At 30.4% G+C, this 221,131-nt stretch overlaps 4 protein-coding genes and 2 non-coding genes across 10 annotated transcripts; 3 read left to right on the top strand and 3 right to left on the bottom strand.

Moving 5' to 3' along the window:
* Positions 1 to 241: 241 nt before the first annotated feature.
* LOC136978599 (uncharacterized) lies at positions 242 to 13,585 on the bottom strand. The gene is made up of 4 exons (XM_067274338.1): positions 13,177 to 13,585; positions 13,023 to 13,107; positions 11,070 to 11,237; positions 242 to 378 (listed from the first exon to the last, which is right to left on the bottom strand). Exons 1-4 carry the CDS (start codon positions 13,327 to 13,329, stop codon positions 242 to 244), a joined length of 543 nt encoding a protein of 180 aa, XP_067130439.1. The 5' UTR covers positions 13,330 to 13,585.
* A 2,482-nt stretch (positions 13,586 to 16,067) lies between these two features.
* LOC136978669 (molybdenum cofactor biosynthesis protein 1-like) lies at positions 16,068 to 42,113 on the top strand. Of its 3 annotated transcripts, none has more exons than XM_067274404.1 (10): positions 16,069 to 16,479; positions 16,549 to 16,633; positions 18,419 to 18,586; positions 29,251 to 29,343; positions 33,596 to 33,729; positions 34,418 to 34,489; positions 34,668 to 34,820; positions 35,008 to 35,118; positions 37,590 to 37,710; positions 41,297 to 42,113. In XM_067274404.1, exons 1-10 carry the CDS (start codon positions 16,327 to 16,329, stop codon positions 42,085 to 42,087), a joined length of 1,881 nt encoding a protein of 626 aa, XP_067130505.1. In that variant the 5' UTR covers positions 16,069 to 16,326; the 3' UTR covers positions 42,088 to 42,113. The 3 variants fall into 3 exon arrangements, with proteins under 3 accessions (XP_067130506.1, XP_067130505.1, XP_067130507.1); XM_067274406.1 differs by lacking the exon at positions 41,297 to 42,113 and adding an exon at positions 37,802 to 37,978 and having other exon boundaries at positions 16,079 to 16,479; XM_067274405.1 differs by lacking the exon at positions 29,251 to 29,343 and having other exon boundaries at positions 16,068 to 16,479.
* Positions 42,114 to 54,342: 12,229 nt separating this feature from the next.
* LOC136978674 (heterogeneous nuclear ribonucleoprotein U-like protein 1) lies at positions 54,343 to 155,297 on the top strand. Its single transcript, XM_067274417.1, has 21 exons — positions 54,343 to 54,637; positions 70,659 to 70,777; positions 82,375 to 82,455; positions 89,026 to 89,140; positions 91,874 to 91,967; positions 94,896 to 94,961; positions 102,661 to 102,740; positions 104,036 to 104,175; positions 110,184 to 110,280; positions 113,658 to 113,770; positions 115,775 to 115,930; positions 119,637 to 119,753; positions 123,051 to 123,173; positions 124,287 to 124,415; positions 144,012 to 144,180; positions 144,479 to 144,661; positions 147,780 to 147,872; positions 149,501 to 149,554; positions 151,572 to 151,678; positions 154,869 to 154,923; positions 154,989 to 155,297. The coding sequence occupies exons 1-21, from the start codon at positions 54,490 to 54,492 to the stop codon at positions 155,138 to 155,140; spliced, it is 2,391 nt and encodes a 796-aa protein (XP_067130518.1). The 5' UTR covers positions 54,343 to 54,489; the 3' UTR covers positions 155,141 to 155,297.
* Positions 155,298 to 165,348: 10,051 nt separating this feature from the next.
* Positions 165,349 to 165,467, top strand: TRNAL-CAA (transfer RNA leucine (anticodon CAA)). The gene is made up of 2 exons: positions 165,349 to 165,386; positions 165,422 to 165,467. It is a non-coding gene; the product is annotated as a tRNA-Leu (tRNA).
* A 2,262-nt stretch (positions 165,468 to 167,729) lies between these two features.
* On the bottom strand, positions 167,730 to 167,848 carry TRNAL-CAA (transfer RNA leucine (anticodon CAA)). Its single transcript has 2 exons — positions 167,811 to 167,848; positions 167,730 to 167,775 (listed from the first exon to the last, which is right to left on the bottom strand). It is a non-coding gene; the product is annotated as a tRNA-Leu (tRNA).
* Positions 167,849 to 193,637: 25,789 nt separating this feature from the next.
* Positions 193,638 to 214,400, bottom strand: LOC136978628 (uncharacterized). 3 transcript variants are annotated; one of them, XM_067274370.1, is made up of 2 exons: positions 214,300 to 214,400; positions 193,638 to 195,017 (listed from the first exon to the last, which is right to left on the bottom strand). In XM_067274370.1, the coding sequence occupies exon 2, from the start codon at positions 194,905 to 194,907 to the stop codon at positions 193,849 to 193,851; it is 1,059 nt and encodes a 352-aa protein (XP_067130471.1). In that variant the 5' UTR covers positions 194,908 to 195,017; positions 214,300 to 214,400; the 3' UTR covers positions 193,638 to 193,848. The 3 variants fall into 3 exon arrangements, with proteins under 3 accessions (XP_067130471.1, XP_067130470.1, XP_067130469.1); XM_067274369.1 differs by lacking the exon at positions 214,300 to 214,400 and adding an exon at positions 199,312 to 199,464 and having other exon boundaries at positions 193,638 to 195,014; XM_067274368.1 differs by lacking the exon at positions 214,300 to 214,400 and adding an exon at positions 199,312 to 199,464.
* Positions 214,401 to 221,131: the final 6,731 nt, after the last annotated feature.

Consider the following 221,131-nt stretch of genomic DNA (forward strand, 5'->3'; position numbering starts at 1 on the left):
TTGTACTACTGGAACTTTTGAACAATTCAAAGTTTGAATAACCTCCTGAAATGAATTAAATTTGAGGTACAAGATGACAACTACTGTATAACCCATCCCATTGCATAACCCACACCTGCTTTCAATTGTCTTTTAAACAGATAATCTGTGGATTAACTGCTGAAAATTATGGTCCTATTCAATCAATACAAATATAAAAAAATAAAAGTATACATCTTATTTTCAGTAAAAAGTGCAATACTTAGGTCAAAATGATTAAATTAAAATACAAATCAATTAAATTACCTGCTTTTTTTAAAGCTGGAAGGTGCTTATTTAACAACAAACCATTTGTAGTAATAGAAATTTGTTCAATGGTTTCAATATTTGAAGTTTTTTCTAACAAAAAGAAAAATTTTTTAAATTATATAAAATAACAAAAATTTTGATTATAACAGATATGTATATATTTATAACATATTTCAATACATCAATCTTTTCTTTAGCATAAAAATTTTGTCATAATTTTAAATATAACCAGTACGTTTATTGTATATATTATAATGTAAATTTATAATGATATCTGTAGCTTGTAATTTTCAAACTGAAACACATCAAAATCATTTCATCATATATTTCTTAATTTTGAAGAAATTTTAATTTTACAGAAGTAACAAAATTCTTTGTCATTCGATCCTACTGATCTTTAGAACTAAGCAGACAAACACGAACAGTAACAAAAAAACTTTATTAAAAAGGTGAGAACTGTCACCGACATCCTCGGCCAACATCCAGGCAAAAACCCGCGAACTTTCGCGCCTTCTTTTTCTACAAGTTGCCAGCCAACATCTCGTTGGCAAGTGTTGCCAGGCAGTGTTCGGGATCTCTGGCGCTGGCGGCCACAGCTACTCCCCCACCAGTGTCTGCGACACGAAACGAGCGGGAAAGGATTACATGTCGGCCAGAGCGTGTGGTAGTTTGTCGCGTTGGGGCTGGATTGTCTGTGGTACGTTTAGTTGGCGCTGGTCTTGGCATTGGAGACATTGGGGGTAACTGGTCCGACTCACTCGCTGCGAGAATAAAAGCCGGTTTCAGTCGATCAATAGAAACTACAGTTTCTTTTCCCTTTATGCATAGAGTGAATGTCTTGCTACCACGTGACACGACTTCGTAGGGTCCATCGTATGGAGGCTGCAAGGGCTTCCGTACAGCATCATTGCGAAGAAATACGTGGGAACATGACTGCAGTTCTTTGTGGATAAATGGGTTGCGGTAGGAGTGGTGCACCACAGGCACTGGTTTTAAGTTTGCCATCATCGTCCTGAGTTTTTCGACGAAAGAACATGGATTGACGTCCTGAGAACCTGGGACGAAAAACTCTCCAGGCAGTCGGAGGCTGGTGCCATAGAGCATCTCAGCCGCGGTAGTATTGGTGTCTTCACGGAGCGCAGTTCGTAATCCTAACAAGACTGTAGGTAGCACTTCCGTCCATCTTTCAGTAGAGTGACACTTGATGGCAGTTTTAAGTGAACGATGAAAGCGTTCAACAATGCCATTTGCAATTGGATGGTATGCTGTTGTCCTAACTCTTTGGGTACCAAGAAGTTGAGTGAGGGATTTAAATAAGCCAGATTCGAATTGCCGTCCTTGGTCAGATGTTATTTGGGCAGGCACTCCAAAGCGAGATATCCAGCCTGAGTACAGGGCTGAAGCTACTGTTTCAGCTGCTATATCTGGCAACGGGATTGCTTCAGGCCAACGAGAAAATCTATCGATGATTGTGAGGCAATATGTTGAGCCGTTGGAAGGTGGCAATGGACCAACAATGTCAATATGAATATTTAAAAATCTAGCGTCTGGAATAGGAAAGGTTCCCAAAGGGCTAGCGACATGTCTCTGGATCTTCGACCGTTGACAAGAAATGCAGGTGCGAGACCATGTCTGGCAGTCTTTACTGATGGATGGCCAAACAAATTTTGCTTTTACCAATCTTGTTGAGCTCCTTACACCTGGATGGGACAGGTTATGGACAGTGTTGAAAGCAGTGCGACGATAACTAGGCGGAATGTATGGACGAATGCGACCTGTCGATACATCACAGTAAATTTCGACATCACTATCAGGAAGTTTAAACTTCTTAAGTACAAGTGATGAGTCACTTGAAGTCAGGAGAGACTGGAGCTCAGGATCTTGCTGTTGGTCTTTTGCAATTTTGCTATAATCTATAGATGGGCTACTAATTGATTCAATACGGGAAAGAGCATCAGCTGGAACGTTATCGATCCCCTTTATGTGTCTGATGTCTGTTGAGAATTGTCCTATAAAGTCAAGATGTCTCAACTGACGGGGTGTACACTTATCGTGTCGTTGCTGGAAGGCAAACGTTAATGGTTTATGGTCTGTGTAAATGGTGAACTGTCGTGCTTCCAGCATAAACCGGAAATGTTTCACAGCCAAATACACAGCCAGAAGTTCTCGGTCGTATGCAGAATACTGACGCTGAGAGTTACTCAGTTTGCGGGAAAAGAACGCCAGTGGCTGGAGACCTTGTGCTGTAACTTGATGAAGGGCAGCGCCCACAGCAGAATCGGATGCATCGACGTGAAGTGCAAGGGTAGCACTTGGTGAAGGATGATGTAGTAAGGTGGCATCTGCTAATTGTGACTTACATGACTCAAATGCCTGAATCGAATTGTCAGTCCATTTAATCTCGCGCTGGTCGTTTTTCTTTGCTCCTTTAAGTAGGTCGTGTAAAGGAGCTTGGTGATGGGCCGCATGGGGTAGGAACCTACGATAGAAGTTCAAGATGCCTAAGAACCTTCTCAGTTGTTTGAGGGTCTGTGGTCGCTTCTGTTGAGTTATGGCAGATACACGTTCTGGAAGTGGCATAACGCCGTGGGGAGACACCATGTATCCTAAGAATGATACATGTGGAGCAGCAAAAGTACACTTGGATGCATTGATTTGCAGACCGTACTTGTCAAGGCGTTGAAACACTTGCCGCATGTGCATCTTATGTTCCTCCCACGAAGTGCTAGCAATGAGGATGTCATCTAGGTATGAAAAACAAAAGTTTAAGCCTTTCAGAACTTCGTGCATGAATCGTTGGAATGATTGGGCTGCGTTGCAGAGACCAAAAGGAAGGAAAACGAATTCAAATAGCCCAAATGGCGTTGTAATGGCTGTCTTTGGCACATCATCTGGGTTAACTGGTATATGATGGAAGGCTCTAACCAAATCGATCTTGGAAAATATTCGGGCTCCGTGTAGACTTTGACCAAAATCGTGGATGTGTGGCACTGGATAGTGATCGGGAACAGTTATCCTATTCAGGGCACGATAGTCTCCAGTAGGTCTCCAATCGTTACAGCCCTTCGGCACCATATGGAGGGGAGAAGCCCAGTTGGACTTTGATGGTCTGCATATACCTAACTCCATCATGTGCTGGAATTCTTGCTTTGCTACTTGCAGCTGAGCCGGATGCAATCTACGGGGTTTGGCAAATACGGGTGGACCGTGTGTCTCGATATAATGCATTGTGTTGTGCCTGACTTTATCTGAAAACGGTCGAGGACGAGTGAGATGTGGAAAGTCCTTGAGGATATCCTGCATTGGGGAATTGCTGATTATAGTTTTGACTGAAGTAGGTGGTCCTGTATAATATCTTCCTCGTGTAGTAAGGGAAGTCAGGGGGTCGACCAGTAATCTGTTTCTGATGTCGAGAATGAGTCCAAAGTTGGCCAAAAAGTCTGCACCGATTATAGGCTTCTGCACATCAGCTATGGTAAATTCCCATCTGAAAGAACGTCTTAAGTTGAGGTCAAGTTCTAGCACCTTTGTTCCATACGTCGAGATTTTAGAGTCGTTGGCAGCATACAATTCAACCTTTGTAGGCTGATTCTTAGTGCGATTGGGAATGATCGATAAATCTGCTCCAGAATCAATTAAGAAATTTAGGCCAGTTTTGTTGTCATACACAAACAGACGGCTATATTTAGGAGCCAGGCTGGACCCACAGGCCGTTACTGCGGCTGGCTGCGCTCGTTTCCCTGATCAGCAGTTCGGTCGAAGGAACACGGCGAACGACATTTCCTAGCGGCTGATCCAAACTTATCATGGTAGTAACAATATCCCTGACGATTGAGGCTTCTTCCTCGAGGGCGTGAACTAATGCGATACCTCGAATTCGGGTCATGTCGGTTTCTCTCTCTACTACGATAACGGGGACGAGCAGTACGCGATACATTAAGTTCTGCAACCTTCGTTGTGAGTTCTAAAATCTGCATTTCGAGATTTTTGATTACGGGATTGTCGGCTTCTAAGTTGATGCTGGCCAGTTGGGTTGGTTCTGTAAGTTCAGCAACCTTGTCAGCAAGGATGGCTAGCTTGTCTAGTTCATCACCGCTAACAGCCAGAACTGTCTGAATATTTTTGGGGAGACGTTGGAGCCACAAGTTTCTAAGAAATTCTTCGGTAATCTTGCCCGCTGAAAGCTCCCTCATTTTACGGAGTAAAACGCTGGGTTTCTGATCCCCTAACGCCAGATCTTCAAGCAGAATTTTAGCCTCTTTAGCAGCGGAGTTCTGAAAAATTTCGAGGAGTCGATCTTTGAGTTTAGTAAACGGAGCCTCGGCTGGACGGTCAAATACTAAGTCACTGACGTTAGATAGAATCTCCGCGTCCAGGGAATTGATTAAATAGTTGTACTTAGTGTTCTCACTTGTAATCCGATTAATGGCAAAAGCTGCGTCTAGCTGCACAAAAAATAATTTGATGTTGGTTTTAGTGAAGATAGGCATTTTTGCCTGTACACGTCCGATTTCCAACTCGTTCTGTTCCGCCATTTCGGGCGCCTAACTATGCGGGTACAAGGAAAGCGGGATAGTCTTTGATTAGGCTTAGCCCGAGTCACGCACTCTTAGTCGTCTTATTGAATTTACGATTCAGAAACTGATCATACCTGCATGTCCTGTTAAAAATGTTCCTTCATAGACACAGAGTTGTTCACTATCCAATTCAGTCGAAAGTCCAGGTAGTTCGTTAATCGCATCACGTTCGGGTCACCACTTTGTCATTCGATCCTACTGATCTTTAGAACTAAGCAGACAAACACGAACAGTAACAAAAAAACTTTATTAAAAAGGTGAGAACTGTCACCGACATCCTCGGCCAACATCCAGGCAAAAACCCGCGAACTTTCGCGCCTCTTTTTCTACAAGTTGCCAGCCAACATCTCGTTGGCAAGTGTTGCCAGGCAGTGTTCGGGATCTCTGGCACTGGCGGCCACAATTCAAATAAAGACAAATTGGCAGATTCAAAAAGTTATAGTTTTAATAAATTCTTGCACTTCATATCAGATACAATCAGTGGCAATATCAAACACTTGGATACCCCATGCGACAACCTAGTTTTAAGGCCTTCTTGTTCTAAATACCAAAGTAATGCTATCAAATAAATTTACTACTTAATAAAAAAGTATTAATCAATCAATTTTAATATTCAGTAATATGATTCTAATAATTGACTTAAATACAGTAGATTTTACTGTTTTGAGTGAGTCCTTGCTGTTGATTCTAATAATCAGTGATCACAATAAAAGGGCTTACTGTATATAACAAACAAACAATAATATAATACATGAATACTTACTTGATAACATTTCATTTACAAAAAAAGCAACACTAAAAACACAAACCATACCAAATGCAAGCAATTAAGACTATTTATTTGCACAGTTTGCAGTTTGCAAAAGATCAACTGAGCTTATTTGGCTGCATATGTAAATGCACAGAGAATTTTAATTATTATTTATTATTTAAGATATTTTCTTATGGTCAAAAAGGAAATTTTATGAGTCAATTATTATCCTCTCTGTTTTTTTTTTTTTTTTTTTTTTTTGAGCGAAAGATTGCAGAAAATAAGATCATCAAGAAATAGTGTAAACATTTTTAAATTCAAAAGAACAAATTTAATAAAATGAGTCAAAAATTTCAAAACTAGAAGAAAAGCATGTAACTATTAAGAGAAAGCGTTGCAAAAACTAAATGAATGTTGCAAAAAGAAGAGAGATTTCATTATTAATGCAAAACTTTTCTATTAATCTGCTAGTGATTTTGAGATTAGGAGTCATTATTGATTACAATAAGCAGAGACTACTGTATTTTTATACATTTTCAGTATCATTAGTGTAAATGTAGTAGTATTCATATTTAAAAAAATAATCAATATAGAAATAATAATTTTTAAAATACAATAATTAAACTAGTACTGGAAAGATAAACTATTAAAAAAACAAAAACCGTAATGTTTCCAGCAATAAAAACTATTTAATAATAATGTCAAAAAACTTAAATGTCAAATAACTTAATTTAATAATGTCAAATAACTTAATTTAATAATAATGTCAAATAATGTCAAATAACTTAATTTAATAATTATGTCAAAAAACTTAAATGGTTACTACGTGGGCAGAACGTCAAACCTCGTTTGATAAATAATACATTTGTAACAGCTTGGGATAACATCACTCCTCCAAAGTGTCTTTTTGAAGCTCTAAAATATGGCCCTCTCTATGCTCCTACTACTGTACCAAGGCCTGAGGATATTGTTCCAAATATTGAATTAATTATCAAGGATATGAATACTACTGGGCAAGATTACATCAGATGGAAAGCAAGGTTTAGCTCCGCAAATGAAAGAAAGTCTAACTTAGAAGCAAGACGTTTCCACAGCTGCATTGAAATGTCAAGACAATGGCTACAAATGAATGATATAGTACTTATTAAAGCAGATAAATCTAAAGGTGTTGTCCTTACAAAACGTGACTCGTATAACCATAAATTACATGAATACATCAGAACCACCGAATGTCAACATGCTCCCAACAAATATATGGAATCGCTGCAGCAAAGAGTCAAGAAATTCTCTTTAACCCCGTTGGCTCGTATTTTACGTATGCATAATTCAGTTTTACAGGCTCCAAAAACGCCTAGAATTTTCGCTTTTGGTAAAACGCACAAGCCTGGTTACCAAATACGCCCTGTAATAGAGAAGTGCGGATCCCCTACATTTGCCATTGAGAAGCAGCTTGTCAAGTTTATCCGGCCAAAGATTCAAGAATACCCCTATGCTATACAAAACGCAGTGCAACTGGTGGAAAAACTCAACAACATTACACTCAAGGATAAGGAATATATGACAGTGATGGATTTTAAGTCCTTGTTTCCGTCTATAAGACTGCCGCCGTGTTTTTGTGAACTGAGAGACTTTCTTTTTGCTAATATAGATAATGCAACGAAATACCATTCCAGCATTTTGGAGCTTGCAAATTTAATATGTTACACATCGTTTTTCGAATTTGAAGATGAAACATATTTGCAAGAAAGAGGGGTACCTATGGGGAGCCCTATGTCCTCTATTTTATGTGAGCTTGTTTTACGTCGCTTGGAAAACAAAGTCATACCCTTCTTTCAACACCAAATCATTTTATATGCAAGATATGTTGATGATGTTTTCATCCTTTGGAAAAATAATAGTAGCGCTCTGCAGTTCCTTCAAGAAATCAACAAAAACCCGTATGGTTTGACTTTAGCGCTGGACCAAGAAAGTGCTTCTAATGTAAATTTCCTTGATCTTTCAATCACATGCAAGGAGGGTCAAATATGGACGGACGTTTATAGAAAACCCAGCTATCAGCCCATTATTATACCAAAAAATTCTTTCGATCCTATGAATTTTAAGTATGCAGCTTTTCACGCCTGGATCAAACGTGCTCACACACATTGCACCAGTGTTATTGACACCTACAAGGAGTTAGATTACATCCGCACTACAGCATTACAACACGGATATCGGAGTAAGGAGATTGATGGGCTTATCGACAAATTTCGGAAGGCAAAAAATCGGCAGCTTCCTCCTATGAATCAAGGAAGAAAAGTGATTCTCAATTATTTTCCATTCTTGCACACGATGATTAAGAAAGTAGCCAGAAATAACAACATGAAGGTGTTGTATCGGCGTAATCCTACAGTATATCGATTATTAAGAAACGACAAGAAGAAAGAAAACCAGAGTTTTAAGACGGGGGTATATTCTATACCTTTAAAAGATCGCCGATTTAACACAGATCTGGTATACGTTGGTGCAACTATGAGACATTTAAAGCAGAGGCTTAAGGAGCATAGATACTCCATCAATAAGAGCTTAGATTCTACTGTGCTAGCAGCTTTCGCTAAGCATCAAGATGTCGACGTTCATTGGGACAAAGCATCTATTATCAGGGCCACGACCAACAAACAAATGCTGAAACATCTAGAAAAGCTGGAAATATACAAAGCCCACGTTAACACGGGTTGCATTAACCATAGGGATGCAGATGCTTTATCCACGGCATGGAAGTCGTTTTACCGAAATGCATAACGTTTCTTTTCTTGTAATAGAAATATTTTTGCGGAAGTATTTTTGTTATTTGTTTTTATTTTTATTCTTACTACGATATTTAGCGCATGCGCAGTTTTGTTAGTTTCTAATATACGACGGCATTTTTTACTTTGGAATTATTTTTGAATTTTAAATATTTGTATTGCTTGTGTTCTATTTTTTCTGCATTCTTTTTTGTTTAAGTTCGTTGTAACTGATGATGGCTGTTTAAAACAGTCGAAAACGTTTTTAAAATACTTTTTAAATTTAATTATATCATAATATTATTCATTTTTCAGTTACACATTCAGATGCAGATCAGTTAACCTGACAAAAATTCAAACTGCTTTTTCAGATAGCAAAATCTTTTATTGGACAAAAGAAATGTTCTTGGCCTGTTTTAGGTCGGCTTCAACTAGGGTTACTCTAACAGTTGAAGGCAAATCTTTTAAAAAAAAAAAAAAAGTGTTTCTCTGTTAAAACTTTACAAATCATTTTAATTTTGTAATCAATCTGAAGATTGAATGTTTAAAATTATTTTATTCCATCTTATATAAATAAAAATGTAAGTGTTCATTTGTTCAAAATCTTAAATTTCCGAAAAGTTCTTCACCGATTGCTTTGAAATTTTGACACAATATTGCATTCAAATACTTGCATGTTTTTATATACCTACTATTATATAGATGTCACACAAAATTCTCCCCATGAGGGAGAGGGACAGGATTAAGGCTTACCATGAATAACTTGGCTTCTATTATACTATTTTAAATGTGGTTTTTTGTGTTTTTGATTACATTTTAATAGGGTATGTCACAAGAATGTAGACTAAGAAGGGATTTTTCAAAATCCCTCCCGAGGGGAGAGGGAAAGAATTAAGGCTTATCCTAAAGAACTCAGCTGTACTATTTTAGATGCAATTTTTTATTTTTAACTGCATTTTAGTAGGGTACCACATAGGGATGCAAGAAGTGTATTCCTTAACAATGGAAGTGTTAAGAGAAAGCGACATGCAAGATTTACAAATGCAGATGTGGTTTTTTGGTGGGAAATTGAACATATTTTTAGACCCATCTAAAAATTCTCTAATTAGTCTGGAAACAGAGGGACCTAATTCTTGCATTCTGTAAAAGCGGGTAAGATTGGCTATAATGTAATAATCTTAATCTTTGCTATTGTTACTTTTTGCCTGAGCAATGCCAAGCTTATCTGCTAGTCTAATAATAAATTTGTTTAACTTTTAAAAATATAAGCAACTTTTCTCCCTTTGTAATTTATTCAAGATGGAGTTAAAATATTAAATTGAAGAAATACTATATTTGAACAAATTATACAATGTTCGTATAATGAAGTTGATGTATGTTTCTGTTTATAAGTATTATTTTCTCTTTGTTCCATCTATATACATATAAATAAAATGTATTCTAGAAATTCTGTGTACAGGTAACCCCCGTATAACACGGCACTTCTATAGCACGGATTCACTCTGACATGGTTTGAGAATTGGGTAAAACCCTCATACAACATGAAATGTAATAAATTTTTACATACTTAAGTACTAATAGTTTATGAAAATAATAATTTTCACGAACTATTAGTACTTAAGTATGTAAATTTTCTTTTCCTGCCTTCTGTCGATACATATGGTCCTTCTCGAAACTTGTTTCAATATTGCCAGATCTTGACGTTTCTGCTTTTTGTTGCCAGATGTTTTTCCCTTATTCCATACTTACTTTATTCTTCATAAGTGCTTAGCACCATATAAGGAAATTTATAAAGATCTTTTAACTAAAAGCAAGCAATCTAAAATTACATACTTTTTGCAAAAGGTAAAGCATGGATCTGAAGATAATGCAGAAAAATAAGGAGGATAAGGATAACTTGCCAAAAAGAAAACGCCCTCAGTTAATAGTGCTTAGTGATGACGAAGAAAACATTGTTTAATTTATATTAATATGTATCAGTTAAGAAAATTTTAATAAAGATATTTATCTTAATTATGAAAATATAATAGCATGTTTTTTAATTTTTGGAACCTAACCCCCTTTTTGTACTAGTTCTTTGTTTCATATAACACTGATTCGCATAACACGGCAATTTTTTGGAATGTAACTCCCATGTTATACGGAGGTTACCTGTATGTATTCTATTGCTCAAATCTTTTCATTTATTAAACAAATATATACAATATACTATCATTATATTATCCAAATCAGTCAAATTTGTCTTTTTTTCAACTGAATAAATTAAGAAGCAATTTATTTAATTTAAAGCTCCTCAAAAGGATGCTTGATCATCTGCATGCAAAATTAAATAAATAATAATAATAATAATTAAAATTGTGACAAAGTAATAATGAAGTATTTAATAGTAATTAAATATCATTCTGTTACTTTAACATAAACAGTGATAATGCTGAAAGTATCAATTTAAGTAATCTGATTTGTTCTATTTTATGTCTAATGTATTTTAACAAAAATGGCTTTTTAACCATTATGAATTTACTGTTTTTAAATGTAACAACTACAAAAATTCTTAATATTCTCACTTATTTAATATATCATTACAGAAATTTTATTTATAGATTTTATCAAAGTTAAGAAATGTAATAAGTTAAATAAAAATTATTAATTTATAAAATCTTTTTTAGTGTAAAAATGATAGATTCTTACCAATAATTTCTATGATATCTTTTCTAATTAATGGCTCACCACCAGTAAATCTAATTTTATTTACCCCAAGTTTTGAAAAAAGATTGATCAACTGTAATAATTCTTCTGTGCTTAATAAATGGGAATTAGGTGTTAACTTAATACCTTCTTCAGGCATACAATATTTACCTAAAAAAAATTATTACTAGAGATAAAATTCACAATACAAAAAATAATAATAATAAATATATGAACAAAGCACTATATTGAAATCATTAAAAATAAATAAATTGCTTATTTGAAGCAAGTAAAAAAAAAAAAGTATTTAATAAGAAAAATTTTTAGCCTAAGCATATCTTATTTAAAGAAACAAAAAAGTATTTAATAAGTGGTTTGTTTTAGTTTATTTTTTAGTGAAAAATGATGATAAATTGCAGATAATACTGATTAACTAGAAAAGAAATATAAGGTATTAATTACATCAGGTGTACAAATAAATATTATACTTAATAATAAAAATTTTCATATTTAGAAGTTTGTTTTTCTACCTTTAAATTCATTAGTTTGTGTTTATTGAATTTTATATCAATAAATATAAGTGAAAAAGCAGGTTATAACATACTATTGAAAATAAATTTTTTAAATTAGCAAATTCATATAAAAAACACTAATGTTTTTAGCTGTCAATCTTTATTTTTCTTACCTTAATCATTTTCCTACTTGAAAATAACTAACCTTAACAGAAAAAAAATATTTTTATTTAAATAATTCTTCTACATTCTTAAATTTGGAATATTTTCATTTTTTTCCCTTATAAATTACAGAATATTTCAAAAATTATCATTATATGAAAAATTCCTCTAAAAAATCTTTTTGATTGCAGTCACTGTTTTTGTATAATTATTATTGAAATCATACACTCTTAAAAAATAATTCAAGTAGAAAATGTTTAAAGCTGACAATGGTATAAATGATTTCTGTAAAAAGAGGACTGAAAAGTATTATAAACTGTAGTTCTACATTTAACACAAAATTTTGATTAGTAATTATATTACCTATTGTAACAATAACTCAGTTAGGTAAAAGATCATTTCAAAGAATAGGAATCTAAAGGCTTTTTCAGTGTTCAATTACCTAGTATTGTTCAATTAAGAATTAGTGTAATATTACAATAGTTACTGTATTTATTATAATAAATTATATTTATACATTTATTATAATAAAATGTACATTTATCACTGATGAGATAAGATATTAATAACAAATTTATGCAAACTCTTCCAATGAAGATTATTTCTATTTGACAAATTCTGATAATAGTAATTCAATTGGTACAAAAAAAACACCAATTCTCAACTGCTTTTTACATGTTCTAAAAAAAATATGAAGAATATATGTTAAATTTTAAAAAAAATTGATGAAATTTTAATTGTGTAATGTTTACAGAGGATGCTTCATCAGAGATGGAATTTCATCTGCTTTTATATGTAAATGCATTCTAGAATGTTTATTCTCATTTGTTTTTTGCTTTGCAGTTTGGTTATGTAGTGGCCTTATCTCTGGATGATTGGCAGAAGCCTGAAAGTACTTGAGAATTAGTATTTGATTTGTTCTTTACCCAGATAAAACAGTTTTCGTTTGTTATTTAAAGTTTTTGGGTAGATGAATAATTATATTTTTAAAATTTAAAAAGAATTACTCTTATTAATAATAATAAATCTTTTAAAAAGTTTTTTAAATGTTATTTTTGTTATCATGAATGGCTCAAAAATATTCTCTCCATTCATACATACAATTAACATAAAAACAACACTATTTACATTAATAATTTTAAAAATACAGATTTGAACGCACATTTCTCACAGAAAAACATTTTAATAGTGTTGTTTTTACAAAACGGATTGTCAAAATATAAAATTTATATCTATAAAACGAATTTTTCAAAATTAATAAAAACAAACTGTTCATACTTACAACGCAAATTACATCTTTCCGTTAATGATATTCTTAAGTAATTATGTTTTCGACCAAAAGTATCTAATAAAACTGGCAATTTATTCTATAAGAATATAAATATATGATGATAAACTTTCAAATATTTTACATTAATATTTTAATATTTACATACATCACCATTTATGGTTTCGCTGTGATTTCTTCTGCATAAAATAGTAGACAAATTATTCGCTTTTCTAATCAATAACACGTGCCCGTTCTCGTAGAACTGGTTTATAGCAGAATTTAAACTTTTCAGGCGCGCAAAAAATAACTTTCCCGTCATTTTCGGTGGAAAGAACTTCACGTTATATTCATTTACAGTGGTTACAGATGATCACATTTCAAATATAATATTTATTTACACTGAGTCATTCCTGCTTTGGTTTAAAATGACCTTAAAAAGAGATCAGATATTCGTTTATAGAGAAAGTTATATTATTATTAATCTATAATAAATTGCAAAATAAAGTTTAATAAATTTTAGAAAACATATTTTATATGATTTATTTGCATATTATAATCATTATTGATTTCGTTTCGTAACGAAAAATGTAATGTGTTTTCTACTAAAATGCATCTTGAAATTTTTATTTTAAAAAATTGCAATTCGAAATTTGTTGCCATCTTCAAACGTCTTATCGATTTTGATTTTTATTTATTTATTATTTTTAAAAAATAAAATGATACTTCGCAATGTATTTTTTAAAATGTATCTTTCGTTAATGAATTTATTTTGGGATTTTAGCATATTCTTCAGAGTTCTACAGAGATGATTAATAGGCACATTGCTAGTTGGGGCCATGTTGCGATATCATCAAATACTATATATAATACGGAATATATCAGAACCTTCAACCTGTAATTTTGAAGGAAAGCTGGTATCGTGGTCAAAAAGAAGACGAAAACAAGAGGCGATAGCCAAAGTTCTAATCGAAATACGGCGGTTTTGACAATTTTGATGGGATTGTCTAGTGCAGAGCATACAGAAATGATAATCTTATTTGTCAATTTATTTTATCGCATCCGTTTTATAATTTTGATTCTCAAATATAGGATTCCGAATCTCTGTTTGAGAAGTCATTAATTCTTATGCGGTTACGTATACACTTCTTTATAAGCAAAATATTTTTCCATTCTTCAAATCGCGTCTTTTTAAGAATAAACTGCAAGAAAATTTTAAAAAATAAGTATTCAATACTTCGGAGCGACATTCGATCTTAATTACTGATATCAATAAAAATATGAAAACAAAAGTATTGAGTAAAGTATTGGTATTAGGATGTGGCGGACACTATTGCGTTATGACCACAGGTAACGAACGAATCGCGGATGGCATGAATCATTAGCGAGGTTGAGGCCGAAGTTTTAAACGCATAAACGTGTACGTTGGACGATCAGCGCAGCTTTCCTGTAAGCCTAGAAATTTGACAATGGCGTTTGGAAAGTCAGTGGAATCATGCTCGACATTCCAAACGCCATTGTCAAATTTCTAGGCTTACAGGAAAGCGGCGCTGAACGTCCGACGTATACGTTGATCAACGCGAGTGGTCATGTACAGTACGGACGGGCTAAAGAATGGTAGATAGTATGCCGTACGAGTTGAAGTTTGTTCGGCGGCTCCATCTCATAAACTCATAAGTTATAAGGCTGCTTGAGATGAGTTGAGATTGGAGTTTATGTCCGAAGAGCCGCATGCGGCTCGTGAGCCGCACTTTCCGACCCCTGTCCTAAAACATCACCAAATTACGTTGTCATCAAAGTTTCAGCTTTCTATCTTAATTAGAAGTAGATGAAATTTGAGATGATGATACAAATCAAGATAAATAAACGCGTTTAAAAATAGCATTAATTTATAAGGATAGTATGTTTTCTTAAGGTTTAAAGGAAAAATCCCAAGCTCCGTCCTTCTCAACGGCCCTAATGCTAATAATTTCTTTCGATACCCTTTTGCGATCGGGGTAACAATTGGTTATTCGGGCCCGTTTTAGAGAAGATAATAGCTAGGTTGAGGCCGAAGTTTTAAACGCATAAACGTATACGTCGGACGTTCAGCGCCGCTTTCCTGTAAGCCTAGAAATTTGACAATGGCGTTTGGAATGTCGAGCATGATTCCACTGACTTTCCAAACGCCATTGTCAAATTTCTAGGCTTACAGGAAAGCTGCGCTGATCGTCCAACGTACACGTTTATGCGTTTAAAACTTCGGCCTCAACCTCGCTAATGATTCATGCCATCCGCGATTCGTTCGTTACCTGTGGTCATAACGCAATAGTGTCCGCCACATCCTAATACCAATACTTTACTCAATACTTTTGTTTTCATATTTTTATTGATATCAGTAATTAAGATCGAATGTCGCTCCGAAGTATTGAATACTTATTTTTTAAAATTTTCTTGCAGTTTATTCTTAAAAAGACGCGATTTGAAGAATGGAAAAATATTTTGCTTATAAAGAAGTGTATACGTAACCGCATAAGAATTAATGACTTCTCAAACAGAGATTCGGAATCCTATATTTGAGAATCAAAATTATAAAACGGATGCGATAAAATAAATTGACAAATAAGATTATCATTTCTGTATGCTCTGCACTAGACAATCCCATCAAAATTGTCAAAACCGCCGTATTTCGATTAGAACTTTGGCTATCGCCTCTTGTTTTCGTCTTCTTTTTGACCACGATACCAGCTTTCCTTCAAAATTACAGGTTGAAGGTTCTGATATATTCCGTATTATATATAGTATTTGATGATATCGCAACATGGCCCCAACTAGCAATGTGCCTATTAATCATCTCTGTAGAACTCTGAAGAATATGCTAAAATCCCAAAATAAATTCATTAACGAAAGATACATTTTAAAAAATACATTGCGAAGTATCATTTTATTTTTTAAAAATAATAAATAAATAAAAATCAAAATCGATAAGACGTTTGAAGATGGCAACAAATTTCGAATTGCAATTTTTTAAAATAAAAATTTCAAGATGCATTTTAGTAGAAAACACATTACATTTTTCGTTACGAAACGAAATCAATAATGATTATAATATGCAAATAAATCATATAAAATATGTTTTCTAAAATTTATTAAACTTTATTTTGCAATTTATTATAGATTAATAATAATATAACTTTCTCTATAAACGAATATCTGATCTCTTTTTAAGGTCATTTTAAACCAAAGCAGGAATGACTCAGTGTAAATAAATATTATATTTGAAATGTGATCATCTGTAACCACTGTAAATGAATATAACGTGAAGTTCTTTCCACCGAAAATGACGGGAAAGTTATTTTTTGCGCGCCTGAAAAGTTTAAATTCTGCTATAAACCAGTTCTACGAGAACGGGCACGTGTTATTGATTAGAAAAGCGAATAATTTGTCTACTATTTTATGCAGAAGAAATCACAGCGAAACCATAAATGGTGATGTATGTAAATATTAAAATATTAATGTAAAATATTTGAAAGTTTATCATCATATATTTATATTCTTATAGAATAAATTGCCAGTTTTATTAGATACTTTTGGTCGAAAACATAATTACTTAAGAATATCATTAACGGAAAGATGTAATTTGCGTTGTAAGTATGAACAGTTTGTTTTTATTAATTTTGAAAAATTCGTTTTATAGATATAAATTTTATATTTTGACAATCCGTTTTGTAAAAACAACACTATTAAAATGTTTTTCTGTGAGAAATGTGCGTTCAAATCTGTATTTTTAAAATTATTAATGTAAATAGTGTTGTTTTTATGTTAATTGTATGTATGAATGGAGAGAATATTTTTGAGCCATTCATGATAACAAAAATAACATTTAAAAAACTTTTTAAAAGATTTATTATTATTAATAAGAGTAATTCTTTTTAAATTTTAAAAATATAATTATTCATCTACCCAAAAACTTTAAATAACAAACGAAAACTGTTTTATCTGGGTAAAGAACAAATCAAATACTAATTCTCAAGTACTTTCAGGCTTCTGCCAATCATCCAGAGATAAGGCCACTACATAACCAAACTGCAAAGCAAAAAACAAATGAGAATAAACATTCTAGAATGCATTTACATATAAAAGCAGATGAAATTCCATCTCTGATGAAGCATCCTCTGTAAACATTACACAATTAAAATTTCATCAATTTTTTTTAAAATTTAACATATATTCTTCATATTTTTTTTAGAACATGTAAAAAGCAGTTGAGAATTGGTGTTTTTTTTGTACCAATTGAATTACTATTATCAGAATTTGTCAAATAGAAATAATCTTCATTGGAAGAGTTTGCATAAATTTGTTATTAATATCTTATCTCATCAGTGATAAATGTACATTTTATTATAATAAATGTATAAATATAATTTATTATAATAAATACAGTAACTATTGTAATATTACACTAATTCTTAATTGAACAATACTAGGTAATTGAACACTGAAAAAGCCTTTAGATTCCTATTCTTTGAAATGATCTTTTACCTAACTGAGTTATTGTTACAATAGGTAATATAATTACTAATCAAAATTTTGTGTTAAATGTAGAACTACAGTTTATAATACTTTTCAGTCCTCTTTTTACAGAAATCATTTATACCATTGTCAGCTTTAAACATTTTCTACTTGAATTATTTTTTAAGAGTGTATGATTTCAATAATAATTATACAAAAACAGTGACTGCAATCAAAAAGATTTTTTAGAGGAATTTTTCATATAATGATAATTTTTGAAATATTCTGTAATTTATAAGGGAAAAAAATGAAAATATTCCAAATTTAAGAATGTAGAAGAATTATTTAAATAAAAATATTTTTTTTCTGTTAAGGTTAGTTATTTTCAAGTAGGAAAATGATTAAGGTAAGAAAAATAAAGATTGACAGCTAAAAACATTAGTGTTTTTTATATGAATTTGCTAATTTAAAAAATTTATTTTCAATAGTATGTTATAACCTGCTTTTTCACTTATATTTATTGATATAAAATTCAATAAACACAAACTAATGAATTTAAAGGTAGAAAAACAAACTTCTAAATATGAAAATTTTTATTATTAAGTATAATATTTATTTGTACACCTGATGTAATTAATACCTTATATTTCTTTTCTAGTTAATCAGTATTATCTGCAATTTATCATCATTTTTCACTAAAAAATAAACTAAAACAAACCACTTATTAAATACTTTTTTGTTTCTTTAAATAAGATATGCTTAGGCTAAAAATTTTTCTTATTAAATACTTTTTTTTTTTTACTTGCTTCAAATAAGCAATTTATTTATTTTTAATGATTTCAATATAGTGCTTTGTTCATATATTTATTATTATTATTTTTTGTATTGTGAATTTTATCTCTAGTAATAATTTTTTTTAGGTAAATATTGTATGCCTGAAGAAGGTATTAAGTTAACACCTAATTCCCATTTATTAAGCACAGAAGAATTATTACAGTTGATCAATCTTTTTTCAAAACTTGGGGTAAATAAAATTAGATTTACTGGTGGTGAGCCATTAATTAGAAAAGATATCATAGAAATTATTGGTAAGAATCTATCATTTTTACACTAAAAAAGATTTTATAAATTAATAATTTTTATTTAACTTATTACATTTCTTAACTTTGATAAAATCTATAAATAAAATTTCTGTAATGATATATTAAATAAGTGAGAATATTAAGAATTTTTGTAGTTGTTACATTTAAAAACAGTAAATTCATAATGGTTAAAAAGCCATTTTTGTTAAAATACATTAGACATAAAATAGAACAAATCAGATTACTTAAATTGATACTTTCAGCATTATCACTGTTTATGTTAAAGTAACAGAATGATATTTAATTACTATTAAATACTTCATTATTACTTTGTCACAATTTTAATTATTATTATTATTATTTATTTAATTTTGCATGCAGATGATCAAGCATCCTTTTGAGGAGCTTTAAATTAAATAAATTGCTTCTTAATTTATTCAGTTGAAAAAAAGACAAATTTGACTGATTTGGATAATATAATGATAGTATATTGTATATATTTGTTTAATAAATGAAAAGATTTGAGCAATAGAATACATACAGGTAACCTCCGTATAACATGGGAGTTACATTCCAAAAAATTGCCGTGTTATGCGAATCAGTGTTATATGAAACAAAGAACTAGTACAAAAAGGGGGTTAGGTTCCAAAAATTAAAAAACATGCTATTATATTTTCATAATTAAGATAAATATCTTTATTAAAATTTTCTTAACTGATACATATTAATATAAATTAAACAATGTTTTCTTCGTCATCACTAAGCACTATTAACTGAGGGCGTTTTTCTTTTTGGCAAGTTATCCTTATCCTCCTTATTTTTCTGCATTATCTTCAGATCCATGCTTTACCTTTTGCAAAAAGTATGTAATTTTAGATTGCTTGCTTTTAGTTAAAAGATCTTTATAAATTTCCTTATATGGTGCTAAGCACTTATGAAGAATAAAGTAAGTATGGAATAAGGGAAAAACATCTGGCAACAAAAAGCAGAAACGTCAAGATCTGGCAATATTGAAACAAGTTTCGAGAAGGACCATATGTATCGACAGAAGGCAGGAAAAGAAAATTTACATACTTAAGTACTAATAGTTCGTGAAAATTATTATTTTCATAAACTATTAGTACTTAAGTATGTAAAAATTTATTACATTTCATGTTGTATGAGGGTTTTACCCAATTCTCAAACCATGTCAGAGTGAATCCGTGCTATAGAAGTGCCGTGTTATACGGGGGTTACCTGTACACAGAATTTCTAGAATACATTTTATTTATATGTATATAGATGGAACAAAGAGAAAATAATACTTATAAACAGAAACATACATCAACTTCATTATACGAACATTGTATAATTTGTTCAAATATAGTATTTCTTCAATTTAATATTTTAACTCCATCTTGAATAAATTACAAAGGGAGAAAAGTTGCTTATATTTTTAAAAGTTAAACAAATTTATTATTAGACTAGCAGATAAGCTTGGCATTGCTCAGGCAAAAAGTAACAATAGCAAAGATTAAGATTATTACATTATAGCCAATCTTACCCGCTTTTACAGAATGCAAGAATTAGGTCCCTCTGTTTCCAGACTAATTAGAGAATTTTTAGATGGGTCTAAAAATATGTTCAATTTCCCACCAAAAAACCACATCTGCATTTGTAAATCTTGCATGTCGCTTTCTCTTAACACTTCCATTGTTAAGGAATACACTTCTTGCATCCCTATGTGGTACCCTACTAAAATGCAGTTAAAAATAAAAAATTGCATCTAAAATAGTACAGCTGAGTTCTTTAGGATAAGCCTTAATTCTTTCCCTCTCCCCTCGGGAGGGATTTTGAAAAATCCCTTCTTAGTCTACATTCTTGTGACATACCCTATTAAAATGTAATCAAAAACACAAAAAACCACATTTAAAATAGTATAATAGAAGCCAAGTTATTCATGGTAAGCCTTAATCCTGTCCCTCTCCCCTCATGGGGAGAATTTTGTGTGACATCTATATAATAGTAGGTATATAAAAACATGCAAGTATTTGAATGCAATATTGTGTCAAAATTTCAAAGCAATCGGTGAAGAACTTTTCGGAAATTTAAGATTTTGAACAAATGAACACTTACATTTTTTATTTATATAAGATGGAATAAAATAATTTTAAACATTCAATCTTCAGATTGATTACAAAATTAAAATGATTTGTAAAGTTTTTACAGAGAAACACTTTTTTTTTTTTTTTTTAAAAGATTTGCCTTCAACTGTTAGAGTAACCCTAGTTGAAGCCGACCTAAAACAGGCCAAGAACATTTCTTTTGTCCAATAAAAGATTTTGCTATCTGAAAAAGCAGTTTGAATTTTTGTCAGGTTAACTGATCTGCATCTGAATGTGTAACTGAAAAATGAATAATATTATGATATAATTAAATTTAAAAAGTATTTTAAAAACGTTTTCGACTGTTTTAAACAGCCATCATCAGTTACAACGAACTTAAACAAAAAAGAATGCAGAAAAAAATAGAACACAAGCAATACAAATATTTAAAATTCAAAAATAATTCCAAAGTAAAAAATGCCGTCGTATATTAGAAACTAACAAAACTGCGCATGCGCTAAATATCGTAGTAAGAATAAAAATAAAAACAAATAACAAAAATACTTCCGCAAAAATATTTCTATTACAAGAAAAGAAACGTTATGCATTTCGGTAAAACGACTTCCATGCCGTGGATAAAGCATCTGCATCCCTATGGTTAATGCAACCCGTGTTAACGTGGGCTTTGTATATTTCCAGCTTTTCTAGATGTTTCAGCATTTGTTTGTTGGTCGTGGCCCTGATAATAGATGCTTTGTCCCAATGAACGTCGACATCTTGATGCTTAGCGAAAGCTGCTAGCACAGTAGAATCTAAGCTCTTATTGATGGAGTATCTATGCTCCTTAAGCCTCTGCTTTAAATGTCTCATAGTTGCACCAACGTATACCAGATCTGTGTTAAATCGGCGATCTTTTAAAGGTATAGAATATACCCCCGTCTTAAAACTCTGGTTTTCTTTCTTCTTGTCGTTTCTTAATAATCGATATACTGTAGGATTACGCCGATACAACACCTTCATGTTGTTATTTCTGGCTACTTTCTTAATCATCGTGTGCAAGAATGGAAAATAATTGAGAATCACTTTTCTTCCTTGATTCATAGGAGGAAGCTGCCGATTTTTTGCCTTCCGAAATTTGTCGATAAGCCCATCAATCTCCTTACTCCGATATCCGTGTTGTAATGCTGTAGTGCGGATGTAATCTAACTCCTTGTAGGTGTCAATAACACTGGTGCAATGTGTGTGAGCACGTTTGATCCAGGCGTGAAAAGCTGCATACTTAAAATTCATAGGATCGAAAGAATTTTTTGGTATAATAATGGGCTGATAGCTGGGTTTTCTATAAACGTCCGTCCATATTTGACCCTCCTTGCATGTGATTGAAAGATCAAGGAAATTTACATTAGAAGCACTTTCTTGGTCCAGCGCTAAAGTCAAACCATACGGGTTTTTGTTGATTTCTTGAAGGAACTGCAGAGCGCTACTATTATTTTTCCAAAGGATGAAAACATCATCAACATATCTTGCATATAAAATGATTTGGTGTTGAAAGAAGGGTATGACTTTGTTTTCCAAGCGACGTAAAACAAGCTCACATAAAATAGAGGACATAGGGCTCCCCATAGGTACCCCTCTTTCTTGCAAATATGTTTCATCTTCAAATTCGAAAAACGATGTGTAACATATTAAATTTGCAAGCTCCAAAATGCTGGAATGGTATTTCGTTGCATTATCTATATTAGCAAAAAGAAAGTCTCTCAGTTCACAAAAACACGGCGGCAGTCTTATAGACGGAAACAAGGACTTAAAATCCATCACTGTCATATATTCCTTATCCTTGAGTGTAATGTTGTTGAGTTTTTCCACCAGTTGCACTGCGTTTTGTATAGCATAGGGGTATTCTTGAATCTTTGGCCGGATAAACTTGACAAGCTGCTTCTCAATGGCAAATGTAGGGGATCCGCACTTCTCTATTACAGGGCGTATTTGGTAACCAGGCTTGTGCGTTTTACCAAAAGCGAAAATTCTAGGCGTTTTTGGAGCCTGTAAAACTGAATTATGCATACGTAAAATACGAGCCAACGGGGTTAAAGAGAATTTCTTGACTCTTTGCTGCAGCGATTCCATATATTTGTTGGGAGCATGTTGACATTCGGTGGTTCTGATGTATTCATGTAATTTATGGTTATACGAGTCACGTTTTGTAAGGACAACACCTTTAGATTTATCTGCTTTAATAAGTACTATATCATTCATTTGTAGCCATTGTCTTGACATTTCAATGCAGCTGTGGAAACGTCTTGCTTCTAAGTTAGACTTTCTTTCATTTGCGGAGCTAAACCTTGCTTTCCATCTGATGTAATCTTGCCCAGTAGTATTCATATCCTTGATAATTAATTCAATATTTGGAACAATATCCTCAGGCCTTGGTACAGTAGTAGGAGCATAGAGAGGGCCATATTTTAGAGCTTCAAAAAGACACTTTGGAGGAGTGATGTTATCCCAAGCTGTTACAAATGTATTATTTATCAAACGAGGTTTGACGTTCTGCCCACGTAGTAACCATTTAAGTTTTTTGACATAATTATTAAATTAAGTTATTTGACATTATTTGACATTATTATTAAATTAAGTTATTTGACATTATTAAATTAAGTTATTTGACATTTAAGTTTTTTGACATTATTATTAAATAGTTTTTATTGCTGGAAACATTACGGTTTTTGTTTTTTAATAGTTTATCTTTCCAGTACTAGTTTAATTATTGTATTTTAAAAATTATTATTTCTATATTGATTATTTTTTTAAATATGAATACTACTACATTTACACTAATGATACTGAAAATGTATAAAAATACAGTAGTCTCTGCTTATTGTAATCAATAATGACTCCTAATCTCAAAATCACTAGCAGATTAATAGAAAAGTTTTGCATTAATAATGAAATCTCTCTTCTTTTTGCAACATTCATTTAGTTTTTGCAACGCTTTCTCTTAATAGTTACATGCTTTTCTTCTAGTTTTGAAATTTTTGACTCATTTTATTAAATTTGTTCTTTTGAATTTAAAAATGTTTACACTATTTCTTGATGATCTTATTTTCTGCAATCTTTCGCTCAAAAAAAAAAAAAAAAAAAAAACAGAGAGGATAATAATTGACTCATAAAATTTCCTTTTTGACCATAAGAAAATATCTTAAATAATAAATAATAATTAAAATTCTCTGTGCATTTACATATGCAGCCAAATAAGCTCAGTTGATCTTTTGCAAACTGCAAACTGTGCAAATAAATAGTCTTAATTGCTTGCATTTGGTATGGTTTGTGTTTTTAGTGTTGCTTTTTTTGTAAATGAAATGTTATCAAGTAAGTATTCATGTATTATATTATTGTTTGTTTGTTATATACAGTAAGCCCTTTTATTGTGATCACTGATTATTAGAATCAACAGCAAGGACTCACTCAAAACAGTAAAATCTACTGTATTTAAGTCAATTATTAGAATCATATTACTGAATATTAAAATTGATTGATTAATACTTTTTTATTAAGTAGTAAATTTATTTGATAGCATTACTTGGTATTTAGAACAAGAAGGCCTTAAAACTAGGTTGTGCATGGGGTATCCAAGTGTTTGATATGCCACTGATTGTATCTGATATGAAGTGCAAGAATTTATTAAAACTATAACTTTTTGAATCTGCCAATTTGTCTTTATTTGAATTGTGGCCGCCAGTGCCAGAGATCCCGAACACTGCCTGGCAACACTTGCCAACGAGATGTTGGCTGGCAACTTGTAGAAAAAGAAGCGCGAAAGTTCGCGGGTTTTTGCCTGGATGTTAGCCGAGGATGTCTGTGACAGTTCTCACCTTTTTAATAAAGTTTTTTTGTTACTGTTCATGTTTGTCTGCTTAGTTCTAAAGATCAGTAGGATCGAATGACAAAGTGGTGACCCGAACGTGATGCGATTAACGAACTACCTGGACTTTCGACTGAATTGGATAGTGAACAACTCTATGTCTTTGAAGGAACATTTTTAACAGGACATGCAGGTATGATCAGTTTCTGAATCGTAAATTCAATAAGATGACTAAGAGTGCGTGACTCGGGCTAAGCCTAATCAAAGACTATCCCGCTTTCCTTCTACCCGCATAGTTAGGCGCCCGAAATGGCGGAACAGAACGAGTTGGAAATCGGACATGTACAGGCAAAAATGCCTATCTTCACTAAAACCAACATCAAATTATTTTTTGTGCAGCTAGACGCAGCTTTTGCCATTAATCGGATTACAAGTGAGAACACTAAGTACAACTATTTAATCAATTCCCTGGACGCCGAGATTCTATCTAACGTCAGTGACTTAGTATTTGACCGTCTAGCCGAGGCTCCGTTTACTAAACTCAAAGATCGACTCCTCGAAATTTTTCAGAACTCCGCTGCTAAAGAGGCTAAAATTCTGCTTGAAGATCTGGCATTAGGGGATCAGAAACCCAGCGTTTTACTCCGTAAAATGGGGGAGCTTTCAGCGGGCAAGATTACCGAAGAATTTCTTAGAAACTTGTGGCTCCAACATCTCCCCAAAAATATTCAGACAGTTCTGGCTGTTAGCGGTGATGAACTAGACAAGCTAGCCATCCTTGCTAACAAGGTTGCTGAACTTACAGAACCAACCCAACTGGCCAGCATCAACTTAGAAGCCGACAATCAAAAATCTCGAAATGCAGATTTTAGAACTCGCAACGAAGGTTGCAGAACTTAATGTATCGCGTACTGCTCGTCCCCGTTATCGTAGTAGAGAGAGAAACCGACATGATCTGAATTCGAGGTATCGCATTAGTTCACGCCCTCGAGGAAGAAGCCTCAATCGTCAGGGATATTGTTACTACCATGATAAGTTTGGATCAGCCGCTAGGAAATGTCGTTCGCCGTGTTCCTTCGACCGAACTGCTGATCAGGGAAACGAGCGCAGCCAGCCACAGTAACGGCCTGTGGGTCCAGCCTGGCTCCTAAATATAGCCGTCTGTTTGTGTATGAAAACTGGCCTAAATTTCTTAATTGATTCTGGAGCAGATTTATCGATCATTCCCAATTGCACTAAGAATCAGCCTACAAAGGTTGAATTGTATGCTGCCAACGACTCTAAAATCTCGACATATGGAACAAAGGTGCTAGAACTTGACCTCAACTTAAGACGTTCTTTCAGATGGGTTACCATAGCTGATGTGCAGAAGCCTATAATCGGTGCAGACTTTTTGGCCAACTTTGGACTCATTCTCGACATCAGAAACAGATTACTGGTCGACCCCCTGACTTCCCTTACTACACGAGGAAGATATTATACAGGACCACCTACTTCGGTCAAAACTATAATCAGCAATTCCCCAATGCAGGATATCCTCAAGGACTTTCCACATCTCACTCGTCCTCGACCGTTTTCAGATAAAGTCAGGCACAACACAGTGCATTATATCGAGACACACGGTCCACCCGTATTTGCTAAACCCTGTAGATTGCATCCGGCTCAGCTGCAAGTAGCAAAGCAAGAATTCCAGCACATGATGGACTTAGGTATATGCAGACCATCAAAGTCCAACTGGGCTTCTCCCCTCCATATGGTGCCGAAGGGCTGTAACGATTGGAGACCTACTGGAGACTATCGTGCCCTGAATAGGATAACTGTTCCCGATCACTATCCAGTGCCACACATCCACGATTTTGGTCAAAGTCTACACGGAGCCCGAATATTTTCCAAGATCGATTTGGTTAGAGCCTTCCATCATATACCAGTGAACCCAGATGATGTGCCAAAGACAGCCATTACAACGCCATTTGGGCTATTTGAATTCGTTTTCCTCCCTTTTGGTCTCTGCAACGCAGCTCAATCATTCCAACGATTCATGCACGAAGTTCTGAAAGGCTTAAACTTTTGTTTTTCATACCTAGATGACATCCTCATTGCTAGCACTTCGTGGGAGGAACATAAGATGCACATGCGGCAAGTGTTTCAACGCCTTGACAAGTACGGTCTGCAAATCAATGCATCCAAGTGTACTTTTGCTGCTCCACATGTATCATTCTTAGGATACATGGTGTCTCCCCACGGCGTTATGCCACTTCCAGAACGTGTATCTGCCATAACTCAACAGAAGCGACCACAGACCCTCAAACAACTGAGAAGGTTCTTAGGCATCTTGAACTTCTATCGTAGGTTCCCACCCCATGCGGCCCATCACCAAGCTCCTTTACACGACCTACTTAAAGGAGCAAAGAAAAACGACCAGCGTGAGATTAAATGGACTGACAATTCGATTCAGGCATTTGAGTCATGTAAGTCACAATTAGCAGATGCCACCTTACTACATCATCCTTCACAGAGTGCTACCCTTGCACTTCACGTCGATGCATCCGATTCTGCTGTGGGCGCTGCCCTTCATCAAGTTACAGCACAAGGTCTCCAGCCACTGGCGTTCTTTTCCCGCAAACTGAGTAACTCTCAGTGTCAGTATTCTGCATACGACCGAGAACTTCTGGCTGTGTATTTGGCTGTGAAACATTTCCGGTTTATGCTGGAAGCACGACAGTTCACCATTTACACAGACCATAAACCATTAACGTTTGCCTTCCAGCAACGACACGATAAGTGTACACCCCGTCAGTTGAGACATCTTGACTTTATAGGACAATTCTCAACAGACAACAGACACATAAAGGGGAACGATAATGTTCCAGCTGATGCTCTTTCCCGTATTGAATCAATTAGTAGCCCATCTATAGATTATAGCAAAATTGCAAAAGACCAACAGCAAGATCCTGAGCTCCAGTCTCTCCTGACTTCAAGTGACTCATCACTTGTACTTAAGAAGTTTAAACTTCCTGATAGTGATGTCGAAATTTACTGTGATGTATCGACAGGTCGCATTCGTCCATACATTCCGCCTAGTTATTGTCGCAACACTGTCCATAACCTGTCCCATCCAGGTGTAAGGAGCTCAACAAGATTGGTAAAAGCAAAATTTGTTTGGCCATCCATCAGTAAAGACTGCCAGACATGGTCTCGCACCTGCATTTCTTGTCAATGGTCGAAGATCCAGAGACATGTCGCTAGCCCTTTGGGAACCTTTCCTGTTCCAGATGCTAGATTTTTAAATATTCATATTGACATTGTTGGTCCATTGCCACCTTCCAACAGCTCAACATATTGCCTCACAATCATCGATAGATTTTCTTGTTGGCCTGAAGCAATCCTGTTGCCAGATATAGCAGCTGAAACAGTAGCTTCAGCCCTGTACTCAGGCTGGATATCTCGCTTTGGAGTGCCTGCCCAAATAACATCTGATCAAGGACGGCAATTCGAATCTGGCTTATTTAAATCCCTCACTCAACTTTTTGGTACCCAAAGAGTTAGGACAACAGCATACCATCCAATTGCAAATGGCATTGTTGAACGCTTTCATCGTTCACTTAAAACTGCCATCAAGTGTCACTCTACTGAAAGATGGACGGAAGTGCTACCTACAGTCTTGTTAGGATTACGAACTGCGCTCCGTGAAGACACCAATACTACCGCGGCTGAGATGCTCTATGGCACCAGCCTCCGACTGCCTGGAGAGTTTTTCGTTCCAGGTTCTCAGGACGTCAATCCATGTTCTTTTGTCGAAAAACTCAGGACGATGATGGCAAACTTAAAACCAGTGCCTGTGGTGCACCACTCCTACCCAACCCATTTATCCACAAAGAACTGCAGTCATGTTCCCATGTATTTCTTCGTAATGATGCTGTACGGAAGCCCTTGCAGCCTCCATACGATGGACCCTACGAAGTCGTGTCATGTGGTAGCAAGACATTCACTCTATGCATAAAGGGAAAAGAAACTGTAGTTTCTATTGATCGACTGAAACCAGCTTTTCTTCTCGCAGCGAGTGAGTCGGACCAGTTACCCCCAATGTCTCCAATGCCAAGACCAGTGCCAACTAAACGTACCACAGACAATCCAGCCCCAACGCGACAAACTACCACACGCTCTGGCCGACATGTAATCTTTCCCGCTCGTTTCGTGTCGCAGACACTGGTGGAGGAGTAGCTGTGGCCGCCAGCGCCACAGATCCCGAACACTGCCTGGCAACACTTGCCAACGAGATGTTGGCTGGCAACTTGTAGAAAAAGAAGCGCGAAAGTTTGCGGGTTTTTGCCTGGATGTTGGCCGAGGATGTCGGTGACAGTTCTCACCTTTTTAATAAAGTTTTTTTGTTACTGTTCATGTTTGTCTGCTTAGTTCTAAAGATCAGTAGGATCGAATGACAAAGAATTTTGTTACTTCTGTAAAATTAAAATTTCTTCAAAATTAAGAAATATATGATGAAATGATTTTGATGTGTTTCAGTTTTGAAAATTACAAGCTACAGATATCATTATAAATTTACATTATAATATATACAATAAACGTACTGGTTATATTTAAAATTATGACAAAATTTTTATGCTAAAGAAAAGATTGATGTATTGAAATATGTTATAAATATATACATATCTGTTATAATCAAAATTTTTGTTATTTTATATAATTTAAAAAATTTTTCTTTTTGTTAGAAAAAACTTCAAATATTGAAACCATTGAACAAATTTCTATTACTACAAATGGTTTGTTGTTAAATAAGCACCTTCCAGCTTTAAAAAAAGCAGGTAATTTAATTGATTTGTATTTTAATTTAATCATTTTGACCTAAGTATTGCACTTTTTACTGAAAATAAGATGTATACTTTTATTTTTTTATATTTGTATTGATTGAATAGGACCATAATTTTCAGCAGTTAATCCACAGATTATCTGTTTAAAAGACAATTTGAAAGCAGGTGTGGGTTATGCAATGGGATGGGTTATACAGTAGTGTCATCTTGTACCTCAAATTTAATTCATTTCAGGAGGTTATTCAAACTTTGAATTGTTCAAAAGTTCCAGTAGTACAATAAATTTTTAACATTTTCAAAACAAATAAAACACAGTTTTAGAATACTATTAAACAGTCTGATCATTTAATTCATCATGTCCAGCTATGACAAATATACTTTCTAATTATATTCTTACAATTAACTTCTTCTTGGTAACTGGATCAATGAATAAGTACATCAAACAAAACATTTACCATCCAGTAAATAATTTTAATGTAAATTCAACAAACGTTTTTGATCTTACAAAGATCTGCTTCAGATCAACAACATTCTAAATTGTAATGCACAGAAGTAATGCACATTCCAATTATAATTCACATTGAAATTATTTACTGGACGGTAAATGTTTTATTTGATATACTTATTTATACAATTATTATAATTAATTTTGAAATTTTCTTTTCTATAAATAAATGTACCAAGCAAACATACAAAGTAAAAAACAAATTATTGTTATCAGTTGCCATCTTGTTTTAACCATGATTTCTGTTGTTTGCATAAGATTGCTCATTTCACTGTTCTTGTGAAACAGCAGTAGGTATCAAATTTTCTATGCAAAAATAGATCTTTTTTTTGCATTGCATTGTTTTTTACTAATAAATGTCTGTTCTGAACTAAGCTTGGGATTCTCTACAGTGAATAGAGCTGAGCAATTGACCAGAACCTGTCATTGGATGTTATAGACATTAAGATTTTAATTTTTGTACGTATATTTTATTATTATAGTATTTTATTAATGTTATTTGATAAGTAACATAGAAATGAAGCAATACGTTGATAAATTTTATCATTTGAGTAGGAATTCATATCTTTCATATGTACAGTGTAGGAGGTTTCCTCTCCTTAATTCCTTTTTTATTTTTTATTACAAAAAGGAATACTGAGGAGAGTTTATTGGTTTTTCTTTATTTCTGAAAATACTGTTCAGTGCTTTTCAACATTGTAGATAAGGAATTCAGCCAGATTTTTTACTACCAACTCCAAATCCAAGTGATGTAAAAGAAATGAAACAGGATTAAATATGTCAGTTTTCTTTTGTAGATTTTATAAGGTATCACAAAAACGTTCGTGATATGTTCTAAATTTTTATCTGCAAAGCTATATAAGATTAGTGAGATGTATTTAGATTTTATAAGACATTTAACATCTGAATAACTTGGAAATTGTGATAATAGCCCTCTATGCACTTCTGAATTTTTTTTTCTACTTCAGTTTTCTTGATAGTATCATACCTGAAGTGGTATAGATACTTGATTTTGGTGAATTTGGTGAGTCAGTAACTGTAGTTTGGATAAATTCCTATGAGATGGTTTAGAATCCAGCAGCAGTACTAGAATTTTCAGAATATTTAACACATGTACTAATTGTATTTAAGGTTTTTCTTTCAACTTATTGGCTGCTTTCAAATGATGCAATAGACTCAATTGTACTTACTCAATTGTACTTACTCAATTGTACTTACTACTAGAGATTGAGGTCATGGATAACTTGGTTCCTCATTTGCTGATTGCTTCTGTATAGAGAATTTCTGTATTTTCAGGTATTTGGTCTGTATTGGCCAACTTGCACTTGTAATTTCAAGAGTTGAGATGCATCCATGATTTGTATTTTAACTCTTTTTCCTTCAAGATTACAAAATAAAATACAAAGTTATTTCTGTTTTATTTTGTAATCAAAAACAGAAAGAACACTTTGTTTTATTTTCTAATCACCAAATATGCTATTGCATTTGAAGCATTGCAGTTTGATTCCTTTCATCAAGTACTTTAGAATTTTTGATTAATATGAATTTTCATTCTGTTTAAAATATCCTTAAATCATAAAATGATTTTAAAAAGCCTAATCAGTGTGTATAAATTCATTGAAGATTTTTTTTCTAGATATTTTCCATGCTATTTCCAATTACACTTGACTATCAGCATCATACATGGTTTAAAATTGACAGAAATTATAATAATAATAAATTCTTTTTTAACAAGTTATAAATTTTTAAACTTACTAAATCACAATAGATTAAATTTATTACTGTATACAAGTTTTCAGTATTAGTGTTTAGATTAATAAAGTAGATATGTCATTAAGCCAAAAACTTAAAATATTCAAGTTGAACATTTTGGATACAAAAAAAGTTATTTCAAAATTTAAAGTACAAATACATAAATACCCAAATGTATGATTATATAGGAAAATATTAGCAACAGAATACAGTGATACCTCTGTTTTCATCGATAATCCGTTCGAAAACAATCGGCAAAATCCAAAACTGATGAAAACCAAGGCAATTATTTCCATGTAAATCCATGTTAATTCATTTTAGACACTCCAAAATACATACCAAAAAACAAATTTTATAGAGAATAAATAGTGTTCAATACTAAAAGCAATAAGGAATTAATATAAAATGAATATAAAAGACTAATGTAAAGAATAAATGAACATTTAACATGGCATTCGAAGGGCTGCTGACTCTGGAAACTTTCTTTGATCCCCTGATGGAGGTAAAGGAAAGGAAAGCAATGGAATTGGCTAGACACACAGGGTAATGCTCACATCATCACACTGAGACGAGAAACAGCACGACAAGAAACAATGCCACACTGAGCAGGAAAATGCATGGGTTGCCTTTGTTTTTGCAAAATTAGCAGTGAGGTCACATGGGCACTCCAATGAAAATTGAGACAAATTTTTTGCAGAAAAAATCAACGAAAACCAAAACCGACGATAACCAAGGTAATATTGTATCACACAAAAAATAATAAGAAATATAGAAAAATACATTTTTAACAAAATAAAAATATTCTGTTCAGACATTTGAATATTTTGAAAGTTAAGCATTTGATTTACAAAAAATTTTTATGTATACAAATCAGAATACCCATAAACAAGTTACAGTAGAGCATCGATTATCCGACTTAATTGGGGACTGGGGTTGGTCGGATAACTGAAAAGTATGAAAAAATACATTATTAGTATAGTGTATTAGGCCTGGTTTAAATACTAGCCTCCCTTTCATGGTCGAGCCAGTGCTGCCAGCTAAAACATGCAAAAATTTAACAAAAATAATATTAAAGTAGCCAAGACATAACCAAATATTGTAGCACATCACTAGCGGACGTTTGAATTTGCTGACTAGAACGTGGTCGGTTAACCGATAAGTCGGTTAATCGGGGGTCGGATAACCGATGCTCTACTGTATTTACTATTTCTAACTGCTTACTATTTTACAGTAATCTCATGCTGATTTCATTTAATTTGTTGTTTAATTACAGAGGGAGATTTATTTTCTGAAAAAGTGAAATTTGCTGACTGGAAAAATAATTGGGAAGGCACAATGACCCCATGTATCCCCATCAATAGCCCTTTGAATGCCATGTTAAATGTTCATTTATTCTTTACATTAGTCTTTTATGTTGTTGCTTTGGTTATACACTAAATGTTGTTAAAGACATTAATAGGAGAACAAAATGAATTAAATATATTAATTCATTATGTTAAATTATATATTAATTAATAAAGATAATTATTATAATGTAATTATAATATTATCAAATATAATCATTTTAAGTAAGTTATTCATTTTTTAATTGTTTTATCATGTTTTAAAATTTCAGTCAATAAAATTAGAATTCCTGCTAATAAATAGTCTTGTTTTCTTACACTGATTAATGTTAAAAGTTGTTTTGAAGTCATTCAAAATGATTACAATATGCAGATTCTATTATATTTAGAAAAGATTATTATATTAAAACATTAAAATACATTAATCTTGCAATAAATACATAAGGCATATATATTGTAAACTGTAAGAATTGAGGATAATAAATGGTACTTTCATTGATTAAAAAAAAATACTTTTATCACAAAAGTTAAGTTAGTGTTTTTGTAATTCTAAATTTTTAAAAATATATCAGGTAATAATTATGTTGTTTGTAGTAATTATTATTTTCTTTCTTATATTAAAAAGAGATTTTATTTGATTTTTCAGGTTTGAAAGCTATAAATATTAGCCTAGATACTTTAATTCCTGAAAAATTTGAATTAATAACACGTCGCAAAGGTTGGGAAAGAGTTATGAAAAGTATTGATGCAGCATTGGATTTTGGATACATTCCTGTAAAGGTTTGTTATGTTTTAAGGAAGACTAATTTCTTTGTTAATCATTGTTTTTTTCTGAGACTTCAATATTATTTTTAGCTATTGTTCAAGACAATATAATATATATTTAAAAAAAAAAACACTAGATAAAAGATTTACTGTATAAAACAAATGTAAATTTTCAATTAAAATTAGTTAACTTTTGATTATAACTTCTTAATCAAACATTAAGTCATAATGTTTATTTTAATTATATGTTTATTTTATTAAAAATAAAAAAAATCCTTGTTTTCATATTAGTTGTTGTTTGTTTTATTTTTATATTACAACAATAGGAAGTTATTATTAATAATTCATATTTAATACATATAAAAATATAGAAGATTAGATAAATGCTTTTTGGGTTTTTCCTTGTAAATGTTAAGAATGTGATAAGAGAGACAAAGTAAAAATTCCACTGAATTTTGTACATTATTTGTGAAAAATTGTCTTTGCAATAACACCACCAAAATTTTACAAAGATTTAATGTATTTCTTCAATTCTAAGATGCACTTTTTTACCCGTTTTTATGTCTGTAGTAGAAATGCATTTTAGAATTGATGGCCTCTTACATTTACTGTACAAAACAGCATTCAATGTAATATATTCTGTATATTATTAACTCAAACTTTAATGCATAATTTTAATATTTCTTTATTTGTATATTTGAAGATTAATTGTGTCGTAATAAAAGGTATTAATGAAGATGAATTATGTGATTTTGTTTATTTAACTAAAAATAAAGTAAGTAAATTAAAGTAACAATTGACTAAATATATACCGTATTTTACGGACTATAAGATGCACTTTTTTTCTTCAAAAAATTGCCTCCAAAATTCAGGTGTGTCTTATAGTCCGTAAAATACGGTATATGAATAAGATATATTAAGAATTTTACATATTGTTAATGATATTTTATTAGAAAATTGATGTCAGATTTATTGAATATATGCCTTTTGATGGAAATAAATGGAATGATAAAAAAATGATATCCTATTTTCAAATGTTAAATGATATAAGGAAATCATTTCCTACTGTAGAAAGATTAAAAGATGGGCCAAATGACACCTCTAAGGTTAGTATATTTCCCTATGAGGAAGATTTGAATAATTTATTTTATTATTTACATAAATTATGTTGTAATAGATTTGTTAAATAGCATCTGTTAAAAATATGTTTTTCAATTGTGGATTTTTTTTTTTATATTGAAATTTTTGAATTATATTTTTATAAAATTTATAATTTGTTTTTTTATTTTATAGGCCTATAAAATTTCTGGTTGGATGGGGCAATTTGGATTTATTTCATCAATGACTGAAAATTTCTGTGGTTCTTGCAATAGGATTCGCCTCACGGCTGATGGGAATTTAAAGGTTTTCAAAATGCTTGAATGTTTCTTTGAAATATTAAAATTAATACAAAATAAAGTTTTTTAAAGTCAAATTATTACCAAACAATTTGTAAATTTTTTTTTTATCAGGCTATATTAAAGATAACTAATAATCAGAGACAAAGTAATTTGGCTAGAGACAGGCAATTAAGCTGCTATCTCATGATAAATTTAATAAGTTAATTTATTTCTAATAATTATCTTCCAGAATATTCTAAATTATATCAGTCCAAAGCAGGACTAAATGTATTTACCATGTATTTGCATTACCAATTACACTACCCAGATCTTTATCCAATCTTCACTTCCAGGACTATTAATTAGTTAGTTAATTTAGATATAATTAATTAACTGGTTCATTCACTTAATAGCTCTAAAAGTGAAGATTGTATAGCGGTCTGAGTAGCATAACTAGACAACACACTTGCAAGGTAAGCAAGAATTATGGGTTCAATCCTGCTCTGGGTTCATATTATCTTCCAAAATACCAAAATATCCTAAATTAAAAAAAATAAAATTTGAAATTTCGTGTTTGTTCTCACTTGGTTTTTTTTTTTTTTTTTTTTTTTTTTTTAGGAAACTTTGAATCATTAATTATTGCATTATCTTCTAGCAGTTTTTGCAGCAGATAATTTGTTGCACTTTCAATTAAAAATGGTTGTTTGAATAAAAGTGTATAATTAAGTTTGTTACTATTAAAAAAAAAAAAGCAATATTGTTTCATAAATAGCATAATTTTTCAAAATACAGGTAGGCCTCCAATGCAGTAGATACGTTTCTTGAAAATACCGCATTGTGGGAAATTGCATTATAGGAGACACCAACTTAATACAAAAACTGGGATTCAGTTCTAAAAAGAGAGAAACTGCCTTTTATGGTGTAACATTTTCATCCTTTTTTAAATTTATGTACATAAAAAGCTTAAATAAAATTCAACATCATATAAAAACTAAAAAGATTATGATTTCAAGTCAAAATCAAAAAGAAACATAACATTATGCTCACAAATTCACTTCTCCTCACTTATTATAGTTGTTCGAGAATGTTTGACTGGCCTTATTTCAAGATCTGAGCTTGTTTCATCAAGTTCCACTGCACTTATGTGATCCGTTGTGATTTTTCTGTTATGTGAAAGATAATTCATTTCTAAATACTGTAAACCGCATTGTAAAAGTACCGCGTTTGTAAGAAAAGTTCCGTGTTTTTCCAACAGTGTTGTAGGAGGCCTACCTGTATTTGCATAAATGCAAAAAGTTATTTTATGAAAATATAAAAGTTATATTGATGTAGTATATGGTATATTAGAATAATATCAGAAACTCTCCTTGTAAAAAGTGTAAAATTATAAATATTGTTTGCATTTGATAACATTATCAGTTTTGGTTGTTTTATTTTGATAGTAAGCAAATATAAATAAATTGCTTGGTTTATTTGTGTTTCTAGTTCATTCCCTCTATTTTGGATGATACAAATCCTCTAGGATAAATCTAATTAACCAGAAAATTATATTTATTTATTGTTACTTGTTAATACTTCTGTTCTCTGTAATAATAGATTAGTTGTTTTCCTTGTAAACAAACTTCAAAGCAATCCATCCATGTAAATCCATAATTACAATAGAAATTTACTCTTTACAACAGAATATATTTTGTGATAAATTTTCAACAACCTTTCCCCAATTTTTGACAATCACTCTATTAGTAAAAGAATAAAATAAAAAATTATCATAATTTAGAATTTAAGATTATTAAATTTTTTATTACTCTTAATAATCTATTTTTTATTAGAGAGTAGTAATAAATAGTTTGTATATAATTTAGTAAAAAAAATTCTCAAATCTAATTTTTTTCAATATACTGTATACTATGAGATGAATGTCATTGAATAAATATGCAAATTTCATTTTTGGCTTGATTTTCAAAGAAACTTTGAAAAATTGATAAAAATTGTTTTTAATAAAAAGAAACTGATATTTTGTAATTAATAATTTTTGAGAAAATATTATGATCATACTTGATCATAGTATGTTCAAGTAATGCCACCAAAGTACCTCACAAAACAATGAAAAAATATATGATTAATATTGCATTTAACAGCTCAGAATAATTTAATATAATATACCTTTTTGTATGTATACTATGCTATATATTCTAAAAAGTTAAATGCAATATTTTAAACTGAAGATGATCAGAGATCTTTGCCAAAAACATTTCTTTTTAATAAATGTTGGCTTCACTGCTAGTTTCAATATTACTTCTTTAGTATTATCCTTGAAACATATCACTTAAGGTAATAAAAAACTTAATAATTGAATATGACATTCTACATAATATTTTTACAAATAGTGATTAGAGAAAAGTAAATAAACTAAATTTTAACCAAACTAAGTAAATTATGAAAGCATTTTAATTTTGGTTAAATGTTTTATATTAAATTGCATAATATTTTCCACAGGTCTGTTTATTTGGTCCAAATGAAATATCATTAAGAGATGCTTTGCGTTCAGGTATATCCGAGAATGATTTGATTGAAATCATTAAAAGTGCTTTGATAAAAAAGAAAAAACAGCATGCAGGTAATGTTTCTGTTAGAATTAAAATTATTGTTGCAATTTTAAAAACAGATTTTCATTATTTAACTAAATTAATTTATTATGTATATTTTAGGTATGTTTAATATTGCTAAACAGAAAAATCGACCAATGATTACAATTGGTGGATGAAGTGGCTTTAAGTGATTTTTAATGCTTAATATATTTTTCAAAGAAAATAATATATATAATAATTGTTTTCAAATAAAATTATATTTTTATACTGTAAATTAAATTTATAACTTAATTATTACTCTTGTGAATTGTATTTTTTATGAACATTTACCACAATACAAATTAATACAAAAAAAAATATATATATAATTATAGTAATCCTTTTATTGACATAGTTAATATGCTAAAAGAAATAATTGAATAAACACAAATTAATACAAATAAATTCAAAATGTTTATCTATGATTATATTTAGGTAAAATAATCAGTGGAAAAGTAAATTATTTAATTTCATAACACAGAGTTGACAATAGTAGACTCATGGCTAATGTTTTTCATATATCAGTTAATAATTATATTATTATCTGAATTAATGAATTTTTAAAAATTGGGATTTTTTTTAATCATGATACTCCTTTACATAAAAATTTTTGAAATTAGATTCCTGAGACTAACTTAACCTAATGAATCATAAATATCAATTTATTTATCACAAAAATATTGGTGAAGGTATTCATTATAAAATATTAAATTATCTAAAGATGACCATTTCAAGCCAAACTGTTCGGATATGGCATTTTAAATCTTCTACATCTAAGTATTATTTCATATCTCCAGTTTAGAGAAGATTTGGCCAGATGGTAATTGTTTTTGTTATGAATAACTGTTTGTTTGTTATGAATACATTGGAATTTAATTCATCTGCTGATTGAATGTTTGCTGCTGAAAATATGAATCTACTCTCAAAAATAACACCATGTTTAATGGAATTTTTATTTGCCTTTTGAAATGCAATTAAATTGCTAGCAGTGGGATATCTTCTGAAAATTCCCCATGCTTTCTTTTGTTGTTTGTATACTGCCTCACAATCCTGGTTCCACCTTGGTTTTGGATGTTTGAATATCCAGTTGATATTTTCGCCATTGTTTAAAATGTGTGGTATTCAATGGTTTCATCTTTATTACTTTATGCTGCTCCTCTATGGGCTGTTAGTTATTATGTTGAAATGGTAGTAGTCCTTGCTTTATATTTTTGAAAAATTTTTATATGTAATAAAATTTCAGCTTATATCAAACTCCAAATGCAACATATCTAGAATATCAGTTATTATAATTAAAGCAATAATTTTTTTGGATAATGATAAAAATTATGTTAAACTAGCATATAACAAACTGTGTAAATTGTGTTCAATAATGGACAATTATTTATATAATTGGATGGTATAATTGAAAAATATGTTAGATGACATAGTTTGTTTTTTCATGGCTGTCTCAAGATCCCTGATTTGACTGAAAGTTATCAAACATCAATTATATGAGAATGCTGTAAACAAAGTATATAAGAAGATTAATCTTTGTTGGAAAATAGGTACTTCTAAAAATATTGTAGTATTAAAACAACTTTTAAGAATTACTTGTTTATGGACATAGATTGTTATGTAAAATAATTAATTTTTCAACTGAGATGTGGTCAAGTTTATATTTTGATGTAGACTAGTAATATATTAAGATTCTGGAAGAATTTGTAGTAATAGTGGTATGCAAGTATGAATCTTGGGAATATCTTTTTTTTTTTTCTGTGTGAAATTTGAAGCAAATAGGAAAAGATATTTTTCAGATTTAACTCCCAAAAAGATATAATTAATTTATTGTATTTTTCAAAAATTGATTATTATTGTTTATTTAATTTTGTACTGCTAATACAATTGAATAACTTTTGGTTTCAATCAATTTTTTTATTTCATGAACCATAAGTTCATTAGTTATAAGTCATAAACTTACCCAAAACATCCACCAGATTATATTAGGCTACTTGTCTGTGATTTATATTTAGTTAATTACTAAATAATTTGTCACTAGAGGGAGGCATTAAGCACCATCTCTTATTAAATTTAATAAATATAATTTAATTAATATTTATTACATAATTTAGAATATTCTGGAAGAAAACAATTGGCCGGAGCAGGACTCTAACCCGCAACTCTTGCTTATCATGCAGATGCATTGCCAGTTATCCGAGTCTTCGGTTGGATAACTGGCTTCGTATTCTGTTTTGTGATGTATTAACATGTATTTGATTACTATAATCAAATACATGTTAATACATAATATATTATGTTAATTGTAATTAAATACATGTTAATTAAGAAGTGATTGCATACATGGAAATCTTCAGAGGAGGCAAATGGGACACTTATCTCTCCGTGGGATTGAGTAAAAAGTTTTGCAAATTATAATTGTAAAAGTGATTTGAGAGATGTAACTTTACACTCTCAACCAAGGGAAGATTTGTCTGTTCTGTTTTTGTGTTGATGTGGTACTATATTCTATAATCTACTTGTGAAAAACTCCCAAAAATTAATGATTAAATAAAAATTTATTGATGTAATTATTTGTCTTCAAGCTTTGTCCCCCTTGGAAAATTTTCTGCAGATGTCCATGACTGCATATATCATGTATTTATGTAATGTACTGTACCTATCATACTATTACAAATGTATGTATATCATATGTATATAATATGTAAGAGAACGTGGGGCAAGATGGGGTAGTTAAGGAACTTTTATTCTTTTATAATTAACTATAAACCTGGAACAAACTTTGTCATTGAATGCTCAAAGATGTTTATTTCAAGTACAATCAACAAAAATTGAATTTATTAACTTTTCTTTAATGTTTATGAAATTGTCCATCTTGCCCCATAGGTGAGGTAAGACTGGGTGTGTTTCGAGATTATACAGAATGGTTCAAATTAAATTTATTTTTCATAATTATAATGATTAAATAACATCACACTAGCAATGAAACAATAGGGTTTATTATAGAAATTTTATATGAACAATTTACTATAGCAATTTGTTTTTTGAAAACCTAACATGCAAATGAGGTAAACCTCATTGTTCTCATATTCATCAGCATATGAGTTATGTGACATTTGGTGACATATTACACAGCATATCCAATCTTCTAATGAAAGAGTTCAAATATTCACAGTAAAGGCATTCAATGTCAAGAGAGAGAATGAAATAACCCAAGATGCCATTTTGAAGTCGTGCTTAAACTCCTTGGTAATCAATGGTATTAATAAAAGATTTTATGATACTGATAGAAGGAATCAAAAATTAAGAAACATTACATTAGTTACATGCAGGTTTTTAAAACATAAGAAATTACATCTACACAGTTTTTTGCTGTCAAACAGATATTTGCCTCATAGGTGAAAAACACTGAAAACAGCAATTTTAGCTACTTCTGGTATGCATATTTAGTTACAATGTATTCTACTAAGTTACATTGCTTATTAAATGCAATGCAGATAATACCCCATTCTTGCTCCACCTTCCCCTATCTTTAATTTTTTTAAACTTGCTGTATATATCTGAAGTTTTTTCTTACAGCTTTATGTCATTCAGTTCAACCAAACCTGATGCAGAAAATTCATCATGAAATACTTCATTTAGAAAAGTGTTCAGTTTCATTGATAAATTTTCATGATTATTGGAAAGGACTTAATTTTTATATCAAAGAAATAAAATCATTTAGTTTTAAAGATAGTTTGAAAACTGATATGAAAAAATGTTTCAAAATATCTAAGATTTTTCCAAAAGACACTGTGAAAAGAAAAATTAATACAATGTCTTATAAATTGTTCAGTTATGAAAATCAAATAAGTTATAAGTACTTTGTAAGAAATATATGCACAACTGATGAAATAGAAAAACTAACACATGTTGATGAACAAGGAAAAGCAAATATGGTTGATATCAGTAATAAATCTGAAAGTATACGAATAGCCATTGCAGAAGGAAGAGTATGTTTAGGTAATGATGCTTTTAAATTAGTAAAAGAGAATAAAATGAAAAAAGGTGATGTTTTATCAACATCTCAAATTGCTGGAATTATGGGAGCAAAGATGACTTCACAACTTATTCCACTTTGTCATAATATACCTGTTAACAAAATTGATATTGAATTTTATTTGGAATCACATACTAATGAAATAATAATAAAAGCAATGGCAAAATCTGAAGCAAAAACTGGTGTAGAAATGGAAGCTCTAACAGCAGTTTCAATAGCTGCTCTTACAGTTTATGATATGTGCAAAGCTGTAAGTCATAATATTGTGATTAAAAGTATACAGTTAATTGAGAAAACTGGAGGAAAGAGAGATTTTAAGAGAAGTGAATAAAAAGTTGCAATTTTTTGTAAATTAAACTTTGTTTCTGAAATTGTATTGTTTAATATTAATATTCGAAACAATCATAATATAAATAACAACCCAATAATCAAGAAACCACTTTTTAAACTTTTTTGAATTTTTTTAAAATTTTCTTTAGGTTTTAAAGTTGCTAAAAAAAATATCTGTATTAATAGAGCTGTAAACCATAGAATTATGAAATACAGTAAGCATATTTAAGTTCTACTAAAGATGAAATAAAATTCCAAAACATTTAAAGATAACCTAAGAATTATGAAACCAAATACTTTTTATCATTTATTATATGATTGTATTACTGTAATTAGGAAATCATATGTGATAAATTTATATTAACTTGTTTATTGCTGATAATTTGTAATTCAGTTTGGCATATTATTAAAAATGTAATTACCTTTATTACTTAAATATTTGAATTTTATTTTTCTTTCAGAAATACATTTAAATTACAAAAATTTTTCAGTTCTAATAACCACAAAACATTACAAATGAGCTCTGATATTATTGAATTAAAAAGAAATTAGTGTAAAACTTTGAATTTAACAAAAATAAATGAATGAATAAATGAATTTCCATTTTTACTGTCGTTTTGATTACAGCAACAACAATTTAAAATGTTGTATGGAAAAACTGTATTTGCTTTATTAATTATTTATTATCTAAAATGTGCATATATGTATATAAACCTCTCAGAGCCTGATAATTATTAATCAGTAATAATTAATTATGTGCCCGCTGGCCTCTATTATGACTTCATCACATACTTTTCTGATTTTTATTCATTAATGCATGATGTTCTGGAATACATTTTGGCTTATTTAATAGCCCTCTTCAGCCAGGTTTCATATATATATATTGACAACATTGTATAATTAAAATACATATAAAAGAATCTAATAAATTAAAATATAGAAATAAACTGAAATTTATATTTATCACTATATATCTTTCTCTCAACACTGGAGAATATTAATATTAATAAACTTGTCAAACCTGATATCGGTGCACTCTCCTACTGCTACACCACTGCTACAAATTAAATATCTCATTACTAACATTTTCGAACCACAACAATGGTTCTTCCTCAAGTAATTTTTGAATTTCCGATGGAATGCTGATCGTATAACAGTAACGAGATATTTAGTTTGTGGCAGTGGTGTAGAAGTAGGAGAGCGCGTCGGTAACAGGTTTGAAAAGTTTATTAATATTATCACTATATAATTAACTACATACAACATTATAATAATTATAAAAGATGTTCATACAAATTGATGTTAAATTGCCAAACACTGTAATCAGGGGTGGATCTACATAGGGACTAATAGGGGTTAAGCCCTGGACCTCAAAATGTCAAAGGCCCACAAAAGTTGAACTATCATCATAAATTTTTAATACTTTTTCATTAACAATGAACACTTATCATATATTGTATAGTAAAAAATAATTTATATTGATAGTATTAACTATCATTATTATTAATAATACTATATTATATTGTATTAACAAAAAATGGGGCCCCATTGGACCTCTAAGTCCTAGTCCCCGAAAAACCTAGATCTGCCCGACTGTAACCATACTTAAAATTTAATTTTATACTTCCACATATGCTGTTGTGTGTTTTTCAGTTCTCAATGGTGTTTTCATATTTGCATTTTAATTATAATACCATATTGTTGAAATATATATATAAACAGCTGAAGATGACTGTTACATAAAAATGCATTCTGGGACATCATGCATTAATGAATAAAAATTGGAAAGGTGCATGATGAGTCTAAACTCATAACAGAGGCCATTGGGCTTATAGTTATTTATTACCAATGGATAACAGAGTAGAAGTTTATATCAATCCAATAATTATATTAAAGCCAAATTATTTCTGGATTAAATTGGTAATGTTGCCTGATTTAATCTAGAAATCATTTGGCTTTAATTAAAATATACATGATGAACCAGTCAAAATGGAGTTAAAAATTATCTTAGTCAAAATCTAGAGAAAGATGCTTTCAATCCCAAGGCAGTAACTAGAATAGATTCTGCTTATTTTAAATGACCAACATTTGCCAAATATTGTATATTTATCAGTTTTTTATAGTTATTGTATATATAAAAAAATGACTAATCTTTGGAGAACTTGGATTTTTAAACATTTTGATCCTATATTACTTCACTAACCAAAACACCTGACATTAACTGGGAAAACTACTGGAGATTCTATTATTGGTTGAAATTTTGATATGGCTGGATAATGGCGTGTAATATACAATGCATGTAGATGGTTACAACATTGTTTTGATTTCAACATTCTGTAGAAGTTTTAAGAGTATACATACAGTATACAAAACCAAAATAGTCAGACTCGAGCCTAAACAGCCAGATTCATTTTGAGATATCTGGGTATTGACCCAGAGAGGGGGTTCAAATATGGGTCAATCTTCTCTTCATTTTCTAAATTATTTAATTTCTAATTGTTGAGCTACACTCTTGCATGAATTAATTGCCATTATAGTACAAATTCCAATGTTTAACAAATATTAAATGTTGGAATTTACTTTCAATGAATATTCATTACTTTCAATATAACTCAAGAAATAATCTGGCAATTTAGGATAAGTTTAATTCATGGTGCTAAACACTTGTAGTGCCCAGGCACTATACAATTTTTATTATTATTATTAATTTTATGTTTTTAGCATTACGCATGTCATGTCGGGTTTTTTTAATTTGTTTTGTTGTGCAATTCCGTTTTGTGTTATGGTATCGGTTCTTTGGATGGGTGTTGCCCGTCGTGGACATTGATTGGTCAGTGGCTTAGACCACGTGTCTGGTACGTCATGCCCAATGGTAGGAGATATAAAAGCAAGGAACTTTTGTAGAGGGGCACTTTTTTGTCTGGTTCCGTCTCCGAGCTGTTCGAGTGCGAGTTTCGAATGGATCGGTAGAATCCGAATATATCGAAGTCAAGACATCAAAATCTTATGAAGTGAGCATTAATAATGGATAAGGAAACTATAAGGAACTTATGTAAGACTTTATTTCCACTGTCATACATGATTTTCATAATATTTCGATAACCCATGTATAATGTATTTATCATTAGTTTATAAGAGTTACGTGTTCTGTCCTCCCATGATTCTTTTGTATCGAAAATTATCTGTAATTGTCTATTATTAAATGTTTATTGTTGGATATCAAAGAGTTTGTAAGGTCCTTATTTATTGTCTTGCATATCCTTACCCTCCAAGTTCTCCTAGCAGACTCAGGTCTACTGTAGGTGTTACACATCTTAAGAACTGTTTGATGGTGTTAATTTACTAAGAATAAACACATTTAATAAACTACATAAATGTTTTTCACATATACAGAAATGTCTTTTATAAAGTATTTAAAACAAGAAAATATTTAAAATCTCACATTTGAGTAGTTTATTAAATATGTTTATTCTTTGTAAATTAACACCATCAAACTGAGTTTCTTAAGTGATAGCAAAATAATGTTGGTATAAAGACAATCAAGATAATTGGTAAACAAATAGCAAACAAGTTGAAATGGAGGTAACCAGAGGCAAAATAGAAAGATGCACACCATTCTTGGCATATTACAAAAATATTCATTTTTGCCTAATTTTTTTATCTTTGTAAAAATGACTTTTATTAAAGTGTAAGATTTTGTTCTTATTTGAGAAAGAAAAAATCTATGTGTAATGCCTGAACATGTGCCCTTTGCATTATTCCAGGATTCAACCATCCAAAAATTGCCCAAATGAACCAAAATAGTCATCAAATTCCTGGTAATCATTCTTAAAATACTATTAATCACTGTTTAGAGAGAGATTTAGCAGTCCAAATGAAACGAAATCTGGTATAATGACATTTAAAATCAGTGGTTCTCAAACTGTTTTGATTCTAAGTGCCCTTGCTAAATGCCGATTTTCCCAAGGTACCCTATGTCAAATTCTAACAAGAACATTAAATTCTAACATTATAAAAATTTTATAACATTTAGCACAGCCCTTGTGAGAAAGCTGTGGCACACACTTTGGGAACCACTGTTTTAGACCAAAACTTACCATTATGACACTGCAAGCAACACAATTTAGTGTAAAAGACACTCTTCCTACACAGATACAGAGACCTTATCAATGTAGGGGATATTGGTCAATGTGGTTCCCATTGTAAAGGTATAAAATCTGAAAACAATGAATATTATGTTTGACAGCTGACCATAATTGATCCATTGTGATGCTTCTTACTTTGGCAGCCCTGTAATTTCTGTGCTGCCAAATTTGTGTCCAGGGTAAACCACACTTCTTTAATGTCCCCACAAATGAAACTTTTTTTTTCATTGCTTGTAACCCCTTAGTGATAAATTTGGTGCTAGTTTTTTTTAAATTTCTTCTGTATATTCTGAAATGCCACCTTGCCAAATTTGGTCTAGACCAGTAATTCCCAAACTTTTTTGAGCCCCTGCCTCATTGGTTCCATAAACTAATGCCCTTAGTTCCATATACCCAATATCCTCTAACTCATTTTCCCTTATGTGAGAAAGGCTTGGAAATATTTTTAGAAAAACTTTTCTATGAAACTGATATTTTGTGTCCTTACCACACATTGTTCTCCACATCTGGAAACCATTAAATGCAATGTTTCTTCTTACCTGTTTTATAAGAGGAAAGGGGAAGGTTGTCAGTGAACTCTAATCTTTGCCTATGGTCACCATTCACTACCCTGCCTCCAGCCCACTTGGTTCTTTTCATCCCCCTAGATTTACTCACTGCCCACAGGAGAGGCAGTAGCACCCACTTTGGAAACCACTGGACTAGAGTATCAAATATCTCTCTATACAGTGTTGAATAGGAGTACTTTAATTTTGATCACCTGCTATTATTTATTGTTTATTGTACTGATGGGAGACGGGAGGCCAAATAAACCTTGATCTAAAAGGTCCATTGTGCACTCCACTAGAAATTAGTTCAGGAATCTAATCTCTTTAAAAAGACAGTAGACTTATGAACGAAACCAGGGCAAAAAAAAACAAACCCAGAAGGAAAAGTCTACCTAAACAAAGATCTGCACATTCACAAATGAGACGTTGAGGAGTAAAGTTTCATTTGGCACAAATGTTTAAAAAGTAGCCAAAACCAGTCACAACACTGACCAAAATGTGAACTTGATTCCTGTCAAAAGACAAGAAATCTTTAGTTTGCCAGAGAGCAGACTAGGCAGAAATGTCTTGCTCTGCTTTAAACACAGAGTAGATCTCCAATGCTTGGGATGATTTGAAGTGGTCCAATCTTTGACAGCTCTAGAAAAAGTATATGAAACACCAAGAGCTGGTTCAGATGAAGTCTGCACAGAGGAATCTGAAGTTCCCTGTTTAGCTAATAAATTGGTACTTTACTTTGCCACCAATATTCTCATGACCTGGCCTTCACAAGAGAGAGATTATTATGGGTAGCCAACCCATTGAGGAAAAACATTACTTCAGCACTTGTTTGGGAATTGACAGGAATCAAGAACTTTTAAAGCAATCTGAAACAAGGAGAATATCAGAAATAAAGTAGATAGACTTATTAAAATGACCTCTGCAGAATAGTGTAAACACACCAAATAATAGCTAGCATCTCTGCTTGGTAGCTTTCCCATCATATTTCAAGTGGGACAAAAAGGCTCCTTACCAGACTCCACATAAATGTCAACATCCATGCTGCTATCAGTTTTGGATTCATCTGTAAACCAGACAATATCCTATGAACAGAAGGTTACTCTACCCTTTGCCAGTCAAGGTGAGTGAGAAAGGAGATCAGATAATGCTTGTCAAACATAAAGGTCATTTCTGTTGGAACCCATCAAAAAAAGGTCTTCCTTTATCATATTCCTCAGTAGAGTTAAATGTCCAACAGTACTTGGTCTAGAAATAAGTTGACCAATATACTTGAGCCTTTAATCTTTAATGAGCCCACCTCATCCAAGCCTGAGTGAACAGATGCAGAGAAGGAAGACCCAATAGAACCTTGGGAAATTTCCCTGGGCAAAGCAGAACAATATTGTCTGTACAACTTTGAGCATACAATTCAGAACCATTAAGGTCCTTCAGAAGATCAACCACAATGAGACACCACAAGAAGGGTGAAAGTACATCTTGAGGGCAGGCTCACACAATGGATGCTCTCACCGAAATAGCAAAAGCAGACTATCCCACCAGGGCCGGATTTACTAATCCAGGGGCCCTGGGCACAAATTCGGTGGGAGCCCCCCCTTTAAGAGTAGGCAAATTTGATGATTTAGAAAATTTACACAAAATACTAGATTTCAACTAGAAAGTTGTAAATTTTATTTAAAAATAAGGTTATGGTAAACATGCATATATTTTATTGTGTAAAACTAATTATTCTAATTTAATTGAAAAATATCTATGTAAAATTTTTTCCCGAAATTTTCCGATGTTCCATAGGTTTTTTTCCGGGTTTGGTTTTCTTTGCCTGTGGCCCTCATGATTAGGCCACACTAGGCTGTCGCAGTAAAAGGAAAAAAAAATTATGTTTAAACACAGTTTTGTGGAGGCCCTGGGCACCGGCCCCAAATGTCCTTATGTAAATCCGGCCCTGTATCCCACTATGACAATAAAATCACTATACCACAATGACATGACATAAAATCAATCCAGGAAACAAGAGCAGGACTAATGTCAAATTCAAGCACAGTATGTCTAATAGTCTCAAAAGACATCTTATCAAAAGCACCCTCAATATACAGAAATAATTGATACTATGCTATGCTTCTTGTCTAGTCTTTTTAATGACTTGTGAGCACTAAGATTGGCCTTGTGTGAATTACAGTACTTTAAAATTGTTAACCTCCTTTTAATTTTGTAGCAAATTAAAAAAGCTGATGAGGGACTCGGTCCGAAATGCATTCTGAAAATAAAATAGTGTTTTTCTAAGTCTAATTTGATGCCCTTTGGTGGTATAATAAGTTTAGCAGTAAAGTAAGGCCAATCTTAGTGCTCACAAGAAATAATAGTTAAGTAATTAAAGAAAATCATAAGATGATGATTGCCTAAGAATTTTTAGAATGACTGTCTTTTTATTTTTACAAAAATTTTGCCATCCGAGGGAACTTTGAAAATAAAGAAAATCAACTAATGCATTCTTGTTGACATCCAGGACTTTCTCAATTTGGAAAACTGAACTGTACAAGGTAGTCTCATATGATTTGCCAGGTTGATAGCAAACTGAAGGGAATGGAGAGGAAAGCTACTTAAACATCCCTCTGATGCCTATTAATTAGTATCTTCAATGTCTTTAACCTAAAAGATATTAGGCCCTAGGCCTAAAAGCCTTGTCTTCAAAATAAGATTTCTTAAGCTAGACACCAACCAAATGCCGAAAATTTATTGGGCTAGATATGGCTAAATACTAAATAAATTATGTAACCAATTTGGGACTAGTAGCTTATAGCATATCGGGTCTAGCAAAGTTGTTTATATAAGATTTCTTGTCAGGCTTAGTAATAAAAGTCCAGCGTTTCTGGTCTCTCGTCTCTCAGTAGCTGATTGATTAATCCAAATGATTAGCCAATCAGCAACCAGCTTGTGAGAGGTGAGAGATGAGAGACCAGAGACGGTGACCAGAATACGGCCCCAGATTAACAGGCTGCCAGGCCAAAGGCTCATAGCCTAACACTAAACAGGCTTAGCTGGTGACGAAGAATAGAAATTAAAATATCAGTTTAATGTTGTAGGTGAACTTGATGATATCATCAGGCTTAGCTGATTTAAAAGGATCAAATGTTTTAACAATCTTGGCAATAGAAACTACTGATCTAGTCAACCTTGAGGAATCCCTATTAGATTGGGATTCCTATCCTTCATTAATCAGCTGTTTATTGTGGGTCTGGCTTGATAAGAGACCTCTTAGGTGTAAAGAGCAATTTTTTTGCTCTTTCAATGTGGAAAGAGATGCAAAAACCAGATCATGTACTGTACAGCTTCAGATGCAATAAATTATGGCCCAGGAATATATACCAAATAGACCTACATGTACTGTACACTGCTTTATCTAGACTTCAAGGTCTGGGGAGATTTGGCTTAAATGGGGGTGGGGAGACAAGGGAAAATTTTTGTTTCATAAATGGTATAACATTGGTTCTCTAAAGCAGTGGTCACCAACCGGTGGTCTGTAGACCACTGATGGTCCATGATAAAATTTTGGTAGTCTATAGAGAAATTTGGACATTGATCAATTCAACGTTATGCAAAATATTACAAAAGAAATGCAAAATGTTTGGTTGCTTTTTCTTACTCATTGTTTTTTATTTGAATCTAAAATCAAACACTGAATGACTTATGAATAAATAATAATGTCAATAAATCAATAAATAATCAACAATAAATAATGATGTGAGTGCAATTGTCATCCTTTGTGAAAAAGAGCCAAGAATCCATAAACTTATTTCAAACAAGAAGCAACAATCTTCACACTAATTTGTTATAATTAAACAAGTAAATTTCATATTAAAATTTCCATTTTACTTTATTATGATCATTATTCTATAGACATTTGTATCATTTAAAGAAATTCGTAATAGTGGTTCACAGGATTCAAAATTGTGAGTTTAGTAGTTCATGAGGTCAGAAAGGTTGGCGACCACTGCTCTAAAGGACCTAACTGCTGCTGCAGATTCTATATAAAAGTTATATGAATGAGTTTATTAAAGATTGATAGACAATTCCACTAATACTTTATTTTAGGACCCATGTGACATTTTCAAGTTTTAATGTATAGCATACATTGAGGATAAAACTAACATTTATTTGATAAAGACAAATAAAAAGTTATGTAAACTCTGGCAACGATTCTTGCATCAAATTATGTTTTTATTGGCGGCTGAATATTCACACTATGTATGTCATATGCAATTTTTATAGCTTCAGCATCACTCAGTTTAGCAGAAAATTCTGTACTTATAAGCATCAGTTCATTTACTTTTATGAATGCTTGCTTTGACTTCTTTGGAAGGAAAAACTCCTCTCCTAAAATACTCTAGATAAAACAATGCCATACATCATATATGTATATGGCCAGGGCAGTTAGTGTTTGCCTATTTCTCTGGGAATTCAGGGTTGAATCAGGCATTGACAAGCATTAATGTAAGATGTCCACCAGTGGCTGAGTGGATAAAACCAATGATCAATAGTTTTATCTACTGGAAACAATTTGGTATTTTTTGACTGTACTTCGTGTGTTTAATATCTAAATAGGAGCCAGTTTCTCACAGAAATTCCCCTTGGCAATTCCTGTGAGAAACTGGCTCCCAGTAACTCCCAGGAATTTCTTCTCCTTGGCAGATTGCCCATGTTGCATGTCTTATCCATCAATCCACCCAATATGGACACCATCATGGCAGTCTACAACCCAAGTTATAATCAGCTATCATATTTTAAAAATAAAAGTTACAAACTGCACATCATGATAGCAGCTTATGGTTCAAATCAAACAGTACTTGTATTTTTTTCATTATTTTTCTTGGGTAAAATAAAACATACTAGAAATCAAGCATGGCAGAATACTTTTTATGAGAAAGTAGAAATTGAAGAATTGAGAAGAGTAGAGATTTCAAAAAATTCAAAAAGTGTTTCTAATACTTCTGCAAATTAAGTAGTTTATACTATCTGTTGTAATATAAGGAGCAACAAAACAAAATTTCACCTGAAGTGGACAAAAATAGTAGGAATTATAGAGAATTCACTTACACACACACACACACACACACACACACACACACACACACACAGATATATTATATATATATATATATATATATATATATATATATAATGAGTGAAGTGATAAGTCATTATTCATAGTGGCTAGGCATTATGAATAATGACTAAAATGGCTGCACAGCCTGATAAATATTGATTAATTTATTAAATTGACCAGCTACAATCCCTTTGGGAAATTTGATTTTCAAAAAGTTCACTATTTTCATTATTTGATTTTGTGAATTATTTCCAAGTGTTTTAAGAAAAACTTGCTATTATATGGTTTATTAATATAGGTATATTTATTACATTAAACTCTTTATCAATCAACACACACTATATATAGTAAATGATAAAATAGAATCATTATTGAATAAAGTTAATTTGGCAATTACTTTGCACATAGCATTCAAATTCAGTTTGTAAGTGAAATTTTCAAAATAATTTTGAAAATTATTTTGAAAATTTCACTTACAAACTGGAATATTTTTTAAAATACTTATTATTAACTGTGTTAATTAAACTAATGTTAACAAAAAGTAGTATTGGTATTATTAATAAAATTATATAATTTCGTCTTAAAAAATCAACTTAAAGGAAACGCTTGGAATGTCATTTTGGTTTATGATAAAAAAAAAATTTAAAAAATTTTTTTCGGATGATCACTCTTCAAAATATCATTATAATTACTTTGCCCGACAGATGATAGCAGTATTCATATTGACCAGTCAAGGTGATAAATTACGATAAAAAAACATTTAATACCTACAAATAACTATAGACCAGTTTTCCATAAAAGACCTCGCGGGAAACATTTCCCTCTCGGCAGATCGCCCAAGTGTCGCGTTGCCGTAATCGAATAGAACCAAACCTTATGGGCATTGTTTTTTATTATTGATTCTTCGCCATAAGAATAGTCTTTTATTTTCCGTATCCATCGTAGGTTGACGACTGGATGGCCGATGCAGTTACGTATAGAGTGTCTTTTGAAGGTCCCGGAAACCGGAAAATCGAAAAACCCGAGAAACTTTTCATATGCGGGCAGTCCTAGACGTCCATCAGTGCCGAATGGTGCTGAATACTGCCTTTTTTTTTTTTTTTTTTTTGTTGTTGTTGTTTTTAACTCTTTCCGCCCTGTGGGCACTAAGAGGGCTCTTTTAGCAAGCCCATTATGAGTTCGGCCAAGACCACAAAGGGGCGGCCGGGTGGTGAGGGACGGGCCCCGACATATCCGGACGGACCACCACCGAAAAATTCCTGTGGATTTTTCGACCCATCCGGATTTGATCCCGAATCCCAGAGCGGTAAGCTGCCACCTTGACCGATCGCCAATTGACTGGCTATGTGGAGTTTTTCGAATTTTCTTCATGTTAGTAACACCTAAATAGGAAACAGTTTCCCATAAAAAAAAACCTCCCAGGAGGCATTCTCCATTCGGCAAATCGCGTTGCCCTATAAAAAAAATTAGCAGTCTGTAAAAAACACAGTAAATCCGGATTAAATTATTAATATCAATTATTTCAAAGCTTTTCTATCAGATGATTTATCTCAGCAAGCAGTTTGAGTAGGTAAATAAAATGAATATTGAAAGATTACGCTGAAGCACTTCTGAATCCTAATATAAATATAATTTCGTCATTTTGACATTACATTAATTGATATATTTTTACAGTTGTTTTCAGATAGTTTCAGTTCCCAAATAGTATGAGTGAGCCGGATGGCCGAGCAGTTAAGGTGGCCGATATCGTTCTGGCGGGCCCGAGATCGAATCCAGACGGGTCAAAAAACCCCAAGAATTTTTCGGGGTTGACCCGTTAGAATGTCTTGGGCTACGTCGTTATTTATGGGCTTGCTAGAAAAGGCGTCTTAGTACCTGAAGAATGGAGAGTTAAAAAAAAATGAATGATATCACACGATGCCAGTTGATATTACGCATCGAGGACTTAATAATGTAAAAACGTTTTAAGATCATTTTACAAAAATTCATTTTATTTTCACTATTTAATGGAATAAATGATTACAGATGGCTTGCCTTTTTTAAATAATTTAATATCATTTCCTGTCAATTGACATTAATTCATGTCATTCGATATCTTTTACCATTGGGAAATAATTTTAAATAAGGAACAGACTAAAACTTTAGTTAACCTAACTTCATCGATTATAAAATTTGAAAATTATAATTATATTTTAATATCAAAAATTAGAAAAAAAATATTTATAAAAATTATGTAAAAGTTTTATAATCGAATGGTATAAAAACGTTATTTTTTTAAATTAAATTATTTCTCAATACGATTAAGCCAGAAAATTAACCTTGAAATATCAACCAATGATGTAGGAAATAAGAACTTTAGTAAAGAGTCCTTGAAACTGAATTTATTGCCGATTGGTTAGAAATGATTATTTTTGTTTGAAAGAGCCAATTAGAAATATCCTTACAATTTTTCCGTTGATATCACGTGTCTGGTAATCCTTCCGCCATTTTGGTTTCAAATTTGCCGGGATTGGAAGTGTAGATCGTCAGTACAAAAAGTATTTTTGTTTCGAGATTTGTCACTTTGTCTAATCAGTACTTAAGCATTTTAGTTTAGTACCACGTAGAAAAATATGAGCGATATCGATCCAAATAAAATGAAAGTAGTAGAATTACGAGCTGAATTAGCAGCCCGCAATTTGGATACTAAAGGTAACAAAGCAGTACTTGTGAAACGTTTGAAGATTGCACTCAACAAAGAAACTGGAAATTTGGATGCGAGTAAGTCCATTATACACATTAAATGATTTATAATATGTTATTTTAACGTTATAGGATTAAGTATTTGGTTTTATTATTTTTAAATGATTATTTTTAACCAAATTATTTTCGTTAGGCTTAGCGAGTATCCGCCATTAGATTTAAGCTAAAATTGTAAATATCTTTGTTAGGATATCGTTGCGAAATGTATTTTTCTTTAACTTTAGTAACGATTTACACACAAATAACGTAACAAACATATTAAAATCTAAAATTATAATATTTTTTTTATTTTAATTTTTACTCGGATTCGTTTTAATTATTGTTTCTGATAATTTATATATCAAACGTATTTATTTGTAATCGATAAGAGATTATGATTAAATTATTCTAAATAGTTTTTATTGTTATTTAATTTATAAAGAAGTTAATACAGTTAAAATTGTGAAAAAAAAATTCAGTAATATTAGCTGATTGTAAAATCAAAATTAATTTTTTAGAAATAATAATAATAATAATAATAATGTTTTTTATCTGTCTTGGAATATCATACAATAGTTTGTTTTTGTTTTAGATAATTATTATCAATTAGACATGAAACTGCAGTGAAAATAAAAAGTAATTTTCAAAAAATCTAAACCTAGCAAGAACTTAATATTTTTTGGCTTTTTGAAAGCCATCTTCAGGTTTCAGTAATATAGAATAATTAGAATACATTGGAAAAACCTTTTCAACTTACACTAAAAAGTAAAATGTTTGCTAAATAAATTTCTTGCTAAATTTAAAAGGATTTTTGAATATTGTATTTTATAATAATGTCTGTTGAAATGGATAATGGCTTGCTGAATGTACAGGCTTCTACCAGATCACCAAAGTTAAAAATGAAGACCCTAGTCAATAGGTCCACTGTGGCCGAGTGGTAAAACCACTGAATGCTGGTAGTTGCCAACAGACTTACCGTGTGGAGTTTTCTGGGTTTTCTTCACATTAATGATAACTAAATAGTGGCCAGTTTACCATGAAAGATCTTCCAGAAGGCATTTCTCCTTTGGAAGATTGCCTGTGTCATGTTGCCCTAATCTAATAAAACGAACCTGATCGACAGGACCAGATTGAGAGTTGAAGCCTCTGCATAATACTTTTAAGTATTTAAGTCTTGTAGCAAACATTCTTATTATTTATTGAATATTCTATGATTCTAAAAGAAAACTTTTGCTGTCTTTTAACAAGAAAACATTTTTATATGTTGGGGTGTTAAACTGGAGTCACACTTACAGGAAAAAAAAGTTCACTTAACCATAATGGCAATTTTCTGTTCTGTGAATTTGTGTTTCACACGTAAAATTGTGAAAGAAAAGAAAAACGAAATAAAAAAAATAACAACTTTATGTATTTTCTTAGCATAAGGTTGCCGTTGAGAACAAATTACACAGGAACACTTTTAGTGGAAAAAGGTTGGTTTATTGATAGGATAGGAGGATATGCATTTTGGGCTTAATGCCCCTCTTCAGCTGATCCTGAGATTATAGTGACTGTTAGGATAACACAACTCTTCAGAAGACATATGGAAAAAAAAGAGGAGAAAAACCATTATACACTTTTGAACAGTAAAAACATGTCCTGTAGTATAATTCCAGTGAAATGTACAAAAACCATAGACCAGATAGGAGAGGTTAAAAAGATGTGAGTATTCCCTGTATTGTTCACTGAATGTCTTCTCACAAGTTGTGTTATCCTAACAGTCACTATAATCTCAGGACTGAAGAAGGGCATTAAGCCTGAAATGCATATCTTATCCTATCAATAAAAGTGACCTTTTTCCACTAAAAGTGTTCCTGTGTGATTTGTTCTCAACGGCAACCTTATGCTAAGAAAATGCATATAGTAAAGAGAACAGCAAGCAATCAAAAAATAAACTTCTTCACCATCTAATGTCAGTTCACATTACTAGCAACACTAAATCTACATTCATTCCGGCACCTGCCATTTCAAGCTAAATATGGTTCTTGGTTACCTTTAACTTCTTTCTTTTTGAATTTCATGATTTTGAAGCAATGATGCAACTATCAACACATGTCTAAATGGCCACTGGGCAGCTCACGTGGTTTCTCGTTTTCAGCACAGTAGCAACACCAGCGATGTTGTAAACGTGTCATCACTTCCACCGATCTGATTGGTCAATATCTACATTTTCACAGCCAGAAAAAATTTTCCACTGAGCACCTCTTGAGTTGATTTTCCAGAAATTTTACGCATGAGAGAGACAAAATTTTTCTGGATTTGGCTTTCAGTAGTGTTTTTCTGTAAGTGTGACTCCAGCCTTAGCCCCATCATATAAATCCCTCAACTCACTACCTGGATGACCAATAATTCTGCCTATAAGCCTGGTACTCAGTGCGGAAATGGACAATGGAAGTTGTTGATGGAATGGCAAAATGATATCACTTTTGCTGTTGAAGCTGATGGAATATGAAGTTGAAAATTTTGAATTTTTGTCATCAGAATGGTAAAAATTAGACCAATAGGAAGGTTGTTTATCAATGTCATCATGGGATGATAACATTTGAACTATGTTGGTCGGCACAACTAAAAAGATTTATTTATACTCTGTTAATATATTTCATTTATATGTTATGTTACTATCTAATTTAAATATTAAATTAATATCAAATAGATGTACTTACTGCATAAAGTATTGGGAATGCTGTAATTGCAATTTGGATATGAAAGTACAGTAGAGCATCAATTATCCGACCCCCGATTAACCGTCACATCGGTTAACCGACTGCATTCTAGTCAGCAAATTCAAATGTCCACTAGTGATGTGGTGCTACAATTTTTGGCTATGTCTTGGGTACTTTAATATTATTTTTGTTAAATTTTTGCATGTTTTAGCTGGGAACACTGGCTCGACCATGAAAGGGAGGCCAGTATTTAAACCAGGCTTAATTTTCTCTTTTTTCTTTATTTCTGTATTTATTTTGCACAAAATAAAGAAATAATTTAACAATGATTATTATTTAAAAAAAAAAAATTGTTAGGCTTAACATCAATGAAAATTCAACGTGAAGTAGGTTAATAGCGATATACTAATATGCTTATTACATGGGATATACTAATATACTAATACACTAATAATGTATTTTTTCATACTTTTCGGTTATTTGTTTTTTCAGTTATCCGATCAACCTGTCCCCAATTGAGTCGGATAATTAATGCTCTACTGTATTAGATATTCCATTTTGAAATATTTTTCTTATCTAAATTTTTTGCTTTTATGTGGTTTTTTTGTGGTAAGATCATAAGCAAACTTAATTGATGTAACAAAGCAATCCCAGTCAGTACCATTTTCGACTAGTGATAGCTGTTTACATTTATGGCTGGCAGATGGCACACATTTCAGTTCTAGGGTAATTTCTGCATATGAATACATGTGATGAGGAAAAAAGGAACGGCAAATTTTAGCTTACCATTTCTGTCATCTGTTTCCACATGAGTATCAGGATATATTCTGGTCCTATCTTTTGACCTGTTCAGCATGGGTATCCCTGTTGGTAGCAGAGCTGTCACTGACAGTTCACAGGGTCTAGAAGAGTGCACAAGCCTCTAGGTGGAAATCTTAGATCAGGTATTTGAGAGGAGTGTGTGATGTAACAAGGAGAAACTATGTGAGAAATGAACAAGTTGTCGGAATGAAGTGACGACTAATACTTGACTTCATGCATTCCTTGTCAACATTATAACACTAGAATAAGTTGTCTGATCTTGATGAAATTTTCTCGGATGACTTATCATCACTCAAGGATGAACTGATTAAAATTTCAACTCTCAAAATGATCCATTTTTGTAGAACTGGAGATAGGGGTCAAAATGAAGATTATGTTTTTCTTCAGTATGGATCATTTTTAAGAGTTTAAATTTTAATCTGTTCATCCTTCACTGATGATGAGTTGTCCTAGAAAATTTCATCAAGATCGGACAACTCATTCTAGAGTTATAATGTTGACAAGGAATGCACGAAGTCAAGTGTTAGTTGCTTCCTGCACACACGTGTAGAAGTGTCATCTAGTGGTCGGAAAATATGACAAGCATTAAAACGGTAATTTTAAAAGGTAAATGTTATCGTTAACTAGATACACAACAACAAATATAAAGAATCTTTATAGAATAATAAGTTTAAAAAAGTTTTCTTTTTTAAAACGTGGAGCAGCAGTGATCAATATTGATGGCTTTACGACCTATTCTCTTCGTCTTCCTATCGTTAGTATGAAATTTTGATCTCTAAATGGAGAAGCTGCACAGAGATTTCAGATTGAGATGAAGTTGCTCAAATTCATCATCGATGAAATGTCAATGATTGGTGCAAGAATGCTTTACATGATCGAGAGAAGATTGAGGGAGATAAACCCTGAGAAAGATGAGCCATTTGGTGATTTTCGTCAGCTTCCTGTTAAAGATACTCCTCTCTCCTCTAGTATTTTTTACAATGTAATGTCCCAACAAGGTAGGGACCTGGTTGGGACGTTACATTACATTTGCATTTGATTCTTTTGAGAAGTTCATTGAACTTAGTAATTCTCATAGATAAAATAGTGCAGATAGTTCCTTCACAGATGTCTTACAACATCTAGCTTCAGGTGATTTCTCTAATACAGATCTGAACATTCTGACGACAAGAAATTGAGCCTATTTATCCAGAGATGAACTTGATCAGTTCCAAATGGCTATATCCAACAAATGAGCGAGTTAAACAAAGCAACGAAGACTACTTGCAGTCAACTGGGTACCCTGTTGCTTATATAGCATCTGAAAACACTCCAGATATTGCCCTGCCTTTGTCCAAAGATGACTCAGCTCTTGGTCTCTCCAAGTATTTGAATCTCAGTTAATGCCAGAATCATGCTGAGAGTCAACTTATGGATGCAAGGTCTGGTCAGTGGTTCACTAGGAACTATATGCTATGTTATATGCGCTCCTAATGCTCGCCTTCCAGCTCCTCTTCTGTTTATTTTAGTGGAATTCATCAGTGGAGAGGTTTCAGAGACCTTTCATCTATGATAATCTGTTTCCAATAATCTCCATAACACGCTCTTCGAACGATGGCAGTATATTGCGATCTCGTAGACAGTTTCCCCTTACCTTAGCATACTCGATGACTATACATAAATCACAAGGATTAACTCTTCCAAAAATCAAAATAGCTGTCTCTTTTTTCCCTATATCTATCGGTCTTACCTATGTTACATTGAGTCGAGTGAAAAAAATAACTGACTCAGTATTTTTAAAGAGTTACAATAAAGATCGCTATGAGTCAATTTGTAAGTCCAAGGCCCATAGTGATAGACAGAATTTTGTGAGACGTTGGCATGGCAATTAATTAATGGCTTATTCTGACCCTATATTTGTATCTTTAAATGATCCAATAGAAATCAAATATATTGTTGAGAACGAATGATTCTTTCTCTCTTTTTTCCCTCATAATCTAGAAAATAAAGATGCGAGCAGCTTCGCTTCGACTACATGCTGATACAGCGTGACTTAACTAGTTATTTAAAGACAAAATCTGACTTTTTGTGGACTCCTTTTACCTTTGGGCCCTATATAGTTTATATTTTTCTAATTTTAGTCCAGTCCTGTTGGGCAGTACTTGAGTCTGAGACATGAACTTGCCAAATGTTGCAGCCACTGAGAATCAGGACTGCTTATAACTGAAATATAACATACTAAGTAGTGGAATGATATGTTTACTATATATAGGAAATACTCATTAATTATATATATCACACTAACCTTATGAAGCTTTGCAAATATTTTTAACATACCATGAACATTTTTGGTCCATCTTAGGACCTTCTTCAGAATTGCACTGAAAAAGATTTTCTCTAATAGAACTCCTAAGGTGGACACTTCGGTCCACCTTAGGAGTTCTATTAGAGAGGACCTTTTTCGGTGCGACCTGCTCTATTCCATTCCCCACTCATTACAGGTACTCCTCATTTTACCACAGAGTTCTGTTCCAACGACTACGTCGTTAAGCGAATTGGTTGATAAGCAAAGAGCTTGCGTTGGGAATATAGGATCGTTGAAAATTATACAAATTATGCAATAAACTTCGAATTTATTCATAAAAATACTATTATAGTATGCTATTAGCCTATTATAAGACTATTATAGTACACTTAGTGCTCATGTCACCATCCGCCACTGACCGACACTCAAGCTGAGAAAGGGGATTCCCTGAATTGCAGGTCAAAACTCGACTGGTCATAAGTGCGAGTGGTTGTTAAGCATATAGGTTGTAAAGTGAAGAGTACCTGTAATTCTTTCTTGGATATTTCAAAATCCATTAATTTGTAACTGTACTATTTGTCTCAGCTAGGAATATTGAGATTTACATGTTAAGGAATTCAGTTAGTTCAAAATATGGCTACTTTGAAACTCAAAGTGGAAATTCTTTCCAAACTGTGACATGCATATGTTAACTTGTTTGTTTAGATTAAAGTGCCTCTGTACTACAACAGAACAATAGACCAAGAACAATTCTAATCTGGTCAACATGGCATTGCTTTTACAGTAACACATTTTTAGCTATCACCTTACCCATGGAATACCCTTTTTTCTCTTATCTCACAATACAACTTTTTCAGAGTAAGATGGGCTACAAGTAGCAGATTGAGCATTTGTAAGGCTCTATGTTACTAAATTTGAGTGACTTACTACTTCCTGGACTACTTTAAAAAGTAAATAGGGCTATATTTTGATGAATTCTGCTTTACTTTTCATAAAACCAATTGGCAACCTGTCAGGTTCTCACTGGACATATTCTGTTTACCTGCAGTTTATTTATATTATTATTACAGTAATTATTATTAAATAACAAAAATAGTTTTCTGTATATAGTTATATTCTGTTTGCTTAATAAAGTGCATCTGCATTTTATTAAGCAAACAGCATTTGGTATGTTGTGTAGAAATATGTAAATCTCAGATAATTTGAAACTGCAATTATTTCATCCCTTGAATTTCAAACTAAGGAGGATTTCCTGTATATAAATTTCCATCTTTAGTTTTGTTTGTTAAATACAGAAGAATGGTGAAAAGTTATGATGTCGTTGAAATCACATGACTTATCAAAAACCAACTTTTAATGTAAATTACTGGATTTAGTAGGATTTTAAGCAAACACGTATTGCATAAGAGATTTTTTGATGTTAATCTTGTTGACAAGAAGAAAAATTTCAGCTATACAATTTTTTATAATGCAAAAATATTAGCTTATCTCAGCCAACAAATTAGATATTGCAAAAATAAAAAAAGTTTATTTGAAAAATATCTGTGGCAAAAATAATTTTAAGAATAGTTTTCAATATTATATAGTTTGGCTGAACCACAACAGATCAAAAATTCTTCATATTTTTAATAAAATCTACATAACATGGAAACTTTAGGGTTGTAAAATCAGATAGATCACAAAAATGTATTGGGTTGTTCGGAAAGTTCGTAGCGATTTTTGATAGCCGACAGTTGAGACACCTATTGACGCAAAAATGATTAGAATTGTACAAACCAATGAATATTACGATAAATGACCTTGAGACGCGTCCGTTACAAAAAAACCGTTAAGATTATTCAAATAGCGTTTAATTTGGCTCATTGCAAAAATGGATGCGAACAACGTGCATTATCGACACTTGTTTCTTTTCTTTTTTCGTAAACGCAAAAATGCTGTACAAACAGCAAAAAAGATATGTGATGTTTATGGTGGGAGTGCTGTATCAGAATCAACTGTTCGAAAGTGGTTTGCAAAATTTAAAACGGGTAATTTCAGCCTTGAAGATGCTCCTCGCTCAGGAAGACCTCCTGTTATTGAAGAGGACCAAATCAAAGCATTATTGGATGAAAACCCTCATTACACAACTCGAGAGATTGCAGGCATAGTGAAGTCATCAAACAGTACTGTATTTCAACATCTAAAGAAGCTCGGATACGTGAATCGTTATGACATTTGGATACCTCACGACTTAACGGAAAAAAACTTACTGGATCGCATCTCCATTTGTGATTCTCTTGAAAGACGAAATGAAAATGACCCTTTTCTGAAGCGTTTAGTGACAGGTGATGAAAAGTGGATCATTTATAACAACATCAGCCGAAAACGATCGTGGGGTAAGAAAAATGAATCACCATTAAAAACTCCAAAGGCCGGTCTTCATCCAAAGAAGGTCGTGCTCACTGTCTGGTGGGATTGGAAAGGAATCCTGTACTACGAGCTGCTTCCACAGAATCAAACAATTGATTCTGATAAGTATTGTTCCCAATTGGATAAGCTGAACATGGCAATTAAAGAAAAACGTCCGGAACTGGCCAATAGAAAAGGCATTGTGTTTCACCAAGATAATACCAGACCTCACACGTCTTTACAAACACGCCAAAAATTATTGGAACTAAGCTGGGATGTTTTACCCCACCCCCCTTACTCACCCGACCTTGCCCCGTCGGACTACCATTTGTTCCGTTCTCTACAAAATTCCCTTCATGATAAAAACTTTGATACTTTGGAAGCTTGCAAAAACCACGTGGATCAGTTTTTCGCGGAAAAAACTGGAAAGTTCTACGAAGAGGGTATCATGAAGCTGCCCCATAGATGGCAACACGTCATTAAAAACAATGGCGCATACATAATGGAATAAAAGTATATTTTTAGTATTATCATAAAACATAAGTCATAAAACAGTTGGGTGCCAATGACTGTGAAAGGGAAAAAGTTCTATACTTAGAAACTTTGAAAGAAGGGATTTTGCCTGTTCTGTCTGTGGGCAGGCTGCTATATAAACATCGAAAGGGGGCTGTATGTGGCCCCCAGGCTGCAGGTTGTGCATTCCTGATTTTATTTTTTCATGTAAATTTTCATGAACAAACATTTTCAACCTAAACAGATTGCTTCAGGCTTCCAATCTTTCATTCTATTTTGGAATTTGATGTAGAATGCTATAAATTTTAAACCTCAGAATGCAGTTCAGAATCATGTTCAATTTCTTTTAGCATAAGTGCCTCAAATATTCCAAATCGATGTTACATGTATTTGCAAATTTAAATATGTTTTATAAATCAGTGTGTCTTACACATCTCACAATTAATGAGATCTGCAATCTTCTGTTTTTGTTTGGATTGTCATAAAATGTTTGCCAAGCACTTGAAATTTCCCCTTCTTTAAAATTAATACATTCCCTTCTCCATCTTGCTTTGTAAATTTCTAGGTCTTTCAGTGTTTTAGCCTGCTCAATTTGAATAGTACATCTAAGACTAGTTTATTCAAAGTTAGGTTTCATGTCTGTATCAGAGGCACATATGAATGGACAGAGTGGTGGTTTGTTTCTTCTTTTCAATATTGTACTTGTGCTCTCCAATTCTATTCTATATTCTGTTTGAATGTTCAATGACCTAAAGCCAAATGATTGCCAGATTATATTGGGTTATATTAATGTTGCTATTAATAAATAAAAATGCTAAGTAATTTGGCCTAGAGATAGACATTAGGTGCTGTTTCTTGATAAATTTAATAATTATAATTAAATGAATAACAGTATGAATACAGTATAAACATCCATAAACCTTCTAAATTAATTTAGAAGGTTCATGGATGTTTAGACTGTATTTGTATATACACACCATGCCTGGGTAAAGCAATAGCAGGTGGAGAGCCATAGTAGAATTATAGGCTGTGGGTGCTGGGCCATCCCTAATCGGTTCCATGAGTAATCAATATGGTTGTATCTAAATGGATGGTTCTGGAAGCAAACATTGGACGGAGGTTTAGGTAGTGTAATTGGCAAGGAGTTGTGGTTCAAGTCCCACTTTGGACCAATATTCCTTTCTTCCAGAACCTTTTAAATTATTAAAATATTAATTTAATTATAATTATTAAATTTATCAAGAGATGCTACCTAATGCCTACCTCTAGGCCAAATTACTTGGCATTTAATTATTAATAGTAGCAGTAATATAGCCCAATATAATCCAGCAATTATTTGGCTTTAATCAAATAACCAAGTTTATGGATGTTTACATTTAATGAAGACCTATAAACTTCAGTTGAAAACATTCTTGTTCATTAAAATTGTTGCTGGAGTATATGTTAGATGCAAAATTTATTTCTGATATTCCTTCCAGTTGCTAGAACAGTTAGACCAAAGCGGTCATTTTGACCCATTTTGGGTTTTGAATGATATCGATATACAGTAGAGCATCGATTATCTGACCCTTGATTAACCGACTTATCGGTTAACTGACCGCATTCTAGTCGGCAAATTCAAATGTCTGCTAGTGATGTGGCGCTACAATATTTGGTTATGTCTTGGGTACTTTAATATTATTTTTGTTAAATTTTTGCATGTTTTAGCTGGCAGCACTGGCTCTGGCTCGACCATGAAAGGGAGGCTAGTATTTAAACCAGGCCTAATACACTATACTAATAATGTATTTTTTCATACTTTTCAGTTATCTGACCAACCCCAGTCCCCAATTAAGTCGGATAATCGATGCTCTACTGTAGTAGTGATTATCAGGAGGAACTTGAAATTTTTTGATGTTTTCTAGCTTTTTATGGACAAGATGTGCATGAACAAAAAATATTAATAAAATTGCCATGGGTCATTTTTACCCACGATTTCTTCCTATGTTGACTGCCTGGGACTGAGTGGGAATCCTCTAAACATAGTATAGAATCTAACCATGTAACCATCTACTATGTTTAGAGGATTCTCACTCATTACATGCTGTGGTCTGAGAGTTATTGCTCTGTGTTTTGATTTTGTTTTCAGTTATATTTATACTGTATTTCTGTTGCATTGTTCATGACCATTTGTATAATATGTTGTCTATACTAAATGCCTTCCAAGATATCAATTACAACAAATCTGGTCAGAGTGCTGACAAGATATCAATAATGATTTGGTAAAAGCTTATTCCAGAAGTTGGCCTGTACTTGTTTTCTAAAACATGTTTGATTGTGGCGATCAATGTATGGATACTGTACAAAGTCAACAGGACCAAAAATTATGAGAAGGGACTTCACTCTTCAGTTGAACAACTGCAGAAAAAGTACTGAATACAAACACCTTGCAGGCCAGCAGCAGCTACCCATGCCAATGTATTGTCATTGACAATAGGTGCAGCGTGAAAAACAAAACATCGTTACTGATTCAAATGCAAAAACAAAATCAGTTATGTCATGTATTGTGTATAAGAATATAAATGTGTTGAACATTCACGAGAAGCATCAAAGAGTAAGTTACTTGTGTGAGTTGCCACAGTGAATGTGAAACAATGAGTTTACTGTTAAGTATAATTCATGTAATTTTTATGGGTAAATTAGCTGCCTTTCCAAGTTTTAGAAATGTTGATGGCTATGCTTTTCTCGGATTTTAAACAAAAAAAGATAATTATTTATTTTGAATAAAATAAGTTCTGAAAATCAGTTTTTCTTATATGGGTCAGAATGATCCACAAAGGTATGAATAATTTCTGGTCTTATAATGCAACGGTGGGCAACCCACAGGCCAGTTACGGCCCGCGTAAAGTTTCTATTCGGCCCGCGAGATCTTTAGAAGAATTATAAATAAATATTTTTCGATGTAATTCGCCTAGTTTAAATTGAATATTAATCTCTTAAGCATTGTTCCCGAATATTTTCGTGTCTGCATCGGAACTTTTTTGATACTAGATGTCGCTGTGCGTCATAATTTTTATATTAAAACGAACTTTTAAAATATAACTTTTTTTGTTTTTATATTTTTCAATATATCTATTTTGTTTGTGCAACATAAAAAATAATTTTTAAGGACACAGTAAACACGATTATTATTTATAAAAAAAAATTCGTTAGGCTTAACCTCGACGAAAAATTCAACAAGGCGTCGCAGGTAAGGGCCTTACCAGCGATGCCTTGTTGAATGTACCCTCTCTTTGAGATCTATTTGTGCAGACTAAAAAATTACAGGTCACAAGAAGACATCAATTAACTACTACGGCCTGCGGAAAAAACGTAAAATTTATTCTGGCCCATGTTATAAAACAGGTTGCCCACCCTTGTTCTAGTGTTAAGGATAAAGTTATAGAGAAAGAAGTAGAAACAACACTACAACTGTGTAAATGTTTCTGGATTAAATCATTAGGAAGATATGGTAAAATCTGTGTAAACCAAATTGACAGTACCATGATTATTTTTTCCATTTTGGTGGTTGGGTTTCCATTTCCGTTTTGGTCCATTCCATTTCCATTTTGGGTTTTGTTTTGAACAAGTTTTAGTATTTTTTTTAAAAAATTGTTTAAACTACACAAGTAAATGGCGCAGTTATGTTTATTATTTTTAATAGAAAAATCACTTAAACACAAAAACTTGCTGTAATTGCAGGCTTGATGATGGTGCAAAACTGCAGAAAATTGCAAGAACAAAAATAAAACATGCCCTAGTTTATATCTTGCACTTCCAGAGTGGCTGTTGAAAGCAAGGTAAACTGGTATGCAGTTTAGAAGCATTAAAAGTCCTCAAGCATTAAAATACTGCATTTTTGTTTCACTGCTGTTAACAAATCATTGCAGATATACATAAACAAACAAGCCCGAATAGTCTATAATAATGTTTTGGATTATTTGGACTGTAATTTGGTTAATTGTTAATAAGTAATGTAAAATAATTTTTTTAAAGGTAGGTAGTTACAAGAGTGCAGAATATTTTCAGGATCAAAAATTTTTACCAAATGTGTACAAAATTTCCCAAGAAATTATCGCATACTAATACACCAAATAAAATAATGATTTAATAAGTATTACTACATAAATTGGAAAATTCAAATTAAATTGTACAAATAATTAAATAGGCCTACTGTATAATTTTCTGTGCAGTGCTAAACTGATAAATTAAACTGAAAAATCAAAATTGTGGTTTGCTGATGAGATTGACTTGACCTTACTGCAAGCTCATAACTGTGTAAGTAGGCAGTAATAAGTGATTGAACTGATTGGAACATTGTTTACTGTTTCCAATTTTAGTTTTAAAAGTTTCCCTGTGTTTTGACAGATTTTTTTAATTTGATGTCTATAAGTTTAGATTAGTTGAGACATTTCCATTTTATTTCAAAGGTTGTGTGGCTATTGCCCTCTTATTTTTCTACTGCAAATTTTCCCAAATTTAATTTATGAAATTGGACAAATTTTGTTCCTCTGGCCTGTTAGAATGTTATGTTATACCTACAAGTAAGTTTTGAATTAAATTTAATAATTTTTTTTATTTAATAATTATTAAATTTAATTCAAAATAATATTTAATGAGATTGAAACTAAAGATGACGGTATCTTTTTATTTTTTACACACTGTAATATAGAAATCCATTTTACCTAAACTGATATTTGCACAAAAGAAAAAATATTGAATAACATTCTAAGTGCACATTTGCAGAGACAATAGCTTATAGTACAGGCATGTACTGTCTTTACTAGCATGTACAGTACAGCACATATTTTAGTCTCATGTATGGTATGCTACATAATTTGGAAAGCCAGTAGCTCAGTAGCCAATTCCCTTAACAGGGAAGTGGTTACTGAGAAATTTACCCGTGTTCACTTGCCACCCCTATAGTTCAATTGCAGGTGTTTATGAACTGTTCCAGTTATATAAAGTGTAGAAATAAGTAAATAAATACAATTTATTGGTGGATAGTGAAGACAAAAAGTTTGTATTTTTTATTATAATTTTAAATACAATTTATCATTATTTTATAACTAATTTTCTTTGTCTAGTAGTAGTAATAAACTCAGAAAAAATTTTAGATGATAATTTTATTATCAATATTAAAGTTATTTCTTAAAGCTCTTTATTTTAATCATAAATAGTGTATAAAAATTTTATTTTTGGCTTTGTGTGTTCTATATTAAACTGGAGTATTTATTAAAAATTAAATCTTAACCCATTGAAATAGATTATAAAATCAGTGGAAAGTATGGTTAAACACTTCGTATGTTTGTAAATTTGAATGAGTTAAATAAGAATGACAGTCATTCTTATTGTTGTTAGATATTTTGATTGATTCATTTAAAACAAAATGGCTGTTTTTAAATCAAAGTTTTGAATGGTACTGGTGCAATCTTATCTGAAATATTTTTCTCAGATTGCTTCATGTGGGCAATTGTGTGCGTGTGATTCAGCTTTTAATCCACAATTTATGCATTTGGTGAGTTTAGAAATGTCAATATCTACTAGGTGATATTTTCTTCACAATGTAAACTAACTTATTCCTTTCTGATTTTTGTTAGTTTCATTTGAAATGTCATCAGAATAGAGCATGCACATTGAGCTAAATTAGTACTTTATGGCTGAATTGTTAGTAATTTGTTTGACTTTATGAACATGTTTTTAGTGTTATTTCTTGCAAATATGAATAGATAATTGTTGTTCTGGTGGGTTGGTTGTACTGTTCATTCTCTGCTGGATTTTTGGGTATGTAGTGGTTGTGTATTTGTATCAATCAGTTTTAGTAATTTTTATTAGTAAAAGTTTTATGTCAAGGCATTGGTTTAATGAAAAGCTGCCTCAGACCAGTGTTTGCTGATTGTCAAAATCAGACAATAAATTAACCAGTTTATTTTTAACTAACAGAAGTAGCACAAACTAGTTAATCTAAAATTATTGACAATTATGTCAACCAATAAAATGTGCAATAAAGATGAAATGAGAATTAGGATATTTATGGTGGTAATATCAATGTTTTAGGTTTATTTTTTAATACTTTTTTAAGTATAAAAAATCAGATTTAAATACTTTGGATTATGCATTTAACATCTCAGCAACATAAGATTGTCCCTTTTTTAATGACATTTTAGATGATTCCTTGAACACCAATTATTCAACAATCTCAGATCTGTATTAAATTCTAGTGTAGCTATTTTATTTGAGAAAGAGTAAGCATCAGTACACTATATAACCTTTTTCCAACAAAATAGTTTGTAAATGCCTTTCTGATAAACTCCCATCTTTAGAAATGATGAAAGCTACCAACCCTATAATGCTTTTCAGTTTCAAAATTTTCAATTGCCTAGAGCAGTGATTCTCAACCACTGTGCTGTGGCACTTTAGTGTGCTGCCACTGCAAATACCCGTACATAAGCGACTTCAAACAAGTATTTCAATAGATTCTACCTTCTTAGGGTGCATTTGGAAATTGTAACCGGTGTTACCGGTAACTGCCAGTAGTTACCAAAGTGTTTAGACAATGTGCGCTAACCAACCACGTTTAAAAATCACTGTTGTGACGTCCTGCGGACGTACTTACCGAAGTAACTGTGTGCTGCCAAATTTTTAAATTATTAAAAGTGACCAACGAAAAAAAGGTTGAGAACCACTGGCCTAGAGCAAAGAAAAGTTAGTTGGATGGCATGATGTCTGGAAAATATGAAGGTAGGGTAGAATTTCTTAACCAAGATTATGGAGCTTGTTTTAGGTCACATGTACATGTTTGCTCTGATGAAGTATAAAGTTCTTTCTGAAGCAGTAGATCTGCATCCTGTTACAGCTATGCTGAATTAGCCTCTCTACTGATTGTTTGACTAGTGGCAAGACATTTGTAATACAGTAGATATCTGTTGACCTTCAGACAGACACAAAAATTTTCTGTTGGCGAATCCTGGATTTAGATGTTTGGTAGATGTTCACTTGATGACAGTGATATGAATGCTTGGGTGTTTCTGTAGACAATCCATTTTTCTTGGCATATTCAACTGCCAAAAATACCATATTCTTTTGGCATAGAAAACAATGACCAGATTGAGCTTCTAAAGTTGTTGACAGTCAATATATCTGGAATCCATATGTTCAGTTTCCAGATTTTTCCTGGGTGATATAAATGGAAATGAATGGTTTTATTATTTACACAGAATCTTTCTGCAAGCTGTTTTATTGGAATAACATTAAAAATTGCATGAATTTTTTTAGTTGCTTGATAATGATATTTGTATAAAAGTAAGTATTCAATAGTAATTATTATTTAAAGGTGGTGATGACGGTGCAGATATGTCAATGGATGCTGATGCTTCGTTAGAAGATTCACAATTAATAGATGAAGAGGGTCAAACAAAAGATGAATCTGAAGTAAATAGTGGTGCTGGTGAAGTGAGTACATTTTTTTATTATTTTAAATTTCAAGTAAACTGAATTCAAAACTTCAGTTTTGTATTGAAGTTTTGTATTACATACGTAAATGATGGTTCTTTTTAAGATGAGATTTAAACTTAGTTTATTTGAAATTGAAATGCAATTTATCAAGAAATTAGCTTGCTTAATATATTTACTTTACAATTTATAAATGACAAACATCTTATGGTAGAATAAAAAATAAACTGAACTCCTGCTTTATTGTAATAAATTATATTAAAATTATTTATAGAAAGCCACTTACAAAATAAACAACTTCTATACACTTCTGCCAATATTTGTACTACTTAATAAAACAGTGTTACTCTTCAAATTGCTGTTATAACTGTTTCAGCACTTGTTTTTTTCTGATTTGAATGTGTAGCACTTTCATTTTAGTGAAGACATGATGGTTTGCAATAGCAGGAGGTCTTGTAAGGATGTTGTAGTATGTAGAAAAACATTAGTTGTACTGGCATTGCATTGTGGCATAAGTGTGTTATCAGATACTCACTAACAAGTAAGTAGCAGAGCACAATGTGCTAGGCTATTGTGATGGAAAATGTAACTAATGCTTGTCAGATATAAGACTGTTTTTATCTCATTGCATTATACAGGTGACTAAAACTGTCAATAAAGGATTTGTTAAAAAAGTTGTGAAAATCCTGAAATGTCTAGAAAAAAGCATGATATATTGTTTTAGAAAGAGAATATTTTTTTTAGTCAGCAGTGATTTGTATTTTTGGAGTAGTGTTGCCATACATCCCATATTTCACTTCTTATTTTGATGTTCCATGGCATACAGTATTACATCTGAAGACTTGGAAAGATGTTTATTTTGTTTCTTAGTTTTAAGAAGGTTCTCTTGAGAAAACACTTATTTCCTACAAATCTTCATTTCTGTTATCCCACATATAGATATGGGAAGTTTGTAACTAATCTGGAACTAAGAATTAAAGAAGAGAAAGCTATTCTGACATTGTGGCCTACTCATATTCTTATACTCCCTGCTCAGTCACATGCAATATTCATTTTGAATCGGAGGTTTTATTAAAATTATTATTCAAGTTTAAGTTTCCATATATTTCAGAACTTCCACTTGCTGCTACATAAATGGTTTTTGAGAATAAAACTATTTGACTAACAAAATTGTGTGTACATCTATCAAATTGCAAAAGAACCTCCCAAGATTTTCTTCGTGCTCAAAATGGACATTTTTTGGCAGCAATTCAAATATCTATGTATTGGTAGGCAGTGTGTTGATGATTACCTCTTCTTTTCCATAAGTAGGACATTATTTTCACATCATAAGGTGTGAATTATGTTATTTCACATGATTAATACTATGTTAGTAAATACTACATAGATATTTACAGTGTTGTTAATGTTGTGGAGCTGCCAATGTCAAGGAAGTTCAGATTGGTTGGTAACTTAAAGCAAAAAAAGTTTAGTGCTTTTTATGTTTACCAGCATAACTGAAAAGACATGACAGTAAACAATATCGTCTTCTGAAGACTTGTAAAGTACTATTTTAGTTTACAACGATTATCGACTCTACCGTGTCGGAAACAACCGTTAACCTACCGGGTACTTTACTCGGATTCGCGTTAGCGTGCCAGGCCTGGACTTTAAGCGTGCACCGAATTAAATAAAGACAATATTTGTCAATAGAAAAAAACCAAAGATTTAATTAGTCGTTTAGCAATAACTATGTACAAGATTTAGTAAAAATCAAACAATAATTTATTCTAAGAAATTCAACAAAGTCAACCCGACAATTCTCAATTCAAATCTATATCTAACTTAACTATTCCCCTTGGGAATCCGACAAAACCAAAAAGCTTAACTTATAACAATAATTCTTATAAACTAGAGATCCTAATCGTCACCTCAATATACTCGGAACCTATTTCCTCAAACTCTCAAGACTTTCTCAGACTGTCGATCCAAATTCGAATCACTTCAAATCACCTTGGAACTATTCGAGATCCTATCGGACACCTCTCTATTACTGCTGCGAAGCTCACCAAGCTCGTTGCTATCAGAATTCACCTCTCCGTCTTCACTTGAGACTCGGGATTTATAGTGTGAGGTGACGTCACAATTCTGAATGCGGTCACTCCCCTCATTTACATACTTAAATGCTAACAATAACGTTTTTCATCGTCTGGCAGCCCTTTTTCCGACAGTTTACTCACTAACCTTTTACATTATTTGTTTTTACAATTCTTTCCGGGACGTTTTTATTACTTAAGGTTTAGCGAGTTTTATTTCGTGCTTGTGGGTTCTCCCCCCCCTCTTCTCGGTGCGGACCTATTCTTTGCCGCTCGGGGAGTGAAAATGTGCGTGAGTCCTATGGCGCTTTTCTTTCGTCGGTGAGTTGGGTTTTATTTCTTCTCTTTTTAATTACTGAAGGTGAATGGTGAGGAAACCTTCGTCCTAACAAAACATAAGCCCCAAACAAAAATAGAATAATAAGCAAAATAAAAGTAAAATAAAAATAACGCTCGGACTTGGTTCCTTACAGACTAATATATTTAGCAGCATATATTCTCATAATGTATTAGGACATGTCAGAATAATGTAATTTTGCTGTATGCAACAAGTGGTAGATACTACATACAATCACTTAAATCTGGTTTGAATAGGATTGATACATCTGAATAGGCCTAAATTATAAATAAATACAATCTGATGAGCTATTATTTATTGTGACATCTAAACAAAACCAGGTTGCAATTTTTAATCAGATTTTAAATTAAATAAATTAACTTTACTTCAAATTAGTAGTGGTTTGTCCCTGTACATTGTATTTTCCTGCTAGTAATAGAATAGTGTCAAGTCATCTAACTAACTATTTTCAGGGAAAAATTTTTGAATTGAAATAACGTTACTTCCATGCTAACCAGAATTTCATATACAGTCAAACCCGTTTTTGTGCGATTTTTTTTTTTTTGTGTGCGGTATATGAAAATTTCAATCAAATTGGAACATAATTGACTCCTGTAAAATTTTTAAAAACTCTATTGGTTGTTTTCTATGACATCAGCAGGTTTTTTCATTTTTTATTCAGTAAAATTTTTTTCTCATACGTTTCGGTACCCTCTTATTTTAATAGCATAAAAACCATAAATATTATGTTATATTTGAACAGTTGCAGTAAGTTAGCTCCCCTCCAGCTTTAGACTGCAGGTGTGAAATTTCATGCCTTGTTAAATGAAATAACACTTCCTGCAGCTATATTTATCAAATAAAATCATTATTTAACCATTATTTTTAACTTTTTAATGTTAGATTTGTATTTAAGTGGAAATAATTAATTAATATAAAAATTAAAATTCTTAGAGGATTTTTTCCCCATTAGGTGTTGCAGAAAAAGGCCCAAGGAGTTAAAAAACAATTCCTAGTTATTTCGTACGGTTTCGAGTTATTTTCTATGTGAGACTTTTTTTTATGTGGTCCCTATCCCCCGCATAAAAACAGGTTTGACTGTATAGTTAATCGGGGCCTCCTGCTCTTAAGGTTTCCTTATCTGGTCTCATCTTCCATCTGTCTAACTTCATTCTTGAGATTAAGGAAAGACATATAGATGACAGTGGAAATTTATGTCTACAATTTTTTCAAATTGCAGCCCAAAGACGTGTAGTTCAGAAAATTTCCAATCTTAACATTTCCTGCTTCAACAAAAATTAAGAAAAAATATTTTTTTTATGATTATAACTTCAGAAAATAATTGAACTTGTCTGTTCTAACATTCTCAAAATTTAATCAAATTGAATTGCTTTTAAAATAGGATAATTGGACTACAGTTTAAAAAAAATTGTAGACCTATAAATTTCCACTGTAGTCCGTTCATCTGCCTCTCCTTCCTTAATCTCAAGAACAGAGTTAAGTCAAGACCAGCTTAGGGGCTGGAGGCTCTGATTACCTATATATGGTTTGTACTGGAAGTAATGTTATTTTAACTTAAAAATGTTTCCCTGAAAGGAGTTAGATGATTGACACAATTCTATTGCTAGCAGGAAAGTATGATTTACAGGGGGGAAGATACTACAATAGAGCATTGATTATCTGAATACCGATCAACCGAAACATCGGTTAACTGAAAGCGTTCCACTTGGCAAATTCAAATTTAATGCTAGTACTGTGGCGCTGCAATATTTGGCTGTCCAATATTATTTTTGTTAATGTGCGTGTTTTAGCTGGCAGCACTGGCACACTATGAGAGAGTACTTAAGGATTCACTAGTATTTGAATGAGGCTTTTTTCCCCCATCATGAGTGGCAAGTTTTGCTTGTTTTGTGTGGTGTTTTTCTCAGGACTGTGTTGGAAGGTGTGTTGTGCTGAATCGAAATGTTTTTGATATAGATTAACTTCCGAAATATAATTTTTTTTTGTTTTTATATTTTTCAATATATTTATTTTGTTTGTGCAAAATAAATAAATAATTTTTAATAATACAATAGCCATGATTATTATTTTTAAAAAAATTGTTAGGCTTAACATCAACGAAAATTCAATGCGAGGCGACATGCAACAGAGAAAAATTTCAACATGAGATAGGTTAATATATTTTTTCGTACATGATCAGTTAACCGAACAACTCCAATTCTGAATTGTTTCAGATAATTGATGCTCTACTGTACTAATTTGAGGTTGAGAGCATATATTTTAAATTATTGATAAATAAATTAAAAATATGATTAAAAATTGCAGTCTGGCATTGTGACAATGTCACAATAACTAATTGCACGTTATTATTAAATTACAATTTTATGATCTGAAAACCAAAATGTTTGAATTTGGGTAATCTGTTTTCTAAAATTATTTGACTTTTCCTCTTTCAGTTTTGAATCAGTTATCACTTAAACTGTAAAAAGAAGTCTTTTGAATCAATTGTTATTTTTTCAGGATTTAGTAAGACATTAATTTCAACCTGAATATTTAGTACTATTCAGAAAAGTTAATAAATTGTCTATAAATAGTTCAGTGATTTTTAATAATCAAGACTTTGTTTAGTTTTGAAATTGCTATTGTAATTAATGTTCTTTTAAAGTATAAAAATATTTTTACTTTGTAAAATTAAATTTTAAAGAAGGTTTCTATTTTATGGAAACTGCAGCATGACAAGAATACATGTGGCATCTCTTCATGCATCTATAGTTTTTTTTTTTGATAGCTTAACTCTATCTCATGCAAACATTTCAGTTAATAAATTTGGCAATATTAGATTACGCTAAATTTTGTAATCAAAATTCATGAACTCTGATGTATTGAAATTAAAATATTTTAATGTAATTTGAAATATAATAAATTAATATACACACCTCAAAAGTGAAATTGCAACAGCATGAAGGAATGTGGAATGTGCATAGCTACATGAACATAGCAGAACCAGTAGAGGTGAAAGACATATGCAAATGATTAAAAGAACAAAGATATGCAACAGACACCTGTTTATTCAGCAACAAATATGGCCCACACAGGCAGCTATACTGGCTTCTATATAGTGAGGCATACTATCAATGAGGCAATTAATGGTTGCCTGAGATATCCTCACCAGGCTGTGTCTACTGAAGTGCATATGTCATCTATATTATGTGGCGGTGGTCCCTGGTGCATTTAATGTCGCTCGAGGTCTTGTGGTTTTCAATGGGAGAGAGATCTAGCGAGGCTGCCAGCCAGTGAAGGATGTGAATTCCATTCAGGCTGATGAATTTGCCATGCAACATGTGTTTGGGCATTGTCTTGCTGGTACACTCACCAGTGGGCTGAACCACTGGTGAGTGTTCCAGTGGCCAAACCACAAGTCGACAATTCATGTGACTGCTGGTCTACTGTCAGAGTACTGGAAATGTGCACTAGGGCTGTCTGCTGATTGAACATGATGCCAAGTGAAGGGTTGGTGCGATGCTCAGTAAAAAGGGTTGGCACATAGCATTCCCTGGATACCACCACACTGATGTAATTAATGGTGAAGAAACCTTTTCTTCACCATTAATTACGTCGTATTATTTATTTGTGATGATGTAAGGATATTTTTATTGCATACTGCTAAAAATTATTTTCTAATGTTTAAATATTTTGGAATTTTAAAATAATTTTAAATGTGTTGTTCCATGAGTTCCAGTTTCGAATTCTATTGGCCAAAACCTGATGAAGATCATGAATATGATCAAAAACTTTAGTTTTAACTGAAATTTATTCTTACTAGAATAAAAAAATATTCTAGTATGTTGATTTTGTTACTGTGATTTTTTTTTTAATTTTATAATGAACATCATTTAAATCAAGATCCATCCAGAAAATTTCAAGTAATGTATTCAATGAAATCTTACAATAGAACGTTTGTCGAGTAAGACCTTTTTGAGGTCAATTGCTGATTTGTCTTCAGGTATTTGGTTATCTGGAGATACTGAATGTATATATGAAGTCATTATTAAGTTTACTTATAATAAAGTTAATAGCTTTAGTGGATGTTATAGTTTGACACTAACTCTTGTTTAATTTCTGATTATGATAGTTTTGATAGATCTTAAAAGACATATTTGTGATTATGTGAACAATCACAATTTCTTAATATTAGGAAATGGTAACTAATGCTAGAATTGATAATGAATTTTATATATGTGGGTTCTCGCATAAAATTTTTAAATTTTCAAACTTGTTATGATGTAGTTTTTAGTTATAGACATAAAAAAAAAATTAAATTTAAGTAAAGAATACGTCTAATGAAATCTTGTGATACAGTATACAGTAAGAATTCGAATACAGTAAGATATTCGTTCCCATTTAACATTATAATACAGTAGAGCATCGATTATCCGACTCAATTGGGGACTGGGGTTGGTCGGATAACCGAAAAGTATGAAAAAATACATTATTAGTATAGTGTATTAGGCCTGGTTTAAATACTAGCCTCCCTTTCATGGTCGAGCCAGTGCTGCCAGCTAAAACATGCAAAAATTTAACAAAAATAATATTAAAGTAGCCAAGACGTAACCAAATATTGTAGTGCCATATCACTAGCGGACATTTGAATTTGCCGACTAGAACGCGGTCGGTTAACCAATAAGTCGGTTAATCAGGGGGTTGGATAATCGATGCTCTACTGTATTGAGTTTGGCAATTAGTACTTTGGAATTAGAGACAGTAAAGCTGTAAGCATCAAGATGGCGTTTTAACAGGCAATGGATACGTTTCTCTAACAAGAACGTGGGAGATCTGGCTTTATCGATTACAGGTCTTAATTTTTGCTCGGGTTTGGGTGTTTTGGCAAAAGCAAAAAGGCCGGGAGTGTCAGGGGAGCTAACTATTGAATATTGAAGGCCTAAGATTGTGGCAAGGCCAGTGCAGGTGAAAGTCTTAGGCCTTCAACCTGCACTGAATACGAATTTCATTGGAACTGCCTGGGCAGTTCCAACGAAATTTGTATAGCCTGAGGAAGAACCGACATTTGTGGTTCGGAAATGTTTATACACACCTATTTTTTGGAGTTAAAAGTTTGGATGAAGATAACTACCTCCAACACGAGAGTTAATGATACACAGCCGGGTGGTTATATGTTACGAATCGTCTTTTCAACAAATTTATAATAGAATCGCTAAGGATTTGAACTTGTGCTTAACATATAAGAGAAAATGGAATGTTTTCTGACTATTAACTAATGCTAAAGACAAGTCTGATGACAAGAAAGTGCCAGGAGTGTACTGCATACGATCAAGAGAGAGTTTACAATAATCTAATTTAAATATCTCTGAGAGATGCGAGTCTCAATCATTGTGGAGGTGTACATGACGTTCGTTCTGTCGAGAGGAAGTGGAACCAAGTCATTGAACCATTGTCTTCTCCTGGGATGGGGTCTGATCCATTCTATGGAGACCAGCATGGCACTTACGTAAAGTAAAACTAAAACAAATGCACCAAAGTACAGATGCTGCATCCTTTTATTTGTTTTTGGCCTAGGAAAATGATCAGGTGATCAGATGTTTAATAACAAATCTGCAGTACAAGAGAGGATTCATGACGAATGTTTCAATCGTCAGGTAACATACATTGGATCCACATATAGATCCCATGAGGCTAGAATACAGGATCACAAATATGATGTGTCCAAGTGGAAGTATAATACTGCACTAGCCCAGTATGCTATCGAAAGCGGGATTTCTCCATGTTGGGATGAAGCTACTCTTATACACAGGGCCTTTGACCGACACGACTTACACTTGTTGGAGGCTTGAGATCTATATAGAAAGCATGAAGGGAGGTTGCATTAACTTTGATTATATTCCGGTTCCACAATCGTGGAAATATTATTTACAATGCCACAAGCACAACAATAATTTTATGTGTAATTAAATATTTGTCTTTCTGCTATGCAAAAGAAAACAATTTTCACATCTTTTACATCACACTAATTTTTTTACAATGCTATAATAATAATAATGAGTTTATTTATAGCTTTATTTAAAATATAATTTTATGTTTAAACGTAACAATTTTGTATCGTACGGTACATCGTTAAATATTTTTAAAAATTGGAACTCGGCTGTATTCGACGGTTAAAGAATTTTTTAAATGATAGAACTGTTTTTTTTTGTACATTCCTGAGGAGGGCCTCTAGAAGAAGCCGAAAACGTTTAAACATTAAAGTTTCTTGTTCATTTACTGCTGGAATTAGTATTTAGGTGTGAATTTTGTTGTTGTGAACTATGTAAAGTACGATTGAATACTACATAGAGAGTATTTATATAACACGATGCAATTAGCCCACTTCATATCGCGCTCACGTCAGCGGTCCAATACAGTCTACTAATTCCTGTCTACCTAAGCTATGGCAGATCAAGAGAGTGTTTACAATAATCTAATTTAAATATCTCTGAGAGATGCAAGTCTCAATCATTGTGGAGGTGTACATGACGTTCATTCTGTCGAGTGGAAGTGGAACCAAGTCATTGAACCATTGTCTTCTCCTGGGATAGGGTCTGATTTGTTCTACGGAGACCGGCATGGCACTTACGTAAAGTAAAACTAAAACAAATGCACCAAAGTGCAGATGCTGCATCCTTATATTTGTTTTTGGTCTAGGAAAATGATCAGGTGACCAGATGTTTAATAACAAATCTGCAGGAGTGAGGTCAGAGGTGTCTGTTAATGACACTGTAACATTGCTGAAATGCAACTGACATTGCCATATGTGGTTTAAAACTTGTAAGCTTCATTCTGTTTACTTGTTCGATAGTCCACCTTCTCTTCCTTTAACCAGAGCCTATTTATCCTAATGCTCGAATGTTATACTTCTCTTACAGCTATTCACAGGAACGCTGATATTCAATCCATTTTCTGTTTGATGTTTTCTTAACAATCAGAACAGAGAATTAGGCCTAAAAATTTCTTAAATTTACGCAAAATCAAGTGCTTGATCTCATAATGCTATCATTGTCTAGATTTTTAATGACATTTTCAAATAGTTGAACCTTGCTTAACAAGCATTTAGCATAATGAGCAAAACAAATTGTAACAAAAATGACTCACTTAACAAGCGATGTTTTGCATAATGAGTGACAAGGAGAGGGCAAGTCCAGGATTGTGTATATACTCCATCAGTCTGTGTTTAGCACTCATTCCGCTAGCATCTTAGTGTCGCCTGTGATCACATATTTTTCCAAACTTGTGTTCAGGCATATTACATGCAAACATCAACAACCATAGTTTGTTATATAATAAACACACCAAATGATATGCCAAATTTTTGGGCTATGTAAAGGCTATAATTAAATATTAGAAATTGATCAATTTGACTAGAGGTAGGCTTATCTTGTATTAAATTTAATGATTAATTCCAAATTAAATTTTAGAAATGTCTAAATCAAAAGTTAATTAGTTATAATCATTAAATTTAATATGAGATGGCAGCATAACTGCCTACCTCTAGCCGAAGTGATCAATTTCTAATATTTAATTGTAGCCTTTACATAGCCCAAGAATTTGGTATATTGTTTGGCATGTGTATCAGACATATTATCTGTGGTGGTTTTTTTTTGTTCGTCTAACTTCACTCAGACTCTATTAAATCATAAGACAAAAAACACCTTGATGCTGAGAACGTTTAAATTTAATCAAAAACAAACGTTTTCGGCCCACTCCATGAGCCATCGTCAGGCTAACTACATTCGAATACAATTTCGAACAAGCAAGTGATTTTTTTTGTTTTGTTTTTTCTGCAAATCGAATTCGCATTCCAGATTGGTTCATTCCATGCTAGAAGAAAAGATGAATGATGATTCATGCTCCTTAACAATGTATACTGCATAATTTTCTTTAAATAAATATTATACATAAAATATTTGAGTATTTTTTTTGGCATGGAATGCATTATCGTATTTTACATTAATTTATATGAGAAAAATTGTTTCGCTTAACAAGTGTTTTGCATTACGAGTAAGATTCTGGAACAAATTATGCTCGTTAAATGAGGTTCCACTGTAATTGCAGCTCAGTCTTGACATTGACATGTTGAATTTTATCTTTGAGCTCATTGGTGGTTTGTGGATTGTTGATATATACCTTACTTTCACATAGTCTCAAAGAAATTAATCCAGTGTCAAATTTCATGATCTTGGATATAATTGACATCATTGTTTCATGAAGTTGTGCCTTGAACTTTGATTGCAATAAAGTTGTCATTTTGTTGGTTGTATGGTTCGTTGCACTGTCTTATTGGAGCAGCATGTCCCAGGAAGTCATATCAATCAATTCTGGCCACAAAGGTTGTTTATCATCATATGATAGTGTATGCCATGTAGTACCATAAGTGCTGGAATGTCTTCACTTTCAAAAATAGTAAGGCCCATAAACACAAGTGAAATGTTTCAGATGCATTGGCTGTTCTTGGATTTTTACTGTTCCATATATTTCTCAATATTATTTTAGAACGTTATTGGAAAGGTTTTTACTAGATTAGGCAATTCCTACCATATTTGAATATAATTAATATTGAACTTGTCAAACAAATTCTATTAGATTACATTCTAGATTGAAAGTTTAGTTTATAAATTCGTTTTTATTGAGATGCAAGTTTGAATGAGAATTACATATATTTCTTAGATAAAAAATTGAAACTTGAATGTTAAACTTATCAGAGAATTAGGAAATTTGGTGTATGTTCTTTTAACATAGACCTTCATATCTATCTGTATTAGTACAATTCAGATTGTTGCTATTGTATGTATAAAAAGTCCTGATTACTCCTCTTTATAAGTTAATATCTTATGGAATTTTTGTTCTCAAATTCTATTAAATTACATTTTTAATTATTTCAGTAATATAATTTGTTTTTGATTATGTTCAATTTGTGATGTAGACAAGATTAAGAAACTACACTATTTTGCATTTCTTTTCATGCAAATAGTTTACGCAATTTTGACAGTTATAATTGTAATGAAAATAGCCCATCATTCTTCACAGTGGACTTATTAAGTAGTGTTATGTTTTATACTTAAACTATAGTTTATTTACTGATATTGTTAAATGAATTTTTATTTTTGTTTATTTTTGATATTTCTTTTAAAAATTAGGCTTATATTCCTGAAGAACCAACTACTGAAGATGAATCACAAGCTAAAGATGAAGAAGATGAAGAACAGAATGATATGCAGGTAAATAAAAAAAAAATTTTTTCAGAAGCTTATCAAATTTATGATGATGATGATATATGCATTGAAATGATAAAAATATAGTTTTTTCTATTTTATCATACATCTGTTAATAAAATATATCAATCAATCATTTAATATTTTATTCAAGGTGATAGTTCTCCCTGTTACATGGGGGAGATACATGAATTAATCTGGAGTTAAGCAGTTTTAAAACTTTCATAAAGAAATTAAATATCTTAAATACCACACACAAAAAATTGTATGTTTAATAAAATCAATAACAAAAACACCAAAAATCCAGCAAAGAATATTTATTTAATGAGTAAATTAACATTTCTGACTGTTTTTTAACAGTCATCATCTTAATACATTTAAAAAAAGAACACAAGGCAGAATATATATTTCAAAAACAAAGAATTGTACATGTGATTGGACACTTCTATGTGCACAGCAAATATCTAATTACATGTATGGTTCTTTGTTTTTTAAATATATGTTTTATTTTGTTCTTTTTTAGAATGTACCGTGAAACCTCCATTAACAGAAATGCCTGAATAGCAGACACCTATTTAACAGACATTTTTACAATCCTCAGACTCTTCAAATAGGACATCTATTACATTCACCTTTAAATAGTGAACACACTAAATAATGGATGCTGCCATCTGTAACCTAGCTTCTGAAAACACGAAGTTTTGCCATCAATATTCTGAAATAATTAATTATGTATGAAATATTTTAAAAACTAAAATAATTAAGAAATAATAAATAGAATAATAAATAATATCTTACTGTCAGAATTAAGTGTACAGTCTCAAGAAACCATAAACTTTTCAGAAATTATTCATTCATTCAACAAGAACTATAATACTGTAGTAATGAAAAAGAAACAGTTTTAAGGTTAGGACAACAACATTTATTTGGTGTAAGTTCAAAGATCATGTTACAAAGTCGATTTGCCGACCATTTTAAAGTGTAGGAAGATATTCAGTTATCTTGAATTTATATCTTGATTTATGATCTGAACAGCTTTATGGTGGCTAAAGTAATTTTTAAGGCCTTTGTAAGAAGGGCTTACACTCATTGTTCAATGGAAGAGGATGGGAAAATAGAACTGGATTACATTTCAAGCATAGCGAGGCAGCATGGATACTCTGTACACCTTACCATTGCTCTTATTGTATGCCAAGAGCATCCAACAGAAACATTACAACCAAAAGACTGTTCCTTTTTACCTGTTACTTATAATTAGTCCTTACCAACATCTACAAGGAAATATCCTGCTTTACTAGTAACAGGATCTCTTACAGGAGATCTCATACTGTTTTTACTAGTATTAGAAACAATAAGGATCGATTGGACCAAAATTGTATCCTGGGAGTCTATACCAGTGATGGCAAACCTTTTTGAGAAGTGGGTGAAATTATGTTCATTAATTTTTTAGTACTAGCTTGTGGGTCACTAAGTTGTGTCATTTGGAAAGGGGAGGGGAGGATGGTTAAAAACTACTTTCTTTTGCGCATGCCCCAATGCCTACATCGGGCCTTTAGACTGGTGTTTTTTATAAATTTGACATTATATATATATACTTTATTTTTTTAATATTTTTGATTGTCTGTTCTCTTTTTTATGATATAAAAAATAAGTTTATAAAAATCAATGCATGGATCATTTAAAAACTCTGTGTGGGTCATAGGTTTGCTACCACTGGTCTATACTATCCCTCCAAATGATCATATAGTCAACTGTCCATATAAATATATTGGAGCTACTGCACATGGTCTAAAAATGAGGATCAGGTAGCATAAATACACAATTCAGAGAGGGCTAATCACTACTGCAATCACTTCTTATGCTGTTGATAACGATGTCCAGGTTAAATTTGTCAACACCTGATTACTACAATGTTGCGATGACCTTGGTCGGCCAACCTGAAATATCTTGAATGACTAGAAATATCAAAACATTTAAGAGAGGGATGGCAATTAATTTTAAAGAAATGGACTCATTAGGAACCGCATGGAAGGCATGCTTTGACGTATAGTGGTACTGAATTTTTCTAATCTGATAATAGACTGTTAAATAACTCCACTAAAACATTTAAATTATACCAGCAAAAATAATTTAATTTAAATACATTATGACAAACATTTTGATTCTAAGGGGATCAAAATAGTTTGTCGTAACATATTTAGATTAAATTATTTTTTCTTGTATAGTTTATTTGATGTACAATGGATCTTGAGTTAAGTTTGGATTTTATATTTTATATAAACTTAGTATTTTTAAAATTGTAATCAAGTTTGAAAAACCTTGTTAAACGTTGCATTGAGCTTGTGTGTATTTTCATAAATGCAAATTTTTAAAATTTGCACTCGTTTAACAAGCATTCCATTACTTCGAAACCTGAGGATGAGTTGAAAACGGATGAAAATGCTTGTTTGGGATTAGTTAAATCTAATTTCTTGCTGGTTGTTGGTAATTACATATTTATACAACTTACATTGACTCATTAATCTTTAATTGAAGCATGCAATGCCATAATGTTGTAAATGCCAAAAAACAAACTTTTCAGGAGAGAGAAAAAACACTTTTTCTAATGAACAAACTTTAATCAAATGCTATAAAAATTATTTTAACAATTTACACTTTGGAATAAAACATTGGGTTTAATTTCAAACACCTAAGTATGATGGTAAGGAAACAAAAAAAGTTTAAAAACAGGGTTAGAGCCATAACGTTGTAAATGCCAAAATTGTGCAAGTGCATAAAGTTGTAAATGCCAAAAACAATTGCAATCATAAAATTAATGTTCCTACAGCTGAAAAACAGTTTTGAATACCAAAAACTTACATTTAAATTTTTAAACACAATTTACAAATTCAATATCAATTTTAACATTAAAAACTGGCAATAATCTATTAGTGACTGCTTCCTGGCTTCAACAATGTTGGGCCCACAGTTTTGGTACTTGAACAGGGCTGTAACCTTTATCAATTGTAATATAATTATGATAAATAAAGGAAAATATAAAGAATAAGGTATTAATTTAGTGTAATAAAAGTTAAAATGTATTTAAAAATTTCAAATTTGAAATTAATGGAAGTCCGAATATCATTTTGAAATATCAAATAATAAGGTGATACAGGTTAACTATTAATAAACTGGCATTCAGTTATCCGGTTCTGCGTAAAAAACTCACTGCGTTGCAAATTGAAACAACAAAATGATGTAAATGTAAACCGTAACATTTTACGTGCCAAAAGTCACGTGGCTTGCACTTTAGTGCTTAAAACGTTATGGCTTGAACATAATTTCATCTTCAAAATATAGTCACTGAGAGCGCCACTATCGCCACAATATTTTTTTGTAGGAAAAAACATTGCATTTAAAATTCATTTCTTCAATAAAATGTATTTTGAGAAAAATGGCATTTACAACCTTATGGCATTGCACGCTTCAATTATTCAGAAATTACAATAAATTGAATATTTTCTTAATCTTAAGTGTAGTGTTAATCTCTTTATTTGAATATTAATAATTAATTTTACTATTTTTGTCAAGGATGAGATATTAATTTTAATAAAAGTTGATCATGTAATATTTATGCTGTAAATACATTACTTAGGGGCATCCATACATTATGTAAGGTATTTTGGGGTGAGTGGGGTCAAGGATTTCTTACAATTTCTTACTCAGGGGTAGGGGGTAATAGATCTCGTCTTACATAATATTCTTATTTTTATTTTCTGATCTTGCTGAGTGGTGGAGTTTTGAATTTGGCTTCAATTTGGTGGTTTCTATTAAGAACGCTCGTACTAATGCCATCTTGTGTGACGTGATAGAATAATAACGCTAGCAGACTCACAGTCTACCATGGGAGAAAAGCTGTGTGGTGGTTTCTCTCTCTTTTTTTTTTTTTTTTTTTTTTTTTTTTTTTTTTATTATTATTATTATTATTATTATTATTATTATTTATTAGAATAAGTGCACCACTCCTAGGGTCTATAATACTAAGAATACATAAACCAAAATACATGATACAAAGTAAACGTAAAATTAGTATTCAGCTTTTAGTGAAAACTAAAATGTGAAATTAGAAATTATGAATAGTCTTTCATATTTTTTTAACATAATTGTGAAAAACATCAAACAATGGTTTCTGAACAAGCTTATTGAGTGGACATGGCCACCTGAACCAAGTGTAAAGATTTCTAATTTGAGAATAAGAATTTTGATCATAAATTGTCCAATTTATGATCAAGATGCAGTTAAAGAAGAAAATAAAAAGATTGTTAATAATTAAAAAATAAAGTTCTTAAAATTAATTGTTATTGGTCATTCAAATTCATTAAATTTTTATATTTTTAAATTTGTTCACAAAGTCTTTTATAAATAATAGTACATATTAATTAACTAATTATTAATTATATATTTTGAACCTAATGTTTTTAGGGTTTCATAAAAAAAGTTTTTTTGTTAAAATCTTTCTATAAAATCATGCCTAAATATTATGCAAGATAGGGAAGGGGAGGGGGGATCAAAGAAAATATGGTTTCTTACACGGGTAGGTGGGGGGTTTAGAATGGCCGAAATCACCCTTACGTAATTTATGGACAGCCCTCTTATTAATGTTTTGTAATTCAAATTCAAGTTGTATCTACCTTCAAAATTTTCAAAAGCATTTCTATTGAATTTTAATTTGTGGTCAGATCCAAGTTTTTTTTTTTTTTTTACAGAATTGCATACATAGGTAGCAATTTTTAGCTGATTTTTTTTTTAATGCATGATTATTCTGCATGTGATTGCTATTCCTTGAATTTGACAATTCTGAAAATCCTGTCTTCTCTGCAGTGTCAAATTTAATATCTTATATTACTTAGATTGAGATATTGTTTTACTTAACAAATGTTGTCCTTTCATGGGCATGCTATGGGTGCTCTTGAAACTTTCATGGTAAGGGCATAATACTTTTCAATAACAAAGTTTCAAGCAATAATGTGGGCTAATATGAACAAGTTCATATGAAAATAAATGACTGGAGATTTGAGGTATTTCTCAGAAGGACCATAAATTATTTTTCTGTACTTTTCAAACACAGAATAAAGCTGTGAAAACATTAAATTGTTGAAGGTCATACAGGCCTTTAAAGGTACAGTACTTGTACTTTTTGCTTTTTTTTTTTTTTTTTTTTTTTTGCAGTTTCTTGATTTTTCTGAGGCAAAGTTGCTTTTTTGTCTTTTATGGCTATTTTTTCCATTTACATTAAAGAAACTAACATAATTGTATACTATTTCCTACCAATTGTGGATTTTTTTTTACTACTACATACTAATAGTTAAGTACAAAGTTGTTGTTTTATTTTATTTATTTATTTTGTTTTTGTGGTTGATGATGGAAGAAGAAAAAAGACTGCCAAATTTCTTTGCTTGTGCCAGCAGACGACCATATGTGACTGCCATTTCCATGCAAGCATGCTTTCTGCTATAACCATAACATGAATTGCTTTTCTACACATCATTGTTACATACTGATAGGTTTGTCTCGTTGAATACCTAACCTAATTTAACTTCCTGTAGCTTCTTGTTTTCTTTTTCTGTTTTGTTATGGAGGTGTGGCAAGTTGTAGCAACCTGTTGAGAAGCAACTGTGTTGTGGTTTCATGTCAAGAAACATGCTTGACTGCATGGTAATTGTGGTCATGAAACATTTGTTAGTTGGCATGCATGGAGACAATTAGCAGAAATTTTCTCCTCCATGATCAACCACAAAAAAAGGATTGAACTTAAGTCAAACTTATCAATGCATAATAGTAACATGTTGCAATTGTGCACCAGAGGATGCACTTAATGCAGGACTTACATGGTAGTGGTGATCTCAAACAATCATTGGCTGGCACATGGAAAGAAATTTGACAGGCTTTTCCTCTTGAATTTTAACTGCAAAAAAATATGAAAGGATCCTATTAGTGTGTATTAGTAGATCTGAGATTGTGGGGAAATAGTTCACAGTTACTGGAGATTAGGAATGAAGAAACTGAAGTTTTAAACAATATGAAATTTTAAGATGATAATTATTTTATCTTAAAAATAATAATTAAAAAATATAAAAAATTAATTTATGTTGTTATTTGAAATTATTTATTCTTATTAATAAATAACTATTATTATTTTTGTATTATATACAATACACACACACGAATTTATCATTGATAGTAAAAGATGGCCTTTGTATTTATAACAATGCCTTTTTGGTGCCAGTTACAAAAAACAAAAAATACTTAGCCCATAATGCACAATGTGAATATAATTCAAAATTTTATCTGTTAGGAAGCAAGTATTTATGAAAATTAATGTAGATCTCACAGGACATGATGTAATACTTGTTTAATAACAAGTGTTACATTATGTCTTGTGAGATCTACATTAATTTTCATAGAGGTGCTATTTTTTTTTTTTTTTTTTTTTTTAGAAGTATCTATTAAGAGAAGTTTTATTATATGTTAAAGTTGTTATATATAAATGATTTGATATAAGAATTTTACTAATTAAGAATATAATCATTTTTCTAGGAGGAGGAATGTGAAGGAACTGGTGATCAAGAGATGAAAGAGGAGGATGAAGAGGAGAAGAAAGAAAACTCCGAAGAAAATCAGATAGATGGTGAAAATGATGCAAAAGACCAAGGTTAGATGCATTACATTATATAATTAAAAATAAATAAATTTGATAGACCTTTTATCAAACATGTTAGGTATACTGAAAATTGTATTTATATTATACAGAAATGGTGTTTATATAGAACTTTTAATTATATATTTTTTAAATTCTATGTATGATCAAACCTCAGAAAACATGCACATTTATATAAAATTCTTGATTGATTTTTCTTTTTGCTTAATTTATTCAGAGTTCAAATTGTGGACAAAAAACAAAAATGGAATAGATATTGGGATAGCAATGATATTTCTGGTAAACTTCTTGCTTTGTGAATTATACCTGCAAACACAAACTTTTTGTTAGTGGAAATTACTAGAACTGATCAGCAGGATAGTTTTTTCTCATGAAAGATTTCTTTATGATAGATATGAAGATTATACATTGAAATTATGATGCGAGAATATTTTTAATAGAAATAATTTATACAATTATAAACTCATGATTCACGTAATTTCTTAAACTTTTATTTACTTTTTCATATTTCAGATGTCAAATACATTTGAATTATTTACATATTTTAACTTTCCCTTCAACTGAAATCAAAAATACTTTATTCCACATTATTTTTTTTAACTGATCACCCATTGTATTCTACTTCTTATAGTATAACAGATATCATGCTGTTAGCTGTGGAGAGTTTTGTAGTTTCAAAAATATAGTTGTTGAGTGTGATTTTTTTTTTTTTTTTACTTTTTCATTTAATTGGCTTTTTTGTATTCTGTTCAATTAGCCTGTTTGGTCTTATCCATGGTTGTACAAATGTTACAGCTTCTCCTTCGTTATACTCTTGTCATGTAATGATGCATATACCGGGATAGTCCCAGAAGTACCCGACCTAACAGACACAAAAAATTTGGGAAAATATGTCTTTATGTTTCAACATAGTCTCCTATTAGCTCAATACACTTTTCCCAATGCTATTCAATAGCTTTGATGCCCTGTTTATAGTGAGAACCATCAAGCTTCTCAAAATAGCTATCAACTGCAGATTCCACCTCTTTGTTGTTGGAAAATCTTTTACTCACTGAGACATTTTTTCAAGTTTGGAAAGAGAAATTAATCTGAGGGAGCTAAATCTAGCAAATAAGGTACGTGAGGAAGCAATTCAAACCTTAACTCATTGATTTTGGCCACCGTGATAACATCTGTGTGAACTGGTGCGTTGTCTTGATGAAACAACACTTTTTTTTTTTCACCAAATGCAACCACTTTTTCTTGATTTCATCACTCAAGCGTTGCAATAAGTTTGCGTAATACTTGCCATTGATTGTTTTTCCTTTTTGAAGATAATCTATAAAAATTATCGCACGTGCATCCCAAAAAACTGACGCCATGACCTTGCCAGCAGATGGAACTGTCTTCGCCTTCTTCAGAGCTGATTCTTCCATTTCAATCCATTGTTTTGACTGTTCTTTCTTCTCAGGTGTGAAGTGATGGACCTATGTTTTATCCATGGTTTTGAATCAACGCAAAAACTCAGCTTTATTGCTGCAAAACATTGCCAAATACTTGATTGAAATGTCCTCACAATGCTGTTTTTTGTTCCATTGTGAGCAAATGCAGCCGCCATCTTGTGCACAACTTTCTCATGTCCAAATTTTTAATCAAAATGTGATGTACAGCACTTTTTGAAATGCCTGCCATGTCTGCTAGCTCTCTCACTTTGAGTCGATGGTTGTCCAATATCATTTGTGGATTTTCTTCACCGTTTCTGGCATGGTCACCTCATTTGGTCAACCACTGTGATGTTTGTCTTGGCAGCTCATATGGCCTTGTTTAAACTCTGCCACTCAATATTTTATAGTTGTAAATGAGAGAGCATACTCCCCAGAGTAGAATCTAGTTCAGCTTTGATATTGGTTGGACTGAGATCCTTCAAATGAAAATATTGTATCACATAACAGACCAATTTTTTCCATGTTTACAAATTCATTGGGATTGTTCACTATTAATGTCTGTCAAACAAATACTAAACAACGTAGTGTCTTCAAACTTCAAATTTAAGCTTTATAAGGTTGGTACTTTTGATCATACTAATGTTTTTCAAACAACTACCACCATCTATGTCAGGTTGGGAACTTCTGGGACAACCCTCATAGTTGTTGTTTTGTCTTTACAGTCTATTTCATGTTTGTTTAATATTTCAGAATGGAATAAAAACTGAAATTACACAATTTTGTCATTCTTTACAACTCTAGTAGTTATTGATGCTGTTTGTAATAGGAGAAGAAATACTCCCACCTGCTACAGGTCTAAATAATGGCAAATGAATGACACTATGAATTTGTATACATTGACAGAGTTCAAAATGATAGTAATATTCATTTTTAAAATAATTGGTTGAGGAAAGACATTTGTCTGTATCCTATATATTAATTAAGTAATGCTATAATGTTTTTATATGTGTTATAAAATATTAAAAGGAATTAATACACTTTCAAAAATTATACAGAGAGATTGAATGTTTTTTCAAATAGTTGTAATTTAGAAAATTTTTTATTCAATTCTATTTTCATATAAATCTATTAACAAAGATTATGTATTTTTGTTACTTCTATGTAGCTGTTTTAAAAATTAAATATTCATACTAATTTTTAAATTAATATGTAAAGATTTTAGTTTTTAAGATACATTCAATTATTTTGTATAGTTTAATTTTCCAAACACTAACTAATGAAGATTTAATATCTTGTAATTTAGGTGCAATTATTATAGACTCAGTACCAGCTGAAGAAGCTCAGGAAAAACATGGTGAAAAGAGAAAAAGATCAAGATCACCAAATGATAAACAGAGGTAATTTTATATAAAGATTTTAAAACATATTTTATTACTTACAAATCTGAATTTATTGCACATGCTTATAAGAAAAAGTACTGTTCCAAATGGTAAATGTATGTTTGATTCAATAGTCAAAACATGTTAGTATATTATGAATTTATGCAAAGTATGTTTGCAGTCTTGTGGACTATGAAATGTATTTCAATTTTATCAAGTTTTGTTAATGCAAGATATTGGTTAATATTTAGTGCCATAGTCCTGTGAATTCACTAACAGTTAGATTACTACTATTATTATTATTATTATTATTATTATTGTTGTTTAATACAAAGCACACTACATCCAGCTTTACCATACAAGCCAAATTGACAACACAAACTCTGCATCATAAGCATGGGTGTGTTTTTAAACTGTAATGTTGGTCGCAATGTTTAAGATGTCAGTTATATTGTTGGCAATGCAGATAAGTAATGCCAATGATGATCATTTTAACTCAAAAATTTTACTTTCTCTTACAGTTAGCATTTATCTGTTTTGCACAGTGGAAAGAGGAAGTTAATAAGATTGAGAGATTTTGATTTAAAAATCTATAGTTTTACAAAATAGTTCTTACTCTTAATTGCTTTAATAATGAATATGAATTGCAATACTAAATACTGTAATTGAATACTAATACTAATTACTGTGCTAAATACAATACTAAATACTCTAACGAATTGCAATACTAAATACTGTAATTACTTTGTAATATTAAAATTAAAAACAAACCATTTTCATTGTAATTGAAGCAAATAAGTTATGTTAAAATTTGTGAAGTTTAAAGGTGATTTCACACTATGATAGACAGGATCAATTCTAACTTGTGTTGCCAGTAGGTCAACCAACTTGTAATTACAATCAGACAGATTTAAATAGTTACATATTTGTATATTTGTAGTTGAGTCGGAGCAGTTGATGAGGTACAACCAATCATACTTTGGATTTATGAAATGTATATAAATGAGAAAAGATTTTTTGGAAGAATTTATAAACAAAGTAAGATAATATCTGCAAATTTATGATATTAGTCAGGCAGATTACAAAGATGCTTTAAAATATTTAAAATGATATGCTGGTGTTTCGATTTATAAGTCATTCTGATTGGTTATAACAAATCGGACACTGACATAAGTGTGAATTCTTTTGCCACTCGTTGATTTTATTATATGATTGGTTCAGCTTGTGTAGTCAGTCATACTGTGAAATTCCCTTAATGTGTATCCAACTCCTAGATTCAATTTGGCAACTTGATTAGCTGGTTATATTTAGTAACTTCAGTTGTTGTTCTACCAACTCTAACCATATTGAAAAAAATCAATTAGAATTGGCACTCATTCTTTCTACAATGATTGTTGATTTTTTTTCTTTGAGCCACAGTATCTGAATAAAGTCTGGAGCAACACACAAATTTATCATCATTTTTTGAAACTTACTCAAACAAGATAAAATATAGGTAAATAAATGGGAGAAAATTTGGGTTTTGCCATTTGATGCAACTTTGTTTTTTTTGTAAGATTTTTTTATTGCAAGACTTGTTAATACAAAGGGCCAATTTTTAAGCTTTAAGTTGTATTGAGTGTCTAACTGTAATAGTATACATGAAATATATAAAAATCAACTGAGAAAGGCTTGGAGTAGAGTTAATGTTTCAACATTTTTCCCATATTAGAAAACCTGGGATATGTTAGGAATTTTGTAATAGGAAAACGTCATTTGGTGTAAAGTCAGGAAATTCATTTTTTTTCCTTCTAGAAATTACAAACACTAAACTGATAGTTTGGAATGAATGTGTTTTTTAAAGCTAAAAAGCTTTTAAAACTATCTTGCATATATCATGCAGATTGGAACTAAAACCTTTGCATAGCTGGTATTTCTGATGCGCCTTTGACAGCATGACACTAGTGTGCAATTTAAAAAGTGCCATTTTAGAAATATAAATTTTTTTCTTTTTGTTTCACTTTATTGAATAGTTTGTTGTAGATATAATTATAAAATGAATAAAATGGAAAAACAATACTGAGACTGAACTGATAAATGGAATAACTCAATTCTGTTACTATTCCTTACAATTCCATCTATCCTTTTATAAAGTTCTTACTAGAGTATGAATTAAGACTGATCCTCCTAAACCTCTGCAATCTTAAGTGTTTAAAATGTTGATGGCTACCAAGTGACAAAAATTTTATTCTCATCACTTTTTTTGGTTTATTTATCAATTGATAAATGCAGGAATAAATTGAAATTAATGTTTTAAATTCATTGACATATGCTTAAGAGTCAAAAACACAGTTTTTTCTCTGAAGAACTAAAATAAGAGAAAATGAATAGTTTGTTTCTAAACAGAACCAAAATAGGAAGTTTGAGAGTTATTTATAGAGTGAGAACAATTGAAAGTATATTATCTTTCAAGATAAGTAATTGTATTGAAGAATATCAAAGTGTGAATTGACAACATATAGAAAATGCATGGAATAGAACTAAAGATGAGGCTACATAAACATGGTTTTTTTATGGTTTGGATGAAGATTGTAATGACAGATGAATGTCAGTAGTGTGGAAAGAATTTTTGTTTTCTATAGATATTCTTGGTAAATCTAGAAAGATGAAAAGATACTTTGAAGAATTCATAATTGTAAATTCATAATTGATATAAAATCAGCAAATAGCCCATGTTGTTACATAACCTGTATCAGTTTTCATATTGAATTTTAAAACACAAACTGAGGCATGTATGTACAATTTGAATGGTTAAAATTAATTATTGATGAAAAGAATATAAGTTTTACATATATGTTGGACATTAAATTGGGCTTTTGTTTATGTATGGTTATTTTTATCATTTTCTGACATGATTGAAATTTGTTCAGTTTGAAAAATATGTAACAAGGAAATTTATTTTCCAAGGCATCGTTCTCGTTCTCGCAACAGAGATCATTCTCGAAGACATTCCCGAGACAGAGGTCATTATAGGTAAGGAATTTATTTCCAGTATTCTTTAGATGATATTTTTGTAGAATTAAAATTTGGATAATGTTGAGTATAATTAAATACTACAGTATTTACATTTATTATACACTGCATTTAGTATTTATAGGGATGTTGATACTACTTACCGTTCATAAAAATAATGGTATATATATAAAAATAACAGATCATTTTTAGAATCAGAATATTTGTATATATAGGGTTTCTATACACTTGGAAAATCAAGAATTTTCATCAGTGTTTAGAAAAAGTCATGGATCGTCAGGAATTTGTTAAAAAATGTCAAAAAGTTGTGGAATTTGCTTTGTTGATTTTTTGCCGACAATATGCTTGACCAAGGGTGGCTACCCTTGGTCAAGCATATGTCAGGCAGCAAGAAGTAATGTGGTGCAATACAACTTACAAAAAGAGGTGCAGACTATTTTCAGGATCCAAAATTTCTCCCAAGCTTATACAAAATTTTTCCAAAAATTTACAAAGTACATAAAATGATAAGTAATACCATTTAAATTATTTATCATTTTTCATTTTAATAATTTTGATTGCATAACAAAACAGTTTCTGAATTTTTTCAGTTCATTAATATTTTATGAAGTTCAGGAAATTTATTAAGAGAGATGTAATAAATATATACTTTTGTACATGGATTATATAGAATTTGTTATTGAATAATAAAATATAATTGATTTTTTTTTGTTTTTTCAAAGCCATGTAGATTTATTGTTGTGGATTAATAACAGAATTTTAATAATACATTTTATTTTTAATTTTTATAATTCAGCAATTATAAAAAAAATGTAATAACTGTTAATTAGAAAAAATGACTAATTAAAACACTGGAGAAGCAAAATGTATATGCATAATAAGGCAAATGCTGTTTTACTTTGTCAATATGCCATATTGTAAGGGATGTGAGGGCCAGGAAATTTGCACAAAGTTGGTCAGGGGGAGTCAGAGAAAGTCATGGAAATGAAAACAAAAATTTCAGTAGGAACCCTGTATATACAATATTACTTTTATTCCTAGACATACACTTTTGATTATAATATTTTAACCAAGTATCTTACTCAGCTCCTTAAATAATAATTCATCCAACACAAGAAGGAATTTAGCTACCAGACTTAAGGAGCACAAATACGATATTAACAAAGGGCACTGCAACACAGTATTATCCTGTATGGCACAAGCAGAGGACTTTGTGGTTAAATGGAATGAAGCGACTATCCTTAGGACTATGTGTTCTCTATCATTGGCAATGCACGAAGAAAAAACCAAAATATATAAAAGTAAATTAAAAGGTGGTTGTATTAACGAAAGGGATGCAGATGGACTAGCTTCTGCATGGAAGTTCTACATAAAAGAAAAACTAAAACACAAAAATTCTTAGCCTGCACCTGCCCTTATACTTAGTGGCATTTTTGTGTATTTATTTTGTTTTTATTTTACATATGTTATTTTGATTTTATCACATTATTTATATCATTATTGTATTAGTTCATTTAGTATGTGTTTTATTTTATTATTTATTTGTATTTTGGTTTTAAATTTAAATTGTAAAAGTGTTCGAACATTCTGATGTTTAAATATTTAGTTAAAATATGTTCGAGAATATGTACTTGCATCTGAAGATGGCCCATCATATTAGCTCGAAAACTTTAATGTTTCTTTAATAAGTGTTTTCTCAGCATCAGGTGTTGGATGATTTATAATAGTAATTTACTTGCTTTTCTTATATTCTAATATCTAAACTTTATACAATATTTAAATTTATTAAAATAATTAATTCATACAGAGTGTGAATTTATTAGACTTCTTTTATAATAATCATATATACATACATTATATATTTGTAAAAAAGGATATTCATTTAAAAAATATTTGTTAAATAGTGTTTGGAATCATATTGAATTAACTTCAATAATATAAAAATTCTAAATATTAATTGCATAAATTTTCTAAACTAATATACATTTAAAAAGTGGTTCTTGTTTTAAATATATAATTGATAAGAATATTATTTTATTTCATATTATGAATAGAAATTGTTCTTTTGACAGTTGTCAATGTAGAAATGAAATGCTAAATATAAATAGCTTTGAAAAATAATTGCTCATTAAAGTACTGCTTTAATGCCATTATGCTTATTGTTTAATTTATTTACATATATAAATGTAATTTGATAGATTATCAATACAGTGGAACCTCTCTTACGAGCTGAATTTGTTTTAGAATCTTACTCATGCCAAAAAAATACTCAAATATTTTATGTATAATATTTATTTAAAGAAAATTATGCAGTATACATTGTTAAGGAGCATGAATGATCATTCATCTTTTCTTCTAGCAAGGAATGAACCAATCTGGAATGCGAATTCGATTTGCAGAAAAAACAAAACAAAAAAAAACCACCACAGATAATATGTATGATACACATGCCAAACAATATACCAAATTCTTGGGCTATGTAAAGGCTACAATTAAATATTAGAAATTGATCACTTCGGCTAGAGGTAGGCAGTTATGCTGCCATCTCATATTAAATTTAATGATTATAACTAATTAACTTTTGATTTAGACATTTCTAAAATTTAATTTTAGAAATGTCTAATTGATCAATTTATAATATTTAATTGTAGCCTTTACATAGCCCAAAAATTTGGCATATCATTTGGTGTGTTTATTATATAACAAACTATGGTTGTTGATGTTTGCATGTAATATGCCTGAACACAAGTTTGGAAAAATATGTGATCACAGGCGACACTAAGATGCTAGCGGAATGAGTGCTAAACACAGACTGATGGAGCATGCGCACAATCCCGGACTTGCCCTCTTCTGGTCACTTGTTATGTGAGGTTCCACTGGTATATGAAATAAGATGTTATAGTGAAATCAAACAATTGCAGGATTTAAATCTGGCTAGTTTACCACTACTATTAATAATTAAATACTGAGTAATTTGGTACTAGTGATAGGTGTTAGATGCCATCTATTATTATATTTAATATTTATTAAATTAAAACATTCTGGAAGAATAGAATTGGTCTGCAGTAGAACTCAAACCCATAACTGCCACTTTTACTCTGCAGATGCTTTGTCAGGTATGCTACCAGACTTCTGTCTGATCCCTCACTTTCAGACATATTAATTTTAGATTTAACCATTTTCGGTTACTTATGGTTAAACTAAATATGTCTTGAAGTGAAAGATTGAACAGAGGTTCAGATAGCATAATTGGCAACTTATTCATGTGGTAAGTAGCAGTTGTGGGTTCAAGTTTCACTTTGGGCTGATTCTATTCTTCCAGAATATTATAAATTATTTAATAAGAGATGATGCAAAATGCCTATTTCTAGTACCAAATTACTCAGTATTTAATTAGTAAGTAATTTATTAGTAATAATAATAGTAAAGTAGCCTGATTTTTAAATCTGACAATTGTTTGCTTTTATTATGAAATATCAGGCTTTGAGATGTTTATATATGTATTGGTACAAGATGTTATAGAAAATGTGTCTGTTAGGCTGAAAGACTGGAAACACTCGTTGAGCAAAAAACAACCATAACACATTCTGACTTATCAGATCTAGTCACAATGCAAATTTAATGTCATGGCACTTTCAAAATGCACACAATGTATTTTGGCATATTCAATAAGACCATGTAGTAAAATTCATGTAAATATTCTTTTAATAATCTACTGAAATGCAATCTAGCAATGTAAAAATGTCACAATGCTTTGTGGATTCTTATTAATGCAGCTGTGATGCAATGTGATAAAATATTTGTGCAAAAACAAGTAACAAATTATTTTATTTAGAATAAAAATCAAATTCTAATCTACATTAATCATATCAAGAAATAAACAGTTTCATTATGTCTGTCTTCATTGTTTAAGACAAACTTCTATTTATCCTGATTTTTTTTACTAATATTAATAATTGAACAAGCCAAAATAAGAGTAAGGAAGAGCAGGAATTATGAACAGATACATTGCATAAAGGATGAGAACAAGAAAGTGCTAACTGGTGAGAGAGATATTAGAGAGCATTGGAAACAATACTTCTGTTTCTGAACTTCCTGTCTAAGGCTGAAATGGATCTGGAGATGGACAAAAAGGAAAGTGGGATTGAAGTAATAAGTGTACAGTAGGTCAAAGTCACCCTGAGTAGAATGGGAAAGTTTTGGGTCTAGATGGAATACCAATGAGATATTAGAGGCATTTGGCAACAGAGGGTATGAATAGCTAACTGGAGTTTTTAAGAAACTTTTTGAACATGGGAAATATTCCAGTGGAGTGGAAAAAAGTATCTTATGTACCAGTATACAAGAACAAAGGTGACATTCAGCATTGCTCAAGTTAGAGGCATAACGTTGATGAGCCATACATTTAAAATCTGGGAGAGAGTTATTGAGAGAAGGTTGAGAATGTAATTGGACATCAAAGAAAATCAGTGTGGGTTCATGCTAGAAACACCAACAGTAGAGACTATTTTCCTTGTTTGCCAACTGATAGAAAAGCACGATCTTGTGTTCAACACTTCTAAGACAATACAACACGGTTTCACAACAAATCAAAAGAAAAAAGATTTATATATAATTTTCATTGACCTGGAAAAAACACACAGAATCCCAAGAAAAGTGATTTTGTGGGCATTAAGGAGTGAAGGAATGATATATTTAGTTCATTGAAAATTTGTACAAAGGGTCCACAACAAGAGTAAGGAGCTCATGGAGTGATCAATTCTTTTCCTGTAGACATTGGTTTGCACCAGGGCTCAGCTCTGAGCTCTTACCTGTTTGTCTTGATGAGGGATATGCTGACAGGAGACTTACAAGATAAAATACCATGGTGTATGATGATTGCACATGATATTGTGCTTATTGATGTGAACAAGGACAAATTACACTAAGTTAAAAAAAAGTGGAAGGAAAAGGCTTAAAGATTAGTAGAAAGAAAACAGAATATATGAAATGTGCTTTTGGGGAAGGTGCTTCTGAGAATGAAGTTCATGTGAAAATTGAAGGAGTGAGAGTGAAAGATTCAGATATTTGGGGTCAGTACTCCAGCAAGATGGAGTGATTGATGAAGATATAAGTTTTAACTGGTTGGACTAAATGGAGAGGGGCTAGTGGAGTACTTTGACAGAAGAATTCCTCCAAGATTAAAAGGAAAATGTTATAAAATGGTTGTTAGGCCTTGTATTGTATGGTTTCAGAGTACAGTAATGCCTCGGTTTTTGTTAACTTCGGTTATAGTCGGTTTCAGGTGGTTTCATCAAATTTTTTTGCGAAAAATTTGTCTTTGATTTTGTCAGCATGCTCAAGTGATCTTGCTGCTAATTTTGTGAAAAGAAAGGGCGACCCACACGTTTTCCAGCGCAGTGTGCATTATCTTTCGTTGTGTAAACATTACCCTGCAATGGCCCACCATTGGCCAATGGTTCCATTCCCTCAACACTGGGAGTTCGGTTGTGGGTTTGTGCTTCGTCAGGGTGGGCTGGCCACGTAAAGTTTTCCTGGTTTTCTCCACATCTGTAACGCCTGAAGAGGGGCCCGTTACCCTTAAATGGATTTCCCAGAAGGCATTATTTCCCTTGATACGACCGTCATAAACACATACAACTACTATTACATGACAATTACGTCACACTTTACCATGGGGAGTGATATAGGCTAGGAGGTCATGTCCAACTAGCTTCTACAAGACAAGACATTACCCCACATGTCTAGCCAAACAATTCCATTGATTTCCTTTAAAATAATTTTTTATATTAATTTCTTATTGCTTCTAGTATTTAACGCTATATTAATTCTCTATAAAATGTGTTTTTGGTGTGTATTTTGGAGTGTCTAGAATGAATTAATTGGATTTACATTGATTCATATGGAAATAATTGCCTCGGTTTTTGTCGGTTTTGGATTTCGCTGATTGTTTTCAGACAGATTATCGACGAAAACCAAGGTATCACTGTACTAAGCTTTGAAGAAAGTGCAGTACAGAGAATTTATGTTGCAGAAATGTAGATGCTGACATGGATGAGTTGTCATAAGGAAAGACAAAGCAAGGAATAGTTATATCAGGGAAAACATTGTGGAGATAGAAGAAAAATTGAAGGAAAATTGACTGAGGTAGTTTGGGCATGCTGAATGACAATCAGAAACAGCCCCAGTATGAAGAGTCCTGGGAAGGAGAAAGGAGGAGAGGAAAACCTAGATGTGGAATGAGACCCTTAAACATGACAGAGGAGTGCAGTGTCTGTGGAAATTGCTTTAGACAGGAGAGAATGGAAGAGAGAGGCTTGAATTTCTAACCCAATATAGTTGAGAAAAAGTGAAGAAGTTTAATATAAAAATTTGTTCAGCATTGGTGGGAGTGTCATTATTGAAAACAAATTTGCAATAAAATGTGACTTACAAGTAAATTTAAGTCAAATAAGAAATATATAATACTTTTTTAGATATCTTGGTTTTTAAGGTATCAATGTAGGTATCAAGGATTCATAAACAAAACAATTAATAGCAAATTGTCTTGACTAAGAAAATGAAGAGTTACGTTTATTATACTATGGTTCTTTTAATCGTATGTTTTGTGGCAAGAATTTTTACTGAGTATTTTTGTAATAATAAATATTGTTCAGACTTAGTTGTTTGATGGAAATTATATATCAATTATTTATTAAAAATATCTCTGCAAAAATTTGTTACTTATTTTTGCAGATATTTTTATTACATTGCATCATGCCTGCATTAATAACCATCCACAATGCATTGTGACATTTTTATATTGACAGATTGTGTTTTGATTGATTATTAAAAGAATATCAAGACAAATTTCGTTTTATGGTCTTACTGAATATGCCAAAAGCATTTTGCACATTTTTGAAAAAGCCACAACACACAATTTGAATTGTGGCCAGATCTGAGAAATCAGAACGTGCTATGATCAATGTTTTTTGCTACTGAAAGTTTTTGGTCTTTGAGTCTAACATACATATAACAATTTACTTATTTATAGCAATCAAACTGTTTTTTTTCCCCATCTTATAACTTTATAATATAAAATCCCTGAAGTCTGATATTCCTCTAAATTTCACTCTAATTAGAATCGGTAAGTATCTGTATAATAATAAGCCTATATTTGTACAATTGTAAACTTTTTGCCAAATGTTGAATAGATTTATGCAAAGTATTATTGGAAAACAATGCTGTGTATTATGATTTATATTATTTAATAAATTACTTTGAAACAAAATATATAAATTTGTTTAAATATATGAAAAGATAAACAGCTTATTTAATACTTGTATCTGTCTTTTTACTTATTTCAGTTAACTTGTCTTATTATAATAAAGCTAGATTTAATCATCTAAAATTTTTAATTAAAACTAAAATTTTAATGAAATTATGTAAACCTAAAATAGAAAGAATTTACACTTCAATCTTACTTAACTTTAACATTATATTTTTATAAAATTTAATTTGATATTTTAATTTGAATTTTATTTTAGTTTAATTTGAACTTAGAATAGTATAACACGATGATGTAAGACTTGGAGCTGTAGAGACTATATTCTTTGATTTTTCAAATTTTATTGTATTTGCATTAATATATTGTTTATTGTATTATTTGTATTTTTGACAAATTGAGTAAGTATTAAATAAAAAGTATCTTTTTATTCAGATCACGATCAAAATCTCCTGCAAAAATAGAAACAGAACCAGAGGAACCATTTGATGATACACTTGTGGCATTAGATAAATGTGAGTACCTATCACTTAATTCAAACTTTGCAGTATTTTATTATATAAGATGATATTCTTAAATATTTCAAACTTATTTAGTTGTAAATGAAAAATATTTGGTATTTTCAGCACTTTATATTTTGTTTTCAATGTCATAATCAAATAATGGTTTTTTTGATTATTGTAAGACTAATTTTGTCAAATGTGATATATCATCAAGAATTAGGAATACCACTATTACTACCAAAAAAGTACTAAACATAAATACTGTTTTATGGGAGTCAACAAACAAAAACATCAAATATAACCCAAATACTTCAAAGACAAAAAAAATTACATTTATTTTCAAGAGAGTTTGATTATTAAATAATAAAAAATGCCTGGAACTGGATGTAGTTTTGTCTTAAAGTCCAGAATCCAATATTTTACACTGAAAATTCCTTTCCTAAGCTGAGTAAGAGAAAAAAAATCTTTGCTTCTGTTTTTATTTCTGTATAATCATTATTTGTTATGAATTTGAGGATTTCCCTTTAAATATTTTTTAATAAAATTATTTTATTTTATTAAATTACACAACTTAACCTTAAAATTCTGGTAAGTAACTTTAATAGACAAATGTTTTCAATCTAATAATAAAATTGACTTCAGGTCCTTTAACATCCAATTATGGAATGTAAAAACGAGCAATGATGTATTACAAAAATAGAGAGGAAAAATTTAAAAATATACAACTTTCACAATATTTTACAACTAAAGTAATCATTTAACATACAAGAGAATTATTTTAACGTTGACGTCTAACAACAGTCCATTTAGCAGTAATGTTACGAAAAGGTTGAGTTTGGATAATACAATGACGTTTTACAAAATGGAAATCATTTCCACAAATAATTACAAGTAAAATTTATTGTAGTGCAATGCATTTAAAAATTTTTTTATCCTATAAAATTATATTGCACACAAACACATTCGTTACATAGAGGAGGTCGATCACTGGTATCAAAAATGCCACCATCATTAGGAAAGTCCACCAAATAGAGCATATTAGAGCGCTTGAATCATTTGAGATTTTCATATCTGAAATGAAAGGTGTGTGATGTATGTATTAACTTCAGGGAAGGAAAGAACATGTATGCCTGGCAAGCCTTTTATGACATACAACCATGATGTAAAGTTTGTCTGTTAAAGTTACTTACTGGAATTTTAAGGTTATAATTTATCTTTTATATGCTTCCAGTTTTGTAAAGAAGAAGAAAAATTTTATTTCATTATTTTGAAAATAGAAGTAACCCATTTCTGATTTTTTTTTATAGATAATTCTGACTTAAATTTGCAAATAGATAAAACACGTTATTCTGCTCAACCTTTGACTACTGCTGGTTTCCCATTTATGTGGGCAGGAGCCAGAGCATCATATGGAATAAAGACTGGCAAAGTTTGTTTTGAAACAAAGGTATGATACATTAAGTATTAATTTTTTATAAACTATTTTGTTGATATGTAATCTTGTTGGTTTTTAAAATTTTTTATGAAGTCTATTTATTATTATTGTAACTCATTAGACTCTTACAAGATTGTTTCCACATAGCAAAAATGGAGACTTTTTTAAAATTATATTTTAAGAAATTTAATTCATATATCTGAATAATTTGGCATTTTTGCATATTTGAGATGGAGCATTAGCAAAGCTCTTGTGTGTCTTATAGAATAGAGATTGTTCTCAAAATTTGAAGGGTCAATTTTGATAAAACTTTGAGACGAGGAATCTAAAAATGTAATGCAAAATGTTATCCTATAAATTTATTTTTAAGATATGGTGTGGTTAAATTGGTAACGCTCATTTTCCTTGATGCAATTAAGTGTTCTTAATGGAATTTAGGGGAAATCTAAAAAAAAAATATTGTACATTCTTAATGGAAAGTGGGTGCAATAAATGAACAGAACAGATGAGTTGGATCATCTTTTTGTAGTCAAGTGCAATGATATACTCTTCTGTGGCTTGAAAGGATAAGGATTACAAGCCCTGCATGGTAGGCAGGGCTTATTCTAAGGTTTTTTCTTCACAAATAACAGTTTTGTTTTGGCCAAGCTGATAAATTTTAACATTAATAAGCTGTTTGAAAAGACACAAATGAAAAATAAGGACAACACAAATGTTATAGCAGTATAATCATTTAATTTCAGTCATCATTCAATGTTAATTGTTAGATGTGCATACTGCCTCTGCGTGTGATATAATTTATTATATGATTAATGCTCTGGTTGATACTTGAGATGGGCAGGGTCATCAGAATGGTGTAAGATAAATGCTTTATGAAATTCAATTTGAATATTGTTATGAGTTGCGAAACTAGCCAGCTCCTCTGTTGGTCCTTATCATTTCTGATCCTTGAATGATAATACAGTGAAACCTCGCTTAATGAGCATAATTCATTCCAGAATCTTGCTCATAATGTGAAACACTAGTTAAGCAAAACAATTTTTCTTATATAAATTAATGTACAATATGATAATGTGTTCAATGCCGAAAAAAATACTCAAATATTTTATGTATGATGTTTATTCAAAGAAAATTATACAATATACATTGTTAATGAGCACGAATCATCATCATCATCATTTCATCTAGCATGGAATGAACCAACCTGGAATTTGCAGAAAACAAAAAAAAATCACAGATAATATGTCTGATAAACATGCCAAACGATATGCCAAATTCTTGGGCTATGTAAAGGCTACAATTAAATATTAAAAATTAATTAATTTACCTATAGGTAGAAAATTATTCTGTATCTCTCATTAAATTTAATAATGAAAAATAATTTTTAATTTAAACATTTCTAAAATTTAATTTGGAATCAGTCATTAACTTTTGGCTGATCTTAAAGTTCTAAAGATGGGTGAGAATGGTGATAGAATTATTAAATGACAATATTTTATTCAGTTATATAACTTACAGAATAAAGGTCTTTGTGTATCAAATAAACTAAAATCATATATTGAATGGTGGAGACAAAAAATGAAGATAAATATAACAGCACAGACATTAAGTAGATCTGTAAGTAATTCTGCTTTTATATAGATCTGTAAGTAGTCTGCTTTTATATTTTGTAAAGAAAATTGTGTAGAAACCTTTATTAATGTTGATTCAACTTCTGAATTCACATTGAAAGTAAATGACACATTTGACCTGCTTAATTCCTCTCACCCAGTGGGGAGATGGACAAAGAGTCCAGTCACAAACAGAAACAAAAACCAATGTTTGAAAATTATTAATAAAGGAATTGATTATTTTAGTAAACTGAATGATTGTAAAAATTTTCCACTTGAAAAAGGAAGAAGGAAGATTCCCAATAATTGATCTAATAATTGATTTAAAAAATATAGAACAAATTAATATGTTTGGAGTGAATTTTTTATAATTTGTGTTAACTATTCAGGGTGTCTCAAAAATGTACTGACAAACTTTTAGGGGAGGTAGATAACCTCTAAAGGAATGAGAATTGCATAGGAACCCATAACGGAAACTTCAGGTGAAAGTGGTGGTAGAGGTAGAAGATCTGGAAAGGCACAAGACGATGATTAATGGGAAACATTTATTGGACATAATTAGTACAAATAGCAATAAAACTTGTATGCTTAACATGTAATGTTATGTTGATTATATTAAAATTAATTTCTGTTTAATAAAATTATAATTTTTCATTTGTAAAGTTTTTTTAAAAATCTGGAAAATTTTGCTAAAAAATGTAATTTTATGAAATAATATAATAGAATTACGATCAATTTTACAGAATACATTTGTAAAAAACAACTTTGTTGATTTTATCTAAATTGCAAAATATATTCAGTTATCATTAACTTAAATTTAGCCAACAGATGGAGTCTACCGACTGTCATGGCTTCCACACTTCAATTTGCTTCAACTGTAGTAACCGGGTTAGCACTCTGTTATTCTATCTTGTTGAGCAGCATAACTGCCTGCCTTTAGTCAAATTAATTAATTTCTAATATTTAATTTTAGCCTTTACATAGTCCAGAAATTTGGCATATCGTTTGGCATGTGTATTGTATAATAAGCTATTGTTGTTGCTGTTTATATATAATATGTCTGAACACAAGTTTGGAAAAATATGTGATCACAAGTGACACTAAGTTGCTAGCAGAATGAGTGCTAAACACAGACTGATGGAGTATACACACAATCCCGGACTTGCCCTCTACTCTTCATTCATTATGCAAAACATTGCTCGTTAAGAAAGTCATTTTTTTACAATTTGTCTTGCTCGTTATGCAAGGTTCCACTGTACTATTGGCCTCTGTGAATTGAGCAAGAAAGCTTTCTCCCAAGTACACTTTATTGACATTGATGTCACCTTACAACACAGGCAGTTGTTAACAAATGAGTTTCAAAAGAGTCTTATTTAATGCTCTTCATCTCCACACTGTCCATATAATTCTTTACTTGTAAGATTGTCGCTTTTAAGGCTCTTATATAAGGAGGGCTTATTTGCATCGTTCATCAACGTAGGCTAGGGAAGAACAACTTCAATATATATGAAGTATAGCCAAACAGTATGTATTTTCTAAAGATCTGCTTGCTGGAAATCTACCCCATCTCTGTACATGATCACAAGGTAAACCACTCATGCAAGTACCAAGTGTATAAGCGTAAATCCGCTGTTCTTTAGTCAGAAAAACACGTTTTTTTCATAGAAAGCAAAAACAAATTTATTCAAAGTACTTTCCCTCACTAGCAACACATTTTTTCCATCTCTTGGGCAATGTGTGGATACCATGCCAAAAAAATTCCTTCTCTTTCGAGGCAAACCACTCCATTTTTGGACATCTTCGTAAGAATTGAAGTGCCGCTTAGCAAGCGCATGGCCCATCGACGAAAACAGGTGATAGTCAGAAGGAGCCAGGTCTGGTGAATAAGCGGGATGGGGTAGCACCTCCCAGTTGAGTGTCTCCAAGTAGTTTCGGACCAATGTTGATGCGTGCGATTGTGCGTTGTTGTGGAGGAAAATCAGCTTGTCATGTCTTTGCTGATAATCTGGCCTTTTTTCATGCAGAGTATGGTGCAATTTGATCAGTTGTTGGTGGTAGTGTTGGGCATTGACAGTTTCACCATGTTTCAATATCTCATAGTAGACAACACCCTGCTGATCCCACTAAATGCACAGCATTGCCTTCTGTCCGAAGCGATTTGGTCTTGGGGAAGATGTTGATGGTTTGCCTGGATCAACCCATGATTTCTTGTGTTTAGGATTCTTGAAATATATACATTTTTTTGTCACCAGTTAAAATTCGATGAAGAAATGACTTTCTTTTTTGTCTGGCAGGCAATATTTTGCATGTGTTTTGGCGTCACTTCATCCGCCTATCGTTTAATTCATGCAGCACCTGTTTTCTAATCTTTTGAATTTTTCCCATGGCACGTAAACGCATGGAAATGGCTGGTTGAGTAACACCCAATTATTAGCATTTTTTGCGATTGGGTATCGTCTTTGTCCAAAAGAGCCTGCGATTGATGGTCTTCAACCTTCCTGGGCCAATTTTCACACTTGCCGCTCAGGTCAAAATTGCCGTCTTTGAACTGACGAAGCCAATCTCTGCATGTGGTTTCCGATAAAGCACTGTTGCCATAGGCCTCCACAAGCATTCAATGTGCTTTGGCAGCCAATTTCTTTAAATTGAAGCAGAAAAGCAGAGCTTGCCGCATATGCTCTTTTTCTTGCACAAAACTAGACATGATTACCAAAGGAAAAATGTATGTGTTATATGGAATTGCTGATGATGTGCACTGATTAATGTTGACAGATGTCAAAATCAAAAAAAAAAGTATGGCATCTCCATGGTAGCTTAATACGCCCACTAACGTCATCTATTAGTAGACAGCGGAATTAAGCTTGTACATCTAGTATACTGGTGTCACAGCTATCTCCCTGAACATGAGTATTATGATAACTACTTTTTAACCTTTTACCGGTGTGTAATCCCTCTTCATCCAAACTCGTAACACAATTAGGTGTATACAAACGTTGATTCTTCCTCAAGTAATACGAATTTCGTTGGAACTGCCGTTTGAATCACTTCAAATTTGTTGAAATTATGTTCGAAATCATGTTTCCCGTTTACGTAATACTGACACATGCGCATTAGTTGACCAACTCGGCTAACATAAACTATCATTCATAAGGGCCTTCCACGTTAGTGAAAGCGTAATCTCATCCTTATAATTAATGCACCGATTTTCCTTAAGGCTGGCTAGGTATATGGTGGCTGCCTCCAGCCATTTGATATGTTGTGGGTGCTGTGTGATGCAGATAATTCTGGCTTTATCTAATTCAGAGTGTGAACATCAGGATCAGATGCGTACATTGCCAGCACTGTTATGTTTGTTTGCTTCTGAATACTTGTGGCGTGCTCTTTAAGTCTAATCTCGAGATCATTTGGTGGAGCCCACATATAGAAGGTTTCTGTCCCATCTGCTATCCATAAGCGGAACGGTGTAGACTCCAGCCAGCTTATCTCTATTCGGTTCATCCTTTCTGTTGGTCAAGATGTTAAATAATGTCATGCATCTTCTGTACGCTTTTCTGCTACATCTATTTGTGTTAAGAGTTTGGACGAAGAGGGATTACACACCGGTAAAAGGTTAAGAGGTAGTTGTAGAGGTAATTATTATTTTCCGGTGTTGAGGTGGAGTTTAGTATGAGTATTATGGAACATCAGTATATAATGGTCTTTACACCACAGCACTGGCTAGTTTTAAAACTGATAACAATGTTCAAATTGAATTTGACAAGGCATGTATCTTAAACCATTCTGACAACACCACTCATCTCAAGTATCCTTAAACCATTCTGACAACCCCACTCATCTCAAGTATCCTGAACAAATAGTAAAATACAAGGCCTTCAAAAGGGAGACTCTGGTTAATTATAAGAAGATTGACTCTATTTTTGCTGAATGGGCTGTATTTCAAGCATTGTTTGAGTTCACATAGCTCTTCTAAGTAATATCTTACAATATAGAACAAATAGTAAAATATATATCTTTTATATTTTGTAATTGATTCATTCATTGATCCAATAAGTTACTTTTGCTCTGTGCATGCACATATTCATGACTGTTTCAATTTTTACATTGTAATTGTGTTCTAAAAATAGAACACAACTACAAATTTAAAAATTTTCTTGTTTATGTAGTAAATTTGTTTATAGTAAAATTTAGTTTATAAATATTGAATATACTGCTTTGTGTTTTTTCAAATGTTATGAGGTTGTCAATTTACATAATGAGCTAGAACAGTCAATAGCAAAAAAATTCCACTTAGTCATGTTTTGCATTTTAAACAATGATAACTTTTCTTCAAATATATTTATAAAATATATTATTTAATATGAATTATATTAATTCAATAGAAAATTTTTCAAAATTTTTGAATATTTGTAGGTTGTAAAACATCTTGATGTGAATCTTCCTGCTGATGAACCAAATCCTCATGTTGTACGTGTAGGATTTTCTACAGAGAAAAGTTCTATGCAGTTAGGTAGGTTGTTAAAATAACTTTGATGTTAATATTATTACAAAGTAATTAAACAGTAAGAAAATATAAATGTTATACTGAAATAGATAATTATTGATTATTTATATATATATATATATATATATATATATATGACATTACTACTACTATTTTTAATTTTAAGTAAACAAAGTGTTTAATTTTGGAACTGTTAAGTCGCTTAATTTAATGGGAAAGCAGAGTTGCAATTCTCAGAAACTTACCTATTTCCAACATTGTGGAGATAGTGTTCCAAAAAGAAATTATCTAGGATTGTTTTACTTGTTCTCTAAAGATGCTTCATAAATAATGACATCTTTTGAGGAAAGTTCGATAACATTTGATTAAAATTCAATAGCATAAATTTATTGTGTTAATTAAATAATTTTTAATTTAAATTTTATTTTGTTGTTGCTAATTTTTTAGCACATTTCAAAGTAGTGGAGAAGTGCTTATGTTAGGAGTTTTGTCCATCTGTGAGATTTTCATGCACATGTGCAATTAGGACTTTTGTCCATCTATCAGATTTCCACACGCATGTGCAATGATTTCACTTTTGTTACCTATATGTTATGTTCCATTCCATCCTTTCGATTGAAACATTCGATTCAAATGTAAAAATTACACTTACAACTTCAGCCTAAACTTGATCAGCAAGAAATTTCCAACATTAGGCTCAGGAGTTACCTAAGTCTTATGTTTCATTCAATCCATTTATTGCACAACAACAACTTGATGTATTTCCTTATTAATTTTTAGCAGGCTCCACTATAGTCATTTAATTTATTTATTGCGCATGTCTTTGTGCATGCACAATGACTTCACTTTCGTTATTTAAGTGTTATTTTCCATTCAATCCATTCTTTGCTTGTGTCCATGTGCATGCGCAAAAGGAACTGGACATTTACGTTTACGGTAAGCTATAGTAAAAACTACTCTGTTAGTATATTGTATTAAATTAAATTTTATAATAAATTTAATATAATAATAATGAATATATTTTTAAGAAATATTTGATTTGCTTTTTCAGAGCATGCTATCAGATAGGTTTGACCAGTTTTGTTTGAAATTATCATGATTATGATTTAATATTTTCATTAATAGTTCATTAAAAGTTTGTACAATGTCGCATTGTTTGTTACTCTGACAAGAGCAGAGTCAGATGTTTGTTCTTTGATTTGAAAGAAACTTGGTGTAGTCCTAAACACAAATAACTCCTCATCCAAATTATAGGACCTACTTCTGCAGCATATCCAAAAAACAGGCCTCTGAAAATTCAGCATTTAGCTTTATAAGACTGAAAGTTTCATGTGTCCTTGGAAAGGCAATAACTGAATGAATAAGACACTAGGCACTGGAACTGTTTGATATAGGATTGAGCTTTTAAATTTTAGTTTTGTTTGTGTAACAATTATTTCATTATTTTATGGTATCATTAGCATATTACGATATAATGTATATTTTATATGGACATGTAATGTGACATTGGTTTATCATTAACCGTTTCTTCACGAGAGTACCGAACAGTCTGTACCCCCCATTGTTAAGCAAAACTTCATCGATACCGATTCGTAGGCACCCTAGTAAAAATTGATTTTTTATAAAATTTATTGACAACAGAAGTCAGCACTTGACGACAGCATCTTGTCTATCGTCTGTTTCACATATTTTTGTCCAGGTGGTGTTTTGTTGACTTAAAAATTTTAATTAATGCTTTTTTTTCCTTAAGTTATTTTTTCCTGATAATTTTTTATTTCATTTTTAGCATATTAATGCAATAATATTACTATAATAAGTTTCTTCATGCTATAATAAGTCAACATGTTATAAATATTCAAGTTGTGACCTTCAGTTCTGACATTTTATGTATTTTTTATTTTTATCTAAAATATCAGCAAATGTCACATGTATTACTACTGGTAATCATATGTTTATTACACAAATTTATATTCTTGTTTGATGTGAAGTGAATAAAGTATATTAGTTCATTATGTTAGTTGATAGCAGAATAAAGTTCTGATTTCAAACAAATGTTTGATAATTTCACAATGAATAAACCTACATGCATAAATGTTAGAATATTGTTTTGTACAACTTAATATATGTGTTTCTGGCTCAATGCCAGCAAAAAATTAGGTATCTAGACAATGTTAATTTTGACAAAAAGTTACAAATTATCAAATTTAAATGTCAGTTCTGATATATTATTTTTTTGCTTATAAATTTTTCTAATAAAATGTATTGAAAAATATTGTATTTAAAACTAAAGATACAGTAGAGCATCGATTATCTGACTCAACTGGGATTGGTCGGATAACTGAAAAAACGGATAACCGAAAAGTATGAAAAAATACATTATTAGTATAGTATATTCGTATATTCCCTGTAATTAGTGTATTAGTATATTGCTATTAATCTACTTTGTGTTGAATTTTCATCAACATTAACCCTAACAAAAATTTTTTTAAAATAGTAATTATCGCTATTGTATTGTTAAAAATTGTTTCTCTATTTTGCACAAAAGAAATACAGTACTGTACTGTATATTGAAAAATATAAAACAAAAAATATATATATTCGGGTTACATATTTTACATAAAGTAGGTCTATACATTAGAAAAAGAAGTCCAAAATTTTCTTCTGCTTCACAGCTGACACTTGTTTTTTTTGCTTCTAAATCTTGCACACGTTTTAAAAACAGCAATTGGATAGCATCGTTAAATAAAATTAAGCCTCGTTTAAATACTGGCCTCCCTTTCATGGTCGAGTCAGTGTTGCCAGCTAAATCACGCAAAAATTTAACAAAAATAATATTAAAGTACCCAAGACATAACCAAATATTGTAATGCCACATCACTAGCAGACATTTGAATTTGCCGACTAGAACGAGGTCGGTTAACCAATGTGACGGTTGATCGGGGGTCAGATAATCAATGCTCTACTGTATTACTAAATGTACGTGATTTTTTCATATGAATATAATGATAATTTGATTTTTGGTGAATTTTTAAAATAACATCACCTGACTGACCTATATTGCCTTAGGACAGAATACAAAATAAACATAAAGAAGATGGCAGTTGTAAAGGATTAACTTAAGCAATTGAGATTACAATAATTTAATTGAAAGATGCAGTGTTTTAGGTTTAAATTATCTATTTGAATGTTTATTTAAACATGAATATCGTTGATTACAATAAATCAATTATTAATTCAATATACATTATACCAACTATTAACTATAAATTTAAAATTATATCAGCTATTTGAAAAAATAAAAATTTTTGTAATTGTTTTCAAAGACATTGTAGTATTGATATAATTGTGTAAAAGTAATAAGAATAGAAGCTTTTATTTTATAGGTGAGGAAGCATTCACTTACGGATATGGTGGCACTGGAAAAATGTCAACAAAATGTGAATTTAAAGATTATGGCAGTAATTTTGGAGAAGGTGATGTTGTTACATCGTTTTTGGTAAGTTGGTTTTTAATTAAAAAATATTTTATAATGTTACTATTTTGCAGCTGAAGATAATCATTTTTTACATAAAAATAAAAGTAGAAACTTTAGTACATGCAACTCTTGTGTAATACAGTAGTTTGGTTCCTATAAGATCTTAGTTATTGAAAAACCATGTTATATGGATCTAAGAACCAGTGCAAAAATAAAATCAATATTTTAAAAGCCAAGGAAAATACATCATTTTTATTTTTATAACTGGAAATTAACTTTTATTAAAAATAGTAATAATAAATTTAAACTTACAAATTGTGATAGATATCACAGTTTTATATATACTTCATTTATATATACAGGCTATGACCATCTCATGATAAAACAAACTGCAGATATGACAGCTACATATTTCTACCCTTATTATGATGTGACTTAGTTATCTCTACCGACAGTGTTTTATCCATTCCAAGTATTGCCACTTTTCTGGTTTTGCATCATGTGTTCAGGCAAAGACCAAAATTGTTGGGGTTTAAGAAAATTTGCCAAATCATCAATAATTAATTATCTTTTTAATGATATAGCTGGTTTGAAAGCAACAAACAGAAAGTCTGATGATTTAATTAGCAAGTTATTTATAACATTCCAGAGTGCGAGCTCAGATACCAAGCTTTGAGGACAGCTTTTATTTAGGGAACATGTCCAAATTTAGCTTGGCTGTTTTATCTTTTAAGATATCCTTGAGCATGTAGAAAATATTTTTTGGTACTTTGATATCTCTGATAAGTTTTAAAATTGAGGGCCACTAGGCATTATCAAATGTACCTTTCATATCTAGAAATATTCAGAGACATCAATCTCTTCTTTCCTTGATATAAAGTAACACACAATTTAACAAGGGCACCCTCTATGGAATGCTGGAATGTGAAACCATATTAGTTATTTCTCAAAAACTTTGAGGTGAAAACTTTTTTCAAATAAAAAAAAGTATGGAAAATGGCAGCTCATGATACAGCTACTATTTGATAGAATGCATTATCTATGTAACCTGGTGTATGCCTATAATTCTAATTATTTTACTTATTTTATATCTCCCTTTGTTTGTATATGATCAGTTTATTTAGTTATAAAAATAATAATCAGTTTGGAAAATTTTAGTGTTTCATCAAACTCGAGTTTGATGACCCTGTTTTGCTTGATTTATTCAGAATGTGTTCTTAGAACCAATATTCAGAAAATGTTTACTTTCTAAAATACTAAATATGGAAAAATGTTGCTTTTTCTCTGACATTTTTAAATATAATAGATTTTTAATTGTAAGTTTTTAACTTTTTAAGTTAAAAATGAAGATAAACTTTTTTAGCTATAAAGTTCTAAAATATACTGTGTTCCTTTTGACTTTCTTTAATATCCTTTTTTTCAATTTTTGTATGAGAACTAAGTCTTAAATTGGTTTATTTATAGATTACATAGTAATGAATGATGAGAAGTAAAAAGTACTTTTCTCTCTCTTAAAAATTATATTGCTTTATACTTATGACTTACTTTGAGAATATGTAATATTAATGCAGCACAAGTAGTTCTAAACTTGTTAAATTTATTAAAATGTATATTTCTAATTTAAAAAAGCTTTTTTTAAAAACTGATCAGTTGAAAATTGAAAATAGTAGAGAAAAAAAAGTCATTTTTTATTACCAACTTAATACATCAAAATATGCTAGCTCTTTGCTAATTTGTTTTTAAACAAATTTCCTCACTAGGTTTTAAATTGGTATGTAGATACTTGAGTATTCAATTATCTGGAGAAAAGATATGTATCAAGATAAAAACAGAACTTTAGTGCAATGTATACAGTATACTTTTATAATACATAGAATACAATACATGAAGTCAAAATTGTTATATTCAAAAATTTTATATCTAACTGTATTGAATGGAATGATTGTCATTTATTAGCTGATGTAATTGAAATAAATATTTCCTTGAATACATTATTTATATTGCAATTATACTAATTTTTTTTAGAATATGGATGATGATCCAATACAGATAAGTTTTGCTAAAAATGGACAACATGAAGGTGTAGCATTTGAAATAACCAAAGAAGAATTAGAAGATCAAGCACTATATCCACACATTCTTACCAAAAATTGTTCCTTTGAAGTTAATTTTGGACAAAATGTAAGTTTATAAAAACAATTTGAAGTAACTGTTTAGATCAGTGTTTCTCAACCTCTAATGAATTGTTGCTCCCTTCACTTTGAAAAAAAAGTTTGTTGGGCATTAGCCTCAGCCCTCAAATTCGTATTGCATTGAATAGACTAGTAACTAGTAAAATGTTATTTGCTTAATTATTGTAAGATATAACGAGTAAAGTATCTAATTATTCTTAATATAATGTTTTACTATATTGCCAAAAAATTGCTTTTGCCCCCAAAATATAAATTGTTACTAATCGCCCCCCAACATGGAAATATCACCCACATGGGGGTGATATTGCCCTCGTTGAAACACTGATTTAGATGAAAAATTTTTTAAATTTGAATTTCAAGGTTAATTATTTTATTATGGCAATTAATATTTAACATTGTAACATGAATTTTTTCAAAACAAAGCTTCTAATTTTAATGTTTATTGTGCATTATGTTATTTTTAATTCATTTATTCTATTATATAAGAACAAAAGAATCTATCTTAATAACATTTGACTTTCTCCATTGTAAAACAAAATTGAAAGAAGAAAAAACAGTAAATGGTTAAAGATTGTTTTATAGAATTGAATTCGAAAGAGTTGCTATTTGAATACAAGACAATAGCAAATTACTTTATTTCATAAAGTAACTTATTACCTTAAAATGATTTGTTTTGTTCGGTAGAAATCTTTCATATGCTGGAAATTTTATTTATATTTAATATATGATCCTTGAAATTATCTTTAGTTTTGTAGTAAATAAATGGTTCTTACTAAAATTTTTAATGCATTAATGTTTCAAATTTCTAATATTTAGTTCATCTTTTGTATACATATGAAATTTTAACTTTCTGCTCTAGAGTTTTGAGAGATGATTTTTAGGGACTGAAAAAATATTTTGTACTATTCCACCATACTACTGTATATATGTTGTGCATAATGGAAGTTGATTGAGGGATCATAAATGTTTTTTCTCCGCCTCTCTCTCTGTGTATTGTCTTTTATTTTTGACATGCCATAAACCTGGTGATACTAGTTAATATAAGTCAAAATGGGAAGACAGTAAACAGGTACTTATCAGGTGAAATGTGGAAATATTTTAGCATATTAACATGCCACCTGTAATATGATATTTTCCATTTTTTTTCAGGCCACAATGAGAAAATTTGATATTTAATATTTTATTATGATATAAATAGAAGGGTCATTATATAACAGTCAGTAGAGTGAAGATAAAAAAAAAATATATCAAAACAAAAATAATCAATCCGGTTTCAGGCCATATGACTGGCCGTCATATGGCCTGAAACTGGAGACTATAAGACCGTGAAATATTTACTATTAATTACTTTATATGTAACAAAAGAGAATAATTAAACTAGTTTTCGATATTTTTTCCTTGTTTTAACTATTCACTATTAAAAAAAACGTTATCAGATGAAGTGGTTCGACCGCCGACTGTCGAACCCCTTCATGAGCCTCATGGGGTGATTCGACTGTTGGCAGTCAGAAACCAACTTCATAGACGTCTGTGAGAGGTCACCACTAGGATGTAAAACAACATCTTACGAAGCCAGGATAATTTAACCTTGAGTGAAACTACATTGGTTATAGCGATGTCAGGCGATGGCCGGCAGTTGGATGGCTCTGTGAGGCCTTAACTAGTATGATGGCCGGCACGTCTGATGGCAGTTAATGTGATAAGTAAAAATACCGAATGATGGTGTTTGCCCTTAAATATTGTGATGTTTGTTTGGGGATGTCTCCAATTCTCGAACCATGTTGAGTGAAACCATGTAGGAACTCTACGTTGTATGAGAGTTACCTGTACGTATGCAAAATGACTAACTTTTTTTCTGTTGAATGAATGAATGACACATTTTTTGTAAAAACTATCTGGTAACAAACAAGTTTGTATAGTCTTTCAATATTAACATTTCAGTGAAGCCAAGGAGCTTGCAGAAATGCTTTGATATATATAATTAAACTATTTGTTTGTCTTTAAATCACGTAGAAAAAAATTGGAAACTAAGCAATCTTCAGTGGGTTACAATCTCACTGTTTATGCCATAAGAATGAGTCCTTTTTGGATAGATTACATGAGTGATGATAAATGGATTGTCTTTGAAAACACTAAAGCTCAGGATTTAATAACAGAAAAGTTTGTTTGATGGAATACAGCTAGTATTATCTGTTATAATTCCTGTCACTGGTTGAATAATTATTGCAAATGTCTTTGCCCAGCTCCAAAATACCCTGCACTTGTTCATTACAAAAACTTTGTGTTTCAAGGAAATTCTTACCCTCATACTACATTGAGTAGTCTAAAGCCTGGACTCCACATTACCGGAATCTGCGACGTAATCGTAAAATGGAAAGCCAAACTGACAAAACTTTCAGTTTTGGAACGTTCAGTTGGACAGAAACAAGACTGAAAGCAGAGTTAAAAATTATTTAACTTTTCCGTTTTCGTTCTGCGCTTCTGTCGTGCTGCAACCAATAAAAACGCAAGGATTTGTGACGCGTAGTCACGTGTAGTTTGTTGTCGTAATGGCGGAAAGTGTAGCGAAAAGGACGAAGAAACAAATAGATTTGGAATTATTCATCGAAGAATTTAGAAAATACAGATGTCTGCACGACAAAAAATGTAAATAATTCAAAGATTATTAACAATTTCGTTGTTGATAAATGCAGAGAAAGCATAACGAAATCCGTAGCGTCATCCATGTTCGACTCTACGACAATTACAGAACTGATCAACAGATGGCGCATTTCCACGTAAAGTTCATTTCGATGCTAGTAGCGTCAAGGTAAAACGAAAACAGAACTGAAATGAAAACGCTGTATGTTTCAGTTCCGTTTCTGAGTTTCTGTTTTCAGGTAATGTGGAGTCCAGGCTTAAGTCAGGCTGCAAAACCTCGTTTTAGAAAGTCTAGCCACTTTCCATATTCTTCATTCACAGCACCATCCAATTATTAACTTTTCTTTGCCTTGGGCTACAGTTTGTGTAACCGACAATTTCAAAATTGAGAAATACTATAAACAGTGTTAGCGGATTTCTTTTCTTCACTTATAAAGATTGGGACTTATATCAAAATCGCATTTACAAACATGCATTTTGTTGAGAAAAGCTTATAGAGTTTGCTGACGTTCCTGAATAAAACATCTTTATTCATTTTTTACATATTACTTAATTTTACCCTCAAGAAACCATACACACTTTTTATTGTCTGGTAAATCTTGGAAATTATTATTTTAATGAATTAAAACTCAAAAAATGTAGATTATCATTATCAGGAAGTGTAGTTAGTGATAAACTTAAATTTTATTAAAAATAGAGTTGTTATTTCATATTTAAAAAAATTCATTTTAGTAATAACTTTTGAACTTATTTTTAGTGTTTTGTGCCTTTATAACAGATAAAAATATTCATTACTATTATTTTATTTGTAATGAATAATAATGAATATTTTTTTGTTGCTAATTTATGAATATATTTATTTTTAAGTTTACAAAATAATTATCGTCAATTTTTTTCAATGATTCAAATATATCAAATGATGATAACTGAGTTCTTCTTTCCCCAACTGAAAATTGTGAAGAAATTACAGTTCTGAAATGTGATCTTAAATACATGTTTACATTTATTGTTAAAAGAAATTATATTTATATATTTTTTTTTATTATTATATATAGGAAGAACCTTATTTTCCTTTACCTGAAGGGTATGAAGATTATCGATTTATCAGCACAGTTCCATTAGAAGAACGTGAAAGAGGAACAAAGCCACCAGAAAAGCGAGAGGATTGTGAGGTAGTTTTTATGATTAACTTTATATATTCAAACATGAGAATTTTTTCATAAATTAATAAGCTCTTGATTTTTATTTCTGGGAAAATGAATTGAAAATCTAATGTTAAAAAAAAAAACAGTTTAATCTTGTTAGTCTTACTCTTACTGGGAAAGCAAGGATATGTCAGAGAAGTTCTAATAGTTAGGGAAACACATTTGATGTATAGTTAGAAGAAAATAAAGGAATTTCCTATCAGTTTATGAATATTAGATTTGTACTTTGGAATGAAGGACTTTTTAAAACTAAAAATGTTTTATTATTTTATTATTATTATTTTTTAATGTTAAATGTATGTGCACAATATGAAGTCTTTGCCAAGTGATATTGTTTTGTTAAGTATGGATATGGAAATGAAATTTAATTGAATTAATTTAATAAGCATATCAACACTTGTTAGAATTTTTATCAATATTAACTTAATAATAACTTATTTTAAGTAGATTTGGAATTTGGAAGCAATTTGGAATATAACATTGTAATTTCATGTATATTGGTAGTTCTTCAGTAATGCTAATTCAAATATTAACCCATTCAAGGCCACATTAGAGTATACTTTGGGTAAGATTAGTGGCATCATTTGGCCAAACCCAATTTATACTTGTTTTCAATATAGTACATTTTTAACTGATAGATTGTGTTAATTTAGAAAAATCTGATGTTATCATTTTGACCCACCAGTTCTTTTAGCTGCTAATCTTGTCTTCAAAATGTTTTTGAGCATACTCAATCAGCATAAAGTGCTTTATGTTAGAGCTTGTAAAGAGAGTTTATTAAAAAATAGTGATTCGAACGACGAAGTGAACTAGCAATAAAAAATACAAATTTTTATATCTATACAGAAAAAAATTACTAACATGTTTCATATCTTCAGTGAAATAATTAATGAAAATATCACATAACAGATGTCATTATGGTGCCTTTATTTTGAGAAGAATCATACATTGTTGTCATGTAAGAATGTAAAATAAACTATTTTTACAAATAAAATAGTAAGTATGCATATAAAAATGGTATTATTATTATTTGTGAAAAGAAAATTAATATTTATAAATTTTAGAATAATGTGAGGCTTTACTCAATGAAAAATTTAGCTATGGCTTCCAGCAGGTGTTGGAAAACTCAGTTCTAACACCTGCAGGGAGCCACAGGCCAAATTTTTCATTGAGTGAAGCCTAACATTATTCTGAAATTTATAAATATTAATTTTCTTTCTACAAATAATAATAATGATAATACCATTTTTATATGCATACTATTTTATTTGTAAAAAAGTTTATTTTTACATTTTTATATGACAACAATGTATGACGGATTAAGCATTACCAATTTTGTTGAAAAGTGTGTAAAGGTTAACCGATATAGTTTCAGAAATGTTTATTTAAAAAAAAATAATTTTCAAAATTTTATATTTTAAAAGTAATATTTTCAGTTTTAAAAAGAATCAATAATTATTTTCAATGTAGATTTATTTATTTGACTTATAATTTAAAGATTGAATAGTGCATAATTTACTATATTTATATGAAGATTATAAAATTAGTTTAATTCTATTGATATAAATGCAGGCTATAAATTGTTTGATCTTATAGATGATGATGATTTGTAATAAAAACATGCTGGGTTTATCAGTAATGGGAAAGAGGATTGTTAACAGTGATGTCACACATTCTTTCAATGTATTAATCATCCAATTTTTTTATTGTCAAAATGCTTTATGAATTTTCCTTGCAAGAGTTCTTAGTGAGGTTGTTAATAAAAATGAAAATTATTATTATGAAAGACTAATGATATTTTTCAAATTATTCTATGATTATTAGACTTTATTTTGAATCAATTATAGCATGTGGCTTATTGAAATTTATCACTTTTGGGTTTGAATTTTATCATTTTATACATGATGACAGAAATTGTTTTTGTATTAAATTCTATTCTTGCTCCTTGTCAAGATAAGTAATTTTATTTGCTTGTGAAAAAGTCTGTCCTAAAATGATGTCATTTTGGCAAGTATGTTGTGCCATTATTGCTTGGTGCTGTAGAATCTGTCAATGAGAGCCGGACTCAATTTAGATACCCTTATTTTACACAATTTTAAAAGATATACTGTTATTTGCATAATAAAATTCCATTATTGTATGTGAACAAATTAAAAACAGGCTTTATTCATTCACAAAGATGAAAAGTATTAGAAGTTATAACATTTGCTATTTTTACAATAATTATTACAAAATTGCTGCTAATTGTTACAAACATTCAATTATGCATATAATACTTTTTGATTTAAATACTATTTGTTCCATTTATGTGAGAATATTATGTTCTATTTTTAAAATTTTTGTTTGCATCATTATGATGATGATGATGATGATGATTATAAGTTTACTGAAAGTGTTAGTGAAAATAAATAAAAAACTGTTAATGCCACACTCAGTGTGTTTTTTACTTTTTTTTTATTTGATATTTGGTATGAAATTCAAGCTGTATTGTGTTTTATAAACTGTAAGGACTGATTGGATTGTGAGGTCCTTTGCACAAAGATAATGGAATTTTTTTATGAAAATTTAACGTAAAGAACTGTAAATATCTGGCTATAAAGGATGAAGCCAATTTGCCCATAAATTAATGTAAAACAGTTTTACTATAGTATTGTATTTTACAATGGTAATGTTTAAAATGTCTGTTGGAATTTTTTTATTCAGATTAGTTTATTTTGTTTTTATTTTGCTTTAAACATTGCAGAGGAACTGATTCATCATATACATATGTTTGTACAATGCTGAAAAAATATTTTTTGCATTTGAATAAATGTTAGCATGAGCATACTGTGTAAGTTGTACAGCTTGCTATTAATGGCCAGTGAAAATTGCTAAAAATGTTTCATTCTGACTAAACACTGCTGGATTACAAACATCTTCATTTATTTAGTGTATTTGGTTTCTTTTTTAATATCTACAACTTTTCTAACTACATACATTATATTACATAAATCTTGATTGGGCCAATGTGATGTACGTACTGTACAGTAACTATGGGATCAGTCCATATTAGTTTGTGAATGGTACAGTACATATTATACAATAATAATAAGATTTAGAGACAAAATATATAGAAATAGGAAATGTTTCATAGTTTGGTGTTTTGAAACAGTGATCTACAGGTAGCACTTTTTTGTGTTAGATAATGAAAGATTATCATTTAAAACTTAAACTTGACAATAGACACAATTAAAATTAACTTCTCAATGTTTACTTTTAAAATAGATAATCATGATGTGTGGACTTCCTGCAAGTGGTAAAACAACTTGGGCTCTGAAATATGCTGCTGAAAATCCAGAGAAAAAATATAACATTCTTGGCACTAATAGCATTATAGACAAAATGAAAGTAAGTTGTAAATTATAAGTACTTTAAATATTTATGTAATATTGTTTGTTTTTTTTTAAATTGTTTAGTAAGAGAAGTTCATATCTGTACTCTAAAGATATGGGAGAATAGCAAATGAAAATTTTTTGTTTTTGTTTATATACTGTATGTGGATGTTATAAAATTTCATTTTAATGGTTATTCTAATTTTATTATTTAGCTTTCATTTTGATTCATGCATGCCCAATTAAACTGTTAGACTTATCAGTTAATAAATATAAACTATCAATTACAACATATCAACTGCTTCTATTTAAGTGTTAATTGTTGAATCAGAAGATATTTATTACAATCTACAATCTTGTGTGTGTGTGTGTGTGTGTATATAAATTTTATTCTGTGTGGCTCTGTCAGATAGTTGTCACAATCAAAATGATCTCCCATTTCTCTTAGTTTTATAATTATTATTACCATATTTCATTTAAAATGTCTTGCTGAAATTTTTAACGTGAACAGTTATTTTTCTTCACTTAAGCTGATTATTCTGAAGTAATTCTAGTGTAGTTTTGCTTAATGTATTAATTCTATAATCTGTAATCATAATTTTAGTAAAATGTTATTTCAGCAACTTAATAGTGCTTTGTTAAACTTATCATTCTGTATATTATAACACTCTTTTATTCTTTTTTAAGTACCTTTAAGAAAATGCATTTTGGAATCCTATTGTCCCTCTTTAGTTGTTTTACGGTTGTTAAAATATTTAAATTTGGTGCACATTCCAGATTATTAAATACACACAAATAAATAAATAAATATTTATTTATGTACACCAAATTTTAATATTTTAACAACTGTAAAACAACTAAAGAGGGACAATAGGAGTCCAAAATGCATTTTGTTAAAGGTAGTTAAAAAGAATAAAAGAAGAGTGTTATAATACATAGAAGTCATTGTGATAAGTTTGGCAAAATAGCACTATTAAGTTGCTGAAATAACATTTCAATACAAGTCAAAATAAGAAGTTAATTAAAGGATAATTTCATTACTTAAAAGTTACTGGTACATTAATGATGATAAATTACACTTATGTAATAAAAACATTTTTTAAAAAAGTTTTATAATCTTAATTTTTAGGTAATGGGACTTCCAAGAAAGAAAAATTATTCTGGAAGATGGGATGTTTTAATTGAAAAGTCTACGAGAAGTTTAAATAAATTACTTGACTTGGGAGCTAGAACACTTCGCAATTTTATTTTAGACCAGGTATGGTGCTTTAGTTAATTACAAAGTTATGTTAAATTTAATTTTCAGCACTACCATTTTATAAGAAAAGAAATTTTAAGATATCATCAGTTGTGAAATGAAGAACAATTAAGTATCCATCGAAGATAGAAGAAACACTATCAGATATTTTGAATCTGTTATGAATATTTATAAGATATTATAATTGTAATAAGTTCTAATTTGAATGAATAGAAATATTTTTAAAGTTTTATCATGGAAGAAGACTTTTGTAATACAATAGCCAGTTCTAAGAAAGAAAGTAAAACATTTCTATCTCAAAGAAAATTTGTGTAGAAAAATATAAATATTTGCTGAATGAAGTTCAAAAACTTCTAAACTATATCTAAGAAGATTATGTGACATAAATTAAGTACAAAGTAGTTTTTATTAGTTACAATATTTTATTATAAATTAGAAATCTTAAGTTTGTTTTTCTCAGTCTTTGGCCATAATTGCTTCTGTTAAAGGTAAGTCTAATTTCTTTTATATTATATTGGGATCACATTGTCATTTCAAGAAACAAGGTACGTATTGTTATATAGGGAAACTTAACTTAAAACATTTTAAAATTTAATAAAATGTGAACTATGAAAATGATTTCCTCAATATAAAAGTTATTTTAAATAAAATTTCTTGTGATAAAAAAAAATCAGCTTAGTTATCTAAGTAAGTTTTGGGAACTGGAAGAAGTTATGAAGATACAGAATATTAAAAAAAAGGTGGGGATGCAAACTACATTATGGCTATCTTGCTCTCCATCTGTAGGGAATATCGTCGTATTCTATAAAACCTGATGGATGTTTTGTCACAGGAAGTAGAGATTTTAAATGTCATTATTCTAGTGTTAATAGTTCCCAAGATAATTTTGTTATGTTATGACTGTTTATTATTAATTGTAACAACAAGTATCATAAAATTCATTAAGCTTAATGATATATCAATATAAAATTTAAAATTCTATATATATAATTTTTAATTATTCTGTATATGAATGTGTAATGGACATAAATGTTAGAATATTTTAATTACCTTGGAAGACATCGAAGTTATTAGCCGAGATCTGTACATGCACAAATGACTGCAACCTAAGAAGCCATCAATAAAAACCTAAATTACTAAATTTATATTGAAAATTAGTTCTTACTAAGTATCTGAACAGATGTTGCTTAATTTTTAATGAATATTGTAAAATGCATAAACTGTCTTTATATATTTTAATATCAGATATGTTGCTTTAGATGAAAATCTTTCAATGTAAAGATCAAACATGAATTTTCATCAAAACAGTTGGTAGAAATTTATATCACTTTTATAAATATATAACCTAATTTTACAGATGAAATTATTCTTACCATGCAAACAATTATTTACAAAACTAAATATGTTGTATCAAAAAATGTAGAATTTGATTCAGCAATTCAATAGCATGTATTTTTTTTTTTAAATAAATTATGGAGTGTCTTGTAAATTACTGTAAAAAGTAGAATATAAACTAGAAGTATTTTAATTTTTTTTCTTTTTTACTTAAAGAAAAATATATTAATGATATTGAATTTCATTTGAAATAATTTTAAATACTACTTTCCAATTTGTATTTAAAAAAAGAGGTAGCATTTAATAAAATCCACATAATTGTTCCTGTTGAACTGTTAAAAATGCCATCTGATCTTTAATATATATTTTCTCAAAAAATCAAATTTTGAAAGATCTGATGCATTATCAAAAGGAAGAAAGATGTTACATTTGATTTGCATTGTTTTTATAAAAAATTTTTTACATTAAATATTAAAACAATAATTTTAATAATATAAAATTTATCATCCATGCTTGCAGTTTCTATTAACTTTGTTTATAGAAACTAAATTACCATAACAATTTTTAAAAAAAGTAAAATTAAGTGACCTTGCTTGTACATAATGTATAACAGTTAAAAAATAACATATGTAAATTACTATTATTCAATGTAATTTATAACCAGATATAATGATATACTGTATATAAAAAGTATATCTGACAACCAGATATACTTTTTATGAGAAAGACATTACTTTGATTAAAAAAGTTACATTAATATAATGTAACTTTAAATATTAAGTTGTTAATATTTAATGTAATGTAACTGAAATATGGTTATTTGACATTTATTCAAGGTACATGAGGTTTATATTTCTGAGTAATGTTATGTTAATGAGATTTTCCAATTAATATGTTTATTGATGGTATAAATTCATATGTAATTTTTAAGTTGGAGTTTGCATGATTCAAGAACTAATAGATTACTTCAAGTTATATTAGTGTAGTTTAAATTCGTAATTATATATAGTGTATAATTTCATAAAGAAACAAGAATTTATGTATTTCTTCTATACTGGCTAATTCAATTCTGATGAAAATGCATATAAAAAAGGAGAAAATTATTTTTAATAGAAATTTCTGTAATAAACATTATTATTTGACTTGATTGAACTTTTTCTTGACCGAGTAGCATGAATATGTTTGAGAGCAATTTATTTGGAAAATCATTTAACCTTTGTGAAAATTAATTTTTAAAAAAATCAAATAAATAAGAAATGTTTTTGATTGTTTAAGGATTGTGTTTTCATGTGTTGATCAGTTACATTACTGTTTTTCTTACGTCTTTAATCAGCAGTAATTTTTATACAGATAATGTGCAAGTTATTTGTGTTTTAAATGGTAGATTGAAATCAAGTAATCATTATCTTCCAACTTTAATTTAAAATTACAAATTCATCAAATAATCTATTGTTTAGTATAAAGTCATAAATAACATTTTTTTTTATCTGATCATCTGCTTGTTTTCATATCATATATAGTTACATATTTGTATCAACATAAGGGCATATCTGCCATTGCAATTTTTTCTGATGCCACCAAATAAATACATCATCCATCTAGAATTAGCAGAAAAGCTTTCAGATTTCTCTTGAATATGATTTGCTGTTCTGTTTTCTTTCATTGCAGTAAAGAGATCTAATGTTTTCACTTTAATGCTTGCATTGAAGAGGAGTTTATTCTTTTGGTCACAATCTTTAACAAAATTTCAAAATTGACATTCTTTCAATTGTTCAATGCAAATCCAATTGTTATATTACAAATTTAGTTTTTTTTTTTTTTTTTGTAAATTTACTTTCTGGAGAGAGAATATATAAAAATGTCTTTATCTTGTCCTTTCTACATGCCTCTGGAAATAGATCACAGCAGTCGACCTCTCTTTGGAGTCTTCTTGTTCACCTTGAAGATGTAAAGACATCTGAGTTAAATGAGAGAACCCAGTAAATGTTATCACTTGATTATTAGTATAGTTTTGGCTTAATTTTATGTATTATATATACAGTAAAGTGTTGAAAATAGGACATCAAAAATTCATATTCAGCCATCGAAAAAAGGATATTACTCCCCTTTCAATGGAAACTTGTTATTTGTGTTCTTCTGAATTGTTAATGTCCTCATGTTTATACAGAATTCATTAATTTTTATTTAGAAATTATAATTAGTGTACTTTTTGTTTAAATATAGTGATTCTTTAAATTATATTTTGAATCTTTGTAAATATTCCTACATTCTTTTTCACATATGGGCTTGCATTTAGAACACCTTAACTTAATTTACAGTACTTAAAATGATAATTTACATGTATTGTACATTTGAAAATCTGGATTGAGTTTGATCACAATTAGTATTAGAAAAGTATATAATTTGCATAGTGAGTTGACTACAGATCTTAAGACATCATAATTTCCTGCCTATTGTCTGCAACATTGTATTTCATGCTTATTGTCTGCAAGTCTTATTTTTTTTATTGACAAAAAATTTTTGTATAATATGCAGAGGATATTTTTTGTATGATTTGAGTAGGTTAATATCCTTTATTTTCTGTCTTGGCACATCATCAATGAAACAATGTAAGACAATTTGTAAGGACATTTAATAATTTAAAAGAATATTTCCAAATTAGGCAAGAAATTAATTAAATAGTTCATATTGAAGTATACAATGAAAATTTAAAGTCAAGAATTATAAAATATAGTCAGTTTGTAATTTAAGATGGTCAAAACTAGTTTATAAAAAAAAATTGAGTACAAACAATTGGTTGCATTTGCTAATGGCTAGATATAACAATTCTAAATAGAAACAATTATAACAAGGATATAACAATTAAATGACAAGTACTGTAATTAGCAATAAATACACATTATAATGAAAGTGAACTAATAATGAAGAAAAATTAAAAATAAAATCAATTTTACAGGATGATTTTATTATGCCTTTGATATGATTTTTGATTTCTTTGAACATTGTTGTCTTTCTGGTATTTTTGTTAATCTTTGCATTCGTGAAAATAGTGTAATAAAATTTATTCTTTATAAGAACTTTCTGGATCTGTCACTAATACAAACTTCTTCCATATTAATAGGAAAGAAGACTCAGAAATGTTCTTAATTGTTATTGATTGCATAAACTAACCTTAAAACATTTTTTAAACAAAGATTGGTTTGATGATAAAAAAATTGTCACAGATGTGGCTTGTAGTTTGAATCATGAAAGTTGGAAGGTTTCTTAAAATACAGCCTATAGATTATAGGAAGGAAATTATGATATATCTTATCACAAGGTTTAAATCTATCAAAACAAGATAAATGAAATTATCATCCTAAATATCTTCAATAATTTTAATCTCATGATCTGTGAAAACATTCTTTTGCATGAAATGTACTTAACATAGAATTTAATATCAATAATAATAAAAAGGAAGCATTTATACAATATTATATATATAGTTGTTTCTGGAAATGGTATTTAAAATTTTTTAAATACCAAGATTTAAAAAAAAAATTGTGTTAAGTTTCAATAAGATTTGATATTAGTATTATTATTAAATTAAATGAATTTGTTAAAATATCTCCTTACACTGATAAATTTTTTAAAATATATCAACAAATTCAAGAAATAATGCTATTATTTTTACTATAAACATATTTGTAGTGGTAAATGTAATTTATGGTATTTGATGTAGATTTTCTGGAAATATTTTAACTTAGGACAGTATAGAAGAGTTACATGCTTTTTTGTTTTTCAATTAATCAATTGCAATTTAAATTTTCTCAAATCATAGTAATTTCTATATTTTGTCAGAAATTTTTGAAAATCAGATTAAAAAATATATATATATTGGTCAAGATTTTTTTTTGTACAAATAGTTTGTGCAGATTTCCATCAGTATTTATAATGTACCTAAAAGTACTGTGAACAATAGTTATAATCTAGAATAATGTTATCTTATGTAATAAGAATAATATCATTTCAACAGAATCTGTCTTGTTTATGCAATAGATGGATTAAATAATCCTAATGTAAAGTTGAGGAAATCATTGAAAAATTTTGAATATTAAAAATAGACAAACTGTGAGAAGTAATTATTCAAAATATTTCTAAATACATTTTTATTTAAAGTATTTGAGTTTCATACTTGATACATTTTAATGACAAAGCTGAATTTTAGTTGAAAATAAAAATATGTAATTTATATGTTAGCAACTAACATTCACATAATTAGCAACATAATCAGTTATCCTTTCTAACATATCTTATAGTAGATATTAGAAAGATAATTATTATACAATAATCATAGCATACATGTATATTCTGGACAAAAATTTGAAGTAGTCAAATTTCAATTTTTATGTCTTATATTTCAAAATTTATTGAAAGATTTTTCATATTCAACCAAAATAAATTTATATCAATTAATAGTTTGTGTAAATTTTGAGAATCTGTTTCAAAATATCTGCTTAAATTACCAATGTTAAGTTTGACATAATATTTTGGTTTAACTTACTGTGTATATGTTTATAAAAAATAAAGCTTTCTTTTAAATCTGTTATAAGAAAATATAATTGAGACAGTGTTAGCATAGCCTCTTCTATGTGACTTATAAAAGTCAGGGTCCATGATTTTGTTTTTGAGATAGTGAGGTCAAAGTAACAATATGTTAGATTGCTAGCATGAGTGCACACAATCTTTTTATTCTTTGTTTTTATGCAAGCAATGACATTACTGCCACAGTAATGGGAAATGATTGTCATAGATGGCCCCAAAACAATATTATTGACTTGCTAGTGCTTCAACTGAATTCTTACTTTGTATTCAGACAACAAACAATCTGTGCCTAGTTAATACTAATGTAGTTTTGTTCAGTAATGCCGTATTTGCCCTTTGAATTGAAATTCAGTTTTGTGAAATTGCTTTTTGATTCATTATAATAGAAATTTCTAATAAGATACACAAATTAAGTTTCCTTAATTTGAATAGAAATTTTTTTTAGGAATTTTCATTTATAAACATGGGAAATCTCATGTACTATTTTTAGCATAACTGTGAATGATGGATTTTTTTAGACTGAATTGTTGCTATTGAATGAAAAACTTTCAAAGATGTGCAGTTAGAGAATTGTACAAATTCATCAATATGTTAATTTAGCATAACAAAAATACTGTTGTCTAAAATAAAAGTTTTATTTATTGAAACTTTTTATAACAACTTCTTTCCGTTTGAAATGATTTTTACCTAATTAAGTATTAAATTTTAATTTTTTTAAATTGTCCATTTTAATTTAGGTATAGTAAATATCTGTTAAAAACTAAGATAGCACCAAAATGTTAAATTAAACTTATAACATCTTATAGTCAGTTAAAAAATAGAAAGGGCAAGGATATTTTTATTATTTTACATAATTAAAAAAAATTATCTCAAAGATTCAAGGATCATTTACAATGAAGAATTGAATTTCACCAGAATATCTTTTTGAAAGTTTATATAAGTTGTGTGTATGCAGAGGGAATAAAATATTCTATTGCATAATTTTTTTGTTTTTCAGATATAATTAGGAAAGAAAATTTAGTAATAGAAAAGTTTGTAATATAAGTTTTTATTCTGGTTATTATGGAAATGAGACAAATAACTATTTATACTCTTTACATATTAAAAAAAATCAAAATATATCAATTTTTATAAAATAATTACACAGGTTTGAAAACCAAAAAAATTTAATTTAGTGATCTCCTCAACTCCATTTCTTTTATTTAAATGAAAAAACAATAGTAAAAATATAGAAATTTGTAAATAAGTTATTTTTAATTTATAAATAATACACTTTGTTAAACAAGTTCATTTATTTTGTTAAATGTAGTTAGAAAATGAAATGTTAAACAAGTGTTTGAACATTCTACTAAATATAATTATATCAGTCTTATTGGTATTTTTATTATTTTAACTTTGCATATTTGCAGACTATTCTTGTATAGACTATTTTAATAGATGTGTATATGTATTGAATTTTAGAAAATTTTTTCCAAGATACTCCATAATTTAATGATTAAAAAGAGGGAAAAGAATGCTGTGCAATGTAGTCATGGATGACAGATTGGAGATTGTAAGCTGTTGTATCTGAGATAGTTACATGTATTTGAAACATTTAATCTGAATATATATTTTATTATTTAAAGACATTTTGGAGTATGATTATATATATAATTTTAATCTTGACTCTTGTTTTATAAGAAAAAAATTTATATTTAAGACGATATTTTTAACTATGATTGGTAGAATTTTTAATATTCTAATTATAAATCCAGCGTAACTTTTATATTAAAATTACAACTGTGTTTTATTTATTTATTTTATTTATGAACAGATATATTTTATTTTATTGAATGTGGCAATGCAATAGTTTATTTTCCAAAGTTTTATTTTGGAAATTTATTTCATAAAAAAATTTAAATCATAAAAATACAGTTTATACTCATTAATTTAAAATTGTTTAACTCTAGGGATAATGAAATAAGTGAATATTTTTATGGAAAGATTATTTCACTATTATAATATAAAATATCTTTGATTTCCTAGGTAATAAATATTGAAAAGTAGTGAGTATGCAGCTTTAAAATTCTACAGCTTTAATTGTGAAATTTTCGATTTTAATTATCAATTTATACTATTAGTTGCCTCAAAATTAGGAATTTTTCTGGTGATTAATGTTGAGTATTATAATGTGAATGTTTTAATATCATGTAAAATTTTCAATGGAAGCAAGTTATTACATATTTGTAAATTGTATTAGATCAGTTCACAAAGATAAAGGTTTTATATTACATATACAGACATATTTTATTAATACAGTAGGTTAGGCTCTAGTCTATTGTCTTAAAATCAAAAACTTTCTTTCCAGTGCATATACAAACCTAAAATACATTTTACTATTCTTTATTAAGTGCACTTCAGCACTAAATCTAAAGAACTGTATAATTAATAAAAGAAATACCTTTTGAGAGTAAGGTAATTGTTTTTACGGTAAAAGGTTTAATGTAGAAAATCACAGCTCATTCACAGTCCATTATTATTTTTAAAAAATAATGGGCTCTTATAATCTAAGAGAGATGTTAATTGTATTTAAAAGATGACACAATCTGAATCTGAATATAAACTTTTACCTATATAGTCACTAAGAATATCTGGAACTAAATTTCAAAATTCAATAATCATTTAAATAAAGTTAAATTTCCAGTTTAAAAATCTCTAATATATGCATATAATATTAATAAATAAATACTACCAATTAAAATTTTTAAAATTGGTTGTTGATGAAATAATGGAAAGTCTTTTATTTTTACTTATAGAACTTTTTTATTCTTTAAATAAATATTTAGAAACTGGGATATACTGTATTATAAACCTACCTTGACATTAACCCAGCATAGTGATGTACAGAAAAAAACAAATGTTTGGTCTACTTCTAAGACATGCTTCAGGTCACAAATTTTAAATGGATGGAACACCCAATTCGTCGATGTGCATTTCACAAGTGTGACTGGCCCTGTTTGATAGATCATTGTTACAGCTTCTACACTTGGATGCATCCTATTGGTCGATTTTAGAGGATTTTACATTTGAATTTAAAAACTTCTAAATTCTCAGCTATAAGGTCGAGACTCCACTAGCATAAAATTGGGCACAAAATCCCTCTCCATAAAAACTTTTAATCGCATAACTTATTTGTGTTTGCGCTCGGATTGCAGTGGAGGTCTGGCTAGCAAAGTTTTTACGGCAACAGTGCTATTGAAGTTACGCCTGTATGGTTGTATACGTGATATATTGATATAAAGACAATTATTGTGTTCTGTGAGTTTTTTTCTGTACTATAATTACAAATGTAGTAAAAATAATATCTTTCCTTTCGTATATTAACTTGATATTATCATCATATTATTAAGATAATATACAGCACTTATAAGCTTAGCTTTTTTATTATATACTCCTCTAAATTGAAGGATTTTCCTTTGGCCATCCATATTGTGTGTTTTAGGCATCCATTATTATAATTGGGATACCTCGTCATAGATACATGAATACTTTAGGATATTTTTGATAAATCTTTCCAGATCTATTCTACAGTAGTCAGGAGAGAGCAAACACAAAAGCTCGTTTTCTGCAATTTTCACACCATGTCACAATGACCTAGATTTCACTGACTTTTGATTGGTGGATGGTACCATTTTACGGCTGTATTCGTGTCGAAAGTTGAACACTATTCAACTCACTTTTACTCTGGTTTTACGACCTGCTCAGGCATAAAATATTGTCGTCATGTGATTAAAAGCTTTTATGGTGAGGGGTTTTATGCCCGTTTTTACGATAGTGGAGTCTTGCCCTAAGTTCTGCATTTGACACATTCAAACATTAAACCATTGTATGTTTCATCTACTTAAAATTTGTGAAGCAGGTCTTAGAAGTAGACTGAGAACATTTTTGTTTTTCTGTACATTACTCTGCTGGGTTAATTTCAAGGTAGGGAGTTTTACAATACATTTATTTTTTAATGAAATAGCTACCATATTATAATACACATGGGTTATATAGTTTTGTATTATTCCTTCTGTATTGTATATAAAAACATCCAGTATCTTTATTTATCTTTTCTCGTGTAATTTTCTATATAGAACTTCTCACTCAGAAGAGAATTTTAATAATATAAAATATTAAGAGTTCAGGGAAAACATTAAAATTATGTTTCTTATAGAGGATATAGTTTGGAAACGATGAGGAAAGTTTTTTTTGTTTTGGTTTTGATATACAATCTTGTGATTGAAGAAAGAAGTTACTATGTTTTGTTTTATAATTTTTTTCACTAATTGTTTTCCATCTAGAAAAATTTTATCAGCTATTTCAATAAATCTGTCAAACTAATTTTGTGTGTGTACATTGCTATTTTTATTTTGAAATTAGTCCAGTTTAAAAATCATCTTAAAACATGGAAATATTTCCTAATTTTCTGATTTATTTATTTAGAGATTGCATTAATCAAACTATGAAATTCTTTTAATAAAATTATACATACAGGAATACTTGTTTGGCAGACAACAAAATCACATTTATTTGTATTATATTTAATTTGTAAATCTGATATTTTAAGCACTTCTGCTAAAAACATTAGCTACATACATTAAATTTAGAAAATACTGATAGATAGTAATATGTAATTTTGAAAAATCAGTTTGATGTTGGTTGATTAGTTTCAAGTTTCATCAAAATCAAAATTATCTCTGAAGAATATATTTATAAAAATTAAAGAATTAAAATAGTAATAACACACAGTATCCTTGTAATGTTGGAAGTCATGTAATAACACATTACATTTGTAATTATGTGGTAAATGTGGCAGACAGCTGAGATGAATAAGGAAAAAGCAAAATAACACAGATTGATGATAAGGCATTTCCTGTGCAGTCAAACACATTAGTGTGTCTCACATATGGTTTATTTTTTAGCTGTAATTTTTTATACTATGTGTGCTGATAATGTTTTTAATACAAAATTTACAGTAATAGTTATGCCATTAAGATATCCATGGAATTACCATATGTTTTATAAAAATGTTTGCAATCACATTTTTATACAATAATAATAATAATACTGAACTGTAATAAAAAGTTCAAAATAATTATATTTTGTACTTTTTATAAAAATCTTTGATGTGGCTTATTAGGTTGGATGATTGCTAGTCTGCTGATTATCATAATGTTCAGTATATTGAAGCATACCATGCAAGGTTCAAAAATAATATATGAAAATATAATTTATGCATTAGAATATACACTCAAACCTCTTTTTGTGCGATTGTTTATTTGTGTGATTTGTTTTGCATGATTTTTTGTGTGCGGTATATGAATTTCAATCAAATTGGTATACTGCACAAAAATAATTGCACAAAACACATTGTACGTATAAAAAATCACACAAAAAAAGACCGCACAAAAACAGGTTTGAGTGTAGTTGTGAACCAAGTAATAATGCATAAGTGAAATGAAAATATTAAATTTTAAGAACAAAACAGTATAAACATCAAAATTTGACAATAACAGAACACTAAATGTAATTTTTGAATAAATTAAATGAAAAAAATATTTAAACTTACATTTTAAGCAGTTTTAAGTACCTGGTGGACAAAAAATTTATGAAATTCAAAAGTTTGAAGTATGTTTGTCTGAATTACTTGGAAAAAATGATACAAGGGCTATTTGGAAATTAACCTGTCGTAGGCAATGAAAAAAACAAGAATAAAGCAAACTATATTTATTACACATAAAAGGTACATTCATATCTTAGCCACTTCTTGACTGGAATTTAGGCATTTGTCACAATTTGTCACCATTATCTGTATTTTCTCATCAAAGAAGTTTGCTGTCTGAGAGTTCAACCATCCATGAATGCCACGCATCAGTTCCTCATTGGATTCAATTCACTGCATCATCAATCATACTTGCAATTTGGCAACAAATGAAAATCATTCAGTCTGAAGTCAGGGCTGTAGGCAGAGTGATCAAACAACTCCCATTGAAACTCTTGGAGCAGTGCGTGTGTGCATGTGGCTGTATGTGGGAAAGTGTTGTTTGTTATAGACAAGAACCATCACTGAGGACAACATGCCTTGTCTCTTGGTCTGAATTGCCATTTGAAGTTTTTTAGTTTCACGTTACACCTGATATGTAATGGTAGTCCTGGGCTGTATAAAACAGCAACACTCCCTTATGGTCCCAAAAAACTGTAGCCATCATCCTTTTGCTTGAAATTTTTGGATTTGTTTGATGAGTTCATGTGCATTCATTGCTTTGATTGATTCAGTTTGTAAACATGAAGAAACTGAATCAATGTTTCATTGTCTGTAACAATTTTATCCAGAAAAGCATTGCCTTCTGCATGAAAGTGTTGCAAAAACTGTAATGTAGACACCATTCACTGCATTTTATGGATATAAGTTTTTGGGTACTCACATTGTCATAGCCTAGAATCAAAGTCATAATTTCAATGTTTTATTGGTGAAATTTTAGGAAAAATTGGCATGATAATTTGAACATTGTGAATCACTGGCACTTAGAACTACTTTGTCTACTCATTCAACAAATTTGGCAGTTACTATAGTCAGTATCTCTCTTCCAGCTTCATGATGTACAGTACATCAGTTTGTCTATCCTGACATTTCTGACATCATTCTCTTGTGCAACCATCACTCATGGTTTCACCATACATAATACTCAACTTTCAGTGAATCTCGGCTGACTGTGTCCTTCAGCTTGCATAACACCATAAACTTCACATTTGGTGGGAGCTTTGATGACATGAGCAGTGTTGTCATACCTTATGTACAACAAACCTGTAACAAAATGGCCAATTGCATGAGCAACAAGAGATGTAACTGTTTTTCTGTGCTGCACCAAATTGCTGCAATAGGTGCACAATGCGGCCATGCCAACCTAACAACAGCTAATTTCTGAGTAGCCCTTGGTACTTGATTTGTTAAGTAAAAACAAACCTGAACTATAGAGTAAATTGAAAATACTTAAATTTGAAACAAATTCTGACTGAAGGGGGAGAAAACAAATTTTTTTATATATACTTTAATTTGCTACAGAATTTTTCCTGTCATAATAAACAGTTAATTTTTTGAATGTTAGATTAGAAGAAAATAAACATTGATTTTATTAAAGAATATTGTAAACTATTAAAAAAAAGCCAAAAATTTTGAATTTCTCACTTTAACATTTTATATAACATTAAAGATTGATTAAATAATTGCATTTTTAAAATTAAAATTTGATATATATCAGAAGAAAATTCATATTTTTTTACTTATTGAAATAAATTCTCAAAAATGTATAAAATTTTGTTATTTTTTTAAATGCTATATAATAATATGAAAGATTCAATACAATATTCATATATTTACTGGTTCATAAAATCATTAAAACTAAATAGAATCATTGGCATTCAGTATTCTGTTTGGATATGTTTGGACAATAAAGTAAACTGTATGAAAATTTTTGAAAATGCAAGAAAAACTTTTACTATATTCTAAAAGTTTAGACTGCATATGTTAAAATTCTATGAAATAAGAACTTGAGTTTGGTTGTTGATTTTTTTTTTTTTTTTTTTAAGAACAAAAATATGAATATTTTCAATAATTTTCTTCTTTATATACTTTGAGAGAGAATTAAAATTGCAAATAATATGTTTAACTTAGGTGAAATGATTAATTAATTTACATGATATCTACAATTTTCAAATATAAATGAAATTTAATTAATATAATATAATCTTAGAACTGTCTGCTACTGTCCTAATATAGTATATAATTTAGTTTAATTTTTGTCATTCATTTGTACTGTACATACTTTACATAAGATTTTGCAATTTCAATATATCAGATTTCAGATTTGCTGGAGTTATAAATACAGATTTTTTTTACATATTTCCAAAATGCATACAATCTACTGTACAGCTGACCCTTGATAATCCGACAGGTATGGGACCAAAGGGGTGTCGGATTACCAAAAGTGATTACATATTTGGCATTGTTTTGCTAGCAGTAGCCTACAATATTCCTACATTTTATGAATAAAATGCTGCCTAGGTTAATATGGAAATGAAACATCCATTTTGGTTAACTAGAACATGTTTATTAAAATAAATATGGAAGCCAATAAATGTACATACAGTACGTACAGAACTGCTCACGGAAAACACAAGAAATGTGTGTCATCGTGTAAGAATTAGGTGGGGAGATTCATGTTGCGACATCCTTCCGTGCAAGCAGACTCGTAATGGGACGGGGACTACGGTGACGTTCACAGGAGGTGCGTCAGACTACTGAGCATGTCAGATTACAAAAGCATTGGATTATCAAGGGTCAGCTGTAATTAAATTTTAATACTGATGATATTATGTAAATATTAATAATAATGTTTTCTTTTATTATCTAATAATATAGAGGAGAAATTTCAGCTAAATATATCACATTGTCAGATTGATTAATATAATACATATTCATTACAATGTAATTTCTCTTCAGTAGTACTAGATAGTTATAAGTGAGTCTAAAATCATAAATACAATGTGCAGATGCATTCATACTGTAAATTATGCATATTACGGTGACTTAAGCAATACCATTTGTCTGATGTCATTCAGGTAACGTTTTGTTTAATGCATAAAGGTAGATTACTAAACAACAGTCCTTTGCACTAGAGGCTTTTTTCAAAAGTAATGATTGTGTAGTTGCTACACAGCATATATTCAGACAATATTTTAACTTGGATTGTTTCAGAGATGTGCTATGCTCATACCATTACAAGATGAGTCCACTGCTTTAGCTCCACTGTATCTGCCTGTAATTATAGTCCAAGGTGGAGTGAAAACAGTGTGATACTATCAGCAATTGAAACTGTTCATACTGCAATCACAAGGAGCCCAAGAAAATCTGCTTGGCAACATGCCAAAGCTTTGCAAGTTTCAAATTTATTATTTAAAAAATCTTGCATCGGGGTCTTCACTTTCACATTTAACCTGTGATCGTATGTGGACTTTTTAATGTGTTTGCATGAGTGAGGCATTAATTTTTTGTGTATAATTATTCTGTGTATCATTGCTGTCCCTCAAATTTGATGATTCTTCAAAATCCTGTGGTGTTTATTTGCATATGCCAAATTTCAAGATCACATGTTGTTTAATTTGTAAAATATTTTGTTTCCAGAACAGTGTTCTCCATCCCATTAGGGAGCTATTCAAACTTTGCAATACCATGGGGAAATATGAAATGAATTCAACTGAAAATAAATGCTGGAAGAGGTGTTTTTCAGAAGGACCAAAAAATGTTTTTCTGTATTTTTCAAGCACAAAATAAATCCATGAAAACATTTTAAGTTGTTGAAAGTCATATCACCTCAGGCCATCATATGGAAACAAGTGTTCAAGGTGGTAACAACTTGACTGTGTATACCATTGTCATGCATAGCTGACAAGCATCCATGCTGTCATAACACCCTTGTGGCAATTGTGAGAGACCTCCATAATAATAATTTGATATCAGAGTAGAAAATCACCACCTTATGAATGCATTCGTGTGATGATAAAGAAAAATCATACACTATCATTTGCATAAGATAGCTACCTTTATACAAATGATCATTCATGATTTTTCTTTGCAGTAGATTTTTTGAGGACCTGTGTTAAGCAGAAAATTTGATTCTTCAGAATCCAGGGAGTTTATAGTCATAGATAATTTCTTTTCACTACTATTCAGCATTGAATTTAATAAATAAATAGCATTTGTTCACTTTTTAAAATGTGCTATGAGTACAGCTGCATGATGTTTTTGTAATGATATAAAATTGAAGAAAGATATTCAGCACTAATTGTTATTTAGTACTAGTGATTGAAATAATATAAAACATTTTGTTTAATTTCATGTCTACTTTATTACATATCTATGTCATGTACAAATGTAATTAATATCAGCAAAATATTTTCTAAAACTTTTTTTAAGAAGTTATGCAGATTATATACTAGTATTCTATGCATACTTTATATGCTATCACTTTTGCATCTGGAATGTTGTTTGAGAAAGCATTGATCAAAATTAATATATATATAGATTATAGTAATGTTTTTGGTGGTCCCTGATTATATAATTTTTACTGAATATTTTTACTCCTCTATTATTAAGATTTATTAAAAATAATAATTGCTGATAGATTGCAGCATTTTTTTACTGATGACAGATTTTTTTACTGACTTATATAATATAATTATGACATCAAAGAAACAATCAAAGTTTAAAAAACTAAATTGAGTAGAAAAATACAGTTACCTTTAATATTTAAATTGGAATAAACATTATTAACCAATTACTGAAAACCAAGCTTTAGTAGTGTATTAATAGTATTATTTTCAAATTATGGCTTATAAAAAAAGTGTGTGATATGGTGAACACACATATGCTTGTAACTAATATGAGCATAAAGATATTTAATGGAAAAAAGGATAAATTCATTACACATAAACATAGATATTGTAACTTTCCTTAAGCCAGAACTACTTCTTTACTCTGTCAGTGATTACCTGGATTCATAATCCTTTTGTGTAAATTACCGTCTTTGTGCTATAAGTTTTTCATCATCCTAGATGGGATAGTCAGATTAAAAGCACAGGCTTGTATAATATACAGTATTGGACATGTTGCACTGTTGCATTAGGTGTAAAGTTTGTTTCAGTCTTTTTTCCAACTTCAGTATGTCTATTTTCTCCTATTTGGCTTTATTGTGAAGAATATACACAATTTTTTAATTTCCTCAACAACAAATTAGCTTAAATAAGCATACATTTTATTCTTATGTTTTGTTTATTCTTATTAAACTAAATAATATAACAAAGCTAATGAAATTAAGCTTTTTGTTTATAGGCATAGTTAAAATGATAATTGGTGACATCAAATTTGGACAGGTTTTGGAATCTGTTTGGCCTGAAAGAGGGATCTGTTTGACCAATAGAAATATTGAGAGCATCATATCAAAAATGTTAATACAGAGAGAGAGAGAGTAAATGTCCATTTTAGGTTATTTTAAATCAAACATTTAAAATTGTATGCGTTATATTTTTGTGTTCAGTACATGGGTTTGTGTGTGATGTATTAATAAATTTTTATGCAGTATGATACTTATCAGTACTATCATTTTTTAATTAACCTTGCTTTATCACCTATGCAATATCCTGTTACACTAAGATGTTACATATACTACATTGTGTTACTGTACATAATACTAAATACAGTACTTTATTTATTTTGTTACCCCTTTTGACCTTTTTGAGATGACTATCTCTTTAAGACAACTTGTCTTAAAGAGGTTTTTCTGTGTTAGTAAACATTATTTCAACAAGAATTTTAATTGATTTATCATCATTTTGTATTACATTAATTTGCATAAGCTCTACATGTATTTAGGCTTACATACAATATGATGATGATTTAATTTTATATACAGTATGTAATACAGTAACTTGAATAAGACATTTTTGATTAGAAAATTTGTTTTTAGTTTCTAACACAAATTTCAAATAAGTGCTTCCAGTGCTCACTATTTTGAGCATCTGTATTAGAAGTGTAGGTAGAGAAAATGTTACCTAAAACAAAGTTTACTTCATTTTTATAGTGACTTTTAAATTTTTGTTTACTTGAAAATTTATAGGACATGCATGCAAGCATAATATAAAATATATTTTTAGACAGTCACACTGTAAAAAACTTAGTTTTTATTACTTGTTATTACTTTATATAGCATTTTTCACAGTTAATTTTAAAAAAAAAAAACTTTAAAGTTTTGAAATTTTTGAATACCAACAATACTTAGATGAAAAACTAAAATGTAGCTGCAATTTTAAGATTTTTAATGAAAAGGAAAAGAAGACTAAAAATAGTTGCAAATCTCTCAGTTGTATTGAGTGGTGTTCTGGAAATAGTAAAACAGTTAGTTCAAAGGAAGAAATATAACTAACAATCATGAAAAACTAATTAAATAGCCTGAGTAATGACCAAGAAAATGATGACTCTCTGGAATAAATGTGTCATTTCTGTAAAGTGTGATATTGAGAAAAAATAAAATTTAAAAATGATAATTTCATGTTTAAGTTTATATTTTTTGCTAACATTTAATTGTTCAATTTGCAATTGAATCTTAAAGAAGAAATAGAGTATAATTTGTTTTTATCATTACTGTAGAATTAACTGCTCTTTTATATTTAAAAATACTGTTTTGGTTTCTGATTATAGTTTATTATCAAAATATAAATTCAGATTAATTTTTCAAATATATTGAATTTCAGCATATATATGTATGAAGATACTGATGGAACCTTTTTAAGTTAAAAGTATTAACTTCATGACTACATTGCTAAATAATTACTGTATTGCTAATTTTGGAATATTTTTATTAATTAATCTAAGATGTGAAAAATTAATTTAAATGATACAAATATAATCATTTTTTTAAATTTGATATAAATGTGGTACTCTTCTTTAAATGTTATTTTAAAATAATATTTAATAGGTTTAATAAGAAGAGTTTTTAAACTATTGATGTGTTGTTTCTAAGGTAGCTAGATATTTATAAAGCTACCTGTGAAGTGTTTTGGATGAATGCACAAATTTTATCTTTAAAATATGCTTTTGAAAATATCTTGTCATGAAGATATTTTTGGTATATTTATTCTTTGTGACTTTTGTTCATTTAAGATTTGTTGTTTTTTAGAAAAAAACTATGCATATCAGAAAGAGAATTTATAAATTTTTAATGTAAAAAATTTTAACATAAAAAAATCTTTAAAAATTGAACTGTTACTAATAAACATAATCAATTTTTCCTGGCTTTTTTTTATATAAAAAAAGAATTAATAATTTACTATCAAACTCATTACAGATTATAATTACAGTATTGAGTTGACTAATTCTGTATATCTGGTATATAGTAATATGAAAGATGTAATTATGAGTAGATGCTATCAAAATGTGAAAATTCTTCTGAAATAATAATATCAAATTTATTTGTAACTAATGAAGAATTTTTGTTCATTATTTTATTATCTACATTTATTTTGTTTTTCATGCATTTGCAAAATGAAGAAAATGTGTTATGAAGCAAGATGTAATTATAAAATCCTGAAAATGCAGTTTGTAGTAGTACTAGTTTGATTAGTACTAGTTATATTAATTAATTTAAAAATTAATTTTGATATTTTAAATATTTATTTAAAATGTTTAAGTATATAAATGTATTTATATATATTTATATAAAAATATATATCTTTTATTTACATGTACACATGTGTGTGTTTGTGCATGTGTGTGCATGTATTTATTTATATTTGTTTAATATTGAGTGAGTATTTAAATTAGTTGATGTTATTGGGATATGTTAAAAATTGACTGAACAGAATGTTTTCCTATTTTATTGAATTTACTAAAAAGTTATTTGAAACTTGAGAAATAGATGTTTAGAGTAGGGATAGAAGGTCAGACAATCACTAAGGACAATTTATGGTAAGTAGGGGGGTGGCAACACACAAGATAGGAACATCAACTCACTCTCTCCCAGTCTTGTTACAGAAAAAAAGCTCCATGTCTGGGGCAAAGTACTTAACATATATCACAAATATTCTCTATTCCACTACTACCAGACCAATGTGTACGCCTCTGCACAGAGAAGAAAAATGCGCCCTTTTGAAGGTTTCAAGCGCAAAGCTGTTGTCATTGTACCAACAGATGAGGAGTTCAAACGGAGATGTGAAAAACAAGAAAAGGACGAAGGCAAAGATGTGCCTGACCATGCGGTTATGGAGATGAAAGGTAGGCTTTTTCCGCCGGAGGTGCTGTGCTGCACTACCAATGTTTTGTTTCATATTGGCACTCAGTAGGGTTTTGTCAATATTACACATTGTTTAAATTAGCAAAAGCTACGTCATTATTATGGCAAGCTTTTGTCATTCTCCAGTTTTTGGGACCTTGTGAACTAAAAATTAATTATAAATACATATGTACAGTAAACAGCATTAAAGAATTAATTCTAAATTAGTGTCCCAAAAACAGAGATTAATTTGATGTATTTACAGTTGTCTAAACTTCAGTTTTATATTTTTTCAAACAGCAAACTTCACTCTTCCACAACCGGAAACTGTGTTTGATGAAATAATATATGCTGAGTTACCTGCTGAGGAAGCCGAACCTTTAATTCGAAAATATAATGAGGAAGGACGCAAGGCAGCACCACCTCATAAACGCTTCCGTCCGAATGATAGATCTAGAGGCCCTCCTCCTCGTGGCCCTCCAGGTAAATTGTAATTTGTTTTCTTTTGCACTGACTAATAACTAGATTTGTTTTTCTTAGAATCTGGTCGCAAACAGTGCTAAATTATTTGTCATAATCCAAACATTTACTTTCTAAAAGAGTTTTTGATTTTTTGTTATGACATACATTAGTCTAATGATACTTTTTAATATTAAACTACAGTAATTCAAGTCAATATACTATAGTAAAATTTTGCATTGCTTTAGCTTTTTAAAATTAAACCATTTTAAAAGTTATTAAAAGTTCACAATATCTTAATTTAGAAAATTAATAGTTGTATGTATGTATGTGTGTGTGTGTGTGTATATATATATAAATATATATACATACATACATATACACACACATACACTTGGTGTTCAGAAAATAATGCACCACAGAAGTGCCTGACAAAGTAAAAATCAGCCCAACAAACACAATAATAGCAGAAATACATCTGAGAGTTATGGTTGGTTCAACATGTTTACTAAGAGCTCCAAGTAATTTTGGGAGTAAGGATGCTGCCAATAAAAATGGCCCAGGGACTCATTGGTCAAGTAATCCAGCACAAATGTTAACACTCTGCTAAAAAGTAGAGTGTTAACATTTATGTGATGTGTAAGCCATGCTGATTTTCTTGTGCATATTAGTGGTTACCTTGCAGCAAAGAAAAAAAGGATACTTCATTTGTGAAGCAAATTTGCCTGGGAATGACAGGGTTTGTGTTTTCAAGATCCATAAACATTTCTGTAAAGTTTATCCTTTTATTGTAGTCTGCAGGAATCTGTTGATGACATTGGTACTTATACAGATGATAATATAACCCCTTGAGAATCATAAAGTTTTGTTAGATTCTAGAGACAGAAATTGGATCAACCTTTGGACCCAATTCCTGTCTCCAGAGCCACACAGTGAAATGAAAGTAGTTGAATTTACTGTGAATGTGATTATAATGTCATAGATGTGTCATCCATTATACCACTCCTGGGCTTTTCAGGTGTTGACACATCATCTAAGTCATCCAAGCATTGAGTTTTAGCTGCTATTCTTAATTAAACCCATGTGATTTGTTTTTGTGGGGCTATCTTAAAGACAGTGTGTATCACAATGCTCCTACAACTATTTAAGTGCTGATAGATAAAATTTAAAAAAAAATAGTAATTGTGATTCCAAGAAAGACTTTTATTATGTTGTTGAATGTTTCAAAAAATGATTAAAAACTATTATTGTGTTAGTCAGATGAGAACCTAATTCATTAAATAGCAATAAATTCTGTATAATATGCTTTTTGAATGTTCTTTCTATCTCATATAGTTGAAAAGTTATTCAAGTTTAGTTTGGCATGAATTAAAAATCATCCTGTATAAACCACAAATTTTTAACTGAAAAAAGAAGTAAACCCACTGTTTTAATGATAAATAATTGATACTTTTAATAACTTAAATGTGTTCAATTTTTCAAAAATGTTTGATTTAATACCAAAAACTGAAATTTTTTTTGTTGAATTTAAATTACTTTTTACAAGAAACTTTTGTTAATTCAAATTCTTGTATTTTGTAACTTTACTATTTGTTTCAGTCAGATATAGGGGTTTTATATTAAGGAATTTGCTTAGTTTGAATTACAGCTACTTTGAATTTGAAGTTAAAATTTTTGCCCAAACTGATCTGCACATAACTAACTCATACATTTAGATTGAAGTTCACATGCCTCCATACTATAAGAGAATGATTAATTACCAACAACTCTTAATCTGGTCAACATGGCTTCATTTTTACAGTAACACTTTTTAGTTTACCTTACCCATTGATTACCCTTATCTCCTAAAATTCAGCTTGGATTCAGCTACAAGTAGCAGGTTGAGATATTTGTAGGGCTCTACTAGATTTGGGTAACTTACTACTATTTCAGATACTTTAAAAATTTATGCTACATTTTGAGAAATTCCGTTTTACTTTTTATAAAGCCTGTCTGACAACCTGTGAGGTTGTCACTGGACATGTGCTGTTTACCTGCAGTTCATTTGTATTATTAATAAATTACATCAGTTACATGTCACTTTGCACATTATACAGAAATATATAAATCTGAGGTCATTAAAAGTTGTGATTATTTTCTCTCTTGAAATTGAAACTAATGAGGATTTCCTGTGGTCACTTGCCATGTTAAAAAAAAAATTCTTAATAAGACCACACAAGGGCACAAAGCAAATCAGTTATGATTCTTCATTTAACAGCTTAAAATATAAGGAAGAATGTACTCGAATAGAGTACAGTTTTAATTTCAACTTTTAAATTTGCTTCATGGTTACAAAGCATTTGATGCAGAAAACTATTAAGTAAGATAGTTAAATGTTATATGTTATTGTTGACATAAATCTCATAATCATCAAAAATCACATGTTATGGGTGCAACAAAAGGCAGTTGATATTGCAAATAATAACAGCAAATAGCATATAAATTTTCTATGTGAAGGTTCATTATAAGTTGTACTCATGTAATTACCTATTATCTAGAGTTACTATTGACTAAATTCAACATAACCTCATAAGTGACCAAATTTTTTTTTTCTCAGCAGTTATTATATACAAACTTATTTCAAGTAATAGTTCATGCAGTTCTGTTGGTTAAATGTTTGAGATTTTTTTCAGAACATGAATATTCCAAAGGCCTGCCCAAGTATGACACAAACTTATTCATCCTGTAGTAACACACATTTTCAAGTGTCACTGACAAAATAAAAACAAAAATCTTTTCAGATATAAACCATAACTTATTTTAATGCTCGTAAGCAAGCAGTTAAATTGAAATTAAGAGTAGGTTGATTAATAGTAGGTGAATTATGAATGTTGACAGTTTTATACAAAAAGTTTTAAAGGATCATCTTGCCTAAAATTTGTACACAATAGGAATTTTATAGTACTAGTAAACTCTTGAAGTATGATGTCTACTATGATTTTAAGATGCACAGCAAATTTGGGAATATGGGGGAAAAGAACTTAAATTCAAAGTAAATTTATCAAAAGTACATGGAATGCTAGTAACATATTATTAGATTTAACATTATTTTAAATTTTAGAATTATGCTAAATTAGTATTATAAAATGATTTTTTTAAATAGGTCGTCGTGGAGGTTATGGCGGCGGCAATCCTGGATGGGGTTCTAGACCCTCTGGTTCTGGAGGATATAGGGGACCACCACCTGGTGGTCGGGGTTAGTATTTTATAATAAAAAATATCTATACATTGCCTTATTTTGACATACAAAAAATATTTACACTTAATCTGATTGAATTCAGATATTTCAAATGTTATTTAAGTCTAATATAGTCAGAAATGCAACAGAATTTAATTTTTACATGATACTTTTTACATTCAGTTTAATGTGACATTTAGAATATTCTGCAATATTTCGAACTGCATTATTATGATATTGCAATTATGTTACTACCACTTTTACATGTTCAAAAAGGATTGGATTTTTCATTTTTCTACTATGTTTGTGATGCCTCTCATCTGCATTAAATTTAGCTTATTTCAAGAATTTATTAAAAAATTAAACATACAAGAAATTTTTGTAATGGATTTTATTAAGACAAGATCATTACTGTCTTCAGTTTAAGAAAAAAAAAACCTGTATTGATGCTTATTCTAGTGTAACTGCTATTGTGTTCTGGTTATCCTCTCATAGTTAATAAAATTGTTCTCTGCTTTCCTTTATTTAATTCTTATCATAAATTTTACTCTGTCATGGTTTTAATAGGATTAATAATGATTAAAAAACACTTCTGTCTATAGAAGTGTATTAATTTGTATCTGTTAAGTACAGTTTCATTCTTTCAATTAAAAGTGTTTTACAAATCTTAAATTTTTGTTGCCATAAATATATATACATTTTAAAATTAGGTTAAAAATGAAGTGGCAATAACTTTTTATACAGCAGCAGCAAAAAATATGTTCCATAATCAATTTCTGGATGTATGTGCATGGCATGTGAAATGCCATTTATTATTTTACTGCAGATAATCAGTGATGGTTATGACTGTGCCTGAGCACACTTTTCTTGTGAAGCTCTTTAATGTTGCAAAAGTAAACATCTTAAGAAATTATACAAAGATTTTTGCTGTTTGCAATGCTACAAGTCCCAGTGAAATACAAGAAATGCAACGGTGTGTTTCAAAACTAAATTTTTTTAAGGAAATCTCTTCTGCACATCTGGAAAATGTTAACATACAAAAATTAGTTTGGGATGCTACATTTCCTTCCATACAGTGTTGAATAGTGATGCTTTAATTAAGATTACCAGGTATATAAAAACTATTCTAACAAATCTATAAACTTTATATATATTTATTACACAGGATATCACAAAGAATAGCTCTTGTATATAACTTAGTGGAAACACATGAGCCAACTGCTTGTTTCAATACCATAGATATTGAAAGTGATCATCTGTCACACTGATACACAACTGCACACATCAACTCATGTTTAGGAACACTTGGCAGAACATAGTGATATTCATGGTGGCAAATGCATGGCTGATGCTGTGTATTTGCCATCGTCAAAATGCTATATTGTGTGTAGACTTACACAGTATGGAACACCAATATTCATTCAACACAATGTTCCACTCAATGCACTTCATGCGATATACTAGTACAGTACCATATACTCAAACAACTTATTCATGCACTACCCTGTATAAGCTACACACACACACACACACATATATATATATATATATATATATATATATTATATATATATATGTATATGTATGTATGTTGAATTTTGTGTTTAATACGTTTTGCTTAGATTGATTTCTATATATTTCTACAGGTGGAGCAATTCCATTAAGAGTGAGTGAAAACAGAAGTAGTAGAAATAAAAAAGGTAAATTATATTAATTTAAAAAAATTTTAATGTTTAGTATGATGATCATAGCCTTATTACTACTAAATATGCTGGTTATAGCATTGACTTCTATTTTCCTGGCTGTTATGTATACTTGACAAGGGAAAGTAATGGAATCTTGTCAAATTTGACCCTCCAAATTTTTTGCAAATCTATGTTTTGAGACCTGAACCCAAAAAAGTCCAAAAAATTCTGCGGATATGTTTGTGTCTTGGCATCTAATTTGCTTAATATCTCAGGACAGGGTGAAAGAAATGAAATTTTGTATATAAGGGCCATTGATAATATTAAATGTTGGTTGTGAAAGATCAAGAGGATGGAGGGATAGAGAGTAGTCATATATCATATGTCATAAGTGGTCAGACTTAAAACGAAGATTTTACTTGTTAGCAATTACAATGTTTTATAAAACTCATCTCTACCCTCAAAATTAAGTATTTTGCTATTTTATTATAATTAAAAATTATGAAGTTTTTATAACATCATCTCATAACAGATGGTACCACATACAATTTTAGTTATTTATTTTGATTAATAATACAAATAACAGCACGGGTATAGCTGAACATTAATTCATAACCTTGCGTCTGCCTATTATACACAAATGCATCCTACTGACAACACTAACACACGCACTAACAACTCCAATAACACTCAGGCTCTTGTGGTTGTTGAATATAACCACCACCTAGACTCCATTTACAGGAAAATTGCCACATATACCAACAAAAAGATTGCTTACAAGAGGTGTAATACTATATATGACCTCTTGCGCAATTCCAAGGATGACATAGATAAAAGAATGACACCAGAGGTATACTCTGGTCCATTATGGGATGACAGGTTTCAAAGAGAGCTTCTCTACATTGGTTCCACGAAACGCTCTCTTGACAAGCGTCTATGTGAACACAAGTATGATATTGAGCACAACAGAGACACCACTGCCCTATCCACGTATGCCTTGACCCGGGTATAAGAGCTGATCTGCAAAACGCAGAATTGATTAAACTCTCCCATCGATTGGAACATTTATGATCCCTGGAAACTCTGGAGATATACAAAGCCGGATTGCGCATGAACTGCATCAATTCTAAAGATGCGAGTAACATTTCTCAAGCTTGGAAGTTTTGTTGCGACGGGGAAGATCCCCACAGCTCTATTTAACGTACATTTCTATCCCTTTGTTTACATATAGAATATAATTACATTATATTATTTCGTTTGTGCCATGTTAGCAACACGTATGCTTCCATGGCAACGCGTGCACACAATGGTCTTTTATACGAAAGTTTGAAAACATTCTAAAAGATTTTAGAAATTGTAACAAATCTCAATAGTTATAACTTGAAGAAGACCAAGTTACACGATCGAAAACGTTTGTTTTCAATTAAATTATCACTGGTTTTTCAAAGGTTGATGTGAGTGAATTGTATACTTCACCAGTATTTATACAAGTGGATGATTAATACAAATATTATTTTTAAAATGAAATCTCCATAAAAGCCAGGAAAGTTATGCAATTCGTTGCTAGATTTTTTAGCAATGAAATGGTATTAGTCTTAATGTAATGTTTATAAAAATACATAAATATAACTAATTTATTTAAAATGTAAATTTGAAGTTGTAGAACATACTTGTTTTTTAATTTTATATAAATGATATTTACTCCTTTTTTTTTAATTGGTTAAATGTTTTATTAGGAAATGATGGAAAAGCTACTGATTAATTTTTGCATAAAGGGTCCATTTTTGAAATATACTTTTTTGCAAAACATTTTTTTAATATTATTATTTGTAAAGCTATTGGCAAAAGTGTGAATTTTTAAAAATTAACTCTTTAGAAGGATATATATTATTAAATGTGTTATATTTGTTCAAAGCCAAATGATTGCTGTAATTAATATGCTGTAATTAATAATTAGAATCAATACATCAGTCTTCAGGAAGTTGATATATTTACATTTGTGTTCAGTTTTAATCACAGAATATTTTAACAGGTATGTATGGTGGCCCTAGACCTCGTGGCCCTCCTGGTGGACATAGAGGTCATCCCCGGGGTCCTCCTGGTGGTGGCAGTGGCAACAGACAAAGACGTGGTGGTTCGGTAATTATTACTTTTTATATATTTTACTAAAATGGTAGTTTTTGAAGTTATACAATTAATAATACTTTATATACTATACATACATACATACATACATACATTCAATTTAGCTTAATTGGGAAACTGGACTAATCCATTTTGACTCATTTAAACAACTACCTCAATTAAATGAAATAATCATAAATTCTAAAATAAAATATAAAATATGTAATAATTAGGTTAAAAATAATAATTAGGTACCTATTTTACTTTATTAAACCAAAATACAGAAAATATTTGTACTATAAATTTGCTAGACTCACGACAATAGATAACTGTTAGTGTTGCTAAATAGAGTATTAGAAGTGATGTACACAAGGGTTGACCGTTTGATTCATTCCTGATGGAATAATTTTCCCTTTCTTCCTTTTAGTTAGAACATGTTCTAACTATAAAGGGAGAAAGGAAAGGGTTCATCCAAAAGTCACCTTACAGTCTTCCTTTGAACACAGTTTCCTTTACTTGGAGATGGGCCACTTCGGCAGAAGTGTCCATAGAATCAGCCAGCTCTAGATACTGGTCTCAACAATTGGATGGCTGCTGTCCAAATCTAGATGTAATTATGCACACAATAGAGAGGTTGTGGTCGAAGTTTTCATTTCCAAAACATGAACATTGAGTGCCACCATCCTGTAAGCCTAGAAGTTTGACAATGGCATTTGGAACATCATTGGAATCATGCTCGACGTTCCAAATGCCATTGCCGAACTTCTAGGCTTATAGGATGGCGGCACTCAACACTCGATGTTCACATTTTGGAGATGAAAACTTCAGTCGAGAGACCTTGAAAAATTGTCCAGGGATTTTTGGCCCTTTGCTTTTAAGGGATCGTCCAGTCCAATCCAGAACAGGGTCAGTAGTTCACATTCAGGTTTACCTCAGACAGGATCCCTGTGTGATACATCCTGCTATGCTGACCTTCTCTGGAAAAACCAAACTGCCCAAGCGAAAGACAAATCGCTTTGTCTCTGCCAACCATTAGGCCTACACAATAGTGTATGTAGTGTCTACATATTTTTGGAAGATCCCTAAAATATATAAAAATTGCTAAATTCTTTTTCTGCTATTGTCTCAATTAAGTGATTAAATTATGTATTAATTTATTAGTTTGGTTTCCATTCTTTGAGATTTGGCCCAATAAAAGCGGCTGCCCGGATTAACCGGTGGTCCGGTTAAATGGAATCATTTATTTATTTATTTTAGTTTGAAATGTAATGTGTAATACAAGAAGAAAGGGTTAATGTTACCTTAGGATCCAAAATGGCGGCCAGGGAAATTTTTCCCTATGTTGGAGAGTGCGATGGGGAAAAATTTTCCCCTCCATTCAAGATGGCTGCGGTTGCGGCCGCCATCTTGAATTTCTCTGCAGACTCCGCGGATTTTTTCACCGAAATAAACAATAAAAAACAACAAAAATAGGAGTTTTTTACTCACTTTTCAAGTGTTTGATATTCTGAGTATGATCTCCTGTTTGGGGGTCGACGAAATTTTTCGAATTGTTGACAGTATGTTTGACCACTACTTCTTCTATGTCGTCAATATGCATATATCCTTTCCATTCGTCCGTTATTATCGTACTGCCAGAATTCACGTATTTATAAACAATCCAATTCACAGTGTTTTCTGATCTGTCGTTCACCTGACATATGAAGCAATTCTTATCTTCATCGCAATGAATGCAAATGGACTCGGTCGGTTGTGTGCCTAATTTTACAGCAAAATTTGATGTGTTATCGATACGGGGAGGTAAACCTAGCTCCGAAAAGTCGTCTTCCATTAACTTGTAGAAATCACGGGAAGTGCATCTCGACCAAAATTCGTTGTTGCAACTCAAATCGGCAAAACTAGTCATTATCGAACTATTGGCAATAAACTAAACGCGGGGAGGTAAGGAGAGGGAAAAAAACATGGTCTTTCCTTAATTTCTGATTACTTGGTTCTCTAACTTTTAGGATTAAATTGTTATAAAAGAAATAACAGTACTTACTAATACTGGAGGAAATAATAATAATAAATATTCAACGATAGCAATTTGTGTGCGAATGAAATATCATTACGAAAAAAAAACACAGCAATTAATTCAATACGAAACTAGTCGATTTGCATAACATTGGCCAGAAATGAACAGAAATCACGTTGCAGATCATGCATTTGCATATTCGTTCGTAACACACCTACGAATTTCCTGCTGATTTTACTCTTGCACGACGTCATGAAAAGGCTCCCTCTACCGTCGCAAATTTACACATTACCGTCTCCGTTTCGAGGTTACAGGATACTATGCAATGTTGAACGCAGGGTAGAAACCAAACAGGGAAAAATCCCCACGTCGTCGAGGTCGCGACTCTAGGGAAAAATTTTTTCCTCGTCGCAGTCTCCGAAGTAGGGAAAAATTTCCCTGGCCGCCATTTTGGATCCTAAGGTAACATTAGCCGAAGAAAGAATTAAGGAGCTAAAACTGATGGCATATTTATTGGAAATTTCACATTTAATGTGGTTATGCTGTTGCATGATTTACCTTAATTCTTTCTTCTTGTATTACTCATTACATTTTAAACTTTACAGCACCCGCTACTGGCAATTTAACTATTTTTTCCTCATTCCATTCTTCTTCCCCTTCTTAAATAGAAAGTCATTTTGATTTTATTTGGGTTATTCCTTCAGGCTACTAACAGTTTCAAATAGAGATACTTATTTTATAACCATCTGGTATGTATATGATTAATCATTATTATCTAATACTGTTAACTGCAACTTCCAATCAGTGATCTATCCACAGGTTGGCAAAAATTGTAGTTAAAAAATTTTCAACTTTTAAAGTTAGCACAAAGAAATGTAGGTTAATCTTAGAACTAGCTACATAATTATTATCCAAATTGTTGAATTATACTTAGTAATAGTCTAGTTATGATTCAATCATAACTAGACTATTATCAAGTATAATTCAACAATTTGGAGTATTATGAATTTAATTGTTTAGCTATAATTAAATTCAGAAATAGTTGAATTTAAATATAGCTATATGAAGTAAATGTTGTTAATATAAGAATTATACTTGCAGTGCTAATGTTGAAAATATACTATAAATGTTAATTTAATTTTTATTGTTTTGATAATTAACCATTAAAACTAAAAATATTGTTTTCATCAGGGTTATAATTATAATCAAGGTCAGTGGAACCAAGGACAATGGAAATCTGGTGGCAGTGAGTACACTTTTAATAGTTAGACAGATTATTTATTTGAAAGATTAAATTAATGTTGTTTTCAGATTATTATAATCAACAAGGTTATGGCAGTTCATATCCTTATCATCAACAGTGGAGTCAGCAACCGTATTATCAACAGAATCAAGGATATGGTCAAGGATATTATAATCAAGGATATTATCATCAGGGTTATGGTGGATATGGACAGAAATAAATTACATTTTTATTGCTTATCATCTTTTCATTTTATCATTGACAACTGCCAAACAAAATTATTCCTGTCAAATAAAAATTATATTGACAGATTTGAAATTTGTTTGTAGTCATGTAAAATTGATATAAAATTAAATATAATATGCTTTTAGTATTAATAGTTAAATAATCATTTTTATGGTGCTGTCTCTTTTGTGGTGTCATACAGCCTCAATCTTTCTTAAAATTGTGCTTGAACAAATCAGTTTTTGACAGAGTTTAACTATTAAATGTTTAGTGTATTTTTATTTTGCAAATGCACACAGGCTGTTTTCTTTTTTTCTGTTTTTTTTTAAATTTTATGAATGTCTATTCACCCATTGATTTATATACATCAATTTTGTTTGTATATATATATATATATATAATTTTATATAGTAGGTCATGTTTTGCATCATAATGGCAGTGTGATAAAAAAAAAACTGAAAATAAAAAGCAATCTTAACATGTATGTAAAACTATATTTCAATTTGAATTAGATTAAATAGTTAAAAAAAAAGCCATCACATCTGTGTATTTTGCATCATTATGATATTCTAATCAAATCATTGAATAATTAGTATTAATAAATTCATAGACATTGTTTTATGGAATTTAGTTTTTTATTGTTATTCTTGCCAACTGGCACCAAGAGAGCAATTATGGTTTCTTTAATTATACTTTGATATGATTAACTGTATCTAATGAATTTTTCAGATATTAAACATAAAACACCATTCAGTTTATTAATCCTAGAATCCTTTTAAAAAGATTAACATCTTCAATATCGGATTATATAAAGTAAACTAAAATGTAAAATTTAAACTTTAAAATTTATTTTTCATTTTTTAACATTAAAATATTAATCAGTTATAAAACCAAAATTTTGTTTTTGTGAAACACGGATATTCAGGACATAATTTAAAGTAAACTGATGACAAATTTATCTTCAAAATAGATTTTATTATTTTCATTGATAATATGGCATGGATTGTCAAAGAAGATAATTCAAACTGTTTAGAGAGGGGCTGTACAAAAAATTTCATCCACTGTAATTTAACAATCAAAAACTATAAACTATTAGTTGTCAATTTCTTCCAAACTTCAATATTTCTCTTAATACAACTATAAACATCAATTGTGGACTATTTTTATTCCAAGCATTAGCTGGTTAGTTTTTCCACTCTTAGTAATAGAATAATTTAGTTTCTATATTGCTGCTGCTTTTTCTATTCCATCTCAGAGATATTTTAATTCTAATGAAATAAAATTAGGTTCTTTCCTCGGATATTGCAAACACATGGAAAGATAGAAAATTCAGAAAATTTGTTATGAAAAAGTATTCTATTTGGATCTGTTAAAATGAAAGAAATGTACCACACACACTCATTACTGGTTTGTTTTGTTTTGTTGTGAATGCTATATCATGTTTGATGAGTACAGAATATTATTAGTTTCTGATAACTTTATAATATTGGAGAAATACTACCTCATACCTTACAAGACGTTGGTGAATCCTGCCTCTAGGCTCAGAAATTTTGAAATATTATTAATAAACTTTTTAAAAATTTATTTAGGCTACTTTCAGTTAAAATTAAGGCTACTTTAATGTATCATTTTTGCATAGTCATTTGCTTAAAACTTTTAATTTTAAGCAAATGACTATACTCTAATTATATATAAAAAATTTAATTGGATGAAAGATTCAGAATGTTTCTAATGCTACTTATTTTCCTGAAATATTTGAATTTATTGTAAATGAAAATATGTACATGTTAACTTGAAAATGCATTACCAAAAACTGTTGTTGTTTTTAAAACAATTTTCATATTAAGCCATTTTCCAATATTTCTTGGAAAGTTCAATAGTATGCACTACAGTCTGTTTCAAAATTATAAACACACACAACATTTTTCAGTAACAAAAACATTAACTATAGTAATGTATTTATTATATTAATATGTTTACAACATCAATTTAAACATTTTCTGAAATTTTTAGACCAATATGACAATTACAAAAAATTATCACAGATTGTCAATTTTTGAGTGTTTCAAAAATATAAACACAGGTGCATAAAATTAGTATAATAATTTTTTAAATTATTGGTTTAGTTAGTTGTCACCAGAGGGGAGTATTGCTCATTATTAAAACGTGGTGCAAATTTTAAATGGTTTTTTTGTGATCTAAAACAATGCCTCGTGGAAAAACACAGAGTTGGAAATATGTGAAATTTACCAACTAAAAAAAATCAGGACAGTCTCCAAGACAAACTTTGGCAGCTATAAATTGATCTATGCCTGCTGTGAGAAATGTGTTTAACTCATGGTGAAAATTATGGCAGAAATAAGCAATGTGCAAGGTCTAAACTTACACCTAGAAACGAAAGAAAGGTTTTTCAGCTACTGATGGTCAAGAAGTTGTCAGTCAGAGAAGCAGCATCAACATTGCCAATAGCAGTTTCACCAGCAACTGTATGGGCCAGCACCTCAAATGCAATAAGTAGGTAGGTACAGTACTTATGTTTTGATACATAAATCAAAACAAACAGCTTATGAAACAAGTACTTTACAGTAGCAGTAGTCCTTTTGACCAAAAAAAATGTAAGAATAAAAAATCAATACTTGATTAAAAAATAAGTAATTATTTATACAGCTCATTAATTATTGTTAAATCATCAGGCCATTAATGATTTATAAGAATATTTGCATGATTTGGTAGCTTGATTTGTAATAAGGATTTTTCTATTCTCAAAACTGAAATTCCTTGCAATTTTCAGAATTAATGACTTATTTGCAGTTCTGCTTTTACAGGACTGAGAGTAGTTAAATAGTCAATAATTGATTCGTTATGCACATTATTCAAGAAGCACAGGCACAAGCAAAAACTCCATCTGAATTTGAACCAAATATAGAAAATACAACTGTATTAAAATCAGAAAATTTAAATTGCGTTGGCTTTAAAAATTTTCATTTTTTTACAGTTAATAAATACAGATCTATCAACTGGATTAAACAAACTTAAATAACTTTTTAATTTGACAGAACACTTCATATAACTAATCTGTCTGATATCATTTAAACCAGCGGCAGTAGCGTAGCGTAGTGGGCGGCAAAATTTCACAATAATTAATAATATCTTGTAAAAATTTGTAATAAAAATCTGTGATTATCATATTGCAAAACATATATACATGACTTTTTTATTTGTAACCTGTACAATACACAATAATGATGATTGTTCTTGCCGAAATGTTCTTTAGAATTACTGTATATTTTAGTCTTTTAAATTGAGATACCTAAATAAGGGGGCGGCAAAATTTTCCTCCGCCCCGGGCGGCTGATTTCCACGCTACGCCACTGACCAGCGGTTCCCAACCAGTGGTCCGCGAAAGATTTAAAACTTTTATTCATTTTAAATTATTATTCCTACATTGATACAAACTGAATTTAATTTTTACTAAAAATGTCATGTTTTCTATTATAATAGTACTGTTAAAGCATGTTACTCTTGAGTTTAACGATTACTTATGTTAAAAGTTTTGATTTTTAGATTGACACAGTTTATTTTTCTTAAACCTTGTGGTCCCTGCTAACAACAATGAAATCAAAGTAGTCCCTGTCAAAAGAAAGGTTGGAAACCGCTGATTTAAACCTATATATATTAGTTTTACATCCTGATAGGAGAAAAAGTTTTGTCAAAAAGGTTATTCACAGAAAAATATCAAATTTTGACTTAATAATGAAGTAAATCTTGATAAATTTTGTTCACACTGTTTTCTTTACATGCTTTTGAGTACTGGTAGAAAGACTAAGCAAATTAGAACCCCAAAAAGTCATCTTTGATTCTCTGCGTCAATTTCATTTGCCGCTTTTTCAGAACTTAGAGCATTATTTTGTTTTTATCTAGTGTTCATTTCATAAAATAAAGTTTAGAGCTTGTGAAAAAATGCTAAGCACCATACTGTAATTTGATTTTGGAGCCGATTAGATTTTTTAGAAAATTATTTCTTAATGTTTCCGGACGTTCTTCTCAGAAGACAAAATATGTGAACTCCTTCATTGCCAGAAAGACTTCAACTAATCTTTCCACGGCCAGATAGCCATTTTGTCCGTATGCGACAAAGTATAAATTTGTTGTAAATCCATAAATTCGAAAAATGTAAGTTAAACTAGCGATTATTTATTGTGAGATCGTCATAATGTCGGGCTGCGATTCTTTTATTTATTTCATTTAAATATATGCTCACCACCTCAAATTAGTACTCTAGTGCCTTGCCCCTGTAAGTCATGGTAACTTCAATCAATACCTACACTGGTTTGGGCATAGGGAAGCCCCCTATTGCACGTGATGAAACCCCTTCACTTAATTTATCACTGTTGTCGCTTTAGCGATCTGCGGGAAAAATTGATGAGAACCACCATTATGGGAGGGCACAATTGGCCCAGCCCATTGGACATTCTTATTGGTGAACCTGGTGTTTTCAAAGAACTAGTTGACTATTCTCTCAACGAAAGCACTAGAACCTGACTTCAGTAATTAGTTCTTCTGACACGGACTTTACACCTTAAGTAAAGCAGCCTTAGGGTACCCGGCAATGCAGCTCGCCTATATGTTTGTTGAAGGGGACAGTCATTTACAGGTGTGGATATTTCTGTGTTCGCATCATTGTCTCCAGTCATAGCATTGTTTGATTGTCATATGTGTAAGTCCATGTATGAGTTCTTTTTTAATGTCCATGCAGTGGCGTAGCGTGGGTGTCAGCCGCCCGGGGCGGAGGAAAATTTCGCTGCCCCCTTATTTAGGTATTTTTACAAGATGATATTATTTATTGTGAAATTTTTCCGCCTCCACTACGCTACGCCACTGTGTCCATGTAACTTTATTGTACATAACTGCGTCGACATCTATTTATTTTATTTTACTATCTACGATTATAGATAGTGTGTGTCGGTTTTACTATATACCCCTGCAATGCGAAAACTTACGACACTTCATATTTACCAGTAACATAATCTCTTGTATCATGTCTGGTTTAATAAATATGTTGCAGCGCTCATATAGTTTTCCACTTTCACCAACTATCCTATCTCACTTTATTCTTACTACTGCTAAATCTCTTTTACTCTTCCTCATGCTTGGAAATACCTCTGAGTAGTCCTGGCTTTTCCGCCCCATTCATGTTGCAAATGTATATCATACCTTTAACAGTAGTGTCGTGCCGATCGTCTATTAACTGCTTTCAGAAGAAAACTTTTGAATTAAAACAACGTTACTTCCAGTTTGTACCGGAAGTTCGCGTACAGTCAATTGGGGCCTCCTGCCCCTAAGGTTTCCATATCTGATATCGGATTTCATTTATCTATAATCCCGTTCTCGAGATTAAGACAGACGGACGGCAGTGGGAATTTATAGGTCTACATTATTATTATTATTATTTTTTTCAAATTTCAGCCCAACAGCTTGGCTTGAAATAAGAAAATAATTAAATCCGTATTTTTAGCAGTATTCAAAATCCAAATCGTATATTACACCATTATTCGCAGTATGTGTTGGAAAAGCAGCTGCTAAAATTTTTGGAGTATTGTATATCAAAGGATGGCGACCAAAATTCATACTTGCGCTAGTCGCTGTATTTTAATCTCCATTTAAATGAACTTTGTAAACTCTCACGGATCGAGGAGATATATTCCAGCAAAAAGTATAAAACTACATTTACAAAGATTGGAAATACGACCATGGTTACATGCATGAGTAGAAATATTAATGTATACAGTCGGGCGGTCCGCCCCGGGTGACACCCGACTGTAAAAATTAAATCGCGAAATAAACCTTGATGACGCGCTTGTACAGTACTGTACATTGGACGGCCACATGGCCGAGCGGTCAAGGTGGCAGCCTACCGCTCTGGGGGACCCGGGATCGAATCCGAACGGGTCGAATAATCCCCAGGAATTTTCCGGAGGTGGTCCGTTCGGATATGTCGGGCCCCGTCCCTCACCACCCGGTCGCCCCATTGTGGGCCTGGCCGAACCCATAATGGGCCTAGTAAAAGATTTTTTTTTTAACTCTTTCGCCCTGTGGGCACTAAGAGGGCCCTGTAAGCCCTCTTAGTGCCCACAGGGCGAAAGAGTTAAAAAAAAAGTACTGTACATTGTCATAGAAAGTTCGATCGGCTCGAAAAGCAATGCCTAAAAGAAAAGTCAACGAATACACGCATATTACGATTCAATAATCCGATAGTGTTTTATTAGAGAGTGTGAAGAAAGGTTACACCCACGGTGTGACTTGGGGTGACACCACGATATCCGCCCCGGGTGTCACCCATGCTAGCTACGCCACTCAGTAGACCCCCCTATAACACGATAGATACGTTCCGTGTTATATGAATTCCGCGTACGAGTCACTTAAATACATGAGCCAATCACAGCCCGGCACGTGTGCAGTTTAGAAGCTACGGCTGTTGAAAGGTTTTCTTCCATAAAATTAACCGATTCTAGACTAATTTGACTCAAATTTCCAAAACACGTATAATTTTTTGGGAATAATCCATATAAACTATGCTATAAACAAAAAAATTGTAGGATTAGTTACCGAGTGTGCACCGTTCGACAACGCCATTGCTTAAGCTTGTATTCGTCGCGGAGCGGCTCATTGAACAGCAGGCGCGTGTTTCCTGATAAGTTATTTTTCTGCGAAAAATTCGCTGAACTTTGGAGACATCATTAATATAAATATAATTTTTATGGCTGTTAAATAATAAATGGTTTTTAGTAGGTCCGTTGCTCGTTTAAACTTAACGGTTTGTGCAATGTCCTCTATTGGTCCAGATTCGACCAATCCTGTCGCGACACGAGTCGGCGATGACGTTTTCCCGTGTTATACGAATCTCTTAGCGTGTTATACGAACACGATCGCAAATTTTTCGCCGTGTTATATGAACCCGTGTTATAGGGGTCTACTGTATTTTTTTTTTAAGTTCCGCTAGAGAAACTTCTACAGATGCCTGTCATAAAACATTAAATCTAATTTAGTCCAGTTCTATATCTTTTAAACTCATTTTCCCGAAATTTTTGATTGAAAATTGTGCATGCGAGTGCTTAACGTGTAGTAGTACATTTGTTTCAGCTGCAATAATTTTCTTTCGAGATCATTGTCTTTCGCATTAAAAAGACTGACTTCGATTTGTTTTATCTGTAGACGCTTTCTTTAGAAGTAGAGCGTTTTCTTCCTTTTGTTTATGCACATCGCTTCCCTCTAAATAACAAAAAAGAAAAAATCCGATATTTTACAGTAACTTGTTAATTTCGAGGCACAAAAAGTCATTATTCTTGCTTCCATTATTTTCGATGATTGCACGAACGCTGATTGCAAACTCATTTGGGCTGTTGTATAGATTGCACCCTATGGAATTTTGGGACTTTGAGTATATATCTTAACTCCGGACCGAGACGAGTTCAACGATACCCTACTTTTGAACCGGAGACGAAAAATAAGTCCCGAAATTCCATAGGGTGCAATCTATACAACTTCCCTCATTTGTCTTGTATTTCCTTTTTTAAAGTAAATATAAAATAACAATTGTAGATCTTATTGTGAATAAAATATTAAAGAAGTAACAAGCTCGGTGCGCATTGGCGTCTGCAGAAAATTTTTCAAAGGAGAAAAGCTTGGAGACAAATAACTATATCAATAAATTTTTATTTAATTTTTTGGGGTTTTTTCACAAGTAGATTATGAACTACAGTATTGGATTAATACAAAAAGACAGCTTTCCGTGATCGAGACGCTGTCTTTTTGTATAACGAGACTCTTATACGATTGTTATTTGTGGAATTTTTACTCGATTCCATAAGTGGCAAATGCCCCTTCTGCGGACGCCCATTTTTGTGCAGTAAGATTGTTTCAGAAACTGGCTAAATGTGAAAAAATACAAAAATGTTCAAGTTATTGTTCAGAGTCGATATGTGTGCTGCGAATACTGTATAAATACAGTAGCCAAAAGTTAGAAGCGAGTTTTCTCAGTTATAGCAACGTCGAGCGTTATTGAAGTTTCGTGTGTTTCCCAGTTTGCTATTTTGAAGTAAATGTTCGTTGTTTAAATATAGACAACTTGCATGTGACGTTTGGAGTCCCGGATGTAGTACGTTTTGCCCAGCGCCAGTTTTGTGGCTCCGTTCCGTTTTAACCGCTCCTGATACATGACAATAACCAAACTTTAAATGGGGGAAAGTGTAAACTTTGTGTGGTTCACCTAATGAAGAGATACGATGTAAGTAAATTTTAAAACAGAATACAACAAATTCGACAATTACAATTATAGGCCTATATATATAACCACGCAGTACTTGGAAGTGATGCTATGCAGTGGTTAATAACACTATTATAAAACGTACATTTTTAGTCAGTACAACGACACAACGACAGTGTTATAATTTGTTTTAATGTACTGTACTTAAATTTCTCTTGCTAGGAAATGTATATTGGGAAGAACTAAATCTTTGGATCAACCCAGCCACTTGCTACAAAATTGTCCGTCTGCCGTTCACGTTTTGGCTGAATACGTGCGCCTCAACCTCTCTATTATTATATTACAAATTTCACACAGTAGACACCTTCACAACAATTTATATAAATAAGATGTTTTTGAAAAATAAATGATTAGTGAATATTATGGTAATATGTAGTTCTTGTGATAAATATATTTTTCTAAATCTGAAAAAGCAATGTTTAATGTTCTAAAAACATTTGTTAAAACAAAGCTGCACTTATTTTTAGGTAATTCTCTTTCTCTTGGTGTTTTTCTTCTTAAGCCCGATCTTACTCGAGATTTGACACACTATCCTCCTCAATCTTTAATCATCAACATTTAATAGCATCCAATTCCTTAATAGGCCTATGCAAACCTTCCGGTAAAATTTGAGAAATTTTTGACACGAGCTATTTAGCTTCAAATTTTTATGTATGAATGGAAGTTTGTGGGTGGAGCGCAAAAATCGCGCTTCAAACTCAAATATCCATCCATACATACTGAAAAAACTCCGAATTTGTTTTCATTTTTCCACGTTTCAAGGTCTCCAGATCCAAAAATGTGGGGTAAGTCTTCGGGGTCATTTTTTAAACCAATTTCCGTACTTCCTCTCTCTCTCTCTCTCTGTTAATTTAACAGCCGGAAAAATAAAAAGTGTTTAAGTTGATGATGAAAAAGGTGTGTACTAGAAACTGGGACTAGAAGAAAGAAAACACCAGCTTTCCATTTTCGATCCATACCGGAGCCAGTGCCATATGGATGGAAGAATAAAAGACGTCCGCTTGTTCCCGTTCCGGTTTTTAAAAACTTTTTAACTTTTAATCGGAGATTTTTTCACATTTTAAAGGGGATTTTAAATTTATTGACGACTAAGTACCCTACCAAGAAAGGTCATGATCGTCATTAATTGTATTCTGGAACATGGAAGTGAATAAAAAGGATGATTACTTTGTCGGATTTTGCCTTCAATTTTTAGTTAATATTAAAACTGTCAAGCTGTAAACTTTATGAATAAAAATATTCTTCAAAAAAGTTAAACAAATGGATACTTCAGGTCTTGTTTACGGTCAGGAACTACAGTTCAATTCAGACGCACATTTCCATACAGTTAAGGTTGCTGACCATGACAGAAGGTAAGCCATCTTTTTTGCTCGAATGCATTTTTTTGATGTAAGTTTTTAAAATAATGTTCTTTCCTGCGAATACATTATCACTGATGCAAGCGTGCGATAATAATTCAAATCTTTATAGTATAAATGCATACTACTGAAAATAATGAAATATAATTTTAGAATTATTTGCGAATCATAAGGATTTCAGGTGGCGCTGCAAATCACGTAGTCGTTTAATTACGATGTCAAATGATTGAGTTATTGATTGGAATTATATATAAAAAAATATCAAAGTTACGTAATATAAAGTCTGCGCTTATAATATAACCTATTTCTCACAACAATAATTATTACATTAATACCATTCAACCAGTAACTAATGTTTAACGATAGAAGCAGTGGCAATAATAAATGTTTAAAATTTGCTACGTTCACTAATTCGTACGATTTCTTTAGAACGATAAATAATAATACACTATAAATTTCACTCGAAGAAATTTTTAAATTTCGATCAGAATATAAGTAGAAATAGAAAAGAGCTTGTCGTGTGTCAGGATGGCCGAGCGGTCTAAGGCGCCAGACTCAAGGGTTGTCCCTTCCTGTTTCAGGCAGGTTCTGTGAATTCTGGTCCACGTATGTGGGCGTGGGTTCGAATCCCACTTCTGACACGAGATTTTTTTCTTTTTTTTTCTTTGCTTTTTCTAATCTCTTTCTTTAAACGTTATTTGCAATGAGCATAAAAATGTTGTAACCTTATTTATTATAATAAGTCGCAAAATCAAATATTAAAAAATAATAATATTAATTAACAAAAGTTTTATTTAAAATTTTGATATTAGCATATATAAGTAAAGTAAAAAGAAAGCTAATTTTCAGTTAATAAGATTATAAGATTTTCACATTATAAAATTAAAACATATATTAACGATGTATCTAATCAACAGATGTCGCCACATCCTAACGTTTCTACCACTTCTGATACGATGCAATATCGAAGTAATTATCATTTATTTATTTACTTATTTAGTTATTTTATGTCGCGACATTAATAATAATTAATCAATATATAAAGAATAAAAAAATGATCAGCCTCTTCTCATATTAACATTTTCATAGATTTAATTAATTAATTACGTTTTTAATTTGCAATATTAATCCAAGAACTATTTTTGAGAATTTAGTATGAAAGATTGTCAATTCCGCAGTTTGCTATTTTATAAATAAGCAACTTCACTGATTATTGACTGATTAATAGAAACACAGTTAAAAAGATATTTGCTATCAAAGACTACTAAAAAAATTCTTATTTATAACAGTTATTATTGATTACCTAGATATTTTTTCAAAATTTTGCCCTTAAATATATAGCTAGAGTTCTTTTAATGATAAGTAATTTCAATAAAAACGAATGATCAGGGCCGTCCAGAGCTTGTCTGGGACCCTGGGATAGACCTAGCTTCTTTTGCCTCTTACGGGGGCTCTTTGTCTCATAGCAGGCCCATTTAGACTTTTGTTTTTCGAAAAACAATGAGATGCATAGAGTATTTTTTATTAATAAAAAGCAGCATAAAAGTTTCTATTTTCTGTTAGTTAAAAATAACGTTAATTTTATAGGAATAGGAAGCATATATTTTTCCTGAGTCTGGCTCAGAAAAAACTCCCCAGTTTTTTTTTTTGTGTAAATTTGACAATCTAGGGGGAAAAATTCAAAATGCAAGTATAAATCATTACGCTATTGTTTGTTTTTTTGGGGAGGATAGTTTTTACTAATAAAATACAAGTGTGAATAATTCTACAAATTATTTTAAAGAAAATTCAAATAATTTGCAATAGGCCTACATGAATATAAATCTGAAAAACTTTCAATTTTTATATGACTAAAAATATGTAACAGATATTTGGACTGGCAATTTGAAAAAACTGTAGACCTATAAAACCCACTGTTGTTCCTCTGTCCGTCTCGTTCGTCTGTCTATCTATCTTTCCTTAATCTCGAGAACGGGTTAGACAGATGAAAGACGAGACCAGATATGAAACCTTAGAAGCTGGAGGCCCAGATTAACTATATACGAAGTTATGATGCAAACAGGTAGTAATGTTATTTCAATTCAAAAATTTTTTTCGAAAGGTGTTAGATGACCGGATGACTCTATTGTTAAAGGAAAAGTATGATGTACATACAGTGGCAAGCCACTACTAATTTGAGGTGGAGAGCATATATTTTAAATAAAATAAATTAAAAATATGATTAAAAATTGCAGCCCGGCATTGTGACGACTTCACAATAAATAATTGCCCGTTATATCTAGTATTGTGTTTAATACTAAAAAAAAATATAAAGACATTTGTATGAAAGAAAACGCAAAATTTCATAAGTGTAAAGCAGAATATGAAAACAATCAGAATCACTATTGACACTACATTCATCTAATGCAGTGGTCGCCAACTGGTGGTCCGTGGACTATTGATGGTTCGCGAGGAAATTTTGGGGGTCCGTGGAAAAAATTAGACATTAATCAAATCAAGGTTATGCGAAGTATTACGAAAGAAATGCAAAATGCTTGATTGCTTTTTCCTCAGTTCATTGGATTTTTTTAAAATTAGAATCTAAAACTAAATACAAAATTACTGTTATCAATAAATAATAGTGATCAATAAATAATTAACAATAAATAATGTTGTGAATGCGAAAGTTGTCCTACGTGGAAAAGAGCCAAGAATCCATGAACTTATTTCAACCAAGCAGCAACAAACCTCACACTAACTTGTTATTATTAAACAAGTGAATGTCATGTCAATAAAGTAAAATGGAACTTTGTGATCGTTATTCTATAGTTGTTTGTTATTATTTAAAAAATACTTTTGATGAAACGTTGCAAACAACATTTAAAAGAAAGAGATTAGAAGAAGTAAAAAAGAAAAAAATCTCGTGTCAGAAGTGGGATTCGAACCCACGCCCACATACGTGGACCAGAATTCACAGAACCTGCCTGAAACAGGAAGGGACAACCCTTGAGTCTGGCGCCTTAGACCGCTCGGCCATCCTGACACACGACAAGCTCTTTTCTATTTCTACTTATATTCTGATCGAAATTTAAAAATTTCTTCGAGTGAAATTTATAGTGTATTATTATTTATCGTTCTAAAGAAATCGTACGAATTAGTGAACGTAGTAAATTTTAAACATTTATTATTGCTACTGCTTCTACTGTTAAGCATTAGTTACTGGTTGTCAACGGGATTCAAAGCTGCGAGTTTAGTGGTCCGTGAGGTCAGAAAGTTTGGCGACTGCTGATCTAATGAACCCTTGGATGAGTCGACAGAATTCTCTCTGATAAATTTTTTTTATTCTCTAATAAATTTAACATTTCAGATCATTTTTATTTATTTATCTGAGATGCTGCAAACTGGCTGTAAATGGATCTTAGATGATGAGGAGTCTGTCCAGCAGTGGCGTGCCGTCGTTGGAAGCGATGGAAGCGCCGATTCCACCTTCCAATGACCTTCCCTTGTATTTTATAAAATATAAATTTTCATATTTTAACGTACTTTGCATTAATTAAAATTAATATTTTATTATAACTGCATTATGTATCTTTTACAAATTTCTATACTACATGTGAAAAAAACGATAAGATTGCTATTATATATTCGAATAATTCGGTGGCGGAAGGAGTGTCGAAACCGGGTCAGTTTCCAATCAGCCAGTTTTATATAGGCATTGATTGGCACATGCGGTTTACAGAGCACCAACCTCACCCGGTTTAGCCGGTAGAAGCAACACACGCATAAAGCATCTAATTTTATATCACGGACCGGTTGTGGGCTGTTAGCTGCCTGCCTGCTAGATATTCGGCCGCCCTCGCCCGATTATGTGAATCACGAGTAGACTAGATCAACGGCGGGCAACCCCCGGCCCGCGGGCCAGCTACGGCTCGCGAAAAGTTTCTATCCGGCCCGCGAGATCTTTAATAGATTATTAAATTGGAAAAATAACTAATTAATAGTTATTTTTCCAATTCTTTGTAATTTTCGAAAACGATAAGAGAAATAAATGTAGTAATTAACTTTTTATTTATTTATTTCATATTTGCAGACTAAAAAAATTACGAGTCACAAGAAGGCGTCAATTAACTACTACGGTCCGCGGAATAAACGTAAAATTTATTCTGGCCCGTGTTATAAAAAAGGTTGCCCATCCTAGACTAGATTTATAACTTAACCCAACCGATAGGAGTTTACTGGCATGTTTTTATGATAGTTCTGTATAGTTGACAGGAGTTAAAAAAAAATCCATTAAAATATTTGATATATTTATTCTGCTATCCCATCTTATATTACTTACGGATTTCAATGTTAAACCGGTGATATTACGATTTAGTATGTCCCATCCGTAAGGGGATGGAGAAAAAACGTGTACAATTCTAGTACAGTAATAAAAAATTAACTGTTACTTTGGTTGCATCATTTACAACCAAATTTAATGAATGACACGCAGAAGGCACAAAAAAGCTCCGGAATTTATTTTCCTTAAATTTACGATCTATGTATTGGTTGTCGTAAAAATTTCTTTCCACTTCTTTCCCAAGACTACAGATATTCAAGTACAAAGTAATCGGTTTCAACTTACTTCTATTTAAGAAGTAGTTAAATAATTAAGCGATTAGGGAATTAGAAACATAAATAAAACCTTGATGAAAGAGCCGAAATTTTACTTAAACAGAAGCTTAACCGAACCAATCTCTTGCCGAGTACAGTGGGGTCTGATCTCTTCATAATATTAGATGTAATAAAGACAGAAATTTTTCCAGTTCAACGAGAGTGACCGAAAAGTTGTAAATTTTGGAAATTTCCGTGGACACTCGGTCCTAAAACGAATTAGTTAGAAAACGAACGACGGACAATCTGTTCAGTTTAACATATTTAGATTTTTACAGCTATGGCGAGAAACGTTTAAAATCTACAACAACCCCGTCGCGTGCTTTGATATATACTAGTGATGCGACAAAAGAGGCATTTGACATTGACCGGTATCGGCACCCTCGGGATTTGGCACGCACACACCTACCTGGATCGTCTCCGATTCCATTCATTAGTCACTCGTAGGGAGCTATTTCACGAAGTGGATTATTTTAAGATTTCAAAAGTAAAGAATATTTTGTTATTTTTATGTACGTTTCTTCACAAACTTATATTTAATTATAAGTTTCTTTAAAAGTATATTCATACAATTGAAGAATTTTTTATACTAGGCATGTATATTCATCACACATTTTGTTTTACCAAGTAAGTTTTTCTGATAATTTTAATTTTTGCCCTTACATCGTGGTTAGTGATTCAAAAATTTATTTTAAAAAAGTTTTGGCTCAAGACCATATAATGAAAAAGAAAACATTATTAAAAGAGAAAGACCAATGCTTAAATTAAATATAAATACGTCAACAAAAAAACTTCGACATTTTGACGATAAAATTTATGACGAATGGCGATTCTTTCGTAAAATTAAAGCAATTTAGAAATCAAAATAAAATAGAATTTAACATTGGTACACAATATAAAATAAATATTGAAAATTATAACAAGATAATTACGATTAATAGATATATCTAAATTAATAGATGTTATATGTTTTTCTCAAAGCGAGAATTTGCATTTAGAGGGCATAGGGAATTTATTGAATCTAATAACAGAGGTAATTATATTGAACTTTCTTATTTATTAAGTACGTCAGATTATCTGACTCAGATAATCTATTAAAAATACATTTAAAGAAGTGTACGGTTTTTACTGGCTTATCGAACAAACGAATACGAACGGGCCCTGACGCGCAATTAATTGATTGCCCCTGTAAGTCGGCTTTTTACAGAAACACAGCTTCCCTATCATCAAATGTCACGGCACGCCACTGCTGTCCAGCAAGTCTGAATTTGTCAGTCTTCTTGAAGTTTTCCTCGTAAATAGTTCCCTAAACTGTTGTGTTTGTTTCTCTCCTCTTCGGTTTCTTTCGCGTATATCCTAATTGGGAGAATGCAAGTTTCAACAACGTTCTCTTCTTGAAATATATTTTATGAAAGCTCACAGACTTTGGATACCCTGCATGGTGTTGGAGATAAACGTCCTGTGTCTCCCTTGCGTAGGCTTCAAATTTAGTTAAATTAGTTTTACGATCATAATTTATGCATTCAATAACGCTTAAATGTTTGTTTAAGTCTAGATACACTCTTGTTATCTCAGCCGACTTCTCAGCATTTCTAAAAAATCCAGCAAAAGTTGCGTAACTTTTCCAGCAAAAAATTTTGAACTATCTGTGATATTTTAGTAAAACGCTTTTTATATTTATTAATTATTATAGAATGGCAAAAGGCTTAATTTACAAGCTAGAGATGAGTTTTATAAAAAAAAATTCTAAATACGAATAACGGATAAAATATTAAGTCCGATCCCACTCGAGATACGACTGAAGACCCATTTATCTCCCCATCCCTGAGATCTTTAAGAACAAAATTTAATAGCATCAATTCCCCTAATACACAAACCTCCCTAGTGGCCCATCAGTGACGGCCGGATGGCCGAGCTGTCTAGGTGGTAGCCTACCTCTCTGGAAAAACCGGGATCGAACCGATCGGATCGAGAAATCCCGAGGAATTTTTCGGGGGTGGCCCTACTGGATATATACAAACCCCGTCCCTCACCACTCAGCCTCCTCATTGTGAACCTGGCTGAACCCATAATGGGCTTACTAAGCCATCTTAGTGCCCACAGGGCGGAAAGCGTTAAAAAACCTCCCTACAAAATTTCAGAAATTTCGATAAACCGATTCAGAAATTTTCGATTGTACCGATTCTGCTCTTATCCATCGCATTTCCATTTGATGATGATGCCAAAGATAGTATATTTAGACAAACGCAATTTCTTATTGACCTCTTAAATTTGACAAAGACGAGAGACTATGTGGTCAGTGTCAGTAAGACATTCCTACTGATGATTCTGATAATTTAACATCTATAGATTAACATAACTGCTTGGCTCCTTTAACTATATGGTACGGTGAATATAATTTGAAATTTTTGCTCGCAAATTTGTAGATATTGTCGAATGGAGAGATTAATTTAATGCAAGCGTTTGTTCCTGCGATAATGATACTGATTTCTGAAGTAAGGACCTACAGATCATTTTAATAGTCGTATCCTTATTCGGAGATGCAGTAGAAAGTTCTTTAACAAGTGATGCGGAATCTCTTTTTCCTTTCCTCCTTAATAACGAGAGAAATCGAATGTCAATAATAAAAACGAATTAGTTCTTTAAAACATATCAAATAATATTAATTTTCAAGAATACAGGACTAATTTTAATTTGACATGATATACAGGCTACATTATATTATGTACTTTAGTTTGTTATCACTTGAAGACTACTGTAACATATACGTAAAATACCACACTAGTCGTCCACTGATAAAATACTAAAGTTTTTAATTATGTACTGTACAAGATATAAAAAGCGAAAGAATGCTCATCAGGTCTAATACTTAAAATAAACCATTTAAATTAATGATTCAACATGTGTACGCAAGAAAGCAAAGTGTAAAATTGATAAATTGAGAATACTCCTGAAATTCTCTCTTAATTAATTAAGCTATTGAAAATGAAATTTTTAAAAATAATTGAAAATGTTAAAAGTGTCTTAAAGACGTCGGGCGCGTTGTCCAGTAAAGCGGCTTTAATACAGCTGGATCAGCAAACCAATGACACAGCCCGCTATGTAAATGGCCGCTTTACCAGGCAACGACCTATCATCACCTCATTTATGATGATTCAATCTGAAAGAAGGAAAGAACTAAAATATTTAGGTTTATGAGCGTTATCATTTGTGAAATTTTAGACTAGGCCTATACATGTTTGCATTATTTCATGAGCCAGATGTGTTCCACAGTCAACCGAAGACATTTAAAGGTTAAATTGGAATCTCTAGTATTAACAAAAAGTCAAGATCAGAAGACAAAAGTTTTTATTTTCGATGAATTCTGATTCAATTTTTAGAGTCATTTTCGATGTAGGCTATTTTGATATGGAGAAATCGGGAATTTCGTTAGTGTCACCTAAATAGAGGCCAGTTTCCCATAAAAAATCTCCTGGAAGGTATTCCCCGTCGGGAGATTGCCCACGGGTCTCGTTGCCCTAAACAAATAAACGAACCACAGAAAACTTACATACGATTATGAAAAATTATATTATGAAATATAATATGCTTTCTATTAGTAAAAAGTGTTGTTTAAGATTTTTAAATTTGTAGAAGACTAATAAAAGGCTTATCGAAAAGATGCCATAGTTGAGTTTGCCCCTGATGCCAAATGCTCTAGCCACGGCCCTGACTGCTCATATGTCTATAAGAAGAATTTTCCAAAAGCTTGAGATAGCAGCGCTCTCTCTAAAAAACTGCAACTAGTTGTGCCAATTAACTTATTTTCATCATGAATCACTATTGTGCAGGCTGCACATCCCTGATCACATATTTAATATTTTTAATACTATTTATAAATAAATAATATTCAACTAAATTTTGTAAAATCATCAACCTACGTTTAAATACATAAATAATATGATTTTATAACTCATTAAAATATTATAATATATATATAAACACCTACTTCTCAGATATAAAAAATTTAATATATGTTAAATGCCATATAATAGATGACAAGATCTCAATTATGGCAGGCGATTAAATAAATGTAATTAAATTCTAATTTCTTAAATTTGGAAATTTTAATATTTATTATTACATTAATTACTCAATAAGAAAGATATATGGAAAATATAACCATATTTTCGATGATATAAAGCTAAAAAATATTCAGAAAGAAATACATTTATTGTTTGCTCGTGAAAATGTCTATTATTGTGTAGTTCAATAAATTTTCATGCGTAGGCAATTTCCATAAAAAGAAAAATCAATATGTTATTTTTAAATTGATGGAAAATGTATTCTGCTGTGAAAGGTATTGTAGATAAATTTATTATAAATAAAATCATTTTAAAGTAAGTTATTAAATAAGAACTCGCCAAAATGCCAAATTAAAGTTGAAATATAAAATTACACGTACTGTACATATTTTTTTTTCCCATAAATAAATAAATAAATAACGTATTTTAAAATTCTTTTTAGAGTATATAAGTGAATATTTTATTACATTTAAAAAATATATTTTTGTTACTTCTATTGTCAAGAGCACGAGAAGAATGGCTGTAAAAATTGGATAAAGTATTTCAATAAATGTGGAAATAAATGCTCTATTTATCTATAAATTAAAAAAGAAGTTAATAGCTTGATAAGTATTGAACATAAAGACGCGTTTGAAGTTTAAATTGCATCGATCAATTAACTTTAATCAATCAATTAAAAGGCATTGAAGCATATAAAGAATAGTTCAATGAAATTGATCAACCAAATTGACAATTGAAAGAAGTAAGCACTTCAACTTTCGTTCAAAACGATTGATCAATGCAATTGAACCGTATAAACGCGACTTAAGATATTAATTAATAAATATAGACTATTTCGTCCGATGAAAATGATGCTGCAAACACTCTTTCGAATTAGGCTATCTGGTCTATTCAGTCTGTGTTAATAAATAAAATAGAATATAGTGGGTGATCGGTGAACGAACACAATCAGTTCCAAGACTTTGTTCGTTATCCGAATTGTTCGTTAACCGATTATCGATTTACCATAGGTTTTTATGGGAATTTTATTAATTCGTTCTGAGATCCCCAAATATAAAAAATATATACTTTCTTACTATGTTTATTTATGTGTAATAATAAAAATACATATATACACAGTCTTGCATTTTTATTAATCATGTTTTTTTGTTTGTGGGGGTTAAAGAATCTGTCTAATGTCGTTTGCTTTTCTCTCTTCAGGATTTTTCGGAAGTAATTATAGCATTGTAATTGTTTTTTTTTTTTTGTGACTCTTTCCGCCCTGTGGGCACTAAGAGGGCCTCTTACAGCAAGCCCATTATGGGTTCGGCCAGGCCCACAATGGGGCGGCCGGGTGGTGAGGGACGGGAACCGACATATCCGGACGGACCACCCCCCGAAAAAATTCCTGGGGATTTTTCGACCCGTCCGGATTCGATTCCGGGTCCCCCAGGGCGGCAGATAATTGTAGAGATTCTTAAGCTTATTAACCTCAACCTGGTTTGGATGCCATTCTAAGACCGTTGTTCTGATATCCTCCCACTTCAAAAGATCTTTAATAGCAGATATCGGCATTACCGTATTTTACGGACTATAAGACGCTACGACTATAAGACGCACCTTAATTTTTAAGCAATTTTTTTAAAAAAATACCTATAAGACGCTACGGAGTATAAGACGCACCTGAATTTTGGAGGCAATTTTTCGAAGAAAAAAGTGCGTCTTATAGTCCGTAAAATACGGTAATCCTCTTTTTCAGAAAAAAAAATAAATAAATAAAATATCTCGCGAGTTTCTTGATGTTCTTCATTCAAGAGTTCTTGATATTCTTCTGTCGTCAGATCCGCTTCAGGTTCCATTATGAGCTCTTCAATGTTCTTTATTTCTCAGATGTGATTTTTGTTACTCCTTTAGCTGCTTGAGTCTTCTCGATTATACTGTATCTTTCTTAGATAAGATTGAACTGTGCCTATTGTAGACCTGTTCGAGCCATACTGCCCAGCAACATCAGACATCTTCCCACTTTCTATCTTTGCTTATACTCTCACCTTTCGAAAATAAAAACCGACGCAAAACTTAACGAGTGCCCACCCGACAGTTTTGCGGATACTATAAAAAAAATTGTTTCTGTCAGAAAAATAAAAGGCTGGAATTACAAGAGAGAGTTTCAAAGTTCGGAGGAATACTATCCGATCAGTATATACCGGGTTGAGCGTCGATGTCGACGTCTCCCGCGCTTCGAAAATTTTCGAATTGTTGCCTGAAGATAAGGGAAGACCAATCGGTATTCCTTATTTTACGTCGCTTCTTCTTGTGTTTGTTCTATGAGGTGTTCGTTATCGAACATAAAAATCTTTCGCGAAAGTGTTTGTTATCCAATTTGTTCGTTAACCGATCACCCACTGTATTCGAGAATTAAGAGAGCGCCTCTAATGGATTATTGTCATTGCAGCGATTATTAACTAATTATTTGATGTTAATTAATAGCAGTATATTCGCAAATAATTACGATTTATTTAGAAAATTTACCATCCAGTCAAAACAAGTCATTTTAAGCAAAATACTGTATATATATATCCTTTTATAACAAAATTTTATCAGATTACAGGCAGCCATCGAGTTTTTGACTTATGGGCTAAAAAAAAGGACAGAAAAAAGTTTACGAAAGACATTTTTTCGAATGTCGAAGCTACACGCTATAGGAGGTTTCATTCCCAAACAGCTAAAAAGAAAAATGTTTAAAACCTGTAATTAATTAAGGAAGAAAATGTTTTATTTTTTGAATGTATTACAATGTCTCAAACATTATTTAAAAAATTAAAGACAGATTAAATATCAATTAAAACTAATTTTCATAAATGATTTTGATATTACAAAGACTAAAACTGAGAGAACGCGTCACCGCAGGAGACCTCGAAATTTTTATTTATTGGCTAAAAATGTACGAAAGTTCAAGTATGGCATGCAAAAAGTAATTAATTGATTGATCAAGGTATTGGGTACAAATAAGAAAATTGTCTAAAAGTCGAGAACTACCTGTATTACTAATTTTAAAAAGCTTTATTTTATGCGAAAATACTACACTTTGTTATATTTGTCTAAAATTTCAACATCACAGTTTGATATGTAGAAAAATCTACGTAATTATTAATGATAAGTAACCTACATAAAATACAGAAAATAATAATTTGGTAAATTTTCCAATAGATATTATCTATAAGCTGTTATCACTACAGTAGCTGTTACATATGTTCAATGTGTTTTAATACATTCGGAGTCGTTAAATTATGACGTCAGCATTGGAGAGGAGATGTGTAAAAAATTTGTGACGGAATGTGATAGGGAGTGGGGGAGTGTTATTGGAATGATGTCTTAAAGATATACTAGTATGTAATTCATATTATATTTAGTCTAGAAATTACCTAGTATGATGCCAGACTTTTCTGTGATAAATCGGTTTATTTATTTATTTATTTATTTTTCTTGTTGCCTATTTTTAAAATTAGCCTGGTCTTGACAGGAAATATGAATAAATTAAGGTACTGTAGATCTGTTTTTTTTTTTTTTTTTTTTTTTTTTTTTTTAAAATTAGCCTGGTCTTGACAGGAAATATGAATAAATTAAGGTACTGTAGATCTGTTTTACAGAAATGCTTAATTTTAATATCAGGAGTAGCAGATCGAGCTTTGACATCAGCGTAGGAACTATGATATTCGAATATAATATATGTGTATAAATTTAATAAATAATTATAGAATGGCGAATTTAAATATTGTTTACTTGATAGTCTATCAAAATTAATTTTTTAAACTTATTATGAATATCTTTGATTGGCTTATGACTATTCATTATTAACTTTTTTATTAAAAAAAAAATAAGTTTAAAATTCCACAAACTCTCGAAAGAACATCATTCGAATAGCAGAAGTTTCGAATGGAGATGAATTCCAGAATTCATCACACCATTAATGCTGCCAGATGGGTAGAATTATATATGTTACGGCAGGAACACACATGCGTAAAATTGTGTGGCATAAAACTGAATCAGAAATCAGCTTTCAGTTCAGTTTCTGTTTTACGCTTTTTTGCCAGAACACATACGTAAAAATTCTGGCCGAATAGGAAACATCACTGCAACTAACAGTGCTAATTTTATTAATTTTTTCCTCTCATATATCTATCCTTTGTACCTTCCATTTTTCCTCCGCTTCCTCTGCTATAATATAGAAAATTTAAATTAATACACATGTATTCCGAATTCAAATAAAGAACGTGTGATCTAAATACTAGGCCTATATATCGATTCTACTAGACCTACCTGTTATTTGAAATTTTGCACCTATAGCCAACCATAAACGTTGTTTAAATACAGTGTCTTTATACATGACACTGATGTGGTCGAACGGATTCAATAAAACTTCTCTACTTCATTTATTTTTCGTTTTTCGAGACCGTCTCAATTATAAGGTTAACCCTCATTGCCGCCATTGTTAGAATAAAAACCACGTGTCTACTTTGATGTCACAGAAAAGTCTTCTCTTTATTGGAGGAATTTTGGCGTAAAAATTCTACGGCGTAAAAAGTAGAGACACGCTGTACTCTTTTTTCAGTTCTGTTTCAGCCAAAATTTCAAAAAAAATTTTACGCTTTCTGTTTTATGTTAGATTTTACGCCGAATTTTACGCATGTGTGTTCTGGCCTTACCGGCAAAACCCGATTTTACGCCAAACTAGTTTGGCGTAAGCGTGTCAGAGCCAAACTACAGTAGAGCGTCGTTTATCCGAATCAATTGGGGTAACCGATTATGCACGAAAAAATATATTGACCTATTCGATGTTGAAATTTTTCTCCGTTGCGTGTCGCTTCGCGTTGAATTTTCGTCGATTTTAAGCCTAATGAAAATTTTTATAATAATAATCGAGGCTATTGTATCGTTAAAAATTATTTCTTTTTGTACAAACAAAATAAATATATTGAAAAATATAAAAACAAAAAAATTATACTTCAGAAGTTAATCTAGTATCAAAAACGTTCGATTCAGCACGACGCAGTCCGACTGGAAGGCTTTCGGTTAACCGACATTTCGGTTGACCGGCTTTCGGATAACGACACTCTACTGTAGTTTAGAATTATTATTCAAGTATATTAATGGTTAAAATAAAGTTAAAAGGCAATCAATTAGATGAACAATATTTATTCAAACATAGTCTATTTAATAATTATGGTAATTTATTAAAATAGGTTAGTGTAAATGTATGTCTCTTTAATTCGAATAAATAAATCCGATGAGGAAGTCTACCGGATTTATTTATTCGGATTAAAGAAACATACATTCACATTACGTATATACAGCTACCACATCTGACATTGAGAAGAATAGGTTAGGTTAGGTTAGACCGCGCGTCCCCACTGTTCCCTGTCTTCTGATTGCTGGACTAAGAGATGAGCCGCCACCTTCGATACGTAGGGTAACATCAACCCCGTTTTTTATAATTAAGTAGACTATGTTTGAATAAATATTGTTCATCTAATTGATTGCCTTTTAATTTTATTTTAACCATTAATATACTTGAATAATAATTCTAAACTAGTTTGGTCTGACACGCTTACGCCAAACTAGTTTGGTGTAAAATCGGGTTTTGCCGGTAACATATACATATTGAAAATTCTTTACAATTGTTTTAATATTTTTAGTTAAATGATGAATTTAACTAGATTTAGATTTATTGTTTAGGAAATGAATAAGAGTTTTAAAAACTTAAAATAGAACAAAATTTAAAATAACTGAAATGTTTTAAAAAGTTAAAACATTTTTTAAAGTTAAAAAATGTTTTAAAAAATTATGTAGTGAAGAAAGAGAGAGTTATCGAATGATTAATCATTCGATAACTTTTTCTTTCTCACTAAACTTTTTTCTTTCTTTTAATTTAATGAAAAAAAAAAGAAAAAGGAAAAATGTCAATATTCTTCTATGATTATCTCTTTGCTGTTTTTAAATCTCAAGACAAATAATATATTTTTTTTTTTTAATTTCTATTCCTGATATCATTAATTATTGAAAATGTTCATTGTTTTATAAAAATGCTTGAGATAAAGAAATATGTGAAAATAACAGCACCAATCAATCAATTCGCAATGGTGCCGTTCTTTCAAGACTTTATTACATGTCAAAAGAAAAATCAATATAATTTTTTTTTTATTAATTTAAAATCATAAATCTAAACATGTTTACACAATCCAATAATAAATAATAATAAATTTAACTGCTTTACTTATGTATATAAAAAAATATTTTTATTGTGTGGCTAAATATAGAATCAAATGCAATTTTCGTATTCCGATATTAATCGCAAATACATTTTTTAAAATATTTACGTATAATTTTATCGCTTTTTCCATTCAAAATTTTACATTTAGTACTCGTAATTAGATATTGCAGAGTTATCTGCAAATACAACAATTAAACATGAAAAAATATAATTTAATATATGACAATTTATAATATATATGACAATTTTATCATAAACAAATTTAGATAAAATCTTATTGTAATGCTAAAAAGTATGTATACCACCAAATTAAAATATAAGAATTAAATGTAAAATTATCAAAAAAATTTTGTTTGCGAAAAAATTAATAAAAGATTTTGACTCCTAATATTTATAGGCCCTATATTATTAGGAAAATGATCATACTTTAAATTACATAATAATATAATTAATAAAAACAATAACAATGAATAACATATTTTTAAAACTTTAATTTTTATGTTATAATTTAATAATATATAAAAGTAATTTATAGTGTTTATATTTAATTTCGAAAATTTTCTCTAAAACTCGTGAAAATTAATTTTAATTTACATATTTACAAATATCGCGAAAAACAAACAATTATAGATACAGTAGGGTCTTGTTTTACGTGGAATCGATATGGATAAATTTGAGTCTTCCTGGATGGCAAATGGTTAACATAATCCCGCAAAACGTGCTTTTCTAGCTTCTGATTTTCCGAATAAACAGAACTACTGAATGCTACTCAATCTATGGAGCACCCACCGATCTATGATATTTAAATGCTGAATGAACATGCTCTTTCTGGATGAAGAATTTGAGTGTTATATAGTTAATGTTTAATTCTATACGGATATATATATACAGTGTGGTGAATACTGTAGTTTTCACGTATTTACTTTCCTCAAGTAGTACTGTACATTCTGGATTAGGGATCTTGAATCATCGAGAAATACAAAAAAGATTTTGACTTTTCTTCCTGTATGTGTGGTTGTTAGTGTATGTGTGTGGAAGGCACGATTTTGTTCACCCTCTTTGAAGCTTAATGACTCCTGTGCTTTTTGTCGAAAATTCCTGAAATTTTGCAGAGAGGTTTGTGTATTAGGGGAATTGATGCTATTAAAATTTGGTGGTTAAAGGTCGAGGGTGTGGGGAGGTAAAGGGGGTCGTGAGTCATATCTCGAATGGATTGGACTCACTGGAAATTTTACTCGTTATTAGAATTTACAATTTTTTTATATAAAACAAAACTCTGCCCTCAAAATTAAGTTTTTTTTTGTCGTTTTATAATAATTAATAACAAAAAGTTTTTAAAATAAAATATCGTAACAGATAGCGTCACATATAATTTTAAATTTTTTACCGGGAAAGTTAAGCAACTCGTTGCAGGATTTTTTATTTTAGGTTTAGATTAGTTTTAAACCCTTTTCTTGCACAGTTTTAGTCTTCTACGCCGGGAATGTCAGTTTCGTTTTCCTAGAAAATATCTAGTATTTTATTTAGTCACGAATATACTATTTTATTTTTATGATATGAAGTTTGACAGCTTTAATATAATATTATGTAGTAATGAAATATTGTTTTTGACAATTTTATCATAAACGTTAAAATTAATTTATATTTTACACATTATTTTAATTATTATTTTAATTTATAACATATAATTTAATATAATTTTAAAGAAGTATAAACGAGACTATATTTTGCATAAAACCGATAAAATTCTTAATAACTTAATTGCAAATATAATGGAGTCGAAATCTGTGCATATTTGATATAAAATGTTTTAAAATTTTTTAACTCAAAATACTGAGTAGGCTAAAATACTTCGTATAACGTTGTCATTCGGTTAATGGCGCGTTATAGCTTTATGGCGCCCAGGCAAATTTGAATTAGGGGCCCCATGTACTGTACAGTGTTGACTTCAGGCATTTTTCTTCGGGGGAATTTTTTAGGGAAACATTTTCTATAAAATATTGGTTTGGGGTTCCGCTCCTGTTTATGGGAGGTTCAGGCAATTGCCCTTTTTTGATCATAGGATGACACGGTATTGTATTCGGTGGTGTTCGGTTATTACGTTGTCATTCGTAATATAGTAAGCTAAATAGACTAAAGTACAGATATAATATAAAATATAAAAACGGTGAAAATAGGTCTACTTTATTTTTTAAAAATTAATACAGGATAATTCCTAATAGTTTTAGAAATTAGTTATGTATCAGTAAAAAATAAAAATTATAATAAACATTTATGCATAATTTAATAATATGCTGTTTTTCTTACAATAGATAGGTTTAATTTAACACTTTTTGGTTGTTTTCGTAATACATTTAAGCTAATTAAAGCAATTTAGATTACTAAATAAACGTTAGTAATTTATACCAACATATTTATTTTATTATTTTAAAAAAATATTTTTTTGCGATCGATTTTTATTTTATAAAAATTATAGTGGTCTTGAGATATTACAGTTTGTGATGAATGACAAATCTACGGAAATGTGGAATAGTGAAGTGGAAAATCAATTAAATATCATGTGACTTCCATTTAGAGATACGCTGTACCGATAGCATTTACATATGAAAGACATTTTTTTTGGCCGTTATTCCTCGACATTTGTTATAAAAGTTTTCCACGATGAATAATAATAATAATAATTTCTGAATGTAATAAATTTAAAATGTAAGATATTTTATGTATAAATTCTATTACCTTTTCAGTTTAAAATTTTTTAGTTTTTCAACATTTTTTTTTTCGATTTTTTTTCCTTTTTTAATACCTTCACTATTTATTTAAAAAAATACGAAAAAATGAATTTTTTGACATTTGCGAATATTTGTAGTTAGATAAAGCTAATTAATTTTCTGTTTTCCTTACTAAATTATTTAATATAGATTTTTTCAAAAATTATAGTAAGCATTAACAACAAATATAAAGTAATTTTTAGGCTTCAATTTGAAAAAATTGTAGACCTATAAATTCCCTGTCGTTCGTAGTCTGTCTGTCTTTCCTTAATCTCGAGAACGGTGTTAGATAAATGAAATTCAAGACAGATATGGAAAGCTTAGAGGCAGAAGGCCCGAAATATATATTAATTTCCGATTATTCTTCCGAACGGAAGTCACATTATTTTAATTCAAAAACTTCCCCTGAAAAGTGTTAGATAGATCACAGGCACGACTCTATTGTTGAAGGGAAAGTATGATGTACAGGGTCAAGACACTACTAGTTTGAAGTAAAAAGCATATATTTTAAATGAAATATATTAAAAATTTGATTAAAAATTGCGGCCCGATGACACAATAAATAAGTGCTCGTTAAATTTTCTGTTCAAAAGTAAGAATAGATTGAATTCTTTCGCATCTTATCAAGTTATATGAACACCAATTTTGGCCATTTTATACCTATTTGTAATGGCCAAAATTGGTAATAGATGGGAGAGAAGTCACGTTCTCCCGCTCCAAATTATTCCTAAAAAATGTGATCTATTCGATTCCAGATTTCTCTTGGCAGCACTGATAGTATTTTGTATGGCAATACACCTGACCCCTTGATTTTCAACCGTGGCGCCGTTAAGCAGCGCCATAACAGTTCTACATATATTATATCAAAAAATACGAAACAGCAATAACTTATACATTGATAAAGAAATAGAGATGCGGCAAGAAAAAATTATATTGGGCAAGTTAGGTATGTAGCTTCGCTAAGTCGTTAGTTCTGGAGGGATGTATGACAAAAATAACTTATTCGGTGACCAAAATTTCCGACTAATATTTGTGTTTACTTTATTCTGTATTTAAAATAATAGTAGCGAGATGTTTAGAAGTTTTTAAAGAGGATATGACTACATGCCTACATAAGCTAATGAGTTATTAAGTTTAAACTTTTAACATCAGTTTATAAATTAATGACAAACTTCAAATATTTAGAAACTACTGTATTTCATGCACTAAACTTCAGGGGTTTATTTTTAAAGAAATACATATTCCTCGGGGTTTTTTACCTCGCAACAGATGGTATAAATTGAAATAACAGCCGAATTACTCGTACATTTTCCAAATTATCAAAACAATTTATTTATTGTATTTAAGGATTACAGTTACAGTATTTGAAATAACTATTGCTTTCATAGTTAATCAGATTAGACGGCCGGATGGCCGAGCGGTCAAGGTGGCAGCCTACCGCTCTGGGGGACCCGGGATCGAATCCGAACAGGTCGAAAATCCCCAGGAATTTTTCGGGGGGTGGTCCGTTCGGATATGTCGGACTCCGTCCCTCACCACCCGGTCGCCCCATTGTGGGCCTAGCCGAACCCATAATGGGCCTTCTAAAAGAGGCCCTCTTAGTGCCCACAGGGCGGAAAGAGTTAAAAAAAAAAAGTTAATCAGATTCAGCGTCTTCAATTCGGTTATTACGTTGTCTTTCGGGTTTACTTCCATGTCTGGAGTTGCCAGATGTCCGAGATTTTTTCCCACTGCCATTTTGCGACAGGAGAACTTTATTGTAAAAATTGTTTCTACAACAAAGTATCTTTTTCTTATTTCCACATTTTAAATGTATTTCTGTCACTGGCAGAGTAAAAGTGCACATCTATTGCTTGTCCTGAAATTGAAGTATCCCAGTATTTTTCGGAAAGAACTCATTTTGTCTTGGATTTTATCCCAAAGTACCTGGCAAACTGTCCATGTCGTTGTAGAAATTAAGATCAAGATCTTGACTACCATCTTCTAGTTCAAACTCAGCATCTTTTTCCTATTCGAGTTTTCCTAATTACTTTTTTGATCGATAAGCTCTCGACTTATAAACTCTATCGCGATTTTTCCGTGCTCAATATTCAACAATATTCATAATTTTATTTTAAAAAGTTTCCATGAATCTTGGAATAGAAAATGCTGTCCGACTTGACGATTTGTAGAATTTTAGTTAACTGCTGCCACTCTAAATTACATCACTCTGTACAGTGCAGTACTTTAATTTGTTTCCCATATTTTTCAGCCAGGGGTTTATTTTTAACAGGGTTTAATCGAGAAAATACGATAAATATTTTTATATCTTAATCATGTCTAAATATGTTTGAAAACGTATAATGGAACTATCAAAATGAAGTAATTGCATGTTAACATTTTCGTGCTTGAAATTCTGTTTGCATGTAATTCAATAGGTTGCAAGTTATTCTTGTAAAATCAACATTAAAGTATCTCTAAAAATAAAATTACATTAATAAATTATATAAATTAAATTTTGTTTTGTAGCTTTATATTTTTTTAAAATATTAAATTACATAATCAAATACGTCGTTGTTCTCTGGAGATATTTTACGAAAACAATAATAGACATTTATATACTTTTTTCGTCTCGTTATATCGAGATTTGGTCTTACATTTGCATCCTATACTTCGAATCTTTGCAGATATTGATGCAAAAGTAATGAACAACGAATGAAAATAACTAATTGCACATCACTATTTAAAATTCAAATAAGGGAACTGATAAATAAGTTTGAATTAATGTGAAAGAAAAAGATGATGCGACTCCGAGATCTCAGATGTCGATAATAATGTAAAACTTAAAATATTGTTTATTTTTAATAAATTCAAGGACAAAAATGAATTAAAGCGTTATATAATAAACAATTATTTGCTTTCTATTAATGTGTAAAATTAAATTTATGATAGGACTGTTAAGAATATTGACTTGAGGAATATGTGAATTGATTTTATAGAGTTTAATGAAGCAATTAAGCGTTAAAAATCTTATTCAATTATCATTTTTCTTTAATGTGTAATAAAAAATGTTTTATGAAATGTCAATTTTAATCATCCGTATCATCTGAATTTATTTAAATTATTAAATAATGTAACTTTTTTGTTTTTTTGTCTTATTTTAATAATAATAGAAAATTAACAAATTATCACAAATATTCTTGAAATGCATAGGAAATATATAATTTTAAAATACTTTTTTAAATGTTATTTTTAATTAAATTTAAACATTTAAATTTAATAGAATTTTTGCAGTTTATTTGAACTTTGATAGTAAAACGCTATTAATTTATCTATTCGCGGAAAATTAGCATAACGCATATATAGTAATAATTGCAAGATTAGGAAATACAATATAAAGAAATTTAGTGGTGAAAGTTCTATATTCTGCTAACAGGATTACTTTTTAATGCGTAAACTGTTAATCCTCTTTATCACATCTACTATTTAATTGGCATATATGAATCGATATATATTTGGTTAATATCATTAATTATTTTTTTAAGACATTCGGTGTTGTTTATTAAGAGGACCTGATTTATTACGCAGTCAGAACAAATTTATTTATTCAATTTCATCAATAAACTCTACTGCTGGTGAGGAAGGATTAATTCAAGAAAACAAACTCCATGCATAATAAATAGTTAATATTTTTGCTTTTCTCCAGTTTTACATTTACCTTCCAAATTTATCAACTTTACTGCTTTTAACTTCCGTAATGTATAAAAAATGTAATTTTTTTTCAAAAAGTATAGATTCAACGTTGTAGATAATGCCTTTATTAAAAGTTTTAGTGTAAGCATTCACACACCATGGTTGATGCAAACTAAGTTTGGATATAAACGTGGTCAGAATTCTACGTAATAATAGATATTCCCAGTACTGAGCATTGATTGCCAATCTCCTTAAATAAAAAGTTCCGCTGCTTACAGTTTTTCTCATATTGTTCTAAAAAAAGAAGAAGAAAAAAAACGTTAAGATAACCAATTCACATAAAGATAAAACAAGAGGTTTTATGGAATCAAGAGCAACATTTACCTATGGTAGGCATTTTTTAATCTAATGAATAAAAAAAATCTGTAATATTTACGAGACTCTGTATCAAAATTTTATTTCTTTAAACTATATTTAGACCTATACATATATACACGTTTCGATATAGTTTTTATAAAAGAAAGAATTTTTTTGCCAGCGATTTACATTTCTTTGTTGAATAAATATTTATGGTATGAATAATATGTTAAGAAATCATAAATCATATTTCTTTATCCTATATTTTCGAATAGTTACATAAAATTACTTCAAAAAATATAATTTTTAAGATGCAATTTTTCTAACAATTTCTTTTTTCTTCAGTTTCCAATAACAAAAGCAAATCCGTTTTATTATCATTTATAGATTTAGTATTTCGTATACTTTATTAAACGTGTTTAAAAATTTTTTTAGGAATCTTATACTTTCAACAATATTCATTTAATTTTAGCTTTCCTATCCAACATTTTTCTAAATTATTCATTATATTATAAAATTTTTATTTTACATATTGTCGCTTTTTCAACTTTTGATAAAAAATAAAATTTTACGTTGAAAGTTTAAAATTTTTCAAATTGAAAATAATGATTTTACTTTCGGTAAATATTAGCTTCAAAGACAAAATTCATTAATAGAAATTTTAATCCGCATGCCACTAAAACAAAATTCAGCAAAATTAGGGTATTATCATGTATTTGTTCAACAAATTTATATAAAATATAAAGTTCTGTATTTATTTGATTTGTTTCACTGAACAGAATTAAGAAATCTTCTCTAGTTCACATTTCATGCATCAGCTGGTATTTCAATGGAATGTATGATTAATATACGATATTAAAAAGGATTTAAAGCCAGTGAAATATAGGAAAATTTCCATTATTATATTAAAAAAAATTAAATGAAATATTGATTGTTATGTAATATAATATATTTTAAGGGATTAAAATTTTATTATATTTCATTAGATTATTTGTGTCAGTACCCAAGAAAATGTCAAACCAAAGTGGATTTTTGAAGTTAAATATTTTATGATACATTAAAAGGTCGAAAAGTCAATTTTGGATTTCTTTTATAATTAGTTTTATATTCAACATTTCATTTAACATTTTTCAAAAAAACAAATAATTACTTACCGAAATTACTCTTTAAGAAATATTTTTCTTTGAATACGGAGTACACTTTTATTCAGTAAATCATTAGTCACATCTCTGATTTTAATGAGTATTTTTTATTGTCTATATTTGTATATATATTCAGTTATACGCTGTAATTATTAGAATAGATTGGTATTATGAGTATATATTTGATTGTATGTTTTAAACCTTTATTTACATAGGTATTGTTTTTGTTACTTAATTTTTGATATAATATGTTATTAAGAATAGCCTAAAACATTAAAAATTATAATAATGTTGGGTTTGGTCTATTTTCTGACTTTTTAACAATGTTTTTTAAATTTTAATTTTAAATAGTATAAAAAATTTTTTAAACAAATTGTAGTTATGGTATATTGTGTAAATTAAAGCATTTGATTATTATTTTTCAGTTATACGCTGTAATTATTAGAATAGATTGGAGGAAGTCGCGCATCCAGGCAAGATGTCCATCCTGGAAAATTTCATACTTTGCAATATTGTTCAAACTTTGATCTGCGGACTGCGTAGTTTAATTTAAGGCCTGTTTACTTACACGGCACAAATCTAATTATAACGACACAGGTAAGGTTTTCTTTAATTCAGTGTGGCATTTTCATTAAAATATTAGTTGTTTGGTTTAGGTTTTCGTAAGTAGCAGCCGTTTCGGTCACACGGCACTCAGTACAAGTTACAATCACGTTTATTCTAATCTTTCCGTTTTAAGATAAAATGCACGAGGTATAGTTGAGGTAAGATGCCCATGATGAAACTTGTCCCATCTAGTAGAAGGAAACAATAGCCAAATTTTAGCCGCTGTCGTTCAGTAAGTTGATATTAGTTTTTAGTCAGTTTATGTACAGCAATTTACTGTTTGTCCGTAGACTATCCACAGCTTTTGTATTTGGTTTAGTTGTTTAGGGGCAGTAATGGTACGTGATTACAAACGAAAGACTAACAAAAATTGGTCGGAGGAATCTTTTTAAAGTGCAGCACTTGCCTTTAAGAAAGTAGAGTTAAGTAAAACTAGAACCAACAAACGATATGGGATTCCTCGAAGAACGTTACAGAGACGCTAGCAAAGCCTCAATTTTAAAATGGTTATTGCTATGGGACGACAAGCGATCTTGATCAAAGATACCACTTTGGAGAAGTCGAGTTCAAACTTCATAGGCATTACAAAAAAATCCTTAAGGAAAATGTGTATTTTTAATTTTATATGAAGTGCCATCGCCAGAGGGATATTTTAACTGTTTTACATTTAAAGGCGGACGAGCAGCCTATAAAGAAAGGTCGACTCCGCCGTGAAATTGTTAATTTCTTAAATGTACGTTTGAAAGGACTGGATTGGACTAAAGAGACATTTATATGTATTGTCTTAGAAGAATCTTCATAGACATGTTCTGGACTTGGAGAATCGCGGATTCCCATTAACTATGACCGATGATCGAGACCAGTTCTATCATTAGGCGGAAAATTGGACTGAAGTACTCATTTAACCGGGAGCGACACAAAGCACATTACGATTGGTTATACAGTACAACTTTCTGATTAGACATTCTGATATTACCGTTAGAAAAACAGAAAATCTGTCTGTTGTCAGAGCAAAAGTATGCAACGATATGAAATCTCCAATTTTTTAAATTGATGGAAAGGGTAATATTTCCTGAAGGCAAAGATCTTTTTTCTACCATTTTCATTATAAACTTTTTTCGTTTCCTTTGGGGGCAAGTTGCGCACGATGGTTTGCATCTCTGTATACGGGAAAGAGGCACATCAACGATTGCTTTCAAAAATTGAATTTATTTCTGTAATACTTTGTAATTTTCTTTCATTGCTGTTGTTGCATAATAAAGAGAGGATTTAAGTAACTGGTTGCGTGATTGAAATCTCTATATGTTGCAGTACTTATTGTCTGTGCGTAACAAATGTTAATTAACTTATGCGCAACTTCCCCATTCTACATCTAGAATCTAATGTTCAAGTAATTGTTTGTTTACTTAATATAACTGTTTACTTGTTAATTTCTACAGAAATATAATTATGTAATAATTCTTTGCAAACTTTACAACCTCTGTAGCATTTATAATTAATTTTCGAAAACATTTTGTTTTATATATGTTTTAACGATTAATTTCATCTCGAAAGTTAGTACAAGCAATTAAACTTTATTTAAATACATTTATAACAGCGTAATTATAATTTCAAGAAACGTGAACTGAGGTTTCATTCAAACCAGATATAATTAAATATACTGTAATAATGTAGTTTATGGTTAAAGTCTATCTTTGGTTGCATATAGTCTCAGTTGGAATTTGAGATTGACAAAAAAATTTGACTACAGTTTAATTCTACTAACGCTAATAAAAACTAATAGTCTCAAAAACTATTAATATTCCAAATTCTATCTGAGATTTATATATATATAAATGGAGCCATATATATTATTATTTATATTATAATTATGTTTATTTTTTTCATTTATCTTGTTCATTAAAAATACTGTTTGTTATAAAATCAAAATTATTTGTAATAACTTCACATTACATTATGTGGTGGTCGGAGACCGTGAAAAATTTGAATACTCAAGTTTAGGGTAGGGTCCTGTCACCAGGTGTGTTTTGTCGGACACACTTCCGATTGAGACCAAAAAACCAAACAGTTAAGCACGAGGGTAAGAGTCACTCCCTAAGAGTCACTCCCAAGTCCAGGAATGAGCCTCTCAGGAGGACATACAGAGTTTATTAACAAAAACAAAGTTTTGAACAAAATTATAAAATCCGATTTAAGAAATTGGCCTACTTCTATCTATACAACGAGAGGGTATCTAACGGGAGGTATCCGAACTGCGCGACTCACAACATACTAGGAAAAGAGTTGTCTTCTCTTCTTTCTTCACTTTCTCTCCTTGTTTTCTTCTTCCTTTTCGTCTTCTTCCTTAGTCATTCACTAGGTCGGTTGTCTCTCGTCTGGCCAATCTCCTGTCCGGCCACTCACTCGCTCCGTAATCCACTGGGAATATGACACTGGAGACCTCCTATGTCTTCCGTTCGTGTCCCCCGATGGCAGGGTGAGACCCCTTTTTATACGTCTTTAGCGTGGGAGAATTATCTTGTGATACTCGATTTACTAGTTCGTAGTTCGAGCTGTGTCCAGGTTCGGCTGATACGGGACGTCGGTTTGGTCGGATTGTTGATACTTTCCCTAGGTGTTACGACTCTCCTTACCTCATAATTTATTCAATTGACAGTTTCCCATCATTGATACTTGACTATTTTGACTAAGTTTATAACATAAGTCCAACCATCGCAACAATCGTTGACTTGTAGCGGTATTCGATCGCCGTTCTCTATCGGTCTAGAGGTCAACATGGAGACTGGGTGGTGGGAAAGAAGAAGGTTTTTTTTCGCACGTTGTGAGATTTATAACATTTAATTGATAAATTTTTTTTATCCTAATTTGTTTCTCTAAATTATTTTAAATCGATATTAATATATATATATATATATAACAATAATAAAAACCATTTTTTGGGGAGGAGAATGCTGGGTCTCACAATTATAACAATATAAAATTTGTATTTTGTATACAGATGTTATATTAACATATATATAAATAATACGAGGTTGTGTAGAAATAAATAATACTTTATTCATTTATTAATCATTTAATTTATAACTGAAATCTCATTTATTAGTAGTTTAGAAAACCTAGACTATGATTAATCACAGATTGAATAAATATATAAACTAATATTTTAGTAAAATTTTAAATAAATTATTTTTTCGAAAAGAAAAATTATTTTATATAAATATCAAATTTTTTTTATTAATAAAACAAATAAACTTTTCATGACTGTAAATGTTTATGTTAATATAAATAATATAAAAATGATCGAATATTAGATTATATAATACGCAGCTTATTTCAAAATTTAATATCAGAAGTTATTTATATGAAAAAAACTCATTAATTGAAGTCTTAAAAATATTCTGGATTGTTTTAATTAAGCTTTTCCTTTTTTCTACACTATCCGGAGCAGGATCTATCAACAATTGCAGTGAAATTTGAAGGATGTAGGCTATGATTCAAAATACCTGTATACAGAAGGCAATTTTGACTATCACAAAAAGTAGCGTTATATAACACGAGAAATGCTTCTACATGCCGTAGATCTTATTAAGATAGAGGCAAGGGTAACTTTTTCTCAATAAGTCGATATCTGTGAATAATATGTTGCTATTCTATTTTTCCGTCATTTTAGCAATAGAGCAAGATCCAATAAAATTGTAATGAATATATTTTGCTTCTAGATTCACGTAACAACGCCAATTTTTTCCTAGTGGCCGAAATTAAAACTAATTATTTTCTTTAAAATTATTGTCTGCATATTTGTTTAGTTTCTCTGTAATCTGCTAATTAAATTTTATTCCGAATACTGCGGATAGAGAACATTAAATATAAATATCAAGTATACCGTATGAATTTTCATGTAACTATTCTTGCTAGCTAAATTTAATTAAAAGCAATACATGAGAATTTTTTATGATAAAAAATTAAAACTTAAGAAAAATTAAGATTAATTCTATTTTATGATAATATAAATCTAATATTAAATAGTGTGATAAAAGCGCGTACAAAAATAAAAATTACAATTAAAACAATTAAACATTCCATATATCTTTAATAATTTTTTCACAAAAACGTTAATGTTACAATAAGAATTTTAACCATAAATATACAACAACAAATAGGTTTTAAGAATTATATACAATTTTACGTATTATGAGTTTTTAGTAAGTTATTATCTATAATCATATCATATATAGAAAGTAGATAAAAGTTTTGGGCACTCGAGAATTACAAAGTTTATTTTTCTGAAAGGACCCCACAGAAATTATGATTGACTAATATTTGGCACAAAAATGACTTTTTAAGATACATTAATACTGCTTTCCCAAGAAAAAATATAGTTTCAATAGTTTCAACCTGATATGTATTTTAAGTGGCAGTCGGAAGGATAAATAAATTTCTATTGTAATTCGAATAGAAATGAATTTAAGATATTTCATAACAATATAAAATAAACTAGTTTTATGTGTAGATCGAGATATCGGAATATAAATTTTTATATTGAATTGTTTAAAAATGTTGGAATCTGATCAATTTTTTAAAAATATTTTCTCAAATTTTTAAAGATTTTTACCGAATTTCCCAATGTTTTATATAATTTTTAGTATAGAAAATGGATATCAGAAGTTTTAAAATCACAGTCGATAGCCATTTTATTAAAATTATGTCGAAAAAGTTACTTTGAAAATATGAAAGGCGACGGCTTTCAAAATTTCTGTTTTATGAAATATAAATATTTATATGTTTAAGAATTTATAATTTCGGTATAATCTACTAAAAACCTATATAACATTATATAAAGTTTTCGATTTAAATAGAAGGAATTTTTATCAACATGATATGTATGGAAAGAATGTTTCAAAAATGTTTCCTAGGAAATCGCAAGTTAGAAATCAGTGCTGGCAATAAAACCGGTTTTCGGTAAACCGAAAAATGGTTTGGACAGACAATAAAATTAATATCATTGTGTTTACTTTTTTTTTAGCTTTAGTTGGGAGTAAAGTTTGCTTGGATTTAAGATGATCCCGCATAAACGATGCACTATCAGAAAATTTTAGCGTAACATTTCAACTTGTACTGTACACTGCACCAATCGAGGATATTTTTAAAATAACACAAGTATCTTTTGCGTTTAAATTTGAAAATTAAAAGTAACGTAAAAACTAGCGAGAATTATTTTTAAACGTTAAACTTTTCAAATGAGCACTATTTGTTAAATACTATAATTTAACTCTAGAATTTGCCAACATCGACCTCTTTTTTGGCGAGAATAATAAGTGAGATAGGCATATTCGTGAATCATGGCTAATATTTACTGTAATACTTTAAATATTCTTTAATTAAAATTAATAATTATTAATGATATTAATAAAATGCAATAATAAAACATTACTGAATTCAAAGCGGTTAACCGATTTCGAGAATTTCCGGTTTTTGCCAGCACTAGTAGAAATCGTCTACTTAATTGGATGTTTTGAAATGTTCCCTATCGTTAATTAGGCCACTGTATCAGGTATCGCAGTATATCTAATAGAAGGAGGGTCTTTTAAAAGTAACGCTTCTTTCGGAAAGTGCACACAAGTACGAATGCACCAGACTATACCTACTATCCCGAAAATCGTAAGGGATGTACCAAAGAAAATCACAGAACCGAATACAGTAGAATGCTCTTGATGCCAAGCAGAATTAGAAATATCACTTCGTTTGGTGCCATCTGAAACATTAGTATAAGTAGGATAAAATTTAGGATACCAAGACACTTGTATAATTGAATGAGACTCTGTAAAATCGGATATAATCGTTAAATTTTCTTTCGTAGAATTAATTTCGCTTGTATGGTTTCTTTCTTGTTTTGGTTGAATACACCAAGTCGTGGTGGATTGATAAGACTTCTTACATTCGCCTTCTGAAATTAACGCACATAGTTGACCTTTCTCTATCCAAGTAATAAAAGGAGAAACCGAATTTGTTCGAGGTTGAATTTCAATTTGATGCCACTGTTTAGAATTAATGTTAAAAATCCAAAGATTATCGTAAAAATCTTCGTATGTCCATATCCAAAGCTGATTATTTTGTGTCCAAGCTACGGATTGAGAATGAAGGGAAGGCCAAGGATCAGAATGTTCGAAAAGCAAATACCAAACCGTGCCATTCGTTTTCCATATCGACGTTTCACATAATATATAGGTTTGTTTATCTGCATCTGTCCACCAAACGATATTGGAAATTTGTGTTTGGTTCATGTGATGATGAGTAGAGACTTCTAATTGTGATATCTTTTCTTGAAATCCGTTAAAAAGATTCACTTCGAATATTTCATCTGTTTCGAAATCAACTAAAAGTAAAGTGTCGTTATGACAAACAACAGTATAATGAAGGGAAATAGGTACTTCTAGCCATTGTTTTTCATATACATGATAAATAAAAACAGTATTTTCCTCTTGAAGTATAATGTAGCTATCGATGATCACACATACTATTTTTAAATTATTCAAAGTTGTTGCATTTGGTAAAAGGTGAGAATTCCACGATTGGCTTGTTATATTATACCACATAATAGTATTTGCTCCGATACCCCATAGACTGCCATCGTGATTTCGCCACGTCGTCGAAGGCAATAAGTCACAGGGAATAACTGGATGAAGATTTTCTACTTGAAGATCTTCTGAAAATTATTTAATTAAAAATTTAGATCAATGTTTGTGTATTGAATTTAAAAAAATTAATAATTAAAATAAAAAAATAATATTTCATTTCTAACTTCTATGTAAAACAGTGATTTGGTATTCAAAATGAAACTACTATGCAAATTATATCTTTATTTTAAATATAAAAAAAAAATTGCAAAGAGAAGTAATCATCATTATTTTTAAATACGAAATCGGAAAACGGAAGTTAGTCAGGCAGGATATTCATAATGGAGCAATTTTTCACAACTTCTTTCCCCTTGATTGGAAGCAAACTTTGATTAAAAATAAAATGATCTGCCGTAAATAGGCATTCCATTCTCATCTAAATTACTTTTGATGCCTTCAGCATGGAAGTTTTCTCACAACTTTTAATTTGATTTAGGTAGCTAGAAGCAAAATTTACTAACAATAAAGGGAGTATTTTTTCCATTAGTGCAGAAATATTTTAATAATTGAAATAGAACGATAAAAATATTGAAAATATTTTCTAGGTGTCAATTTAGGTTTCTAATTCTAAAATATAATAATCATCAATTTATTTTATAAGACACACATTCCACAATTGCCTAGAATATAAAAGTTTGAATATTGTTCTAACATTTACTTCAAATATTTTATTAATAGAACTGTATTGTAGACAAAATGATTTAATTAAAAGGACATATTATTATTATATAAAATACACGAACACTTTAATCATAAAATTATTATTTTATTTAAAATAATAAATATAGAGGCCTATATATGTAAGATATTAATAAAGTACTTGTTAATTTGACACGAAAATGTTAATTTTATATTTGAATTTATAATAAGAGAATTTTCGATTAAGTTTTTCTTTTTATAATCAAATGAAAAATTTTATTCTTGAATTAACACATGAATATGTTTTCAATTCAATATCTCCAAATTAAAGTATGTATTGTATCATAATTATTATTATTATTTTAATTTTGGCACTTTCTTTTTTGTAAACTAAGAGGCAAATTATTTTTTAAATATGATTATTACGAGAAATTTACTATTATTTATTATAAAAAACATTTAACTGGTAATATGTTCACATCCTATTTTCTAAAACTCAATAGGAATTTTAAATCTATATGAATTATTTTTTAGTTTTCAATAAGAATTAATTCCTTGTTAAATACTAAATTAGATATTTTTATGTGAGTAAATGCTATTTCGTCAAGTCTTTACAACATTAATAATGCTGTTTAATGTATCTAGATCTAGCTATGTAAGAATTCAAGGAGAAAAGAGTAAATATTCTGATTGAATCCCAGTAATTGTAGGACTTCATCAAACCAAACAGCTTTATGTTTTCTTTGTAATAAGCTAAATGTTTTCTGTCCTTCGGAAATCTAATCACATTATAATTGAACCCTACGCAATTATTTAAGATTTCAGATTTAAATTCGACAATTTTCGATGTTTGTTATTAAAATTTTTCTTTTTAATTTTTGTTATTAGTACCAATATAGGCCAACTATAGACTACAGTAACGATGGAGGAGAGAGAGAATATAACACGACAGCTATTTATCAATCGATGTATTTGTAACCATAACAACAACGAGTGATGAATAATGCTGGTAAGCAGCAAGACAAAAATATTAATGGATTATTAATTAACTATTCCTGTAGGAGTTACCCTTTGATATAAATATAATTCTGTAATGATCTGTACTCGTCGTACATAGAAATTTTTATTTTTGTTCTAGGATGGATCGAAATTTAACTTTTTATATTATAGACTATTTATAGAAGACCTCTACCATTTAGAAAACTAAGCTATATTATGCAAAACCAGCCGCTGTAAAGTATGGCAAATCGATCCTGTTAATAAAATTTGTAGGTTTATATTTACTGTGACATTGTTTTTTTTTTAATCGAACGAGACTACGCAGTAAAATAGGAAACTTAAATAACAAATTAAACTGATTAATAAATCCACTGCGTGTCTATTTTATAATGATTTGTGTCGTATCTAATACTACGGCTGACAAGTATAACGGGCAACTACTTTTGAAACTAACCACACCCTAAATTAACAAAAAAAAAAAAAAAAAAACTTTTCGCTAAGTCGCCAAGTGGAAGTCAAACTAAAGGAAATTATATTTATTACCGCAATTAATTAACTGAAAAAATTATTCTTGTAGTTTCTACTATTATTTAAAATGTGAAATTTTAATGAAAATTTAAAAAACAAAAAAGGAAGCTAAATATTTAAGTCTTTCCAAAAAATAAATTTTATTATCGGAAATAAATTGTTCTCTGTTTTCCAAGTATAAAAAATTACTTTTTATTACTTTCCACAGAAAATTTTTTAATGTTTTAAGAGTCAATTTGCAAAATGCATTAAAATAATTTGATAAATGTCATTTTTTAAAACAAATAGAAAACACTGACTTTTTTCTATATAAATCCATATATTGCGTACGCGAGCAATAAAAATGTCAAATCAAGCTAAACTGCGATTTTGGGCAAAATATTGTCTGATATGCCATAATAAAATGAAATAAAATTAATTTATTATACATGATATAGAGTCATACTTTCTGGGGGGAAAAATCAGTAATGAATGCATTATTGAGGTAATTCGTTATGTTAATAAGTTTCTACCAATTTATATATTGATATAAATTATTCGGATTATTGAATAATTATATAAATTATTTTTGCAGTAATCTACATTAAGAGTAGAATATTATTTATATTATAGCTTCAAATACTTATAATTTAGCCTAAATTAGTTTATAAGGTTTAAATTAGAAATATTTAGTGAAAGGTTTTCTTACATTACAAAAATTTTGTTTTAAAATGATTGTTTTGGTTTAATATATTTTACAAATAATTCTAAAATTCCTTTATTTCGAGTACTACTAATAATTTACTCAATGACAAAGCTAGATTATTTTACCACAGAGATTTTATTTTTAGTAAATTGCTAGAAATTTCTGTGAATACAGACAAGATAAATCTGTAATCGTTGTAAAAGACATATTCGATTGTCTTCATAGCGATTTCGATTTCAATTTATTTGAGCTAAGAACGTCCTCTCGACAGATCTGAGAGGCTTTTCAGTCATAGTACTTGATAAAACAATGACCTTCTGGAAAATATTCGATTCTAATTTCTTTTATGTTAAATTTATTGTATGTTTAAATGAAAGTTTAATTCGTGCCAATATATTAATTTAAATTAATCACGTTAATACATTAATTTAAAATGATAATCGACTAATACTCAGTTTATCGCCATAATATAGTTTATAATACACTTAAAATATAAACTAAATGTAACAAAAGTAGTGGTTTTTGCAGCTAAAGAAAAGAAAATGTTTAACTATTTTATTATTTTATTTATGTATTTACTAACCTTTCATACTTAAATGTTAATATTTTTAGTTTGAATTATTATATTTTACATGTTTTAAATTTTAAAAAATGCACTAAATGTAGAATATAATAAATTACAATATAAATATTTGATTTTTGACTTGAATTTTTAAACTTAACAATTAAAAGATAACAGATTAGAAAGAAAATATTTAATTTATTCTATTTGTAGTTATTCTCAATGTACTTTAAATCATTTATTCTTATATCCTAATAGATATATTAACTAAATATTATTCTAAGGTTTGAATATAAATTTAATTATTTTACAAAAGGAAACAAATTAAACTTTAATTGAAATAAATATTATGATAATATTTGTCTACAATGTATTAACAGAAAGGCGATCGTTATTCAAGATGCAACAAGTAGCTAAACTGTAAACGATAAAAAGATCAATTTTCGAAATTTACATAATGTAATTTTATATCATATATTCCAGAAAAAGTACAGATATCAAGAACTGATATGTATTATTAATTGTAATTCTCCAAAAATATATACTTTAAAAATTCAATAAATATTCTAACATTAATCACACTGTAGTAAATGTAAAAGAGCAAAGAATATTAAAATAAATAATAATTTATAATAATAATTAATATTTGTACAATAATAGTTTATAGAAAATATTTAAAAAAATAAGTTTTAAGAAAAGATATAATTTAATTTAAAATAAAAGAATTACATTAAAAAACAGCTTTCAATTAATCTTATAATAACATATCAAAGACAATATAATTTATCAAAATATGAGTATTTACTCTTTTAACCAGTAATAAACGTCTATTATTTAAATTTAATGAGTAGTAATGAATTTTTATAAATTACATCACGTCGTTGGGAAATTAATCTAGAAGATATCTCACCTTCCGCGAATTTGGTGGCAATCCGAACAGAAAAGAAACAGAGAAACAAAGTCCAAAAAAGAATAGACATGATAACGTTATGGTTGACAGATGTCCGGTGGTAGCAGAACCCTCAAAAAAACGCACTATTCGAAGCATGCACGAATAGACAGACTATCGGGTTAATCGATTTTTGACTAGCTGCACTTGCGCAGTGTAGTGCTGACTCTGCAGTGTCTATACAATAAATACAAGCGGCACTCGAAAGCAGAGATTCGGGAAAAAGTGCACTTAATCTGGTTATTTAAGGAGAAGAACGATCGTTTTGACAATTGTCTGAAAGTTTTTCATTAGATGATTACTTTCTAAGAAATTATATTTCTATCAATAAGGGAATTTATTTTATCTTGGGATATCAATAAGACATTTTTAACGTTTTGCCGTTTATTGTATAAAAATTAAACTTTAACATTTTAATAATGGTTTAGAATTACAGTTATCATTTTGACTCAGTATTTTTAAAGAATTTATTTAAATTATTGAATTAAATAAAAGTTATTTTTAATTCATTTTATATGTATATTTCTCAAAATCATATCATTAAAAATTTAATTTATTTTAATACAGATATTTATGTAACCTTACATATATGTTTAAATATGAAATTATGTATTAAAAAATAGTATAGTAACAACATAACTGTTGTTAAATTAAAATATCAATATCTGATGAATTACCCGTCTATTAAAATATTCATTAATATATTTTATTATAATTTATTACAGTATTTATATATATATATATATATTTATAATTTGTTTATTTTATTAAACTTTTAAAATGTATACAGTACCTATAGTTTTAATACGTGTTTATATCTTATATTAAATATAGTTTAAAATCAATTATTATAATAATATAATTTTATTAATTAATACATTGTAAGTTAGTCTTCATTTAACGAAAAAATCGAAAAATACCGAGTTCTTCTATTAGTAAAGGCCCAGTTTAAGAAAGATTAACGATCGTATAAAGTGTCAGTTCAAGCTGAGAGCAGAATTAAAGTTGTATAAACTTTCTAATTCAAAATTTTTTATTAACATATACGACCGGAACCGGATTTTCACGTAAGCTAACAAGCTGCAGCTTAGGGTCTCTCATTTTTTCATATTTTATTATTCGATGGAGGAGAAGGGTCTGCTACAGTGGCGTGCCGTCATTGGAAGCTGTGGAAGTGCCGCTTCCCTTGTGTTTTCTAAAATATAAATACATATTGCGCGATTATTTTCATATTTGAACGTACTTTGAATTACTTAAAATTAATATTTTGTTATAACCGCATTATGTATTTTATTACAGATTTATATACATGTCAAAAACAACGATGAGATGGCTATTGTATATTCGAATCTAAATTCGTGTATGCATATTCCCAATGGAAGCGCCGTATTGTCGAATACGGGACAGTTTCCAGGGCGAAAATATTTGAATGGTGTAACGCAGCTAATTTACAGCATTGGCGCACGCGCTTTACAGAGCACCAACCTCCGGCGGTTTAGCCGGTGGATGCTACACACCAAAATATCGTGTATAACGCTTCCAACGATTCTATCCCTTAGCCACTGGTAGGGAGCTATTTGACTAAGTGAACTGTTGTTTTAAGATTTAAAAAGTAAAGAATATTCAATGTTATTTTTACGTACGTTTCTTAGCAAAGTTATATTTAATTTATAATTTTCTTTTAATTATAATTATGTTGACAGATTTTCAGACATAAAATCTTTAGAATTTGTATCACTTTTAGATGTTAATAATTTTAAATATTATGAAAAACAATTTTCCCAAGCGAGTTTTAATTCTTTAAATTAAGTAAATTTTATGGGAAATTTTTTAATTTATCTAAATTACGAGGTGAATCGCAATATTTATATTCATGTCCAGACTATATTGATTGGCAAGTAACTCTTAGACATAAAGAGTATTATAATTAATGACGATCCGAACAAAGACGTACTAAAAGAATTATATGATTTAATATCATTAATTTTTACGGTACCATCTACCAGTGGGTCTGCTGAGCACAGTTTTTTGACCACGAAGCAAATTCATACATTGGCCAGGAACACTCGGTCGGAGGAAAAATTGTGGTCGCTAGCGTTGCTTTCGATAGAGAGAGCTTTCAAATACGTTGATGGAGTCGAAGACCAGCGACTTTTACGATAAAGTAATTGACGACTTTGCGGAAAAAATCTCCGAATAGAGTTAGTTTATAAAAAATTAAAAAAAACAAGTTTTTCTATCATTGTTTGTATCATATCAATTTGTATTATGTATGTATTATTTGTATTTTAGAAGTAAAATACATAAATTGTTTATTTTTGTCATTTCCAGTATTTGTTTAAAACTTTTATGGAAATACGAGGATCCGGACAGGTCCGAACCGTCACGAAAGACGCTAAAAAACGGTTAATTTAGAGAAAAATTTATTAGTTTAAAAAATATAGGAAAAAATCGTTTGTAGTCGGACAACCATTGTTTATATAAAACTGCCAGGCAGAAACCATAAATCGCAGAAGGAAGTCGCCCTATGATCGGTGGAAGACCGAATTCATCTTCGATGTTGACCTTTCTCGCGCTCCAGGTAGGAGACTCGTTACGCTTAGTAACGAGGGACCAGCCACTCGGGAAACGTGATTGAGGGAGAACGACCGATCAAAATGGACGAAAAAAAGAACGGGGATTGATATAATCTCCGACAATCAAGAACACCTCGCACTTGTTCCGAATAACCAAAACACCGTGTGTCAACGCGCAAAAAAAAAAAAAAAAAAAAGCAGTTTCTCGTCTGTTGTACCAATCTGTAACCCGTGTTAATTCGGACTTAGACCGTGTCCCCGACGCCAACAGACTAAGTCTCCCCGTGCCTTACAGACCTGTCAATGCCACTGTCCCAGGGCCACTTTCGATCGACGATCAAAGAACCACATCGACGCCCAGGACGACCGAACAGCTGATTGCCCTAAAGCAAACTATTTTGTATATAGTGTATATTTATTTTACGTTAGATACTTGTCGTCTTTGTCTCTTCCAACCACTACGCACGTACAGTACGAATGAACCCTAGACCATCACTGACGCGTAATTAACTGACTGCCCCTGGAAGTCGGCTTCTTACAGAAACACAGCTTCCCTATTACGGCACGCCACTGGCCTGTTATATGTTATAGCTTAGGGCCACAACAAGTCTATGTCCTTCCTTGTATATGTATTAAAGGGTAAATAATTCTCTATTTAAAATATTCGAACATTGAAAAGAATGACTTTTCTTTTAAATTATGAAAAAAATTCGAAATTAATATGTAATAACCTTAATTAATTTTAATAGCTTTTGTCTGAAATATTATATTATCAAAAACCTTACTTTTTCCACTAACATATAATTAGCACCGTTATTAATATGTTATATTTAAAATAATATGAAAATATTAAAACCTGTAGAAAAGAAATTTAATCTTTATATTCAATACATTATGATAGAACAATTTTGATTAAGATTTTATTTAAATCAAAAATAAGCGTTGAATATTAAACTAAAAATACTGTAGTTCTTTAATTTTTTAATATCTCTTCTCTCACCTCTTTCGCTTTCTTGTCTACAGGGAACACATTTTTGTACAATGAAATTAATAGAGATCGAGGACAATAAAATCATTTTATAATTTGTTTGATTCATAAGATGTGAAAGTTTATTACAAGATTTGACACGCGATTTATTTTCAAAGTAATTTTTCAATATTTATTATTTAAATGTATTGTCAATCAATTTATTTTTGATAATCTAAAAATTTACATATTCATTTTTATTCATATATTTATCACTTCATATTCCTTTAACTGATTATAATAAAGTAACATTTATTCTAACGTTATGGTATATATTTTTCTGAAACTATGGAGCAGTTATATCATATAAAATTATTAATTCGATCAAATAATTAAAAATTTAATTTTAATTTTTTTAAATATTCATTGTTCAAACAATTGAGAATTTTATAAAATATCTAACATTATCTTGATTCTATGACAGAATCGATTGATATGTTGTACAGTACATGTAGGTATTTAATATTTTATAATTACGATATTCAATTTGCGTTTTGTTAGCCGAATTTCGTAATAAATTCTATCTTTAGAGAATTCAAAATATTGAATTATGATATCAAATATTTGCTCAAAACTTCTGAAATGTTCATGCAAAACAAAAAATATATATAATTTATTTTAAGAAATTAATTAGTATTTATTAAGAAATCACATTTTCATATCTGTATGAGTTTCTTTACATTAATGTTTGGTTAAAAATTATACATAAAAAGTTATCTATTTTTTTTTTCTAAATATATATTGTAAATTTAGTTTTTATAATTCTCAATATTCATATAAACTTAATACGTTGAGTCTTAATAATTCTCTTTATAGGGGGGCGTGTTTGAACGTCGGCGCTGCGAGTGACTTTTTCTGTGAACCTTTCATTTGTGCAGCGAAGTGGTGAATTACTGTTTATTTGATTAACTTATTATTAAACAAGTTTAAACTAACACTAACTAAGTGAAGGTAAAGGAAAAAGCAATAATACAAAAATATAATAATATGCAAAGATCTCCAGTCAAGCGTGGAAGACCTCCACTGACCAGAACGAGGACAGAGAACAAACAAGCTCAACCAAGCACTTCAAGCTCCAAACTCATTACGGATTACGGAACACAACCGAAAAGTGATTCACAAGAAGGAACAAAAGAATTCTCGAATCAAAATATGGAACCTGGTCAGCAGAATTCATTAGGCTCAACAGGTGAGTCACCTAATATTAATTCAAGCCTTCTTACTAATCCAGCAAGTCAACTTGACACCACAACTGCACTTCTATGGACTAAAATATCAGATTTAATAAATGCTTCAAATGATAAACTGTTAGAACAAATGGTCTATATAAAAGAAGACGTAGAACGAATACGTCAAGATATACGTGAGACTAAGGAAAGACAGATATATATGGAGGAAGAAATTAAAAATTTAAAACAACAACTAGAAAATCAAAAAAGTGAAAATGAACTAACGCAATTTAAAATAGACTCTTTAATTAATGATTATAATTATAAAAAAATAATTGTATACAAATATCCAAGCTCGAAATCCATATCTACGTTAGAGGTATATAACTTTATGACTAATGTACTAAACATTCACGATATAGCCCAAACTGAGATAACAGAAACAAACTTAATAACTAAGAAACCTAATACAACAGTAAGAATAACATTCAGCAATAAGCAACTTCGTGATAAATTTTTCTATACCTTTATTCAAAAGAAACAACAAAAAAACGCATTAGAAGAATGGGAAGATATGCAAATATCCCCAGATTTGACTAAAAACTCAAGGATAAGAAAGAAAAATTTACTCCCAATACTTCATGAATTACGAAAACAAAAAGACCAAGTTAAACTCCGTAATGATATATTAACGATAAACCAAGAAAAAATAACATATAGCCTAAAATTGAGCAAATTGGTTTATGTAAATAATTTTCGTCCTTATAGTAATCAAATAAATACAGACAGTTGATATCATGTTAAGCAAAAATATACGCAACATAACAAAGTCATAAAGAATAATCAAATGGTTTCCATTGCTAACTGGAATGGCCAAGGAATAAAAAATAAAACGTCACTAATAAATAATTTTTGTGTTAAATACGATCCGGATATTTTAGCAATTACTGAAACTTGGATTACTTCAAATTTGTATTATAAAACAAAATTTTTTAATAACTTTATAGTGGAATCGATCCAAGCACAAAAACCTACAGGTCCAGGCCGTCCAAGTGGAGGTATATGTATCCTTATAAAAAAGAACCTTGGTAAAATAATTGACATAAAAAAATTCAACAATTATATGCTACTTCTTATCTCATTACAGAAGCCTACTTTGGTAAATAAAACGAATAATTTAATAACATTATTAATTGCTTATATTCCGCCTGATGATCTAAGTACTTTAAAAAATATGTTTAAAACATTAGAAAGTTGGAGTCATATTTCTCCGCTCATTTTGGTAGTGGGAGATTTTAATGCAAGGATTGGTGAGTTAATAGATTCAAAATATAAAGGTGCCAATTTCAATATATCTAATAAACGTCTTTCGAAAGATAAACAAACCAACAGATTGGGTAAAAACTTTATCGAGTTGCTAACAGAACACAGATTGTTTCTTCTTAACGGCAGAATTCAACAGGATATTCCAGCTGAACATACTTGCTTGACTAATACGGGTGCTTCGACCATAGATTTCACAATTTGCTCTGAATTATTCTTAGATTGTTGTGTAGAATTTCAGACTACGAATTTTGATATTTCAGATCATTTTCCTACAATAGCAAAATTCCGTTTATTTCCTTTTGAGAATTCGGATTATATATATAACAACAACTTCAAGATAAAGTACAAATTGGCTAGTTATGAGTCCGAAATTGGAAATCGGTTTAAAAATATGCTAGAAGTAACTAATAATAACTGTGAAGAGGTATACAAAATAATGATGAATATCATGAATGATTATATAATATCAAACAAGGATAACAAATACGCGCAAAATAAAAATAAAAAAATCTGGTATGATTCCGATTGTTACAAAGAAAAACGGCGAAAGCAACAAGATTTAAAAATTTACAGGCAAAATCCTAATAAAGAAAATTTGATTAATTACAAAAACTCCAAACGAATCTACAATAACTTAATTAAGACGAAAAAGAAAAACTACTTTTGTAGAATTGAATCAAATTTAATAAATAATAGTAATAATAGCAAAATATTTTGGAATACTATCCGAAAATTTCGACCAAAAGCTAATCTAGGAGATATTAACATTTGTATAAGATTCGAAACTTGGAAGAAATTTTATCAAAGCTTCATTATAAAAAATTTAAAAGTTCCAATGGAAAGAAATATTAATTATTATGATGATTATTTAAACGCTGACTTGACTATGAATGAACTCGACGAAGTAATTCAAAAAACAAAAAACAATACTACCCCAGGGGATGATAACATACCAACCAAATTCTTAAAAATGCTACCAACGGAATCTAAAATAAAATTATTGAAAATATTCAATGCTATGTACAGCACATTGTCCTATCCTGAATCTTGGAATTCCATAATCATGACGATGATCTATAAAAAGGGAGACCAGATGGCTCCAGAAAACTATAGACCTATAGCTTTGTTATCTACACTTAGAAAATGTTTTACATCGATACTTGCAAAAAAATTTCAAAATTGGATCAAAATCAACGAGTTAGAAGCAGAATTTCAGTTTGCTTATACAAAAAATAAAGGCACCGAATTTGCGATATTTACTTTGCTAATGATTATTCAAATATATCTCGTAAAAAAACATAGAAAAGTGTATGCTGCTTTTATAGATATTAAAAAGGCATTCGATTCAGTATATGTACCTTTTTTACAACAAAAACTTAAGGAGAGTGGTGCTAGTTCTCAATTTACAGGAACAATATCAATATTATTTCAAAATTATAAAATAAAGATCAAGCACGGTAAAAACATTCTTCCACCATTAACGCATTCACGTGGTATTCTTCAAGGAGATCCATTATCTCCACATTTATTTAACTTTTATTTGAAAGATATAGATCATCTTTTTTCTGAAGTAAACGATGGTATAGTCATAGGCAATAAAGCATTTCATTATATTCTCTTTGCTGATGACTTGGTTGTGGTAGCACCGACAAAAATTTCTCTCCAAAGGAAAATCAATCAATTAAATTCGCATTTTAAGTCTAAATATTTAGCAGTTAATCCAAGTAAAACTAAAATAATTATTTTTCGGAACAACAGTAAAATATCTGTTAACGAAACAAAAATTTATCATGAAAATATCCTGCTACAAACTGTCAATGAGATAAATTACCTAGGAATTAATTTTGACTGGAACTTAACATTTAAATCGCACATTTCTAAACTTAACAATAAAGTCAATCAAGCAATCGATAATCTTTTGTTTTTATGCAGCAGATTGAAAACTTCTGACTTAAGAATACACATGAAACTTTACAATTCGATTATTAATCCAATGATATTTTACGCCAGTCCCATTTGGAGCTTGGATTATCTCTACAAATTAGAACGATTCCATATTTACTATCTACGCAGATTATTTCAGTTAGAACGGACAATACCCGGATATGCACTACGTCATGAAACCAATCGTATATGGTCTTTCCCGTTCATATTAAAACGAATCATTAAATTTTATTACAGACTCAAATTCAATAGTGACAACAATTTGATTGCTCTATATCATGAAAACATCAAGCAAAGTAAACTTCAAAAAAATAAACAGCTATGGCATAACAAATTAAAAACTATCTTCAACTCTTTTGGAGTATCAGAACTACTATTTCAAGATAACATTCAAGATTGGAAAACAGGCTACTCACTACTTTTAAACTCAGCTATGGCACAATCCATAAACAAAGATCAGTTCTCATTACATAGCAGTAAATATCATCCGTGGTACTTAGATATATTTAAAATACCATCAGTTCAATCATATATGTTGTATTCGGTAAACTTGAATGTAAAACGCTTTATAGCACAACTTCGTTTAAATAAAAATTCGCTGTATGTTAACAACACTTACATAAGCTTATCAACAAAATGTTTCTTATGTAACTCCGATGATTCAACACCTTATCATTTAATATTAAAATGTCCAAAATTAAATGATATTCGTGAACACTATGACATAACTCGAACTTATAAATGCAATTCGCTAATAGAATTGTTAAAAAACTTCAACAAAATGGGTAAAAAAGACTTATATAAAATTTATAACTATTTTTGTAAAATAATCGACATTTATAAAAACAAAACAAACTAACACTAATGAAGTATTAAAACATGTTATTATTAATGAAATAGAACAATAAAATTGTAAGATTCAAATTAAAAATGTTTGGAATGTATTCGCGGAAAAATAGGTGTAAATTAAAATCAAAAGTATTGTAAAGTAAAAAACAAGTAAACAATGTAAATGTAACCCCCTTGTAATAGGGAAGAAATTTCCAATAGACAATAAATGATGATGATGATGATGATAATTCTCTTTATAGACTAAAATAACAAAAACAATACAAGAATTTCCATTTTGTTCTTTATTATTATTATTATCATTATTATTATTATTATTAGTATTATTTTTAATCTATTATCATCATCGTCATACTGAATGGCTTATTATTGTATTGAAAAACATGGTTTAAATATATAAAATTTTATGTTGATGCATTTTTTAATACATATTAATACTTTATAAATAGCATGTATGGAAAGTAGTTCAAGGATAAAACTATATGTTGAATATTTATTTTTAAGATTATGATAGATTTTGATAAATAACAGAATATCCATCTCATAATATATTTTATATTAAAAAATTTATCTTTTTAAATATATAGAAATTTATTCGTTTAGAGTTTAGTATAAAAATGTTTGGGTCTTGCTTTTAATAAAGAATTTTAAAAGAATTATTATGTATACAAAGAAAAGAATTGAATCATAGCCAAATATAAAAAATGCTTAAGTTTTTTTTTTATTTTAACGGAATGAAAATAAATAATGTAAATTAAATGCAACAAAGTAAAAATATACAACAGATATTTACGAATTTATAATTTTAAAATTATTAATATTATTCAATAATTTTATGATGTAATATTGTGTTTAACGTTTATAGAGATATTCTAATTTATTTTATATTGATATTAAATTTTCTAATGTAATGAAAATGCAATAATAAAATAGATGATATATAATTTGAAATGAAGAAAAAAGATGTGAATTATTAAATGGTATAATTTAAAATATAAAAAGTAAATATTTATTTTAAAGGGATGTTAATTAATTAAAGTATTTAATATTTTTAAAAATATATATTCAAATTATAATAAGAAAAAGTATAGAAATTTATATAAATTTGTTTATTATAATTTGCTTTTTTATATAAAATTTATTGTTGTATGTATAAATTCAAATAAAGCTATACAAGTCATGACTGAGTTCAAATATTATATTTAATTGGGCTGCAATTTTTTCAAATACCTATAAATTCCCACTGTCGTCCGTCCGTCTGTTTGTCTGTGTTTCCTTAATCTCGAGAACAGAGTTAGATAGATGAAAGATAAGACCAGATATGAAAAGCTTAGGGGCAGGAGGCTTTGATTAACTATATATGAACTTCTGGTTTGTACTGGAAGTAACGTTATTTCAATTAAAAAAATTTTCCCTGAAAGGAGTTAGATGCGTGATCGGCATGACTTTATTTCTAGCAGGAAAGTATGAAGGACAGGGGCAAGCCACTGCTAATTTGAGATGAAGAGCATATATTTTAAATTAAATAAATTAAAAATATTAAAAATTGCAGCTCAGCAACCCGGCATTGTACAATAAATAATTGCGCGTTTTACTATTAATTTATATTAACGAAAAAATATCATTTAGACACTGTTATTTTAAATTTTAATATCCTACAATGAAATTTAAGTTTAGTCGGTATTATAAACTTTACAACAAAATTTTTTCCAATGTTATATGTTACGAGACAATAGAAGAAAAGGAAAAAATATTTAACTTATCAAAATTGAAAGAAAAAAACAAAATGTATAGCTTCTATTCAATTTAGTTGTCTTTTTGTTCCTAAAGTTCGAATAAATGGATTCCAAATATGAAAAAAATCTAATAATCCGATTGTATTTTCTGTTTTCAAATTTAGAAAATACTTTATGATATCTTATATCCAGCAATTCTTTTCTTAATAGCAGCAAGTACATCTACTCAAAATAAAGAAACAGAAAGTAATATTAATATCGTCATACTTTTTGATTAAATTTTCGAATTTTAAACATTTAACTGACGTAAGCATTTAAAATAATTTACGATATCCTATATTCCATATTTTTCAAAATTCCAAACTTATAAAAATAATGAAAAAATAAAATGTTTTTAGTCTACAGTAATAGAGAATTTAAACAAAACTATGTAAATGACGTGTACTGTGTACGAGTATATTCAACATTTTTTATTTATGGAATGTATTTCTTATGTTGTTTTTTAAATTTGAAGTTTTTCGCGACTTAATAATATGCATTATTACTGCAAACAACAAATAAATAACGATATTTATTTATTTTTTCGAATTTACTATACTAGATCAAATTTACAAGTTTTAAATAAACAGATACTCTGTAATGTTCTCTGTAATAGATATATTGTATATTGTGCGCTTTTTATATTTCTTTTTTTATTTATAATTTAAAATAAATTTTAATATTAGTATTGTTTAATTTCAATAAAATAATACATTTTCTCCCATTAATAACTTTTAAAAATAAAAATTCTGTTGTCTGTATTTCATGCTATTATTTAGAGATGGCGAATATCACTTTTCTCCTATTCGAATATTATCCAGATATCGAATATCTCGAATACCCCGAATACTTAACTCACTTTTTCCCTTATACAAAGGAATTAATATTAATAAATTAATATTTATTATTTAACTTGTTTTTACTTATTTCAATATATTAATAAATTAATAAAGTAAAATAAAAAGTAAAAATAAAAAACAATTTAGAAATGAAACTTGAGACTTTTAACTTTGACTTTTAAAGTAGTCTTTTATAGATACTCTTTATCTCAACTACAATAGACTAACAAATAATTGTTCTCTATTGAGATATCATTTAGATTTTTCTTCTACTGTATATTTTTATTTAAGATAACAAGAAATTCGAAAACGTTCAGCTACTAGTCTAACGATCTAGTCTGTTTCTTTTCTTGTCACAAATTAAACCAGGAATACCGAAGAGGAGCTGTCTATACTCAATGGCGTTGCTAAGAGATACCATTGATACAAAAAACAAATAATAAAATTTATTTGTTGGAACTTCAAAACGTTTTTAAAAACATTTTGAGTTAGTTTCCCATTTTGGGTTCGTCTGGATCCTTCACTATTACTGTACTGTACTTGCGTTATGATATTGGATGTATTAGTAGTATTCGAATTTATTTTTTATTAACATAATATTCGAGATCTCGAATCACGAATACTTTCCAGTATTCGAGTATTCAAGGATAGTATTCGTCTATTTCTACTATTATTTATTTATTATTTTATGTTGTTATTATTTATTTTTTACTTATGTCATTAATTTTGCTTATTTCCACGAAAAATAATTGCTTTATAGTCTATTTACATAAATACGCATTTATACACAAATTCATAAATTTATCCATTTACACATTCATTCTTTGAACAATACACAAATTCGTTGTATTTTATGTTTATTAATTATTCATATATGTCCATATATACCATATTTATACATGTTTCTTAAGTCATTTCATTTTATTTATTGATCTAAAAAAAATACATTTATGTTTTATAGTCTATGTATTTATATACATAGACTATAAAGTAGAGATACTGAAGAGGCGCTGTATTTGTAAGCATAAATGTATTTTTGTAGATCAATAAATAAAATGAAATGACTTAAGAAACGTGTATAAATATAGTATATATGAACATATATGAATAATTAATAAACATAAAATTCAACGAATTTGTGTATTGTTCAACGAATGAATGTGTAAATGTAATGAATTTATGAATTTGTGTATATGCTGTTGTGTATTCGTAATTAATTAAGAAACACCTAAAATTTAACTGATATAGAGTAATTCCTTTCAAAATTGTTGACATAATAAGCCAATCTGTTATTTGTACTACATATTAGAAAAAAATAATTAATTTTTACTACAGCTTTGCCATTATAAGAATTTAATTGGTCTTTAAAATAAACCAGAAAATGTTCGAAATTGATTTTATTAACTTATGTCAAAAAAATAGCTTATATCTAGCAATAGTTTCATAGTTTCAATGAACAGATTTTCGAGCAAATCTTATTAAACTTCACAGTTCTAAATTAATTTGTTCGTGCACGAAATCCGATTAAAACAACGAGTTCAATCTGCCCAACAGAATCGTATGTGCTATATGTGAAGCTGTGCATTTTAAATTACAATATTTGATTATTTAGTATATAATTGAATCGATCCAAGTATCAGAATAGGTGTTTAATTTAACGACTAAAAAGAAATCTTCTTATATTTGATTGGCTATTGACTTACGTAACGTAAATGATGCTATCGGAAAAGAGAATTTTCCATTATCGGATATGAAGGAAACCTTTCAAACTTAGTTGGAACCCTCTTATCGATGTCAAATCTGAATTTTATCAAGCAACTTTTCAAGAACATAATCCTGAGTTATCTACACTTATTATTAGGCTACATCAACGCTTACTCAAATTTAAACGACTTTGAATTAAATCAGCTAACGCTGTTTATATGTTGATATTATTATGAGATATTTCAGAAGGAGTGATTTGCTTCATCGATAACATCGTTGCACAGGCGTATAGAAATATGCCGTTTTATAACTAGTACTCAGTAAATTTTACAGATTGCTTCATTCGCTTTAAATGAGAAGTATCATTTTGGATGATCTTCCTTAGTGATTGTAGATCATCGAGTTCTCAACAAAAAGTTCATCTGGATCCAACCTTGGTCAATTCTAAAACTGAAGCACCTTGACCTAGTAATAAGGAATATTTACGTTTTTTCTCTATGTTGTGGTTACTATATGCAAGATTTATTCCACATTTTTTGAATTTTAGTTATTCCACATGTACTAGTTAAAAAAAGAAAATTAAAAATTTGAAGCTCTTTATATTAACTTTTTTAATGCTATCAATTTTATTTCTTTTCAGATTTTATCAGATTTTATTTGTTTTTTGTTTATTTGATTCAACATTAGTAGTAATAGTTACAAATGATGCGTAATTTTATAGTTTTGTGTAATTATATCTCGGTGTTATAATGGCATCGAACAACCAATATTGCATGGGCGCTTGGGGCCAGCAATGACAATTGCTTGGAATGCATAAATCGCAAAGAGAGATTTTTTGCTCTTTAATTTCGGGTTTGGTTTAATAGTTTTTAATAAAAAAATATTACGTAATCGAAAAGTTTTCCTCTTTTATGTATTTTATGCTCTTTAAATGAATTTTTTTGTTAAATATTATTATTTAGTATGATTATTTTTATGCTGCATTCATTTTTTTCCGATTAAGATGCTATAGTAGAGGTGGCAAGCATAAGTTCAGTGGGAGTCGAAATGTAGGTTTTACAAAATGCATGGGAGCCAAAGTTTTGTACTGTCGTGGCGGATACTATGGTAAGGCAGGGAAGGATATGGTGTCCCCCATCCGGGTCGAGAACTTGTTTTAAAAGAATAGATTTGAAATGTCAATTTAATTTATTGCACCAACTTGGAAATAAATTACTAAATATTACATATATATAATTTCATATTTTCACAAAATTGTGGAAATAAAATTGTAAAAATAATAATAAAAAGCAGAAATTAACACTTTCAGCAAGAGCCCCATGTAACTCAAAAAGAGCCGCATTTGCCCATGTCTGCGCTATAGTATCGTGTTGACATTAGACGCTCATATGCTTAGTGCTGGACCTGATTATGAAGATTCTAATGATCTTCATAATCATGATTATTCTTAAAATAAGAATTTAAATCTTATTTTAAAATTCAGTCTTAGTACATTTGTTGAACTACAATACATACATATATATATATATATATATATATAATAAAAATTAAGGCTTTCCGCATTAATAAATTATTTTAAAACTAATTTGAAGAAAATGCAAATGCAAATTAACATAGATCAGGGAACTTAAGGTACAGTACATGTGCCCAAGATAGCACGCGACATGTCATACTACTTAAATTTAGTTTATAATGTATAATATTCAGAATAATTATTAATAATAAATATTAGAATATTACCAAATAATTACAGTATCATAACTCTTCAATTTGAAATGCTTCAAAATTAGCTGAACAAAGTTATTGTTATCAAGTAAATGCCATTACTCTCCTTATCTCCATTTAAGCGAAGGATTGAAGAAAAGAAGAAAGACAGTTTACGAAATAATGCAAACACTTTAAATTAAGATAACAAATTTAGTGAGATAAAACAAAAGTTTCAGAGTTAGAGACAGGTTTTCAAAAAGTGGGAAAAGTTTGAAAAAATAAATTTAGTGTTGCAAAAATTAAGAAAATACAGTATTGTTTAAAATAAGAGAAATATTTGCATAAATAGACAATCGTTGGGTATATATGAAAAACATGTTTGCAGATTCAAAGAGACAACCTTCTCAAATTAAGAACATTTCTAATATGTAAGGAAATGATTATCAGTGTTTTTTACGTTTTTATTAGCACTTAAATAGAAGATCGAGGTAAATGCTTGGAAGCAGTTTGCAAAGTAATGTACTGTACTTCAAATTTCAGTAAATCAAGAGATGAATTTTGTGTTACAAACACATCTGCGTATGATACATAGATTCAGAACTATATCTGTGTATTCTGTTACTAGTCAAAGTTTTGAAGCGTGTTCTTTGTTTTCATTGTGGTGAAGTGAGTTGGAAATAAGTAACGTAAGGAATTCCGTGTGCCAAAACAAAGGCATAGTAGTCCTTTCCGACAGTGCGTCGTTCGTGATTACAGGAGACAAAACAAAAATGAAATCAAAATATTACAGATGTATGAAAATAATATGAAGCAACAGACATCCCAGCAAACAGAAATGCATAAATTCGCCATGTACAGATACATTAGAACATATGAGGAACAAGGTGTTTTAGTAAATGACATACTAAAAGAGAACTAAATCAGAAAACGAACATGAAAAGCTCAAAATTTGTAAACAGTATAGGCACTATTGAACGAAACTGTGCAAGGAGATAATAGTTTAACTCTGCGTGGAATTCAACAAAAGATACAGTACGTGAGTGTGACTATGTATACAGTGTTCGTCAATATGTAAAATGCCAAAACGTAAAGACATAACAAGGAAACGTTTGAATGTCTGAACAATCGTTCGATTTCCGTATTGTGAATGAACGCAAATTATATGCGCGGCAGATTACACATATATCTAATTGATATGGCTGATGAAACAGGTTTTAATCTTTTCTTATGAACATTATGGAGGTGAGAACCAAAAGGGGTGACTCTACTATTACCCGCCCCTCTGAAAGAAACAGGAACATCAATACAATAGGCATTCTGAATATTAATAGCATTAGCGCGTTTCATTGTATCAAGGTGCTTTCAGTGCAGAACTATTTCGAAGTTTTATCGAAGATAATATACACACATTGAAAGGTAATATCATTGATCCCATTTTTATTGTGGATAACTTTCGTTTCCATCACAGTGCTAAAGTGGTTTGGTTTGATTTTATTCGTATACGGCAATGCGATACATAGAAGATCTGCCGAGGGAGAATGCCTCTCGGGAGGTGTTTTAAGGGAAACTGTCTCCTATTTAGGAGTTAGTAAGATGAAGAAAATCCGGAAAACTCCATCTGGTCAGCCCGTTGGCGAGGCGAGAACCCACGACCAACTACCAACGTTCAGTGGTTTTATCCACTCAGCCACTGGTAAGTCCAATCCCAATGTGACTAATTATCTTAGAGAAATAAGAACAATTAAAGTTGAAATATATACCTCCGTATTTACCTCAGCTAAATCTTATGAAAAAAAAACAGGATTTTCCGTTCGAAAATATTCAATTCTAATTCGCCATAAAAATGAATGGTTTAAGATATATATTGTAAAAGCAACAAGTGACATCTGGTTTTTTTTTTTAACTCTTTCCGTCCTGTGGGCACTAAGAGGGCCTCTTTTAGTAGGCCCATTATGGGTTCGGCCAGGCCCACACTGGGGCGACCGGGTGGTGAGGGACGGAGCCCGACATATCCGAACGGACCACCCCCCGAAAAATTCCTGGGGATTATTCGACCCGTTCGGATTCGATCCCGGGTCCCCAGAGCGGTAGGCTGCCACCTTTACCGCTCGGCCATCCGGCCGTCCAGTGACATCTGGTTAAAAAACCCAAGTTTTATAGACATTTTTTTCGTACTGTAAGATGACGCAGAAGTCGAATCGTGAGCATTATTGTTCAGTCATGGCTTCGTCACAGGAGAACACGCAGGTCGTGGTCTGGTAAGTTATACCCGATAACGTGGCCATCATGATCTCTCGATCTGACCCTCTTATATTTTCTTCTGTCGGTTAAGTGAAAGATATGGTTTATGCAATTTTAGTCAGAGACCTTCAGGATCTTCGGGAGTGCATCATCGCAATCATCGCCACTTTGAGACAGGAAATACTGCAGCGTACATACCACAAAATTTCCTACCGCCTTGATTTCGTCACTATGATTGCTGGAGTATATATACAGATGTGGTGATTTTTTAAATGAAATTTGGTGAGATATTCTCTCATAAAATCGTTGGTGAACCTTTAACCGTTATTTTTTAATAGTCAAATTAAATTAGATACTTTCGAGCAACACATCTTGTTTTTTTTCATGTGTGTGTTTAAAAGTAGATACTAAAACTTTCAACCATGCCCTAGTAACACTGATGTTTAATTCTTATGTGTAGAACCAATAATTAGTACAATGAATAACGAATTCACTTATGCTCCATTTTATGAGCGTATGCGATAACATTTACAAGCAGCGTACAATGTCTCTCTTTTACTATAAAGAATGAACAAATAGACAATTAACAGACATCCAAGACAAAGTATTTATTGTTTCCGGTTATTGTTCTAAAAAAATCGACTTATTGCGATGTTTTGCGCCAAATAAAGCTTTAATTTAGTCTTTTTTACGTCAAAATATGAAATGTTATGTTTTTGTTTTTAACGATTTCATAATGACGATTTAACAAGTTGATATTTTGACATTCATGTCCAATTTACTTAACACATGCAAAACCTATACATCACTTTTTGCAATTATTCCAAGACGTATCAGAAACAATGCTCGCGATAAGTCTCAGCGTATTGCTGAGACTTATCGCGAGTTTTCGAATTTGACGATTTTTTGGGCTTTTTGTCTGTAACATTTATTTATCGACAGCTTTTCAAAACGTACTGGGCAGACGCTAATATGTTTTGAATCATTTAGATCAAAATTTCGTTGATGCAGATTAAATTTGAACTGACAAAAAGTATGCGATTCATTTTGCTACTTATATAAGTCTCGAATTTATAGCTTTGTTAATTTTAGATAATGCTCCTGGTCACTCAACAAAACACCAAATGATTCATATTAAAACGTTAAAGTCGTTTTTTCTGTCCAATACAATTGTTACTCCCAACTTGTGGACTAAGGACTGGTTTCAACACATAAACCGTATTATCTACGTAAAATTTTTAGCCAGGAAATTAAAACCATCAGCAAATTGCATAACTTTTCTGCCTTTGCTGGAAAAGTTGGATATTTTTATGTTTAAAAACACTAAGATACGTTAGCAAAGTTAAAATTTTGCGTGGCGCCATCTCTTGTGAAATGTTATTAAAAATAATTTATATATTACTAATTTTTATTAAAAGGCAAAAACGTTTAATTCTGAATGTAGCAGTGAGTTAAAAAAATTATAAATGCCAATAACAAATAAAATTTTAAGTCTAATCCCACTCGAGACATGACACCTGACCTTTCACCACCAAAATTTAATAGCAGCATTATCCGTTATATACAAGCTACCATGCCAAATTTCGTTTCTTGATCTTTACCCCATTTTGAGTTATTAAACGAAATAGGCGCCAACACACATTACACCATAAAATAGAAAATGCCGTTAACCACTATCGAGTCATGTACCGAGAGACTGGAGAATAAGAAATTTTTAAAGCAAAAAGTGTTCTGTCAGGAGTTACGGCAGTGACTCCCCGCCAAGTAAAAAAGTCACTGACTGACTACGGTATACTGGAATCAGAGTTGCCGATTTTCGGGAGTCGATTTCTCTGCTTCCCGAACACCCGAAGTAATTCCGAATATCTCATTCGAAAGAAAATTGTGTTCTTAGGTAGTGTGAAAAATTTCAAGATTTTCTATAGAGCGGTTGCCGAAATATAAATAATTGAAAAGTACAAAAATCGCCAAAAAAGCTGTATTTTCTTCTTCTTTTTCATTCCTCACCGCAGGCGCTCATAGAGAAAAAACTACTGGATCTAAAATGCTCAAATTTTAAACTTAAGCCTTTCTCCTTATCAATGAGGTGTTCGCGAAACTTCCGGGTCGATAGATCAAAGTTCACGGGAGTCTCCCATAGAGCTAATTCAGTTTTATGGCTTAATTTTATTCTTATAAAGATAAAGTTGCTTGGAAATAAACGAATTTTGTTCAAAATGCTACTAAGAATAAGAAAAACTAAAATACATACAAATTAAAACTTTTTATAAGGCCGACCGAAATGAATATTGAAAGCATAGTTACTATCAATAGATTAACTGGTTAGGGAGTTGCTATTGTTCTCACCCTTCGTTTTCGTTCTGGGACAATTGCCCCTGATAGGGCGGCGTTTCGGTAGGCTAAAGTGGCGAGAGTTGCGTTAGCGCGTGTATTTTTAAAGAAATTTTTGTAGCGTTTTTAGTTGTTTGTAATACACAATTGTTGATTTGGCATTAGATCGTCTGTTTTTAAAGAGACAAGACGGAAATCGTCGGATTTTACAAAGAGGCACGTGAATTAAGAATCAGTGGATTTGTAGCAAGTGAGATGAAAATGTCATGCACGGAGTTGTTATGACAGCAAAAGTTGAACGGTACGTATAGTACATCTTTACATCATTTGCAGACAACTTTTTTGCAAGATGGAGAAACAAGATATTTACCAAGAACGATGGAGAAATCGGCAAGAAAGTTGTTCCGCTTACATTAAATTCGTAACCGCAGTAAAATTTTGGATAATTTTATGTATATATTGATAATAAACTGGATATTGAAGTATATACTATATTTATTTATTTTACTTTTATTGTTCTAACACTGGAACAGTTTTATTTCAAAAACTCGATTTTAACTTTTGATTTCCTATCCATTTCTAACTTATCAGTTTAGCCAGATGGTCGACTACTCTAATTATTAATAAATTAATATCGTTTTGTAAGATATTTTTAATGAATTTATTGAGAAAATATATTTTACAGAAGCTTCTGAATTTTTAGTTAGTAAATCATTAACCAATTTTTTAATACTAAAAAAAAATTAAAAAAAAAAAACATTATCGGGAAGGAGAAAATGTGTGCATTTTTAAAGTAACGAAGACTTTAAAAGATAGATAAATAATTTTAAGTCTTTTAAGTAATTATTTATGTAAAAAAATAAAAACTAATCATGCAATTTTATGTTGTATTAAATATAACTTTTTGTCATTTATTAAGAAGCGTGGCCTTGAAATTGTGAAAAAAAGCTTAACCGTTCCTTTTTCTGAATTTAAAGATATTCGGAAAGGTCTTAATTTATATTTAGAAGTCGCGTTACATCATCAGTTTTATATACGTTTTGTATATACTCGACCCAGTTTTAGTCTGAATCCTAACCGCAGTGCTTCTAGTGAGCTAAACTGGCTCTAGGCATAAAATTCTGCTCTGCTCCCAAACCAATTTATCTGGTAACCATGGTTGAAAGCGTTTAATTAGCAATGCATTTCGATATGTTCAGTTGGCGCTCGGCGGTTCTGACCGAATTGTACGTTATCGTCTTACATCTTACGAAATAATACAATTATTGAACAAAAAACAATTGATATCCGAACAAAAACTTTTGAGATGAAAAAAAATTTCTCCAACTAAAAAAAATTTTGACCGTCGTCTAAATATTTTAGTTTTCCTTTGGTAAAGATAAGATTTTTACTTGTATTATTCTTTACATTTCGCTTCAATACGCTGTTTAGAAAAATCCTTATAAAAACTGGCAAATATTTTAGCTTTTCTTATTCTTAGTAACACTGAATAAAATTCATTTGTTTCCATGCAATCTTATCTTTATAAGAATAAAATTAAGCCATAAAACTGAATTAGCTCTATGGGAAACTCCCGTGAACTTTGATCTATCGACCCGGAAGTTTCGCGAGCACCTCATTGATAACGAGAAAGGCTTAAGTTTAAAATTTGAGCATTTTAGATCCAGTAGTTTTTTCTCTATGAGCGCCTGCGGTGAGGAATGAAAAAGAAGAAGAAAATACAGCTTTTTTGGCGATTTTTGTACTTTTCAATTGTTTATATTTCGGCAACCGCTCTATAGAAAATCTTGAAATTTTTCACACTACCTAAGAACACAATTTTCTTTCGAATGAGATATTCGGAATTACTTGGGTGTTTGGGGAGAGGAGAAATCGACAACTCTGATTCCTGTATAATAGTCAGTCAGTGACTTTTTTGATTGGCGGGGAGTCACTGCCGTGACTTCTGATATAGAACACTTTTTGCTTTAAAAATTTCTTATTCTCCAGTCTCTCAGTACATGACTCGATAGTGGTTAACGGCGTTTTCTATTTTATGGTGAACTGTGTACATTCATTGAATGTTTAACGTTATTTTTTTAATCTAAGGGACGACACAAACATGAGACAGTTCATCAAGTACTTTTAATGTGAATGTGTTTTAATTTCATCATCTCAATGCTATCATTCTTAGCTTCGTATGTTGGTTCTGTATCATGATTAATAATGTCTATGTTAGTAAAGTCAAGAGATGCATCCACATTATCACGGGACTGGAGCAAATTCTTGAACATTCTATTTCCCATCTCTCATA

This window comes from Centruroides vittatus, unplaced genomic scaffold, assembly GCF_030686945.1.
Source record: "Centruroides vittatus isolate TY-2023 unplaced genomic scaffold, ASM3068694v2 contig_549, whole genome shotgun sequence".
Taxonomy (NCBI): domain Eukaryota; kingdom Metazoa; phylum Arthropoda; class Arachnida; order Scorpiones; family Buthidae; genus Centruroides; species Centruroides vittatus.

Coding starts and splice junctions, on each gene's coding strand:
- LOC136978674 (XM_067274417.1), top strand. CDS start 54,490: ATGAGCGATATCGATCCAAATAAAATGAAAGTAGTAGAATTACGAGCT. Junction 91,968..94,895: donor TCACCAAATGATAAACAGAG/GTAATTTTATAT, acceptor TTATTTTCCAAG/GCATCGTTCTCGTTCTCGCA. Junction 119,754..123,050: donor AAAAGCGAGAGGATTGTGAG/GTAGTTTTTATG, acceptor CTTTTAAAATAG/ATAATCATGATGTGTGGACT.
- LOC136978628 (XM_067274368.1), bottom strand. CDS start 199,381: ATGTCTATTCTTTTTTGGACTTTGTTTCTCTGTTTCTTTTCTGTTCGG. Junction 195,018..199,311: donor TGCCACCAAATTCGCGGAAG/GTGAGATATCTT, acceptor AATAATTTTCAG/AAGATCTTCAAGTAGAAAAT.
- LOC136978669 (XM_067274404.1), top strand. CDS start 16,327: ATGACGGGAAAGTTATTTTTTGCGCGCCTGAAAAGTTTAAATTCTGCT. Junction 16,480..16,548: donor GCGAAACCATAAATGGTGAT/GTATGTAAATAT, acceptor ATATTCTTATAG/AATAAATTGCCAGTTTTATT. Junction 18,587..29,250: donor AGATATCATAGAAATTATTG/GTAAGAATCTAT, acceptor TCTTTTTGTTAG/AAAAAACTTCAAATATTGAA.
- LOC136978599 (XM_067274338.1), bottom strand. CDS start 13,329: ATGACGGGAAAGTTATTTTTTGCGCGCCTGAAAAGTTTAAATTCTGCT. Junction 13,108..13,176: donor GCGAAACCATAAATGGTGAT/GTATGTAAATAT, acceptor ATATTCTTATAG/AATAAATTGCCAGTTTTATT. Junction 11,238..13,022: donor GGAAAGATGTAATTTGCGTT/GTAAGTATGAAC, acceptor AATTTTTTTTAG/GTAAATATTGTATGCCTGAA.